This window comes from Mauremys mutica, chromosome 11 (genome assembly GCF_020497125.1).
Source record: "Mauremys mutica isolate MM-2020 ecotype Southern chromosome 11, ASM2049712v1, whole genome shotgun sequence".
Classification (NCBI taxonomy): domain Eukaryota; kingdom Metazoa; phylum Chordata; order Testudines; family Geoemydidae; genus Mauremys; species Mauremys mutica.
The window spans coordinates 70,610,050-70,845,969 of record NC_059082.1 but is presented as its reverse complement, the minus strand read 5'-3'; the positions used below and the strand labels follow the sequence as shown (position 1 = coordinate 70,845,969).

At 41.6% G+C, this 235,920-nt stretch overlaps 8 protein-coding genes, 1 long non-coding RNA gene, 2 other non-coding genes and 1 pseudogene across 17 annotated transcripts; 6 read left to right on the top strand and 6 right to left on the bottom strand.

The window, feature by feature from the left end:
• Positions 1 to 5,878: 5,878 nt before the first annotated feature.
• IGSF6 (immunoglobulin superfamily member 6) lies at positions 5,879 to 18,407 on the top strand. Its single transcript, XM_044980882.1, has 7 exons — positions 5,879 to 5,903; positions 8,959 to 9,053; positions 10,624 to 10,974; positions 12,103 to 12,206; positions 13,091 to 13,147; positions 14,102 to 14,185; positions 16,186 to 18,407. Exons 2-7 carry the CDS (start codon positions 8,987 to 8,989, stop codon positions 16,225 to 16,227), a joined length of 705 nt encoding a protein of 234 aa, XP_044836817.1. The 5' UTR covers positions 5,879 to 5,903; positions 8,959 to 8,986; the 3' UTR covers positions 16,228 to 18,407.
• On the bottom strand, positions 7,365 to 42,198 carry METTL9 (methyltransferase like 9). 3 transcript variants are annotated; one of them, XM_044980880.1, is made up of 5 exons: positions 41,787 to 42,198; positions 32,812 to 33,002; positions 29,164 to 29,373; positions 21,253 to 21,437; positions 7,365 to 8,096 (listed from the first exon to the last, which is right to left on the bottom strand). In XM_044980880.1, the coding sequence occupies exons 1-5, from the start codon at positions 41,958 to 41,960 to the stop codon at positions 7,894 to 7,896; spliced, it is 963 nt and encodes a 320-aa protein (XP_044836815.1). In that variant the 5' UTR covers positions 41,961 to 42,198; the 3' UTR covers positions 7,365 to 7,893. The 3 variants fall into 3 exon arrangements, with proteins under 3 accessions (XP_044836815.1, XP_044836814.1, XP_044836816.1); XM_044980879.1 differs by having other exon boundaries at positions 7,365 to 8,099; positions 41,787 to 42,194; XM_044980881.1 differs by having other exon boundaries at positions 7,365 to 8,099; positions 41,878 to 42,192.
• An 8,836-nt stretch (positions 42,199 to 51,034) lies between these two features.
• LOC123344653 (transmembrane protein 180-like) lies at positions 51,035 to 73,080 on the bottom strand (the record flags this gene model as incomplete). Its single annotated transcript, XM_044981082.1, has 7 exons — positions 51,035 to 52,223; positions 59,576 to 59,719; positions 61,406 to 61,489; positions 63,282 to 63,436; positions 68,306 to 69,040; positions 70,003 to 70,184; positions 73,002 to 73,080. Coding segments are annotated over 7 exons (1,509 nt in total), but the record flags the coding sequence as incomplete, so codon positions are not given.
• A 118-nt stretch (positions 73,081 to 73,198) lies between these two features.
• Positions 73,199 to 92,206, top strand: CDR2 (cerebellar degeneration related protein 2). The gene is made up of 5 exons (XM_044978858.1): positions 73,199 to 73,467; positions 81,587 to 81,699; positions 88,255 to 88,403; positions 88,689 to 88,853; positions 90,332 to 92,206. The coding sequence occupies exons 1-5, from the start codon at positions 73,389 to 73,391 to the stop codon at positions 91,200 to 91,202; spliced, it is 1,377 nt and encodes a 458-aa protein (XP_044834793.1). The 5' UTR covers positions 73,199 to 73,388; the 3' UTR covers positions 91,203 to 92,206.
• A 3,291-nt stretch (positions 92,207 to 95,497) lies between these two features.
• POLR3E (RNA polymerase III subunit E) lies at positions 95,498 to 134,452 on the bottom strand. 4 transcript variants are annotated; one of them, XM_044978854.1, is made up of 21 exons: positions 134,295 to 134,452; positions 127,762 to 127,842; positions 126,102 to 126,152; positions 124,138 to 124,215; positions 121,768 to 121,883; positions 119,019 to 119,101; positions 117,500 to 117,607; positions 116,461 to 116,510; positions 115,985 to 116,104; positions 115,435 to 115,520; positions 113,798 to 113,842; positions 113,623 to 113,714; positions 112,592 to 112,712; positions 110,913 to 110,994; positions 108,106 to 108,165; positions 107,050 to 107,207; positions 106,678 to 106,742; positions 104,857 to 105,353; positions 100,336 to 100,416; positions 99,220 to 99,345; positions 95,498 to 96,343 (listed from the first exon to the last, which is right to left on the bottom strand). In XM_044978854.1, the coding sequence occupies exons 2-21, from the start codon at positions 127,795 to 127,797 to the stop codon at positions 96,287 to 96,289; spliced, it is 2,112 nt and encodes a 703-aa protein (XP_044834789.1). In that variant the 5' UTR covers positions 127,798 to 127,842; positions 134,295 to 134,452; the 3' UTR covers positions 95,498 to 96,286. The 4 variants fall into 4 exon arrangements, with proteins under 4 accessions (XP_044834789.1, XP_044834788.1, XP_044834790.1 ...); XM_044978853.1 differs by lacking the exon at positions 134,295 to 134,452 and adding an exon at positions 132,491 to 132,509; XM_044978855.1 differs by lacking the exon at positions 134,295 to 134,452 and adding an exon at positions 131,844 to 131,985.
• LOC123343634 lies at positions 126,760 to 129,163 on the top strand. Its single transcript, XR_006572298.1, has 3 exons — positions 126,760 to 126,919; positions 128,183 to 128,288; positions 128,983 to 129,163. It is a non-coding gene; the product is annotated as an uncharacterized LOC123343634 (long non-coding RNA).
• Positions 134,453 to 134,547: 95 nt separating the features above from the next.
• TRNAL-AAG lies at positions 134,548 to 134,629 on the bottom strand. Its single transcript has one exon. It is a non-coding gene; the product is annotated as a tRNA-Leu (tRNA).
• Positions 134,630 to 141,818: 7,189 nt separating this feature from the next.
• EEF2K (eukaryotic elongation factor 2 kinase) lies at positions 141,819 to 180,874 on the bottom strand. Of its 2 annotated transcripts, XM_044980548.1 has the most exons (19): positions 180,714 to 180,874; positions 172,381 to 172,479; positions 171,635 to 171,959; positions 165,445 to 165,545; positions 163,798 to 163,858; positions 162,751 to 162,788; positions 160,680 to 160,851; positions 158,921 to 159,070; positions 156,684 to 156,816; positions 155,751 to 155,878; positions 155,035 to 155,230; positions 154,652 to 154,719; positions 153,932 to 154,009; positions 153,047 to 153,109; positions 151,552 to 151,686; positions 149,832 to 150,020; positions 149,230 to 149,354; positions 146,255 to 146,433; positions 141,819 to 143,465 (listed from the first exon to the last, which is right to left on the bottom strand). In XM_044980548.1, the coding sequence occupies exons 3-19, from the start codon at positions 171,878 to 171,880 to the stop codon at positions 143,356 to 143,358; spliced, it is 2,172 nt and encodes a 723-aa protein (XP_044836483.1). In that variant the 5' UTR covers positions 171,881 to 171,959; positions 172,381 to 172,479; positions 180,714 to 180,874; the 3' UTR covers positions 141,819 to 143,355. The 2 variants fall into 2 exon arrangements, with proteins under 2 accessions (XP_044836483.1, XP_044836482.1); XM_044980547.1 differs by lacking the exon at positions 172,381 to 172,479.
• A 6,201-nt stretch (positions 180,875 to 187,075) lies between these two features.
• TRNAL-UAG lies at positions 187,076 to 187,157 on the top strand. The gene has a single exon. It is a non-coding gene; the product is annotated as a tRNA-Leu (tRNA).
• Positions 187,158 to 190,960: 3,803 nt separating this feature from the next.
• On the top strand, positions 190,961 to 191,496 carry LOC123344674 (annotated as a pseudogene).
• A 636-nt stretch (positions 191,497 to 192,132) lies between these two features.
• LOC123344652 (golgin subfamily A member 3-like) lies at positions 192,133 to 198,727 on the top strand. Its single transcript, XM_044981081.1, has 2 exons — positions 192,133 to 193,822; positions 198,576 to 198,727. Exons 1-2 carry the CDS (start codon positions 192,133 to 192,135, stop codon positions 198,725 to 198,727), a joined length of 1,842 nt encoding a protein of 613 aa, XP_044837016.1.
• Positions 198,046 to 230,319, bottom strand: LOC123343590 (putative short-chain dehydrogenase/reductase family 42E member 2). The gene is given in 13 exon segments (XM_044978759.1): positions 198,046 to 199,615; positions 201,101 to 201,174; positions 204,819 to 204,882; positions 205,632 to 205,697; positions 206,909 to 207,046; positions 215,360 to 215,442; positions 217,547 to 217,622; positions 218,656 to 218,774; positions 220,983 to 221,040; positions 225,155 to 225,250; positions 226,344 to 226,592; positions 226,594 to 226,741; positions 230,018 to 230,319. Coding segments are annotated over 12 exon segments (1,392 nt in total). The 5' UTR covers positions 226,711 to 226,741; positions 230,018 to 230,319; the 3' UTR covers positions 198,046 to 199,363.
• Between the last annotated feature and the right edge of the window lie 5,601 nt (positions 230,320 to 235,920).

Here is a 235,920-nt window from a genome sequence, read left to right as displayed (position 1 = left end):
TCCTAGCAGGAGGGTTAGCTTGCATCATAACTAGGTGGACATTTTAGCTACCACAGGGCTCTGCTTGATAGGTAAGTTAGGTAACAAGCTTCTGGAAATGGTGTCCATGCAAATGGCAACATGCAACTTCACTGTCACAAATTGATTCTGAGTCTCTGGATAATGCTGATGATTTGTGGAGCCCTGGGTATGGACCAGGACCCCTTGGGAAGAAGGGTGGGAGCCCTTATTCACCATCAGTTGGGGTATACTGAGTAAAATGTACATACTTTGCTATGCTTACACTATCCCTCATGCACGGGGCTCCATGCCACAAAGATTATTGAAAGACCAAATGGTTCAGGGGACAGGTAATGGAAAATAGTCTTTCCCTGCTATAGTACTGGTTCCAAATGCAGCCAAGACTGATAGTAACCCACAAATCATCCTATGTGAAACTGGTTTGCTGGTCTTAGTCCAGTTCCAAACAGACATGTATCCACATCACAACAATTAGCACCCTCATCAGCAATCTCAACACCAAGACCAAGGGCTGACAGGGAACAGTGAGTGAACTAGCCTCTCGCCTACACAGATAGTACCTCCAGATCAAGGTAGGAACATATTCATTGAGCAATGTGGGGAAGCCTTCACTGCCGTAGCCCATGTCGTACCTGTTCTCTGGAGAATCAGAGGATTTTCTTCTCAGGACTCTCAATCTGGCACCTAGCCCAAGAACTAACTTGACCTTCCCAACAGCTAAAAGAAAAGAATTAATGCAAAACATACTCTGTTTGAGATGTTAAATGGTACCCTCTCGTATATATTGAATCTTAAAATAAAATCCTTTTATTATTTTAAAAGTAATACTACAGATGACCATGCACACTGGACCATCTAACTTTGCGAGAGATCATTGCGTGGGTTTGCCTGCCTTGTTTCTGGGTAGTGCTATAGGGTGGCATTTTAGCTGCATGCATGTTCAATCACCCTGTCCATTCTTATAACAACAGAATTTGGATGCATTGTCTTATCTTCTGTGTTAAATTCACTGTTGCAAATGGTATTCTGATTCTGAAATTAGATATTTATCTCTTTACTAAACTGAATTCTTCTACATTTTCATTTATTTACATAGTGTATATGTGCAAAGATTTAAATTATTCTGTTTACCATAACAAGTTTCCAATTGCCTTCTACAAATGCCTCCATTTATTAACTCTGTAACGCTGATTATAAAATTAACAATGAACCAAACTTTTGGATGATGAAAGATCTTAAGCATTTGATTTTGAGAAGCCAGTCGTCTTAGTCCTGTTCATTTGCACAGACTAAAAAGCTCTGTGCACCTCCCTTTCAGCTATTCCATTCCGAGTTCTACAGGACATCTGTCTCATTCAAACATATCCAGTTTCCCAGACAATGAACTTTCTTGTGTTAGTTTCTGCATTTGCCCTATTAATTTTGCAGGAAGGTTTAGAATTACACTGCACAGGTTAACAAATCATTCCACCATCATTCTCAATCCTGATTTAGTCGTTCAAACTAACTTGAGCTGATGTGTGTATGATTTTGTTTTAATTAAAGCATGTTCAATAAACCTATAAGGTGATTAAGTGTTTAGGAGGCTGAACGGAACTGGACAACTAATAGTGCATGAGAAAACACTGCCATTAAATAACTTTATTTAATGACAGTTTGTAGTGTTCTGCTAAACACAAACTATCAAACAAAAATCAGGCAAAAATAGTTCATCTTAAATTGTAAGCAGGGTTTTTTTTTTGTTGGTTTTTTTTTAATTTTATGGCTATGCCATTCCTCCCTTCCAAGGGATGACATGCAGAGAATGCTGCAGAATGTGTTTTGTCTTCAGATCTAGAATGTTTCCTTTTCATGATTTTGTTACAGGGACCTGCCATTTATTTGCCTTTTTTATTCCAAATGGCAGCGTTTAGAAATTCCTGACTTTTTATCACTGTATTGTTTGACTCAAACAGTGCCCTAATTGAAGCCTGCTTGCTTTGTAGTAGGTCAGTGTTACCTCAAATAGCTATTCTCAATACCCACAGGCATGATTACTGATACAGAAACACAACGATAACACCTTTCATCCAAATAAGCCAAACCAGTGGCTCGCAACCTTTCCAGACTAGTCCTTTAAGGAGTTTGATTTGTCTTGCTTATCCCGAAGTTTCACCTCACTTAAAAAAACCACTTGCTTCCAAAATCAGACATAAAAATACAAGTCACAGCACATTACTGAAAAATTGCTTACGTTCTCATTTTTACCATATAATTATAAAATAAATCAACTGGAATATAAATATTGCACCTACATTTCAGTGGATAGCATATAGAGCCGTATAAACATGTCATTTGTCTGTATGAAATTTTAGTTTGTACTGACTTTGCTAGTGCTTTTTAAGTACCTTGTTGTAAAACTAGGCAAATAACTAGATGTGCTGATGTACCCCCGGAAGGCCTCTGCAAGCCCCCAGTGGTACACCTACCCCAGCTGAGAATCACTGATCCAAACGGTTCAACAATCTTTGCAAACTATTACCAGCGGCTGCTACTATATAGAGGGATCACTACAGGACCCAGCCGGGAACAGGGTGGCATGATTTAAACAGTGCATGGCAGCACCATCCAGCAGGGTAAGGCTGAAACTGAAGAAACACGGCGCTTATCTGACAGGGGAGGATTAGGGAGGGCAGAATACCCGTTGAACACAACCAGCCTGGAGACAGGTGCCCCAAATCTGGGCATGCTGCCATATGAAGAGTCTCCCCCAGCCCCCAACGCGTCGCTCCGAACTTTCCCCACCTCCCCCCGCGCAGGACCCCAGCCGCACCGGGCAGCCTTCGCCAGCCGAGGAACAACCGGTCGCGGTGTCAGGCTCGTCGAGCAACGTCCAACGTCCTGGCTGCCCTCCTGTGCCAGCCCCGGCTCCTCTGGCGGGGGGCGCCTAGGAAAGGGGCGTGGGGAGAGGGCGGGACGGCGGAGGAGGGGCGAGGAGCGGGGGGTTGGCGCTGCTGGGTGGGTCTCTCACAGGGGCTCCCCGTGCAGCCTGCTTGTGCCGCGGGCAGCTCCTTCCCTTCGCGCCTCGTCGGGGAGGCTCCCCCGGGGAGGGCCTGGCCCGCGGGGCTCGCCCCAGGAGGGCCGGGAGGAGGCGGCCTGCCGGAGATGGAGGGAGTCCGGGCGCTCTGCTGCAGCCTGGCGGGCGGGGGGCTGGCGCCGGGGCTCTCCGGGGAGCTGCTGCGGGCCGAGCCCTGCCCGCCGGCTCACCGTGTCCGCCGGAGCGGGGCACCTCGGGCTACGCGCCAGCAGCAGCGCCAGTTCCTGGGATGCAAAGCGGGGCCGGAGCTTCGTCGCCGGCCGGGGGAGACCGTGTGTAAAGTCCAGTCTAAATCTTTGCAGGACTGGGGCCCAAGTGCAGAGAATTGCGCGAGAACATAGCCCCTGAGCGCGTAACAGACTCTGCCCAGGCACAGCTTTTTCTTGTCCTGACACCGTTTCATTTGCTCTCAAAACCATTCAGTAAAAATCCTTATTTGAACACGAACCCACACTAAAGAGAGAGAATGATAATCTATTATACGGTGCCTTTTGTCCCAAAAAGAAGCAAAGAGTCCTGTGGCACCTTATAGACTAACAGACGTCTTGGAGCATGAGCTTTCCTGAGTGAATACATGCATGCATGCATCCGAGCAAGTGGGTATTCACCCACCAAAGCTCATGCTCCAAAACGTCTGTTAGCCTAAAGGTGCCACAGGTTGCTTCTTTTACAGATCCAGACTAACACGGCTACCCCTCTGATACTTTTGTCCCAAAGGATCCCAAGGCAATTTAGAAGCGGAGAACATACCTGTTTATTACACATTAAGGGCTACATGTTCACAACATTAATACACATAAAAGAAGCTTGCTAGTTTTAACTTTACTAATATTTGCACCCCAAAATGTATACAGCCCCCTTTTCTCCCCCAAAGCTGGTCTACTTTTCTGCCAAAATTTAAACAGCGGCTGCTTTGCTAAAAGCTGTGTGGTGTAGACATAGCCTTATAAAAGACTTCATTACTGTTACAAAACATTTGCTATTCCATGGGGGGAAAAAAATCATAGCCATTAAGGTTGTATAATGAAACCTTTCCAAGGCAGAAGGTAGAAAAGTGAAGGCAATGAACAATTACATAAAGATTACAAAGGTTGGCTGAAATGTCCAGAAACTGCTTAAGATTCCAACCACTAATTGAGTTTGTTTAGACTTAAAACAACAACAAAAAACATTAGATGAGTCAGTACAGTAGAACCTCAGTGTAATGAGCACCAGAGTTAGGAACTGATCTGTTAACCACCCATCTCATTTGGAAAGGAAGTACAAATCAGACAGCAGCAGAGAAAAGAACAAAAGAAAAGGGTGGGGAGGAGCAAATAATACTGTATTAAGGTAAAATACTAAAAAAGGGAAAGTTTAAAAAAAGATTTGACAAGGTAAGGAAACTATTTCTGTGCTTGTTTCATTTAAATTAAGATGGTTAGCAGCAGCATTTTTCTTCTGCATAATAAAGTTTCAAAGATGTATTAAGTCAATGTTCATTTGTAAACTTTTGAAAGAACCACCATAAGTTTTCATTCAGAGTTAGGAACAACCTCCATTCTCCAGGTGTTCAGAACTCTGAGGTTCTACCAGTTCTTTTACTTACTTGCTAATACCGGAGTTTTGAGTTCTGTGTTCTCTCCCAAGAGTTAGACACACCATTTGCAGGCAAAAGACATGCAGCTGCTGTCTCTGTATTTGGTGTTGGGGAAGCTGCTAATCGCTTCAATTAAATACAAAATCCTAAATGCCTGAACTTGGCTTAGTAGGTGTCTAGCCTTTTTGTTCACCTTTTATTACAGTCAAGAATTGTGCCAAGTTAGTGAGATGGGACGTTTAATTGCCTTATTTGAGAGGTCACATTTTTCACCAATGCTACTCTCAAAATCAGATGTTCAAGAATTAAGATCACTATAGTTCTATAACAATTAAATCAGTGACCTAGGAGGTGAAAGGCTGCTGCCTCATTATCAAGCCTCTGAACTACCGGTATATAATCCTCCACTAGCTCTTTTCATAGCACACAATATACTTTAAACTGAAATTTTTCTAAATTTGAAAAAAAAACCCTCTACTCAACAAATAGCATTTAAAACAAAGCTCAGATAATCCTCCTCTGAGGCATTCTGATGTGGCAGTTCTGGTCTCTACCAGCAACGAAAACATGGCTCTGAAAAACAGAGATCTGGATTACTATATTCCAGTGCAGCTACCAATCAGAGCCAGAAGTCCCATGTACCTTAGAAACAGAGGTTTCCTTCTGATACAATACCCCTAAAATGTGTAATTGTATCGGGTTTATTAAAATTAGCATTTAGCTAATGTTACACAGGCACACAACTCAATATATAATCTTCCATATGTCAATCAGATTCCAGATGATTAGGAATATTAATGAACGAGTACAATCTATATAGTCCATTATCAAAACTATTCTGTCCCACAAATGATATCAGGGCAACATAACCCAGTTTCAGCAAATGGGGGCTTTCAAATCAGAGGTTTGGATAAAAGAGGTTCTGCTGTAGGTGAGATGTTGCCTTGTGCAGTTAAGATGATCTGTGGCCATCAGGAACCAGTCTCTAGGGCCAGATTTTAAAAGGTGTTTAGGCACCTAAAGATGCAGATGGAACCTGTGGGATTTATGTGCCAAAATTCTGCAACTTTAGGCATCTAACTTCCTTAAAAAAACTGGTCTTAAATCAATTAAAACAGCTTTGTTTTTATTTCAGCTTTCCCCAGGCAGGGTGTGAAACCTGAGATGGCAGATGTTCAGTGAGTCAGTTCTAATGGCTTGGAACTTCGAAATCTTTTTACTGCTAAAGTAATTAAACTTATTTATAAATAAAGAGTTAATGTAAAATCAACCTGAACTGTAGAAATACAAAACACACAATGCTTGAGAGCAAAGAGGAAGCTGGCAAAATAAGCATCTTCAAACTGTGGCCTGCATTAGATCCAGTAGTGACACAGGACAAGACTGTATCCAGACTCTGTCTGGCTGCAAGGAGCCGCCTCTAGTGTCTGCAGTGTCAGTGATGGGGTCAGTGTTAGTCCTTGTATCCTTACAGTGAGATTTTGTGAGCTACTTGGAAAATTTAGACACCCAATTTCTATGAATGAAAATCCCTAGGTAGTATTGATCATCTCAGCTTTGAAGTGGAAAGACTTTATAAGGCTGGTGTCACTATCTTCTCCATTGGGGATAGGGTGAAGAGCCATGGTCCCATAATAAAAATAAATAAATAATAATTGGAGATATACCAATCTCCTAGAACTGGAAGGGACCTTGAAAGGTCATTGAGTCCAGCCCCCTGCCTTCACTAGCAGGACCAATTTTTGCCCTAGATGGCCCCCTCAAGGATTGAACTCACAACTCTGGGTTTAGCAGGCCAATGCTCAAACCACTGAGCTATCCCTCCCCTGGTCAGCAGAGGCAGCCAGGGACAGTGGGTACTACACCTTCATCTGGGGTGCCACAGTAGCTATGCCCCTCCAGTGCTTCTTAAACTCCAGGAAGCATTGTGGCTACTGCAGGTACAGTGCTTTCCAGAGCTCTTGCCAGGATGGCTGGATATCTGCACCTCCCTCATTAAGAAGCTATGTCTACATGAAACAATCCAGTTCAGAGACTCTTCCAATGTATGCAGCCTCCATGTCAAAGCTACTGGGAAGAGCTTCTATGTTAAAAAAAAATAGAGCTGAGCCCTTCTTGGGCAGATTAAATTAAAACTTCAGTGAAACTCCCTGGAAGGGGAAGATTAAACTGTTTAACTTAAACTAAATGGTTTGATCAGGCATGTGAAAGACTCCAAACAAACAGACACCATAACAATGTTGCAAGGAAGGTAATTATCCTAGCACAAGTGTGTGTGTGTATGGCAGTGGTGATGGAGGATCTCAAGTGAAAATTCCCACCTTAGTTCTTGAGTTGGAATCCTTTGGAGAAAATTTGCTCAACCTGTGGAAGTCTCATGTATCAACTTGACCCTATCCATCAGTTTAAGGAACAGCTTCCATAAGTCCTGACTAACTCTCCTTAGTTGGAAATTGATGTGTGCAAAAACAAGGAGAATTTATGAGACTGAGAGGAACATGGAAGAACCCCTCCAAAAATGATTTTTTAAAATTTGATTACATTAGTCTTCTACACAATAGTTAAATCCTGTTAAATGAAGTCAGTTGTACTGCTACAAGGTTCTTTTATCTATATACGTAACAGTTGGTGCAGACAAGCATGGCTATGTTAACATAAATTAACACAAAAATTAATGCAAAGGTCATCTCAAAAAAAGTTTATTAGCATGATTAAAAAGATGTGCTGAAGAATGACAGTCAGAGATAAAATAACTTCTTAACATGGAACAATATCCATTCCAACTCTTTATATTCAATGTTCTGAACTGAATCGCCAGCTTTATTGCCAGCTTTATTGCCAGCTTTCACTTGATTTCTTAAAGAACAATCCATACTGTGTATCCGTTCATGTATCATCATAACTATTTTTTGTCTGGTTATGATCCCTACTGCAGTTAAGTATAAAAAATATCTTCCATTAATGTTGGAATGCAGACTGCATTGTTGGGCTAAGAGTTGGTAAAAATTCTCAACTGAAGAGTCTGTTTTAAAAAAACTGTCCTTTTTAAAGATACTACAAAGAAATACATTAGTATTTTGGCCTTTAAAATTCTTACATGATATTTATTTAGAATGACAATCCCAAAATTCCCTCCCATTAAGTAATCATAAATCAGACACCTCTATCAGAGGTTGCTTCTTGGGTTTGATTCTGGAGACTTCTATTTCGTATACGCTTACACCGGCTTGAGGACGAAGACAGCATCATCTAATACATAGTAGTCATTATACATATCACCTTCACATAAGTATGGCAGTCTGGTGAAAGCCTCTATGGCAAAACCAGCTTTTCTGAAAACTTCTGGCAGGCTATTCACCTGTTCTTCCCAAGTCTGCCCCTTGATTTCCAAAACTTCTGAGGGTTTTTCCCACTTGCCACCTACTGAGAAAACAAAACAATTGTATTTAAATTTAAAAAGGTCCCTTTTCAATGTATGACAGTCTCTTAAAGAAAGCTCAGATTTTGTTAAATCCTCTACTAATAGTTCTACATGCAGGCCCACTCAGACAAAACTATTTGACTCCGAACAGTAAGATCATCTAGTGAAACTAAGATTTGGCAGATGTAGTTTGAGAAACTAAAATCTTGGCCAACATTAAAATGCCTTCTCATACTTTTCTGTCATACTTCCTTGCTGGAACTGGCTTCAATTAGTTATAATAAATAAAGACAGACGTTAACCATAATTTGTTATGAATTCTTCAGGAATACTATGGTCATACTACTAGCTAAAAAACAAAATCAATCCTCTAGCCTCTCCCCAAAAAAATCCACCTCAAGAGACTCCACACCAAACTAGGAAAGAAATCTTAAGTGGGTCCTGTGGAACAGCATCTACAGAACATCTGTTAATTCAAGGGCCATTATGGTAAGTGAGAAGAGAAGGATTATTAGGTTAGGGTCCTTCCAAAGAGGAAATGGAGTTTTGTATAAAACTTTATATAATGGAAAAATATGTTGTCATTTGTTATAGCCAATGAAATCATCAGAAGCATTTGAGCAAAATAGTAGTTTTAAAATTGAAAAAACAAAAACCACTCGCTTTCAAAAGATTTTCACCAATCCCAACTGAAAAATGTAATTGATTATATTTTAAATACATATTGTATCTTTAACAAATTTACTGAACACAATGTTTAATTCCTGTAAATATATGCAAGTAGGAAGGGTCTGAGCATGAAATTCAGGACATTGTGTAACTCCTAAAGTTTCCCAATTAACTTCCTCTTTTTTTTAACAGAAACATTTCTGGACAAACACACAAAGAAATGGCACCTTTCAATAAATGCAAAGTCGTGCTACTGTTGGAATTCAACTGGATTCTATACTATGTTGGTAAGACTTTTTTTTTTCCAACTTACTGTCTTTTTCACCTACTTTAAAAGATTCATATGTATTTCTTACAAATAAGATTGAAAATGCAGTGCTCTCATTTGGAACAAGTCTGTAAAATGGTAAGAGGGGCAGGAAAAAATTCTGCTTTGGAGTTAGCTAATTTCTGCTGTCTTCATAAAGTTTCCTAATCAAATGAATATTAATGAAAGATTGTTCTTCCAAAGGATTATACAAAATGCCCTCATAACCTGTGGCCATCAGACCAAATCCTCTCCCTCTTGCATAGCAGACCCCAGATGCAGCAAAATGGCTGCAGTTCTGCTCTACGGGGTTGGTAGGAGGAGGTTTTTTGGGAATCCAGCACATGGTGTCTGCATTAACTGCATGTCACAGAGTTCTGCTCCAGAGGGGCACCCTCCAACCCACTGAACAGTGGGCTCAGGGCAGAGACAGAGAGATTGGCTGGTACAGTACATCCCCAAAGTGGCTAATCAATACCTTTCTCAGAGTGGGAGTGCAGCAGCTGCTAGGGCTACTGCAGCCTCAAGGAAGCAGTAGTGACCACGGGATGGATCTGCTGCTGCTTTGTGGCACAGAAAAGAGAGAATGCCTTCTCTCTGTTCCTGTGGCACCTCCATGCACTCAATCTACCTGCGTTTGGTCCACCAAGAGCTCAGACAGTACAAAGATGAAGAGTCACACAAGTATCCAGACTAAGTTGACCAGATAGCCAGTGTGAAAAATCAGGACAGAGGGTTGGGGGTCATAGGAGCCTAGATAAGAAAAAGCTCCAAATAGCAGGACTGTCGCTACAAAAATAGGACATCTGGTCGCCCTAATCCAGACAATATTAAGTAGTAACATTCTGTGCTATCCTAACTTTACATTTTTACTGCGTTGATTACATACAATACATCATTTGTAATAATCTCAGATTTGATCAAAGAAATAGGCATCCACTTCATTTTTTTTTTATATGATTTGTTTGCTAAACACTTTCTAGAAAGTTAAAAAAAAGTGTTGGTTTAGCAATTTCTTTCATTTTTAGAGTCTCCATTCCAATTATCTAAATTTTAGGTACTTAACCATTATTTTGGCATATTTAAGTTTTTTAAAGTTATTTGTTTCTGTAAGGTCCTGGTAAAAAAAATACATTTGTCATAACAGTAATAGTAAACAAAACTTGTGAGTTGCTGGTGATTCAGTTCCTTAATTGAAGTTCTCTTTCCTGGTTAATCTTCCCTTGCCTTCCTTTTTCTGTATATTGCTTAATTTTTAAATGTCAGTACCAGCAAGTAGCACTGCTGACCTGTGAAACCTGTGATCAGTAATCACATTCATATTTACCTATGTAAATGAAAAATATTAAATAAAGTACAAAATGGTATTTGGACCATGAGGCAATCTTGGGACCATCTAAGAAGAAACATAATGAAAACAACCAAAAGAGGTCCCATGGTTGAAATATCACTGCTTCCCCGCCTTTGTAAATTCAAGGTAACGTATCTAATTTGCAACATCCCTTACTCTTAAGTCCTCTCTCATTCAACTATGTGTTTTTTCTCAACAGGTCATGCAGTAGACACCTGCAAAGTTACCATAAGCCAACACCCATTTAAGGAAGTAGACTACAGTGTCAACACTGTGAACATAACATGCAGTTTCTCTGCTTCTGGATGTAACGGCTCCCCTCAAATGCTATGGTTTCGCTATCGTGATTTTACACATGAGGCTTTGTGTACACCTGAATACAAAGAGAAGTTTGAAGCGATTGGATCACTGTCCGATAATAGTGCTTTACTTCAAATCAACAAACTGACTGTAAACGACAGTGCCATTTATATCTGTGGAATAGCATTTTCAAATTCAAATTCACACACATCTAAGCAAACCGGGGGAGGAACGATATTGATAAAAAGAGGTCAGTCACTGCTTCCTAAGAACAATCATAAAAAAAATACATTATGTTCTTTTCTAAATATCTCTAATTATTTACACTTGCAAAATATGGTACATTAAGAGTTTACTTGAAACCTTGTTGGTTTAGTATCAATTTGAACAGCAAATAAGACCCATGTCATACTCTGACTTTCACAGACATACCCAAACTGACATCAACAGGAGTTCCAGGTGCAGAATGAAGATCAACTAGGGAGATACTCTGTTAACAAAGCTAAAAATCAGCATCTTTGTATGATATACTAACCAGATGCTGTACATATGATGTAAGTGACCCTTCAGAGATGTTCTATAGTAATCCAGGAGATTGGATGCTGTCTTTTCCTTTTTAACTGTCAAAACTGAACATACAAATACTCCATGTCAAGCTTCATGGAGTAAAACAAGTAAATAGCTTCTGTTGAGAAACTGCCATAGTCAGGAGGAACTGTGTCTAGCAGACAGAGCAGGATCCTGGGACTCTGGGCTGATTCTCTGCCACTGATTCATTGTATGAACTTGGGAAAATCATTTCACTTTGGTGTCTTAGTATTTCCACCTATGTAACAGGGATTAAGATATTCACAGGGATGAGGAGGCTTAACTAACTAAATTTTTGGTTACATGTGCTTCAAATAACAAGCTCTAGACATATGTACAAAAGTTTAAAAAAAACCCTAACGAATGGACTCTCTTCTCCCCCAACCGAGTTCCACATTCTCCCTACAGTCATCCCACCACTCATCCTGCTAAAGTCTGAGTAAACACATGAGCCTTCTTCAGACTTGTTCCTTAAAAGTTAGATTTTAGACCAGCAGAGGGCTATGGTGGGAAGAAAACAAAATCCCAAATCAAGGGCTCTCCAGTCCCTAGCTGTTTGAATCTAGTGACCCTTATCAAGTGTCCCAACTCACGGGGAGAAAAGAGGTCTCCTACAGTCAAGAACCAAGATGGAAATTAACACCAGGAACGACAAATGAATGAATGTGTGTGTGCGCAGCACTGAGTTTCTCAGATGAGAGTGGTTATAATACAAATATTATTCTTACTGAGAATATGATCCAAATAGAAGAGGTTCCCATTATTCTAACATTTTTTATTATGACTAAAGGGTCTGAGAAGTACAGCACTGAAGAATACATCACCATGATAGTCCTCTCGTCTTTGCTGTTTCTATACAGCACTACCATATTTGCAATCTTTATATTCTACAAGGTGGGTTTAATTTTGACTTTTCTTATTTGGTTGTTTTCATCCTGACGTCTCAATAGCTTTAACGTTTTCATCAGGATCCAAGGGTCATCATGGATTTTAATTACTTTTGCATCACAGATGGCAAACGAGTTTTACAGAGGTGTGGTTGATGATTACATCTCATATGCATCTGCAAACTCTCACACACAGATTCAGATTAGATACTGATTACATCTCACACACATCAGTTACTGATTTTTGTTTGTTTGGTTGTTTGTTTTTTAAATAAAGAGAGTTTCAAGAAAAAGCAGCAGAAACAAAACTATCTTTAGAACAAATTACAGCAACTTTGGTATATATTGCCAGAAGTCACTTTGTAAACGAGACTGAGACTATCAAAAATACAAAAAAGTATGATAAGATTAAAATATTTTGAAAGAAAAATAGTTATCAAATAAAGAGCATTACTACCAAATACACAGGTTGCAAGCTCCATGGCTTAATTTCCATTGGTAAACTAATAATGAAATTTATATAACACTAAATGCAAGTGCAATTAAATTATTTCAAGCAATACTCTTACTTACATAGTGAAGTCCTATTCAAAATATTGTAGGATGCATGGAAAAGGGAGTTGGAGAAGGGTTACAGGGCATCTTAAACTTGGAAAAGCTCCCCCAGAACCAGAGAGAGGAGGTGTGCATGTTTAAAATGCACCCAGATACTGAAGACACAGACATTGGTCTTTATTAAGTAAGTGTGGTGGTTGGTTGTGTTTTTGTTTTTAGAATAATCATCAATATTTGGAACCCTGTATGAGCAGGCAATACATTTTGCTACAGTACTTCTTCAGTTATTATTTGGCATGGAGAGCTATGTATGTAAAGTTGACTTTTGTTTTGCAGTCAAAATCCAAACTGGTAAAGAAAACCAGGAAAGGAGACGGGAAAGGAGAGCACCATGTATGTTAATATTCACTTAACTTGTCTTGGGTGTCTGATTCATAGATTTTTTTTGTTTTTTAAAATATAACCTTGAACACATCTGTGGACATTAAATTGTCTAACTGAAGTCTCAGACAAAAGGGTTACAGGGGCTGGAAGTATACAGAACTCAAACGGTAGATGTAAGTGACTAAGGGCTCCAGCGCCGAAGATTTATAGAAAACTATTTGCTGAATTTAGAGTCAGAGTTTAAAGACAAGAAGGGATACATCAGAGGCCACCAACACCACCTAGCCACTCCCACATCAACCCCAACAACTAGAATTATATCAAAGTATTACATATTTCAGGAGACTAGACTGTTGTGTGCCACAGGCAGAAAAACAAGAGAGACCAAGGTGCCCCCTGTAACGGCAGGGAATTGATTAAGTGAGATATGCCCAGATAATCTAGCAAGTGACCTGTGCCCCAAGCTTTAAAGTTTCTGTTTATCAGTCTTTTTTGGCTAATTGGACAGTGAGAGCTATGCTAAAGGCCACCTCCAATAGGCAACTTCCTGTCTTAAGTGATGACTTTTCAGTAACACCAAGATTACAAGTAAACCATGTTTGAACTATAGGTAAAAAGCCAACCTCTATCATGCAACTGATTTTTTCCTGGTCCCTTGGATGGTGGTTTTGGCTTTAGATGGGTTCCACCATACTTAAATCCTGTTTAGAACTGCAACACCCTCTTGAAAAAAAAAATTCCAGAAGTTAAAGGAGGAATTTAACTTGACAGTAAGAAATCATTACTGTTCTACAGCCAGGGACCCTTTTGGCTGCGAAACTTACTGTTTTGAAGTTGTGGTGACATCTTTATTAAATTTTAAAAAGTTAAAAAAAAAAATCAAAGATATAATATAGAGGCAAATGCATTTTTCCAAATCTGTCTCTAATATTAAAATGTGGTTAACAATAATTTTATCTGCAGAAAAACACGAGTGGGCGAACAGTTTGTCGAGCAATTGTACAAGAACTGTACAAGAAGAGATATGCTCAAGACCATCATCAGCCTGTGAGTAACAAGTAACATGAAAAGGGGGTTTCCAAAATCTTGTAGCTATTTATTGTAGTTCATTGTATGTGGAAAAAGGGAGAAGCAAATTTCAAAACTATATTACATTTTCTACAGAACTGGACTTCTTCACTGTGAGCGCCAGGATTGGCAAGATTCAGTCCTGAACCAGCAATGGTTTTTCTATTTTTACAATGCCAAAAATTTCAGAAGTCCAATACTGTGCATCCCATCAGGCTTAAACTGGGGTCTACATACTGTTGGGGAGTGGAGATGCCCCTTTTTCCAAAGGGATTTTGAACTAATTTTATGTCTGAGAAGGCCTGAGATGCCAGACTTTAAAACAGGGGCAGGCAAACTTCTTGGGCTGAGGACCCCATCGGGTTTCGTAAATTGTATGGAGGGATGGTTAGGGGAGGGGGTCATGGCCCGGCCCCCACCAGCTATCTGCCCCCCATGACTCCCACCCCATCCAACCCCCCCATTCCCTGATGGCCCCCCATCCACACCCTCCCGCTCCCTGTCCCCTGACCACCCCGGACCCTTTCCACCCCATCGAACCCTGCCTCTCATTCCTGACTGCCCCCGGAACCCCTGCCCCTGCCGCCCCATCCAACCCCCCTCCTTCCTGACTGCCCCCCCAGACCCCTATCCCCATTCAACCCCCTGTTCCCCCCCAATTGCCCTAACCCCTATCCACACCTCCGCCTCCTGACCACCAACCCAAATTCCCCTGCCCTCTATCCAACCCCCCCGCTCCCTGCCCCCTTACTGCACTGCCTGGAGCACTGGCGGCTGGTGGCGCTACAGCCACGCCACCCGGCTGGAGCCAGGCCACACCACCGCCGCCACCACACAGCACAGAGACTGGGTCAAGCCAGGCTCTGCAGCTGCGCTGCCCCGGGAGCTCACAGCCCCACCACCCAGAGCGTTGTGCTGGCAGCAGAGTGACCGAGCTGAGGCTGCGGGGGAGGGGGAACAGCAGGGGAGGGGCTGGGGGCGAGCCTCCTGGGCCATGAGCTCGGGGGCCGGGCAGGACGGTCCCGCGGGCCGGATGTGGCCCACAGGCCGTAGTTTGCCCACCTCTGCTTTAAAGCCATGACATATTTTAGGTATAGAAAAGCACTGCAGTTCACTTTTGGAGGCATATCATTCATTTTAATTTCTCTCCCCCTCTGAGCAGTGGATAGTTGGACCCATGGTAATGAAGGCACATGGCTTTACAAGTGGAGAGAGTTACAAAAAATAGTTCAATAAAGTTTTTTAAAAACTTAAACATTCCTAAAACAATTATTGTAATATACGCAGCATATACAGAATACTTCATGGTACAGTATAAAAGAATGAAAGTTATTTCATCCTCCCAAACTTATAACAAATATTTTTAACCAAACCATAGTGTATTTTGCATATGCCATGTAAGTTACAGGAGAACTATTGTAGAAACACACACACACACACACACTTTTAAGTTAAGAAAACTATTCTTGAATCCACACCGCACAAGCAATACAGCTCCTTTCTTATTCTAATCATAGAGCAGAACATATACTTCCCAGATGAAATACAAAAATGAAATAGACATTCATCACTGACAGGTCAAACACTTGCCCTCTCATAAAACCTGTATTTTAATGTTCATACCCCGACAGTTTTCCTCTATAACTGCCCTCCATAAAGCCATCAAACCCCTACTGATGTAATCCAGGACGTGGCAGATGTGGATATAGACATAATGTAAACATGACTGTCCTGCTGGCTCTCTGTGCTCCCTTATTCAGCGTAGTCAACGGTGAATGAAAAAGGTTAAGAATCCTGCAGATGCCACAGGTATGAAGGCATCTGGATAACAGACAGAAGGAAGGGAGAAGTATTCTTCAGCAGTAGCAAAGGAAAGGAAGTTTGCCCCACTGAGGAAATCTTTTTACAAAGCAACCTATTACACAAACATTGTAGCCTTTTACAATTTTTTTTTTTGTTTTTGGGGGTTTTTTTTGCAGGAGTGTTTGGAACCAGATGACACCATCTATCAAAACAGATGATAAAATTCGAAGTACACCACATACTCAAGATCCTTTATGTGAAATACAACTGAACATGTCTGAGACTTCAAAAATTAATTTTCTGAAAGAGTCTTACCTTGCTAAACAAGATGAATCCTCATTGAGCAATGCTTTTTTTAAAAGTGTTTTGCAAATAGATTATCAAACACAAATGACAGTATTCCAGCTAAAGTGTGAATATTAACATTACCAAACCCTCTCCCTCTGAAAAATAAAAATATTGGAAAAGGACTTTATTTTCCATTGAAGAGCTACTAATACTTCATGGAAATTTTCATATTTAGGGTTAGTTCTACATATACAGTATTTTTTTAATTTCTTTTGTGAATTTAATGCTAAAGAAAGGTTTGTGATAGGCAGATAAAGAAAATGATGCCTTGAGGTCAAATTCTATTCTCAGTTACTTACATTGGTGTAAATCAGCTATAACTACCACTGATGTCAATAGTAACTCAGGATTTACACCAGAGTAAGAGCAGAATCTGCCTGGCTGTACACAGAACAGGTACAAAAAATAGGCAATATAAAAGCATACACACTAATGTAATGTCAAAGCTAATCCAGAGGGACCATATCATGGGTTAGGAAGGTAGCTTAGTCTACATGTCAATCCAAGGACTGCTCTTCTTTCAATGTTTATATTTATGTGTGTTATGCAGACAATATCCTCAAGTGCTAGCCAGAAGCAGTGCCTCGTTCCCCATTAGAACGACACCCAGTCTCTACACGGGCATGGAGGGGGTTCCATAAACCCTCTCCTCCTTCCCTTTGTGCATCTGCACAGAGCTGGGCACAACTGAGACTGCTGGGCTACAGTCAAACTTCACCAGTTCTCACTTAGTTAATCTGCGCACCTCAAGAGTCTTACAAGATACCTGCTGGTCTCACCTATCCTCTCCGCAAAGAGTTAGTTGTGTCCAGCAGTGAGGCATCACCTACCGTCTTGCAATTTAAGAACACTGGAACTGCCAGACTGGAGCAAAGCAGAGATCTATCTAGTCCAGTGTTGCCTACATAGGCAAGTACTAAATATTTCAGAGGAAAGTATAAAAATGCACAAAAATCCACATTACATAATGGACAAATATAGAACAACATGTCTAATAAACTTCCTTCCTAATCTCAAGCAATTAATGGCTAGCTGCTTCTCTCTTCAAACATGTTATCTTATACATTTTTATTCTAGTACCTATAGTTATTCTTATTTGTATAAATATCAAATCCTTTTTTAAACCCTAAGCTTTTTGCCTCAATGATATCACATAGCAGTGAGTTTCACAGATTAAATTAGATTATAAAGCATTTCTTTATATTATCTCCGAGGGGTAGCCGTGTTTGCTGCTTTTACAGATCCAGACTAAGAGTCCTGTGGCACCTTATAGACTAAAAGACGTATTGGATCATGAGCCCACAAAAGCTCATGCTCCAATACATCTGTTAGTCTGTAAGGTGCCACAGGACTCTTTGCTGCTTTCTTTATATTAAACACTTATTACAGAATACCTACTAGTACAGTATAAATATAAATATTAAAGTACAAATGGACAGAGTATGTTTTGTAATGCAGTATGGTTAACTTATTAGTAAGATTTCTGCTTGCCAATTCAGAACATTTGGAACTCCACAATAACATTGTGTTAGGGTGAATTAGTGAGGTCTTACTGTACGTTGGAAAATAAAAACAAAAGGTGTAGTTCTCAAACTCTTTAGTAATAACTTGTGAATAAGCTACTTTGGACTCTAGATGTCATTGTAATTCCAGAAACAGTTGAAAGAGGAAAGTAACTTTTCTTTTGTTTCTCAAAGTTTTACAAGAACATTTGTATCAGTCATTTAAAGAAATTAAGAGCAAGGAAACAGAGGCAGTGTCAAGCAGAGTATAATTATCATTAACAGTATAGTTAAATTGTTCTATTTTCAGGCTCTAATCCTGCAATTGGATCCACAGACAGGCTGATCCCTGTGCTTACACACTGCCCCTCTGAATCAGAGCTCATATCTGTAAAATAATAAAAGACTTTTCTAAAGGAGGTTTAAAACTCTTCAGTACAGTAATTGAAATACATGCTTTCTAGGATCTTCCACGTGTTCCAAGTATTTGTTCTTGTTTACAATGTACATATAGTGAATCCATTCTTTGCTTCTTTTTACCTATCTTGTAAAATAATAAAAAACTGATATCTTAACTACAAAATTTAGAACACTACCTGGTCTGACACAGAGCTTTTTGCATGGGATACACAATGTCAGTTTTCCCTGGAGAGTAGGTTAGACCAGGGGTCGGCAACCTTTCAGAAGTGGTGTGCAGAGCCTTCACTTATTCACTCTAATTTAAGGTTTCGTGTGCCGGTAATACATTTAAACATTTTTAGAAGGTCTCTTTCTATAAGTCTAGAATATCTAACTAAACAATTGTTGTATGTAAAGTAAATAAGGTTTTTAAAATGTTTATGAAGCTTCATTTAAAATTAAATTAAAATGCAGAGCCCCCCAGACCAGTGGCCAGGACCCACGCAGTGTGAGTGCCACTGAAAATCAGCTCGTGTGCCGCCTTCGGCACACGTGCCATAGGTTGCCTACCTCTGGGTTAGACTGTTCAACGGGAAGAGTTTTAGTGGAATATCTTCTGTTGATATTGATTTAAATTTTTCTATAAAAAGTTGTGTACGGGTCCAGAGTTCTGGACAGCCAGATTTACAAAATGGAATGAAAAAAAAAATCTTTGGAATGTGGGGAACCACCACTACATATAGTGGTGACCCCAGACTGTCATAATGGCATCTCTCTTTAAACAGAACCATAGACATCTGAGTGAATCAAACAGTACAATAATGTTATTTGAAATGAAGTTAATCAGATCAATTAAGGAAGTCAGATTCTTATTCTGTGTTTGACATTTTAACTCAACTAAATATGTACAATGACATGATTCAAAATATTGACCGGGCCAGAATGGGACAGGGGATTGGGTTGACATTTAAGTGATTATATAGTTTATGGTTAGTTTGCCTCTTAAAATAGACAGTTACATTGAAATTTAAGTCCAATTCTATTTTAAAGATCAGCTTTACATTAAAGTCATTGTTCTTTGTCTACTCTGCAAAAGTCCTAAGAAATCTAGTGGTCTTGCTTGGTGCTTGCCTGATTTGATTATCTGAAACCACATACATAAGAGGTTCTTCTTTCATCTGGATTTACTAAGAGGTTTGTGATTATTTAATTGCTGAAAAGATAGAAGGCATTTCTTGTTAGAAGTTTGTAACAACTTGGAACAGGTTTTGTCCCAGCAGTTTGCATAATTTGAAGGTACCACATTAAACTTTTAGAACTTAAAGGTCAAAATTAACCAAATGCAATGGCTGCTTCACTATTAGCATCTCCATTCCCCCAAGCAAAAAAAGTGCTCTTTTCTTATTTGCTGTTGGTCAATGTCTAATCAAAAATTGCTTTTAATACAATTAAAATACACTGAGAACCAGGCACGCTCAAAACTTAAGAGACAGATAATTACTTTTTTAAAAGTATCCAGATGTACATATACACCAATGGAGATATCCACTTTCAGATAGACAAAACTGGAATACAAAAGTGCTGCTGATAGCCAGTCTATAGCATTGGGTAAACTAACATGCTGAATCTGTTTCAAGATAGACCAGGGTTCCCAAACTTAGATCGCGGCTTGTTCAGGGTAAGCCCCTGGCAGGCCGTGAGACGCTTTGTTTACCCGAACATCCACAGGTACGGCCACTTGCAGCTCCCAGTGGCTGCGCGGTTCGCCATTCCTGGCCAATGGGAGCTGCGGGAAGTGGTGGGCCGCAGCTTCCACTGGCCAGGAACAGCGAACCACGCAGCCACTGGGAGCTGCAAGCAGCCATACCTGCGGACGCTCAGGTAAACAAAGCATCTCGCAGCCCACCAGGGGCTTACCCTGAACAAGCCATGAACCAAGTTTGGGAACCCCTGAGATAGACACTGCATAACTGGAGCAGCCTTCACTGATAAGGGCTTACCAAAGCTATCATGACACACCACCCTGCAGGCCACACAAGATCATCAGGGAAAGCACTGTGATCTGATCTGAGGTTAGAAAAAAGAAGCAACAACAAAGCAAGGGAAATGGATCTGTCTGAAACAAAATGTTTGGTGTGCCACAGGTCACCAGCACAAGCAAAGCTTCTTTCTGGTTTACAAGGTGCCATACAGAAGATTCCTACCCCAACAAGAAATGTCTTGAAGTTCCATATGCAGAGAACATGTTTTCAAGTCCTAGTGGCTTATTAGTCCGATAGCCAATTCTCCTTCCACTAGATACTAAAGGATTGAACCATGAGAAAGTAAAAGTGGATTCCTCAGATTTGTCTCTCCCTCTCAGTTCTTCCACTATCTGCTATGCTAGAAAGTTGCATTAATTTTTTGTCATATTGTTACCTAAACATGATGCAGGACTCAGAGAGGAAAAGGCAGGAAAGCAGGTCCTGGATGGATTAGTGATTGCAAAACAGAGAAATTGAATTTAAGTGTATAATTAGAAGGTACACAAGAAACAAGATAATATACAATCACTGTTGTGGAAAATTGACCCACCATATTTTCCCTCATACTGTATATCACAGACTTTGCTTACATTGTTTCAATGTATAATATAAAGACACAGTTATACAAGCAGAACTGTATTTTATGATTACCTGGAATCTTATAGAACATTTAAGACAGGAAGAAAATCTTTTCTATATTAAAGAGAATAAGAAATTGTATCCAGATACGTTTGAAACATTGTATAGGTTCATTAAAAAATAAAATAAATTAAAAAAAAAAAGTTGCCTCTCTACCCAAAAGAAAAAAAAATAATTACATTTTAATTTCTTTTTCTAAAAGAGAGATTGTTCAGCACATTAAGAGTCTGATAAATATACAATTATATTGGACATTATTAATTCACAACACTATAACCTAAAATACTTTTCCCCTATCTCCCCAGGTATCTTTTAATCTGCGTCTACTTACCATTTTCCACATATGGATGAAAGGGCAAAACTAGTGCAAGAATGACTCTGCCTCTAGTTGGCTCCAATACACTTCTAATATCTTTTAATACAGTCAGTGGCTGATCACAGCGATCAAGCAAATTCAAGCAGCTGATAACATCATACTGGAATCCTGTGTTCTGCCACTCATTTATACCGAGCACTCTAAAGAGAGAGAGATGGAAAGTGTTACAGTTAAAACAACTGCAGGCTGAGTGTAGAGTTCTCAGTACACAGCCTGCCTATAGCAATTAGGAGAAGGAGATAATTCCCTACAGCTGAGGCTGACCTTTCCTTTAACAGACACTCCCTTTATACTGAGAGCACATAAGGCTTGTCTACACAGGGGACTTAGTTCGCACTGAGGGAATACACACTGATTGGTGTGCAATACGTAAGCCACACTAAGAGCATGCTGATGGGGTTGCTGTGTCCTCTTTTAATTTGAATCGTGTGTACACAGCAGGAGCTGGATGTGCACTAAGCATGCAGTATAGTGGGAGGGTATCCCAAAATCCTTTGCTTTGATGCTGAGCTGTGTGCATTCTGGGATTTTTCTTGCATTGTGAGATGCATAGCAGAAGCCAGGGGAATTCTGGGACTTGGGGGTCAAACTCCAAAGCTTTTGCTTCTTCCATTCCATACTTCCCCCTCTTTCCAGGTGGGCTAACACCATTTTTTAATCACTCTCAGGCAGCATGGATGCAAGAATGCTGTGAATTGCTATGCTAGTAGCTGTGATTTGCAAATACACAGAGACTCCATCTAAACTCGCAGAGCCAGGTGGCTTCAGTTTTGGAAGCCAACAGTGGCACCTGCAGTAGCACCAGCAGGTGGAGGATGATGACGGTACTGACGACGGAGTGATATCTGCAAGTGTTACCATCTTTAATCTCTGTATCTTGACAAAGGTATTCAGTATTGTGAGATCTAGAAATGCCCTCCCTTCTTTTTGGGAATCAGAAAGTACTTTGAATAGAATCCCCTTCCTCTGTACTGAGTGGGAACTGGTTCCATGGCCCCTATGCAGGAGGGAGAGAACCTCTTGTCTCAGGAGAGATTTGCGAGATGGGTCCCTAAAAAGGGATGGACAAGAGGGATTCAAGGGGGTATGGCATGGAAGTGGATGGAGTAGCCCGATGTTATAACCTCCACAAAACTCATCTGTTGGAGGTAATCTGCTCCCATGAGGTGCGAAAAAGAGAGCGATAATCCCCAAAAGCGGGGAGGAAGGAAAGAGCAAGATAGTTCAGCATCAAATCCAGATCACGGAGGTGTTTGAGGCCCTTGACTGAGACATCAAAACAAGCACTATGTAGATGATGGCAGTTGCATCGATTCAAGTTCAGCTGTTGACAATTTTCCCCTCTGCCTTCTGGGTTTCTTTTTAGGCAGCTCCTAGGCCTTAAGGAAAACTGAGCTGGGTGGGATCTCAACTGTCTGAGACTAAATCTTGTTTGCAGGATGTAATATGACCAGTGAATGAAGGGTCACCCTGGAATCCTTCAGAGAATGTACAGACTCACCTGTGGATTCATTAAATAATTGAAGACCATCAAAGGGGAGATCCTCTACAGAGTTTTGTACTTCACGCAGAAATTCTGATGACTGCAGTCATGAGACTCAATGCATAAACTACAGCTGTGGAGGTGCAGCAGTGTCAGTGTCGACAGAGACCCATAAAGCTGTTCTGGCTAGGAGCTGTCATTCCACAATAATGGCCTGAAATTGCTCTTGTGAAAGGTGTTCAATAAAGGAAATAAATTTCATATAATTAAGATAGTTGTATTTTTCCAAGATCACCTGATAATTACCAATTATGCACTGCAGGATGACAGAGGAATAGCTCTTAGGATCTAGCAGCAAAGAGTCCTGTGGCACCTTATAGACTAACAGATGTATTGGAGCATGAGCTTTCGTGGGTGAATACCCACTTCGTCGGATGCAACTTTTACAGATCCAGACTAACACTGCTACCCCTCTGATACTCTCATGTTCTAAGCACTTGTGATCCTTATCATAAGGGGTAGTATTTGAACAGTGCTGCTTCCACAACCAAGGAGTTACGAGTAGCGTAGGAAAATAATTCTGAACCCTTCATCTGAACATATTACTTTTTGTCTGCCCTCTGGTCGGAGGGGGAGATGGGGCAGAGCAGTAGCAGGAGTTTGCCAAATTGTCTTGGCAGATTCGAACAATGCCTCATTTATGTGGAGAACCACATGGCCAAAGATGTTGTAGAAAGAATGTCCAGCAACTTATGCTGTGTCTCTGACGTCTTCCAGCAATATTTGAAGAGTGTCTGCCACTTTCTTCATCAAGTCTTGAGACTGTTTGAAGTCATCCACAGTAGATGGAGGGGGCATAACAGCTTCATCCATGGAGGATGAAGAAACATTTGCCTGATCAGTAGCAACCTCACCAGCCCTCCTCTCTTGTTCTTCAAACTTCTCCTCTTGAAATGGGGAAAGAGGGAATTGCGGAGTACTGACCGTGGCATTCCTCGTGAGCACTGGGTATCTCGGAGAATTGCTGGCAGTATAAGAACATAAGAACAGCCATACTGGGTTAGACCAAAGGTCCATCCAGCCCAGTATCCTGTCTTCCGACAGTGGCCAATGCCAGGTGCCCCAGAGGGAATGAACAGAAGCTAGGGACAGCTTCTGTCCTATCCTCAGAGGTTAAGAAGAACAATTTTTCTCCCTCACCCTTGTAACAACCTTTTAGGTACTTTAAAATTGTTATGTCCCCTCTCAGTCTTCTCTTCTCCAGACTAAACAAATCCAATTTTTTCAATCTTCCCTCATAGGTCATATTTTCTAGACCTTTAATCATTTTTGTTGTTCTTCTTTGGACTTTCTCCAATTTGTCCACATCTTTCCTGAAATGTGGAGCCCAGAACTAGGCCTCAACTGGAGTATTGTGTCCAATCAGGGTGGAGTAGAGCGGAAGAATTACTTCTCGTGTCTTTCTTACAATAGTCCTGCTAATGCAAAAAAAGCAAACATCATTCTGGAATGTTTGCTTTTTTTGCAACAGCACTACACTGTTGACTCATATTTAGCTTGTGATCTACTATGACCCCCAGATCCCTTTCTGCAGTACTCCTTCCTAGGCAGTAATTTCCCATTTGGTATGTGTGCAACTGATCGTTCCTTCCTAAGTGGAGTACTTTGCATTTGTCCTTATTGAATTTCATCCTATTTACTTCAGACCATTTCTCCAGTTTGTCCAAATCATTTTGAATTTTAATCCTATTCTCCAAAGCACTTGCAACCCCTCTCATCTTGGTATCGTCTGCAAACTTTAGAATTGTACTCTCTATGCCATTATCTAAATCATTAATGAAGATATTGAACATAACTGGATCCAGAACCAATCTCTGCGGAACCCCACTCATTATAGCCTTCCAGCATGACTGTGAACCACTGATAACTACTCTCTGGGAATGGTTTTCCAACCAGTTATGCACCCACCTTATAGTAGCTTCATCTAGGTTGCATTTCCCTAGTCTGTTTATGAGACGGTCATGTGAGACAGTATCAAAACTTTACTGAAGTCTAGTTATACCATTTCTACCACTTCCCCCACATCCACAAGGCTTGTTACCCTGTCAAAGAAAGCTATCCGGATTGTTTGACACGATCTGTTCTTGACAAATTCATGCTGACTGTTACTTATCACCTTATCTTCTAGATGTTTGCAAATTGATTGTTTAATTATTTACTTCACTATCCTTCCAGGTACAGAAATTAAATTGATTGGTCTGTAATTCCCCAGGTTGTCCTTATTTCCCTTTTTATAGATTGCACTATATTTGCCCTCTTCCAGTCTTCTGGAATCTCTCCCGTCTTCCATGACTTTTCAAAGATAATTGCTAATGGCTCAGATATCCCCACAGCCAGCTCCTTGAGCATTCTAGGATGCATTTCATCAGGCCCTGGTGACTGGAAGACATCTAACTTGTCTAAGTAATTTTAAACTTGTTCTTTCCCTATTTTAGCCTCTACTCCTACTTCATTTTCACTGGCATTCACTATGTTAAACATCCAATCACCACCAACCTTGGTGAAAACCGAAACAAAGAAGTCATTATGCACCTCTGCCATTTCCACATTTTCTGTTATTGTTTCCCCCCCAGCATTGAGTAATGATCCTACCCTTGGTCTTCCTCTTGCTTCTAATGTATTGTAGAATGTTGTCTTGTGTTATGAGGAGTAAATAACACTTCCTTGCTTACTTTCTTCACAACCAGTCATGATTTTATAGACCTCTATCCTATCCCCCTTAGTCATCTCTTTTCCAAGCTGAAGTGAGTCTTATTAATCGCTCCTCATACAGAAGCCATTCCATACCCCGAATCATTTTTGTTGTCCTTTTCTGAACCTTTTCCAATTCCAATATATCTTTTTTCAAATGGGGTAACCACATCTGCACTCAGTATTCAAGATGTGTATGTACAATGGATTTATATAGAGGCAATATGATATTTTCCTATCTTATTATCTATCCCTTTCTTAATGATTCCCAACATTCTGTTTGCTTTTTTGACTGCTGCTGCACATTGAGTGGATGTTTTCAGAGAACTATCCATAATGACTCCAAGATCTCTTTCTTGAGTGATAACAGCTAATTTAGACCCCATTGTTTTATAGGTATAGTTAGGATCATGTTTTCCAATGTGCATTACTTAGCATTTATCAACATTGAATTTCATCTGCCATTTTGTTGCCCAGTCACCCAAATTTATGAGATCCTTTTGTAGCTCTTCGCAGTCTGCTTGGGACTTAACTAACTTGAGTAGTTTTGTATCATCTGCAAATTTTGCCACATCACTGTTTACCCCCTTTTTCCAGATCATTTATGAATATGTTGAATAGAACTGGTCCCAGAACAGACCCCTGGGGGACACCACTATTTACCTCTCACCATTCTGAAAACTGACCATTTACTCCTACCCTTTGTTTACTATCTTTTAACCAGTTACCAATCCATGAGAGCACCTTCCCTCTTATCCCGTGGCAGCTTACTTTGCTTAAGAATCTTTGGTGAGGGATCTTGTCAAAGGCTCTCTGAAAATTTAAGTACACTATATCCCCCTTGTCCACATGCTTATTGACCCCCTCAAAGAAATCCAGTAGATTGATGAGGCATTTTACAAAAACCAAGTTAATAGAATATCAGGGTTGGAAGGGACCTCAGGAGGTCATCTAGTCCAACCCCCTGCTCAAAGCAGGACCAGTCCCGACATATTTTTGCCCCAGATCCCTAAATGGCCCCCTCAAGGACTGAATTTACAACCCTGGGTTTAGCAGGCCAATGCTCAAACCACTGAGCTATGAGATGCTGCACATGTTGACTCCTCCCCAACAAATTATGTTTATCTATGTGTCTGACAATTTTGTTCTTTATTATACTATGCAGCCCCAAGATCCCAATGTGCTCATTTGAGAGGCAATATGGCATCCAGGATTCATCATACCAAGGAGAATGCTGAGGAAGCTGGGGCCTCGTGAGCCTTGAAGTATCCCTTGATGGAGCAAGCTCAGAAGAGTCTAGTCTAGGCAGATAATCATAAGAGCCCCAAACAGATATTTGAGAGTCTGAAGAGCTCTCATCTACAAAGTCTAATGGAGGAGCAGATGAAGGAGGAGTGATGGTTTGTCTTTCCGTACGCATGGGTAAAAGGGTATTAGGCGGTACTGGTGATAGACTTCTGCTATCTCTGGTACCTTGCCTAACTGAGTTCAATAAAAGAACATTCAGATTCACTGGAGATTAACAAACCCCTGGAAAATCTGAACTCCTGCAGCATCAGGTGAGGCTGCACAAGAACCTGGTGAACTGTGAATGTAGAGGCCTGCAGCATCGAGGGCAGCACATATGGTGCTGACATTTGCTGGTCTGTCAGTCGAGGTATTAAAGATGCTGCAGGCAGTACTGACTTCTTTGGTGCAGAGCCCATAGGACCTTGGTCATGCTTCTTTGATACTGATCAATGGGTACCTAGTGATTTAGATGAGCTCGAGGACTTCAATGTAGTGCTCTTGGCTTGGGATCTCCAGTACAGAAGATCTCTTAGAGCTGTGTTTTTTCTGAGGAGATTTAGTACTCCTCTAGACATAAGTCTTTCCTGCATCACTTGCAGGTCTGCTGCTATACTGGGGGCAGGTGTTGGGCTCTGTAGTGGCATGACAACTAAAAATCTTGTCCTGTTCCTCAAAAAATAGGCAGATTGAAGAGACAGCACTGGATTGTCTGTTCTGGCTTTGTAATATTTGCTTTAGCGGTTTGATTTTTATATGGCACTGAAAGGCGTTCCAGTTGTGACCCTTTTTGGCCATCTGTTTGGAGATTTCCTTGAAGAGTTTCTTATTGCTGGGGTTTGTCACAAGAGCTACTTGCACTGTTGATTCTCCTCAAATGGCGAGGAGAGCAAGGACTACACCATGGCTACATGCAGCTGCTTGAGGAATGTTGTACAGCTTCTGGGTAATATTGCATTAATACTGATATATTTGAACCCAGCAGCAAATGAGCAAATTCTGGCCCTGGTCAAGTTTTTTAAACAGGGGAGGGGACATCTGGTCAATTTTACCTCAGAGCAGTGAAGGGTACACAGGTAAACAGGCAGGCTGGTCACAGATGCCCACAAAGCAATGGGATAGCAGTTGGAGGACTGCCAAAGTAGTCCTCAGCAGCATGGCGTCCACACAAACAGTCCACACTAACTCAATTTGCAACAAACTTTGTACACTTTGAAAGAGGACTGCAGAATTCACACCACGTAGGGAGTTAGTGCGCTTTAAGTATTTGCATCACGTGTGTGCAAGCTTTTTCAATCCATATTAACTCGAGTTAGTACAAACTAAAACCCGAGTGTAGACATGCCTATAGATATGGTCTTTCCACTCCTCTAGGCAAGACAGAGTTAACATTCTCCCAGCCAACCACTGGACAGCTTTATATACCCCACCACAGAAACATCTGAGTTTGGACCTTCTTTGGAATTACTACATAAAAATATTTACAGAAATGTGATATCCTAGTATTAAATTTGATACAATTTGGAGAAATAGCAAAGCTCAAGTGTCACAGTTCAAGACTATCTACATCTTTGACTCCTCTCAGTCTCTGAGAGTGCAACCCCTCAGGTGTTAGGCCTCATGCATTCACCTGTTCTGGGGTGGAACCTCTCACTTCGCCCATTCTTTAGACAGGGTCCTGGCATATAGTCCCTCGTGCTCTAACTGATTACTCAGTAGGCCTGACTGGATTCAGATACCTGCAAGACTTCCTTTCAAGAGCTGTGGTCAGTGCTTGAATACAATGCCACAAACTAATATCTTCAAAACAAAATAGTGTTTAATCTCAACACTCAAACAAAGCACAACAACAAAAGCAAACACAGCACAACAGTGTTTAAAACAACAAAAGGTCTACATGCATAACCGTCTCACCTAAAGTGTAGATGTGCCTCACTTATCCAGACACTTCCACTTCTCAGAATTGGGGTTCAGTCTGTTTCCCTTAAATCCCTGTCTCTCTCATGTCTCAGAGCTGTCCATTTATCAGTGCCAAAGCTCTTTGCCAGTCTCTCTCTCCTGAATCTGTTTCTTTTTGTCACCCTGTATCTCTTATGCACCCCTTTATGGGAGGCAGGTTAGACTTCAAAGCCGTTGTTCTCTGCACTGTATTGATAAATGGTGTTTGTCTGCCTTCCTGTCTATGTGCAGGTCAGTTCATGCCTCAACTATCATCCCCTGAAATCATATAGCAAGCAACACAATAATAAAATAAATGGAACACATAATATTCATGAAATATTACAGGCAGTTGCTACATCCTTCACATCAAGTATTACATCAAGTCAACCTATGTAGTACAATACCTGTATTTCTTTTTCTGAAGCTGCCATATCATAGTTTCAGACAACTCAGTGGCATAGATTTCTTCAAAGTGAGGACTCATGACTTTAGTGACCTCTCCATCTCCAGCCCCTAAATCAAGAAGTCTGTGGGATTTCCACTCTGGGTTTATTTTGAGTAGTCTCTGAAATTGTTCTGATGAAAATACAAACATTGAGCCTCTTCCCAGCAACCTGAAATGTAAAGATGGCAGTGTCTGATTTTGTGCAAACTTAAACAGGGAAGACTTTAAATGCTCCTATTGCACTTGGTAAATTATTTCAAACAAGTAACAGATAAGGTCCCTGCTCAGAGGAATTTACAATCTAATTTAGACAAATGCAATACGCAGGTTGAAAGATCAAATAACAAATGCATGCAGATAGCATTGGTGTGGGCTTTACGAAGAAATCTGATGGGCGGAGGGAAGTCATTTGGTTCCTGGAAAGAGGGTCTAAGAGAAAGGGGTCATACAAAAAAGAGACAAAGTCAAGAGTGGGAAGAAGAGACAAAGCCCAAATTCTGCTCTTTGTACTTGCATGAGATGACTCTCTGGTTTCAACAGGCAACCGACCTCATGGGAGCACAGCAAGTGGGATTTGGCCCTAAGGGACCAGGTAAGAGAAAATAGGAGGTGAAAACAGAGACGTGAGTAAGCACAAAGCATGAGGAATTTGATGTGGAAATGGAAAGGAAGCCAGTGAAGAAATGTGAAGAGCAGGCAGAGTAACATGTTTGGAATGGTGGGAGAGAAAAAGGATTATTTTTTCAAACTGTATGATGTAGTGACTCAACTTCAGTGGTCGTGACTGCTATATGAAGCTCCTATATGTGACAGAAAAGGATGTGGAATAGAAAATGAGCAATTCATTAAGGAATTGGCTACAGGTGACAATTGGATTCTCTACAGATCATGTCAATGACATCTCCACCTGTGATTGTTTGAAGAGTATATATTGTAAGATTACAGCTGTTGTGACAGAAGTTCAGAGGATGAAAGAGTAAGGACAGCAGGTAGGGGAAGAAAGAATTGGTCGGTAACAGATGCAAGGGGAATAAAGAATATTATTCAGTCTATCCTGAGGTATGAAGTCAAACTTAGGAAAGACAATGACTAGTACAAATAGGCCATAGCAGCAAAGAGATTTATGATCAAGAGCAAGGACAGGGAAACTGAAGAGAATAAGCAGCAAAGATGATGAAACAGGATGAGAGGTGAGAAAGAAGTCACCCAGGAAAGGTACAATTTATTAGTAATGGATGCACACTGAATTAAGTGATACAGAAGAAACCATCAGTTAAATTTCTAGCACAGAGGCTAAGGGGGGATTTTAAATATAGAGTACAGCCCATTTAAGCAGAGCCCCCTTGCAGTACATTTATATCAATCTACACTGTATAATTGGCTCATGGCTATTGTTCCTAAAGGCACTGTGAGGTGTCATTCAAAGCATTAGAAAGCGTTTGAGAAAAAGAAAGATGGGAGAGGAAGGAAAAAGGGGAGACCAAAGAGACCTATATATAAAGCTACAAGGAACACTCCACAGGAAAGCTCACATGAACATCTGTTTGTGAAATAAGGTGAAAGATAATTTTGCTAGCTATAGTAGCCAGATACTATTCTCAGATCATACTGTGTAGCCATGCAAGGGAAGTTTTAAAAAAAAAAGAGAGTCAAGCATGTAGCTATAATAAAATGCATTCTCCACAAAGCATCAGACCTGAGGTGAAGTTGGTCGTATGCCTGATTATGATGGAGTGGGGCGGGGAAGGGAAGAGATTGTAATAGTAAGGGAATTTTTGCATGGTCTGCAGAAATGAGGATACCAAATGAACAGCCTTCAGAATCTGGAACTTGGGTTCACTGTGTAAATTTATCCCCATCTGAAGCCAGTCAAGGAAGAGATCAACAGAACAATATTGGCCAAGTTTGCCTGTTTAATAAGCTTCTCCTCACTCACTCTTTTCCCACCTCCACCCTCCTGCCAAGATACCAAGCTTGACTGGTGGGTATTTTGTTTGGGATGGGTTCTCTGACTGCCCAGAAACAAAATGATACAAAAATAGATTTTATATTTTAAAGCAGGTTCTCAAACTGGGGGTTGGGACTCCTGAGGGGGTTGCGAGGTTATTATATGAGGGGTTGCAAGCTGCCAGACTCTACCCCAAACCCTGCTTTGCCTAAAGAATTTATAATGGTGTTAAATATATTAAAAAGTGTTTTTAATTTATAAAGGGGGGGGTGTCACACTCAGAGGCTCCCTATGTGAAAGGGGTCACCAGTTCAAAAGTTTGAATACCAATGTTTTAAGGGTTAGAAGACAGCACTGAATATTGTGCTGACTAATTTTACAAGCTTAACCATACCACAAAACCTTTAATATAGGATGCGTGGAGGCCTAAAGCTATGTGGTGTATAAAATTAAATTATCAAAACATCCCCTTTTCTGTTTGAATTTGTTTCATAATAAAGTTAGTTAATAAAAAATGTTAAATAAAGTGGAAATCAAAATGAATTTAAACAAAATGTTTCAATTGACTAGATCTAAAGGTTTTGGGGTGTTGTTTTTTCACACTATCAATTCACAAAAGTTTGAGATTTTGACTTTTGTCCCAATTCAGGAGATGAAAATTATTTTAAATCTCAAGAATTCTCACAAGACAATTTTTTTTTCCTATTGAGCCCTAATGGACACCCAAAGAGACTATTTCCAGAGGGGGGTTTGAGTCTAAACCCACTGCCCTGTGGTAACTGTTCCACATTGTATTATGCAGGAAATCTAGGCTAGATTTCTGTATCTTGTCTCTTGCTCCATTCCCAGTAGAACTTAGGATGGCCAGACAGCAAGTGTGAAAAATCGGGACGGGGGGTAGGGGGTAATAGGAGCCTATATAAGAAAAAGACCCAAAAATCAGGATTCTCCCTATAAAATCAGGACATCTGGTCATCCTAGTAGAACTAGGGAGGCAATGCACACAGCCTTGAAAGGAAAGTGGGAGAAGAATTTTCAAATGCTCTGCAGAAATCCCTCCAAAACAGGAGCTATCCATCTTCAACTAAACTAGGACAGTCTTCACACAACCACCTTCAACTAAACTAGGACAGTCACCACCAATGTGCTCTCTAGAGATGGGAAGGCAAGTAAATCAAAGGGTGAAAAATATAGCGGGGGGGGAATAACCATTGAAGCACAAGGAGAGCACCCCCACTCCATGGTAAATTTGGGAGGGAACAGGGAGAACAAGTAGCCTTTATGTTCTAATTTAGAGTCCCGTGATCTTCTTTTGCCAATTTTTTTTTTTAAATAGGAGGTAGGATTCTTTATAATTTAAAAAGGTACAGCAGAGCTTTTCTGGCCTGCTAGATATTTACATTTTTCTTTTATTGCAGCTTAACTGAAATTGGAAAAATGTCACTGAATATATAGATAAAATGATTTACATAAAGGTAGTTTAGATGCATTTGACAGAATGAAGAAAACGAAGCTAAGTGTATCTTGGAAAAGACCTGATTACTCTCAGCATGGTGGGGCATCAAGTGGCAGGACGGAGCACCTGGAAATCGAAATCCAGAGTTTTCTTATCCTATCTCGGGTTACAAAAAACTGAACTAGTACCACCTTTTCACTTACCCATTGATAGATGTCCTAGACATAAACAGGCTAAAAACTGAGGACACGAAAGAGTGATAGAGCTGGATAAAGAGCCAGCCTGATTTCTCAATGCTGTTGTTTAAGAAGATCTGTGTTCCCTGGTCAAGGTAACTCTGGACAAAGATAGGCTGAAGGGATTCACACAACTGCTCTGTGTTGCACATGTACCACTACAGAGAAAGAAAGGAACAACATTTTAAAACTTAAGCAATAAAAAACAGTAGTTCAAAAAATAATGAAAATCATATAAGACCAATATCAAGCTGTTCTACAAATAAATTTAGGAAGTCTATAGACTAGTAAATTCAAGATGAATTTAGGTTTGGATTGTAATCAAATGCAAACAGACTAATCTTGAAGAAATAATGCTTTAAAACTGCGTTTTACATAGTACTGTGGACAGCTGTTTCACAAAGTATCTTCTATAAAAACAGCTGAATGATTAGACTCCACTAGTTAACTTCCATTTTCTAACTCAATCACTCAACTCTTCATAGGGCCTCTAACCAAACGGAATTCAGGAATTCACCTGCAATACCTTCCCTGGAAAGAAAATAAAGTATCTAATCTATATTGCAAGCCAACACCCATCCTCTCTCCACTGACTCTGTATATTATCTTTGAACACTCCTTGAAAAACTGACAGACCACATTTCCTGCTATTCTGGTACCAACAAGTTGGTCCACAAATCTTGCTAAATGACTATTGCTATGCTATACAACTTCTTTCTGACATCACTATTAAAAACACTAAATAGATAGGTAAGTTTTGCCATGCAAAGCAAACATTAGCATCAGCTAAATGGCAGCACTATCCTTTCAGCCTGATGGACAAATGAAATCTGGATAGGAGAGCTCCTTTCATCATGTGCTATTTAACAACAATCATTTCCACACAAACTGAATAAGACATTTCTATTTGCAACCAGGACATTGCTTCTCTGTCTGTTTCAGGAAGGCTCCAATGGCACCTCTGACTGCCTTCTCAGTTTTTGCCTTCCACTATTAAATTAACATTCACTGATTTATTTCCCCACTACTTCTGCTCATTCTTCTATGCCATTAAATATTTATCACCTACACATCCACTGGCTCTTTACATGTCACCATGCAATTCCATCCTTGCTCTTCACTAACTGTTTTGTATTATTATTTTTGTCCTCCATTCCTATTTGAGTCCTCCAGTGCTATCTTTGCCCTAAACCTTATTTCTCATACTTCCCTGTTAATTATTAAGATGAATGTAGGCAAAAAAATAAAGGCCTGCTAAACCGGTCAGTTGCACAGTCTATGAGCAAAGTAGAACCATTAATAAAAGACCTCAAGACAGCAGTTTACAGGTAGTGCACCACCAAACCCAGGGAACCCTGGGTTTGAATGCTGAACGAAGTCCAACTTCTTGTCCCAGCAGGTACAGGCAGCGCTGTAAGATTGTGCTCTCAGATGTGAAAGTGAACCTCATTTACTGATCACCACCACCACCACCACCACCCAACCAATTAGGATCAGCATTATGCCTGAAGAGAGCACAGTTCAGCCTGATCATGATTCCAGTTGCACAAGCCTAGGGAAAATGGGGAGAAGGGAGTGACAGAGGAAGAGGGCAGCATCAGGGAGAGATTAAATAAAGGACATGGGCAGAAGAGACTAAAAAGCACAGCTTTGCCCCAGTTCTTTCTTGGGCCCCAATTTCATGGCTCAACCTTGACTGCACAGAAGAACTCCATCCTACAAGAAAGAGGACTCAGTGGGCTGGGAGGGTAGTTATACCACTGGGAGAGCACAAGATGGCACACATTTACAGTTCAAACAATCTACTAATGGAATGGCCAGATATAGAGACTCAACCCCACAACCAAAATTTCCCAAGATTGGGAGAGTTATATAGAAATCCTGAAATTTATGAGAAACAAAATGGACATTTGCTGCAACTACAGCAGAAGTCTCTACATCCATTTTCCCCTGGCAAACATAAAACTCTACTCTTCTATGGCTACAGACCCAAGCTTGAAACTCTTGTCCCTGAGGTGCATTCTAAAAGCTCAAGAGGTTGCTCTTCTGTAACTTGCAGCACCACACTTAAATTCCACACCTCTTAATATGTGGATGTTGTAACAATTTTGCCAAACTCAGAACCTTTACAATACATGGCCACTAGGACACATTGCTCTACACATTGATCCTTTTTGGTCTTGTTTACTTTGATCAGGGTGACCACACTTTTACCTTCCAGCACCCTACTGTATTAACATGAAGGCCTGGTGATAGCCCTTCATCTAGGAACTCTAAAACCTGTGGAATCAGTGACTAAGGGTATGTCTTCACTACCGGCCAGATCAGCGGGCAGCGATCGATCCAGCGGGGATCAATTTATCGCATCTAGTCTAGACGCGATACATTGATCCCCGAGCGCTCTCCTGTCGACTCCTGTGCTCCAGCTCGGCGAGAAGCAGAGTCGACAGGGGAGCAGCAGCAGTTAACTCACCGTAGTGAAGACACTGCAGTTAAATAGATCTAAGTACGTCGACTTCAGCTATTCACGTAGCTGAAGTCGTGTAACTTAGATCAATCCCCCCCAGTGTAGACCAGGGCAAAGTTTTGTTCTCTGTGAACAAACCGCTCTTCTGCTAAAAAACTTTTCATTCGGGATGTGCCTATGAATAGATCCAAGAATAAGCAGTTTTCAGATGGAATTTTCCTTTGGTCTCCCTTTTAAAGAAGTTCAAGTCTCTGGGGATAAAGAGCCATCTTCCCGTTAAAAATTACTGCAAACCCTCAGCAAAGCCAATTACTGGTATGAAAATTTTTGTTAAGACCCTCAGAACTGCTGATACACCAAACTGAGATGAGGGAAATTTTCAGAACCTCCTGAGGCATCAACCAATCAGAATTTGTAGGCACATATCAGAGAGTTTCCATCACAAAGCTAGCAAATCTAATTGTTCAGCCTTTCCATGGTCAGGGTTTGCTTTAATACTCTATTTTGGGCAGGGGACAAAAAAAAAAAAAAGAGCACAGTATAACCCCGAGAATGTCCAGAATTAGTTCTGCTGTTCTTATCCATTATGAGCTAAATTTGAGAATGATGCAAGTCTTTCTTACACCTACATCTACCAATTTACCAACATGTCTAAACTGATGTAATTTGCAAACTGAGGAGCTGGAATAAAGTGTAATTCACACCCTCTTGCTAGTGATTTTCTTACTTCACTCTTCTCTTTTGGCCTTTCAGCATGGAAGGTGCAGCCTTTTTACACATGAAAATTAATCTGGAATAAGGGAGGGTGTGAATTAAAAGTGAGTTAATCATTCCACATTAACGAAATGCGTGAATGCTCTTACTCCAGAGTAAGAGTGTCTTTTTTCCAAATTAGTTTAACTCACTTCCAGAGTGGATTAAACTAATTTGGAATAAGGCACTAATTCTGGAATAAGAGAATCCACACCTTTCTTTAATCAGGCATACCTAATCAGAAATAGCAAATCCTGAAAACCTCCCAATGTAGATAAGCTTTTAGATTCAATTGCCCAAGTCCAAAAGTAATGTGAAAGGGGAATGCAAGTTCCATGGTAAAGGGACACAAACATAAGGTCCCAATCCTGAAATAAAACTGACATGAGCGCAGACTTGTGCCAATGTGGTCCCCTGCAGAAGTCAACATGGCTCTGTGCAGATCTGGTTACAGGAGTGGGGCCTAAGCAAGCAAGCCAGAATGTTTATGTTAGCATAAGAGACATGGGAGTAAATTGCACCAATTGAATTCCCTGTTATTGAACTGATATTATATTGTTGGTTGGCTTCTTTATTAATTCCTTAGCGGGGGAGATTGATGGAAATATGGCATGATGGAGAAGATGTTTCACAATAACCTGGGTCATGAAGGTAAAATGAAGGCAAACTTACTAGCAGCAGATGGCCTGTAATTAGTCCTACCAGTTTTTATTCAAAGTACAGGTCTATGTCTTTCAAAAGGGACAGTGACAATGACTCAGATATTTTGTGTGTGTGCAGAATAATTTCTGTTGATTTAATTTAATCATCAAAGTTGAGGATACTTTTCAGATCCTGTGCATTATCAAGAAGATTGTTTACTAAGTTCCAATTATTTACATCAGTGCTGCCCCATTGAAAAAAAGGGCATTGCTCCGGTGTCACTGAGGTCCTCATTTGAAGACAGTGTAGTGTAGAAAAGTAATCTGGCATGCAGAATCTTTACTACTGTTGCTAATGCATCAGAAGGAAAGAACCTAGGTTGATTTTCAGAGTTCAGACTGAATCTGCAGGAACGCAATTAGAAAAAGCATCTTTTGATTTGTAAACTGAGCAAATCTGATATGAAAGTCACTGAGAAACAAACATGATACCATTTTTTATGAGCAAAAACACACTGTAATATCACTGCACATATTTATGTTTTGCTTACAAGCTCTGATGTGGTGAAATTATAGGATACTGATATGCAGGCCCTGTCTACACTAAAAATATAACACAATTAAAGGGGGATTGCAAATTACAGTGTAGAAGGGACTTTATTATTTATGTTATTGTCGTGCCTAAGAGCTCTAGTCATGGATCAGGACCCCACTGTATCAGGCGCTGTACAAACAGAACAAAAGAGACAGTTCCTGCCACAAAGATCTCACAAACCATGCCCCAAAGTCTGCTAAAGCCTTGAATTATCCAAACTGCAACTGAACTGTGTCAGGGCAACCATGTTGCAACATAATTCCATAATGTGATTCTATTTGTAGTGTAGATGGGGCCTTACAAGGCTCTTTTTTAAAAGCTGAAATGGGTACTGTAAATGGGGTCTTAAAAAAACCTACATAGGAGCACAAATTGATGAGAATTAGGCAAGTGGCCAGCAGGGAGAACGGACACTGATACGTTTATTTAAAAACAAAAAACACCTGTCCTAACACCTAAAATTGTGCAGGTAGCAATGCCATGCAAAAACACATACATATCCTGTCCCACCGCTCCATTTGTTCATAACATTCAGTTGCTGAGAGAGGAACTGTCTCTTAATGTATATTTGCATAGTGTTTAACACAATGAGACTTCTAGGTACTACTGTAATACAAATAATGATACAGGATTTATGTTTCAATATCCTGCTGGCTCACAATAACAGTGCCAGCAAGCAGAGGGGAGCAGACAGCTGCAACAAGGCAAATAGTCCAGCTTCTCAAGTAGTGACTCCGTCAAAACAAAGACCCAGAGCAAAGAGGTGTTTTAGGGTCTTTCCATACAGAAGCAAACTCTACAGTAGTTTCAGAACAGTTCATAAGCTAGGTACAGTTCTAGTAAAATCATGTTTCAAACAGCTCTTTCAAATATGTTTGCAGGTAGCATGGTTCGAAGCTCCACTTCTTATCTACACTAGGCTTTTTTTCTTAAAGTTTTCTGCTGTTGATACCACCAGCGTAGCTCCACTACTGTAGAAACAGTGAAAGCTCTATTGTAGACAAATTGCTGGCAGTCAACAGCATTTTAACTCCTATCCCCCCTAAACTTGCCCACAACAAATTAGAGGACAGTGGGTTAAAACAATCACTGGCTGATCTACTCTGGCACTTTGGTGGTAACAACATGGAAAACTGCAACTAACAGTAAAGAAGAAAAGCCTCACTCTACAATTTTTTTTGGCAAAATTATCTGCTTGTATTATTTTCGCCTTTCTCCTGTCTATAGAAATGTTAGTTTGGGTCATCAAGTTAGGAGATGGAGAGATCTAGTTTACAACTAGACATACAGTTGTATGGAGAGATCTAGTTTACAACTAGACATACATTCACAAGAGACATATCACTGCACATCATAGAATAGAGACCGGCAACCTTTGGCACACGGCTCGCCAGTGTAAGCATCCTGGCGGGCCGGGACGGCTTCTTTACCTTCCGTGTCCGCACGATCGCGGCTCTCACTGGCTGTGGTTCGCCACTACAGGCCAATGGGAGCTGCGGGAAGCGGCATGGGCCAAGGGATGTGCTGGCTGCGGCTTCCCGCAGCCCCAGTTGGCCTGGCCAGTGGGAGCCGCGATCGGCCGAACCCATGGACGTGGCAGGTAAACAAACTGGCCTGGCCTGCCAAGGTGCTTACCCTGGCGAGCGGAATGCCAAAGGTTGCCGACCCTGTCATAGAATACAACATGGTAGGTCCTTCTTGTAAGCTTTAAGCCTTCTAGCATTATTCTAAAGAAAAAGGGTAGAAGAAAAGACCATGTGAAGTATGGTGCAATAAAATCCATAACTTTCCATTTCAACCAGCTCCTTAAAGGGATCAACCACGGACAGCTTCACAGTATATGAATGCAGCTGACAGTAAACTTTCATATCTATTAATGCAAAGGTCTTAGCAGAGCTGCTACCTTGAAAAATTATCTAACATCTGAACCCAAAAATTCAGAGCTAAGACCAAAGCCTAATATCATCAACGTATAATACAGAATCACTGCAGCTCAAATCACCTTTGATCTGTAGGGGAGCAATAAAGCATCAGAAACCAACAGTTTGGCTATTTTGTATGAAAACAAAAAAAATGTCCCAGTTCCTTCCTCCATCCAACTAAGAAGATATTTCAATACTAGTAGAAGACACTGTACATCATTATGCAAGTTTCTAACAAAGCTCTGAAAAAACAACTGAAAGTTGCTTTTTTTAACTGCTTGCACATGAGCAGAAATGTCAGCTGAGTTCCAGCCTGGATCAAGTTTTTGCAAATGATTTATAAACAACTGAAAGATAAGGGTTTGTAATGGAACAACAATAAAATCAGTAACTATAATTACCAAAAGAAACTTTCAAAACTCTCTACTACTATTATTGCTAAAACTTGTCAACAACAAACAAAAACAAAACCCCAAAACACACCTGACTGGTGAGTTAACTACTTTACATAAGAATGACTAGCCGAACAGTATAATTTAAAAGTAAGGCCATGTCTACATTAGCACTTATGTCGGCAAAACTTTTGTTGTTCAAGGGTACACCGCTAAGCAACATAAGTTTTGCCAACATAAGCACTCATGCGCACAGCGCTATGTCGGCAGGAGATACTCTCCTGTCAGCATAACACAGCTACACTACTGCTCATACAGCAACACAGCCGTATCAGTACAGCTGTAAGCTTGTAAGTGTAGACATGGCCTTACATTGTACTTAGGACCCCATCATACTTATTCATCCAAGTAGCCCCATGGAAATTAGTCAGCTTTTATTCATCATAATTTCTTTAGGAGGTTCACTAAACACTCAATAAATCCATGCTAAATCCTAAAACCCAGACCGAAAATTAGAGATGGACTGAATGAACTAATGGGTCTTTTCCATCTACCTGCAAATGACAAATTGTTTCCTATCGTACATGTTCTTGATCTTTTGTTGTTTCCAGATTAGTTCTAAACATCTCAAATTACGGAGCTTCCAAAGTCTCCTTTGTTCCACTGTGAGGAAGTTTCCTTTGATACTTAGCCTATATTTTATCCCTCAGTCTCATCCAATCACTCAGACTAGTTATACACTCATGAGTCACATAAAGACCCTGATCCTGCAAAACCTCTGTGTCCACCTCAGTGGAATGGACTTGCAGGAGCAACGCTAAGTAATTAATCTCTCTCTTCTGTGTTTATACCCTTCAAGTACTTATAGACTATATTTCCCCCCAATAAATCAAGATATGTATATTTTACTCAGTTTTTCCTCAATAAGTCAATTCCTTCAGTATCATGATAATTTGTATTTCTCTTTCTTGAGCTCCCTCCAGTTTTTCAGTATATTCCAGGTGCAGTCATATCACAGAAGAGCTGGACTGAAAAGGCATAGTCCCTTCTTCTTCTTCCATGAAATGACCTATACATATGGATATGCAGCCCAAAAATTGAATTAAGCTTTCACTGTAGTCATATCATATTGCAAATTCATACCTAGCTTGTTGTCCATCATCAGTCCAAATCTCTCTAAACTTTGTTGCTGCCCAGTTTCTCACTTTCACTATATTTCAGATTATTTTCCCCCAGTTATATTAGTTGGCATTTCTGTCTTCGTGCTTACAACCCCACCAAATTTAACACCATCTGCAACTGTCATTAAGGTTCTGTTTACTCCCTTATTTAGATCATCAAGAAGTGAAATAAAGATCCTAACATGAATCACAACCATGAATCACAGAACAGCAAGACTGGAAGGGACCTCGAGAAGTCATCAAGTCCAGTGCCTAGCATGGAGGTAGGACCTCAGGAATCCTTTTGAGACACCTTTCTGCAACTTGAGACTTTATTTATTGTTACTATTTATTTTCAACCTTTGAGCTAATCTTCAATCCATATCTTGCTATCCTAGATGATTTTAATTAACATTTACAACTGTACTCAAGTGCACTGTACAATTTAGTAAAATCCACATATATTGCACTACAAATTTTCCTCTCTATGCTGCTTTTCTCAACTTACGTACAGTACTAAAATTTCCTAAATATCTTTTACAGAGAGACAAACACAAACTTTCTAATCAATAAAAATCAGCTATCCTTTGTTTCACGCAAGCAGACATATGCCTGGACTCTCTGGTCTGGGTCCTTCTCACTCCACTCCACAAGCGTCTTACTCCTTGCACTCTGTGCCCCACAGATCCTACCCTCGTGCACTTCCCTGTGCTCAGTGCCCCCGTCATACTCTGTGCCCCACCTCTGCCGCCCCCACCAGTGCTCTCACACCCGTCTACTCCCGTTCCGGGGGAGGGGGGGCAGCCTCTAAGGAGCTGGATGGGGGCCCGGGGAAGGAGTCCCCGTGCATGGTGCTCTCAGCAGTTCCCCCCCCCACCCTGTTCCTTGGGAGAGGGGTGCTGCCTCTCGGGGGCCGGATGGGGGCGGGGAGCCCCTGCCCCTGGGGGAGGTCGGATGGGGGCGGGGAACCCCTGCCCCGGGGGGAGGAGGCTGCTGCCTCTCGGGGCTGTACCTGGTGGTTCTCCTTGGTGCCCGGGGCTGGCTGGCTGTGGCTGCCCATCATATTCATGTAGAGGGACCTGGATAAAGGGCTCCTCAGGTACCTGGCAGGGCCAGACCACATCCTCCTCCTCAGCACCCACAGGGACAGGGTGTAGCAGCCCAGCCAGGCCAGGCACAGTCTCATCGGGGGAAGGTGCGCGGAGTCACCCCCTCCCGCAGCCACCGCCTCCTCTCTCCATGGCGGCGGCGGCGGCGGTAGCGGCGGCGGCGGCGGCAGCACAGATCTCGCCCAGCCCAGCCAGCTCCCCTTCAGGGCCCGCACACACACAGAATGGAACTCAGAAAGCGGGGGCAGCGGAACCGGCCGGACCACATTGCCGGGACACGCCGGGGCCTGGCACGAACCGGCCCCCTCCGTGCCTCTGGACCAATCACAGCGCGGCGTGGGCGCACGGCGGGGCGCTGCTTTCAAACCAGAGCGGAGCACAATGAGGCGGCGACTCCCCCCTTCTTTCCGGTGGGAAGGGCTGCGAGCTCCCGCTTCAGAGACCCACCCCTCCCCCAGAGGGCACATGGCACTTACCTACCGCCCCTCACGCCAGGCGGACAGACCGACCGACTGCCCCGCCCCGCCCCGGGAGACAGAGGGCATGGGTCTCCACCCCACTCAGAAAGGGGGGCATGGATCACTCGCCCCCGGACAGATCCGCTTCACTGACCACTCCTTTTCCCCACTCAGAGGCCATCTCCCCGGAATAGGTGGGAGCATGTGTCACTCACACACAGGCAGACCCACTGCTAAAGGGCATAAGTCACTCAGCCACAGGCTCAGACCAGCTACCCTTCCTTTCTCCTCCCCCACCCCAAGCAAGAGACATCTCTCTCCCCCACCCAGACAGATGGGGCCATATCCGCTCCCCCTGTGACCACTTGTTATGGAGTGTGGTGGTAGCTGCAGTGTGTATGTGTTTTTGTACACTCCCTCTACGTCTTTCACAGAGACCCATCCCTCTCTTCTATCCCACAGGCACAGGGGTGCTTCCCCAACCCAAGCAACACATTGCCCCCTTCCCCAAATGAGATGAGAATCATAGAATAGGGTTGGAAGGGACCTCAGGAGGTCATCCAGTCCAGCCCCCTGCTCAAAGCTGGACCAACCCCAACTAAATCATCCCAGCCAAGGCTTTGTCGAACCGTGCCTTAAAAACGTCTAAGGTTGAAGATTCCTTGTATAGAGCTTTCCACATACACAGTTAGGGCTCTGTCCCCTCCTTGGAGCAGGAAAACAAGACATCATCCCCTTCCATCTTTTTGTACATATCCCTGTTGCCATCAACATCTTTAATGCCTACACAGATAGGCTTTAATTCTTAAAGTAGCATAAAAAAGACAGATAATATGGAACTGAACTTTATCTCAGAATGACAAAACTGTAAATCAGCCCTGCCAAGTTTTTTAACCTATGATGCCAGTGAGTTCAAGAGTTAATCCTTAGACCTTCCAGCTTTATGGTTCTTAAATTATTTTAAACCAAATATATTTACAACTGTACAACCTCTCTCTTGGTTTCCCTAACTTGTCCACTGTTGGTGACAGTGCTTTCTCTGCATCTCCCACCATCTAGAACAGCCTTCCTGTTCTGCTCTGCCTCATCAGCTATTTTACAATCTGATTTTAAGATATCTTTAATCTTTTGCCTATGCTTCTTATTTCTCTCAGTTATTAGTTTTGTAACTGAACACCATAATTTAACCATATAATATCTTGACAACAGTTTTTCTATAGTTTAACATATACAATCTCTGTATTTTTTATTTCTGAAAATAATTTTGGGACAATGTGTATATGAAATGCGCTACACTTGGTAGAAAGTTGTTCTGTATATAATGTCTGACTGCCGGATCCCAAAGAGCTTTATAAACTGAACTACACACAGAGAATAATTTTACCTATCAAGACCACTAGGGTGGAATGCAGCAGATATTTAAGAGCATGCAGCATAACCAACTGGTCTTTGGCTTTCTTGACACCACCTTGTTCCAATCTATCCCAATTTTGCTATCAAACTCATTTTCCTCACTAACCATGCTGATCTCATGGCTCCCTTCACTGGCTCTGCATTCCCTTCCACATCACCCTTCTCCTATTTATCCATGCCATCTCTGCCAGTTTTGTCTCCCTTCAAGCCCCCTTTGTTCCTTTCTCCCACGCCTGTAACCTAGCTTGTTCCTTCTTGACTCTTTCTGGTCATAGCTGTGGCCGCTGTTCAGTATATCCTGCTTCTGTTTGATAGCATGGATTTATTTACTCACCATCCCACAGCTAACACCACTGTTGTTTCAGGGGTCTCCAAGGGAATGCCACCAGACCACATTGCCAAAACCCACAAATTTTAACTCATCCAGAGCCCTTACACAGGAGCGCCTGCCCCACCTAGAGCCTGCAACCATCAGGCCCATCCTGCCAAAAGAACGCTTTGTTCTGTTCCCATCTCCCTGCCTCTCTTAAATGAAACCCATCTAGTGGGGGATGGAAAGGCCATTATGAAGTCATAGTAAGTTCCTCAGGAGGTTCTTCAGATTATAACAATTTCAGTATCTTTATCGGCTTGACAAGGTACTCGATACAAGTGTTGCCAACCGGTATCTGTCTACAAAGAGGTTCACATTAATGATGAGGTCTTATTTAGTCAACCTTGCATAGTTGTCCATTTCTGATTTGGTAGAAGGCCATCATTTGTTGGGATGTTACTTCAGGCTATTAGAAAATAATACTTTTTTTGTATTCCACATAGAAGTTTGTCCAATAAAAGGTATTACTTCATCCACCTTGTGCTTCAATATTCTACCCAGGCAATCAGAGCATCAGGGGACAGCTCAGGACTACACCAAGAGTGACAGTATATAAGTAATGTAATTTGACAGCTTTCAATCACACAATTAAACTTTATTTTATCTAGATGTGGGGGCATGGGCCTTCTGAAGTGTGAGCCAGTGCAGATAAAACTGAAAGAAGGGGCAATACCTTATAGCATTAACACAGCTCACAGAATTCCAGTCACATTATTTCCGATAGTGAAAGAGGAACTAGGCAGAATGATAAACCTGCAAATAATTGCAGCTATAACAGAACCTAGAGAATGGAGCACACCTACAGTTCCTGTCATCAAAAAAAAAGCAGAGTCTGAGAATATGTGTTGATTTGATTTGTCTTTAATCAGCTAAAAGAAAAGGATATGTTCTTCCCACACTAGGGGATATAATTGCCAAATTAACATGTGCACATATTTTCCTCACTGCTTAATTCTGCAAGTGGATTTTGGCAGATCCTGCTGCATCCAGATAGTGCTAAACTCATGGAACCTGATTTTGCTCTCAGTTTCACCAGTTTAAATCTGGAGTAATTCCACTGAAATCAATGTAGTGAAACTTATATAAAACCTGTGTAAGTAAATTCAGAATCTAGTCTGCTATATTAATTACTTAATTTAGCTGCTACTGTTTCCAGCATTTATCTTTCAGCATTAGCAGTTCTGAAATCTTCCAGTGCAAGGATGTAAGGATTGCAGGAGGTGGTTGTACATGTGGAAGATATTTTGATTTAGCCCAGTACAAAGCCAGGAGCATAAGAAAAGGTTTTTAAGTGTCCTGAGTAATATATAGTCTACAGGACTAATGCTGAACAAGGAAAATTGTGTCCTTGGAAAGAAGCAGCCACGTTATTTAGGGCACCACATAGATGAACATAGTTTGAGCCCAGATTCTGAGGAAGACCCCACCCCAATAACCCTTTCCATCATTTCACTTTAGCACCCCCACCCATAGGCAGTGAGTTATATGGGCCCATGGTGCCTGTGCTCCACCAATACTTAGAAACATGGGCCTGACTCCACCAATGTTTGGGCTTACTGTGCTTTGGGGGGCCCTGCGCTTCAGGGGGATGCGGGGTCCGGGGTGGCCTGGAGCCAGCATCAGCGAGCAATTCAGCCTCAGCCCGCCCCGCTCCACCAACTCTTGGCATTGCTCAGGGGAGGGGGTGGAAGCTGGAAAAAGGTGGGGCGGGTGTGTGGGGGAAGAGGTGGAATGGGGGCAGGGAGAGGGCAAAGCAGGGTCATACTGGGGCTGGGTCGCTCACTGCTGCCAGCCCCAGGTCCTCGGCTAATCTCCCGAGCCGCCCTGGACCCCATGTCCCCCCTGGAGCGTGGGGCCTGGGACAGTTACCCCAGTCTGTCCTATGGATGGGATGGCTCTGCCTGGACCCCGAGTCCCCTTGAAGTGCAGAGGCCCCCAAAGCGCAGGGCCTGGGGCAGTTGCCCCGGTCCATCCTATGGACAGGACAGTTCTGTAACGCGTTCTGAGCTCCACCAAAAAATATAAAACCTGGTGCCTATGCACCCACCTTCTTTATCTCCCCATCTACAAATCTCCCCCACCTACACTGGGTGAATCACATCCCAGAGGGGCTCAGACAGGGCAAAACCCTTTCTCGTTACTCCACACAATAGGGTCCACAAGGGCCTATCACAGAGGCTCTTGAGAGCTTTGGGTAACGGAGTCCAGGCCTCTGTGTCCTGAAAAGATGACAGTCCTGCACAAAACAAGCTGTGTATGGCTTGTGGAAACGTAGGGAAAATTTCCAAAAGAGGAGAAATTCCTCTGTGCTTTACCCTACCATTTAATATCCAACATGCCCTTATCACAGCCGTCCACCACTGCAGCTCACCCACACCAAAATACACCGAGTTCCACCTCAGCTTCTAGGCCTGAAGCTACTAAATAGCTTCACTTTCAGCCTCACCACCAGTTTAGTGCAAGGGAAGCCAACTTCTGGCTAAGTTTCTGTTGAAGCTACTAGGGCTCCATTTTACTTTAAGTACATGGCAGAACATACAAATACATACCAGTAACACAATCACCGTGATTTGGGTGAGGTTACACTAACATCCAGCCTCCCTTCCCCACCCACAAAACACATTCACATATTTTAATTCACTAGGAACCTCATCCAGGAGTCCTGACCTCTCAGGATTTGGCAATTTGCTTATGGAACAGAGAATTTTAGCCTCAGTTGTGCAATTGTGACTAAGGTTCTTCTGACTGGTTCCCCCAAGGCAACTCAACTGACATGTAGTGTTTGCATTTTGATGAATCATCTGCTCTGTGTTGACTATGGCACAGAGATGTCACTCAAGACTTACCCAAGACCATGCAGTGAATCACTGGTTTAGAATAGATTAACATCAATCCAGAGGGACTCCTTGTACTTACTGCCTCTTGTGGCTCCGGTTAAGGTTCAGAATTTTGGGGCTTGATCCTCATCTGCAGCAATTCCTAGCTGCTGTTGCAATGATAAAAATTAATGTGGGAAGTGGTACTTTTTTATATTTTTGGAGGAGATTTGGAGTTATATTTTGCTTCCATTCCCTATCTGAATGCAAGTTCTTCCTGCATACAGAAATCGAAAGTAAACAGGTGCAGTGAATATTCCCATGAAAAAGGCATATTTAAAATGGATTGGTCATCACAGTCCTCTTCAAAAAGGGCACTTGCACGTTACAAAGACAGGCCTTCAGATTAAAGATTCCACCTCTGCTAAATATGAGATCAGGCTTAAGGCCCTCAAATTTGCATCATCATCATCTCCCTTTGGTAACAGCTCAAAATATACCTTTATAGTGGGTTGTTACTTTGGAATTCTGTAGGATTTTGTTTTAATAAGGGCTCTTGGGATGGGAGTATGATTTTGTGATTAGAGTGGGGAGGATTGGAGGGAGAACTCCTAGGTTCTACTTGCAACTATGGGATGGGTCTTGTTAAAGTACAGGAATCTGGGAGTCAGGACTCCTGGGTTCTATTCCTGGGTCTAGGAATACAGTGGGACCCTATTAGGTTAGAGCAAGGACTAGGAGCTGGAATTCCTAGTTTCTGTTCCCAGCTTATACTCTGTCTTGCTGTGTCACCTTGGGCAAGTCCTTTCCCCTTTGGTCCTTGTTTCCTCATCTGCAAAATGGGGCTAACGATACTGATCAGGGACTGGATTAAGCCATAAGCGCTATAGACATGTACCTGGGGCCCTGACTCCTGGAGTCATATGGTGACAGAGTCTAAGATTTAATGCAAAAATAGTTTCTACCCTTCATAACTGTGACAAAACCCATGGAATGTGACCTGTGCCTAACCAATGCAGTGATGTATGACTAGGTTTGCAGACAACCTGAAATAAGAGCTCTACAAGGCAAGCGCTGCCCCTTTCATCTTACTAAGGTCAGCAAGTTATTACCCCAGTGGTATGGGACCTTGCTGCTGCCACACCCTCATAACTCTCTGGAGTGATGTTGGCAAGGGCACCCACCCATAGTCCTCTGCTTAAGAGGGTGGAGGCTGATTCCTCCCTCTTCTGGTAGGGGTCCCAGCCTGCCTGAAGACAGAGAATAGTGGTCTGATGATAGAGAAAGCCCCAACCTATCCAAAGAGAAATGGCAGCAGATCCCCAGCCAGCCAACTAGATGCCTCATGTATTGGTGGCCAGGCTCCAATCACTGCCTCTCTAAGTAATGGTGGGGCAATATTGTGGGAATGGGGCCATAAGCTGTTCCATGTGGAGTGGTGGGTCAACAGTCTTCATGGCTTACATGTATGAGCATAAATCTTTGCCGGACCAGAGCCTTAGACTATAAACTCTTTGGAACAGGGACTGTTTTACGTGCCTAGTACCATCATATAGAGCTCTGGTGCTATATACAATGTTATTGAGGACAGCATTTTAGAAATGAAAGTGAAGAATATGCTATCTAATTGAAACAGCAAGAGAATTTAGATAGAGCCCACCTAATTGCTTAAACTAGAATCTGACTGTGGCACCAGGGCTAACACCTTTCATCTTGCAGAATGTGCCATAACCCCAGTAGTTTGTACCTTGACTTTAGATCTAATTTTAAGAGCTCTCCAGTCCCCCCTAACACCATGTTTGGGTTCAAGCCTGACTCATTGTTAAGAATAACACTCACTGAAATCAACACTAGCATTTCACGCTGCATCCTAGGATCTTCCTGAGGGTTTCCTAGCCAAGTAACAATCAAGTCCAATCCTGCTTAGCATTGCAAAATTCTAACAAGACCTTAACAACAAAAGCATTGCTAAACAATCTTTTTGTTAAGTTCACTATCATTTATGTTTAGCCTCTTTAAGGAAAGTTTTTGATGTCAGAGTTTTAGACATTTGCCAGTGGCAGTTTTTGTTGTTATTGTTTTTTACCAGATATTTTTTTTGTCCCTTTGCTATTTACAAAGATATCAGCCTATTCTTCCCTCAAGGAATAAAACAGCTTCACAATCAAAACTCCAAGTGACAATAAAGTTTACTTTGCTTCTTTTGAAACAGACATCAGCTTGCAATGTATACACTGCCAAATAAATTGCTCCAGGTTAGATACGTGTAGTTTTACAACCCTCAAATCTTTTCCTTCCAGCTTGTCTTTCCCAACAGTCCCCTATTAAAATACACCAATATATTCAGACAATAAACACCCCACTAACCAGCTCAACATACAGTATTCATAAATTACAGCAGGCACCTGGGGAAGTTTACATCATATAAGAGAACTGAAGCAGTCCTGTAGTCCCCATAAAATACCTAAATTGAATTTTTCCCAGGAAAATCTCAGTATAATTTTTATTGCCATTTGAATAGTCTGATTTTGACTATATTATTAACCACACCATAGTACACCACTGCTCTGATTAGGTGAGCAAAGATGTTAACACTTAATCATCCATTTAAATCTAGCATGGGCTTTTGTGTATTGGTTTTAGATAAATAAAATTAGTTTACTGTTCTAACAAGTTGAATTGCAAGAATTTATATCAAGATCAGGAACATGTGGCTGTCATGAAAGTTGTGCAATAATATAATTTAGGCTTGTCATTTTGTTAAATTGTTGTAATGCATCCAAATAATGTCTGTCTGTCTGTGTGTTTGTGTGCATGCATGTGAGGCTATTTTATATAAGACTGAACTGTGGCATTTTTTTCCAGCAGTGGGACCTTCAGACTCAGGCATCACCAAGCTAACAGAGTCAGAATAGATCAACCAGCTATTGTAGGAAACTAAACTTTTGTATGTGGTCATCCCTTCCTTGGTTCTTAACCAAAGCAATCATGTAAGTTTGGCACAGCATAATAAAGTTGGGTGCACGGCAGTGACATTTTTATTCCCCATTTCCATCATAAGTGTGGTCAATCTTCTATTGCTAATTCTTGTGATGAGATTGCCACTTGAATGTAATCAGTTTTCAAGGTCTTTTATTCTGACTCCACATGGCAGTAGAGACTTTTGCTGTCTTTATGATGAGAAGAATGGTATAACTGAAAAGAAAACAAGGAGCCCTAGCCACCCTTTTAACTTTTCCTGTTAAATATTTATTTGGTACTTTAGTATGACTGTTATAGGCTATGGCTACATATTTTCTGTATTATATTATTTCACACTGTTAATCCCCTTGTATGTGAATGAAGGTTGGCTTACAATTTTTTTGTATACTGTCATTTTTGGTTTGTCTATCCTCATGCTGGAGTTGTAACAGTGAAAAGGTGCTATTTAAGTTTAGCTTTACTATTCTTATAGCAGTCTAAGATTTGTCATATCCCCTTCTATCCTTCTTTACTTCAGTAAGTAAAATGCTATATTTGCCAAACACCTTCCACAAAAGACTATCACTCTTTGCCCATTTAAATGAATTCTTGCTACCCTTTTTAGCTCTTAACATCTTGATATCCTTTCTGTTGTACCACATGGCATACCACCCTTGAACCCTATGGTCTAAATGTGTTCTAACAATTCTATATTATGTAAGGATAAATTCATAGAATCATAGACTAAGGTCAGAAGGGACCATCATGATCATCTAGTCTGACCTCCTGCACATTGCAGGCCACAGAACCTCGCCCACTCCTGAAATATCCCCTAACCTCTGGCTCAGTTACTGAAGTCCTCAAATCATGGTTTAAAGATTTCAAGTTACAGAGAATTCACCATTTACACTAGTTTAAATCTGCAAGTTTAAACTAGTCCTATCTAAACTCTGTCTCCAATGAAAGCTAATTATCTATGGCATATTGTAGGTATTTAGGAGCTGAAGTGGGAATTGTCCCCTAACAGAAAGGAAGAGCATCCCCTTTAAGAAAAAAGAAAATAAAAGAAAATATATGAGAAAAAGACAAAATACTACCAGAGAGAGTATAAGGAAAGAATATTTGTAATATAACTTCTTTATTACCAAATTGGACGGAGTAACCAAGAAGAAAACTTAGTTGTATACAGTGAATCACAGGCTAAAAGTCATTTAGATTTTTTCAGGTTTCCTCCTCAAAAACTATGTCCACAAAACAGCAGGAACCCTAATTCTTCTAAATTGGAAGGCAAGTTATACAATTTGTTTTTTAAAACAGACTATGATCAATAGACAGAAATCCATGTATATAAACAATGGTGTATTATAAAAGACAATTTAAGAATCCAGGCCCATGAAATTCCCACTAACATTTTTGTTAGGAATCTTTTGATATATAAATATAGAAGACATTGGAAACATGTTGATATTAGCATGTACAATACAAGTAAATAGAACTGTTTCTCTGGCATGACTCAAAAATGTAACCATAACTTAAGACTTCATTATCTCTCTGATTTCTTGAACTTTAACGTAAGTCCTCAGATTCCTCAACTACACATGCATTCACTAAATAATATTTAGCTCTTATACTGTGCTTTTCCTCAGTAGATCTCAAATTACTTTACAAAGATGGGTAAGTATCAGTTTCCCCACTTGTAAAATGGGAACAGAGGCACAGAGCATTGCTGTGACTTCTTTCAAGGTCACACAGCACGTCAGTGGTAGTGCTGGGAACTAGGTTTCCAGTCTGGTGCCATATCCATTACATCATGCTAACTCCCCTCAAAATCCAGTAATATCTGTACACAACAGACATGCTTTTATCTCTTTAGCAATGGAGTGAGTAAAGACACTTCCTCAGTATGCTCGGTAGAGTCCCCTGGAGATTACCAGCATTCCTACAATTGCCATATGTATGGTAACTGAACTAGAAAAGGCTATGTATAGGCTTTGTGTTAAGGCTGGGAGTGCTTTATGATATGTTTTATAGCCACCATAGATGACTGCTTTAATTTAATGGCTCAGATTGCATTTGGTCTAGTCCATTAAGTACAATTCTGCTTTTTCACATTTTAAACGTATTAATTCTACTATGTACAATTCAACACAAAATCTAGATCCTTCCTGTACAGACTAAATGTTAAAGATTCAATGCATGGCTGTTATATGACTGTTCTGGATGGAGAAGGGAGTCCATGTCAGAATCTGTATAACTGCAATGCAAAGTGGAACCAGACAGATCAAGTAGAACATAGCATCATGAAGACCTAAAAACAAACTGGAAAAGAAGGTAAAAAATATCAGTTTTCCCAAGATGCAGTTTTCATCCCTTATAGTCAATTCTTAATAGATTAAAAAAATAGTTCTGACTATTCAGCACAGTCAATTTTAAAAGGAAGTAAATAGTAGGTTTACTTTAGAGGAAAAAAATCAGAAGATAACCATATAGATTCTTGTGAGTAAGGAATAAAAATCCCCACGTTTTTTTCTGTATTTACCAAAAGCTCAATGTATAGATATTCAGCTTGTCTGCATCTGATTAAACAACCTTTATTAAAAGTTGCATATAAATACAGACTGTGGATGAAAATAACCCAATGTTTTTGTATCCCCAGCATCACAGTGGGAGTATGGTTTCTCACTATTCAGAAACATAAAAGCTATTGTCAAATACATTCAACTATATTTTCTGATTCCATGTACTGCTCCATCATTCCCTTAAACTTATTTATGCCCCCTGCTCCCCCAAAACAAGGTAGTTTGTAGAAAATAAGCTATTAAGAAATGAGCTGAGTAAGATAAATAGGGTACATATTAATATGCTGTAGACAAGCTAACAGACCCGTTAAGTAGTCTATTACACAGCTGTGGTAGGTTATACAAAATTAGTATAAAACAATATCACCTTACAGAGCAGGCAATCCTATTAAGTTTTGTATAATTAAACATTTTTTAAAGGGAATGAATAAAAGAATGGGAGAAAGTGGAAAAATACAACAATATGGACATATTGGTATTTTTAAAAGTTAAAAATCTGAGACATTAATTATGTATAATGTACTTATGGCTGGTAAATGCTACGAACAGGTCATGATTAATGCATGGAATTCAATGTATTTACCAAAATATTAAGATTAATCCAGTTTTATTATTTTTTAGGGAAAAATAAAGACAAACCATACATATATTACATGTTAAAGTCACACTGAGATTCTGGCTTATCTGGCTTATCCTTGCATGTATAAGGGTATTTCCTAACCTAAATCTCCATTAAGGAGTAATACATAAAGAAGCGAATCAACAACTATGTATTACAAATTATAATCTATAATTAAAATAACTGCTTTATGAACAGGCTGGTTTCTGACAGCTTGAAACACATCTAGGCATTTGTCTAGCAGCTGTGATAATTATCCACTGGCATTCAGTTAATTATTGGATTCTAATTAAGAAATATCAAGAAATTGAACTCAAGGTGAGACAGTCTCTGAAAAAATTCTTCAGTCTCCAAGAAGATGAGTGCGTTATTTTCTTTTTTTCCTTAGCACTGTGAGATGAGATGGGAGACTAACAGAATGGTTGTGAAAGATGAGTACTATGGGCCTCATCCATAGCTGATTGAAGTCAATGGAAAAACTCCTATTGACTTCACTGGGCTTTGGATCAAACCCTGTGAGTCAATCAAAAAAGGTCAAATACAGGTCTCATTGACTTCAATGGAACCATTTGGTCCTAAGTGTATAACACAATACAATCACCGTTTATTCCAAGTTAAACAATTGTTTTAAATAAATTGTGCACATGTTAATACCAAGTGAGAAAGAAAAGACACATACTTAAAAATTAAAGTAGTACTAAGGGAATTACTTAACTGCTTAGGCAATTGGTAACAGGAGATGGGACTTTTCACAGGTAGATCAGTGGTTCATATTCAGTATTTACTGTTTAGTGACCACAAGTTAGCATCTGATAGTTGTTTACTGGCCTGGGTTCAATGGTGCTTTCCATTTCCAAGTAAGCAAGTATATGCATCACAAAAAACACCACCATGTTTGGCATTAATTAGTCTTCTTGTTGGCAGTTCCAGCAAGGAATCCAAGAACTGAATTGGTAAACTATTTACCTATATAAAGTTCCTTCAGGAAAGGGCTGAAGCAAATTTGGCAGGGTGCTCTAGTGAAGCTACACTGCTTTTGCCTGCATGTTACCTTTCTGTATATTAACAGAGGACTGCGATTTTCAGTCTTAAGAATGTCAACCTTTAACAAGCATTTTACCTTTTTCTAAAGAAAAGAAAAAAGATTGTGCTAAGTCCTACCTTGCCTTTATACTGGTGAAATCCTGGTTTGGTTTAAATACAGTTGCATTCATTTAACAAAAGAATATGGATTAATATTTAATTCTAAAACTTGACATTTACAGGAATTATGAACAGTAAAATAGCTGTATTATACAGAAAAATGAATATTAAATATAATTCTATTGAGGCATTGGGATAAATCAAGAACAATGCTCAAATTACATCACAATGGTGGAGAAGAAGCCTTCAAAATCTTTATTTACATAATTATTATTTTGTGCATGCAGTACAAAGTTGCATATATTCAAAGACATGCTCTTGCTAAAATACAGTTCCTCACTATATCCAGATTATTATTAACCCTGCTAGTAGACCATGTGATGTTTCCAACTGTCAGATGCACTGACAGCTTATTTATTGTGCACCATCTATATATTGTGCATCTATTTATAAGCTGGTAATTTGTTTCTAAATACAAGGAAATCACAATAATAAAGAGGGCAACAAACTACTGCCAGTGTGTTTTCACAGTATGATTGACTGTAGTTTCAGCAGATCTCCAGGAGAGGGAGGTTTAAAACTATGTATTTCTTAAAGAGCAGAAAAAGGGATCTAATGTTATAGGGAAAACTGTTCAGGATAAACCAAAAGGAACAAAAAGGAACAAGTTCTGTGTATTCAACTGGAAGCTCTTTGAGGCAGGGACTGTTTTTTCCTGTATGCTCTAACAATAGTCAATAAATAATAATTTGGACCCCAATTGTACAATCCTTGCTGACGTGAGCAATCCTTGTTCATACATGTAATTCAGTGGGTTCAGTATGATTCTTTGTATGAATAACGGTTTGAAAGATCAGACCCTAATACTGATTTCCTGTATGGAAACCTCCCTTAGCACTAAGTCAATATGTTTACTGTCTCACAATATGGCAGATCTTACTTTAAAACTCATCTTAAAAGTTAAAATTCATAGGATTATGCCATCAGGCATAAATTATGCTAAACAAAGTTACATATGGGATATTTTATTTCTTTAAAGGGACAGGTGATTTGAAATCAAGTTATTTAGGGAAAAAAGGTAAAAGGTGGTTTCAGGTATTACACCTGCTAATGGCTTATGGTTTTAGATTCACATTTTCTTTTTAAAATTTTCTTTTCCCCTGTTGCTGTCTGAAAGATTTACACAAATAAAACAAATTTGACTATGTGTACAGGGGAAACAGTGAAAGTGACTATTTCCCAAGTGCTGTCAAATGCGTAAACAAACTGGAAAAAACAAACAAACAAGAATATTTATTGCTAACCTTTTAGTAATAGTCACTGTAGATGTTACTTGTAACAATAGTAAGTAAAATACACCTCTACCTTGATATAATGCTGTCCTTGGGAGACAAAAAAATCTTACCGCGTTATAGGTGAAACTGCGTTATATCGAACTTGCTTTGATCCACTGGAGTGCGCAGCCCTCCCCCTCCCGAAGCACTGCTTTACCGCGTTATATCCGAATTCATGTTATATCGGGTCGCATTATATCAGGGCAGAGGTGTATATCAGAAAGTAGTGAGTGTTTTAGCTTGATTGTGTGCCTATCAGTGTTTTAAAAACCAACAGGATATCAGTTATGTTTATTCCTTGATAAAAAATGTTCCTATTCTGCTACATAGTATACATTCTGATTCTGAACTGTGAACAACAAGTGTTAAACTGAGATATTTCTATTATTAGAGATTGGACTGGTAGCACTGCCTACTATTAAGATTGCTTGAAACTTCCAATTACTTTTGGTTGTTTATCACGTTACTAAACTTTAACTGTTCAAGCTGAAATTGTACATGCCAGAGGTCTGCCTGAGTCAAAAAAAAAATTTGGCACAGGAAACCTTAATTCTGGCATTTCTAAACTACTGAATGACTTGACTCTGAAATCTTAATAGTGTTCTTTTAATGTAGCTGGTGTGTGTAATTACTATTAATGTTATAGCACCAGTGTACTAAGTTCTTTACAGACATGTAAAAAGAGACGCTCTCTACCCAAAATAATTTACATTCTAAGGCGCTTACCCTATGTATACTTAAGCATGGGCATAATTTTACTGATGTGAGTAGTCCCACTAGAATCAATGCTACAACTCACATAAGTAAAACTACAGAAATACTTAAGTGTGCACAAGATTGGGGCCTGGGTAGGCAACATACAAACACAAGGACAGGAAGAAGTGAGCTGTAGCTCACGAAAGCTCATGCTGAAATAAATTTGTTAGTCTCTAAGGTGCCACAAGTACTCCTGTTCTTTTTTAAGAGCAGGAAAATGAGGTGACAAAAAGCCACATGAAATATCAGCATGAATGAGCAGAGATGTTTAGTTCCACAATTGGTTTATTTTTGTTTGCAACTTTTGTTCACTTCGATGAGGGATGGGCTAGGATTTATAGGAAGATGTGTGTTTTAATGAGGAACATAAAGCAAGAGAGGGTAAAGACACAGTAGAATGGGTTGGTTTGCTAATAATTTTCTTAATTCATTCCATGACACCTTAGCATATATCAAAAAGAAACCAGAATTGTCTAAGTCAGTGGTTTTCAACCTTGGGTCCACAGACTATGCCTTATATATCCAAAGGGATCTGAACCTCTATTCAAAATTTTTGAAAACCATTGGTCTAAGTTAGACAAGTCAATGTTAAGGTTTTGTTGATCTGAAATAGGAACAAAGTAACCACTGTAAGAAAACTAGTACATCAGGCAGTTTCAATATATAAGGGTGTGTCTATACTACCCGCCAGATTGGCGAGCAGTGATCGATCCAGCGGGGGTCAATTTATCGAATCTAGTCTAGAGGCAATAAATCGACCCCCAAGCGCTCTCCTGTCGACTCCTGTACTCCACTGGCGTGAGAGGCGCAGGCGGAGTCGATGGGGGGAGCGGCAGCAGTCGACTCACTGTAGTAAAGACACCGCAGTGAATAGATTTAAGTACGTCAACTTCAGCTACGTTATCCACATAGCTGAAATTGCTTAACTTAGATCAATTCTCCACCCCCACCCCCAATAGTGTAGACCAGGCCTAAGAAGCAACTGTTAATCATTCCTGTTCTACTGGTCAGAATGATAACATACTAATGCTTCTATACTATCATTAAGTAACAAAATTGCATTAGCACAGTTTGGCTTTCTATTCTAAACGAATAATTTGCACTTCAGCAAATATTTTATGGGTTTTTTAAATAAACAGTGTTAGAAATTTTAAGAGATTTATGTAGAAGGCCTATAAGTTTCTGGAAAATGAAATTCTTAGAACTATTCCAATGACTTGAACTCCATCCCTTTTCACTTTTCTGAGAGCTTGGAAAAAGATTATGATTCAGTTTTCTTGCTATAGAACTTCAGACATGAATTTCCTTGAACCAAGATGACAAATATATTCATCTTCTTTAGTACGTACAATGCTCAGTGCAACCTATCCAATCCTCCACTCCAATATCATCCACTTTTTTTGATGCTATCAGCTTTCCCTCTTCAAATCCTTTCACTGGCTCCCTATCGGTCTACTGTATCAAAATTAAGCTCCCTGTTCTTACAACTTTTTTTTCAAATCTCCCCCTCGCCCTTTTTGTTCCTCTAACCCTAAGTCAGGGGTGGGCAAACTTTTTGGCCCGAGGGCCACATCTGAGTATGGAAATTGTATGGTGGGCCATGAATGCTCATGAAATTGGGGTTGGGGTGCAGGCTCTGCCTATGGGTGCAGGCTCTCGGGTGGGGCCGGGGATGAGGGATTTGGGGTGTAGGAGGGTGCTCCAGGCTGAGAGTGAGGGGTTTGGAAGGCGGGAGGGGGATCAGGGCTGGGACAGGGGATTGGGGTGCAGGGAGACGTGAGGGCTCCGGCTGGAGGTGCGGGCTGTGGGATGGGGCTGGGGATGAGGGGTTTAGGGTGTAGGAGGGTTCTCCAGACTGGGACCGAGGGATTCAGAGGGTGGGAGGGGGAATCAGGTCTGGGCAGGGGGTTGGAGCACCTGGGGGGAGGGCTCTGGTTGGGTGTGCAGGCTCTGGGGTGGGGCTGGGGATGAGAGGCTTGGGGTGCAGGAGGGTGCTCTGGGCTGGGATTGAGGGGTTCAGAGGGTGGGAGGGGGGATCAGGGCTGGGGCATGGAAGGGGCTCAGGGGTGCAGACTCCGGGCAGCACTTACCTCAAGCAGCTCCCGGAAACAGCAGCATGTCCCCCCTCCAGCCCCTATGTGGAGTCACAGCCAGGTGGCTCTGTGCGCTGCACTGCCCCTGCAGCTCTCATTGGCTGCAGTTCCCGGCCAATGGGAGCTGCGGGGGTGGCGCTTGAGACAGGAGCAGCATGTTGAGCCCTCTGGCTGCCCCTCCACGTAGGAGGAACCAGATGGGGGACATGCCGCTGCTTCTGGGAGCCATGGCACATGCATGTGCACGTGGAGCAGTCCCTGACCCTGCTCCCTGGCTGGAGCATGGGAGCAGGACAAGCCCCAGACCCTGCTCCCCAGCAGGACCTTGAGGGCCAGATTAATTCTGCTGGCAGGCCATAGTTTGCTCACCTGTACCCTAAGTACTTTTCACTTTGCTGAAGCTGCTTTTCTGAATGTCCCCATCTTGTCCTCCTTCCAAACCTACCTCTATGCCTTTCTTCTATAGTCCATTAGGGTCAGAAAGCGGGTTCCAGACACACTGGCCACAACTCCACTCTCTTTTCCTTAAAGACCCTTCCCCAAGGAGGTTTTATAAATGAATGTCCTCTATGTATTTTTTAAAGAACTTTCTTTAATTAAAGTAAAATTTTAGAAAGTAACTAAGATAAGGCCATTGAATGGAAAACTGTACTCTAACCAAAGTGATTTACCTAGTTGAGCCAAACCCCTCTTCTTCCTATAATTGTATTGTTTCTCTCAAAAACAAAATACATTAGTCACGGTCCTACTGTACTAAATATGTACAGTAACTATATTTATGAAATAAATACACTTGTGGTTTTGGTAACAGAGTCAAAGTTAGAAGATCACAGGTTTGACTCTTAATTTTGCACAACAGAATGACAAAAATAATCACACACTGAAATTAATTTTTACAAACACCCATGCATGCATGCACACCTACCACGCAGAAAGTTTTCCCATGTCCTCTGTTTTAAAAGTACATTTTTTCAGAATAAATATCTACTTGGACACCATTTTTATGTCAGTGTAGATGAGGACCAATTGAAAATTTGTTGACGCCAAGTTGCAACACATCTGATACAAGCTAACTGCATATTAATTTGTAATAGCTGTGTAACATTATTTCACTTGTTGTGACTTAAAACTTCACTTTTGAACTCACCTTGGATCAGGCTGAGAAAATTTATTATTCAGGTTCTCATATCCAAATTGATTTAGTATTGTAACCACAAGCATAGGAGCCAAAGACTGGGCAGGCTTAGTAAATAAAGCATTGGTACCAAAAACCATGGAGGAAAGTGGTGATCTGAAATATTCAAGACAAGTATTAATCCATATTACACAGTATATAAATATACATCACTTACAGTACTTACTACGTTCATTACTTAAGAACTGTTCAGACTCAAATATTAACGGTCAGGATACAAACTGCATACTTACCATCAACATTCTAGTCAGTGAATGGTTCAGATATCATACTGAAATGACTACATTCCAGTTAGATAAGTACAGTGGGTTTTTTTTTAAATCTATAAACATACCTTTTATACTATCTTAGCTCCCCACAACTACCTTACTTGACCATAAATAAAATAATCAGGGATCTAACAGAACAGTGTCACAGGGCCTAATCTAAAGCCCACTGAAGTTAACTGAAGGATTCACATTGACTTCAATGAGCTTTGGATCACCCCATAGTTTGGTGACTCAAGAGTTGCAATTGCATACTATTAACAAGAGGAAAAATAGGATAAACTTACATTTGTAAAGACATGATTTGGTATTAGAAACTAATTTAGTCAATTGCTCTTCTTGTATTAAGTGTTCTTCAAACAAAGCAATCTGATTGTTATTCAGAATAATTTCAAGTCTTGTATATGGACTGGGCAGTCGGGGAAACGTCGTACCAAGAATATTTTTAAATTCTAAGTTACACCACTGCACTTTCCAGATACACTGAATTTTCTTTAGTAACACTTATGAGATGTGGTCTACATAGACACTGACCCCAATCCTGCAAGGATTTATACCCAGGTTCAATTTTATGTGTTGGAATAGTCCCACTGAAGCTAATGGAACTATTCACAGGTATAAAGTAATATATGTGCTTTAGTCTTTGCAGGATTGTGGCGTTAGAGGGAGCCTGATTCGCTTTATCCCCCTCAAATAGCACTGAAACCAGAAACCCCAATGGTATAAAAATCAGTATATTTGTAAGAGCAACAGGAAGTTAGTTGCACATGGATATAAATCCAAAAGGTACATGAATCACAGTAGAGCATATCACAGCAAGTTTTATTTAAAAAATTGAATGGCAGCTACGACCACTTTGAATGTTGCTTGTTAAGTGGTATAGTTCAAACATTCAAATACCTTCTCTATATTAGAAAGGCCCTATCCTGCCAACTCTTAAGCCTGTGAGTAATAATGGGCATGGGAGTATTTCTACTGAAGTCAACAGGACTAAACATGTGAATGTTTGTGGGACTGGGCTCTTATAAATATAATAGAGTTCACAATGGAAGTGATCTGGTGTGTTGTTTAAATTAATTCCTTTGTTAAAGTTACTCAGGGCCTAATCCTGCAGACATTTATGCATGTGCTTACCTTTACTTGTGTGTGTAAATTAAGCCCTTAATGTAAGTGTGTGCAGGATTGAAGCCAAAGAATGCCACAATATTTTCTGCATTTATTTGGACATAATCTAGGAAAAAAAGTTATTAAATAACTGATAACATTTCAAAAGATTTAAAGCAATGTAGAGTAATAATGAATTCCCATTCACTTCTCATATTAAAAGTAAATATAAAGTGAAACTTCTTAAAAATAGTTGTAATTTAAAATAAAACAAAACTTTTTTTACTGAATTAAGAATCCTTTTAGATTAATATGTTCAGAGTGTTTAGTGTATGAAAATTTAACTTTGGTACAGAGAATTTGATGACACTAGCTACAGTACATTTTGTGAGCAGTAGTAAGATCAACATACCTCCGTTTGTATTTTATTAAGTCTGCATCAACAATATCTGCCAAGGGCAGATTAAACAAACTGAATGACGCTTGAACAATTACCCTATAGAAAGACAAAATATTTCAAAACATTGATAGATATTAAACATACTTTTCTCAATAAGAAAACTGTAATGGACGGTTTAGTGCTTGTGTGTGTATTTCTCTCTCTCTCTCTCACACACACACACACACACACACACACACTCTCTCTCTCTCTCTCTCTCTTCAAATTAAAAATGGCTGTTAGGTTTATTTAAAGATCAGTTCTCTAAATAAATATTAGAGCTGTTATTTTAGTCAAGAATTAGAAACTTGTATACAAACCTAAAAAACTTTCTCAACTCTTTCTCAAATTTCAAGATAGTAGCTTGGCATTGAAGTGAAAGATGACAGACACTTATTGAGGTTATTAATATCAACTTAAACTGATTTGAATGGAGAAAAGGAACATCGCAGAAGAAAGAACTAAAATTCTCCTCTAGAAATCTGAAAAAGGACATGCAGAGGACTGGAAGGGAAAGATAGGAAACAAACTTAAAATAAGTGACAATTAGAATGATAAAGGTAAAAAAATACATTTAACACATGACCAATAAATGAAACGATAAACAGGATAATAGATTTTCATGTATTGCTAAGTTTTGGTAAAATTAGGTTCAAATTACAAAAGTCCTTTTTGGGCTAGCAGCTAATACTTAAATAACCTTCACATATCTTGAGATTTTTTTTCTAAGGAAACCCGAATACTTGAAATGAGGAAAATATATTACTGGATAATGTAACTCAGTTGTCACATAGTTCTTAGTTACAATAGTCCATGACTGAAATCTAGGGGGAGGGAGGAAGGGGTGAAGAAAGAGAAAGAAAATATATGCAAAGAGGACAGACGATGTAGGAAGGGAAGACCATGAAATTACTACCATACTATTCTAATTGAGAAGGCTGTTTTAAAAAATGTTTAATGAAGCATTTCCTTTTGAGGGTTTTCCACACCTCACGGATCTACCTGATCTGTGAAATAAACTCAAGGCTTTATGCTCTAGCAGTACCAAAGAAAACAAATTTAATGTTGTTTAGCCAACAGTCACTTGAATTGCCAGCATTTTCGTGGGGTGGAGGGATCTAAAATTTTTATTTTTTCAGTTTAAAAAAGAAGGGAAAGGGAAGAGTATGAATCTAAATAACAGAAACTCTACTAGCTACTCTGTAAAACAAAATAAGGTTTAGAACTGAATTTCTCTTGCACTCTGCTAGTACTCAGTCTCAGGCCAAGGGCGGTTGAGGAGGAACTGAGGGTAGTTCGTCCACGCAGTGCTAGATAGCCTCGAGGCAAGGCATAAGACAGGGAGAGCATATGTGTGGGCCAAACGGACACTGCTGCTTAAAATCTCCAATCTGAGGCACAGGGACTCAGATACACCTACAGTGGGAACACAGATAGGGACACTACTTGAAGAAGTGGTGGGAAACTGCTGTCTGGGTAAACGGGAAAGTCTGTAGTCAAATGCAGATTCCATTGACAATGTTAAAACTGATGTGGCTGGAGAGAAATATTGCAAACTCTAATTATTGTATTTATTAGATTGTTAATTTTTAAAAGAAAATAAAAGCAGTAACTAAAAGTTGAAACACAGTTAAACAAGAGTTGCCATTTTAACTGCAGCTCCTTTTCAGACCCATGAAACAAAACAAAAGGAGAAGAGCAAAACTTAAAGTAGGAAATTCTTCAAGCTACTAAAAGGGTATGACAAAAAGTGTAAAAACAAAGTGACCTAATAGACTCCTTTCACAAGGCATAGCAAGCTGTTAATTTTTGTTTTAAATAGTATCCCTGAAGGTATATATTTACGTACATGTTTGTCGTGAGATAAATAGCCAGCACGTAGTAGTGTTCTGGTCCTAGAACAAACATGACAGCTGCAGCTATTCCTTCTAAGTAGAAGGAAAACAAGATGATCCTGTAATAACCAAACTTCTTCAGCAAAGTCTGACTGAGAAGCACAAGGCACTGAAAAGATAATAGATACATATTAAGTATATACTTAATACAGTACTTCAGCACTTCTTTTAAGAAAACAGAGTTTTGGATGCTATAAATGTTTTACTCCTACACTACTACTTCTACTGATTAGCAAACATGCATATTTTCTGAAAGGGGAAATCTGAATCAGTAACATTTTCAAATGCGCTCACAAATTAAGAACATAGGAACTGCATAAACAGAACAGATGATAGGACCATCCCACTGGTCCTATCTCTGACTGTTTTAAAACAGATGCTTCAGAGAAAAATGCTCTCCCTTCACCCAGAATCAATCTGTGCACTATTCTATATTGGGGTAAATATTGCTTCCCACTTCAGATAGCAATCAGCTCATACCCTAGAGCATAAATGTCTGATATCCCTTATGCAATTTATTTTGCAGTGTGTTCATAGTGAAAAGTGTTTCTTATCACTTGAACTTAAACTGCTGGACTGAACAAATTGGGTGGTTTTCTTTTAAAGCTATAATTTTTCATTAACATCATAATGGCTCTGATATCAATGGACATATATGGTAATCTTCTACTACCACTATTACTCAGTGTCACTTTTGTAGTTGATAAAACAGTTTCACTGAAATCCTATTTTAACATATTACCAGTTTTGCTTCTATTGTAGAAAAAGGTATTGGGAAAGGTAGATGCTGAATGCACAGTACTCGTAGTTCCATTTCAAGTTTCCAGATTTCAACATCCAGTCTATACAAAGTGCTAGCAACAATAAAATTTCAGCTTTTTGGATGTGTCACATCCAGTAATTCACTCTTGACTTCATACGCTAATGAAAAGAATTAAGAGACCCAATTCACAACCTGGAAAAGCTAATTTAATAAAAGGTCCTTTTTCTACAGAACACTGATATTTTAGTCACAGACTGTGCTAACTTTTAAATCTAAAGCAAGTTTTAGTTTGAAAATGTTGAGCAAAAGGGCTATGTGAATCTAAAGAAGAGAATCAAATCCATAAATTCAGCATTGAAAATTATACTTTAATATTTTCAGATTAGGGCACTAGAAATCCACACATGCATTATGTCACAAAAGTCTGAATTAATTAAAACACTTTAAAAAATAAAAACTATCTGAAAAATGTTTCACCATGAAGCCCACAGAAACAATTTAGACCAAAACTGACCGTTAGATGTTGAGCCCCTAAGTAACCTGAATAGTACCAGCAAAGAAAGATACTACTGCTACATGCCAAAACCCTTTAAAAGCTTGGGGAGTTCCCTATGTCCTGAGGTAAGAAACTGAAACTCAGGGGTGAAAATCAAGCACAGATACCACCTTAAAGGGAAAGTCTATCACTATTAAAAAGCAAACCCAGTACACCTGGATTCCATTCTTTCATACATTAGCAAAACTGTCAACCAAATTCTAGAAGCAAAATCTTTATTACTAGTGACATAAAAGGTAGAAAGAACATAGCTCAACTTTCAAATACCAGGCTGAGTTTATAGAGAAAATAATTGTTAGATCTGCAAACTGAATAAAGCTGACATGTAGAGTGTATTGGTGGTACTTAAACTTGCCAATTGCCATAGATAACTAAGAAAGATTTGTACATAGCTAAATTCAATATTATCAGTATTCAAGAGATTCCCCATAGTAAGTCTGTGGAAGAACACAGTATTTGCAGATACTGAGGTAATTATACATAGTTATCTTAGATACACATGGGAAGTTTTTCAGCCCCACTTCTGTACTGTGAGGGAATAAATACAAAATTCCACAATGTCATTTTACAGAGTCACTTTTCTGATAATATGGTAATTGCATTTTAATAAAACATAGAATGCTGCTTTTGCAAAAAAGGTATGACAAAGGATACTTTAGGGTTAGGCCCACAGCGAAAAGAATGGTCTTGGATAAAACCAGAGATTAAAACACTCCATAATTTGTATATAGAATTTTTAAGATCTAGTTTTTGATTCTTTCTGAATTTTTCGCCATGATGTTTCCTGATTCAGAACTCCTCAGGATTATCATCCTAATTTTATGGTGGTAAACTTTTTATTGAACGTATTTTTGGTTAAAATATTTAAGATGTTGTTTCACTCACATTTGCCTATTGTGAAATTATATTTGGCTTATGTTGTCCTCCTTGCTTTTAAGAAATAATTGTTTGTTTTCTGAACACTCAAAACAAACAATTCAATTAAATATCTTAAACTATATATATTTTTGTTACAATAGGAAGTTAGAAAATAAAAACAACAGATTAAGGCACACCTTAAAGACCATCAGAATTTCAGTCTTAAAACATGATTTCATAATCTCTATTATGCTCTAACATATAATCAAAGCAATACAGTGTTTTAAGATTAAAATTTAATACTGAAAATGCACTAAAAAGTTGCAGTGATAACAAGCTTTAATGCACAAAAATTAAACTTCTTTTCTCTTCCCTCCCTTACTTTCCATTTTCAAATTAGATGCATTTTGAATGTACATAGTGCCTTTTATTTTTCTAATATAATGACACACTATCTATATACCCAGGTATATGGTTTGCATCACTGTCAGATTTGAGCTCCTTCCATGAGTTACAAGATGACAATGCTCTCTTTCGTTCAATACTAATTAGCCACCAAGATTAATGATTTCAAACTCAATAAGCATTTAACAAAAGGAAGGAACTCCCCTTGCACTTTTCTTCCCATGTTTAATTACTGTAAACAGCATCAATCCTCATTATTATATCCACAGAATGGTTTGAAGATTCAGCACAAGGAAAAAAAAGGCAAACACATTTTTGAATGCTCCACACATGAATAGGATAATTTTTTTTTAAAGATTGTGGCAAATATTATGAGGTAATTCAAGCTTTCTGCTTAAAAAACGGAGAACCATACAGAGTAAAGAGCAGGTTAAGAAGGGAATTGACAAGTGGCTGTAATACAAAGAAGTGCAAATCTGACTGGAACTAGATGTTAAAAAAGGTATCTATTATCTGACACTTTATGAAAATGTATTCATATTTAGAAATAGTAACACATGTGTAATGCGTGCTATTTTAATCAACTGGATCTCATTTCATCATAATTAAGAAAAATCAACATGCCCTGGGAGCTTCAAGCTCTAGTGCTTCAGAAACTTTATTGGAGTCTTTCAATAAAGCTCTCTATTTCCAGAGAAATATTGACTCAGTTGATGCTTTAAGCTTCAATTTTTAAGTCCTTTGATTGCAACACCATGGCATGTTCAGGATATGCATCCTATCCTACACACCAACTGCCATCCCTTAATAGAAACCGTGATCTAGCTTTGTATTGGCCAGACAAGCATAATCCACAAAGCAGCTTTCTTTTATGTAGGCTGGGTGCTTTACAGTAAGTGAACTTCAGGACACTGCTGTAGGAGAATTCTCTTGTTATATCTTGAATTTGAAGGGACAAAACCCAAGAAAAATAAGGTTACAGCAAACTTTATACAGTTCAGTGGCCTTCTACTAGACAATGAATCTTTGGGAAGCAGGGATAAATGTGTTTTCTGAAAGATTCTTCATTTCAGACTGTCATGTTGATTTTATCAGCAGTGATTGGTATATATTAAGAGTAACGTTATTGAGGCTGTCCTAATTTCTGTAGTTTCTGTCAGATATATTCCTATAGAAGTTTATTACCTAGGTATTTTCTTGAGTTATAGAAGAGACCTGTAAAATCTCTGGCAGGGTCAGGGAGTTTTAATGGTAGATATTTATAAGTTCTGCACCAAAGAAAATATATTAGTTGTATTTCATTGCTGTATGTCAGCAGAAGCTTAAACTATAACAAATTCCTAGTTGAGGATTAAATTAGTACTTTCCCATGTCTCCTTTTATATTTTATTAATGTATTTATTAAAAAGAACACAAGTTGTTCACATTAAGAATGAATGGCCTGATTTTCAGAAGTGCTAGGCACCTATATATATAATCTACTACAGATGCTCACTATTTGAGAAAAATCAAACCATAAACATTTAAAGTAAATCTATGGAAAGTTTTTGAAGAACAGCTTTATACAAGATTTTAGGGGGGCATGAGTAGAAGGATTTTATTGATTTATCTAAAAACAAGCACACTTGTCTTCTCTGTGGGGCATCTTTTTGCATATTTTTTCTCTCACTCCTCTCCCATTGCTGTCCTAATCTTTTCCTTCACATCTAATCCTTTTGGTCCTCTTTCCCTTCCAGTGCAAACCATATTTGGTTCTTTGGGATGGGATCTTACTCACCTTATACATGCAGATGATGAATGAATGACAAAACCAATTAGAAGGTGTTACTCTGTGAGTTGACAGACCTTGCTTTGTTAGGTCATCTAGCCCCTTCATCAATTCCCATGATGATGCAGTGTTCATTTGGGGTGGGGGATGAGAGGAATAGGGGGGTTATATCTAACATTTATTTTCCAGTGTTCTGTCCCATCTAGTTTTAAATGTCTGAAAGCAATGGGGATTCGCTCACCATCCAGACACATTAAAATAAGAAAAATTAACACCAAGTTCTTCAATACATTTCACTTTTAGGATATTTTTCCTGATACTGAGCCTATTTTCCTTCTCTTATTCTAAGCTGTTAAGCCCCTGAAACACAAAAACATTTATTATTTTATCTGCCTACCCTCCCTCTCTCTGCCATTCTATGCTGCCTGTTTGGCTAGACTACACAGACAAGACTAAAGTTCTTTTTATAATGTTGGTGCACAAGATTTGTTCCTCAGACTAAAAAGGTTTCTGCCAGATACAGCATTTTCTCCAAGCAGTGTAAACAGATACTTTAATTACTGAGAACTAGCACAAAAGTAAACTGGATTTTCCTTTTAAATAAACGATTAAAAGCATTGTTGCATACCTGAGGACAAATAAAGCCAGCCCCATACATGATGCTTCTTATAAAAGAGGAAAGGACATCCTTAGGGATGAGATTATCCGCAAAGATCATCATGAAATTGTTGCAGAAGGCTAGGTGGAAGACTTGAAAGAAGTTCATGGTCACAAAAAGTATAAAGTTTTTCTGCGTCATTATCTGTTTGGTCAATGAAATCACAGAGGACCAGGAGAGAGCTTTATTATTATTTTCTAAACTAGTGTTCTCAACAGGAGTTTCTCTCTGTTCATACTGACTTGTGCTATATATGCCAGTGTAACACATACAAGCAGTTGCTAGTGCTGCAACCAAAACAGTAAAGATTTGAAAATAGGCAAAATTTTCCATATTATCTGATATTAGACCACAAAAAAGAATGCTGGTTGATCCAACTAATGTTGCCACTTGGTTGTATTTAATAAGCTGAAGTCTACTTTCATGTCTAGTTGATATCTCTGCAAAGAGCGCACATTGTGCTAGCAACACAAATGTAAGCAAGCCATCAAAAGCACATAAAGCAACAATAAGGTGAAGACCATTTAGCCAGTCACCTTCCTCATAATGTTTCCAAGGAAACCAGGGAAGCAGAAAAGCTAAACCATACAATGGTGCTCCATATAAAATTGAAAACTGACGTCTTGAGCAGCATAGGACTTTGGAGTTGTCTTGAATATACCCAAAGAGAGGGTCATTAATGGCATTCCAGATCATAAAAACTACCTGAGAAGAAAAACATAAAATTTCTCATTAGTGATATTTTTCTTTAGGATTCATCAAGATGCACATAACATCTGGAATAACAAAAGTGCTGACCTATATGATGGAAAGGTTAAACATATTTTGTATGTAGTACACTCTCACACAAACATTATGTATATGTGTATGTAAAGTCATCTAAATTAAACTATTTCTAAATCTCTGCTAACAGAGGATATTGATGCACAAACAATGAAGTACACCATGTCATATTTGTTTAATGTACAATTCTACTTGGAAAACAAAAGAGGAAAGCTTGCCAAATGGAAATGGACTAAGGCCAGATTTTTAAAGGTACTTAGGTGCTTTAAGATGCAGATTGGCACCTAGTAGGATTTTCAAAAGTGGATGTTAGGCACTTAGGTGCATATGAAAATCCCACTAAGTGCCTACCCGCATTGTTAGCCACCTATATACCTTTAAAAATCTGGCCTTAAAGCCCCAGTCCTGCAAAGACTTACACATGGACCTTCATCTTGTAAACCCTTGTGCATATAAGTAACTTTGAAAATATGAGTAGACCCTTTTAATTCATTGGGACTACATATATGCATAAGGTTGCTCACATAAGTAAGGGTTTTCAGGATCATGGCCATGTTTAACTTTAAGCACTAATAGCATTCCTGGACTACTATTACAGTTTAACACATGTATAAATCTTTGCTGAACGGGGACATAACATTGGTAAAGAAAAACTTTATTTTGACGTTTGTCAGAGTAACAAACATACTTCCAACAATGGAATTCTTTTTAAAACCTAAAAACTATTATCAAACTTTGAATACACCTATAATTTAAGGATCAAATATTTAATTCTATTTGCAGTATGTCAATAATTGATTCATCAATGAAGCAGAATTATTTCATTGTTATGATACAAACACCATGGACAACAATATGAAAAACCATGTTCCAATGTACTATACCTGTGCTTGATGAAATGCTACTTCTGAAATCTTGTATTGGTTTAAGAAAAGCTTAACATAGTAGAAATTAAAGATACTGTTCATCATTCCAGCACCTAGTGTGGTCATGGAATATGCCAGGGCATTAGGATGAATTCCTAAAACAAACTTCATTTTCCAAATTGTGAATGCCTCTTCTTCTTCTAATTATAAAAAAGGAAAAATACTTATAATTACTTATTGATTGACTAAGTACAATTGATATTTATAATCCTTGTTAATAGAGGACGACTGAATTCCGTGTTACAGTGTTCCACATTTTAGTTTTACTACTTCGTAAAATGAAAAGCAATTGGAGATTTGCCTATGTTAGGAATGCAAGACTGGATCCCTAGAGTACACGTTGGTCAACTTTATCATTCAGTCTCTTTCCAACTTTTAAAACGTACAACAAAATGTCTATAAAATTGAGTCAATAAGCTACAGTATTAAGAGATCAATGACGTTTCTTAATTTAGTATGAGTACTTAAAATATGGTACATCTGTATCAAATAATACATTTGTTAAAAACTGTATACCTAGACCCCAGTCTTGCACTGTAATCACTAGTGCAAACCCATACTCTGCTACAGTGCTAGTAAATCAGACTTTTTTAAAGTATTTTTTTCTGGTTTCCCCCAAAAATGTACCTGTACATTTTATATTAATCTATACAATTAGATTTGACACAAGGTCTGCAACTGCTTACCCCAAAAAATTAGACAACGGGGTCCTCGGTTTCAGAAAGTTTGTGAACCTTATTATTTCCCTCATAAATTCTTTCTGCAGAAACCAAACAAAACTCTAGGGCCATATCTAATGGCAATATGGAATAGCTATCCAAACCACTGGCTGAACTTAGTCCAGTGCATTGCCTAATGAACTGGCCAATATATCTAGTGCTCCATATCAAGGTTGGAACCATATTCCCTCTCGCAAGAAGTGCACCTCTCCAACTGTGCAATGCTGTAAATATGTATGATGATTCCCTTCTACCTCCTCTTCCCCTGGTCAGCCTATATCTATACTAAATCATGAGATTTCACTTTGTAAGAATCAGGAAGAGGAAACCAAGTAGGTTTAAGTTCCAAATTCCTAATGGCTACTAATGTACTGGTACTTGTGAGCTAGAGCAAAACAGACTGTTTTTTAAGCAGGTAACAGATGGGTCCCACCAGATTCAGCTGACCACCTTCCCACTCAAATAGACTTATAGATTTCAAGGTCAGAAGGAACCATCGTGATCATCTAGTGTGTTCTCCTGCACATTGCACTCACCCACTCCTGAAATCAGGGCTTTGGGGCAGAGCTCGGAGCTGGAGCACGGACCATAAACTTATCAAGCTCAGTCTTGAAATCAGTTAGTTTTTTTACCCCCACTACTCACTTTGGAAGGCTGTTCCAGAACTTCACTCCTCTGATGGTTTTTTGTCTAATTTCAAGTCTAACCTTGTTGATGGCCAGTTTATAGCCATTTATTCTTGTGTTCACATTGACACTTAATTTGAATTACCAGAGAGGGAGAGGAGTTTTTATCCCTCTGATGTATTTAGACAGAGCAATCATACTGCATTTACTTGCTTCTCTCCAAGAAGCAATGACCAGGAGTAAAAGAAAACTAGTACATAGGTAGAGAGACGAAAATGGATTCCAAATGGTAATAATAAGCCCTGTCCAAACTGTGCTAGCTGACAGATACCATGCTCTACTGCAGGGGTTCCCAAACTGTAGTCTATTGGGCACTTGTTAGCGGTCGTCAGAACTGGCTGGTCACATCTTTTTTACATCTTTTAAACCACATTAAAATGTAGCTACAAATACATTATACTTTCTAATGTTGAGTGTAAGCACTTTCTGTAATTGACAGAGATATAACTGCAAATGGAAGGGAAAGAGGTCTGCACGATTTTGAATAGGAGGGAAGGTGAATACATGAAACACGAGCCACTTTTACAAAAAAAAAATAGAGAACCCAAATTCTAATGGTTGCAAGCATTGCTCCTTTTTAACACTACAGAACTGTGCTTGATAACCAGAAGACAGAAAGGCCTAGTGGACAGTTCACTGGACTAGAAACTTGGAGACCTTTGTTCTCTGTAAAGTTGGGCAAGTCATGTTCCTTTCTCCAACAGTCCCACCCTTCCCCATCTGTAAAGTGGGATTATGATCAACCTTCTTTATAAATATTAAAGGTCTATGGATGAAAAGTACTATATAATTTCTAGGTATTATCATGGCTAATTATTTTCAAACATGGTAGCAGCTGCTACCATGCTTCAGTGTGGCCAGAGATTCCTCACCAAACAACAGCACCATGGGAAGTTTACAATAAAAAAAGACATGGTTGGCATCTGTGAGCTGCAGAATACAATTCTGTTTGAAAGCATTTGAACAGAACCAAGCACTCATCCCTAAGGACCCCAGGATGCTTTATGGACCATACATACACACAGAGATCACTTCAGGGACCACTTAACAGCATGCACCTATGAGGCCCCTAGACTCGCCTATTCCTAGCTCTCTGTGCTTCACCACCATTCCCACCCTCATAGTTGCCCCATCCAAAGCGCCCCATCCCTCTGTACTTCACCACCATTCCCACCCCCCACCGCTCCCATGGGTGCTGGAACAATTTGTATAGTAGGGGCGCTGAGCGCCATTGAACCAAACTGTAAACCCTGGATATGATGGACACCACTTCAAGCCAGAGGGTGCTACAGCACCCCCACACCCCTAGTTCCAGCACCTATGCTAGCTCCTCCATCCAGCCACCCCCACAGGTCACCCCAACCCCCACTTCTCCTCAACTCCCCCTTATCCACCCCGGGAAGCCCGAGAACCTAGTCCCCGGGAATTAACCCGTCACAGCCTTATCCACTGCGCCCACCCACAGCAAGCACTAACCGACTCGTTGTCTCCGCCCTCCGGCCGGAGGCTGCGCAGCTCACTCGGGGGGCGGAACTTAATCTCCCAGTCCCACCTTCTCCCCCACTCCATTGGCTGAGGGGAGGCTTTCTGCGCGTGATTGGCCGGCGTTCCGGTCGATCCCTGAGTGGCGGCACGCGATTGGTTATCCGCCGGACAGGTCAGAGTGCCCGTTTTGAATAATCGTTCCCCTGGTAGTAAGAAGGCGGTTGCAGATGCCACGTTGCTGCTGGCTGCGGTGTCGGGGCCGGCCGGGAGACTGGGGGGGGGAACTCGGCAAAATCCGGAAGCGCTCGGCAAAGTCCGGCCGCGGCTTTAAAGGAGCTGAGCGATCCCCGGCTCGCCCTGCGCCGCCGTTCGGTGGGCTGTGAGCGCGAGCAGCCTACGGGTGCCGGCGCCGCTGCCTAGTCCGCCCGTCCGTGCAGCCGCGGCGGGGGCCGCGATGTTGGCCGACAGCCTGGTGGAGGAGTTCGAGATCCGCGATGATGAGCCCTGGTACGATCAGCGGGACCTGCAGCAAGGTGAGCAGCCGGGCCGGGGCTCCGCGTGGAGGATGCCCGTCGGATGGGGGCTCGCCCCTCCGGGCGCAGGGGACTGGCTCCCGCTGAGCAAGGCGCTGAAGGAGCCTTCTCTGGCGGCGGCTGCTTCAGGGGATGGAGATGGGGGGCGGGGGAGGAAGGACAGGTGAGTCCCGAGGGGGGGCTCCCTATGAGAGCGGGGGGGGGGCAGGTGAGTCCCGAGGGGGGGCTCCCACTGAGAGCGGGGGGGGGGCAGGTTATTACCATTGGGGGGTCTCCCTATGAGAGCGGGGGGGCAGGTGAGACCCATGGGGGGGGGCAACCTATGATAGCGGGGGGGCAGGGAAGTCCCAGGGGGGGGAACCCATTGAGTGCGGGGGGGCAGGTGAGTCCCATGGGGGGGCTCCCTATGAGAGCGGGGGGGCAGGTGAGTCCCATGGGGGGGCTCCCTATGAGAGCGGGGGGGCAGGTGAGTCCCATGGGGGGGCTCCCTATGAGAGCGGGGGGGCAGGTGAGTCCCGAGGGGGGCTCCCTATGAGGGGGGCAGGTGAGTCCCGAGGGGGGCTCCCTATGAGAGCGGGGGGGCAGGTGAGTCCCGAGGGGGGCTCCCTATGAGGGGGGCAGGTGAGTCCCGAGGGGGGCTCCCTATGACAGCGGGGGGCAGGTGAGTCCCGAGGGGGGCTCCCTATGAGGGGGGGCAGGTGAGTCCCGAGGGGGGGCTCCTTATGAGGGGAGGCAGGTGAGTCCCGAGGGGGGCTCCCTATGACAGCGGGGGGCAGGTAAGTCCCATGGAGGGCTCCCTATGAGGGGGGGGCAGGTGAGTCGGGGAGAGGGAATGATGGTGGGGAGAGGAGGGCAGAAGGGAAACGTGGATCTGGGGAGGGATGGAACAAAAAGCGGCGAGGCGGGGTGTGAGCGCCCGGGCGGACAGGGCGGGAGGGGAGGAAAAGGACGAGGGAGGGTGCAGGGGACAGTTGGCCCCGAGAGGCTGGGGGGGGGTTAGGGGAGGGGGGCTCTCTTGGGGAGGGAGGAAATGGGAGACGGCTGGGGGCGCCCAGGAGGGGGGAGAGGGCTCTCTTCTCTAACAATTGAAGCCGCAAGGCGTTTGCCATTGTGCAGCTTCTTAGGGGACCAGGGGTTTAACGGGAGGCTAACCAGGAATAGCAAAGTACTGTAAAGCGCGATGGTATCGTGCCACCTTCGCAGTCATGGCTTCTGGGCCGTGTGTGACTGGGTAGGAATACGGACTTCTGGAAAACCAACCCGCTGCATTTAAAGAGCAGCTTGTGTACCTGGGTTAAGAACTGGTTCTTCCCTTAACTTTGTTCGCTTTTCAGGGGTTCGACTGTGCCACTCTGTGTAATGCTGTGCCTCTTACATAAAGCAGCTCGGTAAAGAGAAAGCTTTTGCTTTGGCTGCAGTGCTTGCTTAAAATAGAGTAGCTGTAAATAATACTTAGGGGTTTCCACACCCTGTCACCGCCTCCTGCCTACCTGTAATTAAAGGGCTTGCAATTGATTACATTGTAAATACTAGGATGAGTCCTTGTGGCACCTTAAGACTAACCAATTTATTTGGGCATAAGCTTTCCTGGGCTATAACCCACTTCATTAGAAAGCTTATGCCCAAATAAATTGGTTAGTTTCTAAGGTACCACAAGGACACCTTGTTGTTTTTTTCTGAGACAGACTAACAGGGCTACACCTCTGAATCCTGTCACATTGTAAATACTGGAATATCTTTATTATGGCTAGATGGTCAGTTACTGCTCTCAGCTCCTCTTTACACACGTCCTGTTTACAACTTACTGTGAACATTCATTGAATAATTCCAGTATAAATTTGCTTACCTTAATAATAAGTAAGTACCTCTTACAGTGCTTTTTCATCAGTAGTTCGCTAAGTATTTTATAAAGCTGGTAAGTAGGCACTGAGGCACAGTAGTGAAATGAATGTATGACATTATCAGTTTTCTTATCTTCTTGTAGGCATTAATTGGAATGAATGTAGAATAACTTTCTTTGGATTTAACAACTTATTTTTAAAATCCTATGTACATTCTTAAATGGCCAGCTCAGAACTGGAAGATTGAGAGAAGTGGCTTCCTCAAAACTAGATTTAATTAAAACTTGATTTCTCTATGCTCTTCTTCATATAAACTCCTTGGAGTATGGACAGTCCTTTTGTTCTGTTTGTACAGTGCCGAGCACAGTGGGGTCCTGATCCATGATGAGGCTGATAGATGCTATAAAGAATAAAAGTAGAACCCCCCCACACACACTGTTTTCATACTAATGTCAAGCAGCTAACAATAAAAATGCCATCTCTCTAAGGTCAGAATAAGTCTGGAATTTTGTATGTTTTGACCGACTTTACTAACTGTTGAATAGCTATTTCTGAGTGCTTCATACTCAAAAACAATAGTTTTCTTAGATTGTAACTTAACATGATCACATAACCATAAATAGATTGCTGTTGCCTAAAAAAACTAGTGAATGATCTAAAATTATTCTCTAATGATTTAGACCATTTTTCCAATTCATTGTAAAGCTGTCACTATTCAAAGCCAAACATAACTGTGTGAATCACCTAAGCTGCCTCATGAAGTGTACTGTGATTCACTTCTGCCTTATAATGGTGTTCCTTTGGTCTGATCTTAATGGAAAATAAGTGGATTAACCTTTTTTATTATTATGATTCCTTGTATCAAACTGTTATTTTGTGTTGTGCTTATAAGTTCCACCTCACAAGTTAGTGCATTTCAGTGATGGTTAAGGGATTCTCATATATCAAATAGACATATACAGATTCTCTCATTAGAAAATACCCTAAGTGTAAGTGATTATTAGCCTTGCCAAAAAAAAATAATAGTAAAAAAAAATCACAAAGCAGGAGGTAAACTTCCTGTAAAGGGATTTTTTCCTCATACTGCTTTTTTAAAATGCTCTATTGTGTGCAATACTCTTAGGAAGTTTGAAAATATTTCCCATCTCTTTAAAATCTGGCAAATGTTGACTGTTTGTCTATTGAGTAGAACTGAAGCTAAATGATGTTTTTTTATCTGCAAATTATTTTTATAGCACCTATTATGTCAAGAGATCTGTGCATTAGCATAATTAAAATTAGCACAGCTCTGGAAATAATATTGGATGCTGCTGTTGTGCTGAGAGAGATTGGGATGTTTTTGAGGATCCCTTAAAATTAACTAAAAACCCTGACTCCCTTAGCCGTTGAGTAGTTAAATTTTAACTCTAAGGATTTGAAAATCCCAAGTTCAAAGTAGGTCAAAGTTCATAACACAATCTAAGTTTTGGTCTGAACAATAAACTCCTGAAACTTCCACCTTTTAAAAACTGAGAATTTAATATCCAGTCAGACTTCTTGTTAAAGCATAATGTTGCTTGAAGTGAATTTTCATGTTTGAAATATTCAAGAATGGGGGTAGCAATTCCTTGCTTTCCTAGGACTGTATTTTGTTGCAGTGTATTGACTTTCTGAAAAGGCTCCTCTCATATAAGGAAAGTGATCACAATGCTGTTGTTCAAAAACTAGCAAAGGATTGAATAGATTACAATCTGAAATGAAGGGTACAATGTACATTCCACAGTGACAATTCTAAAGCTTGCTTAAAAGCAAGGATCTGATGGTAAACCAGGACTGCTTAGTAGTCTCTTCTGTTGTTGAAAATATCATTTTGCTGTACAAAGTCCTCTTATGTAGACTATTAAAACATTGGGTGGGGGGGAATTATAGTAATGGTGTCAGCATGGTTTGTACTCAAGTGTAATTAAGTGAGAAATGTTTAATGCAATAACAAGAACAACTTCTAAGTCTCACTTATGTGTGGAAATTCCAGACATAAACAAACATGATGAGGGGCAGAGAGAGAGCTACCAAAATTTTACTTACTCCTTTAGGTAAAATAATGTAACTCATAAAGTGGTTGACTTTAATTTGCATTATTTAAGTAAGAATGGATGACTGTGGCTCACATTAACTTTAGCCTCATAGTGAAAAGTGACCTTCCCCACGCATCTGTTGGGATTTCATTAACACATTGGCATAAATCTACAGTACCTGAGATCACAGTTAAGAAATTGAGTGCAGAGGGGCAGCAGCTATATTGTACTGAACCTTTTAAAGACAGAATTTACATTGCTTTGTTTCCTTATTCATCTGGACATCTAAGTCCTATAGCTGATTACTTACTTTTCTTGGTTATGCACACACTTAATGAACTTACTTGGCTGAGTAGTCATTTCACTGGCCAAACTCCCCTGGACATCAGCATACTTAGTCTGCAGGATCAGTTGAGTAAATTAAAAAAGCTAATACTCCTTAACACACATGCTAATGGGACTGATTATTTTTCCCCCAAAAGACATTATACACCAGTAGCTCCCATTGATTTCACTGGGGTTTATGGGTGCTCAACCTTGCTGAAAATTGTTTCATTAGAAAGTAGATCCTTTCTGCAATGCTTAAAAATACACTGGAGTTTTAGTACAGACCAAAAATCTCTCACTTCTTTGCCTGTTTTTAAACAATGGGGTTTGTTTGCTTGGGGGTTTTTTACACACATTTTCTTGGGCTTTTCTGCCTATCATGAGAGAGCCAATAGATTCTCTGCGATGAATGGTGAATATTTCCTACAAGAAAATGTCAATGTTTCTGTGAATCTTGTGTCAAACTAACAGAGAACATTTAAATCTGCAGCGTATACTTAGGTGCTCCATATAGACAGGAATACTTGCATATCACTTTATATGTTTGAAGTGCTGGGTAAATAATAACAATATGTACTGACATTCATGCATATGTAACTTCATGTTTATATGCATAGTTTAATTTCTTCTAATTGCACTTCTAGATACACTTTTTATAAAGTATGCTTAGAGCCATAACACAAATCCAGGAGACAAGCCCAGATCCACAAAGATATTTAGGCTCCTAACTGCCACTGAAATTAATGAAAGTTAGGAGCTAAATACCTTTGCGGATCTGGGACAAAATGTTTAACTTTGGGTGTTCTGAGTAATTCTAAGAGTTATACACATTCTTTGTTTAACATAATCTTATTCTGTGCCTTATTTAAAGCATAGAGCCTTATGTAATGACAAAGTAAAAGTGGAACACTGCATTATTTGAGGTAACGGAAAAAGTTGCTACAAATTGTTGAATGGCTTTAATGATTACATGGCTGCTGGTTACCCAAGGCTAGTGTGTTGTGTTGGTTTAGAATTTGTAAAATAGGATTATATTTGTATAACATTATATGGAGGATTATAGACTCACTGAAGTTAGACTGCAGGAGTTACACCGAAGAGAGAAATGTGGAAAAATAAATGGGCCTATTTCTGACTGACAGTTTAAACTTTATCTGCCTCTGGTTAATTGAAATGAAAGTTTACACTTTCTGCCTCTGTAGATTGCAAGGAAACATCAAGCAAAATGTCTTAAGTAAAGTTGGTGAGGATTGGGAGATTTGTAGACAGCCCAGAAAATGAAGCTGTAGCTGGGTTTGCACTTCTTAACAAATGGACTCATGATCAAAATTATTCTTTCAACGCCTACGAGGTTAGAAGAGATGAAAGTTCTCCCTTTATTATGACCATTTTATAAAAAGTGCAGGGATATGCCCAGTACATGGCCTATGTATTTTGTGCATTCTAGAACGTACACACTTTGTATTCATAAACAAAATTAACTTAATATTGGCTTATTTTACCTTTGGATGTGGTAAAATCCTATGACCTATCCGTGACTTCTGTTTGCTGGGTAATGAGCCTTTTAGTTTGAGATTAGCTGTAATCCGAAAAATGACATAAGGAGCGTGATACAAGATTGCATTGATGTCACTATAGAATGACATACCAACCTTTAATTGCTGAACTATTTAGCAGTATATCACCAGAGAACAACTTTATTTCTGTTTTCTTATGTACATCAATTAATGCCTTGTTTATTTCCCCACTATTCAATTAAATTGTATGGTGTATTTTGATGTATACAATATACATAAACTTGCTGGAGTATCAGAATCCCAGTACAATGTTTGGATGCCATGTTCTCTGGCACTGCTTTTCTACAACTACCCATTAACTTGCAAGATATGGGACTAACCACTACTATAGTACGGTGGAGTCTTGGGCCCTTGTCTACAGTAGGAAAAAAGTTTAGCTTGGATGCATTAAACTTCTAAACATGGGCATGCTAGTGTGTATTTAATACATTTTCCCCCCTACTGTGGATATGGCCTCTGACTTGCTGCTGTTAGTAGTCACTGGGTGTGGGATTTAAATGTACTTACTCTTACTGGTGCAGATCTTGCCCTACTCTTTCAGAGAATCATAGACTATCAGGGTTGGAAAGGACCTCAGGAGGTCATCTAGTCCAACCCCCTGCTCAAAGCATTGATCAGTGGCCTTTGTTTTAAGAATCAGATTGCAAGGAATATTTTTTCTTTGCTATTCTCAAAGTAGGAAATAACACCTTTGAGAACAACTTTGTTACAAATAACGAATATATAATTAATGGATTATTTGATCTGCTAAAGCACTTTAATATCTCTCCAAACACCCTGTTGGAAGATCTCAAGTTTCTGTGGATTTTTGTTTGGGAAGTTCTTTGGCTTATGCATCAGAATGTAATGATAATTTGTATACGCTGTCTAAGTGAAGGCTGCCCAAATAAATTTTTAACAGGATTTTATTCTATTACAGCAACTGGATAGAGATAAGCTATCAAACTAAAATTAAACAAGATAAAAACAAGGGCATTTGAACTTCCAACCTAAAGAAATATTGGGAGTTCATATTCCAACCTATTATCTGTACCACTCATATATTATACAGGCTTTTAAATCTTGGCGGAAAGAATTCTAAATTCTCCTTGGCTTGTCCTTCCTTGTATTCTGGCACTCTGCCATTTATGATGATAGTTCCATATATCTAAAACCTAACAAGATTGTATTGCCAGCTTACATGTGTACAACAATCTGGTCATGGTCCAAGTGATGTGAAAGTGGTGGAAAATTACAAACTTTGTATAAGGAATTGCAATGTAACTATTGGATTCTGCACTTCTCTTTTATATGAAATATAATGACATGTTTAGGGGGGTTACTACTCTAGCAATAACCTAGATTATTGATCTCCATTGTCACACAGTGTGAGATGCATGCAACGTAAGGACTAATAACGTGCTACTTATTGCATATCATTCTTTCATAAACTTGGAATTTACTAATCCAGGCTATAGTTAAAGGAGGGCATCCAAGTTTAGATGTAGTCTCTGTATATGTGGATTCCTCATTCTTTAAAAACAAAACAAACAAACAAACAACTGCAATATTCATAGGAACTCCGGAGGTTGCTGAGGAGGATTAGGCTGAGTTTCAAATATCTTTAAGAGAACAAATAGCATTTAGAATCCCTTTGAGAAAAGGAAACTAACCATTGTCTGGTGCTGTTTATAAGTCGAGAGACACACAATACATATCTGAGCACATTATCTAACTTCCTATTTCATCAGAAAAAGTGTTTGTTTGAAAATCTTCAGCTGATTGTCTAATGGTGCTGCATGGGCTGGGTTGCCTTTTGGGGTGGTTGGAGGAGCAAGGGGACATCAAATATTGTTCCAGGACTGGCCTAACCAGTACTTAACAGGCCTTCTTGCTTTTTACTCCCCTCTCAGAATGGGTTTAGCGGTTAGCTAACTGAGGGATCTAGAGTAAGAGCCACTTTGCGGTGAACTACTGGGACTCGTGTGTTTATGCTGCTCTCTGCCTACCATGTCAGGAGCATCATTCCCATTCATCCTCATCTGCATAGGGGACAACATGAATGGGCAGATGTAGATGGGGAATGACAGAAGGCAAAGAGTGATCAGGTGAGGAAAGTAAAACTAATGTGGTGGAGACTAAAAAGGATGATGGAGTGAATGAGGGGGGAAAATGGAGAATTAGCTTCAATCCAAAAGAAGTTGTATTGTAGCATAATAGCTTGTACTTGGACACAGTTATAACTACTGTAACTCTGAGAATTTAATTGAAATAACATAGTAATGGTCAGATTGCACAAACTGGGTCTTAAATTTTACAGGCAGATTATTTATTTATTTAGACCTGCATCTTGCTGCTGAACTTGGGAAGACATTATTGGATCGTAACACAGAACTGGAGGAATCTTTGCAGCAAATGTATGCAACCAATCAAGAGCAACTACAAGAGATAGAGGTAAATTTTAAGGAGTATGGGTGAGTTCTATTGCAGAGTTTGATAATCTTGTAGTGTGGACATTGAAATCATTTGGATACCATGAAACTTGATTTTGATGTGGTATTATGACTCCTTCAAAACTTCATCTTCCAAGAAAACACTCTGAATGCCTCTTGCAGTTAATTTTAGTCTGATTCTAAAATTTCTAAAGCTTGATAACATGCATAGACACACAGTTTCCTCTCCTTAGTAGAATCTTTGTATCTTCACTAAATTTAACTTCTATAACTATAATGACAAGTACCCATTGTGTTTGTATAAACTAGCTGTTTCAGAAATTGATACTGTTTAAAACAAGGGTTTCTCTATATAAATACATGATGTAGGTGGATTACTTTTCTGAACAAATCCAGAAAATACATGTAGAAGAAATCTCTGTAGGTTTTTTTAAAAGCCTGCATTATTTGAAATAGTATGACTAGCTGTTTCCACAAATACCTTCATACACACAAAAATTGTAAGTTTAACAAATGTTATCATGCTGTATGCAAAAGGCTACACAAGAGAGAGCAGTGATATTTTTGCATGCTGTATATTTAATATTTTAGTATTAAAGTCAATTGCAAATAACATTCTATTTACAGTGTTTTCAGCATTTCAATCATCCATTGATATTAATTTTAAACTTTTCAATTAATGAAATTAACTGTGAAATGAACTGACTGGTACTTAAGAAGAATTTACATAACTGAATAGTCCACATGATGCAAGTACTATTAAAACAGTAATCAATTTAAAGTAAAGTGTATATATCTGCCTACAATTTAGAGAATGCTGAAATGATCTTTCAGTACAATAATGGCAATCACTACAGCTTTAATCCAACACTTGTATTAGGTTGCATATAAAATGCTGTGTGGGTGGTAACATGGCATTTTAAATTCTAGGATGTTTGCAGGTGTCTCACGTTGTATGAATTTTCTTAAAAAAACAACCAAACAGCTAATAGGTGCACAGTATAGACAAAAAGTGCCCTCTTCTAAGGATACCTTTGTATTGCTGATTTTTGACATACCTCACACAGCTTACTTGACTTTTTTTCCTAATTAAATCATGGTAGATCTAGTCTCTATATCAAGCTCATTCTGTAATATAGAGGGCATCAATAAAGCAAAACAATGCTGGAGTTAAAGCTACCAATCACAAACAAACCCAATCTATCTGCATTTATTTATGCAGAGCCCTTGAAATGTCTCCTGAGTCTAAATGGTTCAGAAATAAGATTGATCCTTATGGTCTGAAGTATGTAAACTCTTAGAGCAACTACACAAACTATTAGGTCTCCCACTCTGATGTACATTAAGGTGCAAGGAAGGGCAATGAAAATGATGGGGCGGGGGGAGGTATGGAACAGCTTCTATATGAGGAGAGATTAAAAAGAATGGAACTCCTTATTTTAGAAAAGAGATGACTAAGGGGGGATATGATAGAGGTCTATACAATCATGAATGGTATGGAGAAAGAGAAAGTTTTATGGTGTTTACCCCGTCACATAACACAAGGACTAGCGCAGTAGTTCTCAAACTTATTTGATCACGCTTCCCTTTCTTCGTGTATGTAGTAGTTTATGCCCTCTTCTCCCGCACTGTTCCCCAGCCACACAAGTACATATATCCATATTTGCAGCAGTAGTGCTTCACTTGAATCATTTTTTACTTTTGTTTTTCACGAGTTTTTTTTTTTCCTGCTGCATGAATGAGCCAATGATCCATTGTAATAAGAGCAAAAGCAAAACTGATTGTAGTTCATGCTTATAAATAAATGTGCACGCTGCATCGTAGCAAACAGATTAACATGCAGATGGCAACGACTTTGTATAATGCTAAGCAAGTTTAACATATCTGTCAAAATGCACAGTGCCATCTAGAGTCAAATGCACAGTGCTATCTGATATGTCTGGAGGAATCAGCTTTGCTAGTTACTCATTGCTGTGGGTAAAACGTGTGCAGTAAGTTTTTCTCTTTTTTCCTGCCGGAAGATTCTCAACTCCCTCCCGAATACATTCCACGCCTCCCAGTTTGAGAACCTCTGAACTAGGGGGAATTACCCAATTAAATTAATAGGCAGCAAGTTTAAAAACAAACAAAAGGAGTACTTCTTCACAATCAACACACAATCAACCTGTGGCAACAAGTATCGCTGGGTTAAAAAAATAATTAGACCTATCCTCCATGAAATTATCTGTCAGAGGCTACTAGCCAAGATGCTCAGGGATGCAATCCCAGGCTCCAGGTGTCCCTAAACCTCCAGCTGCCAGAAGCTGGGGGATGGATCACTTGAAATTGCCCAGTTGTGTTCATTTCTTCTGAAGCATATGGCACTGGCCACCATCAGAGACAATTCTGGTGGACCATTGGTCTGACCCAGTATATGGCCATTCTTATGTCCACCACCTTGTAAAGCACTCATTTTAGGAAGAGAGGGCAAGGAAAGGCTATAATCTTGCCAAAAAAATAAACTGAAAAAATCTGTCCTGCACACGTTACTTGAGAGTAGCTATCTAAAGAGACTTGTTGCGTCTGCTTTATTTGTGCATATTTCTTGAGAGCTTATTTAAAAAAAAATACTGATTTAACCTGATCTTTATTACAGTCAGTTAGCGTTGTGCATAATACAACTTGTGTATGTTTCATTTCAAAAGACAACTTCCTTGTCTTCGCTGCATAGGAAAGGCTAAGGGAATTGAAACATGTAGAACTGTTCATAATCTTATTTTGAAGGTTAAAACTAAAGTTTTAAACACTTGACTTCATTAGGTATTTAGTCTCTGATAATTATATCTGACCTTTGCACTGACACGTATGCTAGTAACTAATCATGATGGATGTAATAAATGGTGCAATAGTAGATTAAAACCAATGCCAGAAAAACCAACCAAGACTGTTCATGAATCTTGGCATCTCTTGTAAATCCAAATGTGGGGCGTTACAGCTCTCCTTTTCATAATGATCCAGTGGAGTGTAAGCCTGCTTGGCAGTGTATCACTTACAGCTACATATTAAGTTTTCCTATTTCCCTTGCAATTGATGTAAATGCTAGTGTGAATTTCTGAAATATCAGGAAAGCCAGTACAAACTTTGTTGTTTGCATTTGGGGTTTCTGCTCTCATCTCCTGCATGATATTTTCAAGTTACGCTGACATCAGGCATGCAAGGTGAGATGAAGTGTAGTTCCTTGAGAAAGGGAGTAATCTACTCTTTCTTTCCCATGTTCCTTTTGTTCCATTCCACCTAAAGTATAGCCTGTCAGCATAGGCTACCGTTCAGTGGGTTCTTTATTACGCATTAAAGCACCTAAATTCAGAACTTTAATCTTCATATTTATATGCTCAGTCACCTTTCCCTGTTGAAGAAACCATGAATGTTTTCAATTTATTTGAGACTAGCAGACAGGGAAAGTTAATCTGAAATGGGTCACACTGAGATTCTGTTGGTTAATCCACATGCTATTCTTGTGTGAATCCTGTGTCACGTGCCTGTGGGTTGCAAAAAGATCTAACCAACAGCTATCCGATTGATCTTTTAGTAGTTTGTTTGTAGCAGTGCATAGCCTAGATTAACTTGTAATCGCTACTTAAATTACCTAAAATGTAAAACCATCAACCTTCTAATGCAGTAAAAGGCTAAGTAGAATATTAGAAGCTTTGATTACATAATTAGTAGGTCACTTACAAGAGTAATTGCTCCTAATCTAGAAATCTTTCAGACAACTTCATGTGGATGATTTTGAACATTTAGCATCCAACTGTGTAAAATGTAGTTAAATTTAGAACCTAATACTTCAAGAAATATTCTATGTTCAACTTCTTTAGGACAAACTAGTTCATGATAATGTGAACTTGATTTTAAACTTATTCTAAAGATCATGGAGCAAATAACTAAGCAATCAATTTGCAAACACCTAGAAAATAAGGTGATAAGTAACATTCAACATGGATTTGGCAAGAACAAATCACGTCAAACCAACTTAATGACTTTCTTTGACAGTGTAACAAGCCTGGTAGATAGGGTATATCTTGACTTTAGTAAGGCTTTTGATACCGTGCTGCATGACCTTCTCATAAACAAATTAGGCAAATACAACCTAGATGGAGCTACTTTAAGGTGGGAGCACCTCACTGGTTGGAAAACTGGTCCAGAGAGTAGTTATCAGTGGTTCACAGTCAAACTGGAAGGGCATATCAAGTGTGGTCTTACAGGGATCAGTTCTGAGTCTGGTTCTGTTCAATATGGCATAGAGAGTACACTTATAATCTTTGTGGATGATACCAAGCAGAAAAGGTTGCAAGTGCTTTGGAGGACAGGATTAAAATTCAAAATGAATCTGGAGAAATGGTCTGAAGTAAATAAGATGAAATTCAATAAGAACAAATGCAAAGTACTCCACTTAGGAAGGAACAATCAGTTGCACATATACAAAATGGGAAATGACTGCCTAGGATGGAGTACTGTGGAAACGGATGTGGGGGTCATAATGGATCACAAGCTAAGTGAGTCCGTGTAGCACTGTTGCAAAAAAAGCAAACATCTTTCTGGCATGTATTAGCCAGAGTGATGTAAGCAAGACAGAAGTAGTAATTCTTCCACTCTGCTCTGTGCTGATTAGGCCTTAACTGGAGTATTGTGTCCGGTTCTGGAACGATGTGGACAAATTGGAGAAAGTCCAGAAAAGAGCAACAAAAACGATTAAAGGTCTAGAAAACATGACCTATGAGGGAAGATTGAAAAAATTGGGTTTGTTTAGTCTGGAGAAGAAGACTGAGACAGGACATAACACTTTTCAAGTACATAAAAGGTTGTTACAAGGAGGGAGATTTTTTTTTTGTAAGTCTCTGAGAATAGGACAAGAAGCAATGGGCTTAAATTGCAGCAAGGAAAAGAGACAGCTAAGGGGAGATGATTGAGGTCTATAAAATCATGACTGGTGTAGAGAAAGTAGATAAGGAAGTGTTGTTTACTACTACTCATAACACAAGAACTAGGGTTCACCAAATGAAATTAATAGGCAGCAGGTTTAAAACAAATAAAAGGAAGTATTTCTTCACACAATGCACAGTCAACCTGTTGAACTCTAAAGAGTATTCAGGAATTAAAGAGCGTGTATGAGACTGTTGCAGTTTTGAAAACAAGTATAACAATATACGTGTGTGCATCTTGGTTAACTCTTCTTTGCCGGAGGATATTGTGATGTCCAAGACCATAACAGGGTTAAAAAAATAATTACCGGTAGATAAATTCATTGAGGATAGGTCCATCAATGGCTATTAGCCAGGATGGGCAGGAATGGTGTCCCTAGCCTCTGTTTGCTGGAAGCTGGGAATGAGCGACAGGAGATGGATCACTTGATGATTACCTGTTCTGGTCATTCCCTCTTGGGCACCTGGCACTGGCCACTGTTAGAAGACAGGATACTGGGCTAGATGGACCTTTGGTCTGACCCAGTAGGGCCATTCTTATGAAAGGGCAGTTTTGGTTGGACATTAGGAAAAACTTCCTGTTGGGTAGTTAAGAACTGGAAAAAATTGCCTAGGGAGGTTGTGGAATCTCCATCACTGGAGATTTTTAAGAGCAGGTTAGGCAAACACCTGTCAGGGATGGTCTAGATAATACTTAGTCCTGCTGTGAGCGCAGGGGATTGAACTAGATGACCTCCTGAGGTCCCTTCCAGACCTATAAGTCTGTGGTATTTCTGGTCCAGGAATGACTTAGTGCATATTTGTATGCAGGATACCTGGAACTTTGAAGTATTTGTGTGTAGTAAAATCCATATAGACATGTTCAGCTGTGGGAAAGCCTAAGGTCTTTCTAATACCAAGGGATTTAAAGATGGTTTATTACTCTTGCGTAGGAAATCTTTATCCTAGGCTTTCTAAAAGCAGTTTCACCACTACAAAATAAACAACCTGCTAAGTTTCTTGAATAAAGAGGATTACAGTGAGAACATTTCATACAGAATTAAAAAAGCAGGAGACCTTTGACTGGGATTATATAAACTAGAATGCCCCTTGTGGGTAATTAAAGTTTGTTCTAATTTGTACTTCCTGATAAATAGTAACCCAAATATCAGTTTACAGTTTTAAGACTAAACTAAAATCCTTAAACTTAGGGCAGCTTCACACACTGAGAAATTTATTCTGATTTGATTGGGTTTGTTCATGCAAAGTACAACCCCAGTGTTGCAGCTGGTAAATTGCATAATTACAAACTGGAAGTTGTAATTTAAATCATCCCTATTCTAATTTAAGGAAACTGCATGTGGCATGGTGTCTTGCTATTTACTCTGAGATTTAAAAGTGCTAGTGGGCTTCAGTTTGTGGAAAACACTTCCAGAGCTGTTTAAGGGTAAAAAGTCTTTCCACAGTTCTGCAATCAAAACTAACGTACATTGTATTATTCTTGACATTTATGGGAAAAACTGAAAATCCTGATTTAAGAATTTAAAGTTAAAATTTCCATCAAGTAGGATTAAACATTTTTAGCAGTGTAAAGATGGTAACTACAAATTATCTTATAGTACCTTACAAAGCAAGTGGAGCTCTTACGTCAGATGAATGATCAGCATGCAAAGGTTTATGAACAGCTGGATGTTACAGCAAGAGAACTGGAAGATGCTAATCAAAAACTAGTTGCGGATAGTAGAGTGTCACAACAAAAGATATTAAGGTAACTAAAGTTTTGTGGAGCAACTTTTTTTTATATTGAGGAATTGGAATGGAATACTAGTCTGACTGCACTAGTTTATGCATTTTTGGGTGGCTGGTTATCCAGTTGTCTAATCACTGGGCTTTTGGGTTGAGTATGTGGTTTTGTCTGTCACTGGTAACTGTGGAGCAGTTTCCAGAGGAAGAAACACAAAACCGAGTGGATTGTGACTGAGCTCATGCTATTGGTCATCCCCTTGCCTTAACATGACTGGCTTTAACAGCTTTATATGTTCATGAACTTCAGCTTGACAGAGACTATTGAAAGTCTGCAAACCCATATAGATGACCTTCAGAGACAAGTGGAGGAACTGAAAAAATCTGGACGAGGCCATATGAACCATGAGAGATCTGAGCAGCCACGATCAGTGCACAGCTTCTCATGTTTGAAGGAGCTGTATGACCTTCGCAAGTAAGACGCCAACTCAGTTATGTAATTTTATGTGCAAGCAGATTTTTTTTAAATCTTTCATCCATTTGTTTGCAGCAGAGCAGAGAAATCAGATGTGCATTTCTAGAAAATCGGTCAGTGTCACTCCAGACAAATGAGTTAAGACCAAAGCAGTCTTCACAAGCCTACTTTTTCCAGCTTGTCTCATCATGTAATCATACAGAGAATGTTAGTGTAAACACTTTGTAGCCTTCCCTACTCTCTCTGCTACTTCTTCTGACAGTTCCCTAGAATACTACCTCTGGGATTTCCTTCTGTTTTCTTCCTTATTCCCCAAGCAGAATAGTTGTCAACAGACATGGAATAAGACTAATTTGGAACAAATAATCATGCAACATTGATAAAGCAAACATTGCACAGAAAGTTAACATTTGAAGGGGCTGATTTTAGACCAGCAGAAGTCAAAGCTCAGAATTAAGAGGCGCAATTGAATCTTAAAACTTGATCTGGTAGGCCTAGTTACTGCAATATATTGCATGTCATGGTATGGGATAAAAACTGAAATTTAGCCTTGGCCTCTTAACTTCTATACTCTAGTGAGTTACCTAGGCTACTAATATGGATAACTTAAGAACAGAATAACGAGTCAAGAGCTGATACAAAGAACCATACCGTATGTACCATAGTGCACAGTAAAACTGTCTTTTCAGTTATATGCACTTACAATATTTAGCTCTGGATAGATTTTATAATTCCTAATTTGTTTAAAAATGATGATCTACATTATGTTCAATAAATTGAATGCATGTTTTTAAAATACAAGCATGCCAAACTTAAATTTTTAAGCTTTAATATTGACACGTCTATAGTGCGTACTCAAGAGGTGATTTTTAAAAATTAGAATTACAAAACATGCTTGTATGAAACTTTTGTCAGATTTGACAGTGGATTTTTATAACCATTCTGGGCATTCATTAAGGTTTTATAGTGGAAATGCTGAGACTTTTAAACTGCAGGGTATGGATATCTTCTAGTTTGCAGATCCATTTCATAATGAGAATTGTACAAGTTAAATGGGGAAAATGTATTGGATTATCATGCAGTCTATCTTCTCCCAGTACTAGGAATGTCCTGTAGAAAACTATCTTGTGGCCTCAAAGAAATACTCTAGAAAAATCTCGAATTTTGGTTAGAGGTCTGCATGTACAGTAGGTTTTATATCTACCATTTGTTGTTGCAATTAAGCAGCTGCCATACCACCTGAACTGGGAATCATGTATCACTGGGTACTGAATTTACTAAAGCCCTGTAGAAAAGCATTCTCTTTGATTATTGAGGCATTGTAACTTTGTACAAATAGATACCTTAATGACCAACCTGGTTCTGCTTGGAAACTAGTTTTTTTCAACAGTGAGTTTAAATTCAATCTCTGTATTATCCAGAAGAGGCAGCCTAAAAGTCATAGGAAATCTAAGCTCTGACACTTTTTGTTTCTGCAGGTATTTTGTTTACGATCATATTTTTGCAGAAAAAATTACTTCAATGGATAGTCAGCTGAGTCCCATAGAAGAAGAAAACGAGAACTTAAAAAAGGCTTTGACTGTATTACAAGCCCAACTTAATCTGGAAAAGGAGAAAAGAGTGACGATGGAAGAGGAATATCAACTTATGGTAAAGGAGAACTGTGACCTTGAACAGAGGCTGGTTGATAAAGAATTATACCGGGCTCGGGCAGAAGAGCTTGAATTAGAAGTGGCTGAAATGAGGCAGATGTTTCAGTCTGAAAACACATTTGTCAACAGCATGGAGAATCTAGTTCCAGAATCATTTTTTATTTCATTTAAAGAGTCTTTAGAAAGGGAAATTAGTCAAAGCCCTTCAGAGGATGCATCCTTGACTGTCCCCCAGCTTGATAAAAAGGCCCTAAAAAGAAGTAGCAGTGAGACCTTCCTAAGCAGTGCTGCAGGAGGAGACCTTCTAAAGGGCCATGAAGAAACCTGTATTAGAAGAGCTGAAGCTGTGAAGCAGCGAGGCATCTCCTTGCTTAATGAAGTGGACGCTCAGTATAATGCTCTGAAGGTTAAGTATGAGGAACTTCTGAAGAAGTGTCACATGGACGAAGATTCTTTGAAACATAAGGCTGTACAAACATCAAAACAGTATTCCAAAGACTCTAGTGTGGGGAACATCCAGTCTGACCGTTCAGCTACTGATCACGAGTATGGAAATGTTGAACTAACTGGCTCACCCACAAATACTATACCTGAATATAAAGCTCTCTTTAAAGAAATTTTTAGTTGTATCAGAAAAACAAAGCAAGAAATAGATGAACATAGAACAAAATATAAGCGTTTCTCTTCTCAGCCCTAATGCTTGTTCGCATTAACTATGCTGATGACCCGTTTTCCCACTGAAAAGTTCTGTATTAGTCCAGAAGGGAAACATTAAGGCTCCCTCTGGCATTTGTATGTATCTTGCTGTCACATGTGTATTCCCTTCAACTTGAATGTATGTTCACTTTACTTGTAAATATGTATGATATGGTCAACCCATTAGTCAGTTGTATTCTCTGTGCATGCAATGACTCTTACCACCCAGTAAAAGTTATTGTTCAGTGGTAGTTGTTGGCAAAATAGTAGAAAGTAGAAAATTTGGCTTAATTTTTGCATACTACGTTTGTCCTCTCCACAGCAGCAATTGACAATCTAGCTCACTATGCCCAGTGTGCTACAGAAGCTGTAGACCTAAGGAGAAATGATTGTATTATACTTTTTCCACTGTGGGAAATTTGGAGTAAATTTTTTTCCTTACTCACAAACCGAAAAGGTTTTGTTCAGTCTTAGCCTTGTGGCTATTTTTGTGTACTAAAATCCTGTGGGAAACCTCTGCTTCAGACTGAAATTAGTAGTCAGTCTAAATGGATGTGCCCTGGCAAAGATGAGCGGAAACTGGCACAGCAGCCTGTATTAGGCTTAATTTAAGCCAGCACCAAGTTTTCATATGCACTAAACTCTTTTCGCTTTGCATAAATGTCTTTATATTAAAAATGGATTAGGTGTAAAGGTATGAAAATTTGAGATAGTTCAATGTTTAGGGCACTCTGTTTTAAGGCAAGATACTGTGAACTATGTATATTGTCACTGATCTACTGTTCCTTAGTGGTACTCCTAAAAGTGCATTTTTGTCATGTGATAAGATGGAATGTTACAATTCGTGGTAGCTTTGCCGTGGAGGAATGGCTTCCTTTAGTCTATAAAGCCCCCTACTTCAAGTGTTTTAAAGGAGACCGGACAAGTAAATTTATCAGATGGTGGTGTTCATCACTTTACACCCTTTGAGTTCAAGTTTGTGTAGACCTATTTAGTATCAGCAGTTAAAACAAAACAAAAACCACCACAAAACACCTCTTTAAGAACCAAATTACAACATGTAGGAGATGGGGCCAAGATATAATTAAACCCTCTTTGCTCCTTCCTTCCTCTTTCCATCTCTCCTTCCCAATAAAATAAAGATTGCAGGACCAACTTCAGCTAATGTAAATGCAGAATATAGAGGACCACTGCACCAAATGAGAGGAGGAAAGGCAGGAGAATAGGAAAGGCTGAGAAACCAAGAAGGCATGGAAGCCAGATAACCAGCACTAGAAGGTGATCTGATAACTTTACAAGAGTAGCAATGTAGCTTAACTCTTTAAAGTGTTGAGTGTTCAATGTTTGCTATGGATAAACATCTGTCTACTTGAGTTGCCTAGATAAATCAAACTGTTGGCACATGATGTTAAAAGAAACTTTACAGCTGTAGTTAAGTTGCTGCTGCTATTATAAATTCTTGTCTGCCTCATGTACAATGTAAGTTAGTCTCCAGTTATTTTATACTTGTCCTTCAGTAAGACAGAATTCAGTTGTACAGGTTAGACACTTACACTGTAAGCATTGTGTACTAAAATAAATATTTAAACGAAGAATTCTAAATTATGAACACCGAAAGGCAAATAAATCCCTGCAGCTAAAGTTACTGGGTGTGTGCTACTAATTTTGTCCAAATGTGTGAAACTACCACTAATGCAAAGAAGGAGTTCTTAAAGTAAGCGTGGATGGCATCTTCATTTATATATAGATTCACCTCCCACTCCCAGCAGGCATTTCACAGACTTGCTGGCCTATACCAGCCTTGCTTAGATGAAAAAACTAATTAGGGAAATAAATTAAAGACATAAGGGGGGAGGGTGGGACAGACTAATCTCTCCTTTTCCTCTCCCCTGTTCCAGTCCCCTCTAGGTGAGAGAGTTGCTTCCCTGTACCTGTTCGTCTGGCACCAGCTCCCTTTATAACTTGCATGTTGCTTGGCTTCCCTGTACCCTTAGGGATGGCTGTCTGTTTCTCTGCTCATAATGTAGCAAGGGCATCCAATGCAGGCAGCAATGTTGGCACCTTGTTCCCCATTTTCAGTCTGGAGGACTCTAGAAGCAGATGGAACCTGCTACCACAAGTGGTTCACCACTCATTTGTGTTACTGTAGTGCCTGGGAATAGAAACCCTACTCAGATCAGGCCTCTACTGGGCTCGGTGTGTATAAATGGAACAAAGAAAAACCGTAGCCTAAAGAGTTCATAGCCTAGGTTTTAGACTATGTCTACACTACTGTGGTAAGTTGACCTATGCTACGCAACTCCAGCTATGTGAATAATGTAGCTGGAGTCGATGTACCTCAGGTCAAGTTACCATGTCACCTTACCTTACCCTTACCTTACTCTTGTCTGGGTAGAGTACAGGGGTCGACTGGAGAGTGATCTGCTGTCGATTTGGTGGGTCTTCACTAGACCTGCTAAATCAACCTCTGGTGGAGCAATTTCAGAGCATCGATCCTGGCTGTAGTGTAGACATAACCTAAGACCGACAACAACTGGATTGAGACAGTATAAGGAAACAAATGGGGCACTAGTGGTCAGTATGATATGTTGTGGAATCAGTAGCCAGCCATTATGCGGTCTATAGGCATCACAGAAGGGAGGGTTTTGAGAGGATAAGTCTTGCAGACATGTACAGGGAAGCTCCTCCCAACTGAGGGGCAACATTGGCAAAAGCACAAAAGGAGCTTGTTTGAAAATTTAACAACTGGGTGATGGAAGCACAGGCTGAGCTAGGGATGGGAGTAATTTCAATACTGAATAAAAAGTGTTAGGCAGGTTGAGAAGGAGGAAAAAGGCCATGACCAGCATTCCTGCCACTTCAGCCTCATTTTGTACTGTACGTGCTTAGTAACTTCAGTATCTGATTTGTCAATCATGTCTGTCAGTCAATAGCTGGGCAACTACTAGGCGCAATCAAATGGCTCAGGGTTTAATAAAGAGTTTGGTATACACCAGGTGTTTGCTGTCTGCAGTCCTCCCTTTTCTAAGCCAGTTATCAGACATGGCTATAACAACCTTTCATATATACACAACAAAATTATCAGTGGTACAGAACTATTGCACCACCAAAGCATCTGCTGTCACTAGATAAGTGGGTTATTTTTGTTATTGTTTTTGGTTAAAAGGGGAAGTCACTCAACCTCCCAGTTCCTCAAAAGTATGCATCTAACTTTCAAATACTTGCCTGTTCTATACAGCACCATAAAACATACAGGCTGCTAACAGTACAGGTGAAGACAAGTTTACCATGAATCAAATTCAAAGTTGAGACAACAGCGTGGGAAGGCAAAGTGACTGGTTTTTGGATAACTGATGCTTGAAAATATTTTGTTACAGCTTAATTCTGAAGTGGGAATATGTTGGAAAAGGTGCAACATATATAAATACTAATTATTCATGAATGCTGCTACATTTGAGAAACTTTATGGATACAGTTACAGGAATAGATAGAATTGTCATTGTAGCTATACTGATTGTGCTCAAACAAGCAATCACCTTATAAGCATTCAGAAAAATACATGTGACTTCAGAGGCAATAATCAGTTGGAAGCTAGTTTGCTCTTTGGACATAAAACAGCATCTTCCTGTGCTGCTAATGAAAGATACTTTCTAATTTACTCACATGAGGTTTATGTTGAGGTTTAGTTATTCAAAAATTAGGGCAGTAGGATTATTATCTATAGGAAGATGGAGATGCTATGTAAATGCAGTAAATTTAGCCAACTAACCAAATTAATCCTATTTGGTTTAATTGCTAGAACAAACTTACTTATTTCAGCCAAACAACCCACTTTACCTCAGAATCTCACTTACAGTTATCAATTGTTTTCACCAGAAAAGCTGCAACTACAGCTGCATGCTCAAATCTTATCTTCAGCCGAAGCAGAATGAAGAGTAAACACAAGAAATAGTTAAAATACACCACTCACTGATTAGTTAGTTCTCATGTCCCCTTTCCAATTCTTGCACCTGCTCTTAAACTTAAATCTTAAATAGTATTCTGCCACAAGGATTTTATTATCTACTTTGAACAGTGCCTTGTACAAGAGGGTCCCCATCTCCTACTCAGGGGGGCCTCTAGATGCTACCATAATAAATAAAGTGATTTGTAACCATATGCAGTACTTAGCTGAGGAAGTGGGGGCGTAGGGATAAGCTAAGTCGTTCTCTGTTAACTTTCCCTAGTCCATAAAAGATTACATTGCTTCTATCTGTTCACAGACAAACACATGGGGGTCAGAGGCTGATGCCATAGTCGATCTTCAAGATAAAATTTTATTTGAAAAAGTTACATAAAATATAGGTTTTACATCACCAAGTGTGATAACTACAGTTGGACACTTTTCAGATGGTGCATAAGGTTACTTACCTTGCTCTACCTGCATCTAGTTATGCAAAAAAAATAAGTAGAATACACTACATCTGCTTTATATGTAATTACTTTTGAAAACAACCTGTGTCATGTAAACAACTGATGAGACTGTTTTTGCTATGTATAATTAGTACATTTAAGACGTAGGGATTTTTCCCCACAAACCCAGGTGCACATAAAAAACTTTAATGAGCATTAATAGGTCTGTTTGTTAAGTGGGAAGAGGGAGTGCTTTAACACGCAGACTACAGCATGACCTTCTAGGCATATAATAAAAGTTGGATGTTTGTAAACAAAAGACTTACCATTTATTGGCATTAATTACAAAATAAAATATTAGACCATGATTTTCCATCATGTCTGTGTCAGTATGTGTTTTTATTTTATTAGAATGAAATAATGAGAAGCAAAATACATTAGGAATCCCAAATTCATCAAATTGCAGATAGGGTCCCACATTTTCTTCCTCGATGCTCTTTGTGTTTAGGCGGCCATGCAAACAAGTGCGTGAATGTTGACATCACTAACCGTCTTTCTGCAGTGCCCATGTGGCCACAAATAGGTCAGATTCTGCCCCTTGCTCCCTGAAGCAAAGGCATTATTCTGTCTATGCCCACTGCAGTATTCCTCCTCTGTCCTGGAGATAATGGAATGAAAAGCACACCACTGTTGTCAAGACTGCACTGTCCCTTTAAGGTACCACATTCCAGCATGGCTTACACAGCAGTCCTGGGGAGAATGGGAAAAGCAGTTACTAATACTGAAAAGTCCAGTGTTAGAGTATTACTGATTAGCCTTAGAGGCAGAAAGCTCCCAAATCACAATAGATTCCAAGACACAAAATGTAAATATCAAAAGTGGATAGTGGCAACACTGGCTCATCTATTGTACCCACTTACAGCAGGGCAAAATTTGGCCAATGAACCCTACCTTAACTATGATGGTACTAGGAGTACTACACCAATTCAAACTTTTCACATGGTTCAGAGCAGACTAGTTAAACCATGGAATGGGATCCAGCAATAGGACTAATTCCACAAGTAAGGGTTGCAAGATTGCAGCCCATCTGTTGAATTGGGCCGTTTGAAGCTGTAATTTATTGTTATGATAGTCCCTAAAGACCAACCAAGAACAGGGTCCCATTGTACTAGGGGCGATACAAACACAGAGTAGCAGCCAGTCCCTACATAAGAATGGCCATACTAGGTCAGACCAAAGGTCCATCTAGCCCATTATTCTGTCTTCCGACAGTGGCCAATGCCAGGTACTTAAGAGGGAATGACCAAGGGATCCATCCCTTTCCATAAAATCCCAGGATCTGGTAATCAGAGGCTTAGGGACATCCAGAGCATGGGGTTGCATCCCTGACCATCCTGGCTAATAACCATTAATGAACCTATCCTCCATGAATTTTCATACAACGCACAGTCAAGCAGTAGAACTCCTTGCCAGAGGATGTTGTGAAGGCCAAGACTATAAACAGGGTTCAAAAAAGAACTAAAGTTCATGGAGGATAGGTCCACCAATGGCTATTAGCCAGGATGGACAGGGATGGTGTCCTTAGCCTCTGTTTGCCAGAAGCCGGGAACGGGCAAAGGGATGGATCACTTGATGTTTACTTGTTCTGTTCATTCCCTCTGGGGCACCTGGCATTGGCCACTGTCGGAAGACAGGATACTGGGCTAGATGGACCTTTGGTTTGACCCAGTATGGTCTTAAACACACAGAGTGGGGGTAAGGGATAGAACCACAGAAGCAGAGTGAACAATATGATGGGAACATGTTAGTTCCACAATTTTTGTATGTGTGGGGGGTCAGCCAAACGGAAGGGAGAGAGGTCTTCGAAGGGCAGTGGGAGTGAGGGGAAAAGGGTCAGAGGGGCAGCTGAAGAGTGAAGCTGAGGTGAAAAGCCAGAGAGGGAGAGGGTTGGAATGAACAGCCAATCACTAAAGGCAACAGTGCAGAATAAAACCTTTTCAGAGTAAGCAATTTATTAGACTAAACTATTAAACCACTGGATTATATTTTGACCAAATTATTAACAACCACACACCTGCAAATATTTTCAGGATACCTGAGGCACCTACATGAACTGAGTGTTTTGTTTTTAGTGAGCATCATTTGTGTTGAATTTTCATTTTACATACACGCTACAGTAGGTAAATTCAACAAGAGCTGACTTACCCCTTATGTCTGAAAATGCACAGCTTTAAGGGAAAGGAGTTTTTGTTTTGTTGTAAGTTACTAGACCTTTCAGACCACAGAAGCCTAGTACACTGCAAATACTCAATCTTAAAGGAAGGAAACTAGCAAGCTGAAAAGAGGGGTTGACATATCTGAAGACCAAGATTTTAATCATATGTTCAAGACTTATTTCTGATTCTTTCATGCACTGCTTTGACTCACCTGTATTCAGGGGAAAATGAAGACTGACACATACACACACCCCAGAGTTGGGCATGTGATACAGATGCACAAGCTGTGTGGCTTAAAGTGCATTTACTTCCTACGCAGATACACTCCTTGTTAAATAGCTGCATCATGAAAATGTGCACATACGTTGTTTGGGCACTCCTGGTTCTAGTCAATGTTTAGACACACCTATCTTCTTAAAAATCTGCCTGCACCAGCAGTCTGTGTTACATTGAACAGGCTCAACAAGCTTTAGGTTTATCTTAAATATTAAGACCAGATTCTTCTAATCAAGACAAGGGACACTGAATAAAGCCAGGCTGCATATTATCAAAGCAACAGAACCCTAATCTTTCCAATGCACAATTAATCTACAATACAGGCCTGGATTCTGGAAAGCATTTAAACACGTAATTTACTGAAATTAGGGCCAGAGTGACTCAATTCCTAGCAATAATTATTTAAAAGTTACATGAGTTGGTGGATTTCTATTTAGCAACACCATACCACTTTAATATATGTTAATCAACGCCTGTATGGCCCTCCAGACATTCCTTGTATGCTTTGCAACACCTTAGAAATAATGGGTGGCTCTTTCAAAGACAGAGCATACATGGTAAACATTATTTCATAAAATGTTTTAACTGATAAAGGGTTTTTTTGTTGTTGTTGCTGTTTGCTGCCTATGTAACTGTAAGTTCCCCTTGAGAGTAAAGTGATGTATTATTAATTTGATGTGTGTGGGGACTATGCTTCCCAACTTTCGTTAATATTAATGAGAATCCCATGTCTAAGCACACAACAGGTCATGTTGAAAAATTCCCCCTTAATGTTTAACGCAATACCGTTTTACAATAATCGTGAAAGTACATTTATTACACTTTGTATTCATTGTTAGCCCATGTCAGAAAAAGATTTGTTGGGGTAACACCATATGATAATGGGTTCAAAAGTCAGTGCCCTTTGGCAAAAAGGGAGCATGTAACAAGTATATTTTACATCAAACAGATTGAAATAAGGCCCTATCCACATGATAACAGAAACCACAGTAGCAACACCATCATTTTATGTAAAGCCACGTAGAATCTGGTCCTTTCTGTGAAGCCACTATATTAAAAGCTCTGGAACTGACTATATCAAAACCACCATTAAACAAGAGCTTTGGTATGTGATTTTTAAATCTGATGCATTACCTTTATCACTCTATCCACATCCTGTTTATTTAGATCCTCTCCACATTCTTGGCTCAACTGATGCTGGATGACATTCCTGCGCACTCGATAATTTTTGGTAAAGATTTTAAGCAAAACCTGCCGATGCTTTAAAACAAAAGTTTATTTTAACACACGAGAGAAAAATTATCTGCATTATATTTCTAAACATGAAACAAGAAAACCACCATCGGCTCCATACAAGCTTTTAGGTACATCATTTGGCACAACACGTTCACTGAACTGCGTTAAAGGAATCTTCTTTAGGAAATCCCTCTCCAAACAGTCCCATACTAGCATGCTAGAACTATAGCAAGTATAAGAATGATACTTAGCATGTACAGTGTATTTCTGTATTCGAACCACTGTACAAATGTGAGCTAATTAATTCCTGCAACATCCTTGTGAGGAGGGTATTATCCCCCTCATACAGAGAGCAACTGAGGCAGGGAAAGTTTAATTAATGGAGCTAGAATTTGAGCTAGTTCCTGGCCTTCTGCTCACTCCACTTGACTATAATGAAAATCTAGAGCAAGCTGCTGTGGGTCTTCCCTGTGAAAATTGTTTCATGCCGTTAGCCCGGACTTTCTGCTTCTGTATGTTCCAATACACTCAATTTACAGTGGTAACAATTAAAACGTCAGTGTATGCCCACAAATGCCAGAGTTACTTCCCCTTCTAGCTATAAGGAAATTCTGACCGCTCAGGTATCGCCACAGGGTAACTACTGGATAATGCTGACTTTTTAAACAGCAAGGACCAGAGTTTAATATGCTCTAAGGCCTGGTTTGAATGGAGCAGCGAACTGGTGCTACTCATGTCTACAAAGCTATTTACACTAACGTTTAATTAGTGAGCAGTGTATGTTATTGCTTCTGTCCATTCCCCCATACCTCAGTGAAGCAATCATCACTACTGTGGACTGAGCACTGCCTCCCAGCTTGGAGTAGCTTGGCACTGGAAACCACAGACTCCAAGGGGGAGCATGGGGGAGGGGTTGTGTCACTTTTAAAAGCAAGAATGCAAATACCACCAAGCTCCCAGCAACCAGCAATCTGGGAATGACTTGGCTAGATTAGATGCCATGTTTGCCTTTACCTGGTCGTAAATGTCACCAGCTTCCCAAAGTGCATAAACCTTTAGTTCATCCGGTGAAACAGCATGAATCTGTGGGGGAAACTAAGAACAGTTTGCACCAGTCAGGATGGTTGCTTTAATTTTAGTTACAGGCTGTTAAAACAAATCATCTTGAATGAGTGAATGTTGGAAGCTACAGGAACACTTCAGCAGTCTTATATTGCCCCAATTAAGCCAACGTCATGTTTGATCGGCACCTTTATTCACTATTAGTGAAATTCACTCATGCACTAAGGATCCACCCACAATCCTATGAACCGCTTAAACTTTGTTTTGAGGGTGTAAGTGGGAATTAACTGGCACACAGGGTTTGTGCAGGCTCTCTGCCACTGAGGCCAGGGCAGCGGGGGGACTTCACCCTTTGGATGCAACTGCTAAACACTGAAAGCGATTCCAGTGCTTGAATGTTAAAGGATATTTCATGGCAACAAAACATTCAGTTCTCTCCTATAACCAGCAACTGACAGATACATTTGCTTCCATGCTAAAAGTCGCTCCGAGTTGTTCCCTGCTATTGCACGAAGCAGGAATTCACTCTTTCTAGAAGTTTTTACATTGACTATGGCAGTTTTTAGGACTCCTAGGTGCTACAATAATACATATCTTTAAATAAATAGATACAGTAGACAGATTAGATTAGACAGGTATTCAGAGGTCACTCCTGGAGACCCAAAAGCATGGAAAAACTTTAACCAATACAAGGTGAGGGAAAAACATGGCATTGCTGAAACACCCTTCATCACTGTCCTGTGGGCAGCCTACACAATCCCACGAGAGTGGGCAGTAAACTGCTTGTGAAGCCAGGCACTTGCTTATTGCAGACTAGGAAAATGAAACACTTTTCATTTCAAGCACCCATGCAGGGAAACAAGCCTTTGGTTCTTCTCAGCTGGCGTGCCCTTGCGCCGCTCTCCGCCTCACAAGTGATGCAGCAGCCCCCACCTTACCACTCTCATGCCATACAAATGCTTACATGGAAAAAAAAACAAAAAAAACCTCTTTTAGCCTCAACATCTTCCCTCAGAGCATGCTCTCACTCTTGACATGCTTCCTCCTTTAGGTCACTAAGAATTCATTCCTTGCCAGCTGGCCAGACAAACTAATTTTCAAAATCAACCATCGGAGGCGAACAAGCCCATTCAGATCCCCTACCCTATGGCACAGGGATGGTCATTTGTTCCATTCCATTTCTTGCCACACTTAACTGTTAGCTGGTACGAAACATACCTTTTCTCTCACCCCTCACAGGCTTATATGAGAGCTTTAGATGACTGTGCCAGAAATCCTAGTTGTTACATTCACACTTAATCTGTAATCTTACTGTAAACAGGAAAATTGTTTGGAAGGAGCTACCTGGTGAGTTTGGCAGCTCAGAACCCTGCATTGCTCCAATATTGTGAGACAAATCATGTACATTTTAACAAACTTTACAATCGCTTGACACTTCAAGCATTTCTCTCCTCAAAGGAATGCTGGCTAATAAAGGCTGGCCTCCTATGGTATGCATATCCCACAGATTAAAGCAGGCACATCAGATTCTCACAGGAAAATGAGTTATGTTCAAGGCCTGTGAGAGGGACAATGCATGGAGCACGAAGTATTTATTCCAACACTGTGTTACACATCACCTGCTCTTCTCTGTCTGATAGAGCTCTGAAACAGACCTGTACGGCAAGCTGCTCTTTCCCTGACCAAATCACACTACTATGCCTGCATTTATCTTGGCCATTCAGGAACTCTGGTTCTAAGCCAGTGTAGTTTTACCAAGTCTCAGCAGCCAGAATGTCTCCAAGGAAACAGCTGACTGGGAGTTTAAAAAAAAAGAAAGAAAAATCTTCTCATCTTCCCCCTTGGTGTAGAGTCTGCAAGACACTATTGCCAAGATCATCTCACTCTCCTGCTAATCCCACTACATCGACTCGCCTCAGGATTTGGGCAGAGGCCAGCAGTCCTTCCTAGAATGCTCCCATCAAGACACAAGGTGGGTGGAGAGGCCCTACAATGTCCTTCAAAGACCTAGGAAAGGGATCCCAGTGAAGGAAGGCTGCCACCACATCCCCACAGCCCGGAAGGCAGCAACCATAAGAGGGGGAAGGGTGCCACTACTCAAGGAGGTTAATGGATTTTCTTTGTGTGCAAACATCCTCCCCATGGGACTGGGGAACTTCAAACAGAGGCTCACTCCAAGTGTGAGTGCTGAATATGACTATGCAGCAAAAGTATTTGTTCAAGGCTTCCTTTCTCTTGCCCTAGCCTGTCCTGGACTGTCAGGTTGCCTGGAAGCTTAGGCTAAAGGAAACAATAGCCAATTGCATTCAAGTGCAGGCCTACCCGAGACTCTCTCTGGATCCCACCACAGTGCTAACGACTGAGCATTTATTTTGGCTTGAAGATGTTACAATGCGACAAAACATGTGCAAGCAATGTACCTCCGCAATAGGTGCCTAACGGCCTCGTTTGCAGCCAAGTGGTGTCTCAGTGGGTTCTAGTACAAAGACACAGCAACCATTAGACTAACTTGAACTCTAAGCGCATCAGGTCAGAGTCAATCCTTCATTTCTATGGGAGAGAACAGGTAAAGGCTTTAACCAAATTTTTAGCAATGCATTTTCTTTGATGTGGCAGCTCAACTGCACTCCTCCTGGAGGGCCTTGTTTTCATTACCTCAATTCATTAGTTTTTAATCCATGGAGCAAATTCATTTCAGAAAATTAACATGTAATTATTGCATCAAGTGATAAAATGAAAAGGTCCTTGCACTGCTTAGAAGGTCTTAGGTTCCAAAGGATCCACCAAGGGAAGCAGCCCATGGCCAAGAAAGTCCTATATCCACATGGAGTGTTTGGTGAGTGTAAACACGCCCCAACTAATCTCAACCCCCTCTGTGAGAGGCAGGGGAAGGGACTCCTGGTGGAGAGGATTTAAGATGGTGATTACAGCAGTGCAGCGACTCTTTATCTAAACAGTGGAATTTGCAACAAGGTTCACGATAAGCCATGTGCTTTTAGGAACAACCAATGCACTTGCAGCCAACATTAGACAACAGACACCATGCTCTGCTGGACTGGATGGGCCTAAAAGCCTCCACATGTCCCTTCAGTAGGGAATGTCTGGCTTTGAATCAGGTTCTATATTTAAAGCTTCTTCTGTTACATGTTCCACAGCAGAAAGGCAATTCCTTCTCACCCGTCCAGCTTCCTCAGGAGCTGTTTTTAAAAAAACAGTATGTTCCCTTCCTTCCCCATGAAGTTTAAGTAATAATATAATGAAGTAATTTACAAAGTTTCAAAACCAACCCAACCTGAAGTGACACCGCCAGCAGCGGCCTCAACTAATTACCATTCGCAGTCTGTGCAGCCACATCACATGGCACATAAAAGAAAGCGAGACCCTGCAACAGCCACAGGAGGAGGCTCCAGGTGGAAAACCAGCCAGGATGGGCAGGGCTGCAGCCAGGATTTAGAAGTCACCGGGCAGAAGGGAGAAGAAATCATTTAATTGGGGACACTCTCTAGCAGCATTTCAGGTCCATTACTAAACTCCCAGCTGCCACACTGTCTATCTACCATGCCTGGCCACCATATTATAGTATTCCTACCTCCCTGCAACAGGCCTCGTTCCTTAGCTGAGTCTTAATTCTCCTGCTCTAGTCCTACTTCTGAATTATTTCCTGCTCCCCTCACTCTGTCCTCCTCCTGCACTCTGTCCTGCCTCCTCCTTCAAGCAGCTGTCCCTTTTTCTCTCCCCCTAAAGGCAGTGGACTCTCTAGCTGCAAACTGACCAGGACTGCTACCTGGCTTGTAAACTGGTTTTGCCCTCAGGCTCTCTCTGCATTCACTACAATGGCAGCTCTCTTCCCTCCACTAACTGAGCTATCTTCATGCAGAGCTGCAGGAAGTCCTAGCTCTCAAACATACAAACATTTCCCTGTCTTTACAGCAGCCACAGAAACGCCTGCAAGGAAAGGAAATTTAACAGCCAGTGACCAAAGGAATGTGGCACAGGCACAGCATGGGACTCCTGCTATATTTTTCCCAGCCACTTGTTGTATTGCCAGGTGTGTCCTGCGCCCGAGATAACAGAGACCATTGTTCCTTCCATGGCAGCCCTGAGAACAGGGAGCTTGTACAGCCCTGGCTACGGCAAATGGACCTGGGATTTGGATCACTTCAGACTGCTTCATGGAATCATGAGGATAACAAGCAGTGAAGCACTGGGGTCCGGTCCATAAGAAGCTGTACCTCTGAGTTCCTTTATACTGACTAGGAGAGCACTGCAAGGGGCCAGCACTCAAGCAAAGATTGTGGGAAGCAGGAAGTCAGCCAGACAAAGCCCCAGCTTCAATGGGCCGAAGTACCGGCAGCTGTTCAGAGGGATATCTGCCCCAACCACACAGAGTGGAGACACTGTGTAGGTCACGGTACGTTTACCACTCAGCACTTGTGCCCTTCCCCGCGTGTACAATATAAAGAGGATACTTACAGGCACCAAAATCTGTTTGCAGCCAGTGTCCAATACCATGTCTTGTAACATTTTGTCTGAAATGCCACTAAACAACGTGTGTCCTGGGGGCAGACTAGCTAAGTGAAGATTAAATAACCGTTTCAGCTCACTCAGAGTGAGAACAAACTGTTTCTTAAACGTCGTCATCACAAACGCTTTCAGTTCCTGGGCAACTCGATCCGTGCATCCGCCTGGCAAGTGGCCGTTTAATGAGTCTGTGGAGTTCTCCTCCGAATGGATGCCATTGACCATGCCATTGTTCATACTCTCATAGGCGGACGCGTCCATAGGCTCCTCATCGCTCACAGGCTCCTCTTTAATGCGGACGTTGGAAATATCCATCTTGGATAGAGTCTCATTTGCTTTGCTCTCTGCCTTTTGCTTTTGCAACTCTTTCTCCAGCAGCCCGTAGTTCTGTTTGACTTTTGCTTTAGCCATGTTGACCCTTTGTTCCCCAGAAACCAGAAGTGGGTGAGCTAGTAAGATACAAGAGTACAACACGGTTAACAGAGAATCTTGGACATTAATTCTGCAGTGTATTTATTAAAACAGACTTTAGTGAATTAACGGCACTGAACAGTTTACTCCAGAGATCCAAGACCCCAAACTGATTTCAGACTAGATTTCGTTTTTAAAATAATTGAACAAGCAGAGAATCATTTTAATAACTGCTAGCGAGATACTTAGGGCTTGACTTTTCAGAAGTCTAAAGCCCAGGGCCATGGGAAAACATGCTTGTGCGAGTGCTAAAGCCCTGTGTGAATCAGGAATTGCACGTACAACTGCAGGAACTGCACACACATTTTTGCCTGCACCCCTAGACTCCTGACATCTTTGCAAGAGAAGATTTTTCAAGAGAGGCTGGATGCCGATAGAATCTGCTGCAAGGAGAAAACCAGCTGGAGCAATTGCTATAGCTACCACACAGGATGTTGCACGCTTGCAAATGGGAGAATGGATGGGAAAGTGATTTGAGTGATCACTAATCAGAGGGCAGGTTGTGAATCCAGCAGACCTTCTCTATTAGGATTTGGTCCATAGCATGAAAGAGATTGAGAACCCCTTTTCTGTAGTAACTACCCGGTCTGGAAAAGTTCCCACCAGATAAGATAGAGGGTACTGAAATGTATTCATGTGTCCGTTTGTCAGTTCTGCTTGCAGTATCCAAGGACTCCAATGTCTGGTAACTAGCCAAGTACTTAGTTCAATCTCTCTGGAACCTCAAGTTTTCACAACCTCTTATGATTACAGAACAGCTGCTTTAAACTTTCACTGGCAGCAACAGTGGAGAATCGCCTTGAAAAGAGAAGGCCTTGTACCTCCTTAGAGCCCCTGTTAAACTAATTCTTCACCAATAGCTTAATCATCAGCCACAGCAGAACAGAGATGGGGAACTGCTAACTTCCACTGGTTTATAAACTATGGGGCTATCACAACGGTGAGACCAACTGGAGTGCAGTGTGTGCTGGCTCTGCCCCCTCCCCCAAAATATTTCCTACTCTGAGGACTGTGCTGCCCTTAATGAGGAAGTCTGTTTGTAGAGTCAGCTCTACTAGCTTTACATTACACCCATGGATTCCTCTGTGCTGGGGAATCCTCAGTTGCCCCTGAGTTTTAAGGTTGCTTTGTCCCACCCTAGTGGTTTAAGCTCACCTTAATGTAGCCCAGAATCTGCCCCAAACAATCAAAGGGAAACTGCAGACTCATGCAAAAAATAATATCTAACAGTGACACACAGAAATTACACTAGAAACACAAACGGGAGAATATATTTCATAACGATCTTAACCATTAATATACCTGATTGTCCATCTTGTTTCTTTGGTGTCAAATGTTCCTTTAATAGATTATAGACCTTTTCTAATCTGAAATTAAAAAGAGAAAATACACAAGAGTATTTTTTTTAGTTTGGCATTCCCACACCCAAACACAGACATTTCAGCTTTAGCCTTTCAACAATGCCAAAGGACCTAAAGCATCTGGAGATGGTCAACAGTCCAGTGAAATTGGGAACCATGGAACAGTCCCATTATACAACTGCCCTTTAAAAGGGACAACTTTATGTAGAGGAAATGCAGATCAAAATATTACCATGCTACAATCTATAGTCATGGTACAGCTGGTACATGTACATCTTTAAATTTATTCCCCAGAAGAAAGCAAATCATTTACTTGGCCTGAATGCCCATCCACAGCATATTCTGCCTCTGAACCACATCTGGATGCTTTTTAACAAAGTCTTCATCATAAGGGAGCAGGAATTCCCAGCCTTTGTTTATTCTCGCAACAGACATGTGCTCTAAGAAGTCCTTCACATCTTCCGGGCAAAGCTGAAAGAAAGACAGACAGACAGAAAGAGTGTAATGGGTCAGGGAAACCACATCTGCAGCCATACAAAACTGTGATTTTACCAACTAAGCAGAGTTGGGCTGAATTAAGGTTTGGGTAGGAGACTGCCAGGAAAAGATACTGGCAAATCAACAGGAGACAGTCTTCCCTCTGAGTCAGTACCAGGAAGGACCTAAAGCTAAGCAGTAGTTAAATAGTCTGCGTCACTTTTAGCAAAACTAGGGGAGCTATCCCCAATATCCTGAACAAACTGCACTGTGGATAATTATATTCCACATATCTAAGTGTTCTCTGAAGTTTAGACTTCTCTGGGCTTTTAACAGCAACCAAGATGGCTGCATTTCAGCTAAAGGTGAAGCAACCCTCTATGCACACATCCATCTCCACCACTGACAAAGTGCACTAGAAAATTTCAGAATGTCAGATTATTAAATCCCTACATAAAATTAACTCATTCTGTCATTTTATTTTGTGTGATTTTTTACAAATCCTTACAGAGCTTTTTCACTTTTAATCCCATTTACTTTACAGATACTAACATGCTTGTGCAGATGATTCAGCGATCAGGTGCCTAAGTTGCTCTTAAGAAATAAAGAGCCTCCCTCCCCTGAGGACACTGAATGCTTTGATTCTGTCATTCATTCGCGGTCTCCACTATGCAGTACAGATCTGAAGCAACACTGTCCTAGGTTAGCAATAATGGGAATTAGCAGTGAAATGTGTCAGGTAATGTCCCAAAGTCAGCAGTAAAATGGGTCACCACAGTGTGCGGTGCTAGGAGGAAAGGCAAGCAGCAGTGTGAATTAGCCACAAATGCAGCTATTGACAATACCCACTGCTTATCATCCACCTTTGGTTTAGAAAAAAATTGTCACTCACTTTTGTGACTGTGGCCACTTCCTTTCGCACAACCCAGCGATCCTGCGTAAACTTCCACATCTGGGGGAAGTAAAAAGGGGGGGGGGGGGAGAACGACATATTTCAGGAAGCTGCATTACTAAAGAACAGACGTGCTGTTGTGCCACCGGCATAACCAGGAACCTTTCAAGAATGCAGGAGTGGGCAATTCTCTGCCAGGCAAGTGGGTCAACTGGGGCAAATACAGACCTGGCATGGTCTATTCCTGTAGGCATTTTCCTTGAATGATAAGAAAGGACACAAAACAAAAGGCCTAGAGAAATCCAAGATTTGCCTTGGTGAAGCTGTGGCGGGAGTTGCACTTAGATCCTCTGAAATCTAAATTAAACATGGTTTAAAAAACAAACAAACCCAACAAAAACCTAATGAACACAGAGGAGGCTCATTGTTATCATTCTGTGCCTTTACAGGCATATGCGGGGGTAGGACTCGGGACGTTCTGCTCCAAAACCATGTGTTTTGCCACTTGCCCCAGAGGAAATCTCCATGAGCTGCTACTAATAGTGAAGTTTATATCCTTTTTATAAGCCAACCACTGCAGGACTCCCATCTTCTCCCTTAGTCCTTTCTACAGCACCCAACACTGTAGAAGGCAGGGCAGTGTGCATGCCCTGCACCAGTACATTGCAGTCACTTAGATTCCTACCCACTGCCTCCACCCCACGCTTACGGCAGTTCAGTTGATGGAGGTTTTAATACATTTTGGAGGGTTGGGGGCAGGAATTTAAAGCCTCATTGCTACCAATTCCTCCCCTCCCCACTCTCTGCCCTGTCACAGCCTAGGGTGTAAAAAATCATGAGCAACTGGGCTGGTTCTGTATGTCCTTTTACCTTATTCAGCTTCTCTTCCCCCCCATACTAATCGACACAGCTGTCCCCAATGCACTAGCGCACACTTCTTTAAAACCACAAGCTATCACTGACTCCAGTAAAGGAGACAATTGTGAATATACCTGTCTTGCAACTACACCTCTCCCCCGATATAACGCGGTCCTCCGAAGCCAAAAAATCTTACCTCACTATAGGTGAGACCGTGTTATATCAAGCTTGCTTTGGCCCCCCTGCTCCTTGTCCCCTGACCACCGCCTCCAGAGACACCCCATCCCTAATCATCCCCAGGACCCCATCCCCTACCCAATCCCCCTGCTCCCTGTCCCCCAGCTGTCCTGATCCCTATCCACACACACCCGCCCCCTGACAGGCACTCACTGCCAGCGGCGGAAAGCGGAGCAGCCCGGCCCCAGCCCACTCCACTCCGCCAGCTCCCAGCCGCAACGCTCCACTTCCCATTGCAGGTGAGTACGGGGGGCGTCCTTTCCTTGCCCCGGCCCCAGCCATGTCGCTTGGGAGGCGGGGATGATGTTGTTGGGGAAAAGACCCGCACTCACCGGCAGTGACGGAAGCAAAGCAGCCCAGCCCCAGACCGCTCCATTCCGCCAGCTCCCAGCCGCGGTGCTCTGCTTCCTGCTGCAGGAGAGTCCGGGGGCATCCTTTCCCCAACCTCCCCACACTCACCGGCGGCAGGAAGCAGAGTGCCGCGGCTGGGAGCTGCTACGCTGATCCGCCGGAGCGCTGCTTTACCGCGTTGTATGCGAACCCGTGTTATATTGGGTCACGTTATATCGGGGTAGAGGTGTATTCACAGGTCCCAAACTATCAGCTTTCCTGCAGGGCACTCTCTATTCAACCAGAGTGCTGAACACGCCACCTCCTCTGGGCCTTGTGTCGCTGCTGCTCCACTTCTCAGCTAAGTGCAGTGGTTTTGGTCCCCAGAATCCCCAAAACTTCAAATGTGATACTCTCGGGCACTGCCTAATTCCCATGCCTCTGGGAATAAGAGTTACCCCTGATTCTGGGTCTCCCATATGGCAGCACATTGAGCAGCTTTCAAGATGTGTCAGAAAGTCAATTCTAATTACCGTCAGTTTGGGCTCACACAGAGACTAATCTAACAGCAGCTGACCGCCCAAGAGAGTTAATAATGAAACTAAGCTGAGTGCAGAGATCGGGGTGATCGGCTCTAAAAGGAAAATGACAGGGTCACACACATCCATTAGGGATGGAAGCCACAGAGCATGGCAAATGTTGAAGTTATTTAGGGATTAGTTCTCCTTAGATTGTTTGTAAAGACAAACACGGTCTCTAGGTAAAAAAGTCTGTTCCCTGCTGAGGTTTAGGGTGGGGGGAGGGGGGGTGGAGAGAGAGAGAGAGAGAGAGAGTGAGTGTGTGGGTGTGTCTTGTACTCGTAATTTACATTTGCACTTATTGTTCATGAAAGGTGCTAGATCAGCAGCTCTGGAAGCGAAGCCCTTTTACTGAACAGGGCACGCATAGCAAGTACAGTGTGTCCCTAGCATCGGCCTGCAAAGGTCCTTCAATTCTGCCCTAGAGGGACCACCTCTGAGGGTGATAGGCTGTTCAACCTCCATCAGCCTCTCTGCTGAGCCTGCCATTAAGTGGGTCAGCATGATGGTGTCTCTGTGTCATATTTTAAATGCGATAACTGTTTTTATTAGATAGATGATCGAACACCTAGATCTGATCATCAACCAATCACATGAATAGCAAGTGAAATCTATATCAATATTTCCATGTTGATCCTCTTAACTCCCTCAACAAAATCTTCAGGAGTAATTTTGAGATTTTCTTTGGAACAAACGTTAGATTACAGAAGAACAGCACAGTTAGCAATGATGTGGTCAGTTATGCCAGCTTCATTTTATTTGGGTTTTGGCACTGGAAAACAAACAGAGCATATCTATACTTACAACAAAATCTCTCCCCCTGCAAAGCACTTCTGCAGGAACTCCACTGTGTGGGCTAGAGGTATCTTTTGGATAGAGGACATCACTGTTAATTAAAGGAGGAAATGATTAATTATGATGCATTGCAACTAAATATTATTAGTGAGGATTTTTAACAGTATATGTGCCCATTTATTGGTCAAGAGACACCTTTTATCCAGCCAAGTTTGCAGGATTTATACAAATTCCTATGAAGCTAAAGCCCAGTCTGCATCAAGAGAATTCACACCGGAGTGACTACATCATTGCAGTTCACACTAGTGCAAAGAGGGGCTTAGACCAGTGAAGTTTAATCTGGTAACAAACAGAAATAAACTGCACAGATGTAAACTGTGTGCTGGTACAGCACATCTACGTTAGGTGTCTGCCCCAGCTTAGCTTCAACAGTGGGAATTCCTTAATGCACACATGTCCAAAAGTGTGTCATCAAATGCTTTGGGCTACATGGCTTCCCCACACATCCCCAAAGGTAACATGAGCCAAAACATTTATCTACCAGACTTAGTTTATTTTTAATTTTAATTTAATACTCAAGGATTTTAAGTGAGAGATGCTATAAATTCCACCAGCGGGGGCACTTACCACCCCATCCCATTCGGATTGCGAGACTAATTAAATTACATCCATCATCATAAGTGGTCTCCATCTTTGCTGTCTCCAAAGCCCCAAGGTCATTCCTGATACTGGGTTTCACGCCACACAGCTGATCAGGGCAAAAGCTGTTTTTCATCCTCACAATAAAAGACTATTAGGCTAATCTTACACTTCCAACACTTTTTTCTTTTGGAAGATGAAGGTATTGTAACAACCACAGACAGACACACATAAAACAGTGCTAGCAACTGCTACAACATAAACACCCTTGTGCCATCATTCTGGGAGCTTGTATACAGCATTAGCCGGCTGACAGCATTCCTTTCTGGAGTGATTTAAGGTAGAGTGCATCTGTGTCACTGTACAGGCTAATCATGCAGCAGCTGCAGCCCTAGATCGTGGGTGGCCAAAGCGTGGTCCACAGGCTAATGGCTGCCAATGAATGTGAACGTGACCAGCGTTCAGCCTCATCTTTATTACAGAGATGTGGCCTAAAGATGAGACTGCAATTCCCAGCACGTAATATTCCATGTGGATGAAAAGGATATGGCATTTGAGACCTGCAGTCTCGCTGAGATACCCAACTGTATTAAAGATTAAGGTGACTACAATAGAATCCATTTTATGAACATGAGGTGCACCCAGCAACCTACTCTCGATTTATCAAATGGATAAACGCTTCCAGAGACCAGCTCTTAGTGACAACAGCAATAAACCAGTAATGAATCCTATGCTGATGGAATAAAGATTTTTCTTCCCAAGAACTGAAGTGGCTCAATACACAAACAAAACAGATCTTATCACAGTTCGATACAATTTTAGATAGCTCAGCCTCTGCCCTGTGATCATTTAACAACAGCCCTTTGTCTTATGCATAACAGACTACTGTAACAAGAATTGAATTTAATCAAGTATTTCAGTAACTTGGGTTTTGGTGCTTTCAGCTACATTACAGCAGCAAAATGTTAGTGAGGATTCTAAGTCATTGTTCTGATCCACTCCTAAGAGGAATGTTAACATTTGACGATAACAAAGAACAGAAACCATACCTTTTTACCACCCAGTTTCCCTGGACTAGCATCGCCACCTGCTGTATACAGCGTAAAACTGCAGTAGAATCGGTCCCAGAACCCAATAAACTCATGAGGTTTGCAAAAGGCATGACCTTCACTAAAGGAAAAGATGAAACACAGCTGTTTAAAGATGCTTTCAATGTTCTATTTAAAGATTCATAGAAGGACTTCTGTTTTTTTAAAAATATGGATACACAGATTTTATTTTTTAATATAAAAGACTCCCATCTGTTTACACTGAAATCAGCAGTCAAAAATATTTCACAGCTCCCGAAAAATAAAAGCACTTTAGAAAAAGCACTCCATTTCAGTCAGTCTGCATATGCATTGAAAACATGTCAGAGAACGTTGTGTGCAAGTTAATTGGCTTAACTGATCCCAAATTAATACACTGATAAAAGAAACCATCTATCTCATTCTATTTTTTGAGAGCAATAGAGTCCTCTGACAAGACAGTAAGACTCAGAGACAAAAACTTTAGCACTTGCTATTGTCAAATCATTACAGTTCCAGAAAGATGGGCTAAAGCTGTCTCAGGCTACGTGCAAGAGGCACGTATTACTGAAAACCTTCCAGGGAAAGGACAAAGCCGAAGTGGCAGGTTGCTGCATTAAACTCTGAGCTAAAATTCATGCACAGTCTCCACTACCCAGCAGTGGATCAACAGAGACAGGTGTGTCCTGGAAGCAACAGGAGTGGTCTTAGAGTGGAAGTTATTCCAAGGAGTACTCCTTTGGCTGCACGTGCTCAAATTGCAGGTGTCAGCTCTCCAAGCAGTCATGTGTCTCTTCCCTTCTAGAGGAACGGCGTACTCGATCGGCAGTGGAAGAAATACTATTCAGAGCCCGAGACTTAGCCCTAGAAACAAAGGGCCACACAGACTCTCAGCCCTGTAGGATGACAACACGGACACTGCCAGGAAAGGCTACCTATCTGAGGAAAAGGAGGGTAAGTCTAAAGTCATGAAAGGACGTGAGGAAGTGGAATGTTTAAAAAATATCACATACCATTCTTCATCAGGATCTTAATCTGATCAGCAAGGGGTAAAGTTCTCAGCTGTGCCATAGAAAGCACATTGCTTGGAGCCACAGGTTTGTCTCTGAAATAAACAAGCAGAACTGTAGCCAATGAAAAACAACATCCTGCCAATGTGAGGTTAGGACATTTCATGCAAACACTTACTTCTCTTCTTCTACATTCGGAGGCATCAGCATCATTAAGTATTCACTAAGGGAAAAGAAAATGTATCAGCCTTAAAATACTTGTATTAGGATTTTCTAGGCTAAAAGTACAATGATCTCCTGCTTAGTGCAAATCTTATTTAAGTAAATATTAGCTTCCAAGGTCATTTTTCCTTTTCAAGGAAATTCAGTGCTGGAGAAATGTATGAAGACTGTAGTTATAGACACTGAGAACATTTGCTTATAACTGTTTACTATGATTTTTAGCATTTTGCAAGAAATCAAAATCACTAAATTCATTCTGTTACCAGTAACCACTGATAAAGATTTCTACATCACGTTCCTTAAATTTAGTTAAGGTGAGGGCAGATGGTGCAGTCATCGGTGCACTAGACTGGGACTCTGGAGACCAGGATTCCATTCCCTGCTCTGCCACACATTTACTGACCTTGGGCAAGTCACTTAGCCTCTCGGAGCATGTCTACACTGCAATTAGACACCCACAACTAGCCTGCGCCAGCAGACTCGGACTTGAGGGTCTGAGGCTAAGGGGCTGTTTAATTGCAGTGTAGATGTTCGGGCTCAGACTGCAGCTCAGTCTCTGGGACCCTGCAAGGTAAAAGGGTCCCAGAGCTCATGCTGCTGCCCAAGCCCTAGTATCTACACCGGAATTAAACAGCCCCTTAGCCCAGGTCAGCTGGCATGGACAAGCTGTGGATTTATAATTATAATGTAGACATGCCCTTTGTGTCTCAGCTCCCCATTTATAAAATGGGGGATAATAGCACTTCCCTACCTCTCACAGCCGTGTTGTGAGGGTAGTACATTAAAGACTCTGAGGCACTCAGGTACTACAGTAAGTACCTTAGATATATAGTAACAGGCCAGATTCTTTCTTCTATTCCACCTGTGCAATACTCACCCACTTCAGTGTGACTGAGGACTGAATCTGGCCCTATGAATTTTTCATAGACAGGACAGTTCAACGAGATGCCAAATTTTAAAAATAACCCACCAACACCATAAGTGCAAAACACTATGTCCTGTGGCTTTCCCACTATTGGGCCTTGCTTACCCCAGATTATAACAAAACCATATTAATTATTGCATTCTGGACAGATTCCTGTAACCACCATATACATTTTTCCCCCATACAGCTTCCAAAAAGCAAATCTGAAGCTGAAAAACAGTCACTGTCAAGTACTTTAAGTCTCTATTAAAAATCATAAAATAGATTTTGTAAAACTCATTTATTAATAAAAGTTCTTGACTTTTTTTTTTTTAATTTAATTTAATAGTTTCTGGTTTTGATTTAAACCTTCCCCAGCTGAGTTTGTAATCCTTGCATTATAGAACTGTGTTAGCGCATAAGAACTAGACAAACTGGATTAATAAAAAAAGTGGCAATGACTAGTTTCTCTCTCTTGCCCGAATGGAATACAAAAAAAAACAAAAAACCCACCCCACAAATTATGTGTGGGGGGGGGGAGAATCACTTTTTTTTAAAATTATTTCTGTTGTAACAACCTACTGTTGTGAATAATACAGGCCAGACTTTTAAAGAATATATATATGACAACCTGACAAATATTCAAAGATTACTGCAAGTTATGTAGGATACTAGACCAAAGTTTTTACCTGGGAGATTTAATTAATTCGGTATTCTCTGCCATGCCATGTCCCTGACTGAGTAAATACTGGCGCTCATGTTCGGAACGGCTGTCCTGAGAAAGGTTGGAGAGGAAGAGCAAGACTCACTGCAATGTACAGTAAATGTGCCAAATCTCAAACAGTTTAATTCTTCATTCTCAGGCTCTCCAGTGCTATTAAAATCCCATAGTCATTGTTCTAACATGCAGCTATTGCACTGTGTAAACATCACATCTTGGTAACTGATGCAATACTTTCATACAGCTGCACAGACATTGATACAACACGGGAAAGCTTGAGTTTGTATTATTTTAATACACTGACACATTTACACTTTTTGTTAGTCGATTACCTCTCCTGGCATCAAACTGATTTGATTCATCTGAGCAACTCCTTATCTAATGCCTTAAGGTGCCCAACCCACAAGCAAAGGCCTGGGTTTGATCCTCAGACTCAGCCCCCCTAACATGTTACTGACACTACAGCCTGCTGAAGTATGTGAGCATTCAGGCCTCCAGAGCACCCAGAACATACCTACCCTTAAACCATAATAATGCAGATGGACCCAATGCTCTTCAGCTTGTCTCTTCTGCAGGAATTCATAGGACTGAACACGTCGCTGACGGGCTTGTTCGGTCTCTGGTCGGGAGAATCTTACCTACAAGATTTGATCACCGTTAACTACAGTGCCCCAAACTCTCAAAATGACACAGATTAAAATGGCACAGGGAATTATCTGCAAAAATGTGCGTGCTATATAAAGAAAATACACTGAATGGCAAAGCCAGGGATAGACAGCTAGGAACTAGCTGAACTGGAAATGCTCTTTTGCAACAGCCCCACCCTTATTATTTCACTTGTTGACTTGATTAAATAGTCAACTTTCCCCTTTCCAAGTGGAGGTTTAATTGCTGAGCACCAACTGCGGTTTAAACTGTCAGCTCAGTATGGATTATTATACTCTGACTGTGCACAGTTTCTTGAACTACCAGTAATAAGGAATCTCAGACATACAGTAATTTGCTTGATGTCGTCTTCGGCTTCATCCTGGGACGAATCGCCGGCTGACAAAAAAAACAAGCCAGGAAAATGAAATTAAAAATATCATCAAAGATGAAGCAGCCGCAAGAGAGTTTATGACTGTTCTGAGGCTTAGTCCAGGAGAGAGGCATGGTCCAAGCACAGGACCAGGAGCCAACCACCTCAGCTCTATTTATATAAATACCTGGGTAGCTGTCTCTCTCACCACCACACTATACGAGCACCTCACAAACAAACACTCCTGTGAGGTATGGAAAAATTACCACCACCAGGGGGAATTGAGGCACAGAGACCTGAAGGGGCTGACTCATCATCATACTGGAAGTTTGTGGCAGAGCTGGAAACTGAACTTGCTCTGACATTGAGTCTATGTCTTTAGATTAGTTATTTAACCTATGTATCTTGGTTTCCCCATTTATTAAATAGGGATATCAATATAGTAATGTACTGGTTAGTTTGCATACATGTTCCACTGCCCTCTACCGGATGCAATCAGAAATGCATTACTGGCATAGGCTCTACAAGGCCAATACATAATGGAGACTCTCCTTTAACTCTCAAGATAGGGGCCTGTGCTTTGGAACAAGAAGATCCAAGTTCATTTCCTGTTAATGTTGTTATATTCCAAATGCCCATGGAACGCAGCACAGTGATAACTGTGAAGACTTAGGTGGCTACAGATTTGTTACAACACTTAACTGACAGGAGTCTTGAGAGGAAGAGCTAATATTTGTGCAGCACAATGAAAAAAGTACTGTAAGTTTTATGATGATATTCTACCATCCAGGTGTTCACAGTCTCATGTTACAGACCTTTAATTAATCTGTCTGTTAAAAGGAACAATTATTTCCTCTGAGCCAATCATTATATGTTGTTATATTTTAAAACATGCTCAGTGTTTCTTCAGATATTAATAGCTCTTTCCAGTAACTCCATAAAGTCAGTATAACAAAATCTAAAGAGAAACGAAATTGTTCCGTAACAAAGAAAACACAGCTTGTAATGTGTTCACCTTCATTGGCAGCTTCTCTTTCGCGGTGTTTGGCATCAGCTTTGTCCAAGTAGGAGAAACTTGGCCTCAGTTGTAGAATGCCATGTAGTGGAGTTAGGTGAAGTTCACCTGAAAAATTACAAGTTATTTTCCAAGGCCTACAGTTGGCAATTTTCATTTTCCTATCACCTTTGTAAAGTCACAGTTTAAATTTAAGACACAGATTTAATAAATTTAAATGTAAAATGAGAATCTTAAATGGAAGCTTAATCCAGTCCTTAGTATTTCAAAGAGGTATCAGATTTGAACCCCTTGGTCCAAACCTGTCCCCTACAATTTGCTTTTTGGTAGGATCCAAGCCTGGAAGAGGACCATTTTCTGGATAACATATGGCTCAAACTCACATTTCACAAGGTCAGATGATCTGACAAGATTTCTGCCATTTATGGCCAAAAAAAAAAAAAAAATCTCAGAACAGCTCATGAAAGATCAGTACTAATCCAATCCCAACCTGTGATTCAGCCTTGAAGCCCACCCCCAAGATCACAGCCTAAACTGAGCCTGGAAATCAGTAACATCTCTTTGTCCCTTCTCTAAGTAAGTATTTCTGCCACAAACTGGAGAACAATACACAGTGCTGGTTCCACAGCATCCAAAGTTTACAGCAGCCCTTGGCCTTCCACACCAATAATGAGTATTTACATCAGGGGTCCCCAACGCTGTGCCCGCGGGGGGAGCTAAATGCGCCCGCGTCCTGACCCCCAGTGGAGCACCCGCCGAAATGCCGCCGAATTTCAGCGGCATTTCGGTGGGGACGCCTCTCGATGACGCCGCTTGCCGCCAACAAGTGACGTCATTTAGAGGCGTCGCCCCCGAATTTCTGCAGTATTTCAGCGGTGACACCTCTTGATGACACCACCGAAATGCCGCAGAAATTCGGTGGCATTTCGGCGGGTGCTCCACCGCTGCCGTGGTCCTTTGTCTGGTGCCCGCCCCACAAAAAAGTTGGGGACCACTGATTTACATCATTATGACAACAGCAAACTCTGAATAATGTGACATCAAAAATGTATATAATCCCAGTTTTAGGAAATTCTTGGGACATCAGTATTCCCAGAGGTTTTTAGAATATCAAGAAAGAGAGGGCTTGAGGAACAAATGAAGGAGCAGAATGTGTGGAGTAAGGGAGAACAGCAATAGAGAGACAGAAGTGAATTTATATACAATATTAAACAATATCCCCTTCAACGTACATGGTTTGAGGCTATAATTCAGTGGTAGAGTTCTGGTGGCATCTACAAGCCCTACTGTTACCTTGTTTACAATGTCACTAGAACACCTTGATGGAATCTCAAGGACTTTAGAACACTCCAAGTAGTTAAGTTCTCCCTCATGGTAACTTATTTATAAGGAATTGACAGCCACTAAATAGGAACAGAGGCCGCTAGAGACAAAGAACACAGTTTTCTCATTTCAAACACCCTGCATATTTAAAAACTGATTTATTTCACAAGGTTGGGGGAGGAGAAAAAAAAATAACCTTTTCTATAGATAGCAGCAGCATAACGGGAAACGTTACTCGCAGCCTGTGAAGAGCAGAAAGTTTGTCTGTCCATCAGCTTCCTGTAAATAAATTAAACCTTTATGACTATAGTCCACAGATACCACAAAACATGCAAGTGGCAAAGAGTTGTCGCTCTCTAAAATTAAGTAATCAAACTTGCAGGTCTTTTAAAAATACATATTTATATGTATATTTGCTGATCTCCCACTCTGCAGCATTATTTATTATGGGTACTGCTGAAGTTACAATGTTAACTGTCCCATGTGCTCATTCAATTAGAGGCCCTTTAGAAAGTGCTGAGTGGTGGCTTCCCAGCTATCCAGAGAAGCCCTGCTGGAATTACACAGCAGAAGACACTCTACAGCATGGGGCACTGCAGCAGCTACTCTGCTAACTTGAGCCTTTCTCTGGGAGAGCTACTGGGTTACATTAACAGCTACCGATGGCCCAGAGAAGCCATAATTCAGCAACATGTTTAAGCTTCTGCTCAAGGTTTACATATGTCCCCCATGCTTTGATGGCTCATGGCTAGAATTAGCACTGAGATACATTTATTTGGCTTAGATGTTGTTTTGTCATTTTTCCAAGGGGCTCAGGCATACAATGGCAGAAAATGCCACCAAGTTTAATTGCACACCTGCCCGAGTTTTATTTTTACCTGATGTCATTATAAGCTACCCTTAGACTACGCAACTAAAATAGGTTAGATAGAAAAAAAAATATGCCTCTAATTTTTCCACATCTGGCAGTAGTTTGTGAATAGTCACATTCACTAGTTCCCTGAATAGCCAGCCAGCCAATTTCCCCTGTTTGTGTGCATCCTTCATGATGCAACAGGGGAGCAAAAAACATTCTGAAAAATTGAATGTTAAAAAAATTCACAAAAATCAGTAGCAAGACTCAGCGACAGGTGAGATACCTGAACCTACTTTTAAACTCTTTTTTTTTTTAAACTGAAAATTTCAAGTTGACAGTGTCTCTTAAAATGTAAAAATGTATAGATCAAGATTTTCAGAAATGACTAGTGATTTCTGGGTGCCCAACCTTAGACACCATACAGTGGCTATATTTTTTTAAAGGGTGTGTGTTCAGAATTACCTGAAAATCAAGCTCCTTAAAGCTGTCTTAAGTTGGGCACCCAAAAATTGACACCCCCCCCCTCCCCCCCCAAATCACTAGTTACTTTTGAAAGTCTTGGCAACATGTATTAAAATGTCTAAATTTCTCATATTTGTAAGAGGGCCTATTATGAAAGTTAACCCTAATTGTAAGCTGCAATGTAAAAAGGATGTCAAAGTTCATAAGATGTCAGAATAACCTATAACTTTTTTTAGCCTGCATGGGAATTTACCATTGAAAATAGGTCAAATTATTTTCAATAATGATGTTATGAACAAATGCAAGAAAACCAGAGAGAGACTAAATTAGTCCAAACAAACAAAACAAACAAAAACAAATCTACTGACATGATTCAAGGACTGTGCTGAGGTTGGACTTAAACAAGATATGGGACCAGGAATTAATGGACCAAAATTGGTGTGAAGGATATAAAGCCTAATTGACGGACAAAATAATGAGATGAACTATGCCACCCATTTTTCTCATCTTTGGGTTCTTAAAAAAGAAATGTTGGGGGGGAAAAAATCCCCCAGTGCATGTCAGCTCAACATCCCCTAGCTCTGTTAGTCTCGTCCCACTTCACCTTCCCCAAACCCAGGACAGAAGAAGCAGATCAGACCAGACCAAAGGACATTCTTCCTGAGAGGAAGGCCAGCAGGCCTTACTCCTCTTTAAGGAATTTTGTTTTTCACCTGGGAGTCCTGAAAGCCATTATATCATCATGACATCCAGTCCTCAGCCCATCAGTGGGGATACCCAACTGCCAGCACCACAGAGGCACCTAAGATTCTGTTCTGTTTGTGTTACTTTCTGCCTGCCCCCGCAATTCCTCTCTCTTGCGGTTTTCCACTGAATCCTAAACTGCACTACAACAGCAAAAACAGAAATGAGATGTAAATAGCCCTGTCTTGTCTAAGGAGAAATGACCCAATCAGATGACATCCCTGACCTGAATGTGAATCAGAGTCCAGGCACCAGGTGTCATGGTCACCTGCCAGCCAAAGTATCCATTCACGATTGACCAGCCGGCCAGTGTTCCAAAAACACCAACAAAAGCCATATTTCCCCCACCTTTTCTATCCTGCCTCTTCTCCACCTTGTGTCTGTTTGTCTGTTAAACACGGGAGAAGTGAATACCCTTTGCACATCAGGACTGACAGTAAAATTAAACCTTCCTTTTAATCAAAGAACGGTTGATAATGAAAATAAGGCTGATATTTTGTCTGCAAAAGGAGAGAGACTTTAATATGTTTTATTTAAGTCTGTTTTGCAGTGTCATTCAATTTCAGTTTCAATATAAATGTCTGGTTTAATTTCTTCTTCTTCCTTGTGTTTGATCAATAAACTTTCAACTTAATGAGGTATGGTTTTGGGTGTTTGCTAGAAACTGAGTAAGCCAAGGCCTCTGTAGAGAAAACCCAAAACCTAAGTGTCACCGTTTTAATGCTGAACAGAGAAGGAGTTTATAAACAACTTTTTTGGTCCTTGAAGTCATTACAACAGGCCTTCAGATTGCATATTTGCTTGCTCTGCCCCTTCCCTAAAAGCTTGGTAGGAAATCTGACCATATACTAGAAAAGAACGTCAGAGCAAAGAGGATACCTACGAGGAATAGGTACTAGTTTCATCTGTGCAGGTGCCATCCACATTGAGAGCGATCTGTTCTCCTTTGCTGCGACAGTAGTTGGGATTCAAAGTATCAATGGCCATGTCAAGTTCAACCTAATCACCAATAATTAAGAAAACACCAATAGTTAGCATAGCGTAATCACCAAATATTCATCCATCTTCAACCAAACTTAGGTTCCAATCTCACAAAGACTAACGTATGTTTAACATTATGCCTACAAGCAGCACTCTTAAAGTCAATGGGACAAATCACCTGCATAAGATCAAGCATGTGCAGGACTGATATACACTGTCATGCTGTATGCAAATTACACTTATAGACACCCAACAAAAGCTACCGTATTTGATCTGTACTTCAGGAACGGCTTTTGAAGATGTATCATTTACACTGTAGATGGAGGTCCAAAATTTAAGATTCTCCCTTTACATCACCAATTTTTTTTTTTTTTAAAATAGCATACACAACTCGCTCAGAGTTACAGCTGCCCAAGCCCTGCCGCTCTCAACATATGTCAGCAAATCTATTACAAAGCACCTTCTTACAGGTGTTTACCTCACACTCCTTTCCAGTGCATCATACCCAAGTTTAGATGGATGTTTAAAGGCCAAACTCTGACTCTCAAAAGCAGCTCAGAATTCTCATTGACATCAATGGAAATGTACATAGCCACTGGAGGGTAGAATTTGGGCATTATGGCTGAGATTTTAAATGGGATTTATAGGAACAATTTCCCATTCAAATTAATGGGAGTGGAGAGCCTAAGTGCCCTTAGGTAGTCTTGGAAAAAAGTGTGTGTGTGTGTGTGCGCGCGCGCGTGTGTGTGAGAGAGAGAGATTACTACATTGTCAGACAGCTTTGTGTAAGAATATCACGGTCCCCTTCCCTCTCTCCTGCCACCCGGTCTATTCAGAAATTATGACGCCCAATGCATTTCCACAAGACTTGGGCAATGAAACACCATACTATGTTCCATCTAGTGGCAAAGAGCCCCGTTCTGATCTTACAATGGTTTTATGTCAGTGTAATCAGTGATGAGCTGCCAAAATCTTAACAACCGGTTCCCTATAAAAAGTTCTGATTTAAGGGGGGGAGAGGGGCCGGGGCGGGGGGAGACATACCCATGGGGCCGGGGACCCCTGCAGGGCCTGGGGCAAAGTGCCCCACTTCCCCCCCCCCGGCATCCTTACAGCTCGCAGCCCCCTCCCCCCTTACCTTGCCGGCAGCTCAAAGCAGCAGGACGACTCAGGAGCTCAGCTGAGCTGCCCAGCTGGTGCTGGCGGCTGGCCCCGCTGCAGCTGGGGGGAAGCGAGAGAAGGGCCAGGGGAGCCTCAGCCTCCCCAGCTGGGAATCCTGGGAGCAACAGGATGGTCCGGCCGGCGGACCAGAGTTCTTTGCTCACCCCCTGGCCCTTTAACAACTGGTTCTCCACAGAGGTCTAATTTTAGCAACCGGTTCTTGGGAACCTGTGGGAACCTGCTCCAGCTCACCGCTGTGTGTAATTCCATTGGCTTCAGTGGAGTTACTCCTGATTTACAACTATGTGAGAGGAGAATCCGGGTTACATATGGCTCCTTGCAAAGCGTGGACCTGACCCTGCAAGCTTCCAGAGGCATGTGGATCTCCCACAGATTTCAATAAGAGAGCTGCACAACAAGGGCCCTTCATCGAAACACAGACAGGGGAATTCTCCTTGGGAAAAGGTCCATTAAACATTACAGCCTTGATTCTGACCTGACGCTAATGATACATCTGTAACCTCACTGATTTCGAGAGTTACTCTTGATTTACACTTGCCTAAGTGAGAGCAGTACCAAGCCCTACCACTAATACTAAAATACAGAGCATGTCACCAGAACCCAAACGTGCTCTAGAAATAAAGACATATGAAAAATGCTCTTTAAAATATGGAGTATTAGCACAAGCATCCCCAACCTGAACTAGAATTATCACACGCTCAGCTACAATGGCTCTCAGGGGTGGGATTTCAGTATTTTTATACTAAAGGAGTATCCTCTGCATCCAGGGCTTTGGAACTGTGCTCCAGCTCCAGGCAAAAACCTGCAGCTCCACTGCTCCGGAGCTGCTCCGCCCTCCCTCTTCAGGCTCCACTCCAAAGCCCTGTCTGCATCACTGCTTCACCCACTTCTCTACAAAGCAAACTCCATGCTGGAGAAAGCCCTCTTTAAAATATCTCAAATACTCAAAGAACTAACCTAAGAGATGCAGTACCACAAATGCCTGCATCACCACAACAGCTGATTATTAATAATTATATGTATAGCGGTAGCATCTAGCAGCAGAGCACAATTCATATTTCCTAAGCACTAGCATTACATGATGCCCCACCTTTTGCTGCTTTGGTTTTATCTTTGCCGACAGATGCGTCACATCATCATACGTCATGGAAGCTGGACGAATAGGATACTACAAAACAAAAACATTTCACAAAGTGTCTTTCATGCAAAGTCTCAACATGCCTCACAAAAAATTAAAACTAACTAACTGACCCTTCTCTTCCCCACCCCACTTTTGTATACCCACTTCCCAGATGATTACAATGCACAGAAGAATGACTTGACTGGTCTGGTGAGTCACTGGCAGAGCTGGGAAGAGGGCCCAGAAATCCAAACTCCCAGTCCTTTGCTCTAGCCACTACACAACACTCCCTACCAATGAACCATGATATACAGATTTTTTTATCCAAGAATCTCAAAGTGCTTTACAAAAGGTGGGTGGGTATTAATATCCCCATTTCACAGAAGGAAAAATGAGGCACTGAAAGATTAAGTGACTTGGCCACGGTCCTCTAGGAATTCAGTAAAAGAGTGAATTAGAACCCAGATCTCTTGACTCCCATTTCCCAGCTCTAATCACTATGTGACTGCTTCCTCCATAACACATGGGAGATGTTTGCAGTGTTATTGTAGCTGAGTCAGGCCCAGAATATTAGAGAGACAAACTGGGTGAGGTAATATCTTTTATTGGACCAACTTCTTTTGGTAAAAGAGTGCTCTCATTAACTGGAATTATGAGCAAAAATCTTAGTAGCATCAATACAGAGTTAAACTGCTTCACAGATGTATAAATTAATAATTCCAAAAGCAGAGAAGCCAAAATTCTTTTCAACTCTCTATACTACCAACTGCAGTTTCTCTTTCTCTGCCCTGTATTATCACCAGCCATCCCTTCTTCTGGCACTATACTATGTGTTTGAATCGCCCAAGTCCTAAACAGGCCCACCTAAACCCAACCCTCACATAAATCCAAGGCCAAGACAGGTCTGCAGCCCCAATGCAAGAAACTGCATTGGGAAATCCACCAAATGCTGCCACGCTAGTGACAAACCCTTGCACTGCCAATAGGTGCTAACACACAGGAAACAGCATAGCAAGTGAAACTGGCCAGCATCACCCAGTAGAAGTCGTACTAGGGCAGGGGCGGGCAAACTTTTTGGCCTGAGGGCCGCATCGGGCTTCGTAAATTGTATGGAGGGTCGGTTAGGGGAGGAGGTCATGGCCCAGCCCCCACCTCCTATCTCTCCCCCCCCCCGTTCCCTGACAGCCCCTCTGGGACCCCTGCCCCATCCACACACCCCGCTCCCTGTCCCCTGACCACCCCCTGCCCCCCACCACCCCATCCAACCCCTCCTCTCATTCCTGACGGCCCCCCCAGGCCCCTGCCCCATCCAACCACCTCTTCTCCCTGTCCCCTGATTCCCCCTGGAACCCCTGCCCCTGACTGCTCCCTGCCACCCCATTCAACCCCCACTCCTTCCTGACTGCCACCCTGGGACCCCTGCCCCCATTCAACCCCTGTCCGTCCCCCCAAACTGCCCCGACCCCTATTCACACCCCTGCCCCGACCACCATGAACTCCCCTGCCCTCTATCCAACCCTCCCTGCTCTGTGCCCCCTCACCGTGCTGCCTGGAGCACTGGTGGCTGGCACGGCTGGAGCCGGGCCACGCCGACGCCACCACCATGCAGCACAGAGACCGGGTCAGGCCGGGCTCTGCAGCTGCATTGCCCCAGGAGCTCAGAGCCCCACCGCCCAGAGCATTGCACCAGTGGCGGAGTGAACGAGCTGAGGCTGCGGGGGAGGGAGGAAAGCAGGGGAGGGGCTGAGGGCGAGCTTCCCTGGCCAGGATGTTGTGGGCTGGGCAGGACAGTCCGGCCCACGGGACATAGTTTGCCCACCTCTGTACTAGGGCATGCTAGGAGCTGTTAGAATCTATGTTAACATTAAGAGAAGTTACTGCTTTATTAAATAATTATTCTTTAAAAATTATATCCAAGAAGTCATCTAGAATACCTGGAACATATACAGCTTCTCCGACAGGCTTTTGGCCAGGTACACGTCAATCTAGCAAAGCAAAAGAAACAAGTTTAACCAGACTGAAAGCTACAATTGCTGATGTCCTCAGACATTACTGAAAATGCAGCCATCTGTTCTCAAGTTACTAGAGCTGGGAGAAACTTGACTAGTTTGGGGCTTCACTATGAATGCTGAACCTAAGTCAGGACCATGGATCTTTTGGCAAACCCAACCTCTGCTAATTTTCCACACGAAACCTCAGCAATGCTGTATATTTTTGCCATGACACAAGGCAGAGGTCAGTGGCTTTGGCTGAGTGTTGGGGTCTCTCAAAGCAAACTCAGGGCATGGCCAACACACCTCTCCTGAGACAAGGGAAAACAGCTCCCATTGGGGTTTGTGTGAACCTAATACCATAGTATCTCACAGCTCTAGAACAGTGTTTCTCAAACTTGGGACGCCCCTTGTGTAGGGAAAGCCTCTGGCGGGCTGGCCAGGTTTGTTTACCTGCTGCGTCCACAGATCCGGCCAATCGCAGCTCCCACTGGCCACGGTTCGCTGCTCCAAGCCAACGGGAGCTGCTGGAAGCGGTGGCCAGTAAGTCCCTTGGCCCTCGCCGCTTCCAGCAGCTTCCATTGGCCTGGAGCAGCGAACCGCGGCCAGTGGGAGCCGCGATCGGCCAAACCTGCGGACACGGCAGGTAAACAAACCAGCCCAGCCCACCAGGGGCTTTCCCTACACAAACGGCGTCCCGAGTTTGGGAAACACTGCTCTAGAAGAAACTCATGTGTCTCTTTGGTAATAGTGAATGTAAGGTGAGTAACTAATACCATTTCATAAAGGCAAAATTAAAAATGAGAGATGGGATGAACATGCTCAGAACCCCAGCTCTTTGCCACAAACACCTAGAATTCATGGAGGTTTCATGAATATTACAAGTGGGCACTGCCACAGAATGGCAGCCATTTTGGATACTTATGTGGTCCTGTCAGCTCCCACTCCTGCTGGCCACATCCCCTCCCCGAATACCTTCCCTTTCCTGGCACCTTCATAGTGGCCCTTGTGTGTGAATTCACATTAAAAATTCAATAGGACACCACAGCCGCTACGATGATCCTTTTAAAAGCAGAATGGTCCAAAACGCCTTTCAGACTAGAACCAGATCTCAACTGTTTGTTTTAGCAGGAGCAGTGAACACATTTACCAGTAATTTCATTTTTATAAGCTTCTAATCCAGAAAAGTAATTCTATTTAAAATTGTTCTAACTTTCCAAAGTGAAATTCAGTGCACATAAAAGATGCCAGATGATAAATCTGGAGACTGATCCTCTATTTATACACGGAACAGATAAAGCAGTGATGCTAGCTTCTCAATGCTGACCCACCAATGTTCCTCATCCCTGACTTGGAACACAACCTCAGGGATTAAAGGCTGGAACAGTTCTCCATGCCAAGTCTGCCCACAAGAGTGCCAATTTGTTTTGGTATTAAGGACACCTGTACACTCGCTCCTGGGTTCAGACCACCTATTTCCTTCAGGTTTTTGAGCATCAGATGCCAGTTAAACCCAGGGAAACATTCTTTCAGAGTGCAAAAGGCTAAGAAAAATGAATTTCAAGAAAGCCATACACTCACTAATGACCCAATGTAAATTTACCTCTTGTATAATTGGGTCATCTTCTTCATTTGCCATGCTAAAATGGGAAAAGCAATGTTTCAGGTCCTTCCTTTGCACAATCTGAAAGAGAGGGAAAGTACTGTATCAAGGATGGTTTTCTAAGAGCTATAGTTCCCCCATTCATAATTTCCATCTTGTGTACCATCTGCAGCCTAGGATCTTTCCTTGCTCACACTGTTTGAGTTCCTTTCAATTGAAGGGAATTTTATTTTTTGGAAAGCAGATTATGGAGAATACATTTGTGTGGTCTTGTTTCTTCCTTCCTCCTCTTTTGCTGGCTATGACACTTTTGTACAGTATGTATTTTAGTTAGGCTGGGCAGAATTCGATTTTTTTTCTAATGTTGACCATTAATATTATTTAATTTTTTTTTAATTTTTAAACTATTTTTATTTTACAGCTGCAGGAAATGAAGGGGGGATAGAACCAGGATTAGGGCAGCAGTGACAGCGGGGCTGCAGGAGACTCCCTGCACGGCCAAGAGGCCCAAGACACCAGGGTGCAAGGTGAGGGGAAGGCTGCGGGTCCTCGCCTTGTACAGCAGAGACCCACAGCCAGGAGTACAAAGGTGACAACAAAACCCTGGCCTCAGGTTACTGCTGAACAGTTCCTGTCCAGGGACGGTTCCTAAACTCCTGGCTGGCGAGTGAGTGAATGGGGCCAGGATAGCAGAGCTGCACAGGTTCCCAGCATGGCTGCAAGGCCTGTGATCTCTGATGGTGCAAGGTGTGGAAGAAGCTGCAGTCTTGGTGAGTCAAAGCAGAGACTCTGTGGCCAGGGCTGTGAGGAGGAGGGCAAGTCCTGGCTGCGAAGGAGGATACCCTGCTATGGAACAGCTCCTGCCTGGGGACAGAACCATTCAGCAGCAAGGCGGCTTCCCCCACAGCCAAGGGCTCAAACTCCTCCGTATCACAGTACTGGCTGGGATGGTCTCTGCTTCACCAGGCCAGGATTGCAGCATTCCCCACAACTTATACCTCCAAGGATCATGTATCATCATCCCTGTGGCCATACAGAGAGCCCACTGTCATGGGATTGAGGCCGTGACAGCAGAGCTGCAGAGGGTGCCCTGCACTGCCACTGGAGAAGTGACACCAGATCCCTGCCAGTGCAAGGGGGGGGGGGGGGGAGAAGGCTGCACTCCCATGACTGTTACCCTCCCACCAACTGTTACCGATTGATTTTTTTCATCTATTTCAGGGTGTCAGCTGAAATCGACATTTACTGACATCTATCGATTTATATCGAATCCTGCCAAGCTTAATTTTAGGTTATGACTGCATTGTAACTGACTGGCACATGGACAGTGCACTGCATAAATGTTCAGCGACTGTATATATTTACCACACTTCAGAGGGTAGGAAATTAAAAACTAACATGTTTGAATGAGAATTCTCAGTCTGACACACATTTCTCAGACTCTCTTTTGTGCTTCTGAAAATATCTGCAGCCCAAGGTCTTACCACCTCACATCTCTGATCTTATCAACCCAAACGTACCCCATGCAATTGTGCAAGGAAAAGGAGAAAAGCAAGACCAGGGATGGAAAATGAGTGTTCTCAGCAAGCTTCCCCCCCAAAAGAAAGGCAACAATAAAATGACACTTCCAAAGGTGTCATTCAAGTTCCTATTCTGCAAGATACTGAGCTCCCTCTGCTCCCGTTTAAGTTACCAAAAGTTAAAAAAGTTTTCAGCAGCTGGTAGCATCGGGCCCTTACTGAACATGAATGTTTATGGGTGGCCACCTGAGGGGAATCAGAGTTAAGACCTTGAGCTCAGTAGAGATCTCCAGGCTGGTATAGTCATGGAGAGCTGTTGATGGGCTGTGGAAGGAGCCAGGGCCCAGATCCACAAAAGGATTTAGATGCCCAAACCACTGGACTACAGTGGACTCTCTTGCCCAAGGACTATGTAAGTATTTATCCGCAGTGGATCAGTCATTGAGCCAGAGAGAGAGAGAGACTATGACGCTGTAGTCCAGGGCTCCGGGCACCCAACTTGGGAGGTGAGAGACCCAGAGTCCAGTCCCTCTGCTCCAATCACTCATTCTTCATCCACAGTGGAGCAGCTTGGACAGGACAGTGAGGAAGCCCCACATCAAACTATCCCACAGCCCAGTGGTTAGAGCCCTCTCCTCAGAGATAGGAGCTCCCAGTTCCAATCCTTTCTTCCCCTCTGCCAAGGAGGGGGTGGGGATTGAACCTGGAGCCCCCAAATCCCAGACAAGTGCTCTAACCACTGGGCTAGAAGTTATAGCATTGGAGGGGCAGCACCTCCTCCTCCTCCGGCTGTTTTGTGCAGAGCGAGGCAGACACCTCACTCATTCCCAGAAGACACCCTGTAGGCATCTAAACTGCCAGGTGGCAGGTTCCTGTTTGTGGACTGCTAAGCAGAGATAGACGCCTATCTCAGAGAGGGGCATGGCTTAGCCCACCCATCATCAGCATCTCCCACTGGCTAGTTCAGGGAGCTCCCCACCTCGCGTGCTGGCTTTTGTGGATCCCATTCTAAGGCCCTTATCTCTCCCCATTCCTTGGCCCTAACTCAGGCTTTGTGAATCGCCCTGTTCCTGTGATTTTCTAGCCGCTCTGATGCTGTGCATTGAAATGCCTAAGTCTCATTGTAGATCAGGGCCCAGGTCCCTCAGATGGAGCAATGACTGTCTCTCCAACACCATAAACAAAATAAGCAAGGTTTACAAATTATTTAAGCTGACATCGCAACAGACAATGTTTAATTAATCCGATAGTTATCAATAAATGGCAGCCCATGGAGGTCTCTATCAGTCTGGTAGGGTGCATGGTAGCCTCAAATCAATAAAGGACGTTTTAAAAAATTAACAAATAAAGTTTAAAGAAAATCCTATCCAAATTGGAATTACCACGCATGGCAACACTCTAATCCCTAGGCCATGGGACTTGCTGTGCACCCCGTGCCTCTGGAAAGAGGTTGTGTCCAGGATCACATTGCTGATCGTGCAAATATACCATGGGTAAAAGCAAGATACTACCAGTGTGCATGACTGTAGTCATTTTCATCAATTACATGTGGACACACATTGTTCATATATTTTAATGGCAGGTCTAAATATACTCCAATTTACCTGGAAATTTATAATCCTAAAAGGTCACATTAATAAGCATGGTTATTTACTTAACCTTTCAGGAGTCCTGATCACTTATGGTCATTAAAGATCCCATAGTGCTTGGGCATTAACTCCAACATCCTGGCAAAAATTCAACTCAGGTAACTACATTCCGTTTATTTACATTGCCTCTGCAGTTTCAATTGCATACAGCATTCTATATTCTTCACCTCATGTCTAAACTGCTGTGTAGTGTAATGTAGTTCTACAATGTTAAACAGCTGCCACTTTCTACTCCAGAAGTAGCTGCATTTCAGTCACAGGATACTTGAGCCCACTGTATCTCTTACTTGCCTCAACATTACTTGAGACTTAACTACTCAATATTTGACGTATTTTCAAATATTACAGAAATACAAAATGTTCATGATCATTCTGCATTCTCAGTTACTGTATTCTTAATTAATTGGAGTCTTCTTGGCACAACTGTTAGCATGTGATGTAAAATTAAAATGGTGACTATTGAATTCAGTTTCTGATAATCTGATCTTTTTCAAAAGTGTAAGCATGAGTGCACATTTTACAGAATTGGAAATGAATATTTCCTTTCCACTTACCTCAGCTCATGGAGTGACTCAGTTACTATTGAAAACATCAGATAATGAAGACATCAATTTTCCAATTCCTTTAAGGATAAAAGATGTCTAGAGGGTTGCTTTTAATAGAATATCAGAATGGCAAGCATATGAACAGGAGGCATTGTTACCTGATACAGCTTATAATATTCATACAACTTTCTACAATGAAGGAAATTAAATGGAATTAGATTCAGGCATTTAGTATGGGAAGACATACAGACAGGTCAGAGAGACCTTTTCAGGAGAAATACAGTAACCAGAAGAAGAGTTCATGAACGGTGGAAAGAGTAATGGAATGAAATTAAGATAAACACTGGGAGCAAAAGCATACAACTTACAATTTAGTAGATAGCTCAAATAATTTTAGGTAGCTTTTGGATTGCTAAAGGGACTTCCATCTAAAGAGTTCATTGTTTGTTAGTTGTTAATTAATTTTCAAAACACCCTAAACACCTATAGGTAATACATACAAAGCTCTAACTTAGCCTACCAGTGAAACACTGCTAACTGGGATGGAATGAAGCAGCTGGTTAACAGCCTCCCAATTTAGAACAACTGAAGAATATTCTATCCAATTTAAACTGAAAGTAGCATTTAATGAGAGAGAATGCCATTGCCCCAAGTTCAAGTTTAGTCAGGATACTGGGGTAACACATCTATTCTCATTCTTATAATAATGCCATGGGATCTTAAATGGCCACAAGTGGACTCCGTTTTGTCTCATCTGAAAGATGGTATCTCCATTCTCACAGTGCCCCCTCATATAGGGGTTGTTAACTTGGGGTGTACAAACAGATCCAGCAGCTCACAACTAGCCTGCTTCTCTTTACAGTTAGATGGGAAGGGTTCCTGAAATTATTGAGGGATGGGGAGACCTGAAACATTTTTCTGTTGTATCATGGGGTCATGCTATGGACAAGGATGAGAACCACTGTCCTAATCATGTATTGAAACTCTGGCTCATTACCAATAAAGAGGGAATTACCAATGTCATGTCCTGTAGCACCCAGGTTTTTCTTAGAGGTCTCTCATTCAAACACTGGCCCTGATCCTGATTAGTTTATGTTCCGCACAGAGCCTATGCCAGTTGGTAAGCTGCAGAAAGACAACTGAACTGAATGTTTACAAGGTTCTTTATTTCACCTCTTCCTCCTTTTGCCCATCCATAAATAGTTCTGCAAAACCACATTCTGTTAATTAACCAAAATATTGGGACTTCCTGTGTTCCAAGGCTTCTATTTCCACTTAGGGTACTACAGCCAGGCAGGCTAATATAGTCAGGATTTAAAGAGGCTGCACTGTAAGCTACATTACGCATGCATCACCTTTTAAACCCTTAACATTTCCATAAATATCATTTGTGTACAAAGTGTTAAACCTGTTCTTTCAGCATCAGGTGAGATGGATGAATACAATCAGCAAATAACTTCCGTCTAACGACAGCATAAGGGATTAAAACAAACTCAGTACATAGAGTAGGTCACCTGATCAATGAGTCAGTGAAAGCTCCATGTCACCGGCACAGAGTACCCAGCAGCTGCTGAGCCAGGCTGGGCCCTCATACAGACCACCACTCACTCTGGCATAGAGGGGTTGGTTTTTTTTAAATTCTTATTTTTGGCAACTTGTAAACCGACTTCCTCCCAGCACAATGATAACAGTAAACGGGAGGAAAAGGCAAGCTAAAAATCTTCAGCCAGGATTTAAAATACAGGTTCAGATTATTGATTGCAAAAATCCTGCTCTGAGCAAGAATGACTTGGTAATTTATGAGACAAACAAATTTATTTGGGCATAGGCTTTCGTGGGCTAAAACCCACTTCATCGGATGCATGCAGTGGAAAATACAGTAGGAAGATATATATATCTACACAGAGAACACTAAAAAAATAGGTTCCAGGGCATGCATCCGATGGTGTGGGTTTTAGCCCATGAAAGTTTATGCCCAAATAAATGTGTTAGTCTCTAGGGTGACAAGTATTCCTTGTTCTTTTTGCTGATACAGACTAACACGGCTACCACTCTGAAACCTGGTATGAGACAGGATGCAGTGCTCTTCCTAAATAAGCCACAAAACAGATGGCCAGAAAGAGATGTGTGTACTTGTGCAATTCACCAGTCACTCTACCAGGATACTGGGAGTAGTTGGAAGGAGTGGAGATTATCAAACTCTGCTTACTTTTCTGGGGTTGGGGTGGGGGAAATAAGCCTCCCCAAAGAGATGGCTGTAACCACATAACCTCAGGGAATAGAGATTCCAAACCCACCAAAACCTCCCATTAAAGCCGACTCTCATATTTCTGGGATACTTTGAGGGCAAAGAGGGTGCCAACTCTTTTTTTTAATTCTTGCCTTCAAACATCACTAGCCTTTGGTGTCAGACTGTGACTGAGATGGCTGATGTAACCATGCAGCAATCTCAGGGAGAGCAGACTGCCAACCACACACAGAAGAGAGGCAGGAAAAAAAGGAAGATTATAAGTGAACAAGAATGTGAATTTGTTCAATCACCCTCGAATCAGGCAAGCTCCTGCCGCGGGGGTAAGGGGGGCTTCACGGCACACACCCAGCCCCGGACCCCGACCAGCTATTCCCAGAGCCCACTCTCCGGGCGCTTTTTTACGTGCAATGAGTTCAGACTCCTGGGAGAGTTTTTAGCTCATGCACAGGATTTGCAGCAGGCAGCGCGCACCCCAGCCCAGGCCTTGCGGAGGAACGCGCCCCACAGCAGCTGTAACGCCCTGTGCAGCCCTAGGGCAGGGACAATGGACCACACACGCTCCCCCTACCTCGTGGCGCAGACTCCAGGGGCAGCGGAGGCCACCGATCCCCCCCTTCGGCGTGTTGCAATGTGTGTGCAGGTCCCGAGGGCTCTCATGCAGCAGCCATGTTGATGTAACTCCGGCAGCAGACACGTGGGGAGACTAGTTCCTCCTCTTACCCACAATGCTTCCCAGGCGGGGATAAACTTCTCAGTGTAGCACCAGGCGGCGCTGTGCGATCCCTATAGTCCCTGCAAAACACGGAAGCACAAAAGCGTTGTGGCAGCGGTGGGATTCGAACCCACGCCCCCGAAGAGACTGGAGCCTTAATCCAGCGCCTTAGACCGCTCGGCCACGCTACCTTCATGTATGAATTGGGCTTGTATGCTTTATTCATCTCAGCTCTTCTTTTTTTTTTTTTTTTTAATTATTTGATGTATACTCAGTTATGGAGAGGTCTTTTACACAGAGATGGAGAGCTGAGCCCTTGCTTCCATTAAAATCCTTTTTTAAGAGTCTTTTTCAGAGGGTAAGCTAGTTTGCAACTCAGATACATGGTTAAGCTCAAAGCAGTGACTAAGGTAATAAAAATTATATGGCTTAGCAATAGGTACTAACAGTTAAGAATAGCTAATCAGTATTTTTGCATTTACATGGCATTCATTAGAGCAATTATTCCAGAGCCTCAAGCATACGGAAGTTCTGGAGGGATGTCCCAAAGCTCATAAATAATGTGGACATTCCACAGTTCCAATGTGGCACCAAGCTGAGGCAATAGAACATCACAATGCAGTGTCAAGCCTTCACAGAACAATATCCCAGTACAGAGTTGTAATGTGATGTCACAATACATATCAGATCATTGGAATACAGTGAAACAATGCGGTCAGGGCTAGCTTTAGGCCTATTCCACCAATTCCCCCGAAATCGGGCCCCGCGCCCAGTGAGAATCCCTTCCCTGGCTAGAGGCACCTTTTTAATTTTTACTTACCTGGCGGCACTTTGGGTCTTCAGCGGCACTTCACCGGTGGGTCCTTCACTCTCTCCAGGTCTTCGACGGTACTTCACCAGCGGGTCCTTCGCTTACTCTGACACTTCGGCGGCGGGTCCTTCAGTGCCGCTGGAGAACTGGAACAAGTGAAGGACCCACCGCCGAAGTGCCGCCAAAGACTCAGAGCACAGCCCGGTGAATACAAGCACCAAGTGTTTTTTTACATTTGGGGTTTTTTTAAGTCATCCCTGCCAGGGCCCCGTCGAAACTGTTTGAATTGGCCCCCACACTTCCTAAAGCCAGCCCACCCCTAGGAAACCCCAACCCTAGGGCGGGAAGCCCTACCCATAGGAACCCTAACCTGAGCTCCAAGTGCCCTGCCCAAAGGAACCCTAACCCTAGCTCCAAGTGCCCTCCCCTAGGAAACCCCAACCCTAGGGCAGGAAGCCCTACCCATAGGAACCCTAACCCTAGCTCCAAATGCCCTACCCTTAGGAACCCTAACCCTAGGGTGGGGTTCCCTACCCATAGGAACCCTAAGCCTAGCTCCAAGTGTCCTACCCTTAGGAACCCTAAACCTCAGGCGGGAAGCCCTCCCCATAGGAACCCTAACCCTAGCTCCAAGTGCCCTACCCTTAGGAACCCTAACCCTAGGGCAGGAAGCCCTACCCATAGGAACCCTAACCCGAGCTCCAAGTACCCTACCCAAAGGAACCCTAACCCTAGCTCCAAGTGCCCTACCCTTAGGAACCCTAACCCTAGGGCGCGAAGCCCTACCCATAGGAACTCTAACCCTAGCTCCAAGTGCCCTACCCATAGGAACCCAAACCTTAGCTCCAAGTGACCTACCCGTAGGAACCCTAACTCTAGGGCGGGAAGCCCTACCCATAGGATCACTAACACTAGCTCCAAGTGCCCGACCCATAGGAACCCTAACCCTAGCTCCAAGTACCCTACCCATACGAACCCTAACCCTAGGGCAGGGTGCTCTACCTGTCAGAACCCTAAAGCTAGCTCCAAATGCCCTACCCAGAGGAACCCTAACCCTAGGGCGGGAAGCCCTGCCCATAGGAACCCTAAAGCTAGCTCCAAGTGCCCTACCCTTAGGAACCCTAACCCTAGTTCCAAGAGCCCTACCCATAGGAACCTTAACCCTAGCTCCAAGAGCCCTACCCTTAGAAACCCTAACCCTGGGACGGGAAGCCCTACCCATAGGAACCCTAATCCTAGCTCCATGTGCCCTACCCTAAGGAACCCTAACCCTAGGGCGGGAAGCTCTACCCATAGAAACCCTAAGCCTAGCTCCAAGTGCCCTACCCTTAGGAACCCTAACCCTAGGGTGGGAAGCCCTACCCATAGAAACCCTAACCCTAGCTCCAAGTGCCCTACCCTTAGGAACCCTAACCCTAGGGTGGGAAGACCTACCCATAGAAAACCTAACCCTAGCTCCAAGTGGCCTACCCAAAGGAACCCTAACCCTAGCTCCAAGTGCCATCCCATAGGAACCCTAACCCTAGCTCCAAGTGGCCTACCCATAGTAACCCTAACCCTAGGGTGGGAAGCTCTACCCGTAGGAACTCTAACCCTAGCTCCAAGTGCCCTACCCGTAGGAACCCTAACTCTAGGGCGGGAAGCCCTACCCATAAGATCACTAACCCTAGGTTCAAGTGCCCTACCCATAGTAACCCTAACCCTAGGGCGGGGTGCCCTACCCATAGGAACCCTAACCCTAGCTCCAAGTGCCATCCCATAGGAACCCTAACCCTAGCTCCAAGTGCCCTATCCTTAGGAACCCTAACCCTAGGGCAGGAAGCTCTACCCATGGGAACCCTGACCCTAGCTCCAAATGCCCTACCCATAGGAACCCTAACCCTAGCTTGAAGTGACCTACCCTTAGGAACCCTAACCCCAGGGCGGGAAGCAAACACTCCAGGTGGGTACGTGCAGCACTGACACAAGAAGCCAAGTACGCATGGGCACAATCAATGTACTAACTGTGGTGGCTTTATGCTGACATAACTTGTGGCGGCAAAAGTTTGTAGCATAGATATGGCCCTAGTCTGTGGCAGCGTGGCCACTTTTAAATTCTTCCCTGACACACTAGAGCAGTGACTCTCAACCTGCGGCCCAGCCAGCACAGTGCTGCGGCCCGTGTGACATCCTCACGGCATAGAGGTAGTGTTGGAAGTGGCCCATATAACACATTGTGGGCCACATATGCGGCCCACAGCAGTAAACAGGTTGAGAACCACTGCATTAGAGGATAGTCAGTGCTCCCAACAGTATTCACATGAACCATTCATGGCAAATAGGCTCAGCAGAGCAGAGACTCCACCTCTGGGGTTAAACATGGACAGGAGTGACTGTTCCCCCTTCCAAAGAGGGTATGGTGGGGGGAGATATGCGGTCCTTTTTTATCTAAATACAGAAGCTTGCTTGGAAAATTCAGATGTTATAATCAAGCTATCTTCTTTGTTAGACCACTTTAGTATTCCATGACTAGTTAAAGCAAAGATGGTCTGAGCAAACTCACATTGAGATTATGTTGAGACTTAGGCTATGGCTACACTTACGGTTTGCAGCGCTGGTAGTTTGCAGCGCTGGTCATCCAGCTGTGCAGGGCCAGCGCTGCAGTGTGGCCACACTGACAGCTACCAGCGCTGCAGTGTGGCCACATTGGCAGCATTTCCAGCGCTGTACTGAGAGGTGCATTGTGGGCAGCTATCCCACAGAGCACCTCATCCCGTTTTGGCGCTGAGTATTGTGGGAAGGGGAAGGAAGTGTGTGGGTCATTCCGCTTCCTGTTCCAACGCCCCGTGGTGCATCGCTTCACTTCCCAGCAGTCACACTTTCGCCGTCCACGTTTCTTGCCATTTGTGAGTGCAGCACGCTGTGAAATGGAGCCTGAGCTGCTGAGGAATTTGCTGCTGACTGTCGCCAGCACATCACGTTTGGCAGTTGAGCTATTCCTTCAGCTCCAAAGTGACAGTGAGGATTCCGATGATGATATGGATTTGCCTAAAGCGGGTGACATGAAATTGCTTGTGGCGGTAACAGAAATGCTCAGCACCGTGGAACGCCGCTTTTGGGCTCGTGAGACAAGCAGTGAGTGGTGGGATCACATTGTCATGGAAGTCTGGGATGACGAGCAGTGGCTGCAGAACTTTCGTATGAGAAAAGCCACTTTCATGGGACTGTGTGCTGAGCTCGCCCCCACCCTGCGGCGCAAGGACACAAGATTGAGAGCTGCCCTGACGGCTCTTGTGAGCTAATCTCATGGTATTTGGGCCCCAAACGGTGGAAATCTCATGTGAGGCCAGCTCTTTTTGTGAGATCCAGACCTTCTTGCCACATCTGAACTGAAACTAGAAAACAGAGCAGATCTACCTCACAGCCAAAAGCCCAGGTTCAGACTCTCATCGGGGGATTCTAACCTGACCCATCTTCCCGAAATCCAAAGGGATTCAAATATGAGATTCTGATTTTGGCCCATCTCTAATCTAAGAAACACTGGTGTAAATCAGGAGTAACTCTACTAAGAGCAGTGGAGTTACACCAGAGTAAACAGGAGATCAGAATCAGACCCAAGGGAGTTGTGCAGTCTATGTAATTAAGAGATAGAAATACTGCCAATGTATATTGCTTAACTGGACTTTTGTGTGCCATCACTGTGATACAAATAAAGATTTCTGAATTAAACCATCTATATTTCTCTTGTTGCACTTGCCTACTGCTCATTAAAAAGACTTGATACCAGCTTCAAATAAAGAATAGACATTTAATGCTGAATTCTACCATTCTTAATCCAGCAAAAGTCCTGCTGACAGTGAATTTGCTTGATGAAGGAACACAGATATAGGCTCCTATGCTACAAAGTCCCATTATTTTAAGTATCTCCACCATGGGACAGAGTTGTACTGCTTTAACTCTACTGATATAGTTCCCCTAGCATGGATGCAGTTATAATGGCATAAAAGTGGGGGAGAAGTTATATTGGTAGAAGGCACCTTTATACCTGGATAACTGCATCCACACTAGGGGTTGTACCAGTGTAACTATACCAGTAAAATAAATAGTTATACTGGTACAAAATGCATATGTAGACCAGGCCTAAGATCCTGCATTCTTCATTCAGACAAAACCCTCATTGGCTTCAGAGCTGCACAAAGGTTGGATTACTGCATAAGGATACCTTAGTGGGGATTTTGCCCAAGTTAGGCTTTCAGCATTGGGTCTTAAGTCTCTTATTTTATCTACATCACACGCAGATGTAATTGCATGTAAATGTGACTGCACATGATACATTTATCCCTTTTGCGAAAACAGTAATTTTCTTGATATACACAGTGTGTTTTTTTTCCTACTAATTTATTACTGACCATCAAAAGTAGTTGGGATCAGGGCTAGATAATAAAAATAACGTAGAGAATATTTCAGAGATTGCAATAGTAAATCATAACTGAGGCAAATCAAAAACAAAAAAATGCAATGATGTTCTACTACAGAATGAGACAAAAAGAAAACTTTATTTGGCAAAGCAAAACCAATAAAACTGAATGACATGAATAAGTGATGCAAACGAACAATTTCTGCATTTCTTACATGCAAAACAAAGGGTCCCAATTCTGCTGTCCTTGCTCAGGCAAAATTCCCACTGAAGTCAATGGAATTTATTGCCTGATTCAATTCTCCATGTCTGGGCCCCATCTTTATTTTTTTTTTCACATTTTTAAAAAATATATTTTATTTGTTCATTGTGAATTGATTAAAAATACAGTATGCAGCAAGATCATTCCAAACAGTTTGTCAAAAAACATACTTTTATCTTTTAAGGAATTGCATAAAATATGTTGTGCATATTTCTGTAAACATAAATTTAATTAAAAAATTGACTGTCATGTCTGTTGTACACCAAAATACCTATAAGATACCGTTTGTGCCAAGTAAACTAAATCAGTAACAAAATGTAAGATTTTAAAGACGAAGTATTAACAATGACAATATTTTGCCTGTTGAGTTGTATAACTTCATATGCCTCAAATCTATGAAGAAGTTTCTGTAATTATACCAATAACACAATTCAGTGAATTAATCTGCATGCCAAAAGGTGTTAATAATTACCCTCTTTGAGCCCTATGTTTATATTTTGAATTTAAACACTCAAATCTCCTTTTCTTATAGAGGGCAAGTGTTTGTTAGCTACATCATCTCTTCTTTGTAAAGGAAAACTACAATGATTAGCTTTTATACCTTTACAATAAAAATATATACTATCTATATTATTTATTTATATAGTGCCTACAGTGTGCGAGCGGCTTGTAGACTGTATGCACATTGTTCCAATATTTTTCCGTAGATATACATAAATGCCTGTCACTATTCCACTGTTTCCATGATTGAATGATGCAGTTGTCTCTCAGAGCTGACATTTTCTTGCAACTGTGCTTCCCAGAGGGAGGGAATGAAGTCATTAAGGAAGTGTTGCTCATGAGCATGCTCACCCCTATCTATGGGTATCACCACATTCTGTGCTCCCATTCCATATCAAATAGAGTACAGCAGAACTGCACCTGTTCCATTTCAAATGGAGCTCTGTGCATGCTACAGAGGAAGGGGTAGGATTTGCCCCTAAACAATCTCTGAAATTAGATGATGAAAAAATGCCAAAATCTTAAACCTAAACTGCAGTTTCCCATTAAGAACATCCCAGCTATCTGACTTTAAATAACAATTGGTGATTCTGTGTATACTTCCAAGATGGCCCCAGAGAAGATCCACTCTACACACAGAAGAAAAAGGTGTAACACTTGACTGACCCAATCCACCAAATCATTTAAACGTGTGCTTTACTGTAAGCACGGCAGAAGTCCCATTGAAATCAATGGGCTTCAATCAATCATGTGCTTAAACACTTTGCTGGAGCAATAGTAAATATTCAACACTGTCTTCCCTTAATAATGACACTGTCATCCTAACCCTTGTGTCAACCTACACTCTCAGAAGATAAAAGACCCACCCTGCAGCTGCATGTCCCATGATGACAGTAATCTATCAATCTTAAACACCTCAAAATCAGAACTAATAAACAAGACCAATAAATAGATCCAGTTGCTGTACAGATGGCACTGGACTCTTGAAATAAAACTATGAGCTTAGTCTAAGATTCTCTCTTAGATGGTATCTAATGAGATTTAGGGTTTTTGTTTTTTTTTTGGCAACCAGCACAAATGTTTTTCTTTAACAAATAGGTATATAAATCCTTTTTAATATGTTCTTATTGACTTGTGAAAAACAGATCCTTTAGGATATCTTAGCGTGAACATCAGAGGGGGCCAAAACTCAGGTGTGCAACTACCGACGAAGTGGGTATTCACCCATGAAAGCTCATGCTCCAAAATGTCTGTTAGTCTATAAGGTGCCACAAGACTCTCTGCTGCAACTACAGACTATGAATCACTAGTACAACAGAAGACAAACTTTGTACCTTTATGGCTATTATTTAGTGAATCAGTAAACTCAAATTTTACTGAGCTGCTGAATAGATTATTCAGCAAACAGTAATTATAGTCTGAATGCTTTTTACATAACCTAAGCACAAAATTATTTAGAATAGAGAGCTAGTAAATGTACATGCATGTCAGTTTCTCTAACCTCTTTAAATGTCCCTATATTGAAATGGTTGGGACGGGTATTTCTTAATGTTAAATGCACTGTGAATGGTGATGTCACTGGAAGAACTAAATGATATCAAGAAATCAGTAGACTACAGACTTTTTTATGCTATCTTATAAGACGCACATCATAAGTCCAGTAGGGCGATATGCAACTTAGATTATTGTATTAGGACAATAAGATACAATAGAAAATGTTGCCAAAAAAAAAAATCTCCATTTACTATTGTGCCTGGTCTACACAACGAAATCAGCTCGACCCAGCTACATCAGTCAGGTGTGAGAAAAATCCACACCCCTCACTTCTGTAGTTAAGATTATCTATGCCGATGGGAGGGGTTAGGTTGTGTCTATAACAAAGCACTAGAGCAGCAGCTATGCCACTGTAGCATTTCAAGTGTAGACTAGCCCTCGGTGAAATCTTGGCCCCATAAAAGTCATTGGCATTTTGCCACAGATTTCAACAGACCCAGGATTTTACCCTACAACTTTTAAAGTACAGGTCTGCTACATAAAAATGGCACGCCTATATTCAATGGACCTGCTCTCCCTGTGTGTATTCAGAGTTATAGCTACTTTTCTGACTGAAATAAGTTTTTACTTCTTTTCAGAGGCCATACAGATGTGGGAGAGGGAGCTAGAGAGAGAATTGTTAGCTAAGTTCTGACTGCGGAATTTGTATTGTTGGTGATGAGTGACCTAAAGAGAAACCATCTTGACTTTCAAGTCCCAGCTTGATTTTCAAGGCGAGCACTTAGGAAAAAGCATTTTTTCATTTGCAAACTGAAAAGACGGCATCTCAAATCACTTAAGGAAGAAAATAAACATGGTGCCTCCAATGATACCATTTTTATAGAGAACTGCATTGTAAAGAGTGTTATTAGCATAATTCCATTCCTGATTGCGCCGGTTTTTGGGTTTATTTCACAAGGGGAATTAAAAAAGGGAATTTCTGCGTGTATGTTTACATGGAAAATGAAGAAGTGCTTGAAGTAAACCAAATACTGTTGTAGAAGTGCTTTGAACTTAGAAATGTTTGTTTTTTGTGAGGAGGGGAAGAAGAGGAGTAACCGAAAGAAATAAACACACTGATAATCTGCTATGTAAAACAAAAGTGTGCAACGCAAGCTGACATCAGCTTCATTTTTCTGAAATTAATCAGGCTCCTCACATATAACAGTTAAAAGTTATAAAAGATCAAGTTCATAGATACTGCAGCTTTGAAGTATAGGTAAAACTACATTATAGCATCCCCAAAATACAACCTACATTTGTATATTTTTCCCCCTCAGAATAAAATTAGAAAATTAAAATATGAAAAACACAAATCAGTAACAACACATAAAAATACATCTTTTTTTTTTTTGCAAAGTAACAGTCTATAAAAAATTATTTTTAATATACAAGAGCTGCCTCATTTGAAGTTTCATTCCTCCATCATTGCCCAAGCTTCTTCAGCTTTCTGGTAGTATTGATTTGCCAATCTGCCCTTCATGGCTTGTATTGCTGCTTCTGCTGCTTCTGTATACAACTCACCTAGGAAAAGCAGTTTGAGAGTCATGTCAGTAGGCCAAAGAAAAAATGTTTCTTCCTCTTTACAAACAGTACAGGTGTGGGAAGTTAAAAAGAAAAAAAAAATGGAGGTCAAGTTACAGGGCCAGACCTTCAGCTGGTATAAATCCAGGTAGCTTCATTGACATCGATAGAGTTATACTGATTTACACCAGCTAAGAATCTGGCACACAATGTTAAAATTCAAAGACAGGGATAACTACTGATATGGCAGCAGAGTGACATTTTCTGATGTCCCTACAAGGATCATAAATTCAACAGGCCAGTAACCAGCTAAACAAAGTCTTATGAATGTTATTAGCAAACATAAAGATTACATAGAACCAATTAGAATGTCATGCACTGAGAGTCAAATGTCTGCTCCTGCGAGGTGCTGAGCACCCTAAACTCCCACTGCAGTCAATGATCTTCAAGGGAGCTGAGCAGTACTGCCGAAAGGGATTTGCCACACTGGAGGATCGGAGCTGGTTTGGTCCACTAAGGCATCCGCAAAATATCACTTGCCAGTTTTGCCTCAAATTAGCTGGAGTCATTACAGTTTCATCCATCCTACAGCAGTGTTCTTCACTGCAAGGCCTGCGAGCCAGTGGCGGAGCCCATGGACCCTAAGTGCGGCTCCCTGTTGATCGCGGTCTCCGGCGGCAGTGGGGCTGCAGCTAAGGCAGGGGGTGTGGGCTCTGGGAGGGGGCTCAGGCTTAGGGTGCAGGAGGGTGTATGGGGGGCTGGCTCTGGGAAGGTGCTCAGGGCTGGGGCAGGGGTTTGAGGGGCTGGCTCCGGGAGGCTGCAGGCTGGGTGGAGGAAGAGCCAGGGCCGGCTCCAGACCCCAGCGCGCCAAGCGCGCACTTGGGGCGGCATTTTGCCGGGAGGGCGGCAGGCGGCTCCGCAGTCATGCCTGCAAGAGGTCCCCCGGAGCCGTGAGACCGGCAACCGGTAGCACGCCCCCTGCGGCATGCCGCCATGCTTGGGGCGGCCAAATTCCTAGAGCCGCCCCTGGGAAGAGCTATTCAGAACCTGCCCATTGAAGGGGACGGCACTTACTTCGGGCAGCCCCGGCCCCATGCTGCTTCTGGAAGGGGCTAACACAACTCCCATTAGCCAGAGTTCCCCGTTCCTGACCAATGGGAGCTGTGGGGGTGGTGCTTGCAGGTAGGAGCAGCATGTGGAGACCTCTGCTCCCCACCTTACACCATGCATGGCTGTGGGGCCATGCTGGCCGCTTCCGGGAGTAGTGTGGGGCCAGGGCAGGCAGGCATCATACCCTCTCCTGCACCCCAAACCCCTGCCCCAGCCAAGCCTCCTCCCAGAGCCCACACCCCATATCCCCTCCTGCACCCCCTACCTCCTCCTGGAGCCAGCACCCCTTACCCCCTCCTGCACCCCCTACCTCCTCCTGGAGCCAGCACCCCTTACCCCCTCCTGCACCCCATACCTCCTCCTGGAGCCAGCACCCCTTACCCCCTCCTGCACCCCAAACCCCTGCCCCAGCCGAGCCCCCTCCCAGAGCCCACACCCCATATCCCCTCCTGCACCCCCTACCTCCTCTTGGAGCCAGCACCCCATACCCCCTCCTGCACCCAAACACTCTGCCCCAGCCTGGAGTCCCCTCCTGCACCCAAACTCCCTCCCAGAGCTTCCAACCTCACCCCCTCCTGCATCCCAAGCCCCCACCCCAGCCCCAGAGCCACCCCCCCATACCTCCTCCTGCACCCCAAGCAATATTACCAAGAACGGTAATATTACCTTATCAACCAACAAAGAACTCGGAGTGTTCACCCGTCTGTGTCGGGTTGATGTGGCTCTCACATTGAAGTTTTTTTTTGCCAAAGTGGCCTCACTTCAAAAATTGCGAAGAGTCCTGTCCTACAGCATTGGCTAACACACAGCTGTTTTATAAGTTGAGCATAAGCCAGCTCCTAAGTGGTTTGGGGGAGCTGGTAGGAGGAAAGAAAATTGCTGGCTCCAGGAACCAAATCAGGATTCTTGCCTGCAGTGAGTCCTGACTGAATCTGCCTACTCATTACGGGCACACTGTCTGCCAATGGCTTCCACTTCTTCTGTGCCCAGTCTCCCACTACTAGAGAAGGGGATACAAATGAGATGGAGAGGGACCAGCTTAGAGCACAGAATTACTACATGCAGGGAGAAAGGCTGCCAGGCTGGTGGTGTGAAGCTGCTGGCCTGCTTGGGTGAGGCCTGGAGCAGACAGTTGGCCCACTCCAAAGGGATCCACCAGTGTTCAACTGGGCAACGTTAGGGATCATTCAGGTGAGAGGGGGAGGTGGGATTCCTCTTGGGTGACTATGAAGATGAGGAGAGGGACTTGATACCCAGCTCAGGACTCAGAAGACCCTGGAACTTGAATGCTCAGGGTACAATTCCTGCTCCACCACAGGCTTCCTGTGTACGCCTCAGGTCCCCATCTATAAAATGGGGATAATAGCATTGCCCTACCTCACAGGGGTCTGGGGAGGATAAATACATTCAATACAGTGAGTGCCTCAGTTACTATAGTTGGGGGGGGGGAGAGGGGGGCACATAAAAACCAAAGATGGACAGATAGCTTAGAGCCCTCAGGATGAGTCTTGCATTCTAAGGCCTAGTACAGCAAATCCATGTCCCCTAAACCCACCCTTCAAAGACCTTTGCAATGGCATGTTAAGCATCACCCAAATATGAACCTAGACTCATTCAAATATTAAGGAAAACAGACATACACGGCACAGCAACAGGAATGGACCAAGTCAACATCCTACCTGATCTTTGGGGATCCTTGGCCAGGTAGAACCCTCCTGTCATTAACATCTCAGCTTCCCTCGCCAGGAGCAGATACCGGGGCTCATCCTGAGTTCCATCGTATTCACCCCCTTCATCATAATCGGTCATGTTCAGTGCAGCATTGTACCAGTGCAGGGCTTCCTTCCAGTCTTGGATTCTGATTTTTTAAATAAATTTTTAAAACAGGTTATCCTGGGAAATGAAGACCTTTCACTTTGGAGCTATAGAGTTCAATCCTGCGAAGTGCTGAGCCATACTCACCCAATCCAGCAAAGCACTTAACCATGTGCTTAGATTTAAGCAGGTGATTAGTCCCACTGAATATGCATTACAGGATCCAGCACCCTAATGATGAATGGGGCTAAATTCACTTTACATCCATTTGGGATTCACAGGGATGAAATGATGGATTGCAATGGCTCGACAAGTTCATATTGTTTTCGGAGGCTGCATTCCTGTACTCTAGAATCTCAGCTTTCTTTTTAAAAAATAAGCAAGTCTTTAGCTTGTACGCTTGTAAAGATAACAGTAAAACTGCAAATCAAGTGCAAACTGAGGTTTGTCTGAGCCTTAAGAAATAGCTGTGGTGTGAACTGTCCCATTCATTTAAATATGATGTTAATTCTTAAGCCTAATGATAAGTTAGTATCAGTTTTGTCAAGTGTTTCATTGCTGATCAAAACATATAAGAAATAAAATGGATGATTGTTATTATTAAAAGGGATGATCATATTACGAAGATCTGTACAATCAACTGAGTGGTATCTTGTTTTGGCATCTTAAGTGGGCAGTTTGGTTTGTGGTTGGATCTTGGGAGAGTATCATAAATGCACACACACAATCTCCCTGGATTCTGAGCTGAATGGCTATATTAATATGTCCCATTCAAGGTTGGCATCATTAATAAGACAAAAGGAAGAAGGGTGTAATCCCTTATCCATCACCTGGTATGTTTGGTACTTAGGAAAATTAATCTAATATTGTATTTTTTTTAAATTATGACATTTTAAAAATATACAAAATTAGTGAACAAGATGCTGTGTAGTTTTTTGCAAACCACACCATGTATTTTTGAGTCAGAGCCATCCTGTTGTAATTTTGGCTGTATCAGCCTTTTCCATTATAAACTCTGAATTTCAGGGGCTTGATTAATAGCCTATCTAAAAAATTGTCATTAAACTACTCCAAAATGAGACCAGCCATTTTAAAGTTATAATTAGAGCAGTGGTTCTCAACCAGGGGTATGCATAATGCTTGGGGTATGTAGAGGTCTTCCAGGGGGTACATCAACTCGTCTAGATAGTTGCCTAGTTTTACAACAGGCTACATAAAAAGCACTAGTGAAGTCAGTACAAACTAAAATTTCATAGAGATAATGACTAATTTATACAGCTCTATATGGCTCACTGAAATGTAAGTACAATATTTATATTCCAATTGATTTATTTTATAATTATATGGTAAAAAAGAGAAAGTCAGCAATATTTCAGTAATAGTGTGCTGTGACACTTCTGTATTTTTATGTCTGATTTTGTAAACAAGCAGTTTTAGGTGAGGTGAAACTTGTGGTATGCAAAACAAATCAGACTCCTGAAAGGGGTATGGTAATCTGGAAAGGTTGAGAGTCACTGAATTAGAGTGCTTGTCACATGAAAAGAGATTTGCCAGTTTAAGACATTTTTCATACATCTTAAAACTTCAAATAATCCTGGATTTAAAATAACGCCATCAACTTAAAAATCAGACCCTTCTCTGACATCTTTTGCTATCATTATTAAAAGTAACTAGGATGACAATGCCTGAAAGTGATTAGAAAAATGAATCTTCTTCTATCTTTTCAGTGTATTTACTTTGCACATTTTAGAGCATTGTTTACAAGCAGTTTCAGTATTTCCTTGTGTCAGTCTGTCTGTTTCCCCCGTTGTTTGGGTCTTTCACAATGCAACAAGGAAGGAACAATAATGTTTTTTAAAATAGGAAAATGTAATGGCAAAACTCACCTGAAGTGACTCAATTTTTACGTGACTACATTTCACACTGACAGGTTTTTATACTCGTTTTTTCACTGCCATTTACTTTTTGAGGACCTGGCCCTACCCCATTAAAGCCAATGGCAATTTTACCACTGACCTCAGAGAAGAAAGCGTCAGGCCTTACCATAAGTAAGGGGGAAAGTCGCAATAGTGCAGCGAGCTTGTGCAAGCCCTACACAGGGTCGCCCAGAGGGGGGGAGGGGGGGGTCAAGTGGGGCAATTTGCCCCAGACCCCACAGGGGCCTCCAGGAGAATACAGTATTCAATAATATTGCAACTTTTTTTTTGATGGAACGGGCCCTCGAAATTGCTTTGCCCCAGGCCCCCTGAATCCTCTGGGTGGCCCTGGCCCTACATAAGCCTTATTGGAAAATCCTGCCTGCTCCTTTGGGGTGAGGAGTGCCCCATAAAGCAGCAGCAGTGGTGTGGTTCCAACGTGCAGGGACAATTAGACTGCTATGTGGATTCATCAGCCATTGCCCCTGGAGAGTGAGGGTATGCATCCCAGGGTTACTGCAGCTACCCTGAGGTGTGGGAGCAGCAATCTCTTAGCCTTATTCACAATAAACTAGTGTGACTTGAATATCAGGGCCAACTTCAAACATGCACACACAGCTCCCATTCATATCAATGGGACATGCAACACGAGTATCCAAGAGCAGGATCTGTCTCTCAATCTGTGTAACTCTTCCCTTCTGTGGTGATATTATAGTCCAAATTCTGCACTCACTTACACCAGTGTAAATTTGAAGTATCTCCATAAAAATCAGTAAATACTACTACTACTACTACTAATTAGCACTCATCTAAGTGAGAGCCCTGCAATTAAAAAAAATCTTCTGCATGGGCAATCAAACATTCTAACCTACAATAAGTTATTCATTCACACATACACAGACACGCTCACACACACCCCATACCTGTTTGAACCAAGATTTACACCTGTGTCATATGATCTTGCTACCAGGATCATGGAAGGCCGGTCTCCAGCTTCTGCTGCTCTCAGTAAATAATCAAATCCTTTTCCTCGGTTTTCCTCTGTGTCCTTTGAAGGCAAAAGCAGAAACAAATACTAAAATGGATATACCTAAAATTCCATCATTCCTTCCCTTAGTTGTAGGTACAACCCCCACAACCCCAAAGTCAATGGGAGTTGCAGGTCTTCAGCATTTTTTGAAAAATCAGATCCAAGGTGTCCAAGTTGGGCACCAAAAAGTGAGGGACCCAAAATCAGAGGCCAGTTTTGAAAATATAGGCCTCAGAGACTTATCTAGAGCCATGAAATTAATCTGTGGCAAAGACAGGAAAAGAAGCTGGTTATCTTGCTCCTAGTTCTAGGTCTTAATCACAAGGGACCACCCTTCTTCCCTCCAAATGCATGCCTGGGATTGCTGGCTATTGCAGTGAATATAATATTAGTATTATCACTCGGCAGGATGATCTGCTGCTCCTACTCTAGACAGGACACAAACGATCCCAGGATGCTTTACTTTGTATTTTGTTATTTTCAGTATTTCTATACCTCTGAAGTGACCTCTGAAAGAATGTGATGTGGCAGCTGGGAATACATGAGTCCTAACCCAACGATGGCTTCCAGTTCTCCACAATCAGCGGCATGCACCAGGTGAAAAAGAGCGGATTCCTGATCCCACTCCTGATCTTTCTCACAGAAACGCCCAGCTTCGTGGTAGCGAACCATGGCCAGATGGACCTACAACACAGCATGAGTCACATTTTATTTAGAAAAGTTAAACAGACATACCAACTGTGGCTCTAATGCAGTGGTTTTCAAAGTTTTTTTTCTGGCAACCCAGTTGAAGAAAATTGTTGAGGCCCGTGACACAACGGAGCTAGGGATGAGGGGTTTGGGAGGGGCTCAGGGCTGGGGCAGAGGCTTGGGGTGCAGGGGTAAAGGCTGCGGGGTGGGGCTGGGAATGAGGGGTTCAGGGTGTGGGAGGGGGCTCTGAGGTGGGGCAGGCGGTTGGGGTGCAGGAGGGGGTCAGGAGTCTGGGCTGGGGGTGCAGGCTCTCAGGTGGGGCCAGATATGAGGGGTTTGGGGTGCAGGAGGGGGCTCCAGGTTTGGGGGGAGGCTCAGGGCTGGGGTGCAGGAGGAGGTCAGGGCTCTGGGCTGGGGGTTCAGGCTCTGGGGTGGGGCTGGTGATGAGGGGTTTGGGGTGCAGGAAGGGGCTCTAGGTTTGGGGGGGCTCAGCGCTGGGGCAGGGGATTGGGGCTTAAAATTAACCATGTGCTTAACTGCTTTGCAGCCAAGTATACTGGGGGGGGAGGAGGTGAAGAAAGCAAGTGATTTCCTTCACAAGCACTGTGCACGAGAGTGAATTTAGCAGGTTTGATAATCCTCAGGACAAACAGACTCTGTTTTGTCTATAAAGCAGACATAGGCTGGCCAGCAGCAACTGTAAACCCCACTTACACAGTGTCTCCCTCTAGTGGCTGGACCACGTAGCAGTTTATGAGTCTCTACTGCCTGAGCTAAAAGACCCAGGTCTGCAAGGAGGCAGTTGTCACACAAGCTTTCACCACCTTGCCTCACCAATGTGCCTTTAACTGTGACCTGTTGGGACTCTAACAGAGCACCGGGGCACATGTGCATGTCGCAGTGCATCTATTACAGCCGTTGGGCCCTTTAAAACAGGGAGCTCTGCTTGCAGGGCACATGACTAGGAGAAAGCACTGTCCTATGGGAAATCAGATATAAGGCTTTTTGCCTTGTATGTAGGGGCAGCAAACAGGAGAGGACCTAGCACACAGAATCTCTAGTTTGGAACTCTATAGTAGCTAAGAAAGGTCTATCTGGGGAAGAGAGTGCAGAGGAGAGGGAGATGTGTCATCCCTCTTCCCACCTGCAGAAAGTGGGAAAGGTCTCTTACCAAGGTTGAAACTCTGGCTCCACCAAAATCCAGGGTAAAACTGACATTGACTTATATGGGGAAAGGATTCCACTCCAAGTATTTTCTATTACTTTGAGCTGTTTAAAATCTTCTGTTCAGTAATAAACTCCACTTGAAGAAAGGGACATGGAACTGATCTCAAGCATGGGTTTTTTTTTGTAGACTGCCCCACCCCATCTGCCCAATGGCTTATGGACTCTCCCTAATAGATCAACATTGCTCTTTGCCTATCTGTACAGCTGCCAGCTCGCTGAGGGGGCGGTTGTTACTATATAAACAATATTAAATTAGACTTCGAGTTGGAAAGAACAGAATTAAAAGAACCATCAACACCTTCCCAAGGATGGATTTCCCAATTTTCTTTTCAAATTCCAGTGCATTGAGTCTCTGAACTTCCACTGAAACACAGGACGGTCTATGGACGTGGACTCTGGAAGAGTTGTAGAGATTCCACTTCTCCACACTGACCTAAGAAAACCCACAAACTTGTGTTATAACTTGTATTTGAAAAAAAAAAAAAAACGGCGTCAAGGCATTTAACTATGTTACCCCTCAGAAACTGAAGTGTCTGTTAAAGCTATTGTTTTCCTAGCAAATCTTTTAATTTAGGGTACTGATTTAAAAAGGCATGTTAGTAGTTACCCAAAAATATAATCACTTCTCTCACCAAAATCTCAGAGCTGCTCTCCACTTCTAAGCACACTAAGGCAATAAGCAAAATTACCGTCATGTTTTGCAGCCTTAAAATCACAGCAGCTAAAACCAGGCACCACAGTTAAGCCCAATCCAGCAAAGCCTGTGCTTAACTTCAAGCATGTGAATAGTCCTGTTGCAGTCAATGGGGCTGCTCATGCTTAAAGTTAAGCATGTGCTTAAATGCTTCGCTGGATTGGGTATTTAAATAATAGCATTTTAGATATGGCTCATGCTCAGCAGTATCGGGGAAAATTAAAAACATCTCAATAAAAATGCTATGGAGCCTGGGCAAACGTGTGCTAGTGTTTGCTAGACTGGTCTGATTCAAACTGTAACTAAATAGCTGTAATACTTCTTAATAAACTGCATTTTTCACGACCATGGGTGAATGGGAATCACTAGCACAATACAAAACCATACAAAATTATCCCTATTAAAGAAAACCTCATAATACATGTTTTATGTAGAATTTCAGTCCATTAAAGTTATTTTAATTTCTTCCAACTAAACAGATTGCAAGAACTCTGAAATTCTAATCAGAACCTTTAAAGTAATTTTTGATTGCTGTCAAAAATCTCTTTTCCTTTTTATGCTCAGTATCTGACCTTGGTTTTATTTCTATAACCACAGAATACCTTTAATAAACAGATTATTATAAAAGTTACATTTTGTAAAAATGTGAAAACAGATCCTTTTTTAATCAGAGAGAAAATGCATAGCACCAACAGCTATTTCAACATACTTCAAGAACTCTAGGCTTTACAAAAAAGATCATCCAACCATGTTTAGGGCACAGTGCAACAAATATAGCAAAGAACAGAAATCAAATCTTGTTATGTAAAGGAAACAAAAACATAACAACTGTGTAAGTGAGAAATTCATGCAGAATCATTAGTTTACTCAAGGGACTGTTTTTAGTGGTCACAGAGAGTTTATTTACAACAGTGTTTTTCTCTCATTGAAAAATTTAGAAAAGGGAAACAACATAGGTGAAAATTATTAATATAAAATTTTAATCAGCAATTAAAAGGAAAGAAAATTAACTTTTGATGTAGTCATGTGAAGTTAGGTGACAGATAAAAATAGGCCAGAATGGTAAACTATTGTCTGCAGAGATTTCTGCTCTATTTACCCTTGCAGAACTTCCCAAACTGTCTTCATCAGATTCACGTCTTCGGTTGTAGTTTGAATGGCCCTATGTTAATGTAAAGATTTGTATCATTTAATTTATGTCTGGTGTGTTCTGTCCACTGCTAAGGAACTATTTTTTTTACCAGCAAAATTAACAGTGACTATGATGAAAAGAATTTATATTGTTTTCCTCCCAATTATGTTGCAATCTATGAAAGAAACCTGTTTAATTGATAAAACTTCGTGCTAAAACTTTAATCCTATAAACTGAATTATTCCATTAGACAGACAAAAATGTCATCTGGCTCCTCAAAGATGACATTTTTGTTGCAAAAGATCTGACAAAATTTTAAGCACAGTCATATTTGCTCTGCACCAACCAAAAAGCTATTTAAAATATTTAACACAGGAAACATTTTTTTAAAAGTTTATGATTTATCAGGGTAAGCAACAGCCCTATAGAAATTCTGTACAAGTATTTTAATAGTTGACTGCAACATTAACCTCAGGTCATATAACATGCAGCAGACCTAGAAAGCAGGTGGTGAGATAGTGGTGGTCTTTGAAAGTGAGCCATACTCATAGATCTTCATTCTAACAAGTAACCTTTCACAATGCATGATTGTAAAGCACAATACAGAGCACCTCAAGAAACAACATGCAATACTGGAAATACTCTTTCCCTGCAAGCAACTGCAATAACATATTGGAGTTGAACAATCTATTTTAAAACATATGGGAATGTCTTTCCAATTGTTGTCCATTCACTCATTGCACAGGTCAGATCAACAGGATGAAAAGGAAATGCAAACTCTTTTGCTAAACTGCCTTCAATTGGGGTGGGGACCCCACGGGGCCTCATTAAATCTGAAATAAAAATCCTTACCCTTTCTCGATGATCCATATCTTCCAGGTCACTTCTCTTTTCACTGGGGCACCCACTGTCTCCACCATTTTCAGAGTCCTACAGACCACCAAAATAAAGGCACAGCATCAGAGCATCAGTACATTCTCTTGTAAGGATCTCATCCTGCAGACCCTCACTCAAGCAAAAGTGCCACTAAGTCAATGAAGGCCAAGAGGAAGGTTGACTTTGTTTTTCTGTGTCCTCTCTTGGATGCTTTGTGTCCAGTTAAGGAGGAGTAGAAGTCTCAGTTGCGAAGGCTCTGCCTAGACTAGGAAAATACCCTAAAAAGCCTGTAGTCGTTCCTTCAAGTGAGTTTTTCTAACTGGCATTCACAGAGACAAAATCCATGAGGATGTTATCTGGCTTTCATGCCATAGAAGCATGCACAAGCCCCAGAAAGATGAGATTGGTGCAAGGAAATGGATAGACACCTTTACTTTGCATTAAAATGTGTTGGACATAAATGAACTTCTAGAGGAACAGAATGAATAACTGGTCATACTGTATTTTTGATTAAAATATGAAATGTTCTCCCTTTATTAAGGACAGCTGGTGCATACAGCTTATGTGGCTTTCTACAGCACTGAGGATAGGCACATAGCTTTTATTGTTTCTACTGAATGATGCCCACAGGCAGTCCTTTAAAGAGTCATTTACAGAAGCAAATGCAAACTCATCCTTTTTCAGAAAACCACTTACCCTTTGGTTATCAAGATGATCATGGTCTTTGTGAACCAAGTTATCCACTTCACTGAACACAGGCCAGTCTAAGAAGAATAAATTTTTGTTTGTTATTCTAGAAATAGATGATGATATGTCAGGAAGGAGCTGTGGGTAACAATCTTACTTCTATTAAAGAGTTTTCATGAATACCCCTCATTAAGTTGAAATACAGACATATTTTTGGTTCTCTTATTACTTAGCAGAAATGTGTTTAGACATGGCAATGGTGGAAGAGGAGCTTCTGGAATAAATAAAGCTTGACACTCAATAAAATTAAAATCAGTTTTTGTTGAAACACCCAGGAGCCCGAAACTAACTTTCACAAAGTTGTATACAGAGAAGGCAGATGGCTCACTCACGAAGCATATCCATTTTATGTGGTGTTGCTGAGGAGGGAGAAGAGGGTAAGGAGTCAAATGCCACATCACTCATGCTCTCATCTCCAGAATTTTCAGACAGGCGGAAAAGCAGAGGAGGCCGACTACCAGAGATCGTTCTCACCCGGCTACTGCCACATTTTTCCTCTGTGCCACGTACAATTGTCTGAGCAGATTCCTTGGTAAAGGAACATGAAAATCCTATCACTCATGCTTTCCTTCACTATATTCTGAATATGGTGTATATATGAACACACAAATATTTAGTAATGGGCTCATACATATAGATATATGTATGTATGTGCATGTATATATGTGTGTTTTTCATTTATACATACAACAGATTAAATACTAGCCCCACTGAAGTCAATGGGAGTTCTGCTATTGATTTCAGTGGGGACAGAATTTCACCCCAAAACTAGAGTCCAGATTCTGCATTCCTTAATCAAGTAAAACTCCTGTAGAAAACAATTGGAGTTTTGCTCAATTAAAGAATGAGCAATTTGAGTCTTTGTTCCCATAATTATCTGTTGTCACCATGATCTTCAGAAACTATTAATGCTTTGGGTGCTTTAAGATCTATTTTATAAACATGCTATAGGGTTTCATGCTCATAGCTACAGCATCAATTTAGGAACCAACAGTGGATAACTCAGCATCAGGCTACTATATTTTACACTTAGTACAATGAAACTTACAAGCAGTTTGTTACTATGATCCAAGACGTGCTTCTCTTTAGGTGAAAGATCAAAAGGTGTAAGTCCCATACTTTTGCAAATCTTGTTACAGGCATGAGAATGAAAGAACAAAGCCATACCCCGTACACCTGGCGATAATAAAAGAATTTAGTGAAGAAAGATTTTATCAACAAGAGATTAGATTTTAGAAGCCCTAAACGTCTTCCTTCAGATTATTCATGTAGCTATGTCACAATATTCTGGATCACCTTTCAATTTTAAAATACTACAGGCCTAAAATGGAACTACCCCAAAACACACACACACTTTCTATTTTAAAATCTCAGATAGCTTTTCTCTATCATCCCTTTAAATCAATGTCTGCAAAAACGTTAAAATCTTAGAAGCTCTGGCTCTAATGAATGTAAGATATATTGCAATAAACAATTACAAAAACAGGGCAAAATTCAATCCCATACAAAAGACTCAAACAAACTCTAGGCAGATCTGAATGTGAGAGTAACTGGAGCTTAAATTGTAAACAAGGTTATTCCTCCATCCACTCTGCTGGATGCATTCTAGTGATTTGGCGGGGAATTTACTGCTCTCAACTGCAGGAAGCTTGTTAATTACATAACTTTGCTGGTTTAAGACTGGAGCTGGCAGGATGCAGAAAACGTTTTTCTTTTTAAAATAGGCACCATGAGTCAAGACCAACTTTTCTATTTTAAATCCACCATTTTCCAGAGCTTCACACATGGTTATTGGGGTACCTTCCGATACACAATGACACAAATTAGCAGGCACTGGAGGTGGAAAGTTCCCAGGTGTTCGTATTCTGAGCATCAGAAGTTTGCCTGCGCTCCTCATACCCATGTTAGTGCTGCTCAGCACTGACTGCTGAGAAGGAGAAAAAGCATTCATAAAAATATTAACTAGCACTGTTGATTTTACCTAGGTTGCCATCTCCAAAGTCTGTGCCACTCTCTGTGTGGATCTGTGGGTCTGTATAAAGATCGCCAACTCCCTGGATATCCACAATAATGAGCTGGTGTCCTGAACGCTCAAATGTGAAGTGGCTAAAGGCCTGTAGGGAATTGTAAAATAATTAAGTGACAGAGAAGGAAATCAAGACAATATAAATGGGTGAACAGGAAACTTAATCCTCATTTAATAGAGAACAACAAGATACTTGACTTTGTTTTTCTATTTTAATTTTTTTCATTGACACCTTAAAGGCAATTCATTATGACATCATGGGCCTGATTCACCACTGATAAACCAGTGTAAAGTGGGAGTGAGCCCTGGTGAATTAGGCCCGGTGTAAATATAAAGATAATAATAGCTAGAGATGGAAAAGTCCTATTACAGCAGAGTCCATCCCTTGCAAATGCAGAATACAGCCCTCTGAGAGGGAATCAATCCAAGACCACACTTGGTGGCAAATCCTGGTTGCCTTACTCATGGGAAGTCAACAGGACAGCTTGTGTAGGAAAGCCAGAAGGATTTGGCATGGGGCCTTTAATTTTAACTCAAAGGCGGGAAAGCAGCACAGTCTATTGTTGGCAAACTGTCTGGCTGAACATTATTCTGCAGATTGTATGTGAAGCTGCATTATCCTCAATGAAAAATATTAACTAAAAACAATGGTGTAAGCCTAAAATTAAATACTTGGGGAAGGGAGGGTTGTTCCCCAGGATCAACATGGGGAGGGGACCCTTTGTAAGCCGATCTCTAACATGGAAAGGGGGGCATGTCTCCAGCCCGGACCCCACACAGTGGGGAGTGGATGGGCTGTGGGGCAAGAATGAGAAGGAAGGCCAAGTGGGTGAACTGAAGGGGATAAGCATCATTCCCTCCTCCCATACTGGGAATTCTATTTCCTGATGGAGCCCTACTCCTTTAAAAGTGGAATTCAGAGACAGCTGTTGCGAAGGACAGAACTAAGGAGAGCAGCAGCAGGATGTGGAGTCACAGAGGCTCAACACAATCAGCCCTCCACCTCCGGATCTCAGGGCTATGGAGTTTGGGGCCCAGAGCCCTGTGTCTTCTGTGGGTGGGCAGACCCCATTCCCCAAGTGCCAAGGGGAAATGTAAGCATGTTCACAGAGCTTTCCTTTTTCTAGGGCCCCCTTGTGTGAGCTCTCCTAGAAGGTGCAGTGATCTGGCTCTAGGGACATAATTAAGACTGCAAAATGTATGACTGGGCTCTTTAAATATTGCATTTTAAGTGTGCCAAGCACAAAATTAATCCTGCTCTTTTGCATACAGCTGGGACATTTGGCACCTCCTGGGAAGGCCTCCAGAAGGACTCTGTATTTAATTTTAGGCTTACACCATTGTTTTTAGTTAATATTTTTCATTGAGGATAATGCAGTTTGTTTTAGATAAACATTTTTAGTGCAGGAAATCTTATGAAACATTTTGTTCCCAACTTCTGAAAGGATAGTGCTGATTCCACAATGTACAAAAAGCCAATGAGGACATAAAACCCTCCATCCACATTTAAGCCACGAGGTGAATATGAGAAACCTTTAAAATGTTGCTTGTGTGGCACTTTCTACCATTTGTTTTAATCCTCTTATTAGAACCATGAGATTTACATGGATCACATGGGTTGTTTGTTTATTTGAATAAGCTGCTTTATTGCTACAGAAACAACTCCTGGTTCACTTATTCAGAGGCTGGAATTAATGGACCAGATCTTCGGCAGGTGTAAGTAGGCGAAAGACAACAGAGCTATGCTGATTTACACCAGCCAAGTATCTGCCACCTTGTTCTTATCTATTATACTGATTTAGTAGAATACCATTCAGAATCTAAAGCTTGAACTCTTTATTTCTTTTAAAATCTGAGTTTGCAAAATCTGCCCCTGCTAAGGTTGGATACTAACTAAACTAAGGCTCAATATTACAAGGTGCTGAATGCTTTCACCGAGGTGCTGAGCACCCTCAACTCCCACTGAAGCCTGTGTAACCCAAGTATTCTAGGCAATCCTCAGGAAGCACTCAGAATCTTGCAAGATCAGGCCCTAAATGACAAAGCCTGTGCTGTAACTGGATACATTAATTCTGCACCATTCTTGAAAATCTACAACGTCTGTTCTTGGCAAAAACAAGTGGATCTCTCAGTAAAGCCAAGCAAATCCCTGCAGCAAGCAGGGAGCACTCCGAGCAGCCCTAAAGTCTCACTTGTGGGGTAAGGCGAATGTTGTCATCTCGTACGAATCCAGAGTTTGAGTTGTATTTGATGTATTTGCCCTCTATGTAATGTTCCAAATGAAAGAGGGGCTTTCCGGGTCTGTTTTTCATTTCAATAATGCTGGTCTGCACTATGTCAACCTGGGAAAGGAAGCAAGAAACTTAGACAAAGGAGCACTCCGTTCAAAGAAAGCATGTGAATTGTGCAGCTAAGCAAACTTTGGCAATGAACAGTTGCAAAGACTTGTTTATTTAACAATGAGAGTGAAGAGTCATGCGCTTTTGGGGGTGCTGGCAGAATTACATAAAGCAGCAGCAGTCCCTGAAAAACAATTCACTTCTATTTTTGCTTGAAAGAACAAAAGACAAATCCTTCGGAAAACCTTTTAGCAGATACTGATTTTTACTGGGGACTTCTGAAGTGTGTTATGAACAATCTGTATACCTGCACTCACCCACAGATGGACATGGCACACAATTTGCAGTAACTACTGCATGCACGACAGCAATGGAGTGAAGACCTGCCCTTTGTCTTTTACCATTCACAAATTCAGGGTGATTTTAGAAACCCCTACCTCCAAAGGAGAAACGATTACAGGTCTCTAAGTGACTGGATCTAGCTGATTAATTTGCAGAGGTTGAAGAACCTCTTGATGGCCAGTACATTTGCTGCTCAAAATGAAGATCACTTGGAAATATGGGGGAAAGATCTCTTTAGCAATAAAGGGCTATTGCACCCTCAGATATGCCTGGTCTGCTCCTCAAAAAGTAAATTCAGAGCTATACATGTGATTCCAAAGCCAGAATATGACTCTTAATTTTTATTGCTGGTAGATCCTTTTTCCATTCCTCAGACATCTATGTTTGAGAAGTTCTTGCCTCCTCTGAAATACCATCTATTAAGTATTTGCTAGGCAAACACAGAGGCAGGATTCAATTTCAGTCAGTGGTCTAAAACTGGTGTGAAATCAGAATCTGGTCCACAGCTTTGGATGCTGTTTCCAGTAAAGTAAAAAAAAAAAAAAAAGAGTAAGGACTGTAGAACTGAGTCCATACGTATGTCACGTCACAATTTAAACACATTCCTTGTAGGGATGAAGATCTTTCTAGTGCATCAAATATACCTTGTTTTTCCATTGCCACCATAAGCTTTTATGGAGGAATAGCTCAGTGGTTTGAGCATTGGCCTGCTAAACCCAGGGTTGTGAGTTCAATCCTTGAGGGGGCCATTTAGGGATCTGGGGCAAAAATCTGTTTGGGGATTGGTCCTGCTTTGAGCAGGGGGTTGGACTAGATGACCTCCTGAGGTCCCTTCCAACCCTGGTATTCTATGATTTCTATTGCAGCTAGCAGTACATTTTATAGCATTCCTGGTTCTCGCTACAGCAGGGATATCCCTGGAGCAGGTGTCTAGAAATCTTGACTAAAATGCCTTAACTTTGTTTTGGCTGTTCTCTGTTGGTAGGTTAGGTATTTGCATACAATGCCCTTAGAAAGCATGAACGCAACCAATGATATTGCACACACATAGCATTTTCTGCACTTCTTCTTTGTTAAAATTCAGCTACCGTAAAAACAATTAATGAAAAATGTTCAGCGTGAGCCACACGGCTTTAGCTGAGCAATTAATTGGCATTAACCTTAATGGGATTTGCACAGATAAATCCCTGTGAACTGGTTTGAAAACTCACCCCTTAAAACAGAAAAACTGAATTTCTTGCTCATTGGTTGGCTCGGAGCTTTGTGGTACCTGTTTTGGTGGCTTGTGCCGGTTATACTCCTCTCCCCAAAGTTTTGCTTCCATTTGAAGTCGGACATCCTCAAAGTATACATCCCTGTCTACAGTCTCAATGTATCGCTTGGCAACATAGTTAAATGCACCTTTCCAGTTCTGAGTGTGTAAAAAATTGGACAGCTTTTTCCTGCAAGGCAAACCAATTGCAGATGAAAGGGAAACTGAGAACTTTGATTCAATATTCCCCATTCCCTCGCCTCCCAAAACACCAAAATTCAACGTGCCAAGTTCTTCCCTCAACAGCAACCTACATCGGGATCTGACTGATGAGACTGAACAGATATTCAAGCTTAAAAAGACGACTGAGCACATATCAGGGAGGAGGGAGAAAGCCGCATCTTGCATGAACGCTTTGCAACATGCCAAAAGACAACCTGCGCACAGCAGAACAAACACATGGCTCGGCTGCTGTAATGTAGTACTGCTCCCTACCCTCTCACTTCCCTTCTGATCTCAAACCAATGCATGAGTCAATGGTGTTTGTCTCAAACACTTGTTCTAAGCCAATCACTTTGTCTTGCAAAAAATTAAAGGTGATTTAAAAACTTTAACAGAGAGGAAACAGCCCTTTTCTCCTCTGATAAGGGCAAACTTCTGCTTATAGCTATTCTTGTGTTATACGCAGTCACTCTATGGCGAGGAACAGGTGTTGCAGATTGGAGTCCTTTTGCTGCACCTCTGAAGCTCTGTCAACATACAAGTCCTTAAGATGTAAACACTTAAGAGTGAAGAAAGAAAGGACTTTGACTGCAGAGGGGCTGCTGGATGCCAGCTAATGCAAGTGCATGGGAGGCTGCAGGGGATGCCAAAATAAGGGTCAGCTAGAAAACAATAGGTTTCTAGACCTTACAGGCAATACTTTTGAGTTTGGGTATCCACTCTCTCCTTTCATCTTTCACTCACTCTTCCACTCACTCTCTCCTTTCATCTTTCCCCAGCAGGCCAACGGTAGGGTGTGTTATGTTATTCATATGGGGCTTAAGGGAGAAAGAAAGAAGGTGCACGTGGCTTTTCTGCTGGGTGATTTAATTTAACAGAGGTGATGACAAAAGATCTGAAGACAGACCAGAAGCAGAAGCTCCTGGCAAAACTGGGGGTGAGCAGCAGCAGCCTGGAGGATGAGGTGGGGAAGGTAAAGTAGTGTCTGAAGTCATGTCCAGCTAGCTTCTGGTGGTTCTCAAACCATGACCAGTGGTCAGCAGTGGTACACAGAACCTTTTTGGTGATCTGCAGAATGACACTTTTGAGAGCCAGGCAGTGCCAGTTAAACTCCTCTCCTTCCCAACACGTCGGGAGTGGAGGGGAGCCTATGAAAAAAATCTCCTTCTTGCCAAGTAGGGCAGAGCAAAAATACCAGAGAGCTACTGCTGCCCAGGAAGGGAGCCCACCACACTCCTGCTGGGGCAGACAGACAGTGGCTGTGACACAGGCCCTCAAAGGAAGGGGACTATTCAAAGCTACTGTTCCAAGAGTGCTCTAGGAGAGATCATGCTTCACCTCCGAGCATTCCCCGAGCACGCTCACTGGATTCCCCGAGCACGCTCACCCTACTATCCCTTAGGACAATGCAGCACGCTGTCCCTTCTCTGACATGCATCCGACGAAGTGGGTATTCGCCCACGAAAGCTCATGCTCCAAAACGTCTGTTAGTCTATAAGGTGTCACAAGACTCTTTGCTGCTGTCCCTTCTCTGGTGTTCCCTATGCTGTGGCTAGTACCCCGGCAGAAAACAGGGAGGAGGAGACAACTGCAATTGTGCCTGGCCTCTGTCAGAGAGCAAAGCTAGGAGGCTCGAGTCCTCCTTTCCTTGCACACCCATGCAATGGCCAGGCACAATTTGGGCCACCCACCGGAACTGTAACCTGGTTCTCCACCCAGCCATGCTCTCTCCCAGCAGGGAATTTTACTTTTTCCCCTGTGTTCCCTTGCCCCATGTCAGAGAGAACAATTACATTAAAACTGCTGCACTCACAACTACAGGAAATGCTACAAGGAGGCCAAAAAGAAAAAGCCAGTGGATGCTTACGTTCTGAAGCACTCCCGCATTGCTCCACGGCCAAAGGGCTGAAAAAAATCCAAAGACAGTCACTGCCATAAAGTTAATCTTTAGCAGTATTTGACATTTCCACAGCCCCTTTCCTCCTGCAAGATACCCAAGCACCTCACAAATTACCGACATACAACACAGCTTGTAATGCATCCTTTTCTGAAATGGAAGGTGGTAACCAATTTGGCCCAAAGTAGAGGGGACGGGGAATTTGGGGAAAGGCACCTGGGGTAAATCTCCCTCTTCCAAGGAAAAGTGCCATGGATCTTTAATATCTCTGCAGGACAGACAGGTTTTTGCTCTTTAAGGTCTGATTCAAAATATCCTTCCAGACTTGAGTTAGCCTTTTTGTGACTGCCCAAAACAGCTGACATCAAAATTCTCAAGCCCAAATTTAGCTCTGGGTGTCCAATGTGACCTGCAGACTGACACCACTCTAAATACATGCACTTCTGCAGTAACATGGACCAAGCAGCTCCCAAAACTTCTCAAGTGACTCCTTGTTTTAAGCAGTAGGTGATGGTGGTCCTGCCCTCATCAGCAGAAAACCCAGGCAGTTTTTTCCCTAAGAGCAGAAATTATTTGGAAGCCTCAAAAAGACAAAGCTGGCCAGACTGCCAGACAGTGGGCTATGGGTTAGAGTCCTCGGCTCTGCCCAAATCACCCATGCAAGCAGGAGTGGGGGGTGCTGAGGAGGCAGCACAGTGAACTCCTGGATGGGAGTGTATGCCTCACATCACTTGTCTTTGGCTGGCAATTGCATGGCTGCTGCTGCTGCTGGACAGGGAAGAGCTGCCCCTACATGCTGCTCTCCTCCGGTGAAGGGAAGGGTACTGTGCACAGACCATTAAGGGAAAAGCAGAGGAATACAATAAAAAAGGGAATGATCCTGAGGCTTGGAAGCCCCTGTTAAAAACACCTCTGTTAGGCACCTTCCCCTAGCTTAGTCTATATTAAGAAGGAACTAATAAATACCCCCACTACTACTAATATTAATAGAAAAGACAGAGACAAATGGGCTCTTACTTGTGAAGCCATTTTGATGAGAACTTCATCTTCGACCCACTCCCCAGTAACTGCGTTGTACCTGCACAATTAGAATTCACACCTCTTAGTACAATGCACAAGGAACCAAAAGACTTTCCCCCGTGTCACAGCTGATCCTAGCTGACTGGGGAGCTGATGTAAGATTCTTCTCTCTGCTCTATCCTACAGAACGCTGAGCCTCTCCACTCCCCAAATCTACATGGCTGCCAATATATGACTTAGGAAAGAACACCAGCAAATGGCCTCCTCAGAGGGCCACACTGTGGCTTGGCCAACAAAAAGCCTCTACTCCAGAGCCCATGTAAACTCTGCAGCAGAAACTAAGACCCTGTCCACACTACAAAATGGGCCTGATTTGCTGTTATATTAAAGCTCCTCCAGGCTGCTCTTGCAGGGTATAGACGGTGGAAATGGTCCTCTGAGAATATCTGCTTCACAGGGGGCCTTCCTGGCTGGTGCAGAGCTGGCCTAAGATCTGTACACCAGCCCTGCTCCCAGGCCCTGGCATAGGGGTGGATTAGCGGCACAACAGGGGTATGACCTGAGTGCACTGGATTATGGCTATTCTCTGCCTCCCAAGGCCCATAGGGGGCCTTGAGAAGCAAAGCACAAATTAAAGTAGCCCTGAGACTACTAAATCTTACACCAGGAGCTGGGCATGCCTCTGCACAACCCTAAAATATAGGGAGCACAAAGGTGGCTTAACCCCTCCTCTCCTCATCCCTTTCCCAAGCACAGGAATGGACTAAGAATCAAGACTGTTGTATTCGCAACACATGACTGTTTCTAGCTTGCCTTTCCTGACCAGCCTGGATTGATTCCCTCCTCCACCCTCAAAAACTATGCCTGACCAGCCATTCTATCTACAAGTTACTTCCCCTGATAGCCTATACAGCACAGCTTTCAGGGGAAGCAGAACCAGGCCCTGTTCTTTTTATTGGGCAATTTCAGTAACCCTAAAGCAGCACTTTCATTATTAAAAATGCCCAAGAAGTAAATAAATGTCAGTTCCTCAAATTTCAAAACATACAAAATGCTTCATGGCTGTGCAGTGTAAACGCTTTGGCGAAGCATGTGCCCAAAGCACTATATGCAGGTCAGGGGCCAGGACTGGTTTCAGCACATACACTATGCTGTGCTATTCTGTCCCTTTTAAGGGTTTACATTCCAGCCTCAGGGAGCACTGCTGCATGCCCACATAAAGAAACTGCTATTTCAGGAAAGGCACAAAGTGTTACAAACAGGCAGAACTGTTTATAGCTTCAAATGCCATAATGATTTTGTTTCTTTCCTTATTGGATTAATTCTAAGGAATATTTATAAATAATCAGCAACACCCTTCTCATTTACTTGCTGTCTGCTTCTTGCAATGCTGGAACTTTTAGACATGGCTGAAGTGGGAGAGAGTCTAAAACGTTACACTGTTTTTTGAGCGAGTACAGTCTTTATAAATGCTAGTTAGTTTCATTTTAGACACATTCTTGCCTTGGATATTGATTGCACTTATTTACCTAGATAATTATGCAGACTGTATGAAAAAAAATGAACATAATCCTTTGAAATATACACATGTAACCCAATGGAATCTGCTTAACATCACTATTAGAAGTAGAAACATTTACAGACCTATAACGTGTGGCATATTCTGTTTCAATGTCCTCAAGATGAAATTCTGCCCAGGGATCAGGCATGTGTTTAGCTTTCTGAATGGCATGTTTCCAGGCTTCCTACAGAAGTTAAAAACTAGCAGGTTATTTATATCGAACAACAACCCAATGATTACACGCTTTATAATCACATTATCTACTGTACCTTTGGACCTCAGTGTTGTAAAGAAAAATATGCAGGCAGACCCCTGTGCTCATGTAGAGTCAATGAGCTGGGGGGGTGCACGGACCAGTGTGCATCTCTCTCTTTAAAGGGTGAGAGCCATACTTTCTAATTTAATTCCCCTCCCCTTTCTCTAATTCAGTGGTCCCCAAACTTTTTCCGCCATGCTCCTCCTTACCCATAATGGAACCTGTCTGTGTTCTCCCCCCGGGAACTACAGCTGTGGCCGGGAGTGGGGCCCGGGGCCGAGGCTGTGGTTGGGGCCGCAGTGAGGGCCAGGAGTGGGGCCATGGTAGGGGCCCACGCTGCGGCTGGGCCAGAGTGGAGCTGGGGGCAGAGTGGGGCTGGGTGATGCTTCCTCATCACCCGCCATAGGGTCTGGCCTTGGCCTCACCATGCCCCCAAATGTTCCTCTAGGAGGGCATGCCCCACTGCTTGGAGACCACTGCTCAAATTGGTATTGGTTGGGTGCAAAACACCATTCAACATTTTACAATTTCAAGTGCAGTGATAAAAAGCACAGAAATGTAAAGCACCAGATTCTGATTTGATTTATACCACAGTAAATCCAAGTGAGAATTTGGTCTAATACACACAGGTATGAACTGAGCATAACTTGCATAAAATGCAGTAATTTTATAATTTTCAGTGTTTATAACAGCTATCTACAATCACATTTAGTAGCCAATGTTAATGTTAGAGAAATTGACTTAAAGAGAATTATATTTTAATTGGAAGTAACATGTCCTATCAGTGCAAGTAAAGAACAAGCCTGCTTTGCAAAAACCAAGGCCTCAAAACTGAGCTCACCACAAGATGCAAAAGCAGAAGAAAGTAGTTATGTAAGGAAAATGGATGATTATTATAGTTCCAGACAAGTAGCTATTTCAGTCTCCATCAGGTCACAGTAACTCTGAAAATGCATATGTTGAAAATTCAATAGTTGTTTCCACAAGCCACTCTAAATGCTTTTTTCTTAACACTTATCCTGTCCTCCTATTTTCACATCACACTATTCCCAGAGCCCCTGAGGTCCAATCCTCCAAAGTGTTAAATGCATTCTGCAAGATGCCAAGTACCTTCAATCACTACTCATATGAATGAGTAATGGGTGCTCAGCACCTTGCCAGAGTCACTCAGCCCTTGACAGCCTGGGCCTTTGTGCCAGCTCCTATCTGAATCTGTGGCAGGAAATACTGATTTCTGGAGCATTGTTTATCACTTCTGTGACTGAATTTACAATATTTTAAAATAGTGTTAATTTTTTTAAAAGAAATTAAATATCAACAAACGCTAAACAATTACACCACAAATATCTATCAGCACTGAAATTCCTTTGCAAACCTTTATATTGTATAATAGCTGGGGCCTTTATAAAATAATTTACATTTTCAACAAGCAGGTCCATTCTATTCCATTGGCAAAGCAGCATATTCTAAAAGTAAATAAAAAGCCCCACCTTCTCCACCCATAAAACCCAGCCATACACAAAACACATTAAATGAAATAGTTAGAAAATATTCCCTGTCACATGACAATATGGGGCTGCTTGATGTCACATGATCTGATGAGCTACATGGGAGCCTCCATTTGTAAGCTATATATAGGAAAAAGTTGAATAAGAACAGGGACACACCCTCATGCTCTACTGAAATATGCCTGATAAATTTCAAGGAATCATGTGGTCATGGGGTGTACGAAGGAAACTGGCCTTTTTGTGGTGTTTGGAGAGTGGCTTTATCCCCTTGTCTATGGCTTTCACCCTGGAAGGTGCTGAGAGCCCCTGAAAGGTACTGAATGAAATTAATGGGAGTTGAAGATGCTCAGCACCTCATAGGTTTGAGCCCTACACTTGTATTCTGGTTTTCAAAACAGAGAATCAGCATTAAGAACACCAATTATGCAAGCATCACATTTCTTCTGTTTTAGATTACACAAGGGTGACAAGTTAGAAAATATAAATGAAATAAAAATACTCTAACATCCCCTTTGTTCTGGTTAACAATAGGAAATAATATTAAACTATCTTCAAATCCCAAGGACAGTATTATTGCAAAATAAATAAATAAATAAATAAAAATAAAATAAAACAAAACAAAAAACAAACAAACAAGCTTTGTTGAACTGTCCTGTTTTCACCACCAGTGATTTATCACATGTAAAATTTATATTAATGCAAAATTACAGCTAGCATTTTAAACGCATAAAAATAAGGAAGTTCAAAGTTATGGTTCCTATAACAACTTCAGCTGACTTCCTTACTTGTAGACAATATTTTGTACAACTGCATACAGTGTTTAATGCTTAATACAAACAGTGAAGATGGGTAAAAGTAGAAACTCAAATTCAAACCCCTTCCATTTTTGGGGATCAGGGCATTCAATCTGAATCCCTGTATCTGAACCTGTTCTTCTGGTTTTAATTTCAGGTCCAATCCAGTTTCTTTTTCATATGAGGCCAAACTCTTACAAGAATTGCCATTTCACAAGATTTCAGCCTCAGGGGGTGAGAAGCATAAAACAACAGGTGATCTGGCATGATTTCTGCCATTTTGGATTGAAACCTTTCCTAAACAGCCTTTGAGATTTCAGCACCGTGAAACCTAAAACCCAATCCCTAATCCCATACAAATTTCACTCTGGATGCGTACCTGAACACTGATTCCTGAGCCCATCTCTAATACAAGTATAATCTTTTAAACTGGACACCAGCCTAATATCTGGATGAAGAGACCATTAAAAATAGTGTGAAGAGACTTATAAAATGTGCTGAATAAAGTTTATACTCATTTCATTAAATCTTCACTTGGCAACTTCTTCACTGACAGACACTAAAAGTCTCTCACCTACTAAATACCTGGTTAAACACCACTTAACCACTTGGCACTGAATAAATGGGTCCCCCACTACATGGATTTTATGCTAATTCTGTCTCAATGAAGCAGTAGTCATTGCAATTTGCTACCACTGGGCTAAAACTGGGTACCGAAGGCTTTGTCTAAACTACGATTTAAAGGTGTGTGGTTAGGATATGTTAGCGGACATGTGCTAACTAACATGTGGAAGGGGGGAAGCAGTAGACGTGATCTATCTTGATTTTATTAAGGTGTTTGACAGTTACACATGACATTTACATGAGAAAATGAGGGAAATGTGGTCTGGATTAAATTACTATAAAGTGAGCGCACAAGTGGCTGAAAGACCATATTCAAAGCGCAGTTATCAATGATTTGCTGTCTAACTGGAAGGGCATGTCTAATAAGGTCCTGGGTCAGGTGCTATTCAATATTTTTATTAATGATTTGGATAATGTAGAGGAGAGTATGCTTATAAAATTTCCGAATGACACTAAGCTGGGAGAGGTTGCAAGCACTTTGGAGGACAGAAACAGAATTCAAAATGATCTTGACAAATTGGAAAAATGGTCTGAAAACAACAAGATAAGATGAAAATCATTAAGGACAAGTGCAAAGTACCACCCCTAGGAAAGAAAAACTAAATGCACAATTACAAAATGGGGAATAACTGGCTAGGTGGTTGTACGGCCGAAAAGGATCTGGGGGTGGATCACAAATTTCAACAGGAATTTACAATGTGATGCAGTTGCAAAAAAGAGCTAATAACATTCTGGGGTTTATTAACAGGAGTGTTGTATGCAAGACATAGGAGGTGATTGTCCCTCTCTATTTGGCACCGGTGAGGCCTCAGCTGGAGTACTCGCTCCTATTCCAGGCACCACACTTTAAGAAAGTTGTTGATAAACTACAGATAATCCAAAGGAGAGCAACAAAAATGATAAAATGTTTAGAAAACCTGAACTAGGAGGAAAGTTTTAAAAAAACTGGGCAAGTTCAGTCTTGAGAAAAGAAATCTGAGGGGGAGATCTGACAAAATCGTTAATATGTTAAGGGCTGTTATACAGAGGACAATTCTCAATTGTTCTCCATGTCCACTGAAGGAAGGGAAAGTAGTAGTGGCCTTAACCTGCAGCAAGGGAAATTTAGATTAGATATAGGAAAAACTTTCTAACTATAAGCTCTGGAATAGGCTTCCAAAGGAGGTTGTGGAATCCCCATCATTGGAGGTTTTTAAGGACAGACTGGACAAATACCTGTCAGGGATGGTCTATGTTTAGCTGGTCTTGTCTCAGCACAGGGGGCTGGATGTAATGGACTCTCAAGATCCCTTTCAGCCTTAGATTTCTATGATTGTATGTTCTAAAACTCTACTGTAGACAAGGCGGTGTTTAACCTGTGCTCCCTCCTAGGCTTCAACTCAACCAGTTTAACACACTTTAAATTCTAAGATGCATTGTCCACACTAGATTTTTAGATCTTGTCTTCACTAGAAAAAAAAAAGTATATTTTTAACATTAACACATGTTAAAATACTAGTGTAGACAAGGCAGTTGTAGCCGGTTGAGGTTAATCGTGTTGGTGAGCTGAGGGATTATGTCAAATAGCTAACATGTTAAAACCATCTACACTAGGATTTTAACATGTTGTCATTGGGTGCCCACCTCTCAAGCACCCCTTCATGGCCCAAGGTCAATCTGTAGGCAGCTTGCTTCTGTTCCCCTTTCAAGGGGCTTCTCAAATAGACTCCACATGCAGGCTTTCTGTCCAGTACCGCCTCTCCTTGGGGTCTGGTTTTATTGACAAAACAGTTCGAAATAAAAAGTATCCTCAAGTCCATTTGTCTACCCTCTTATTGGTAACTCTCAGGCCTTTCCTGCCTGTAATCTCACTTGTCTGTAGTCTCATTCTCTAGCCCCAGGGTCTGCTCTTTCAGCATACTTACCTCTTTATTCCAGTATGGTCTCCCTGAACATTTTTCCCTCCTCCCAGCTTCCTGCTGCTCTTTATAGGGGAATCAACTAATCCCAGCTCAGGTGTGCCTCCTTGGTAATTAGGGTAGACTGGCTCCAGGCCTCTACCACTTAGGGACAAGCCACTCTGTTACACACCTGTTAGTTAATGTGTTAACTAACCTTTTTCCTAGTGAACAAAAGGTCTTAGGTGTTCGCTAATACTTGTGAACAATACACATTTAAATGCTGGTCTAGACACAGCCTAAAAAATGTCCCAATTTAGCAGAGTCCTCAGTTAAATCAAGTATATTAGGAGGGTCTATAACCTGAGGACAGTTGTGGTTCTCAAGGCTCTAAATTGTGACACGTTCCCCCACATCCCAAGGGCAATCAGGAGGGCAGCTATGCAGACTCTACATGTGCTAGGATCCTCCAGATTAGAGGGGTCTCCAGTAGAAGACTTACAGGTGGATGCTGTTCCCTTTGCATTGTCTGATTGGTGCAAAGGGAGCAGAATGGGGCAGAGGATCTGCCCCACAATAGGCACTGACTTTGACCTTGGGGCAATGTAATATGTTTGGCCCTCAGGCTGAAATGGTTGGATACCACTAGAGCACACTGTCTGGGGTTGGTGGTAGAATTTACTGTGAAATTTAACATCAGAGCTCTATTATTAAAATGTAAAGATCCCACCACAAGAAACACATCTCAACCCAACCGTCTAAATGATGTTCATTTATGTTGTATCAAAAATTATGACTGGTTTTGTTCAATTAAAGATACTCAATGCAGGCACATTGCTTTGCTTGATATCATTCATGAAAGAACGTCTACTCTCATAGCCCAAATTTTGACATTAATAATATTGCATTAGAGTTACAACAATCATCTTTAAAAACTGCAAATCCATTTATTTGCGTTTTTTAAAGCAGCTGAACTACAACAGCTGTGCAGTCTTAGACTCGAGCCTGCAAGAGTTCCATGTATGGCGTTCTCACTGAATTCAAGTGGAGTTTTGTAAGGGAATCAATGGCAGGATCAGGTTATTGGCCTAAGAGATTTAACTACAAGTCTGGAAAAATAAAAGCTGTAATTTTCATGGAAATTTACAAGAAATGAAGCAGCTAGAGAGATAAATGAGATTAGAAGCCTATTTAGGCTTGAGCCCAATGCTTACCTTAATATTGAATGAATTTCTAGGAGAAGAGCTAGATCTGTAATGTTCATCTTTTGCTAAGTTGCTGAAATAATTGGCGACTTTGTTGTTTGCAGTCTTGTTAGATACTGGGTCATCTGTTATCGGGCAGATGTAATAACTATCCTCATCCTCACTATCAGCATCAGGATAATTTCCAGAGACTGTGTTAGTTGACCTGGCATTATCAATACCTTCCATACAAAAGATAAGGTCCTCGTCCGCCATGTTTGTGGGAGGTTGGTTTAATTCGTGCAATGATTAAAGCAGCCAGTATTACAATACACATTTGAAATGAGGGAAGAACCTGGGAGAGAGAAAGAATGAAATTAAAGAAAATCAAAGGTTCTGTTCTTAAAAAAAAAAAAAAAGCATGAAGCCAAAATTTATACTGGCCAGCATTAGCAAAAATTAGTCAATAATCTGTACATGGGTATGTAAAATGGGTATCTGGGCACCTAAGTATGCCTCTCAACACCCAAATGCAGGATTTGGGCTCCCAATTTAGATACCCAAGTTTAAAATTGTCACAGGATAGAGAAAAATTGGCTCAGAATAGAATAGGAATTTAATATAAAATCTTAGGGACTGCAATATTGGATTACTCTAGTTTACCTTTAGTAGCATTCCAGGCTCCATTTATCAACTTCCCTCTTTGAACATATCTATTCTTACTTGTTTAAAAACTTTGGGGCCGATACTACAGTTTTTACTCAGGCAAAACTCACATCGACTTCCCCTCCATAACTCTGTGTATTTTGCCCAATCCAAGGACTGCAGGATCAGGCCCTCTGTTTTCCAAAGGCAGCTTTTCCATCAGGGGGTCACTTACAAATGAAAACAAAGAATAGGATTAACAGACTCCAGGGAAAAGGGGCCATGGAATATTACTGGGCGTGGATGGCGAAGGTGAAACCAGAACACACTTTCTGTGCCAGGAAGGTTTTATATTACTTGGCCCCCAGCTCACATGGGCTAGTCAGTCCTCAGTAAATCACTGTGTGCGCGCACCCAGGGTGCCACACGTCCTCTGAAGTGAGGACAAATGAGGCTGTCAGACAGTTGCTGCTGCTCTAGCCATTAAAGTGAATAAAAGGAGTGTAGGTTGGGGAGGGAGAAGGGGGAGGAGGGAATGCACAGGAAAGTCACATTTCAGTGCTCTTCTCTGGCTTAAAATCTCACTCTGATCCCCTTCCCAACAGGTATGCTCTTGCTGTCAGTTCCTGCAACTGAACTCTCCAGGAGCACTGGCTGGCTTGCTCAGGGGTACGCCCTTCTCTCTGGATGATCCACCAGAGCCTGGAATTGGCAGCCTTCAGGGAAGAACATTTATTTACATTATTTTTTCTTTCCTCTCTTGATTTTGTTCATTCCCATCTGGTGACAAAGAGCCTTATCCAAAAATCATTGCAGGCAACAGAAAGGTTCCGGCAGATTTCAGTGGTCTATGGAACAGGCCCAGGGTCTGGGATGACATTAGTTCACACATACCAAAATGTCTCTATCTGGCAAAGACAGGCCCTGTGTTGAAGCAAAACAGTCACACTTTTCCCACTCTATCCACCCAAAAAGCTTTCCTAATCCAATGGCTTTTAAAGGCCAATCTCTGTTTTCTCCCCAGAGTTCAGAATTTTGTAGATAAAATGGTATATTTTAGCAATCTCTCTTTGTTACCCACTGTAGGTAGCTTGTGTGTTTTATCAGAGACATAGGATGGGAAGGGACTTCCTGAGTCATTGAGTCCAGGCGCTTGCTATTGCAGGCAACCCTGTCATATAATCACCTTCATAAATTTATCAAGATCCAGATTAAAATAAGTAAGTCTCTTGCCCTCATCCCACTCCTATTGGATGGCTGTTCCAGAGGCTCCAGACCCATCGATCATCGAGTTTAGACACTATACATCAATAGGCACGTCAACCATAAATAATAAACTGGGCTAATTCTATCAACTCCCTGGTGCTCCCTGCTTCAGCAACCTACCCCATTTGTTCATTATGTGACAAAACCATGAGCATCTAGCTCATATTCCCTAATTCCTGCCCCTGGGAATTTGTATTTGTATTCTTTTGTAGTAAACAGGCCTGGGAGACAATTATCAAGTTCTGTCATAGCTAAAGAAAAAACAAAACAAAATGACACCCCGCTGGAAGATCACCAGGAAGTCATTTTTCTTCTCTCCCTAGTAGTTCCATGATCTTTCCTCATAACTAATCTCAATGGTCCAAAAACTTTGCAAAAGCATTGAACCTTCCTGAATACTTATCAGGATCCCAAGGGGTATAGCTAGCTTAAATAAAATGGCATAGTCTGCAGACCACCCTTAGTCTCCTGGGCGCAGGTGTAACCCCACTACAGGTGTCAGCATGTAATAGGCCATCTTTATCTGAACAGCCTCCACTCTGATTAAGATGGAGCATCACATACTGGCATGGACTCCACTCCCATGTGAAAGATGGGATGATGGCAGGATAGATCATAGAACTCTATGTGTCACACTGGGCCTGTGAGATGCATTTTGGCCACACCTGACTTAAATTTTTTAATATTCCAGTTATTTAATTTCCTCTGCCTTGTCTCCAGGAACTGTCTTTTCTAAGGTGAGGAATACAACATGAATCTAATCTAGTGTTAAATTTTTATTACCTTCTAAGTAGGAAAACTCTGTTTCAAAGTTTCAGTTACTTCTGCAGAACTATGTAATACAGGAACTGACATCACAACAGCACATGCAGAACTGGAATACACAATGATCTACTTCTGTCCACAGTCTGACAATGGATTTGGGGTAAGGGCAGATCATCTCCCTTCTTTGCTCTTAATTTAGCCTGTTTTTTGTACAATCAGGGGTGTTTCTTATGAAGAACAAACTTATTTCTAGCCCTCTTCTCCCTTTTTTAAACTTTGCTGCATTTTTTAAGAACACTACCCATTGCGGCACCTGCTCCCCTTCATAATAAGCTTACACAAATTGTTGATATTCTGAAACAATGGTAGGGCTTTTCAATTATGTCCATCAGAAATTTCACAGAAGGTAATTATTCTAGAGGAAAATAACTGTCAGTGCCAAAATACTTTCCACATCAGCTCTCTGACTGCAAAAGATTGAAATTGTAACTCTCTCACTGATACACAGCGTAACCTTCAGGAGGAAAGATTTAAAACACCCTTAAAATTAATATAAAAGGTCTAAAGTGTGGCACATAGCAATTGGCCTGTGTAAGGAGCGGTGTGAAGGCACACTACCCTTGGGAAGCTCAGCCAGGCACAACTGTGTGACAGATTTCTATTACCAATCTGCCTGAGGGAGTCCTTGGGCCTGTGACAATTGCTCCTGATGCACCATCCTTTAGGGCCTGTCTACATGGGAAAGTTTTACCAGTTACACTAGTATAATTACAGTATAATTACACTGATACAGTTAAATTGATATACCAGTATAACTTAGTATTACTCCCTGTGTGGATACTCTGATGACATTTTTCAGTTAGCGCAGACTCCTTCCAAAGTGGCATATGCTAAACCAGGGGTAGGCAACCTATGGCACGGGTGCCAAAGGTGGCACGTGAGCTGATTTTCAGTGGCACTCACACTGCCCGGGTCCTGGCAGAATGAATGAATGAAGCTTCTTAAACATTCTGAAACCTTATTTACTTTACATACAACCATAGTTTAGTTATATATATATTATAGACTTATAGAAAGAGACCTTCTAAAAAGGTTAAAATGTATTATTGGCATGTGAAACCTTAAATTTATAGTGAATAAATGAAGACTCGGCACACCACTGCTGAAAGGTTGCCGACCCCTGTGCTAAACCAAAAAAAGATCATCTCCTATTGTAATAAGAGTGCTCAAACAAGGAGTGATACCAACAACTATAGTTGTTTAAACTCACACCTTAGCTTATACTGGTATAACTGTCCTGAATAGACAACATTTTATCTAGAATGTATTAGGCATGTCACAATCCAGCCTGAAATGAAGAAGTCTCTTTCCAAATGAAAATAGGAGAGAGAGACTGATTTTTGGAAAGGACAGAGAATCCTGCCATGTTTTCATTAATTTTAAAAGTGCAGACAAATGTAGACAATCATTTAGTCAACAGCAATCGGAATAGGTCAAAAATCAGAGCACTCTTTAACAAAGTATCTGTTGTTAATTTAATTCATCACTATGACATGGTCACTCTCCATTTAACTCCTATGCTCTCAACTTCCTTACAATTCCCTGCCACAACGTGGGGACGTTTCCTGAAAAACTGGCCATCGTCAACGCTGACTCATTCTCTCTGTTATTAACTGCATTAATTCAGCAATCCAGGCCCTTGCAAACAGTGGGGATAGAAGAGGACACAAGGTGGCACTTGGTTCCAAAGTTATACAAAAGCAGGTCAAATATGACCCATCACTCTTGGGACTAGGAATCAACTTCCTACAAATCTTCCTGATCTGATACACCAAAGCATTTCACCATCTGCTCTTACATAGGTCAGTCACTGGCTAAAATTACAATTGGTCTACTTCCATTGCAAGCTATACTGGATGTATCTCAGTTAAAAATATTCCACAACTAGTTTATTACAGCTCATTTAATGGGACTAGTAACATGAAATAAAAAGATGACACTTCATCAGTTTTTAAAACTTTGGTAAATGATTGTTAACATTTTAAAAGGTAACAACAAGTAGGAATTGGATCCTACTATACCCACTACTAACAGAGAAGTGCAGAAAGCAAAAATTCAGCAACATGATGCAACAACATCACATGTTTATATTAACATTAGTTAATCCTTTTCCTATAATTCCTGAGTGACAGTAAGAGCAAGTGTTTCACAGAGGCTTTCTATGCATCTAACTGCTACTAAAGCAAATAGTAATGGAAGTCATGTGCACATCAAAAAGAGAAGCTGTGTGTGGACTCTTGTCTTACTAACTTCACATATCTAATTATATCAATTCTAGAGAAATTGTGGACGGTGAGCACTGAATCACTCACCACTGTGTTACCCACTGGAGCAACTTATTAAGAAATAAAATAGTGGAACAATGGGAAGCATGTTTACTGAGGCTCAGGTTCCACCCACAGTGACGGGTGGAGATTTCCATGCATATCTTCCTCGAGAGACTATTAATGATGATTCAGCAGAACTCAAACAGATACATTGTTATTATTAATTCAGCTCCATGTTGGGATAGCTGTGGATTTCACGCTTCGGTGCAGAAGCAATGCACCAGGCAGGTTTTCACATCCTTGCTGATACCCTGCTGATCTTTCATGTTTTCCTGGCTTTACGCCCCTCACTCCCCATACACACTCTTAAAGTTCCATATTAGAAGACTCTTTTCAAACCCCACTGACTCCAGTCCTCAATAAGTCAGTCACACTTCTGAGCAATGTGAGGTGCTCAGCCCCTGCTTGTGTCTCTAGAACAGGGGTGGGCAAACTACGGCTCGAGAGCCACATCCGGCCCTTCAGATGTTTTAACCCAGCCCTTGAGCTCCCGCCGGGGAGCGGAGTCCGGGGCTTGCCCCTCTCTATGCATGCCATGGCTCTGCACCGCTCCCGGAAGCAGTGGCATGTCCCTCCTCTGGCTCATACACATAGAGGCAGCCATGGGGTCCCGTCCCAAGCGCTGTCCCTGCAGCTTCCATTGGCCAGGAACCACAGCCAATGGGAGCTGCAGGGGCAGTGCTTGCGGACCAGGCAGCACGCAAAGGCACCTGGCCACGCCTCCACACAGGAGCCAGAGGGGGGACATGCCGCCACTTCTGGGAGCGACTTGAGGTAAGCATCACCAGGAGCCTGCACCTCTGATACCCTCCCATGCTCCAACCCCGTGCCTCAGCTCTCATCCCACTCCCACCTTCTGAACACCTCCGTCCCAGCCTGGAGCACCCTCCTGCACCCCCAACCCCATCCCAGACCTCGCATCCCCAGCCTGAGCCCTCCCCCCGACACCCCAACCCTCTGCCCCAGCCCGGAGCTCCCTCCCACACCCTGAATTCCCCATTTCCGGCCCCACCCCAGAGCCTGCACCCTGAGCCGGAGCCCTCCCACCTTTCCACCCCCAATTTCATGAGCATTCACAGCTTGCCATACAATTTCCATACCCAGATGTGGCCCTTGGGCCAAAAAGTTTGCCCACCTCTGCTCTAGAATGACTGAGTGAGACCTGGGATCCCTCATGGGAGTGCAGGGACACCTCTCAGGGTGGTATTGTGCCTACTCACTAGTTGCAGTAGCATGCCAGTTCCAAGAGTGTATAAGGGCCACCCAAATATAGCGTCTAAAACAGAGAAAGTGACATTTCAGGCCTGGTGTCAGGGGCAGCTCCACTGAAGTAGAGGAATTGCACCTGTTTCTGCTAGGGCTGAATTTGGCCCATCAGCTGTATGTGCTGCCCAGCAACCCCCGATTAGGAACATGCGCCTCATTATACACGATCAGATTTCCTCCTGATATGCGAGTTTGTCTCCCTCTCTCAACTTCCTGCCTTTTTTTCATACTGCTTCTAAACTTAAAACAGATTCCCCCTGCCCATGAGCTAAACTACTTCCTGGCCCCAGTGAAATTAACAGGAGTTTTTTCATTGACTTTAATGTGGCCAGGATTTCACCCCTAGTTCCCGCTCTACCCTAGCTCTCCTCCAGTCTCAAACTGTCCTCCCAGGCGAAAGCTGATGCCCAAGATGCATAGATTTGGAACAGCACAAAACAAGCTTCCAAACGTTCACAAGGGGTTTAGCTGAGTTTGACAAATTTACTGACAAACATTTGTTTAATGTGAATTTTGGCAGGTTCTTGCAGCATAGGCTGAAAGGACACTGGGCAGGCAGATGATCAGCTTTTTCTGTGCACATTTACAAGGCAGAGGTGAAATACACAGAGCAACTTCCCTCATCTTCCATAGCTGGAGCCCCCTCAGGTACTAGACTAATGAAAGCGTCAATGGTTTGCACTTACACCATGTGGTGCTTTAGTCCTTCAAAACGCTTCATAAACATTAGGTAAAGAATCCTTAAAATACCCCTGAGTTACATATTCCATTTTACAGACCTGGAAAGCAAGACACAGGGGATGGAGATTATCAGACACCTGAGGGATTTAGATGCCAATTTCTCATTTATTCTCATAGGAACTGCAAGTCCAAATCCTTTAGGCAGCTTTGAAAACTCTCCTAGGGAAGTTACAGCCAAAATTTTCAAAACCTGACACTGATTTTGGGTTGAAGCTGCTCCTCAGCTCCAAGACACCTTTGCTCACACAGCAGGTAAGAGCTGCAAGGGTGTGGGACCTGGCTCCATGGCTGGCAGAGCCCTCAAGAAACAGGGACTGCAGGGGAGCCCTCCTGGCACACAGCCCCTGGCTACATCTCTCCCTGCACCTGGCCTGAGCTACCCCCCCTACCTGCACACCATCCCTATCTACCCCTCTCCCTGCACCCTGAGCTACCCCTCTCCCTGCACCTTGAGCCACACACAGCCCCAGCTACCCCTTTTCCTGCACCCTGAGCTATCCCCTGCCCACACACAGCCCCTAGCTACCCATCTCCCTGCATCCTAAGCTACCCCCCTGTCCACACACAGACCCTAACTACCTCTCTCCCTGCACCCTGAGCTACCCCCAACCACACACAGCCCCTAACTACCTCTCTCCCTGCACCCAGAACTACCCCCACTCTCCATTGTTATGTTTCCTTCTAAAAAGTAGATCACAACTTTTAAGTGTGCTTTTCAATTTGATTCCAGATATTGCATTACTTGGATTAAACTGAATTATATCTGTTCATTATTGTCTGTAATTCTATCCATCCTTTTTCATTTTAAAAAAAATCTTATTCTGTGTACATCAAAATCTGAACGGTTTAGTAACATTTTCTTTTTGTGACAGTTTGGTACATTAACACAGCATGAGTTTAATCATTTCTACTGTGCATACAATGTTCTTCCCCCTCGTGCAAGGCAACATGTCACAGCTCAACCTTGGCAATAAACTGAGGTGTCAATGGGAATTATTTCCCCTCCATCTGTTTGATTCTCACATACTGTATTCCTTTGGCTAGTTGGACAAAGCAGCATGCAGACTGTTGAGAAGAAAAACTGCTGACTAGTACATTTTAGGGTCATTACATCAACAATCTGCAGTCGAAACAGTCTGGTAACATCTCATCCTCCACTCAGAAACAGGCAAAAAGCTCCTTGGGAGGAAACTGTCATCGGAAATATGGTTTTACAAAGAGCAAATTACCATTCCCTGATCACTGACAAATTCAATCCCACCCCAACTCACAACAGGCCTTTAATTTCATTAGCCATTGGACGTTTATGAACTTTACATATAATTCACACACACACACACCGCCTTCTACAGTAACAGGCAGCTCTTGTAAAAACATCACAGTATAGTAATGGCCTCTGTAAAAAGGAAGGTTAGTATTCTACAGTAATGGCCCTGGTCTAAATACTACAACATATTTGCCAACATTCAAAAGCTGTCAACTGGGGGCATTTACAGAGAAAAACAGGGAAAGACTTTTTAGTGCTATAATGGGAAATTTTTGCCAGGATCAAGTAGGGGGGGGAAAAAAGAAACAGCTCTGTGAAAAAGTAAAATAAAACAGGGATGACTGGCATGTATGCAACAGGACAAGAAGAGCTCTTCCTTAAAAATACTGCACCTATGGCACATAAATAGTCCCCAAACAGGTAGTAATACTACGGTAAACTGTAATATTCTGGATAATATTGTGTGAATACGCTAGTATACTGAATAAGGGGAATCAATTATTACTAAAAATGGGTGTTAAAATACAAATGTGTCCATGTGTAACGTGCCATACTGAGCGCTAGAGCGGGCACACAGACTCAGCAGGGTTTGCAGGCCGAGCCGTTTGCCAGCCCTGCCCAGCGAAACAACCTCCTGACCCCCTCCCACCGTGCACGGAGAAGATATGCTGCTAATCGGGGAGCCCGGCAAAACCAAGGCGGAGAAGCAGGCTCCATGGCAGAGCCTGGCCTGCCTTGCGCAGACAGACACACGGTGCAATGCCTGGCCTACCTTGTGCAGACACACTCGGCTCCCGGAGCAGCAGGCAAGGAGGCAAGGCTCTTCTCCCCGCTGCAGCTGCACACAAACACCGACGAGCGCTTCCCTCCGAGGGTCACGCGCCAGCTGCTGCCCCGGGGAGCGCACGCGGACAGCTCGCGTCTGGTCTCGGAATCAGCCTCTCTCGCTCTCCTTCGCAGTCCCCGCGGGGGCGGGCGAGCGCGCTGCCTGCACCCTCCCTCCGCAGGCTGGCGGAGGGCGGTACTGCAGCAGGCAGGCCTGGGGTGTCGCTGCCTCCTGCACAGGGGCTCTCTGCACGGGGACGAGAAGCTACAGCCGGCGCGGAGTGTGAGCTCCCTCCCATCCCCACACGTGGTGTAAAGCAGCCCCAGACCCTTACAACGCCCCCCCCCCGCCAGTGCCCTCCGCTTGTTGCCGGTTGCATCAGCCCAGCCTCAGCACCTGCTCCTTACGATTTGCGGGGGCTCATGAGTGTTGAAACTAGAGTGTGGCACCAGGAAACATTGTCCCTCCCATCTGGTCTCGTGCTTGGAGAGACTAATTAGGGACACGTGACAGACACTGCCTTGGGACCCCCAAACTCTCAGCATCGCCTCCTCCATTCCAGCCAGCAGAATAGTGGGGGGCCGGGTCACCAGCCGCTGAAGCGACTGCAGGACCCCCAAGAGTCTTTTCCTTCTCATTTTTTAGTTTTCTTCCCTGTGGCTATTGCTAGCGAAAGGTACCAAACAGTTACTGGAGACCTACTCACAAGGACCAGCGTTCAAAGTACACCTTGTGTCCCACTCCTGTTCTGAAACACCCAAAATAAATGGGTTAGAATGATCGGTTAGATGCCCACTGTTTATCTTATTATCTGACTGCACTAGGGTTTACACTCTACATTATTAACAATAATGGGAGCTACACACACACACACACATTTACACCATAGGATATTCATATATGTCCTTAGCTGTATGCTACTGCCACTGAGGTAAATGAGAGTTCTGTTTGTGAAAAGGCTGCCAGATCAAACAGGTAATGTGTACATATTTTCTAGACTGTAGTTTGACTTTGCAAGATATTACTGCCCAGATGCAAAAAAAAATAAAAATACAACAGTACATGCTGTTTGAAAGCAACATTTTGCCATAAATGTTCCTGAAGCGCATTGTAAACAGTATAAGGGAGGGGGGAGGAAAAAAAAACCAAAACATCTTCTTTAATGTTAGTCAACAGTCACAATAGCCATTAAAAATCAGGTAGGAATACACTGTAATTGTAACAGTAATGAAAAGGAAGGTCATGTGCTTACATAACGTTTCTAATGTGGCAGTTTCAAAAAGCTTCACATTTTGCCTTGACTAAACCCAACAGAAAAGTGTAAATTACTCTTGACAATGAATTGAGAGACACAAAGTAAATCCTTGTATGCAATATGAAAAATTACTATATAAACACATATCCAAACATTTATATTTTATATTCCTGGAATACTGCAGATGAATTCTTACTGGAATGGAGTCAGTGAAATAATGTATTAGTTCTCTTTGCCCACTTTACTTCCAAGAACACAGAAAAAAAACAAACTGATACAAAAGTCAGTGAAATGCAATACAGTCTACAGATACCAGTGTCCAGAAAATACATTCCTTTGTATTTAAAATTCAACAGCTCTTCAGTGTAATGATGGACATGAATAATAATATTGGTATATTTTAACATAGCACTCTTCAAAATATTGCAATCCAATTTTCTGGACACAGAAGATAATTTCCACTAGTGGAATGTTCCTGTAGCTTCCTATTCTAAATAGCATCCAGCACGTACAGTAGTGTAATGCAGTAAATAACTAAATAATTACAGCAGATAGCAGATCTACTGCCCTGATCTTTTGCATGTGAATTTCTGAGCCAATTTCACTTGATTCAATTAAGATTTTATCACTGTTGTGCTTGTTTCTGTCCATTAGTTACCTATATTAGTCACTTTAGAGAGTTTAAATGCTATGAAACAGTTTGAATTTTTTTTTATAAACACAGGGCAAAGTATTATTGCTTCTTTTCAGAAGTTAAATATATTATATGCTACTTTAACCACATACATTCCACACATTTGTATGAAAAGTATGTGTGAAAAAGGACCAGGATTGATAACTAATAATTTGTGCACAACAAGTTATAATTTTGCTGCCTATGTGTGGAATTCTAATCCCCCTGCGCAAAGACTAGAGCAGGAATAATTATGCCAGTGCCTGTGTTAAGCCTCTGAATGTGCCTACAGGGAAACATCAGTGTTCCCAGAATCCTGAGATGACTCCAGTCCAAATTGTATGCTTGTGTGGTTAATAAAATTACTGTGCTTTCTCTGTAATCAACACGATTTCTGAATGCAGCAACCATCATAATCTCTCTTTTTTTCTAACATGCCCTTTTACCATCGGATTCTCAGCACCAGAATACAAAATTACTTATTGCACTAATTTTTGTCTGTAAAAATGACTTTGCTCCCCGTATCTTTAGTTCAACCTCTAAAATGTAGTGTGTGTGTGCTTTTTAATTTAATCTGACCAAGAGAAATTATATAGGGTTATGCACTCTAAATAAAGTTGCAAAACAGTCTCCATTATAACACCTAGTACATGCTCACTCATAACTTTGTAAAACATTCGCTTGCTGGGCTGAAATTTTCCATATTTGGTCACTGTCCAAAACTGAATTTTGTGGAATATTTGAGCAAAATCCGATTTATGAGTTGTGGGCCAATGGCAAAAAATGCAATCTTCTCCCTGTAAACAAATTCTGGCTTCATTATATTCAGTGGGCATCTGCTAAGGTCAGATTCTGCAACTCTTGCTCATGATACGTAACGCTTATTAAGATTACTCATATGAGTAAATGCTCAGCACGAGTAAAAGTTACAGAATCAGTCCTTACTGCCTTTTGTGATGTCATGTGCAGATTGGGAGACCTGCACAATATCTGGTCTTCTCTGACAGGCCCAGCAGCTGAGCTGAGAGAGACAACACTTGCTGTTCTAATGCTACGGCTGAGACTAATATTTCATTGCAATATGCAGAGCAGAATTCTCCCCCAAAAAACAAATGTACTAATTAAAAAAAAAACACAACTACCTTAACTGGGGGATGGAGAGGGGGAATGTGTGTGTATGTATGTGTGTCTTGGGGAAAATGGATTTTCTGATTTCAGGATCCCTGCAATTTTGGCTGCAGAGTATGTCTTTTCATATAAAAAAAACAAAAGCAGCAGCAGCTAGATTGTGCCATTAATTGATACAACCCCCCTACAGCCTCTGGCAATCTCATTTCCTGCAGAGCATAACCTTTCATTAAAGCAGAAAAATTTCCACCACCTTTTGTTTGTGAAGTAAACCTTCTGAAGCCCCCCTTCACACTATGCTGCATCTGTGATTTTGTAACTATGTAGAGACCCAGACACCTTAATCACTTATTAGTCAGGCCCTCTGCCATTATAACCATTGTTTGCATAGCCACAGCACAGCTCTTACTCTGCTGCAGAAGCATAGCTGTACATATGCCTTTTGGGGAAACATGAAGAACAATCCCATAGTGCTGGGGAATGAGACTAGAGGACATACAGAGAGCAGCACCAGCAGCTTGTTTACCAATGCACTCTGGGATGTCCTACTGCAGAAGGCTCAGAGGAAGGAGGACCTGTCAAATTGATTATACAGGCGCAGTTGTAGGAAAAATATCCTGTCCTCACTGCAATAAAAATAATGTGCTATGGTTACATTATGCCAACCTAGACCATTAGCAAGGATGAAACAATTAATAACTGAATGTTGGACACAGCCATGTTTAGAGACAACCATGCTAGTAACTGGTTACAAACTCCTTTAAATATATAGTGTGGCTGTAACCTGAATGTGACCCAATGCAGGATATATTCCTGAGACTGCAGACAATCTGAAATAATAGCTCCGAGAGGTATGAACTAGGCCAGTGTTTCCTCAATCTTTTCTGCTTAACTGCTTATTCAAAGTAAACTGTTGTGATCTCTTTACAGTTATTATAAAAGTAATAGCAGAAATGCTACAACAATAGTAGTATGCTACAACTACTATATTTAACCTCACAAACATTGACTGTTTTGGCCTCCCCAAAGTAATGGTGAACATTTATATTTTTTGTTTTAGAATTGTAATAAAATTGCCAGTGCCTCGCAACTCCCATAAATGTCTTTAATGACTCATGGAAGGGGTGGGGAATTTGTAACCCTCAGTTGATAAACAATGTCCTGATATGACTGGTTTCTCACCAACACTCTCCAGAATAGAGCGGCAGCTTAGCCTTCCTTCTGCACAAAGAGGAGAACATCTCTTCACGGATGGATGCATGGACCTAGGGGGACAATCCAACCTAATTGTAGCAGCAAAATACAAAATTCACCCTTCCTTCTACCCCATTCTCCTTAATGAGGTGTGACTTTTGAATACTAATTAGGACACTTTAAATTCTAATTTTACTAAGCATTGATATTTTATTTTTAAAGGATATCACTCAAATTTTTTAGTGAAAGTCTGAATTAAAATATTCAAAAGTAAAAAATGCAAAAATTAAATAGTTTTAACTTAGCCCTGTTGCACACATATGCAGTATTTTTTATTCTTGGTTTTCAGTTTAAATGTCTTAATATGTTATTAGAAAACAATTTTTTCTACTACAGTGTAGCAGCTTTGCATTTAATTTATTTGATTCATTCTTGAGAACATTCAAAATTAATTTATAGTGGCAGCCTAGCAAATTAATGCCCTGAAAGTCTATCAACAATGCAGACACACACACAAATTCCCTGCATCCGATGAAGTGGGTTGTAGCCCACAAAAGCTTATGCTCAAATAAATGTGTTCGTCTCTAAGGTGCCACAAGTACTCCTGTTCTTATTTCCCTTATTAACAACCAGTTTTTGTTGGTTTATAGCCTGTCTGATTAATCACTGCTGGCTGGGAAATATCTAAGGGGAAAACACCTTTTTACTGTATATTAAACAAAATCATTCAATTATTTTTGAGTTAAAAGAGGCAAATGGTAAAAGTCTGAACATGTCAGATTTTTTTTTTAGTTCTGGTAAGAAGCGAAGTTGTTAATTTGGAACAAAATGCAGCATCTGCTTAGCTCATGAGGTGGGCTATAGAGAAATAGAAAAAGCAACTCCTAGCACAAGTAGCAGAAAGATAGCTCTGGGGTGGCTGCAGTAGCCATAATTATTAACAAATAAAAAGATTGTAGGCTGCAGTCATCGTCATCCTTATTTCGGGGATAGCATCTTTGCCCGAAACCGAATTAAATATCCTTTGCCCGGGGGGTGGCGCGGACTGGCTGCTTAATTTGCTTTCAAGTTATCAGAGGGGTAGCCGTGTTAGTCTGGATCTGTACAAGCAGCAAAGAGTCCTGTGGCACCTTATAGACTAACTGACGTTTTGCAGCATGAGCTTTCGTGGGTGAATACCCACTTCGTCGGATGCAAGCCGACAATCTGGGTATTCACCCACGAAAGCTCATGCTGCAAAACGTCTGTTAGTCTATAAGGTGCCACAGGACTCTTTGCTGCTTTTAATATGCTTTGACATCTTCAAAAAGGCCCCCGGGGCCTTCAGCCAGGGTGGACCCTTTAATTCCACCCGCAGCAGTAGGGCAGGGGGCGGCTACAGGTGCCGGTATCAGTGGGTTTTGCCGGAGCTGGGGAGGAGCGGAGTCCCCCGGGGACGGGAGAGGCGCTGGGTGCGGCGCCAGATCAGAACGGGGCTGACACGTTGCAGAACCAGGGCAGGGACACGTGCGCGCCATGGGCCACGCAGCGGGACGATGATGGCTACAGCCAGGTGCAGCAGGCAGGGAAGCGACGCCGCAGCAGCGCCACCTGCTGCCCCTGCGGGTTAATGCTGCGCTGGGAAGCGACGCCGCAGCAGCGCCACCTGCTGCCCCTGCGCGTTAACGCTGCGCTGCTGTACTCGGCGCCCTGAAGACGCCACGCGCTCCGGGAGCCGCTGCAGCAGCCGCTCCGCTGCCCGGGTGCGCCGGAGAGGCCCGAGGGGCTATCCCGTGCTGTGCCCGCTCCCGCGGGGTGCGAGCCCCGCCCCGCCCCCACACGCCGTCCTAACCAGCCGGCCTGCTCCCCGGGAGCTCCAGGTCGCTGTACATACCCGCTGCACGGAGTCCCTCCGGCTCCTCTCTGGGGGAGCAGACAAACACCGCCGAGCGCCTGGCTAAGCAGCTGGTGGCTTAAACTCAGTGGCAAAAATAAAGGAGACTAGCCAAGCAAAAAAAACCCACCGAGTCAGCGCTTGTCCTCTTTATATAGCCCTCAAGGTCACCCTAGCAATCAGGTGGTAGCGTGGCCGAGTGGTCTAAGGCGCTGGATTTAGGCTCCAGTCATTTCGATGGCGTGGGTTCGAATCCCACCGCTGCCAGAAAAATTTTTATTTGCAGGTTTGGCCAGTTAGTTAGTTTCCTACCAGTATTTTAAATTCGTTTCTAATGAAAGAATGCCAGTTTTATGCCTGACGTGGCATCATGCATAGTGATGTGCCCGAGGGTTATTTAGAAGGAAGGGGGTATAACCTTTCTCTGCTATTCTGTGTCTGCTTTATATTTCTTAATGTTTGTGAATTTGTATCTTTCCCCATAGAAACCTCTTCCCCTTCAATGCATATATGGTTCTGGTGGAGAATTTTCTGCTGCTCACCAAAATAATCTGGACCTTATTGGGAGCATGATTTCTCATGAGTGTTCAGCCAGTGATCATGCAAGTGGTTAGGTGGACAGATTCCAGGCTCTTATGCAGAGATTTGCCCTGCTTCTGGGACAGATGAGGTGAAACTAATGAAACAGTTATTGATGCACAGACAGAGGGTGAAGGTCTGTGAACCAACATTGATAGCCAAGCTGCTGCAATGAAGATCATGGATGCCTTGTCCTGGGCTTGAGTCTGAAGTTGACTGAGATGGGCCCCCCCAATCTTTGATAGAAGCAGCCACCACCAGAGTCATGGCTGGTTATGGGGACAAAAATGGGACTCCTTTGCAGACATTTGCTGGGTCCAGCCACCAAGTCAGAGAGTGGAGCTCTTGCGCAGGTATGCAACATGTGGATACATGTTCAGAGGGTGCCTGCAACTGGAAGCACAGTGCACAGAATGAAGTCAGGCTTGCAGACAGTGAAGGTGAAGTCTGGCATATGGGGTTACATGATGCCATATGGCCTAGGAGCTGAAGGCGGGCTCTCACTGTTGTTTGAGGATGTTGGGAAGGGTATCTATAGAATGGAATTTTTCAGCTGGGAGGTAAGATGTGGCTAGTGTTGCATCAAAGGTCTCCCTCTATGAACATTATGCATTGAGAGTAAATGGGCTGTTTGCAAATTTAATTGCAGGCCTAGTCGGGAAAAGACTTGTCTGATGACTAGGACACTGTTCTAGCTCTGGTTGCTGGATGCTGCTTGGACTAGCCAATTGTACAAGTAGGGAAAAATTTGAATGTCCAAGTGTCATAGGTGGGCTGCCACCATTGCCATGCACTTGGAGAAAACCCTCAGGACTGAAGATAGACTGAGGGGGAGCAATGTGTATGGATAGTGATTGGCGCTCACTAGAAAACAAAGGTACTTCCTGTGGGAGGCATGTATTGCCACATGGCAGTACATGTTCTGTAGCTTGGGGGAACTATATCAATCTCTAGTCTCCAAAGAAGGATCGTAGACCACCCTGAACATAATTTTTTTGATGTATTTGTTCTGCTTTCTTACATCTAAAATATAGTGGCGGCCACCAGATTTCTTTGGGACTAGGAAGTACCAGGAACAAAGCCCTTTCCCTTTGTGTTGGTAAGGAACTTCCTCTATTGCTCCCAACTCTAGAAGAGACCATAGTTCCTGAAATGACATGGTCTTGTGAGAGGGGTCCCTGAAAAGGGACAGGGATGGTTGTGGGAACTTGGCAGATGGGTATATGAGAAACCGAAGTGTTTAGACTTCAAGGACGGGCTAATTAGGCTGTGAGCTGTGTAGTGCGAAGCTGGCCTTGGGCTGGTTCTCATCTGCCAGTAGGCAGTAAACAGGATAATAAATCAGAAAGTTGTACAGGATGACAATTACCCTATGAAGTTATAGCTGTGCTTGTGTGTATCTTATTAACCAATTAGCAATTGCTTGATTGCCTGCCATAATTGTATATAAGAGCATGCCGGAGAGAAATAAATGACTTTGCTACCAATCACATTGATTGTTGGGCTCTGTCCGTGCTCGCCTGAGAGGCACCGAGACGCAACAAATGGTGACCCCGACGTGATTCGAATCAAATGATGATAGTGTCGGTGGCCTAGTGTCGGTGGCCTGTTCCAGGCGGAGGAGCTGCGGTGGGGAGCTGGAAAAGCCCCCGGGCGTCCGAAAAGAGAGGTGCACCTGAGCCCAGAGGAGAGCGGCTATAAGCCGTGGAGAAGAAGGGCGGCTATAAGTCGCGGAGAAAAGCGGCGGCTATAAGCCGCGGAGAAGAAGGGCGGCTATAAGTCACGGAGAAAAGCGGCGGCTATAAGCCGCGGAGAAGAAGGGCGGCTATAAGTCGCGGAGAAAAGCGGCGGCTATAAGTCGCGGAGAAGAAGGGCGGCTATAAGTCGCGGAGAAGAAGGGCGGCTATAAGTCGCGGAGGAGAAGGGCAGCTATAAGTCGCAGCGGAGAAGGGCAGAGCAGCTAAGTTATGAGTACCGCTGTATCCGCTGAAGAAAAGATAACACAGAAGCCTTTATGGCACATTATGAACCGACAGGGGGAAAAGAGTTCCCCTGCTGCACTACCTCATTTATTAAGGAAAGAGGGGGAGCTGGAGAGGCTCCTCCTGACCGCCCTTCGGGCACAGGACGAGGAGGTGCTCCGCTGGAAGCGAGCCCTGGACGGGAAGACGTTGGAGTGCACGGCGCAGGCAGAGTCTTGCGCCGTGGCCCCGGAGGTCGTTTGGACCTACAAGCAAGTAAGTTGTTTTGGCAGGAGCCTGGAGAAGGCGTCCTACGCTGGCTGGTCTGAGCCAGGGACAGTGCCGAGAAAACCGTTATGCTTCTCCGGTATGAGCTGTAACAGCTGGGTGTTCTGACACAGGATTTACAGTTTAAAAGAAGCCAAGCAGGGAAAGAAAAGGAACAGAATGAGTTAACCGAAGACAGCTCATTCTTTTCTGGCCCCGGTCAAGGACATATTGCTCACAGCTAAGACTAATGAGAGCTGAAAAACCGCCCAAAAAAGCTAATGAGAGCTGAAAAACCCTGCCAGGCACTAACGGAATGTGTTAGCTGTCTCTTCTCACAGGTATGGAAGAGCTGCCCAAAGATCCTAGCAGCCCCCCCCCCCCACTCCTTGGAACCAGGAGACTGACTGCCTGGACCCATGATTTTTATTGCAAAAAGACCACTTCACATCAAGAGAAGTTTTCTACTGATGATTGGCCTATATATATATTTTTTTTACTAGCTCCATTGTGCTTTATAATGGCAGGAAAAAAGGGCAAGGTGACGTGCTGGCAAACCTCTCCCTTGTCCGCTGCAGCCCCCATTGTGTTTTTGAATTTTTTTTGAAAGAAGCAAAACCACTACAGAATAATGTCCTGATAATTTCCCCCATAGCAGCTGAACCACGACGGCGGTGGAAAAGAAGAAAAAACACTCACATCACTGACATTGCCAAAGTCCAGAAATTCCTGACTAAAAGGACATTGAGAATTGACCCTGGTGAAGAAACAAAGGATTCTATACTGGCAGGAAGAAATTCGGGACTCCTGCTGAGAAATGTGATATTAATTGGATTGTAAATGATATTACCCCCCCCCATTACTAACCCCAGTTGTCTAGAGCTTAATTGTTTTTTGTTTTTAGAGTTTGAGAAAACTCAGCCAAAAGGTTTGTTGAGTATTCTCAAAGGGGGGAGTGTGGGATTGAATGTGAGATGCTGAAGGCTTCTGGATTGAGAATTGTGTGTGAAGGGCTGGCTTTGGGCTTGTTCTCATTGGCCAGCTAATTGTGAATAGGTAGACAGGTGTGTAGAATGATAATTACCCTATGAGTTACAGCTGCGGCTGTGTGGGTTTAATTAACTAATTAGCAATTGTGATTGCTTATCATGTTGTATATAAGAGCATGCTGGGAATGAATAAAGATGGATGCATACACACACACTCTCTCTCTCTGCTTGGACTTCGTTCCTGCTCTTGCGATGCAACAAATGGTGACCCCGATGTGATACAGACTTACAGTGCAGTGAACTAGTCAGAACAAGCTGGATCATCATTGAAACAAAACACAGTGAGAGAAGTACAGCTGTGGATGCTTCTCTTTTGAAGGAAATCATCAAAAATGAATTTAAGGAGCGTTACTCGCTGAATCCAGAGTATATAACTGATGTTGTGTATGAAAAACCTTATATCACTATTGAACTGAAACAAAATGTTTCCCAGAAGTCTGCCAAGAGTGTGGATATATCTGACGTGGTTTACTACTTTGAAAAAGATGTCAAAGGTGACTCACACTACAGATAAACATCAGTGAAGAACCTCTAAAATTTGATCAAGCTCTAATCTATTATGTTGATGAAAAGCCCCCAGAGTTTTCCATGAAACGTCTGACTGCTGGTGTTATTGCAGTCATTGTAGTGGTGGTACTAGCAATTGTTGCTGGAATTATTGTACTGGTTATCACTAGGAGAAGGAGAGGAAAGTATGAGAAGGCTGAGGCAAAGGAAATGAATAAAATGCAAAGAGAACTAAACTCATAACTGAAGTCACTAGAAGACAAATCGTGAACTATCAAGAAGGCAAACAGAACTAAAACAAGATAAGTACTAGTACCACTGTTGCCAATCTTGAATGAAGATAGTGTTGGTGGCCTGAATTGATAAAAAAAAAAAAAAAAAAAAAAAAGAGGGACGCGCCTGAAGTCCCAGCGTCGAGCGGCCGGGAAAAGAAAAGAAAAAAAAAAAAAAAAAAAAAAAAAGGCGCACGGCTTTCACGAGCGAGCAGCTGCTGGAGCTGGAGAAGGAATTCCACTGCAAGAAGTACCTGAGCCTGACGGAGCGCTCGCAGATCGCTCACGCCCTCAAGCTCAGCGAGGTACAGGTCAAGATCTGGTTCCAGAACCGCCACGCCAAGTGGGAACGCATCAAAGCTGGGAGCTGCACGGCGTCCGAGCGAGCAGCTGAGAGCTGCAGGGCGTCCGAGAGAGGAGGCGTGCCTGACAAGCGGCTGGGAGCCGCAGGGAATCCGAACGAGCGGCTGGGAAGCCGCGGGGCGTCCGAAGAAAGGAGGCGTACCTGACAAGTGGCTGGGAGCCGCAGGGTGTTCGAGCGAGCGGCTGGGAGCCGCAGGGCATCTGACAAGGGAGGTACACTCGAACCAAGAAGTGAGTAGCTAATATGGGAACTGCTGCGTCAGCAGATTTGATACGCATCACGGAGCGGTGGGGGGAAAAGTTCCCCTCTGATGCGTTATCCCGCCTGTTGCGGTGGGGACGAAGAGGGGGACTTTCCGTTCAATCAAGTAATAATACTGTTTGGGAGCGGTTGGGCTGTGAGCTCTGGAAATCGGTGGCTCAGGGTGATAAGGAGGTTTTCTCCCTGAGTCCAGTATGGCTCACCGCGCAGAGACGATTGGAGGAGTTTGAGGATGAGAGAAGACAACTTCAGAAAATGGCTGATTTTGCAGTAACACTGGAGCGAGAACTGGAACAGGTTAAATTGATTCTGCATCAGCGAGATCTACAGTTTGAATCTTTACAGCAAGAGCATCTAGTGCTCATGAAGCAGCTCACCTTAACCCAAGAATCATTGCACACCAAAGAGCAGTCCCTAAATGACCTACAGACTCAATATGATGAGCTGGTGGCCAGGTTAGAGGAATTCCAGGGTGATGTTATTTCTAAGGATGACACGATCCAATATTTGCAGAATGAGAAGATTGTCCTAGAGGTAGCTCTGCAGGCAGCAAAAGCAAGCAAAGAAGAACTTGATGAAGGAGCAAACTTCTTAGGTGAAAGTACTGAAGCAGTATCAGAAATCTTGGCACAATTGAGCCAGATGGAAAATCTGCAACAGGAAAGTGCCAGCCTGAAGAAACAGACCCAAAAAGTAAAGGAGCAGTTCTTACAGCAAAAGTTAATGGTGGAAGCTTATCAAAGAGATGCAAGTTCACAGGACCAGCTGATTAGTGAATTGAAATCTACAAAGAAGCGGCTGGATTTAGAAGTGAAAGAATTAAAACGGGAGTTACTGAAACTTCGAAGTGAAAAGCAGTCCATTGATGTTGAATGCTCAAGACTTCAGAAGGAAGTATCCCAGGTTCACCAGCAGATAGTGGAGTTAGAAAGCCACCTCCAGTCAGTGCAAAAAGAACAGGATGCACAAATCGCTGATGGAGGAAATAACCAGGCTTCCCATGAACGGATTCAAGCTTTGGAGATAGAGCTGCAGGCTGTTAGCCACAGTAAGATGATGTCGGAGAAAGAGCTGCAAGAAGTAATTTCACTCACCAGCCAGGAGCTTCGAGAATCTAGAGGTTTCAGGAGAAAGATAAAACGTTTGGAAGAAATAAACAAGAAATTGGCCCTCGAACTGGAACATGAACGGGGGAAGCTCACTGGTTTTGGTCAGTCTAACATTGCTTTGCGAGAGCACAGCAACATCCCCGAAACAATACTAGCAGAGAGAGAGGCAGACCTGGTGCAGCTGAATCTCCGGGTTCAAGCAGTCCTAAATATTCAAGCTTTACAGACTGCCTTAGAAAGAGAAAAGTCAAAAGTTAATAACCTTCAAAAGCAGGTTGCGGCAGCCAAAGTAGATGCAGCACATAACCGTCGTCATTATAGAGCTGCTGTTCTTGAGCTGAGTGAAATTAAGAAGGAGCTACAAGCCAAAGAACTGCTTGTCCAAACCCTTCAGGCTGAAGTAGACAAACTACACGCTATTATTGAATGTGCTCATGCCTCTTTTAAGGCGCTCCTTTTAAGACAAAAAGGGGGGATTTGCAGTGAGCGGGCAGACGCCTTGGATAAGATGCCTGCCGTTCGGTTGCTGCAAGCTCTTTACGTACTTAATTGGTTACATCTTGGTAAAAACAGCCAGGTGCCCCCCGCGATTAAACATGTCAGCGGGATGACTGGGGAAGAGCAGGGTGCGGCTCCCCGACCCTCGGTCAAATGGTTTGATTATCAGCAGCAAATATGGAAAGGACCAGTTGACTTGCTAACGTGGGGCAGGGGTTATGTGTGTGTTGCCACTGATGCGGGTCCCAGGTGGATGCCAGCGAGGTGGGTCCGGCCTTGGTTGCGTCCTCCGGAGTGACGGCAGGCAGATGCGGAGGAGCCTCACGAGACGCGCTCAGATGTCGCGAAACCAGAGCCCCCGGAGGAGAGCTGTTTGTTAGCTCTGCCAGGACTTTTTCTGTCTGATCCTCCATGAATGAATTACTCACTTGAGATGATTTTTTGTGTTTGAAAGAAAATCTGTGTGGTACCATGCAATTATTATTTAGAACTAAGATTTATGTTTTATGTTCCTTGTTATGTTTTGTGTTGTCTGTTTTCTGGCCAGAATTGTTGTTGTATTGTCATGTGGTTTGATGTTTTTTTCCTTAAGACCCCCCACCACCCTCAGTGTCAGTTTGATCACCTGACAGCTGAGGGATGATTAAAAAAAAAAAAAAAAAAAAAAGGGGGGGGGGTCCTGCAGAGGTTACATCATTTGTTTATTGTGTTTTGTTTTGTTCGTTTGATGTTTTTGAAATTATATGTTAAGGATTGAATGGTCATATAGGTTGATCTTATAAAGTTTTAATTTTTGTTTATGATAGGTTATAATGTTATGCTGTTATGAGTTGCAAATGTTTTATGAATAACATAATATTTGATTAAGATAGATTGTGGTGTTATGCTGTTATAAGTTGAAAATGTTTGGTGAATGTTTTTATCTTGTTTTCCTTTTTCCTTTTCTTTTGATTGTAAATAAAGGGGGGAGATGTGGGATTGAATGTGAGATGCTGAAGGCTTCTGGATTGAGAATTGTGTGTGAAGGGCTGGCTTTGGGCTTGTTCTCATTGGCCAGCTAATTGTGAATAGGTAGACAGGTGTGTAGAATGATAATTACCCTATGAGTTACAGCTGCGGCTGTGTGGGTTTAATTAACTAATTAGCAATTGTGATTGCTTATCATGTTGTATATAAGAGCATGCTGGGAATGAATAAAGATGGATGCATACACACACACTCTCTCTCTCTGCTTGGACTTCGTTCCTGCTCTTGCGATGCAACAGGGGAGTTGTAGGTTACTAGGCATAAATTTAGGTAATTTGGAAGAATGGCTTTGAATTTATGTGACCCTAAGTACCTTTATGTAAAGTGCTTTTGTTAGCCTTGCTAGATTTTTGTAAATTTTGTGTTATGTGCTGATATTGGCAGCTGTAAGACTGCTTGATACTAGATGTAGCCTATATTAAAATAGATGTTGTAATTAAAGTTATCCTTGAGAATGTGGCCCCCACGGTGGGAAAGTACAGATAATTGTTCACAGAAGAATATCAGATGGGTGGGGGCTAGTTAAAAGGTATACCCTCCTAGCTAAATTGATGGTGGGATAAGCTAGTGTCCATGGACGGAACATTTCTGGGAGGAAAAAGGATCGGGCCCAGGCGGGCAGGCAATAGACAGAGAATTTGGAGAGGAAAAAAGGATCGGGCCCAGACGGGCAGGCAATAAATAAAGAGATTATAAAACTGGTTGGAAACTTGTGAGGGTGTAGTGGAACGAACAGGTCATTGAGCACAAGCTTGGGAATTTCAAATATTCAGGGGGATACTTGGAATGGTGATTTAAGTTGAGAAAGGTAGTTGTTGGAGAACAAGCGAGTAATTTAAGGCACAGTAAAAAGTTAATTCTGTGGTTGCTAGAGGGGACAGCAGTTGAATTTTGTAAAGATGCAAAGAGTAAAGTTTTTTGGTGTTTTTAAAATGTTTGTAAATAAATTTAGGCAAATAAATTAGTTTGTAATTGTTTGGCTATGAATAATTTTGTTGCATTAGCTGAAGAATGTGTATAGTGCTATGTAATTGAGATTGTATTAGGTCCTAAGGGTATATAGTGGTGATGTTTTTCTTCAGTGTTTAAAAGTAGAAGTTAATGTAAGAAATTTTAAGCTGTGAATAGCTTTGAATTTAGAAGCAAGCCAGGAAGCAACTGTATTAATGTGACTGATTTAATTGATGACGTAATTCCCCTGTTTTGCCTGATGTTAATAAGGGTGTTTGTATATTTTATGTAATGATTGATTGCCCAGTAGGGGTAGATTTGCTTTTGTTTTTTAGATATTATAGAAAATTGCTGCTAGCTGCATAGCATTTAATGTACCATCCATTTATTAACAGAGTAAAATTTATGTTTTGTGTTCTATGTTTTGTCTTGTGGTGTTTGTTTTCTGGCCAGAATTGTTGTTGTGTTGTTTTAGGGAAGATTTTTATGTGGTTTTTGGTGTGTTTTTCTAGGACCCCCCCCCCCTCAGTGTCAGTTTGATCACCTGACATATGAGGGATGAATTGGTAATAGAAATTTGTCACAGGTTGGTGTGCAATAGAGTAGGGGGGAACCCTGCAAAATTTACACCATCTTTGTGTTTTACCCTTGTTAATTTATGTTTGTTTTGTCTGATGTTGTTGGTGTTATGTGTTAAGAATTGCATGGTTATAGGTGCGCCCTATAGAATAAGGAAATATTTTGATTTTGAGTAAAGGGGGGAGATGTGGGAAATGCTGTGTATTTTTGCTGCTTGCCTTTTGTATTTTTGCTATTTGTGTGGCCGCCGTTGTTGTTGTGTGGCACGCACATTGGCAGGACCCTCCTGGCCCCTTGGGCCACTTGCGTTACCTGGAGGAGGGATGTAATAGGTAAAAGTAGGGCACTGCGGAAGATATTGTTACGGTTTAGTTAGGCAGCTGGCGTTTTTATTTGCCTTTTAGCTTTGGCTTGTGTAGATTGTAGTATTGATTTTATAAGTTGGGAATGTTTTGCTAATGCCTTCTCTCCTTTTCTTTTTGATTTTGAGAAAAGGGAGGAGATGTGGGAACTTGGCAGATGGGTATATGAGAAGCCGAAGTGTTTAGACTTCAAGGACGGGCTAATTAGGCTGTGAGCTGTGTAGTGCGAAGCTGGCCTTGGGCTGGTTCTCATCTGCCAGTAGGCAGTAAACAGGATAATAAATCAGAAAGTTGTACAGGATGACAATTACCCTATGAAGTTATAGCTGTGCTTGTGTGTATCTTATTAACCAATTAGCAATTGCTTGATTGCCTGCCATAATTGTATATAAGAGCATGCTGGAGAGAAATAAATGACTTTGCTACCAATCACATTGATTGTTGGGCTCTGTCCGTGCCCGCCTGAGAGGCACCGAGACGCAACAGATGGTGGGTTGGGAGAGGGAAATGAACTGGATAACATATAGCACCTTTACCGTGTCACTCAAAGGAGAATAGTGCTTACTAAACTTTTTCACATGAGTGCAGCTAGTATGTTGTTAGATCATACAACAGAATGGCTGTTTCAGACACTTTCGTAATAGCATGCTAACCCTCAGACCTGAGAGCGGCATTCTCTGCATGGCTCGGATCCATATTGAGGGAAGTGGAGGAGACTGGGTGGGCCAGTGCAAGAATGCACGTCACACTTCCCCCACCCCCTTCATCCCCACAGACCTTACCTGGAAAAGGTAATATAGCCACTGACTGCTACTTTTAAGCCATAGCCCTCCTGAGTGTTGCAGGGATTGCTGTGGTCAGAGGGAAGTCCCTGTTAGTGAGGCTCCAGTTAAGTCACATTGCCAGGAAGCCATTGGGTAAGGATGGGGTCAGATGGAGGAACCTTCCACTTAGATGTCAGTGGTCATCAATGGATTCTGGGATATCCAGCAGGTTTGTGGTCAGCCAAACAACCCCCTGCTTTTGGGTAAGCAGCCCAAACAATCTTCTTGGTGTTATCAGTCTACCTGGCTGTGCAAATTGATGTTTGTGACAATGGCTCAGTTTCCCTTATCTCTTGGAAGAACTTTGGAAAATGATGCTAAACTATATGTAACTTTTTGCATTTCCATCTAGTGGCATATTTTCAACTGGCTGTATTCAGATGAGAATATGTTACTGAAAATATATGAGTTTTAGATGCCTATTTCATTCTAATAATCTTTCAATAAGCATGTTATTAATGTTAGCAGCTGAAAGGACGTATATAACCAAACAACTGACACATCACTTCTTTTAATAATTAAGTGAAAATTCAATTTAAAAGGTGCTGCAGAAAAAAGTCCTATTTCATGGGCTGGCTAAATGTATAAATACAAGGTGATCTCAAAATTCATACACACCAGTCAAGGACCAATACAAATAGATGAACTACTAAGTATCATTTGAAAAAGAAAAGGAAATGTAACATCGTTATTTTTTAAGTCAGGATTATGTCTCCATTCCTCTAGGTCTGTATGGTCACATAGGAAGACACAAGCCTTAGTAACTCATAGAAAGTAGAACAAAGCGGGAGGAAATGTCCTGGTCAGTGTATGTGTGTGGGCTTTTCTCAAAGTTTCCTTCTTGTTTAAATAGTTTTTATAATATACTTATTTGTCCAATAACATAACATTTGCATCACTTTCAAGAGACAAAGGACACACACAAACAGGACATCCACATTTCAGCTTTAAAAAGATCTGGCATAAATGCAGTACAGGATGATGACATTTCCTTAACAATGTTATTTCATTAATTATATTCAATATAATTAAGGTACACAGGGGTTGTACTGGTGTCTGTTGGCTCTTGAAATTAGATACTTTAACAATGGACCAGAACAAAGTGCATCAACAATTGGACACTACTTCTGGAAGTCCTCAGAAGTTTGATGGAGGCCAATTAGAGGCCAGTGACCACTATGCATTGCTACTAAGCTTGGTACCTGGTATTGTGGGACATTATGAATGAGTACTAATAAAGGTCACTCACTGCATGTGAGAGAGCCTTAATACATGCTGAATTTCAAGTACACTTTTATTTCACCTCTTATGCAGTGTCACAATACAACTCATTCACACACAAAAATTACATTGCATGCATCTTTTCTGTACAGCTAGTATGCATTGTGTTTTGTTTACATGAATCTATTTTTCACTTTTGTTGTTCTATTTTCCAGTTTCTCTGTATTCCCCGCAATAACATGCATTGGCAACAGGTCTGGTCAGTCTTTCTCCTTATTCTAGCTGTGCTTGTCTTTGTTGATACAGTATTGCAGATTTACTGTAGTTCCGTCTCTTCCAGTTTGTCATCCACTTCAACAAGCAGTTTGGAAAGAAGCCCTTTTGGTGTGAAACAAATAGATCCAACAGCTTTGACTCCTGCATTTGTCATGGGTGATCATCTTTGGCCTTCTGACCTTACTATACTTTATTTTAACCTTTTAAGAAGGTTTACTGATGTGCTGTCTTTTTTTAGTTTAAGCCTAAAAATAACTGCCTATTACATCGGAGCTAATATCTGGTGCAGAGTAATGCAGCCCATGTGAGCCGAGGTCTATACTGTGACTGATTACATGCCAGTTTATTAATGCTCAGGAAACATAAGTTAATGTTGGTTTTCTTTGAAAAAATGCATAATTGGAAGATCTGCTAATGTAAAAGAAAGAAATATCAAACTTAGAAAGCTACCAATTAAGGAAAGTATGACTTTAAGGAAGATGTGATGATTCTGTTTTACTGGTCTTGTTTTAATAAAATGGTCCACAGAATCGGCAAATGTGAAATTCTTTGGATAATAACCTAGCTGGCTGCGTGCCTTGTCTATTCGGAATGTGTGAGTCACGGCAATGTTCCGCACCTACGAGGCAAAAGAACCAACTGTCAAAGAGCTGCATACATTCCAAACCTTGAACAAAACTCTGTTATGTGAATGGTAGCACAACAGAATATGAAAAAGCAAATTCTCAAATTAAAAATAACTTTGGGTCAAACTGTACACTCCCATGGACATACCTCACATTCTCCTTCAAATTGTCCTCACAAATGGAGGGTCTTGGGAGTCTATAGAGAAGGCAGAAGCTGCTATCTTCCAGCCTTTTGGACATCTACACAGGATGCTCAGACCCTCTCCAGCAGCATCTCGCTATGCTATTGGTCAGGCACCTGACATGCATCCATCCATCTATCGTATTCCATGGCCCCACATTACCATAATATCTAAGTGCCCACAATCTTTAGAATATTTATCTTCACTACACTTGAGGGGTGTATAGGGAACTGAGGAAAGACTAATGACCAGATTTTTAAAGGTATGTAGGCATCTAAAAATTCAGATAGTCACCTAGTGGGATTTTCAGAAGTGCCTTGGCACCTGGATGCTTTTGAAAATTCCAAAAGATGCCTATCTGCATCTTTAGGTGCCTAAATACCTTCAAAATCTACCCTAAATTGGCTTGCCCAAAGTCACACTGGAAGTCTGTGGCAGAGCATGGAATTGAACATGTATCTCCCAAGCCCCAGCAAGTGCTCTGACCACTGAACCATCCTTCCTTGTGACTGTGTCACTCCCATCTTTTGAAGAGGTGGAGAGGGGCAGGTGCTGAGAAACTGCAAATGTAAGCAGCATTATGGTAGGCTTGGGATGCCCTAGTGGAGATCTGTAGCCTCAGAAGGGAAGATTTCTATGGCAAGTGGCTCCTCTCACTCTTGGTCAGGGCTCCAGGTCCAAACCATGCAGTCCCAGCCTTGTACTTAATCCATTGAGAAGATGAATTGGAAGACAATGATGGCATGGGGGTGGTGGCTCTTGGCACCACACATCTCCCTAAGTCAGATCAGAAGATCTTACTCTTGCAGAAATAGTGAAGATGATCTTCCCTATAGCAATTTTTAGCTACTCACACTAAGTGAAATAATTACTTGTCATTTTACCAAGATTGTTGAGATTTGTTTCTTTTTTTGTCGCAAATTGTTTAGCAATGTTTAATTACTGGTACAGACTAAAACCATTGCTTCTTATTTGCTTGTGTTTTCTAAAAATAACAATCATTGCATTTTCTTGGGAATTATTAAATAACAACATAAATAATACAAGTGTGTTTAAATGGACAGAAATTATTTAGGCATCATATTTCTAATAACAAATATACCATATGGCCCAAATTGTGGCTGGCATTTATTTTTGCCATGAAAACTGCAGGTTAAAGACGGCGCACAGATGGGGAGTTTTATTCTTTGACTTGTGTGAATTCTTTGTGAGCTTACTGCAACATTGTGCCCCCAGTATTAATATAACATGCTTCCTGCAAATTTTAATTAGATATTTTATAAAGACATATTTTACCTCATTTCTGGTCAGCAAAGGTGTAAATTCAATAACTGGTTTCAGTGCCAAGTGCAGATATTCCATTGCTGTGGCTGTGAAACAGAAAGTTACTACTTGAGATAACAATGGTAAACCACTAAGATATTTTAATTTTAGTATAACTGTTCATGTAGGTAATGTTAAAGAAAATTTAAATTGTTAAAGAACTGTGGACAAAATAATTGAAGTCCGTAGCACTACTTGCTTCAGTAAGATGGGTTGGATTGGTGCTATTTTTGTACCATAAAGTAGGGGCCTATTTGGGATTACTTATATGAATAAAGAGTTTGCATGATTGGATGTAGGCCTGTAGATTGATTAAATAACTACAAGACTTTGGAAAACATAGAGATAACAAGCCATTGTAGGTTGGATTCTGCATTTGTTTCACACCCAAGATTCTCATAGATGTCAGAGGGAGTTTGGGATGCACAAGATGCAGAATTCAGCATCGCAAGGAAAACACCTTGGGCTGTCAAGCAATTAAAAAAATTAATTGTAATTAATTGCATGATTAAAAAAATTAATTGCAATTAATCATGCAGTTAATAGTAGAATACCATTTATGTAAGTATTTTTGGATGTCTTCCACATTTTCAAATATGTTGATTTCAATTACAACACAGAATACAAAGGCGTACAGTGCTCACTTTATATTTATTTTTATTATAAATATTTGCACTGTAAAAATAAAAGAAATAGTATTTTTCAATTCACGTAATACAAGTACTGTAGTGCAATCTCTTTATCATGAAAGTTGAACTTAAAAATGTAGAGTTACGTACAAAAAATTACTTAATTCAAAAATAAAACAATGTAAAACTTTAGAGCCTACAAGTCTACTCAGTCCTATTTCTTGTTCAGCCAATCGCTCCGACAAACAAGTTTGTTTACATTTGCAGGAGATAATTCTGCCCGCTTCTGGTTTACAGTGTGACCTGAAAGTGAGAATAGGCATTTGCATGGCTCTGTTGTAGCTGGCATCACAAGATATTTACATGTCAGGGAGGGCTGGCTCCAGGCACCAGCCAAGCAAGCTCGTGCTTGGGGCAGCAGATTCTAAGGGGCGCCATTCCGTCCAATCCTAGGGCGGCATGGCTACTCTTGTGTTTTTTTTTGCTTTGCCTCCGGGTCCGGCCACCCTGCACCCAGGGTTTTTGTTTTGTTTTTTTTGCTTTGCCTCCAGGTCCGGCTGACCTGCGCCCTGGGGTTTATTTATTTATTTGCTTTGCCTCCGGGTCCAGCTGCCCTACACCCAGGGTTTTTGGTGTTTTTTTGGCTTTGCCTCCGGGTCCAGCCACCCTGCACCCAGGGTTTTGTTGTTTTTTTTGCTTTGCCTCTGGATCCAGCCACCCTGCACCCAGGGTTTTGTTGTTTTTTTTGCTTTGCCTCCGGGTCCAGCTGCCCTGCACCCAGGGTTTGGTTTTTTTGCTTTGCCTCCGGGTCCAGCTGCCCTGCACCCAGGGTTTGGTTTTTTTGCTTTGCCTCTGGGTCCAGCTGCCCTGCACCCAGGGTTTGGTTTTTTTGCTTTGCCTCCGGGTCCAGCTGCCCTGCACCCAGGGTTTGGTTTTTTTGCTTTGCCTCCGGGTCCAGCTGCCCTGCACCCAGGGTTTGGTTTTTTTGCTTTGTCTCCGGGTCCAGCTGCCCTGCACCCAGGGTTTGGTTTTTTTGCTTTGCCTCCGGGTCCAGCTGCCCTGCACCCAGGGTTTGGTTTTTTTGCTTTGCCTCCGGGTCCAGCCACCTTGCACCCAGGGTTTTTTGTTTTTTTTTTTGCTTTGCCTCCCTGTTCGGCCGCCCTGTGCCCTGGTGTTTATTTTTATTTGCTTTGTCTCTGGGTCCAGCCGCCCTGCACCTAGGGTTTTGGGGTTTTTTTTGCTTTGCCTCCTGGTCTGGCCGTCCTGTGCCGGTGGTTTTTTTTTTGCTTGGGGCTGCAAAAAAGTCAGGTGCACTAAAGATTCATATGTCCCTTCATGCTTCAACCACCATTCCAGAGGACATGCGTCCATGCTGATGATGTGTTCTGCTCAATAATGATCCAAAGCAGTGCAGACCAACACATGTTCATTTTCATCATGTGAGTCAGATGTCACCAGTACAAAGTTGATTTTCTTTTTTGGTGGTTCGGGTTCTGTAGTTTCCGCATCAGAGTGTTGCTCTTTTAAGACTTCTGAAAGCATGCTCCACATCCTGTTCCTCTCAGATTTTGGAAGGTAGTTCAGATTCTTAAATCTTGGGTTGAGTACTGTAGCTATCTTTACAAATCTCACATTGGTACCTGCTTTGTGTTTTGTCAGATCTGCAGTGAAAGTGGTCTTAAAACAAACAACATGCTGGGTCATCATCCGGGATTGCTATAACATGAAATATATGGCAGAATGCGGGTAAAATACAGAACAACAGACATAATTCTCTCCAAAGGAATTCAGTCACAAATTTAATTAACACATTATTTTTGTAATAATGTGTTAATTAATTAATGTGTATATATGGAAATATATAAAGGAGCATCACCAGCATGGAAGCATGTCCTCTGGAATGGTGGCCAAAGCATGAAGGGGCATACGAATGTTTAGCATATCTGGCATGTAAATACTTTGCAATGCCGGCTACAAAAGTGCCATATGAACATCTGTTCTCATTTTCAGGTGACATTGTAAATAAAAAGTGGGTACCATTATCTCCTGTAAATGTAAACAAACTTGCATCCGAAGAAGTGGGTATTCACCCACGAAAGCTCATGCTGCAAAACGTCTGTTAGTCTATAAGGTGCCACAGGATTCTTTGCTGCTTCTACAGAACCAGACTAACACGGCTACCCCTCTGATACGTAAACAAACTTGTTTCTCTTAATGATTGGCTGTACAAGAAGTAGGACTGAATGGACTTGTAGGCTCTAAAGTTTTACATTGTTTTGTTTTTGAGTGCAGTTATGAAACAAAAAAAATCTGCATTTGTAAGTTGTGCTTTCATGATAAAGAGATTGCACTATGGTATTTGTATGAGGTGAATTGAAAAATACAATTTCTTTTATTATTTTTACAGTGCAAATATTTGTAATAAAGATAATATAAAGTGAGTGCTGTACACTTTGTATTATGTATTGTAATTTAAATCAATATATTTGAAAATGTAGAATAACATCCAAAATATTTAATAAATTTAAATTGGTATTCTGTTGTTTAACAGTGTAATTAAAACTGCGATTAATTTTTTTAATGACGATTAATTTTTTTGAGTTAATCCTGTGAGTGGACTGTGATTAATCAACAGCCCTAAAAACATCAATTTTAGAGTATACAATGAGGCCAAAGTTTTTTACCTGTAATTTTTTACATTCATATTGTGAACTTCACCTCTATTCAGGGAGCCTGCACAAGGCTCATTGAACCCTTAATTCCCATTTAAGCCCTATTGAGATTTTAGATGAGAGTTAAATGATGGAAAAATCTTGTGTTGGCTCTCTTCATATGGGTGAATTTCACCAGTATGTGTCATATAAACTAAATTATCACAAAGCTAGTGAACAATTACTTTTGGAATTGCACAATTTAAAACTGTTCAATCTTGCATTTTACAAAAGTGTAATGGAAATAAAAACTCAGAGAAAAAGTAAAAAAGCAAAATTAACCAATGCATGGCATTCAGATACTATGGATAGGGAGCAGGATAGACAGAAAGATAAATAAAAATATTTTACCTGCTACGTAAACAAAGCAAGTAGGAATACGTATCCATGGTGGACTGCAACCTAATTTTTCAAACTGAAAGGGATTAAAAATAGTGAATAACAAAAGAGAAACTAATAAATGTATGGATATCAGAGCAGAAAGTATATATGGAAATATTTATAGATAAAATATAAACCTGGATGTTCTTTTTCAAATCAGTTTGTTGTTGTTATTGTTATTATTTTACCATTTTTCTTCTCAAAAAGTTCCAAACATAATTACATGAGAAATGTAGGAAATTACATTTATCTGAAATAGCAGTGTATGTGAGAAAAATGCATTTTGTATTTTTGATTCGAATCCCACAGTCATGATGCACTGATCTCTCATTTTACAGTGTTAAAATGTTATGGTTTTTAGTAAATCATTTACAGTAAAGTGATTAATGGAAAAATTATTTGTATTACAGAATAACAGCCTGAGCCTACATTCTTTGTGAACCAAAAACTTCTACTGGTGTCAGTAGGAAGGAAGGATCAGGCACTACTCTGATAAAATAAATATACCAAGAAGGTAGCTTTCGCTTATTCCGGTACACATTGTCCTGACTTCAATTAGTTATTAAGGCTAACATTTGGAAAGGTGCTCTTGAACCTGAGATGAGCATGTAAAACCCCCAGTGTGTACACAAAAGTTGAACTTGTATACCTACAAAGGAATATATGCATGCAATTCCCTGATTTATGCATCCATATTTGCACATACAGTTTTCAAAATGTGGGCCTACAGTTTTTCTACATTCATTGTATTGTATTTGAAATAAATATATGTATTGTACATACTAGTGGAGTTATCCATTCAAAAAGGTTGACATTCTTGCCATCATTTATGTAGTATGCCTGACCACTCTGTTAAAGAGACAGAGAAAACACAGCTTAGTAACATGATACTGTGTGTGGAGTGACATTTTTTCATTCTCTCTTTAAATATCTGTACTGATTTTATAAATAATATAGCAGCATAAATAAAAGTATATACAGATCAACAGGTTACCCAAATTCTGTTTCAATTAACAATTATTCTGTATACAGTACAAATTGATTGCCACAACACTGATTGTTTTATTTTGGTTAATAACCTGATTCACTATAAAATTGCTTATTACAAGTTTATTGCTGGTAAAATGCTATTTTACTGTGATTCCCAAACACAGTGAAATTGAGTCTAAATTGACACTTTAATTGTACCTTCTTGGAACACACAGGAAATAGTAGGGTTATATTCTGTTCTTAATTACACTGGTGAGACCCCATTGAAGGCCAAGTGAAGTAAAGTTTGACCTATTACCTTTTTCCTGTTAATAGCTTCACATATAAAACCTATAACACTAGTATATGCTTTGATAGTCTTACCAATGTACTTTTCTTTTTTAATTAATTATTTTAAACAAGGTAAAAATTTGTATTAACAAGGAAGAAAAGACATGCAACAATTTTTTTTTAAATAGATGCACTTGTATTGAGTGTGCAGAGCTGGTAGTTTGCATGTGCAAATATATAGGTAAGAGCCCGCAGCAACACATATAGTTAAGGTTGTCTAAGACTTTCTTTCCATAATTAAATACATAGGTCCTGACTCTGCAAACTGATCTGCACGGATTGTGATATTAGCTGGGAGTGCTAGTTTCACAACAGCCATTCGCAGCTTCTTGGGGAGGAAGGGACTATCTCAAACCACTTTACCCACCCTCAATCCCACTCCTCTAATGGCCTCTGTGTATAGTGAGGATTGGGGTAAAACAGCCCCAACTCCATTCTCTAATTGTGTATTACTCCTTTGCTCCTGTTGGAGGAATAATAATAAAGAAAATTTGGGGAGAGTATTTTCCTACTGGTGGACTGAGTCTTCACTATGTAGTGCACTCAATGTTCTCTAGTGCCACCAAGGTAGCTGGTACTTCATGGCAATAGAGCAGGGCAAAGGCCATGCACAGGTGGACCATGATATGAGCGTTAAGAGCTAGTACCATGGTTCTGTTCTGATTATAGCTATTTTCATTTTAAACGTGTATCAAACTAGATAGAGTGTTGCAGGTTTTTTTCCTTTTCTTTTTACTTACAGCTATATAGTTCCTCTCAGAGGTAAGAGCCACAGCAGCCAGTATATGAGCTTGTACAAGATTCTGTACATGAACCCAGTTCATTGTGGCAGACGGGTCCCCAAACCTGAAGCGAAACAGCCCCTTCTGAATATTAACCTGCAAAAACATACAAACAGGAAATCCCTGCAGGATGTGGCTTAATTTTGCACATAAAAGGAGTACATCAAACAGAGCCCAGTCCTTCTCCCACTGAAGTCAATGGGAACTTTACCACCAACTTCCATGCCAGGATTGGACGCTTAATCAAAAATGAAAAAGGTTGCTATTTACTAAGGGAATGTATGACTCAAATACTGTGCTTGAGACTTCTAGTCTAGATTGTCTTTTTGTCATTTATTAGAACAGAAATTGAATAAAACACTGTGGCCAGATTTTAAAAATAGATCTGGATAATTTAATAACATGTTAATAAACAAAGCTAAAAGTAATCAAATATCATGCTCCAGAAAGTAAACTGATCACTTAAAACAGTCAGGAGAGAACATCCTCAACCCCACCTACAATGTTAGACAATTTGCTAGGCGTATTATTGTGAGAAAGAGGGGTAACTCTCTTCAGAAGCATTAATAGCCTCTAGGAAAGTTACTGGACTAGGATTAGTAGTCTGAATGAAAATGGGAAATTATAGAATTATAGAAGTTTAAGACTGTAAGGGACCTCAAAAGGTCATTGAGTCCAGTCTCCTGTACTCAAGACAGGACTAAGTATTATCTAGGCAATCCCTGACAGGTGTTTGTCTAACCTGCTCTTAAAAATTTCCAATGACAGAGATTCCACAACCTCCCGAGGCAATTTATTCCAGTGCTTAACCGCCTTGACAGTTAGGAAGTTTTCCCTAAAGTCCAGCCTAAACCTCCCTTGCTGCAATTTAAGCCCATTGCTTCTTGTCCTATTCTCAGGTTAATGAGAACAATTTTTCTCCTTCATCCTTGTAACAACCTATTATGTACTTGAAAACTGTTATCATGTCCCCCTCAGCCTTCTCTTCTCCAGACTAAACAAACACATTTTTTTCAATCTTTTCTCATAGGTCAGGTTTTCTAGACCTTTAATCATTTTTGTTGTTCTCCTCTGGACTTTCTCCAATTTGTCCACATCTTTCCTTAAATGTGGCACCTGGAACCGGACACAGTACTCCAGCTGAGGCCTTATCAGAGCGGAGAAGAGCAGAATAATTATTTCTTGTATTTATGCTTATGAAACTCATTTCTAGAAGATACTTCTTCTTGCTCTATTGTGTTTCTATTATTTGCCTTTTGTTAAGGAACATCACCAATTTAGGGCCAATTACTGCTCTTTGATTCTCCAGTTGAAGTTATTGGTATTGGGACGTTTATGACTGTATTTTAGCACAGTGTTATAGGTACATAATCCTAACTCATTGTGTTGCAAGAACACATTATGATGCAAGTATTGTCTCTTGTTCTGAGGGATGTCCTTTTTTTTAGATCCAAATGGATCTTCTTTTACACAAACCTGCTGCTATCTTTAATTATTATGAATTATTTATATTGTAAATGCTAAATCATTCAATTGAATTTACTGAGAATGTACTGAGAATTATATAGTCTAAAGTGTTGTTTAAAGTGTTCTCTGCTGTCTTGTCTTCTTGTGGCCTTGTGCCACATTAATGTATGGAAAGGCCATATGTATTTCATACTGCATATATGTCTTCTATTATTTTCTGTAGGTTTCATGTGTGTGTGCGCTATATGTAGGAAAGGGGCCACTTGCATACTAGCTGTTACATGAATCCATAAACGGTCTCACATCAGTGCATTATTTAAACATATGCTACTTTCTCTAGCATTCTTATATAAATGGAGGAACTGGAGCTCCTGGTCCGGGAATTGAAACCGGATATCATAGGAATAACCGAAACATGGTGGAACGGTAGCCATGACTGGAGTACAGGTATGGAAGGGTATGTGCTGTTTAGGAAAGACCGATGCAAAGGTAAAGGTGGGGGAGTAGCATTGTATATCAATAATGAGGTGAAATGTAACGAAATAACTAGCAATGCAATGGATAATACAGAGTCTGTTTGGGCAATGGTCACATTGGGGAAGAAAACTACTAGAGCCTCCCCTGGGATAGTGATTGGGGTGTGCTATAGACCGCCGGGATCTAGCCTGGATATGGATAGAGAGCTCTTTAATGTTTTTAAGGAGGTAAATACTAATAGGAACTGTTTGATCATGGGGGACTTTAACTTCCCGGATATAGATTGGGAAACAAATGCTAGTAATAATAATAGGGCTCAGCTTTTCCTAGACGTGATAGCTGATGAATTCCTTCATCAAGTAGTTGCTGAACCGATGAGGGGGGATGCCATTTTAGATCTGATTTTGGTGAGTAACGAGGACCTTGTTGAGGAAATAGTTGTAGGGGACAACCTTGGTTCGAGTGATCATGAGCTAATTCGTTTCAAAATAAATGGGAGGATAATCAAAATTGCATCTGAGACTAAGGTATACAATTTCAAAAGGGCTAACTTTACTAAATTAAGGCGACTAGTTAGGGAAGTGGATTGGACTAACATATTTAGGGATCTAAAGGCAGATGACGCCTGGGGTTACTTCAGGTTGAAGTTGCAGGAGTTGTCAGAGGCATGTATCCCGAGAAAGGAAAACGGCTCATAGGTAGCAGTTTTAGACCGAGCTGGATGAGCAAGTGTCTTAGAGGGGTGATTAAGAAAAAACAGAAAGCGTACAAGGAGTGGAAAATGGGAGGGATCAGCAAAGAAACCTACCTTATTGAGGTCAGAGGGTGTAGGGAAGCAGTGAGAAAGGCAAAGAGCCGGGTGGAGATGGACCTAGTGAAGGGGATTAAAACCAATAGCAAAAGGTTTTTTAGCCATATAAATAGGAAGAAAACCAAGAAGGAAGAAGTGGGACCGCTTAAAACTTTAAACGGAGTGGAGATTAGGGATAATCTTGGAATGGCACAATATCTGAACGAATATTTTGCCTCGGTCTTTAATGAGGCTAATGAAGGGCTAAGGAATAGTGATAGAGGGACTGATGGGAATGAAGATATGGGGGTAGACATTACGGTATCTGAGGTAGAAGCCAAACTTGAACAGCTAAACGGAAGTAAATCGGGGGGCCCGGATAATCTTCATCCTAGAATATTAAGGGAATTGGCGAGTGAAATTGCAAGACCGTTAGCGATGATTTTTAATAAATCTCTAAACTCGGGGGTTGTACCGTTTGACTGGAGATTAGCTAATATATTTCCTATATTCAAGAAAGGGAAAAAAAGTGACCTGGGTAACTACAGGCCTGTTAGTTTAACATCTGTAGTATGCAAAGTCATGGAAAAAATTTTAAAGGAGAGAGTGGTTACGGAGCATGAGGCCGATGGCAACTGGACAAATTACAGCATGGATTTACGAAAGGTAGATCGTGCCAAACCAACCTGATCTCCTTCTTTGAGAAAGTAACAGATTTTTTAGACAAGGGAAATGCGGTGGATCTAATATATCTTGATTTCAGTAAGGCGTTTGATACGGTACTGCATGAGGAATTAATGGTTAAATTGGAAAAGATGGGGATCGAAATGAAAATCCAGAGGTGGATAAGGAGCTGGTTAAAGGGGAGACTGCAGAGGGTCGTATTGAAGGGGGAACTGTCGGGTTGGAGGGGGGTTACCAGTGGAGTTCCTCAAGGTTCGGTTTTGGGTCCGATTTTATTCAATCTATTTATCGCTGACCTGGGAACCAAGAGTAGGAGTGGGCTGATAAAGTTTGCGGATGACACCAAGTTGGGAGGTATTGCAAATTCGGAAAAGGATCGGGATATCCTCCAGGGAGATTTGGATGACCTTGTAAACTGGAGTATTAGTAACAGGATGAAATTCAATAGTGAGAAGTGTAAGGTTATGCATTTAGGGATGACTAACAAGATCTTTAGTTATAAGCTGGGGACGCACCAGTTGGAAGTAACGGAGGAGGAGAAGGACCTGATCGTAGGATGACTATGAGTAGGCAATGTGATGTGGCCGTTAAAAAAGCTAATGCGGTCTTGGGATGCATTAGGCGAGGTATTTCTAGTAGGGATAAGGAGGTGCTAGTCCCGTTATATAAGGCGTTGGTAAGACCTCATTTGGAGTATTGTGTGCAGTTTTGGTCTCCCATGTTTAAGAAGGATGAATTCAAACTGGAACGGGTACAAAGAAGGGCCACTAGAATGATCCGAGGAATGGAAAGCCTGTCGTATGAAAGGAGACTTGAGGAGCTCGGTTTGTTTTCCTTAACCAAAAGAAGGATAAGAGGAGATATGATTGCACTCTTTAAATATATCAGAGGGATAAATACCAGGGAAGGAGAGGAATTATTTCAGCTCAGTGCTAATGTAGACACGAGGACAAACGAATATAAATTGTCAGTCAGGAAATTTAGGCTTGAAATTAGACGAAGGTTTCTAACCATCAGAGGAGTGCAATTCTGGAACAGCCTACCAAAGGAAACAGTGGGGGCGAAGGACCTCCATGACTTTAAGATTAAGCTAGATAAGTTTATGGAGGAGATGGTATGATAGGATAACGGGCTTAGTCAATAGGTCAATTAAGTGCCACACTGGTAATTAGTACAATGGGTCAATGATAGGATATTGTTAGCCTTTTTCCAGAGGGTATGGCTGGAGAGTCTTGCCCGCATGCTCGGGGTTCAGCTGACCGCCATATTTGGGGTCGGGAAGGAATTTTCCTCCAGGGTAGATTGGCAGTGGCCCTGGAGGTTTTTCGCCTTCCTCCGAAGCATGGGGCAGGGGTCGCTTGCTTAAGGAGTGGGTGGATCGGCTTATGTGGCCTGCATCTTGCAGGAGGTCAGACTAGATGATCATAATGGTCCCTTCTGATCTTGAATTCTATGATTCTATGAAATTACATATGGTTTTGTTCCATGTATATCCAAAAGGAACAGCAGATTTGCCACCTGCTTTACTCTCCTAAGTGAAATACTAGAAAAGAAGTTTCTTTTGCTAAAGTTCTGTTGTTTTTTTTTAAATTGGCTTCATGCATATCTGTAAGTATTCTGCTGGACAGTACAACTGAAATCACTTAAACTACAAATGGAAAACAGCTAGTGACAGGCCTGATATTTGAGCAGGCATTCAGTGACACTCCCCATGCCTACATGCCCTTGACAGTTCCTTTATACCCGTCCCCAGGCTACTTTTAAGTCCTGGAACTGCTAGCAGCCTTCCATTGCACCCTATGACCCTTGGCCCCCTGCCGCTCTGCTATACACTATGTGGCTCCCTCTGGCTTCTGGCTGTCATGGAGGTATCACAGGCCCTGTTAGAGGTAGCAGTTTTGAGCGGGGGAAGGCAGAGTTACAGCTGTCACAAGGGGAGGGCACTTAAAACCTGAGAGCTTTAACAGGGAGAAGGAGTGGGGGAGTGAGGGAGCTTGTAGGTCAATGAAAGGGGGAAAGTAAGGAGATTTGGGATTCAGCAAGGGGATGGGGAAAGGCGGTTTGAGGGTCAATGAAGGGAGACTGAGGTGGAGCTTGGGAGCAGTGGGGAGTGGAGAGGAGAGTGAGAGGGTTTAGAGGGCAGTGAAGAGTTTTAGGAAGGAAGAGTGAGGATGTCTGGGGGAGTGAGTGGTTTGATAACAATGAGAAGTGGAAGTAGGTGGGGCTTGGGGGATTGTGAGAGAAGAGAGAAAGGGGACTTAGGGAATAGTGAGGGGAACAGAGGATATGCAACAGAGTGATGGGAAGGAATATCTGAGGGAGTTTGGGAATAATATTTGGAAACGAGGGGATTTTGTAGCAATGAAGGAAAGGAGGAGTAAATATTTTTGAGTGCAAATGGTAGGGAAGTGAGGTGATTTGGGAAATAGTGAAAGGGAGGAAGGATGAGCTAGTGGCCAGGCCCAGAGGGGGGGGCAAGTGGGGCAATTTGCCCCGGGCCGCGCAGGGGCCCCCACGAGAATTTTTCGGGGGCCCTGGAGCGGGGTCCTTCACTTGCTCCGGGGGCCCCGGAAAACTCTCGCGGGGCCTGGGCCCCTGGAGCTTCTTCTGCTCCAGGTCTTTGGCGGCAATTTGGCAGTGGGGGGTCCTTCCTCTCCGGGACCCACCGCCGAAGTGCCCCGAAGACCCGCAGTGGGGGGTCCTTCCGCCCCAGGACCCGCCGCCGAAGTGCCAGGTCTTTGGCAGCAATTCAGCGGCAGGAGCCCCCCCGCCGAAGACTCCAGGCCCCCTGAATCTTCTGAGCGGCCCTGCTTATGGCTAATGCACTGGAGTGAGACTAAGGAGATCTCTGGTTTATTCCCTTTGTGTCCTAGGGCAAGTAAACTTATATCTCTCTGTGCCTTAATTTCCCATATGCAAAATGCGAACAAATACTTCTTTACCTCATAGGGTTTTGTGGCAATAAATCTGTGAGTATTTGGGAGGCACTCAGATACTCTGGGGCCAAATAAGTACTAATATATGTATTAAATAGACAGTGGATTGAGGGGAAAGAGTGAGGAGGTCTTCGGAGCAGCAGATGGCGGCTTGAGGGCAGTGAGGAGGAGGTTTTGCAGAAATGAGTAGGAGTTGGGAAAGTGTTTTGGGGCAGTGGCAGGGAAAGGAGTATAAGGCATGTTAAGGACAAATGAGGGGAGAGTGTGAGGAGATGTGGGAAGCAGTGAGGAGGTTTGCAGATCAGTGAAGAGGATTGAGGATTGTGAGGAGAGAATTTCCAGAAATGAAAGACAGGAGAAGATTGAAAGAGAGAGAGCGATTTGGGGTACTTTGAAGACCTACAGAGAGGGTGGGTTGGTTGGAGAACATGAGGAAGGAGGCAAGAGTTAGGGGGCAAGAGTTAGGGGGCAAGCGGAGAGAGAATGAGGGGTTTTGGAGGTAGTTAGGGGGAAAATGAGGAAGTATGGGATCACCAAGGAGAGAGTGAAGGGGTTTTAGGCAGAAGGAAGGATTGGAGGGAAGGATTGGAGAACACAGGAAAGAAAAATGAGGAAAGGGAAAGGTGGGAAAGGGAAGGGACAAGTGAACTTGGGGGAAGGAGGGAAAAAGAGGAGTCAGCTGAAAGCAAAAATGTTGAAAAATAAGAAACTGATATGAAAGAATCAGAAAAGAGTCTTGAAGACAAAGGAGAGCTGCAGGAAAAGCTGTAGATAAAATAAACTGAAATTTTAAAAATTACTGAACAGAATGAAGGAAAACAGAGGTTGAAAAAGACTTAAAAGAAAAAAAATATACACCAAGACACATTACAGAGAAAAATGGGAAAAAAGGAAGAACATAATGAAGAAGCCATAGTAAGTTTATATATATATAATTATATAATATTACATATAAAATTTAATTAGAAAATGTTGTAATTAAATAAATTACATACACTACCCCATCCCATCATTTATGTGAAATATGTGGCATATACAAATAGTATATAATAGGATGGTGTCACAAAAAGGTTTTATTATATAATTTTGGAATGGTTATGTTACTCATGAGTGATCAATCCACAAGTGATTTATGCAGATCACCTCACATGAGTATCGATACAATTATTTTACCACGACACACCAGCATGTGTATTTTATATGCCATATATTTTACAGAAAAATTACTTTACGGATATCTTGTACATTTTATTGGAATGATTTGTTGTATCTCTCCATCTCTGAAGTCAAGTTCCTTAGTTAGCATGAGACCAACTGTACAGGAATAACTTTCTCACCCCAGTTTCTAAATCTATCAATCATGCATCACGCCTGAACCTTACATTTTAGCACAACCCTCCCCTGCTCCTATGAAAAATACAGATGTTATTTATTCAGAGCCCTACGTAACTTTAAAGAGTAATCTGCCCTCAAAACAATTGACTTGTAATCATGCAAACTCTGTCTTCTTAACACTACAGTAAGCCAACCACCTAAAATAAAGCAAGAAAAAAAAAGTAAACATGGGCACCTCTGCTTGCCCTTTAGTAACCTACTGAATTAGAAAGTATTTCAAACTCCTTAGCCTGCTTCATTGGATAATGAAAGTCGTTAATGGTTGATGCTGGAAATAAGATATTTTGCTGTATCATCTTTTATTAATATTTTAAAACTTATAAGTTGCACAGTGAAGTCTGAAATATATCTGGATCTGAATCTATTACAGTAAAAGCTCTAAACTACTGGTATTTCAAATCAATGTACAAATGCTGAGTTTACATTTGCTTGTGATGAAGAATGACTTTATTGACTATTTTTGTACCTACCGTATATTCTTTAAAGATTTATTTTCTCTTTAAAGTATGTGCTATTTTATTAATTGTAATGTCTTAAAAAACTAAGAGCAGATTATACCTGTTTCCAGACAACTAGCCAATTAATCAATTACATTAATTATAACAAATGCTATTGTATATTAATGAAAAGTTTATGAATAAAATAAAATAAAATAAATACTGCTACTCGTGGCAGATGTCTTTGCTCTCCTGGTCCGTAGATGCCTGGTGGGCGAAGAACACATGTACGGAGCTTATCACCTCCTAGGATATATGATAAAATGTGATTCTCAAATGACTTTTATATTACTACATTACAGGTACTTTTCATAGGCTATGAACATCCAAATATATATAAAATGAGGGCCCAAAGCTGTAGCCACTCCATGTGCAGAATTTACTTTGAAGTAAATGATTTTCATCTTCTTTTAAAAAAGGAAATTAACTTAGTACTTGTGAAAGGCACTGGCTTGATAGCCCTCCCAAAGTTTATTTCTTTATCCACAAAATATCCACAACATAGACAGTAGCAATATAAAAATTCATCAAACTGCTTTGTCAATGTGCTTCAAACTCTGATTTGGAGGGATCCCTTCTAGCAGTTACTGAGTATTTCAATCCCTTGTCCATATAGTCTTTGATCTCTGCATTAAGATAGCCAACAAGAATGCCAATTGTGACAATATTTTTTGTGTGTGAACTAGTATCAAATAAAAATTGGAATAAGCTCACCAAACTAATCTTACATAGCCCACGAACCACGATCAGGAAGCATTGGCTTTCAGTCACTAGAGATATGAGTTGGATTTGAACCATTAATTTATAGATGGAAGGCTTCAAATATTTGGCCCAATCCTGCTTCCATTGAAGTTGATGGCAAAACTATCATTGACTACTATGGGAGCAAGATTGGGTCCATCTCCCTATTTTCCCACAGTACATTGGTGATCTAGTTCATCATATCAGAATAATTAAATTCTTAATACACTATCACAAGACTTTGATGAAGTGCAGTACCTAATCTTGATATAGCATTAAATCCAAGTTTCATGTTTGAAATGTTTAACTGTATTTAAAAGTGACTGAACCATCTTAGGTAATGTCTACACTGCACTTTTGTTGTTAAAACTTTTGTCGCTCAGAGGTGTGAAAAAAACACCCCCCTGAATGACAAAAGTTTTAATGATGAAAAGTGCCAGTGTGGACAGTGCTTTGTCAGTGGGAGAGGATCTCCTGTTGATGAAGCAACTGCCCCTTGTTGGGGGTGGTTTTATTTCGTCACCCGGAGAGCTCTCTCCTGGCGACAAAGAGAGGCCACACTGCTTACCATACAATGGCACGGCTGCAGTGGCACAGCCGCATTGTTGTAAGGTGCATAATGTAGATATAGCCCTAATCTCCTAAATAGCTCTATAATACATCTGACACGGAAGAAGTTTTAGAGAGACAAGGTGGGTGAGGTAATATCGTTTAACATTAATGGTATTATATTAGTCACTTGTAGTACTTTGCAATTTTCAGATGAAAAAAGTCCTTTCTGGAAATTGTCCACAGCTAAATTTAACTCAGTGTCACCTGGTCACATGGTATCAAGTTGCACTTTATGTTGATTTGTATTGAACTGGTAGTTATAGTATCTCATAGGCAGGGGCGGCTCTAGGATTTCCGCTGCCCCAAGCATGGCGGCACGCCGTGGGGGGCGCTCTGGCGGTCGCCGGTCCCGCGGCTGCGGTGGACCTCCCGCAGGCATGCCTGCGGACGGTCCGCTGGTCCCGCGGCTCCGGTGGACTCCCGCAGATGTGCCTCATATGGAAGCTGTTCCATAATCATACTGTTGCCCTTTTGCAAACTTTTTCCAATTCCAATATATCTTTTTTCAGATGGGGTGACCACATCTTCACTCAGTTCAAGATGTTGGCATATCATGGATTTCTAGAGAGGCAATATGATATTTTCTGTCGTATTATCTATGCCTTTCTTAATGATTCCCAACATTCTGTTAGCTTTTTTGACTGCTGCTGCACATTGAGTGGATACACCTCTACCCCAATATAACGTGACCTGATTTAACACAAATTCAGCTATAACGCGGTAAAGCAGTGCTCCGGGGGTGCGGGGCTGCGCACTCTGGTGGATCAAAGCAAGTTCGATATAACACAGTTTCACCTATAACACAGTAAGATTTTTTAGCTCCCAAGGACAGCGTTATATCAAGGTAGAGGTGTATTTTCAGAGAACTATCCACAATGATCTTGTCAACTCGAGGAAAACACATATATACATGCCAGTTAGATATGACATCAGGAGAAGTACTCAATCCCAGTATGTTGTTAATGGCTGAAGTGAATTAATATTAATTGAAAAATACCTGCTACTGGAGCTCCATTAGCTGCTAGTACCATTTGGTCAGCAATTGATTTGGTCTTGGAATAATGGTCAATATGCTTAAAAAAAGAGCAAATATTATGGTTTTGTTTAATAAACTTCTGTCAAACTGGTTTCTTGTCATCAGCTCTGTAACAGCTTCTCAAAATTAAGAAGTTGTGGGGGTACTAATTTAGGGTAAAATGCCTAAATTATTATTTTATAAGTGAAGCAGACAGGTTTGCCTATATGAATCTGGATATCCAGTTGACTGTACTCCATTTGAAGAAATATTTTAAATCTTATAACAATGTAAAATATTGTTATAATAGTGTTATTCAGATTTTAATTGCTTAATATTTTTAAATTTGAATATGTTTCTGTAGTAGCAGAAAAGCCACTCAAAATATTTATGTGTTTTTTTTGTACGAGTTAATGATTAGGTGAGAATTCTTGTGTTTGATTTTCTTGTAGTGTGAGCTTAATTTACTAAGTGTTTACTCCCCCCTCAAAGTTATTCAGAATAACATTATTAAAAACTATTTTGTCTGCCCATCAATAGTGTATGAATCATAGTGGTAGCTAGGCACTGCATTATATCAAGAGAAGTATTTTAATGGAAAGAGAAGATAGGAAAAATAAAAATTTACATGAACTGACAATGTTCGCTTTCGTATTAAAGACAACGATCCCATAATAAAAAGTGCAGTTTTTCCATTTCAGCATTGATTTTGAAAATAGATAATATTTGACCAGAGAGAAAACAGATAACAGGTATATAAATAAAAATAATGAATATAAAGACTCAGATAGACCCTAATCCATACAAGGGGACCTTTATATCCTTGTTGAGCTGTATTAACTACAGTGGGATTCTGCATGAGCATAAGGACCTTCATGGGTTCCTTTCCACAGTCAGGGCCTTGATGGTAAAGTATATACTAACAGTTACTTAAAATAATTACGTTGGTTCTCAAATGGTGTCTATATACAATTTAAAAAAACAGAAGATGTTTCTTTTTTCTTATCCTTTTGCGTCCAATGTTGTTCAGAAATAACAGAGCAAAGCAATAAAATAGAGAAAACATGGAACAAATAGTACAGGCAAAATACCTTTTCTAATGGAAAATATGGCACAGTTTCCTCATCGCCATCTTCAATGGGATTCCCTCCAAACACCACGTTCACTGTACTAGTATATATCAATCTGGGGATGTTCTGTTGTTTGCAGACTGCAGTGATATGCAAAGTACATTATTATTTCAATAGAAATTGGAATAAGAAAATAAATAACCTAGAACATAAGAATGGCCATACTGGGTCAGACCAAAGGTCCATCTAGCCCAGTATCCTGTCTTCCGATATTGGCCAATGCCAGGTGCTTCAGAGGGAATGAGCAGGAAATAAGCCTTTTCTAAAACAACAGTCACATATATTATAAGAGTAATCTTTCCATTTTAGGATTGTTTGGGAATTTCTAATATCATCTTACGTTTATATACTGTAACTCTATGCATTTCAAATGATCCCAAGTTTTTTATAATTTGGCATCACATTCTGACTGAATATCCTGTAATTGAATATTATGGTTTTGTAGAGGGCTAGAACTCTTCTGTTAGGAGAGGGGATTGGGCCCCAGTTAACTACAACTTCTCTAATGGCAGCACAACTTCTCTAATGGCAGCCCACTATATATTCACAAGCTAGTAGGATGAAAGCAGGAAGAACTGCTCTTAAAACTGTGAAAATAGTTAATGCCTTCCAAATAAATGAATGCTAATTCTTGTGTTAGGCTAAACATGCTAATGAAAAGCTACTGCCAGGTTGCAATCAAGGGGTAGAACTGTTCCTCCTTTTTTCTGGCTTTCCTACAAACCTCTGGAGACACAACATTCTGTAAGTCCTCCATGGCTGGAGAGGGTGTTGAGGAGCAGAGTTTAGGGATCCAGGGGCATGATCGCCAGGTTTGAGCAGATATGCCCTTGATTGTGGCCCCAAATACTAACCTCCACTCAGCTCTTGAGAAGAATAATCTGAGGGGAGAGTAACAAGCTGTACAAGGGGTCACAGGCAGGCAGACTATGGGTACAAACCAATCATGTCTTTGCAGCATAAATGTCATTATATTTTGGGAATAAAGAAGAGAGGTACAGAAGCTGAGCCACAATGTATGCAATACAATTTGAAAAGCCATATCTGGAAATGAAAGAATCTGAAAATGGTTTATCATAATTTTCCTGAGATTGTTGGTAAAAGACTAAAATTTAAGAAAAACAAACATGAGTTTGGGTGAGGAGTTTCCAGGTACAAAGTAAAATAAAAGGGAAGCTTTCACTTATGTGGATATCTGTAGTCTTAATAGGGTAAAGTGATAATAAAAGTAATCCTGGCACTCACAGAGCACTGTCTCTGTGATAATATAAATGCCTTTTTCATACATTAAATAATTGTTTTAAATCTCATAACACCCATATGAAGGAGAGAGGTATTATTATATCCATTTTACTGATAAAAAGTGGAGAGAGATTAATAGTGTCATCCTGATGTGAGGGGATGCTGGTGGCTTTGTGCAGAGGGTGCAGGAAGTGGGGAATGGCATCTCTGAAATGGACCCAGCTTTGCTCGAGTGAGGGGGTTTGGGATGATGTAGGATTGGGGCTAGTGATCATGTTTAGTGTTGTGCACGTGTAAGAAATTGCAGAGTAATCATGTTTATGAGAAAAAGAAAATATAAAGTAACTAGAAAGCTGGGAAAGAGCAGTTTGAACTGATACTAAACCTGTACTGATGGGGGAGGAGAGTTAACATGGAAATGAGAGACTAATACGTATGTACAAAAAGGATAACAAAAAGTTATAAATAAGTTTATGTAAAAAGGGAGGTTGAAGCTGTGTTGTCTGGTGCTGGAGGCGACTGTGATGACATCACCCTGATGAGCTTCCTACTTGCGAGTAATTGATCATTATTTGCTGAGGGTTTTGCCTTAATAAAGATTTGTTAGATCCACCTGCTGAGCAAATGAATCTCAGTCCAATAGTCATGGATCCTTTGTTAATTTAATTCTGTGAAAGAGGTTTGTGTGACAACACGGCAAGGGAAACATAGGGTCCAGTGGTCCCTATGGAGCAGTCTACTCTGAAGCCTGGGTGAGATGAATATAGATTCCTCCTGCTTGCCCCTGCACAGTTCTCCAGCACCCAGTTCTCCAGCACCCACCTTGTCTAAAGCCAAGCTAAAGACACAAACTTGGCTTTAGTGTCTTTGCCAAGTTTACACAGAAAGTCTTGAGACAGGTGTGCTGTTTTTAGTACTGTGTAAAACAAATGACATTTTCCTTATAAAATATATACTAAGAAATTGTTTAACTATGCCAAATAGCTTTTACTAAATGGTATATTAGCTTGCCATACCAATACAGAAAGACACATCTAGATACATACCTTCAATTATGAGTTTTGTCCCACCAACATTTATAGATTCAATCTTTTCTTTTTGTAGCTAGAAAAAGAGAGATTGTACAGTATCTGAATAATCTCACACTTTACATTCAGTCCTAGAGCTGGTCAGGGATTTTCAGGGCAACATTTTTTTGTGTGTGCAAAAAAATGTCAATTTTTAAAACAAAAATTGTTTCTGGGAATAATTGGTTTGCATCCTATTTTGATGTTTTTGAAACAAAAAGCTTTGTTTTTTCCTGTTCAAAATGACTTTTCATTTAAAAATGTAACAATGTATCCTAAAACAAGCATACAGAAAGGAGGATTTTAAATATACGTTACAGTAGCAATTCAATGGTCAGTCCTCTGTATTCAGAGGTATCTATTCAGTGAATTTGTTCTGTACAGTGACAAAATAATTAAACTATAATGTCTAGCAAAGATTATTATGTTGCTGTTTTGATTAAAATGTTAGGGAATATTTTATTTTATTCAAGGAGGTTTGGGTTTTTTAACATTATTATTTTAGCCCTCAGTTTCTTTGTAAGGATCATACATCAGGGACAAATTTTCTTAGCTTTGACAACATTGTACCTACTAATTGTGGACAGTTGTGAATTTAAATACAGCAGCTATTGTAGTAATTTAATTCAGGTTTCAGTCTTCCCATCAACTTAGCTGGAGTATATTATTTCCGGGTTTTAATAGGTATATTTATATTTATAAATGTAAGTTCAGGGATTGTGGGGAAGACTTAACTATGGTTATGATATGCACTCAATGAGATTTGGCCATAAATAGTTAAGCCTCACAACAAAATTGTGAAGTAGGTAAGTATCATTATCCCTCTTTTACTGAGGGCAGAACGGATAGGTGAAGTGACTTGCCCAAAGTCACACATTGAGTCAGTGGCAATGCTGTGAACCCTACTCTCCTGTCTCCCAGTGCAGTGCTCTAACCCCTAAATTGCACTTCACTGACACTTCCCAGCTGAAAGTCCTTGGTTGCTCCCAGGTTGTTTTTGGAGCCTCAGATAGTGAAGTCACTTCCCCATCCCCAGTACAAGAACACTAAAAGAACAGATTCACTATAAATGGAGCTGCAGTTTATACACAGCAACACACTGAATCAACTTGAGAATTTCATTCTACAACACTTTCATATAAGCAGGATTTCAGTCTATCTGAGTTTGTGTTCTCTAGTCTTCCCTTTTTGGGAAAGACTGTCAACACCAAAAGGCTGTCGCAAGACAACTCTGGTGCCATCTAGAGTCCTTAGATTGCTTTGATTCTCGTCAATCATTTAGCTTGCATGCCTCTGGGTGGCACTGGTCTTGTGGGTTGATTATCTTGTAGGGAATGGAAAACAATCAGAGGTACATGCTGATTCTTTTAGCTTCGACAATAGCCTTTTATACTGTTAAACATGAAGTTTTGTTAACTTATTTTAAGACATTAGCTGGGAAGGATAGTAGTGTTCCTGACTGGATTAATTCCTACCTGTCTGGATGGTTGCAAAGGGAAGTATTGTACAATTGATGCTACTTATGTGGGGTTCTTCAAAGCTCAGTTTTATTAGTCTTCCTTTTCAGTGTACATAAGAAAGAGTGTGTGTGTGTGTGTGTGTGTGTGTGTGTGTGTGGGATGGGGGGGAATAACAAAGCAGTTTGAGTTGCAGTGTTAAAAGTTTGCAAATAACGCTGCTCTGTGTCTTGTTTTCATAAGTACACCTCTACCCCGATATAACGCTGTCCTCGGGAGCCAAAAAATCTTACCGTGTTATAGGTGAAACCGCATTATATCAAACTTGCTTTGATCCACCGGAATGCGCCCCCCCGCCCCCCCCAGAGCGCTACTTTACCATGTTATATACAAATTCATGTTATATCGGGGTAGAGGTGTATTGGACTTGGGGTGGTAACTATGATTTCCCAGTAGCTGCCTGAGACCGGGATATGGAGGAGAATAAGCTGGATACATTCAATCTTGATAAGATGGAACTGATAATAATGATTTGGTTGAAGGATTTTGAGGTTATTGCAGGGGTGATTCCTGCCCCCTTTATTGAGGAGATTTCATCAATGCAGAGGTTCCCTTGGATTCCTGTTTGCTCCTTGGAACTCAGGCAGACAGGAACACCTACTCCCACCTGCACTCAGCTAGGTGTTTGTGACCTTTTTTAGGACCTTGATACAGTGATTTACAGTCATCATTTTAGATTGAATTACTACAGTGCACTCTACAATGAGCTGTCCTTGAAAACTATTCAAAAGTTACAGCTAAGGCAGAATGTGAATGCCCACCTGTGAGTTGGTATTAGCAAATGGGACTTATTACATCTGTTATTTAACAGGTTCCTGAGCTTCCTAATCACTACACAGTAAACAATTCAAAGCTTTGGTTTAGATCAATACAGTTCCATATTTTTTGGGCCTAGGTTATCTCTCATCATGTTATCTGCTATGACAGTTAGGATCAGCTGAGACATGCTTTAAATGGGATGGAGCTTGTGGGAGGTTATTCTTGGGGGAGGTGCTTGAAGCTGGAATGTGTGGCCTCAGCAAGCCTGAAAGAATCTGAGTCTTTTGGTGTTTTGGAGACAATACAAGGACCTTCTCTTCACTCAGGCATCTGCCTGATGTGGTAGGTAGACAAGTTATGAATAATGTGGAATAAAAAAGGAGTAAGAAGGAGTGGGAGGTAGATTGTTTATCTGTGGAGATTATTATTTTTCTAGCATGATAGAAGATGATTTATTTGTATCGATATACGTTTTGGTAACATCAGGTATATGTCCTGAGATCTACAGAAGGGAGCATTTTATAAGTTTAAAAAAATAACTACAATAATCAGTAAATTTGCTGTTTAAATGTACATTGATGGAACTATTTTTCTGATATGCAGATGGTGTTGAATATATATAATTATTTGCATTGATATAGAATTTGTTTCTTGATCTTGTACAGCACAGGTGCAGATTGTTGCACAGGTAAATGCAAGGTTAAATGTGATGCACAGAACAGGGAGTACAGAGCCATCCAATCCCAAATAAATGTCAAGTTACTCTGCCTAATAGTAGCAGTAGAACCAAACTGGAGAGTGTGATGCTAAGCGCTTCATTTGCATGCTGAGGATCACATATAAGCCAAATCTCTTCAGAAATGCTTGTTCTCTCCCCACCCTGCACTTTTTTTTTTTAACCTGTGCTCTTGATAGTAAGGAAGAAGATACGCAGAAGCTTTGACACTACCAATTATTGTGGGTTAACTTACTTGTACTCATGCACAGTCACAGTTCTCTCTTGTGGTAGGGCACAATTAAGTATGTGCTCTAGGCTGTGTACTGTACAAGGATTTGCAGGATCAAGGCCTCAGAGTAGTTTACAGACCACTGGTTATTAGCACAGGGTAAGGAAAGGTGTGGAATTGATTATTATAAGATCAGGCAACTGTAGGAAATTACACTCAAATGTTAACTTTCAATGAAAAATTGAGTAATCAATCTGAGACGAAACATGGAAAGAAGTTTTGAAATCTTACACTTTTGAACAACACTGGGTTAATGCCATTTTAGACAATGGCTTAAATCTCTTATTATTATCCACAGCTCGAATTTTCACCACTCAAAGTTAGAAAAGTTTTATGTCTTAACTATCACTGTAAATAAAACTTTAAGTGATTGATAGAGGCTGGATAAGGTCACTGATATGATGATCTATTCATAAATAACTGGCAATTTACAAAAAGACAAACATTTCAAGAAATACTTTTGATAGGTAGCTCTTTAAAACTATGATGTTCAATATATTGTGTTCTTGATCCTGTGAGTTCTTAAAACTGTGCACAGCAGGCAGTGAGAGAGGTTGAATGGAAGCTACAGATGGACATGAGTATGTTTAAGCATGAGACTTAATCCTCTGCGCTGAGCAGACATTAATATAAGCACCTTGCACACAGGATAAGAAACGAGGTGTGTTGTGGGTGGTGAACTGGTGTATCTGAGAAGAAGATGGACTTAAATAAAAGCCTGGTTATTGGGAGACCTGAGTGCTGGGATAGGAATTTGCTCTTTTCATCGACGTGCTCAGAAATCTGACACATAGTGCTATGATAACCACAGGTCTCACATGCTAACTTATCATTCAGATAGCAAGACACATAAGATAATTGTACTCACTTGCTCTAGTCCTGACATTCCATATGCAGCTGCATGAAACACACAGTCAGCCCCTTCACAAATTGCAAGTAGGGCATCATAATCCCTCACATCAGCCTGCAATATATATGGAAAGATATTTTGAATTTGATCACAAAACTACAGTTTAGAGTTTACCATGAAGCTGTTAGCAGCCATAAAATGCATGCATGAAATTGTGCATACACTTGTTGTGATAAATAAAGGGGGAGGGATAGCTTCCTTTGATGGACACCCAGACAGCCAGTTAGCTGTAAAATCCCTCTTGGTAGCTGACAAAAGCATTAGGTGTAAGCACAGAGGAGATCCACAAGCCAAAATGAAAAATAAACCTGACAGCGTCTAACTAAACATTCCCTATCCAAATTATTTCTTCTAGGTATGGAAGATACTTTTTCATACCTGGTTCAAACCTTACACAGCATTCCTGCTGCAGTGCTTATAGCATTGCTGCTCCATGTCCCTGCAGCCCAGAGAACAACAGACAAAGGGAAAGCTTCTTTTCCCATTTAAAAAAGTTCTAGCCTTCCCATTGTCTCTTTTGGTCAGGTGCCCACTCATTTTCTTTATCTGGGGGACTTTTTAACTCTTTACAGGTAAAGCTAGTAAAGAACAGCTATCAAGAGGTATTTTACAGCTAACTGGCTGGGTGGATGTCCATCAAAGGGAGCTAACCCTACCCCCCTTTATTTATCACACTTGTGGAAGCCAGGGGCTGAAAATCAGGCCCATTTTAATACTTTGTAATGATATTATAACAACTTTCCTCCCAGGAGAGCAATACACTTCACAAAAATTAATTCCTTTAGCTTTAGAACACCCCTGTGAAATAGGGAAATATTATCATACAAATTTTGCAGATGGTTAAATCAAGGCACAGATAGGTGAAGTGACTTGCTCAAAGTCACAAGGAGAATTATTTGTAGAGTCAGGAATAGAACCCAGAAATTCCTTGTTCTAGGCACCAGACTTCATTGCTTTCTTACTGTAAGTACACTAGTTCACATGCTTTTTACAGTCTATTGATTAAAGTGCTGTGGAAGTTGTGGAGGAGTCTTACTTTTATTTATGATTGTTCTGGGTTTTGTGAAAACTGTCCTGCTGAGACACTACGTAAAAATCAAACAGATTAACTTAATTTGATTGTTGTGAACATGTATTTTTATCATACCTGGATAAACACTACTCCATTAGGAATTTCCCAAATGGGCTCTTGTATATCTAACAGAACAACCGAGGCTCCTGATTTGGCAAGAGCACACCCCAAATTATATCCAAAGAATCCTCCACCTCCTGTCACTACTGTGTTCATGCTTCTTTTACTCAGTGCTCCAGCATGTCGGTTAAGATTACACTCAGATGTTTGGCTCCAGGGGGGCACTACCCCATTAGATATATGTTTTGGGTCAGGTCTACAACATGCAATACGATTTTCTATCACTAGACACACAAAACATTTTTTTTCCCATGTTGAAAATTGCTCCATGGTGCTCCGGGGTGCAGATAATTCCACTAAGTTTCATGTTAAAAAGCTCCATTCAGGGCTGCAATGTTTTTCTTTATCTTAACCTGTTTAGACGATATAAAGATAAATATTATTAACCAGTCTTTCCAAGTCAAAGGGTAATCAATATAAAAGCTTATTTATGTTAAATTTTTATAGCTTTCTTCTGTTTACTTTGCTTTTATCATATTTGTCACATTATACAGATGTAAAAATGGTGATATTTGGGAAACCTTACATACTATCAGCTACTGCTTGACAATTAAAACTTTTCCGCGTGTGCTTTCTAAGCTAAAAAAAGTATCATGAAAAGGCCTCACAGAGTTTGCATATATTTGACCAGTCGTTTACAGAGATGGCAGCATACAGAATGAAAAGAAAAATATTAATATTTTATGAAGTCAAGGAGCATGAGAGAGTGGCCAAAATTTCTTGTATGGATTGATGTGTTCCACATTCTGGGTCAGAATTAGGTCAGAATTAGAATAATGGTAGATACCAACATTTTCGTCATCTTGAGATAAATGGCTGTTTAGTTGTCTATGCAAATTGTGTCTGCTGGTCTCAATTCAGTTCCTGGTGGTCAAATGTCTACATCACAAAGGCTCAAGCTGCCCTTTGGGACTCACATAGCCTATGACCCAGGGTCCCGTAACTTGATTTGGAATCTTAAACTATCAGGGTCCAATATGAAAGAACAGAAAACACTTTGTTTCTACATTTTTTTTAAAGGAGAAAACTTCCCCAATTCAGTAAACTAATCATTAATATGCACACACTGCTCCACTCAGAAAAATCTGAGAAAAGTGATGCCCATGCCTCAAAATCAAAAGCTAAATATTGAATGCACCTTGAGGTGGTCAGTGTTGAAACATGTTATTGGGCTGCTGTGAGGAAGTTTGCAATGCTATTGCCTGTTGTATAGCTGTACTGGGGATAACATATGACAAGGCTGCCAATCCACCACCTTTCAGGGAAACTAATAAATTCAGAGAGAGAGAGAAAGAGAGATAAATGTGTCCATATTTTTATTTAGAAAGTAAAATAAGTAATCATGTTTATGAAACAAGGATACTATTTTTCTATAAACAAATAGGCTCTATTAGATGATGTTTGTACAGCATTTTAAAATGCCAAGCACTATATGGAGTCTAAGCATTTTTAATTATTGTGAATAATTATTATTGGATTTACACATATAAACTCACCATCTCTCAAGAAAATATTCAAGATATAAGTTATTTGAGATCCTTGCAAATTTGCCATGGGAATGCTACAAGAGGCCAAGGAAGTATACTTTCATTTAAAATGTTAGAAACTTTAAAAGGGAGAATTTCTATAAATACTAATTACCATCATATACAAGTGTGTAGTTTCCTTAGCAGCAAAAGTGCAGGGTACATGATGCCAATGACTTGGGACAAACAAATCAAGTAGCAAAACATCAGTTTAATTCAAGTCAGAACCATAAATAACTCTAAGCCACCAAAACATCAATGTGCTTCCTGAAGAGTTGTTTTGATAATTTAATAACATTAATCATAATATTTTACACTTGAGTAACTTCTTCCTTCTGAGGATTTCAAAGTACTTTACAACTATTAAATTAATTCCCACAACAAGCCAGAAAGATAGGGAGGTGTTATTAACCCCTTTTTTGCACGCAGGAATCTGACACACAGGAAGGTGAAATGATCTGACAAGGTAACACAGCTAGTCAATGGAAGAGAAGGGAATAGATTCAGAACTTCTGACCAGCAATACTGTGCTCTAACTACTAGTCAACATTTCCTTCCACATATGATTCCATCCTCTTAGAATTTTAGCTTGTTTAACAGTGTGGCACGTTGCAGGAGAAGCGTGGTTCAGACTGATTAAATGGTATGCTTCTAGAAATAGTACTGTTAAATTGAGCAAAATATATTTTAAACTGAAAATCAAGAAAAGTTGCTTATCTAGGTCTATTTGATGGCAGAATAAATTTCCTAGACAGGTGGTAAGAACCTCATTCCTAAGTCATTTAAAAATGGACTGTGCTGAAACTCTTAATATTATATTTCAGGGAATACTCGTGCATTGCTTGAGGGGATGGACTAGATGTGACTTAATTTTCCAAGTGTAATTTCTAGCATTTCCTTTCTTAGAGGTAAAAAATAGTGGAGTCTGGAGCAAAATTAACCAATAACATCACATATGCAAATGATGGCATACTGATTGGGTGCAGTTGAGTTCCAACTTCAGCTAGCTTTTAGAATGTTACAGTTCAAAATACAAAAGTCTGCTGGCAGTTGATGCAGTTAACTGGAATTCTAGGCTAGCTGTTTGTAGGCCTGAAAACATGAATGAATATACCACCAATTAAATTATAATGGCTTTTGTTTCAGAAAGCTTGAATTCTTCTTTCATCGAGATTTTTGTCAATATCTCCCTCGGGGCAATAAATCTTGATATTCAGTTCTACTGCAATAAATAACTGCTTATAATGTTGTGACACATCGTGACAATATAAAGTTGCACATCAGTAGCACCTTTGATTAGTTTCCTTTTGTGCATTCTATTTTCACTATTTTTTATATTTTTGAAATTATACAGAAAACCTTTACATTTTCTATTTGTTGATTTTGCACACAAAGTGCTAAATTGAGAAAATTGCTGAAATTATTTGGAATGACTGAAAATAGAAAAAAATACAAAATACTCTTGTACACATTTAAGTTGTACAAGTGCATATTAAACAGTTTATCTTTAAGGAAATCTTTCGCTGTTCTTTGATCATTTTTCCCTCTAGCATAAGGAGAGTCTTAAAGGAGGGCTCTGAAATGTTGTTAGGTGCACTGTGTAAGTTTCAAACCTAACACATACAGGACAGATGGTTTCAGGAGTGCAACTTTGAATGCTAACTCCTAGCACAAATAAGCCTTTATAGTCTCATCTCCAAGAAACTAGAGAGCTCCTCAAGGATCTTCCATTCGCTACAAGGAAGATGTTACACAAAATCCATTTCAAAACAACAGTCATCACTATAGCCATCAGCTTCAGAGACTTTTAGAAAATGCTCCCTGAATTTTCAGTCCTATGCAAAGTTCCCTGTCAGAAAAAAGTTGCTTCTAGCACTTGCTACATCTTTCCCCCTCTTTCTGTCAATTTGTAGAATTTGGATTGGCTATTTAATACGTGTAAATAAACTCAGGGTTATGTGTGACTAGGTCCAAGTACTGTGGCTGCATCTTTAACTTCCCCACTGCAATCTAGAGGCGATGCATAACAGCTATAAAGTACAGCAGTACACACAGTTACACTCAAACCATTTCCATTTTAAATAGCCAGATAACAGGAATTACCTTTGGCAGGATCCTCGTTGTTAGACGAAAATTTAATTATTCTGAGTCCTCATTTGCGAGCTGGGGAGATGGTCAGCGCGGTTTTCTCTGGGTGTTGATTAGCACCGGCATAGCAGGGCTCCCCAGTGAAGCGTATTCCCCAAACGAGCTCAGATCTTCGGGTTCTTACTACTGCCCCTCATCCTAGGATCCAGAGGGAGCCGTTTGCCAGGGCGTACCGTGTGGCCACTTCGCTCACCTACTCAAGGGAACACCGGGCCGTATTTACCTCAGTCGCAGGGCAGTCGGTTTCTGCTCGCAGCGTCTCCTAAAGAAGGAGCAGCTCTCATTGATCTAACGCTGTTAAGTGTATGTAGCAGCAAGGATGAGACACGGAGGAGCATTAAAATACTATTTTACACACGTTTGAATTAATATAATATTTTACACACATAGGACTATAGGATTTTGTTGATCTAGTAAAAATTGTAAAATGAAGTTCTACCATATTATCTCTAATATACAAATTTACGTGCCTCACACTGGGACACTTTGTAAAAGGGATATTTGGGGCGGGGGAGATTGTTAATCACCAACAATGTGGTTGGCAGGGTAACAGTCCCAGAAATGTGTGAGAGATGTTAAACGTCTCTGAATCTTGCACAACAAAATCCATTATACCAAGAGGGATGAAAATAATTTGAAACAAATGCTCATTGGGAAAAAAAATCTCCCTTCAAAATGAGTGAAATTCTGTTGGCTGTTAGTTTAATATAAAATTCATGTAGAACAGTGTTAAGTATGTATCTGAATGTCCAGTATTTTTAAATAAAAAGAACAATTAATGGAGACTTCTTCAGATTAAAGAAAAACCTAAAAGTTTTCCATTTGATCTTCACACTTCAACACATATTTTTGTACATGCCTTACCACCTTTGTCTTCCACACCCTAGCATTGCCATATTTATCTTTTCATTTAAAAAAAAGTCTGACTCTCATAAAAATACAACTACAATGTATTGTAGCGCAGCAATAAATTTATGTATTAATAATAATTAGTAACCAGTGCACAAATAATCTCTTTTAGAAAGCAAGTTAAGTATGCCTATGCATAGTTGGAATGTCTGTGGTGTGGATTAATTGTATGCTTTTTCTCTTGTTTATATATATATTTAAAAAGGAAATAGGTGGCTGAGGCAGTCTCTTAATAACCAGGGGTGGTAATGTTTATTTAAAGTAGCTTTTGTACATATGGCCATGGGAACATTTTTACTAGTCACTTATATGATGGTGGGTGTATTTTTGTTTTATGGTTGCAGTGAAGCTGGCAGTTGTCCTGTGTGGGAGGTAAATTAAAAGACATGACAGAATGGTCTCCATCCATTTTTCTTGGCCCTAAAAAAACCCAATACATCATGTGACAAGAGGGAAAAATATTTCCTGGGTGGATGTAACTGGGTGGCAGTGTTCTTTTATTGACCCACCTATTAGCATGTGCTAGAACCCTTCAGAAAGCTGTGACTCATTGTGGCAGGTTCAGCATCTTGGCTGTATTTGGGAGTTAAGGGAGGAGGGAGTTGTTCTCTGGGCAGAGCAACTTGAGAGAAATCCTAGAAACAGTTGACCTTATGCAAGAAAATTAATCTGAGATTTATGTTTTTGTTTTTGTTTTTTTATGTTATTAATAAAGCCAAATCCCAGAAAGAGGGTGAGAGTTTGGACACTAACTCAAAGTTGTGTGGTTTGCTTAGAATCATGTAGGGACTCATTCCGTTCCTACTCGGCCGTTCTCCGAGACGGACAGATGGTGCTAGGATGAAGTGCTGTTTTGTGTGTCCTTCTAAGACATAGTTTGATTTCCTTTACAAGAAAGGGCAGTAGGAATGGGAGATTCTTCAAGGCACAATTTCAGAGTTTCAGAGAGTTCAAGGCTAGGATGGAGGGACTATTGATAATCTAGTCTGACCTCTTTTTTATCACGTACCATAATTTTTCACCCAGATAACCCTATATTAAACTCAGAGGGTTTAGTTAGACCAAAGCATTTCAGTCCGCAGGAGACTAGACTGCGTGCCATAGGTAGGGAAAGGGAGAGACCAATATTCTGCAATGGCAGAGAATTGATTTGCCCAGACGATCCTAGCAGGTCACTAGCTAGGTGACCCAAGCTCCATGCTGCAAAGGAAAGTGAAAACTTCCAAGATCCCAGGCAGTCTGACATGGGGGGAAAATTCCTTCTCAACACCCAATCTGGCAGTCTGACCCTGAGCATATGAGTAGAAATACCAGATAAGCTTCTAAAAAGAGGATTCCCTGTACCACCTTGGAGCACTGGTCCAGTGTCCCATCTCTTGCTGTGACCAATCAGCCTTCAGAGGAAGGCAAAAATAAAACCAAAAATCGTCAAACCCCAGAATATATCTAGTCAATTGTGCATAGGGAAAAAATCCTTCCCAACCCGTGCAGGTGACTGGCTGAAGCCTTGAAGTATGAGATTTGATTATAGTCATTATCTTAATACAGAGCTGCGTTACAAGTACTTTGAGGGCAATGCAGGCAATCCGGATGCTGCTCCTGTTCAACAGGGTGACTCAGATTTACTCAGATTGAGCCCAAAGGCCTCTCCCCTTCCAAGTTATATTTTCACTTTTTTCTCTTAGAAATATCAATAATATTAAGTCTCCACTTCCTGGGTTTTATGGAGGACCCTTTGGAAAAACTGGTAGGATGAATTATCAATTATTGCATGAAAATAATTTTAGAAGCATAAAAAGGTATCTTACAATCTAAAAAGGCAGAAAAATATGTTTTAGCCTTAGGTGCATTTTTTTAAAGTTACCTTCTGTGACCTACTGGGGTACAATCCAGATCAGTGGGGGGCTGTGTCACCCCTGCCCTGTAATCTGGGGCACTTTGCAGTACCTTGCTGCTGTAGACTCCAACATCAGCTCACAAACAGCCACTAACATGCAGGTCAGTCCCAGATGTCCTTGTGTAACTGCAGTGTGCTAGTCCCACATTGGCTCGCACCAGTCTCGGTTATACCGCAGAGTGATCCCAACACAGTCCCACTCCTGGACTTTCCCTCAGAAAGTCTTGTACTGCCCAGCCCCTTCCTGGATAGTCTAAATATATTTAGTCCGTCATTCCTTTAAGGTAATAATATAACATCTTATTACCTTAAATGAAATTACCCAGACACTTCAACTTAACCACACTGGATTAAATAAAACCAGTTTATTAACTACAGAGAGATAGGTTTTAAGTGAGTACAAGTAATGATGCATGAATATCAGAAATGGTTACAGAAAAATAAAGATAAAATGCTTTCTAGTACCTAATTTAACAAACTATATTAGATTCAAGCATATGACCACATGCTTCCAGAATTACTCACTAAACTCTTCAGGTCAGGACCCCTCCCTCCAGAGTGCAATAGTTGTTTCCTTTGTCTTCTCAGGTGCAGAGAATGTGATGAGTGATAGAGATAGGGGTGCTTGAAATATCTGCCCCTCCTTTTTTATAGTTTCAGTCCCCCTCTTGAACAGGGCTGGCTCTAGGTTTTTGCCACCCCAAGCAAAAAAAGTTTGGCTGCCCCCCGTCCCAGCCCTGGGCTCCCCCCTGCTCCCACCTGCTACCCCAGCCCTGGGCTCTCCCCCCACAAGCCCCCTGCCGCCCCAGCGCTGGGCTTCCCCCTTCCCCCCCATCAGTGCCCTCCCCCTACCCCCCTGCTGCCCCAGCCCTGGGTCTCCTGCCTTCCCCTGCACCAGTGCTCCCACACACACCTCCTGCTGCCCCAGCCCTGGGCTCCCCCCTCCCACCTGCACCCTCCTTCCGCCGCAGCCCTGGGTCACTGGTAACTTGCTCCCAGGGTGGGTCTTTCAGCAGGAATTTTGGATGTGCACAAAACAGACAGGATTGGTTCCCATATGGTTACAGAGCTGCAGTAAAGTGGAACAATTTTCAGCTTGTGTGATTGGAGGATATCTGGATGCATATTATAAGACTATCCTCCATAAATAAGGAAAAGTTGAGGTGCCTTTATTATTCTTTTGTTCCACTCTTTCTTTCTATGGGGAATTTGCCAATGCAATATCACTGTCTTCCTTTTAAACAAAACAAAACAAAAAGGCAATGGCTGTTGAAAATAGCAATTCCAGTCCTAATAACCACTGGGAAGCATTTCTTGCTCAATTTTATCCTACTTTTTCTACAAGTTACAGTGGATCAGTATATTTGATTTGGGAGAAATGAAGTAACAGCTGCCCAAACTGATCTTGAGCACTCCTGAATTTTGAGGTGTTAAAATCTGGAAGGCAGGTGCTGGCTGTGTGTGTGGGGGGGCTGTGGGCTCTGCAGGGGAGCACAGCAGCATGTATGCAGCAGCGTGTCTGGTGCGCGGAGCCAGACACGCTGGTCTGAGTGGCACGGTAAGGGGGTTGGGGGTTTGGAGAAGGGGTAGAGGGTTCTGGGGGGGGTAGTCAAGGGACAGGGAGGAGGGGGGGTTGGTTGGGGTGGAGGTTCGGGGGGCAGTCAGGAGCAGGGAGAAGGGGGGGTTAGATGGGTCAGGGGTTTGGGGGGGCAGTCAAGGGACAGGCAGTGGTTGGATAGGCATAGGAGTCCCAGGGGTTTGTCAGAGGACAGGTAGGGGGTGGGGTCCTAGGGGGAAAGTTGGGGGGGTCTCAGGAGCGGGCAGTTGGGGACAAGGAGAAGGGAGGCTTAGATAGGGGGTGGGGTCCCAAGGGGCAGTTAGGGGCTGGGGTCCCAGGAGGGGGCAATCAGGGGACAAGGAGCAGAGGTGCTTAGATAGGGGGTGGGGTTCTGGGGGGGCAGTTAGGGGCAGGGGTCCCGGGAGGGGGCAATCAGGGGACAAGGAGCGGGGTGAGTGTGTGGATGGGCTGGGGTTTCTGTGGGGGGCAGTCAGAGGGAGTGGATGGTGGCAGGGTGGGGCTACCCTCCCTCCCCATGGAGTGTCCCATTTTTTGAATGTTAAAATATGGTATCCCTACCATCCACAGTGCAACTCTCCGCTCACAGCATGCTGCCTCATGAGGTCCCCCGCCTTCCTTTCCAGTTGGTAGTGGCCAAGGGAATGCTGGGAAATGTAGTTCTTTCCCTGCTCCAGGGCTGGCTCTATAGGCAGGGAGCTAATCAAGGAACTACGGCTCCCAGAGCCCCCTGTTGGTTCTCAGCTCCCATGCTGGATCCCTGCCGCCCCTGCAAATGGACTGCCCCAAGCAGGTGCTTGCTTTGATAGTGCCTAGAGCCACCCCTGCTCTTGAAAAAGACTTCCAGCTGATAACCAGGAGACAAAAAGTCCCTGTGGAAGGATGTTTCCTGCTGTTTTTTCACCTCTTTGAGCTTCCTTTGTTTTCCCTTCCTGCTTAATGACTCTGTTTAGTGTTTAAATGCAAATTAAGGCAAGCACACATTCCTTTGTTTAGGACAGACCTGTTTGCCTACTTCTCCCTGGGCAGGGCTGTGGGGTTTGGAACATGTGTTACTAACATCATACAGGGGAATCCTATAAATTCATATATAATGTTGCCACATATATTTTATCAGGTAGTACTGACCAGAAAATTATGAGTTTTCAAATGATACCATACAAAAAAATAAATTAGAATAGCGTGTAGACTGTGAATACAGGGTTATATTCTATCACAACTTCCTTTTTCAAATAGTTTACCATAATTATCTACCACATAGCACAGGGGTCGGCAACCTTTCAGAAGTGGTGTGCCGAGTCTTCATTTATTCACTCTAATTTAAGGTCTTGCATGCCACAGTAATACATTTTAATGTTTTTAGAAGGTCTCTTTCTATAAGTCTATAATATATAACTAAACTATTGTTGTATGTAAAGTAAATAAGGTTTTTAAAATGTTTAAGAAGCTTCATTTAAAATTAAATTAAAATGCAGG

Coding starts and splice junctions, on each gene's coding strand:
- POLR3E (XM_044978853.1), bottom strand. Junction 121,884..124,137: donor TAAAACCAAAGCAGCAAAAG/GTGGGGCATCAT, acceptor ATTGGTGATTAG/GTTGAACTTGACATGGCCAT. Junction 112,713..113,622: donor TAAGATCCTGATGAAGAATG/GTATGTGATATT, acceptor CTTTTCCTTTAG/TGAAGGTCATGCCTTTTGCA.
- EEF2K (XM_044980548.1), bottom strand. CDS start 171,880: ATGGCGGACGAGGACCTTATCTTTTGTATGGAAGGTATTGATAATGCC. Junction 154,010..154,651: donor ATCATCTTGATAACCAAAGG/GTAAGTGGTTTT, acceptor GGTGGTCTGTAG/GACTCTGAAAATGGTGGAGA. Junction 149,355..149,831: donor TTTCAGAGGTCACTTCAGAG/GTATAGAAATAC, acceptor TTGCCTTCAAAG/GACACAGAGGAAAACCGAGG.
- METTL9 (XM_044980879.1), bottom strand. CDS start 41,960: ATGAGACTGTGCCTGGCCTGGCTGGGCTGCTACACCCTGTCCCTGTGG. Junction 21,438..29,163: donor CTTCAGAAAAAGAAATACAG/GTATTGTACTAC, acceptor CTCTCTCTTTAG/AGTGCTCGGTATAAATGAGT. Junction 8,100..21,252: donor TCATCCATATGTGGAAAATG/GTAAGTAGACGC, acceptor TTGTTTTCTCAG/TAGGTGGCAAGTGGGAAAAA.
- LOC123344652 (XM_044981081.1), top strand. CDS start 192,133: ATGGGAACTGCTGCGTCAGCAGATTTGATACGCATCACGGAGCGGTGG. Junction 193,823..198,575: donor ACTTAATTGGTTACATCTTG/GTAAAAACAGCC, acceptor TCTTGAAATTAG/ATACTTTAACAATGGACCAG.
- IGSF6 (XM_044980882.1), top strand. CDS start 8,987: ATGGCACCTTTCAATAAATGCAAAGTCGTGCTACTGTTGGAATTCAAC. Junction 9,054..10,623: donor CTGGATTCTATACTATGTTG/GTAAGACTTTTT, acceptor TTTTCTCAACAG/GTCATGCAGTAGACACCTGC. Junction 14,186..16,185: donor CTCAAGACCATCATCAGCCT/GTGAGTAACAAG, acceptor TTTTTTTTGCAG/GAGTGTTTGGAACCAGATGA.
- CDR2 (XM_044978858.1), top strand. CDS start 73,389: ATGTTGGCCGACAGCCTGGTGGAGGAGTTCGAGATCCGCGATGATGAG. Junction 88,404..88,688: donor TCACAACAAAAGATATTAAG/GTAACTAAAGTT, acceptor CATGAACTTCAG/CTTGACAGAGACTATTGAAA. Junction 88,854..90,331: donor GAGCTGTATGACCTTCGCAA/GTAAGACGCCAA, acceptor TTGTTTCTGCAG/GTATTTTGTTTACGATCATA.